Source organism: Schistocerca nitens, chromosome 5 (assembly GCF_023898315.1).
Source record: "Schistocerca nitens isolate TAMUIC-IGC-003100 chromosome 5, iqSchNite1.1, whole genome shotgun sequence".
Taxonomy (NCBI): domain Eukaryota; kingdom Metazoa; phylum Arthropoda; class Insecta; order Orthoptera; family Acrididae; genus Schistocerca; species Schistocerca nitens.
In genome coordinates, this window is record NC_064618.1 from 292,552,651 (window position 1) to 292,841,008 (window position 288,358).

The 288,358-nt window shown below is 43.1% G+C and overlaps 1 protein-coding gene across 1 annotated transcript; it reads right to left on the reverse strand.

Moving 5' to 3' along the window:
- Window positions 1–2,220: 2,220 nt before the first annotated feature.
- Window positions 2,221–147,141, reverse strand: LOC126260411 (uncharacterized). The gene is made up of 5 exons (XM_049957737.1): window positions 147,076–147,141; window positions 81,041–81,181; window positions 55,419–55,583; window positions 8,253–8,468; window positions 2,221–2,423 (listed from the first exon to the last, which is right to left on the reverse strand). Exons 2-5 carry the CDS (start codon window positions 81,177–81,179, stop codon window positions 2,221–2,223), a joined length of 723 nt encoding a protein of 240 aa, XP_049813694.1. The 5' UTR covers window positions 81,180–81,181; window positions 147,076–147,141.
- Window positions 147,142–288,358: the final 141,217 nt, after the last annotated feature.

Consider the following 288,358-nt stretch of genomic DNA (forward strand, 5'->3'; position numbering starts at 1 on the left):
TCAGTTAAAGGCCACATGTCATGAGGATATACATTACGTGTCTTTAATGCAGTGGTTTCCATTGCTTTCTGCATCCTCATGCCGTTTATCATGGCTAATTCTTCCGCTTTTAGGGGCAGTTTCCCACCCCTAGGACAAGAGAGCGCCGTGAACCGCTGTCCACTCCTGCGCCCTCTTTGACAAGACCGTTGGCAGGATGAAGGCGACTTCTTATGCTTGAAGTCTTCGCCGCCAATGCGGATTATTAATCAGAATTGAAGCAGCCGCGGGATTCGAACACGGGACCGAAAGACGCTACCCCTAGACCACTGGTGCATATATGTACATGTTCATACAAACAAATGAGTACAGTTTCAGAAAAATTCGGTGATATATTCAAGTGAAAGAACTTCACAAATTGAGAGAGTCAGTAACACGTTGGTCCAACTCTGGCCCTTATGCAAGCCGTTATTCGACCTGGCACGGATTGCTAGAATTGTTGACGGTCTTCCTGAGGGATATTATGGCAAGCACGAAGACAAGCTGTAGAAACTCCCGCCATTTTGCTGAAATGTAAGGCCAGGATGGCTTGCCATGCAGGGCAATAAAACGGAGCGTAAAATATCGTCGACATACCGTTACCATGTAAGGGTGGTGCGGATGGCAACCAAAGCGGTCTTGCTATGAAAATAAATGGCACCCCAGACCATCATCACTCTTGACTGTGGAGCCATGTGGCGGGCAACACTCAGGTTGGTATCCCAACACTGTCTGGGGCGTCTCCAGACATGTCTTCATTTCGAAGCTGGGCTCATCACTGAAGACAGTTCTACTCCAGTCAATGAGATTCCAGCCGAGGACGTGTCTGGAGACGCTCTGGACAGCAGTGAGATACCAACTTGAGTGTCGCCCGCCATACACCCCGACAACCAAGAGTGATAGTCCAGAGTGCCATTTCTTTTCATAGCAGGACCCCTTTGGGTGTCATCCTCGGTACCCTTACAGCACACCAGCACGTCGACGATATTCTACGCCTTCATTAGTTGTCCTTCATAATAAGCCATCCTTGACTTTAGTTTCATGAAGATAACGCCCGCCCGCATATGGTGAGAGTTTTTTGTGCTTGTCGTCGTGCTTGCCAAATCCTACGTTGGCCAACAAAATAGCCGGACCTCTCCCCAATTGAAAACGTTTGGAGCATTATGGGCAACGGGGTGGCCGAGCGGTTCTAGTCGCTACAGTATGGAACCGCGCGACCGCTACAGTCGCAAGTTCGAATCCTGCCTTGGGCATCGATGTGTCTGATGTCCTTAGGTTAGTTAGGTTTAAGTAGTTCTAAGTTCTAGGGGACTCATGACCTAAGAAGTTAAGTCCCATAGTGCTCAGAGCCATTTTTGAACCATTATGGGCAGGACCCTCCAACCATCTCCGGATTTTGACGGTCTAAAGCTCCAGTTGGACAGAATTTGGCGCGATATCCCTTAGGAGGACATCCAGTGTCACTGTCATTCAGTGCCATGCCAAATAACTTCTTGCATAAGGAACAGAGGTGGACGGTGTTGTGACTTGGCAAGACAGCCAAGCCACTGTGAGATAGCCGAAAGGCACGCGTTTAAGCTCACGCAGGCTGGCGTGAGGTCTGGAACAGGTAAAGTAATTATACTAGCAAAAAAGGTACGTAGCTTCTGGAATACTTAACTTTAATCCATAATTGGTGAACATCGGTCTGATGGTACATGCATCACAAGATAAATAGCAAATGATAATGGCGCCTTGCTAGGTCGTAGCAAATGACATAGCTGAAGGCTATGCTAACGATCGTCTCGGCAAATGAGAGCGTAATTTGTCAGTGAACCATCGCTAGCAAAGTCGGCTGTACAACTGGGGCGCGTGCTAGGAAGTCTCTCTAGACCTGCTGTGTGGCGGCGCTCGGTCTGCAATCACTGACAGTGGCGACACGCGGGTCCGACGTATACTACCGGACCGCGGCCGATTTAAAGGCTACCACCTAGCAAGTGTGGTGTCTGGCGGTGACACCACAGACGGATGTGTTATCGACTTGCTCAACTTGTGAAGCCCTTTCTAGTGAATAAATAATCCACTTTTTCTGAAATTGCAATCGTTTGTATATACGTTTACACCACATTTACCGATTTCCGTCCCATTCGTGGTGCATCGCTTTTGTGTGTGTGTGTGTGTGTGTGTGTGCGTGAAGCGGCCCAGCGGTAGAAGGTGTATACTTTACCCAAACGTCAGAAGGTCGGAATAACAGAAACTAAGAGGCTCGAGGAAGAAAAACTGTGACGAAGTTAGAAACTTGGTTGTGAGCAGCGCGAAGCTTTCACTGTGGAGCATCTGAACAGAGGCCGCTTTGGTTCCCGGAGGGCCCCTGAATGACGTGTTTGACAGGCCGGCAGCTAACTGCCTGAGAGCAGCATTACTACCTGTTTACCGCAGAGCCGGGCAGCCGGGCAGCGCTCCTGGTGGTCCTCCCAGCGCCGGTGGCCCCTCTCCTCGCGCTGAGTTCTTCTTTTTGTGGGCGCCAACAAAGTTGAAAGTAGTTGATGGCACACTCAAGAGAATGAATCTTTCCTGTGTGGGTTTGTTTATCTACAGTTTGGATGCTGAAATAGTTGATTAAGCCTAAGAAGAGACTGGTCTGAACACAACTTACTGCACAAAGTAACTAAATGGATTTCCTTAAAAATATGGCGTTTAATAGTGAAATGTTTTATGAATATAGAATCTCTGACCACTGAACCAACACTGACAATATATATATATATATATATATATATATATATATATATATATATATATATATATATATATATATATAATAACAGTCTTTAACCAAATGCCCACACAAGTTTCTCGGCTGTACTTAATTCTTCCTCAGAATGGTGTTTTCGTCACATCTGAATCTTCCAAGAATTTGAAATTTGAGACTGGTTCTAGAGTACGTTCCACTAGAAAGATAATCCAGTGTGTTCTCTGTCACCGCGCAGAGTAGCCGCGTGGTAAACGGCCACGGTTCGTGCCACGGTTCGCGCGGTTCCCCCACCTCCCCTTACCTTCTCCCCCTCCCCCCCCTCTTGGAGGTTCGAGTCCCCCCTCGGACATGGTCGTGTGTGTTGTCCTTAGCAAAAGTTATTATAAGTTAGAGTAAGTAGTGTGTTAGCCTAGGGACCGATGACCTCAGCAGTTTGGTCCCATAAGAACTTACCACAAATTTCCAAATTTTACTCTCTGTCTCCGTGGAGGTATGTTCCGTCTTTGCAGTAAAATGAAATGCTGTTTGTTTTTTTACCAGACGCGTTTCGCTTCTTTTATTTATGAAGCATCTTCAGTGGCCTGTAAAACATGTTTACATCATTTAGTAGTTACAGTTAAGTTATTATGTTAACTTTTCTCATGCTCCTCTCTTGTTTTTCAGGTTATAAACAATCTTTGTAGCACAAGATTCGTGAGATTAAATTATCGCTTGGTATTACTTATGATTTCCAACGTTGTTAGTTCATGTGTGTTATCCTGAAGATGTTTACTCGATCTCCATTCTCCAGATGACCGGTTTTCGGCGTTTTCTCGTCCACATTTATTACAACACTATACTTGCACTTTTCACTGTGTGTTGAACGTTCGTTGTGTTTGCAGTCTGTAGTGTTGCCAAATGCGCGTCTTTATCCTTCGTTTTTTGTTTGTGTTGTGTATATGTGGTTTGATAGTTCTTCACCGTGCACGCGTGTGTGCGTGCGTGTGTGTGTGTGTGTGTGTGTGTGTGTGTGTGTGTGTACTGATATTTAGTTCTATAGATTTCGCTGTCATTATCTTAAAATGTTTTGAAGTGTGCTGTTTTAAGCGTTGCCCTACTTATGTTATTGAGTAGGCTTGGGTTGTTGTGGAGGACGAGACCAGACAACGAGGTCTTCGGTCTCATCGGATTAAGGAAGGACGGGAAACGAAGCTGCCCGTGCCCCTTCAAAGGAACCATCCCAGCATTTGCCTGGAGCGATTTAGGGAAATCACGGAAAACCTAAATCAGGATGACTGGACACGGGATTGAACCGTCGTCCTCCTGAATGCGAATCCAGTGTGCTAGCCACTGCGCCACCTCGCTCGACACTTATGTTATTCAACAATCGTATATCGAGGAACAGAAATGGTTGTTCTGTGACCACCACTACACAACAAGTGTATGGACATACATACTAAACAATTTAGGGAAAGCTCCGGTAAGTTGGGAGGAAGCTTGTCAGTGATCTCTTGAGACATTTATGGTGCAGCTAATGTCCATTTGGAAGTTGTAGTTACAATACGATTTTATTCCATCTGAGTTTAATAACAAATAGAAAACACTTTACTGATGTCCTGAAAAATATTATTTATTTGATCGCTAATAGGATTTTGGCTCCTTAGGTCATCGTGAAGTGATATTGTTATAACGCTTTTTCTGTCAAGCACCAACGGAAAATTCTTTAATGTCAACTATATTTACTAATGATTGCATTGACGCATTTCATTTTATGCAGTCCATACAAATAAATGTTTCCATGCTGTATGTCTCAAACAAGAGCTCCTAGTAACTGGGTACAGATGCTTTCATATCACACCAGTGAAGTACTGTCTTATGTACTTCCCCCCCCCCCCCCCCCGACAAAAAACCAGTTTTGGCGAAAGAGGAGTTTTTAATAACAAAAACATGTATTGCCTCAATCGATACATTTTTGTATCATCAAATTAACCGTCGGTTTTCGCCAAATGTCGGTTGCTGTAACTACTGGCCAAGACGAATTACGAGTGCAGGCGCTTCATAGTGTACGGTCTTTCCGAAAAGAGACCGGTGCTGTGTTGCAAACAACACTACATAACGCTCATCTGCTATTGCCTCTTGTGTCCTGTAAAATAAAATTTCCGAAATTTCAACTTTTTTTTGATGCCATAATCGTTACGACTTATATCTTTGCCATCATTGGCGCTACGACGAGCCACTCTCGACAAAAATTTGATCTGGAAGTTCCATATTTTCGCCTTGCAAAACGAGAGTCACTATATTTGCGCATTTGCTAAGGACATTGACGGTACGTTCGACTATTGAACGTTCCAGAATGTTGACTATGTACAATGGTGATTTTAAAAATTATACTAGTTGTAATGTGTCTTATAACGAGATTTAGACAAGCGATGCGACGTATGAAGGAAATCATTCAAAATGGCACACATTAGCCCAAGCAGAAATTTTAAAATAAATGTTTCTAAGTGAATGGACAATAGGGCATTGACCAATTACATATACTTACTTTCACATACCAGATGATTATTAGGTACGTGGCTCCTTCCATGCAGTTTGGACTGCGACAGTGAGGCGGTGACTGGGCCTCTAGAGATGTTCCACCTGTTTTTGTCTTCTAAGGGTGGTACCACACCCAGTAGTCTCCCTGCATAACCCGTCAAAACAATGTACTTGGGTTAGTCAACGTACTTGTCTACGTCACACAATTGTAGAAGCAGAGTTTGGCTGGCTTCCAAAACTGCGTAACGTAAAGAACTACGTTGATTGTCACACAAGTATGTGCGTTTCACAGGTTGTATTTTACACATGGGAAAGGTGACGCAGACGGAACTACGTTGAACAACATACAATGAAAGCGTGATTTAATCCTAACAGCCTGGCAGCAAACTGATATACTTCAAGAATTTGCTGTATCTTTGTATCGCCATTGTAATTAAAATGTGTAAAGGTTTTCGTTGAGCCTCGCCTCCTGTTCAACACATTAGTGGGTAGATTCCAATATCAAACGGTGCCATTGGTTCGTCCATATTTTACCAAGCATCATCCTGCCATATTTTACAGCCCTATTTTGTTCGTCTTCTCTTCTTACTTACTCAGGACATATTTTAAACATTGCTTCGAAATGTATGCTTGCGGACCCATAGAGCAGGCATAAAATAGAGAAATTAGGATAGTAATTCTATTTCCGTAAAAGCAAATTTAAGAATGCATTTTAATACGAAAGACCTCTCAAAGCAGTACAAGTAAAGTTTATTGTCTAGGATTACAGCTGAGTGGGCTGGCGTGCAATGCAATAATAACGAAAAAAAGGAAATGACCAGTATTATTTTGGTATCTCGTCCAGGCAGATTGAGAAAGCACGGTAGAAAATACGACGGCGGCATTTGCCATCCAGGCTAGGCAGAAACTCTGGTTTACATCAGAATCTGACACACTACAGGTACGATCACTTTGTTTGTGTCCCCGCTGCCACTGGCATCAACTAATCCAGCCCCGTCGGTTATTTGGCTTTGAAATACACTCTGAATTTACTTACAGGGTGATTCCCATCGGTTCTAGACAAACTTCTTAAGGGTTACTGCATTTGTTAGTGGTTTATTTAAAGCGTCCTTACGTTTGGCCAGCGCCTATCTCTGTTGTAAACTGCACTGTCAAAATAAAGTCTAGTGTGTGCGCTGTAAAAATTACTGTACGTTATTCAAAGACTTTTTGGCGGCGTAGTGTCGCGTACTCTCTTTCACAAGAGGCCTAAAGTCTGATTTCAGGAGCCACCTGATCTTTCCTGTCACTGAACCACAGAATGGCAGAAACGCAAGCTTTTCTATAACTCCTTTTGGACGGTGTTCTGCTTGGAAATACCTCCTGAAATAGCTGGCTATAATTTTTTTTGTCGTTGTAGCCATTCTCACTGAAGGTGGTTCAGTTCTTGTGGTAAGATACGGCTTCTGCTCGATAATCCAAGACCATCGAACAGTGCTCTTTTGAGCCAGGAGCTAGTAGCTGAAATCGCGCAGATGCTGGTCAGTATGAATGAGTTTTTTTGTATACACTGTGTCTGAGACAGGGATTGGATTCTCACCGACGACGGTTTAAAGGAAAGGCAAATTATTTTATTTAGACTTGTGTAAATTGACAACACGATGTAATATATTGAATATTCCTTGCTACTGTAATCTTGAAGCTGTGAGAAAGGAGGACAGGCGCTCCAAGGCGCGGAAGCAGAGACGATGCTGAGGGCAGACGAAACTAGGAGAGATATTGTTACATGAAGTAAACCGTTAGGGGAGAGCCTTGCGGAAATGCAGATGCCTCCAGACGCGGTCCCAGGGCGCTAGTTACTCTTCAAGGAATTAACATGTAACTTCATACGTCGTCTAGACGCTGTGGTAGGTTGCCAACTTGATACCAACCCTGAGAACAGCAACGTCAGTAGTCTCACAAGGGTTAGAAAGAGAGCGAAAACGCCAAAAACTGTTGACCTAGCGGTCTATACTCTGGGGAGCCCGAGGGGCGGGGCTAAATGACGTATAACGATAATGTTGTAAGCCTTAATTGGCAGGGCAGTTACGTTTATCTTTCAGCTGAACAGTGTTGATACCAAATACGGACTTAGCACAACTGCATTAACATCGCCGCCTTAGGAGCAGTAGAGGGGACCTAACTAAACTGTGATTGGCAGGCGCCTGCAAGAGACCTGCGGGATTGGCTGGGTGGCTTTAAGTGGGAAAAACAGTGCACCCACGCGACTCTTTTCAACCCCTAGATTCCGCATTTTGACGGAGTTGTCAGTCAGACGATCTGGGCGCCGAATCCGCGTCCGTCGACTTCAGCCTCGGTCCAGCTCCGCCTAAATCTGCTCTCGCACTTGGAGTGCCTCAGTGAACAGGGTCACATTCAGTAAGTTTTGTTTTGCAACTAAGTTGTTACCTTAAGATGCTGCTAGTGTTTGCTACTGTGGTTAGCATCCACTCCTGGGACTTCTGCACTGGCTTCTGTTGTAACAGTGTTATTCACGCTTTTTAACTAGCCTCCATTGTATTAGCTAGTCCTGTCTGGAATAAACAACTATTTCAAAACCCTGTTTGTCCAAGAGTCTCCACAACGAGTTCCCTACCGAGTCTCACCACCTACATTTCTAGTAAATGCCTGTACCAGTGTTGGCTCAAATAGAAGAAAACAAATGCCTTCACAGTAAATTGTCCTTCTGCCTTCTGCTCTGTACCGCTCGAGAGCGCAGACTGACCAGTAACCCCTTTTCTCCTTCTCCCACCTATGTCAGGACACGACAACGTTTTGCAACCAAGACCTAAAGCAGTTTGCCATGAGGTAAAGATTGAGTTCCTTGCAGGTGAAGTCCGTAGGTTCCAATGTCCAACGACGCTGGAGAAAACTGAGATGTTCATTCTGTTGGCACTCGCGTGTTATTCCACAGCAGGTGTTATGATCGAGTACAGTGGTTAGTGTTTAGCGAGCAGCGACTTACTTGTGGCGTCGGTGAGCCAGTGGCCGTAGGGCAGGTAGTACCAGTAGCGCGAGTGTCTCTCCTGGTCCATGCCCGGGTAGTGCTTGAAGGAGAGCGTCAGGATGAAGCACAGGTACAGCAGGTCGGACACGGCCAGCGCGCACAGGTAAGTGTTGGTCGAGGAGCGCATGCGCGGCCGAGACAGCACCACCGTCGTCGCCATGTTGCCCGTCACACCTGGCGGCAGCATCCACTCACATACACTCCGTCGCCCTAAAACAACTGACGATCTTTTCAAAAATCACTATTTATAGTACAATGTACACTATCAAGTCTCACTCTTACGACCAGCTACTAGTACCCGTGCAAACGTCTAGATGAGGAACTGCAACTGACTTAGTCAGATGCTGATGATGAGATGCAGATCCAGGGATGGTTGTGTGCTTCTACGCGGGTAGGTCATATTTTGTTATTGTTTCTTCTCGCACCTTCCCCCAACTTCTCATCACCCCCTCTTTTAACGGGCCTCAAATGCCTATGGCTTCAATGGTAATAGACTGACAATAAAATATACAAAAATTTTAATATAATAATAATTACTATTTGTCATAAACGAAATTTATGGACTAGTCATGGTTATAGAACAATTTGCGTACGTCTTCAAAGAATAGCATTTTTAATTAACTATCACCTCTTTAACTTCCATACCAACCTTCTACATTTTTTCATTAGTGTAGTTTACTTTACAACTAATTTTGCGAGGGCTCATCAAAAAAGACAGACAGATTTTTTCCTGTAGCTTCCGTGACAGTTTCCTAGCTGTACCGTGAGTATATGAAAAGTGAGGTTTTCTTATGTATAATTTCCATAGGCGGCAGCACTCTCGTATCAGTTGGTTCGCAATAATGCTGCATTTTGTAGACGCTCTTTACACTTCGCATACCAAACGATGGAGGTAACAAAAAGAGCAGTACGGCGCAATAAATTTCTGTGTTCGTTTAAATCATACAGCCACTGAAACTTACGAAAAGCTGCAGCAAGCGTACGGTGAAGCTGCACGAGGTAGTGCATACCTCGTGCAGCAGTGTGCAGGTGGTTCAAAGAAGTCTGTGTTAAGCAAGACTGCCCTAGACTGTGGACTTCTGCAGGGACTGAGATCAACATCAATACAGCTGCTGTGGTCATCCGTGAGGATTGGCGGATAACATTATATAACCTTAGTGAAGTGTTGAGAATTTCATATGGCGGTGACATTACAATTATGCATGATCATCTCCATATGAGCCGTGTATATGCCCGTTGGGTGCCACGTCTGTTGACTCCAGAACAAAAAACTGTGAGAATGGAGAGGAGCCGTAAGGTGCTGTGTCTCTTTGCCGATGCAGGGGATGCGTTTCTGGAATCGATTACCAAAGGTGATTAGTCATAGCTGCATCATTAATGCCAGCCAATACAGTGTGGAAATAGCCAGGTTCTTCAATACCAAAAAGGTGAAAGTTGTTCCATCTGCAGTGAAAGTGATGGTCACGTTTTTGACTGTCAAGGAATGATTTACCAGCAGGCTCTTTCCTCACACATTCCTGTTACAGCGATATACTACACGTCAGTATTGGATAAACTGAGGGAGCACATTGCAAGGAAACGACCACAACTTCCTCAGACTGGGTGGCAATGCACAGCCTCAGATCGCAAATCAAGTCGTGCAGTTTCTGGTTCAATTCAAGATTATCTCTGTACCGCATCCGCTTTATAGTTTCGATCTTGCACCCTGTGATTTTTATTTTTTTATTTCCATCACTAAAGGGAAAGCTTCTGGGCGTTTGATTTGAGAGCTCTAAAGCAGTATACAAGAAAAGTGAGGCGATTCTCTGACAAAGACTCGCCTGCACCACGTGTTCAAGGACTGGCAGAGACGCTACGAAAAGTGCTTTCCAGTAGTAGGGGAGTACTTTTAAAAAGATCATGCAAACGCTGAAATCGAATAATAAACACCTGTGAAAAGAATCGGTCGCAGTCTTTCTTGATCAACCATTGTATATAAGTGTTACATAATTATTGTGTAACTTTATCGATGTTTTCAGGTCATTTTAGTGATACATTTTCATGTATTGCACGTCATAAAAATTCGAGCCATTACAGGCTCTATATAATTCTCACTAGGGGCATGTAGCCTCGCTGTCGCCTCCTCCCTGCGGACTCCCCCGAGACTCGTTGTCCCCGTTGCTGTTCATGACTTCAGGATCAAGTTGATTCCATTGTCAACCATGTTACAGAAAATAAACCTGAACTATCAAGCAGCGAGAAGTTCATAGACAATATCCCAGTTGTTGTACATGGATGAACTACGGCTGTATGGAAAATCTGAAATAAAAATCGAGTCTCCAACGAATGCAGTCCGAATCCACACAATGACATCAGGATGGAATTCGGATTAGACAAGTACGCCACAGTGGAACCAAACAAGAGCAAAATATTAGAAAATAAAGCCATCGAAGTGCCAAATGGGCAAATCAAAAAAGGCAAAAGTCAGAAGTCCACAAATATGTAGTTTTGCAGTTGAACAAAATCAAGCATGAGCATCTAAAAAAATTTGGTCAGGAAAGAGTGTATCCGAAGGGTCGGAAAATACTCTGAACAGCAGACTGAACGGTGGCAATACTATCAAAGCATTCACTACAAGGACCATACTCATCAACAGACACCCTGCAGACACTAAGAACTCATCTCAAGTAGAGCTGGATAATCTGGACAGAAGAAAAACACCATGCAGTCCATTATCGCAGCGTATCAACAGCCTGTAGTCGCCCAGAAAAACAGGCAGTAGGGAGCTCTTGCGAGTGAGGCACACAATGCAAGAAGAGCATGCATTGGTCGGCTATGTGAAAGTTAAACAGAGTCGGCTATGATTGAAATCTGCTGTGACAGAAAGCTTCTTTAGGTACAGAATACCTAGAATCAATACCAGAAACTTGTACTTCAGTGGCACAGTGACACCATGTGCACTAAAGCATTGCGTAGGGGTTTTTCGAGAAGGTGAAATAGGTATAGAAAAGACTTGGTCTCGGCTGACTAACGGAAGAATAAATAAGAAAACCGAAGGACTGATTTTTACTGCACAGGATTAAACCATCAGAACTAACGCTATCAAAGCCAGAATCGGGAAATCAACGAAAGATCCAAAGTACAGAGTCTGCAAAAAAGCTGGCGAAACAATTGACCATATTTTGAGCCACTGTGTAAAGATCGCTCAGACTGATAACAAGCAGAGGTTAAAAGATGTTGCACGAATGATCAAATGCGGCGTGTGTCACAATAACCTTTTTCCTGTGGCAAGGAAATGGTGGGTATACAGGCCAGATAAAGATGAGGACAACAAACGTACCTAATTAATGTGGGACTTCCGATTCCAGGAAGATCGAATGCTGGAACACAGTACATCAGATATCACAATTGTGTAGAAAAGTAAGTGTTAATCGCTAATTTTGCCGTCCTAAGTGATAGCAGAATCGACAAGAAACAACTTGAAAATCTTTCCAGATGCAAAGACTTCAAAATCGGACTGTGGAGACTCTGGTGTGAACCATTGAATGTGAACCTGTTGGTTCTCAGCACAGTGGGAGATGTTCCAAAAGATCTTAATGGCCACTTGAGAAACATTGGCATTGATAAAATATCCACCAACCATCTTTGAAAAGCTACTTTAATGGAATGTTCATGAATTTTCCACCCATACATCCCTCAGCCATAGAGACTTTGGAAGCGTCTAGCTCAGTGATCTCATTTGTTTTGTTTACTGTAACAATAACAGTAATAATAATAGTAATAATAGATTTTTATATGAGTCCTTAGTACATAGCTTCAGAACAACTTCCAAGGAGCTGAAATAAAGAGAAATACAAAATCAGAAAAGTATTCTTTGGACAATTTGAGGAACACTTGGTTGATTTATGAACTACTATAGCAACAGATACAAATTTGACAAGCTCTTAATTTATCTCTCCTCTCATATACAGGGTGTCCCATTTATCTCACCACCCTAAATAACTGTTTGTCCAGAAGCAAATTACAAAATGTTTCAAGCAGATGTTCTTTAGCTGTCAGGGGGACATCAATCAGCATGACTGCCTTCGTTGTAGCTTTGTAGTTTACAAAGATATGAACAACGGTGTCACTTTTTAAAATGGCACCCTGTATTTTTGATTAGGTAATTCATTTCCTCTCCTAAAGACCTATTCAAAAATGTATCACAGTATACAATTCAATGAAACACAAAGTTATTAATTACATAACACAACATTGACTTTGAGATCACAAACCCGTCCACTTGCTGGAGTTGTCAGAAAACAAATTAAACCAAGTAAAAATATAGCACAAAATTGACTCTCCTGTACTATTTTCCAGGAGTAGAACATTGAAAGGTGCTTAAAGTGGTGACCCTGACACCAATATACTGGTGCACTTGTTGGATGAAAGAATTGTTTACTGCTTCCAGTGTTGCCTGCTGAAGAGAATTACAAGCAAGCCCGATAAGTTCCTGCATGCCCTCTGGAGTTGTTGGAAAATCGCGATAGACAACGTCTTTAATGCATCCCAAAAGAAAAAAAGTCAGGAGACCTAGTAGGCCAGCCGGTCGCGGTGGCCGAGAGGTTTTAGGCGCTACAGTCCGGAACCGCGCGACTACTACGGTCGCAGGTTCGAATCCTGCCTCGGGCATGGGTGTGTGTGATGTCCTTACGTTAGTTCGGTTTAAGTAGTTCTAAGTTCTAGGGGACTGATGACCTCAGGAGTTAAGTCCAATAGTGCTCAGAGCCATTTGAACCATTTTGAACCTAGTAGGCCAAGTAACTGTTGCTCCTAGGCCAATCCAACTGGCATGTTACCTTCGGTTCAGAACACACTGTGCACTCAAGGCATTATGTGCTGGACATCCATCGTGTTGATGCCACATAACCATTCTGGTTCTTAGCGGCACTTTATCCAGAAGAGGAGGCAGAATTCGTCTGATGAAGCTGGCATACACTGTGTCGTTTAGACTACCATTGATTAAATAAGGGCCAATAATTGCAATACCAAGCCTCCCACGCTGGACGTTAACTCTCCATTGACGCTGATGTACCACCTGTCTAAGCCATCGTGGGTTGTCGCTGGACCAATAATGCTTGTTCTTTGCATTTACCTGTCCTTCATTTGAGAAGGAACATTCATCGGTAAATACACTTCTGGAAATTGAAATAAGAACACCGTGAATTCATTGTCCCAGGAAGGGGAAACTTTATTGACACATTCCTGGGGTCAGATGCATCACATGATCACACTGACAGAACCACGGGCACATAGACACAGGCAACAGAGCATGCACAATGTCGGCACTAGTACAGTGTATATCCACCTTTCGCAGCAATGCAGGCTGCTATTCTCCCATGGAGACGATCGTACAGATGCTGGATGTAGTCCTGTGGAACGGCTTGCCATGCCATTTCCACCTGGCGCCTCAGTTGGACCAGCGTTCGTGCTGGACGTGCAGACCGCGTGAGACGACGCTTCATCCAGTCCCAAACATGCTCAATGGGGGACAGATCCGGAGATCTTGCTGGCCAGGGTAGTTGACTTACACCTTCTAGAGCACGTTGGGTGGCACGGGATACATGCGGACGTGCATTGTTCTGTTGGAACAGCAAGTTCCCTTGCCGGTCTAGGAATGGTAGAACGATGGGTTCGATGACGGTTTGGATGTACCGTGCACTATTCAGTGTCCCCTCGACGATCACCAGTGGTGTACGGCCAGTGTAGGAGATCGCTCCCCACACCATGATGCCGGGTGTTGGCCCTGTGTGCCCCGGTCGTATGCAATCCTGATTGTGGCGCTCACCTGCACGGCGCCAAACACGCATACGACCATCATTGGCACCAAGGCAGAAGTGACTCTCATCGCTGAAGGCGACACGTCTCCATTCGTCCCTCCATTCACGCCTGTCGCGACACCACTGGAGGCGGGCTGCACGATGTTGGGGCGTGAGTGGAAGACGGCCTAACGGTGTGCGGGACCGTAGCCCAGCTTCATGGAGACAGTTGCGAATGGTCCTCGCCGATACCCTAGCAGCAACAGTGTCCCTAATTTGCTGGGAAGTGACGGTGCGGTCCCCTGCGGCACTGCGTAGGATCCTACGGTCTTGGCGTGCATCCGTGCGTCGCTGCGGTCCGGTCCCAGGTCGACGGGCACGTGCACCTTCCGCCGACCACTGGCGACAACATCGATGTACTGTGGAGACCTCACGCCCCACGTGTTGAGCAATTCGGCGGTACGTCCACCCGGCCTCCCGCATGCCCACTATACGCCCTCGCTCAAAGTCCGTCAACTGCACATACGGTTCACGTCCACGCTGTCGCGGCATGCTACCAGTGTTAAAGACTGCGATGGAGCTCCGTATGCCACGGCAAACTGGCTGCCACTGACGGCGGCGGTGCACAAATGCTGCGCAGCTAGCGCCATTCGACGGCCAACACCGCGGTTCCTGGTGTGTCCGCTGTGCCGTGCGTGTGATCATTGCTTGTACAGCCCTCTCGCAGTGTCCGGAGCAAGTATGGTGGGTCTGACACACCGGTGTCAATGTGTTCTTTTTTCCATTTCCAGGAGTGTAGAACATTGGAGAAGAAGTTCGGGTTGGCGAGGATTTGCTGCTGTGCTCACTGACAGAACTGTGTACGATTGTGGAAATCATTCCCATGCAATTCTTGATGTAGGTGTAAATAGTGAGGATGGAACCGGTGACATGTAAGAATACGATGTACACTGCTTTTAAGAATGCCAATTTCGTGTTCAATCTGTCGTGTGCTCACATGTGGATTCATAGCAACGTAAGCGACAACAGTAACGTAGGCAACTTCGCCTGTGCGAGTGCTATGACGATTACGTCGTCGTGGGTTGAAGCTTCCCGTTTCCTGAAGTATCGCAACAAGACGAGAAAACATTCGTCGGAAGGGTGGGTTCTTGTCAGGATATCGCTCTCTGTACAGTTCCGCTGCCTGCGTAGCATTTCGCCTACCTTCAACAACAACAACAACAATAAAATGAAAAATATGTCGATGCAGTTTGTAGGAAGGACAGCCTTTACTGTAGCCTACTCTACACAACAGCATTTGAAAGGACTTAATTACCGTACTAAATGTACCTGTACATAAGAAAACAGTATTGCAGTTACTGTTCTGCTAACTTACATTACTCATGGATGAATAGCATTTCTACCTTCTCTTCGTTGGTGTACATTCTACTCACACCACTCTTCAACTGACGATTGTTGACGGAATGACGGGTGTGCAATCTACTTATGTTTCCATTTGTCCTCTGTCAACGTCAGCACGTGGATGTGTTCCATTACCGCGAGTACCTGCACTAAGCGCTGGGAGTGTCAACGTCAATGTTGTGTTATGTAATTAACAACGTTGTGTTTCAGTGAATTGTACAGTGTGAGATCTTTAGGAGAGGAAATGAATTACCAAATAAAAAATACATGGTGCCATTTAAAAAAGTCATACCGCTGTTCATATCTTTGTAAAAAACAAAGCTACAACGTAGGCAATCATGCTGATTGATGTCCCCCATGAGGGCTAAAGAACATTTGTTTGAAAGATTTTGTAATTTGCATCTGGACAAACAGTTATTTAGTGTGATCAAGATAAATGGGACACCCTGTATAAAGCAGACTGTATGTCTCTGTTTAAGTCTGGTATCCTTCCCAAACCCCTGGATCGATTTCAATCAAATTTGGCACAGAAGTAGCACATCTCACAAGTATCACCACTTCTAGATCCAATAGGAATGGAGATACTGGCAATAAGGTGCATTTCTCCAGTCCCTGGCGCAAAGGCTGCCTGTTTAAGAGACGTATTGTGTAGCTGCCTGATCGACCTGCTTTGCATGCCAGCCTGCATGTTAGGGGCCAGAAAGACTTTTCCAGCCCACGACAAGTAAGCTGTTCTGCATGACAGAATGGTCTCAACTTGATGTAAGGAGGGAAAGGTAGGGAGTGGGAGAGGTGGGGATGGATGGAGAGAGCGAAAGGGAAAGGAGGATATTGACAAATAGGAAGGAGACCCAAGCCAGATGAAGTTGTGGACAATGAACGTGCCTAATGAATATGGAACTTCCGATTCCAGGCAAATCGAATTCTGGAACACAGTACATCAGACATCACAGTTGTGTAGAAATGTGAGTGTTAATCACTAATATTACCGTCCTAAGTAATAGCAGAATCGACAAGAAACAACTTGAAAAACTTTCCAGATACAAAGACTTGAAAATCGGACTGTCGAGACTATGGTGTGAACCATTGAAAGTGAACCTATTGGTTCTCAGCACAGTGGGAGATGTGCCAAAGGATCTTAATGGCCACTTTTGAACCATTGCCATTGATAAAACATCCACCCTCCATCCGTAAAAAGCTACTTTAGTGGAATGTGCATGATTTTTCCACCCATACATCCAGCTCAGTGATCTCATTTGTTTTGTTTACTGTAATAATAATAGACAGAATGGTCTCAGCTTGATGTAAGGATGGAAAGGTAGAGAGTGGGAGAGGAGGGGATGGATAGAGAGAGCGAAAGGGGAAGGAGGGTATGGACAAATAGGTAGGAGACAGGTAGAATGCGACAGTGTGGAGGAGGAGAAGCTGAACACCACAGAGAGGGGGTAGAAGAGATTGACAGAGAGAGGAGGAGAAGATGGACAAAGAGTGGTGGAGGAAGGGGTGGACAGAGACAGGGAGAGGTGGGGATGGACAGAAGAGGGGGATGAGGAGGTATTCGGAGAGAGAGGACGAGAGAGACAGAGGGGGGGGAGGGAGGAGAAGGAGATGATGGAAAATGATGGAGGAAGAGGTGGTAACAAATAGGAGGCAATTATGTGGGCAATATTGTGTTGGATGCATACGTGGGCAAAACTGCCGGAAAAGGCTAGTACCATATAAAATTTAAGTGTGCATTCAGCATTGCCAGTATTTTCTTAACCCCTACCTTTGTAAATAATGTTCTGAAGATACTGCTGTTTTGTCGGATCAGCTTGTGAATGGGCGTTTCTAACAGGCTGAACAGTTTTCTGTAGGCGGCTAGGCCACTAGGCTACATAGGAAGGTCTTTACACAAGCAACATTAAAATCCCGTGCATTAAACACATCTTGTGATTTCTAGAATACTTTGTAGTTTTCTGTGGTCTTAGCTTTCATGTTACTGTGTTCTTCAAAAGTTTACAGAGAAATTTGGAAGTTCATGTATGTTAAAATTCTAGTAAAAATGTTTTGGGGGGGAGAGGGGGGTGACTCCCCGTCCTTCTCCCCTCCCTCCCCCCACACGATCTTATCGTCGTCCGCTACCACGTTATGGAAACAAGGAGCATTTGAAATGCATATAACTAACGACTTAAGCTACAGAGACACGGGCTATCAACTCGGCAAAGCATGGGAATCAACATTAGCGGCTCTAAGACTTCGTCGGCCGCGGGCAAGCTAATGGAAGGAAGTAACACAGAAGGGACATCGAAGCCAAGACAGTTGATGCGTGCACCAGCAGCTTAGCCATGTACGTCCCCTGTAGTCCGCCGCTTGCGCCTGCGCTTTTCCCGTGCGTATATGTGAAGATTACGGCCCTTTTCTCGACACGGGGCTCCACATGTCGACGATGACGTTACAACCCCGTCGCTTGGTGCTTGCACTTTTCTAGCAAGCCAGCGCATAAATTAGCGAGCCACAACAGCAACGTGTTAGTAACATCTGAAGATGGCTAGCAGCTGCCTCGTGAATATATTATGCAGTTTATACAGCGCTAACGCAACGGTTGAGAACCACTCAAACAAACGGGAAAGTATCAAAACGCACTCTTAAAAAACAACAAAGTCTCCGGGGAAATAGGATAATGGGAGAAATGCTGAAACTAGTTGGAGAAAACACACACAGATATAGGACCTCAGCCATAATACACCCATTTAATAAAAATGTAGCAAAACAGACCCCAGTGAATACGGACGAGGATTGCTCCTTGCAGTCACATACAAAATTTCTCCCAAAATCCTCCGACGACACGTAACGAGACATCCAGATGATGAGTAACGGCAAATATCAGGCAATTTCAGAGCATCTAGATCCTGTATTGAACAAATACAACACCTGAAGACCATCCAACACTACAACAAGAAACTAACTAGACAGTGGGTATCTGCCTTCGTACAGTTGCAAAATACGTACAACACTGTGAATAGAACCATTCTCTTTGGAATACTTAGAGGTCTGTGACCTAATCAGAACCTCTGTAGCCCTTGATGCAGGTCACCCTGTGCAACACCAAATCCAAAGAGAAGTTTACGGGACAACCCTGAGAACTTTCCGATCAATACAGGGGTGAGGCAAGGAAATGGTATTTTGTATATATTATTTAACTGTATCCTAGAACATATCATTAGGGAATGGATGAAGAATCCCATGACTGGTTTTGGTGGTGACCTGGCCTCACAGGTAAACAACATGCAAGATTGTTCTATGGAACTCCAAACACTGCATTTAATAAACACCTATGTTGATCAAAATCGAAAAGATTGAATTAATTACCAATATTAAAGAAGCCCTTACAACGATAAGAGTCGGCGCCACCAAGCATATCACGGTAACGAAAATCATAAACAACCTTGGAGACTGGAGCTCAGATGATCTAAGTGAAACGGTAGCTCTCGAACAAAGGAAAATCATACTAGATATTTGTAGAAAAATGTGCAACTCGAAACATCTATCGATAAATATCAATCTAAAACATTATAAGACAAGAGTCAGACCGTCAGCCCCCTATGGCTCAGAGTGCCTATTCCTAACTGAGCATATTCCTGAAGATGGTTGTAGAGGAACCGAAACCGGTCATGTGAATAAAAAAAAAATTTCAATCGAGACGGATTATAGGTAACAGTGTATAAAAAGTGATTGCGGTATCCCTTCAGACATTATGTCTTTTTTGCAATATGACCCATTGGAAACAACACAACGAATAAAATGAATCACCTTTCCGCAAGATAAACAGGTAACAGGGATAGACAAACGGAAGCATAATAACATATTGATAAGGGAGGAAGATAAAGTAATGAATGATTCATATCGCCTAGCGAACCCTGCTAATGGCAATGCAGAAAATTTGCGGCAAAAATTCTCAGAAACAGATATAACACATGTAATTAATCATGTACTAAATATAATAACGTTGCTATTAACCACAGAACGTGAAACCAGTGAAAGTGCACAAAATCTAAAAATTAAAGACAGTATCATTGTGTGTGCTGAAATAGTGCATACATAGTGTACACGCTCCTTTCACAAATGTAACATATGAGTCATTCACATGGCGGAAATTTCCAATATACTTGTAACAGGCAAGTGTTCTGTCTCTGCTACAGAAATGTAATGCAGAAAATATAGAAAACTAATGGTTCATTTCCTGCTGTCACAATTTAAAAAAATAATACAATCAATTATGAATGTCAGATTAATGAAATGCTTAAATCAATACAACCTTCTAAGCGAAGCAGAGTTTGGTTTCCGAAATATAGAAGTACAGATTTAGTCACAGTAGAATTCGCACATTGGTACTTGAGTCTCCCCTCCCCCAAAAAAAGCTTTAAAATTGAAAACCATATGAGTTTACTAAATAAAAATCGATAAGAATATGAGGCATAGCAAATGACACAGTTTTCAGATAGGGTACAAACAGCAGAGACAACACAAACACAAATTAGGGTAAATGTCTAGCGAAAAACCTACCAGAAGCAAAATAAAGTAATTTAGGATTGCCTCAGAATAGCATATTAGACTAATACTATTCCTTATATGTTTGAGTTACCAGTCGTGCTCGTCATCGGGAAAAATTCTCTTTGCAAATGACAGGAATTTTGAAGTCACTGAGAAAACAAGAAGACTGCTAACAGGGAAAACAATTGAATCCCTCATGAAAGTTTGCAAGTGCTCAGTATGCAATAATGCAACATTGAATACAAAGAAAACAAATGGCACGAATTTCCGTCTGAAGAGGGAGAATGACACTGTTTAAATAAATGTATACGGCACCTTTACAGACTGCGCAACAAACAAAAAATTACTAGGAATGAATATTGATTGTCAGCTGAAGTTGTGCGAACACACATATTTCCTTGTAAACACAATGTCATCAGCATATTATGCCTTTAGAGTCCTGCCATCAGCGTGTAACAACCACAGTTTTTTAATTACATGCGTTTCATATGTTTACTCAGGTCTTAGTTATGGAATTCTTTTCTGGGGAACAAATACACAAATTATGAACGTAGTTTTCAAATCTCGGAAAAGAACCATAAGAGCAATAACCAAAAATAGTAGTCGAGCCCGTTGCAAACATGTGCTCAAAACAATGGCAATTTTAAATAAGCCGTGTGAGTACATTTACCAACCACTTGAGCACATCGAAAGTGAAATGATTTGTCTAAAAGTAAAAAAATAAAATAGGTTACAGAATCATTTCACACCCCTTTCAATGATGCTCGAAGTTATGTGCAGTGAAGAAGGTGCCTATTGAGAATTTTGAAAAAAAAAGTAGTTAGTTTGTGACATGATTTGTCTAAGAGTAAGAACTAAAACAGGGTAGAGATACGCTTGACGCACCTTAGAATGATACTCGAAATCATGCACAGCAGCTAATACGCTCTTATTTCAGTGACGTACAGAGAGCACTGACGAGTGAAATTATACCAGACAAATATCCCCCAGTACTCTCTAAAATTCTAGGATACTAAGTTAAAAACGTTGAACTTTAAATTCCTAATCGCCCACGTTATTTGCTGTACATAATTTCGATCATCACTGATAAAAATGTAAAACAAATAAGTAATGGTAATAACAATAGGAATATCAATAATAATAATAATAATAATAATAATAATAATGAACACCTATTATTTCGTATAACTCTTTCACACTGTTCTTCCCCTGGCAAACCTTACTCCGCCCGCATCTCGTGGTCGTGCGGTAGCGTTCTCGCTTCCCACGCCCGGGTTCCCGGGTTCGATTCCCGGCGGGATCAGGGATTTTCTCTGCCTCGTGATGGCTGGGTGTTGTGTGCTGTCCTTAGGTTAGTTAGGTTTAAGTAGTTCTAAGTTCTAGGGGACTCATGACCAAAGATGTTAAGTCCCATAGTGCTCAGAGCCATTTAAAACAAACCTTACTCCCAAAGCTACGCAGTGTATAATACTAACTCCTTATCCCCTTTCTGAGCTCATCTCACTCCTTACAAAAGGATGATGACTCAGTTTTTCAGGCTAGCAAACGGGGAGCTGCAGTATACAGAATAAAAGCGGGATCAGTTCAAATGGCTCTGAGCACTATGGGACTTAACATCTGAGGTCATCAGTCCCCTAGAACTTAGAACTACTTAAACCTAACTAACCTAAGGACATCACACACATCCATGCCCGAGGCACGATTAGAACCTGCGACCGTAGCGGTCACGCGGTTCTGGACTGAAGCGCCTAGAACCGCTCCGCCACCGAAGCCGGTGTGGAACCAGTCACCATGGTCCTGACGTCAACTCATAGTACGCGTGCTATGAAATAAGTCCTGTATAGTGTAGGTAGTGTGTCTAGTGAGAGGGAATGAGAAATGAATGAACAGTGTACCACTAGTTTTATGTTGTTAAATAACTTATTCGTAGAACGGTATTGTACACTAGGAATAAACCGAATGATGTTTCAAACAGACTGGCCTTGTATCTGGTGGAGGCCCCAGTCTCCATTCTGCCATCAAGATTTAGGTTTTCCGTGGTTTCCTTAAATTATTTCAAGCAAATTCCTGGATGCTTCCTACTACGAGGTGCATTCAAGTTCTAAGGCCTCCGATTTTTTTTCTCACGACTGGAAAGAGAGAGAAACATGCGCATTGTTTTAAAATGAGGCCGCGTTCATTGTCAATACGTCCCAAAGATGGCAGCACCGTACGGCAGATGTGTCGAAAGTGCGTTCGTGGGTGCGACAGTTTAATGAAGGCAGAACATCGTGTGACAACAAATCGAAACAACCTCGGGCTCGCACAAGCCGGTCTGACGACATGATCGAGAATGTGGAGAGAATTGTTTTGGGGGATCGCTAAATCAATCCTGCATGACGACCTGAAAATGCGAAAAGTGTCATCCAGGTGGGTGCCACGAATGCTGACGGACGACCACATGGCTGCCCGTGTGGCATGTTGCCAAGCAATGTTGACGCGCAATGACAGCAAGAATGGGACTTTCTTTTCGTCGGTTGTGACAATGGATGAGACGTGGATGCCATTTTTCAATCCAGAAACAAAGCGCCAGTCAGCTCAATGGAAGCACACAGATTCACCGCCACCAAAAAAATTTCGGGTAACCGCCAGTGCTGAAAAAATGATGGTGTCCACGTTCTGGGACACCGAGGGCGAATTCCTTACCCATTGCGTTCCAAAGGGGACTACGGTAACAGGTGCATCCTACGAAAATGTTTTGAAGAACAAATTCCTTCCTGCACTGCAACAAAAAAGGCCGGGAAGGGCTGCGCGTGTGCTGTTTCACCAAGACAACGCACCCGCACATCGAGCTAACGTTACGCAACAGTTTCTTCGTGATAACAACTTTGAAGTGATTCCTCATGTTCCCTACTCACCTGACCTGGCTCCTAGTGACTTTTGGCTTTTTCCAACAATGACAGACACTCTCCGTGGCCGCACATTCACCAGCTGTGCTGCTATTGCCTCAGCGATTTTCCAGTGGTCAAAACAGACTCCTAAAGAAGCCTTCCCCGCTGCCATGGAATCATGGCGTCAGCGTTGTGAAAAATGTGTACGTCTGCAGAGCGATTACGTCGAGAAGTAACGCCAGTTTCATCGATTTCGGGTGAGTAGTTAATTAGAAAAAAATCGGAGACCTTAGAACTTGAATGCACCTCGTACAAAGCGATGGCCTACTACCCGCCCCATTTCCATCGAGGTACGCCTCTAAAGGCCTCAACAGGGTGTTAGCAAATTCCCGTTACAAATTTGTAGGACTTGTAGAGCGGAGCTAGTGCACATTATTTCGAATAGGAACCCATGTATGTATACTCTATGACGGTTTCAATTCAGAAGTGTAACTAACCCACTTCTGTTTGAGGAATTGAATTAGGTGTGACGCTGTATAGTTACTAGGTAACAATTCGAAATGAAACCAAACGTAAAACCCATTTATCACTTAAGCACATTTATTTGTTTTAGTATTTAAACTAAGTGTTTACATTATTCCAGCATACTGTACGTGCAGAACAGTACCGACGTATTACAACAGCGGCTGGATGCGACGACCACTATTGGTGTTAGAGACATTCTACCTCTGGTACACACTCTCCATCCCACCTTGCGTCTCTTCAGTTTCTAGGCCAGCGGCCAGAACTCGTTACAGGAGATGTTCCTCTGTCTCTACAGGGATCTTGGAAATGATACTTTGCAGGCGACCCCACAGGAAGTACACATCACCCTGTGTTCGCTATTGCATACCAGGCAGGACAAGCAACTCTGAGAGGTTTTCTGGTAATCCTCAGAGATAGTTTTTACATGGATGTGTGGTCGTAGTGAATGTAACGAAAACATTCTATAGGTCATAACATAGCTCTCACCATCTTCTGTTCGCTTTCGCAGAGAGTACTGCTCAGCATTGGCCTCATACGTAGCTTGCGTTTATCGTGAAGTGGAAAGTCTCAAAGGCTAGAAAAATAACGACCAGGTGACTTCGGTATATTAAAAGGGTAAAAGAACGGACACCAAAAATTAGAAGCCAATATCCCTAATGTAGTTTTTCTGCAGAATCCTTGAGGTTATTCTAATTTTTAATATAATAAATTACTAAATACTAACAAGAATTCTTTACAGACGAATGGAAAAACTAGTAGAAGCCGACCTTGGGGAATGTCAGTTTGGATTCCGTAGATATGTCGGAACACGTGAGGCAATACTGACCCTACGACTTACCTTAGAAAATAGATAAAGGAAAGGAAAACCTATGTTTCTACCACTTGTAGACTTAGAGAAACCTTTTGACAAGACTGGAATACTCTCTTTCAAATTCTGAAGGTGGCAGCGGTAAAATACGGGAACCGAAAGGCTATTTAGAGTTTGTACAGAAACCAGATGGCAGTTATAAGAGTCTAGGGGCATGAAAGGGAAGCAGTGGTTGGGAAGCGAGTGAGACAGGGTTGTAGCCTATCCCCGATGTTATTCAATCTGTATATTGAGCAAGCAGTAAAGGAAAAAAAAAAAGAAAAATCGGAGTAGGAATTAAAATCCATGGAGAAGAAGTAAAAACTTTGAGATTCGCCGATGACACTGTAATTCTATCAGAGGCAGAAAAGGACCTGGAAGAGCAGCTGAACGGAATGGACAGTGTATTGAAAGGAGGGTATAAGATGAACATCAACAAAAGCAAAACGAGTATTATGGAATGTAGTCAAATTAAGTTGTGTGATGCTGAGGGAATTAGATTAGGAAATGAGACGCTTAAAGTAGTAAATGAGTTTTGCTCTTTGGGGAGCAAAATAACTGATGATGGTCGAAGAAGAGAGGATATATAATGTAGACTGGCAATGGCAAGGAAAGCGTTTCTGAAGAAGAGAAATTTGTTAACATCGAGTATAGATTTAAGTGTCAGGAAGTCGTTTCTGAAAGTATTTGTATGGAGTGTAGCCATGTATGGAAGTGAAACGTGGACAATGAATAGTTGAGACAAGAAGAGAATAGAAGCTTTAAAAATGTGGTGCTACAGAAGAATGCTGAAGATTAGGTGGGTAGATCCCATAACTAATGAAGAAGTATTGAGCAGAATTGGGGAGAAGAGAAACTTGTGGCACAACTTGACTAGAAGAAGGGATCGGTTGGTAGAACATATTCTGAGGCATCAATCGATCATCAATTTAGTATTGGAGGGCAGCGTGGAGGGTAAAAATCGTAGAGGGAGACCAAGAGATGAATACACTAAACAGATTCAGAAGGATGTAGGTTGCAGTAGGTACTGGGAGATGAAGAAAATTGCACAGGATAGAGTAGCATGGAGAGCTGCATCAAACCAATCTCTGGACTGAAGACCACAACAACAACAATAAATTACCTTGAGAGAAAAAGTTTCCATCCAGAAGTCAAAACTGAGTTGAATCGATAGGTCTTGCGAAACTCTTTTTCCATTTCCTAGCAGGATATCCTTTTAACCATGAATGGAGGGCAACAGACAGATGAGCATGCCATTTTCTCGCAGAATTTCCTTTGAACTATAATTTCAACAGGTAGATGCCGTATTCCTAGTTTTCTGAAAAGCGTTTGACACAGTGCCCCATTGCAGACTATTGACGAAGGTCTGAGCATGAGAAATAGGTTATCAGGTAAGTGAGTGGCTCGAGGACTTTTTAAGTAATAGAACCCTGTCCCTTGACGGCGAATGTTCATTGGGAACAAACGTATCGTCAGAAGTGCCCTAGGAAAGTGTATTAAATACACACAAGATCTGATGATAGGGTGAGCAGTAATCTACGACTGTTCGCTGATGACACTGTGTCGTCTTTGACTGACTTTGGAAGGATACAGAATGATGGATAGATTTTATCTATGGTGTGTTGAATGGCAAGTTGCTCTATGTATTGGAAAATGTAAGTTAATGAGGATAAGTAGGAAAACAATCTTGCAATATAGTCTTAGTTGTGTGCTGCTTGACACAATCGCGTCGATTAAAAACTCTAGAAAAACGGCGCATAGGAACATGGAATGGGATGATTAAGTAAGGCAATGTGAATGGTCGATTTTGGTTTATTGGTAGAATTGTAGGAGAGTGTAGCTCATCAGTAAAGGACACCGCGTACATATCACTCGTGCGACCCATTTCTGAATACTACTCGAGTGTTTGCGATCCCCACTTGCTCCACTTGCTCCACTTGCTCGGCTTAGAAGAAGACACAGAAGCAATTCAGAGGCGTGCTCTAGATTTGCTACTGGTAGGTTCGGTCAACAAGTGAGTATTAAGTAGAGGCTTCGTGAACTCAAATGGGAGTGTCTGGAGTGGAGAATACATTCTTTGCGCGAAACACTATTGAGAAAGTTCAGAGAACCGGTATTTGCGTCAGACTGCAGAACGCACCTGCTGCTACCAACGTACATCTCGCGCAAGAACGCGAAGACAAGGTAAGAGGGATTAGGGCTCGTATGGACGCATAAACACAATCATTTTTCCCTTGCTCCATTTACGAATGGAATGGGAAAAGGAATGTATAGTAGTAGTGCTAGCCACCCTTTGCTGTGTACCGTATATTGTGTTGCGGGGTACGTACGTAGATCTAGATGTACATTTAATGCAGAACAAGTCTGTTTCTGTGGCCATCCTCCGCAGCAAGCATATAAATACTTGTTTTGTAAATCAAACTGCCTTCTCCTGCTGCTAGTTACTTTATTTATCCCACACGCGTTTCGCCTTCTCCTGTTCTAAGGCATCATCAGTGGGATCTATAACGATACAGTTTTGTTAGTTTTAGATTATCAAACAGTTCACTTCGCGATTTTTGTAAAAAAAGTAATTACTTACGATTTGCTGATCTGCGTTTCCTCACATCTGGTCTGGAGGTCGCACTACCACTTTTATCACTGCCATATAATCACATCTTTGTGTTCTCGCCTTCCACACACTGTTCACGATCTTTCTCACTCTTTTTTGTGGTGGGCGCGTATGGGATAAATTAAGTAACTAGCAGCAGGAAAAGGCAGTTTTATTTACAAAACATGTATCTAATGCAGAGTTTGCACTCCACCATCTAGATCGATGCAGTCGTTATTTCTCTGCGTCAGAGTTACGTATGTTGTCTGTTTCGCTGAAATGTTGCGCTGTCAATAATGAAGTTGTCTCTGGCACATTTGGACGGTGTTCCAATACAGTAAGTCGGTTGTCTTACAGGCATTGTTTTATTCACGATTCACTTCGTAAATGAACTGCTAAAGTTTTAGGAAGCTTAAGTTTTACGATGAATATTCTCAAAAGTGTCATTCTTCCGCTCACGATTTACCAGAAAAGCTCGTGAAATGTTAAGCATCTTCTCCAGTTCAGAAATGTTCACCAACTTGGTCAGAGGTTAGTAATTATCACTTTTTACAACTCGCATAAGTTGTATTCTTTTGTCCTGACAGCACGCATCAAAGAAATTCTCAATATGACAGTCCTCATACAGTCTTGCTTCATCATTGCCGTTTACAGGACTTTCATCATTAACTAGATGCTAGGAAAGGTGCTAATAATTGTCTGATTCAACTGTTTGCCCCCTGAATTAACATGTTCACTTACATTTTAGTACTTTCGCTCTTTCAATCGTTACCAAAGGTTTTGAGGGACACGCAACTGTAACTTTATGTTGTCTGACTTGGCTCTTCATACTTCACTACATAGATTCCTAGGCAAATATCTAGTATAAGAGTTGTCTTCAACAAAAATGCCATCAAATGAGTCACCAAAATATTGGCTGATGCAGTAGTATTTGTTTGTTTTCCCACTTAGTTCTAGCAGAATTTTCTCGTGGAGTATCTTGATGATGATGATTATGTTTGGTTTGTGGGGCGCTCAACTGCGCGGTCATCAACGCCCGTACAAAGTCCCAATTTTTACACAATCCAAATTAGCAACGCTCACGAATGATAATGAAGAAATGATGAGGACAACACAAACTCCCAGTACCCAACTCGGCCGGGAATCGAGCCCGGGACCCCTTGATCCAGAGGCAACAACGCTGGCCACAAGACCACGAGTTGCGGACAGTACCTTGTTTTCGATCTACCAGAATGTATTCTATTTTTTAATAGAGTTATTTATTAGAAACAGCCATCACATCAGGCGACGGGTTTCTCATCTCACTGCAGACTTGGTCATAAAACAGCCCACTTTTAGAAGTATCCCTAGTGACTTTCCAGAGTTAGACTTCGATATGAGTGGAGGCCATGGCGTCATCATTGTTACGGCTGGGACTTAGAGTTTAACTGCTCTTCAAAGATGCGAAGATATTACATATTCTGTTAATGAAACTTCCTTAATTCATCGCATAATGTGTCAGAGAAGCGTTTACCGGTTTTATAGCCGGCAAAAGTAGCTGATAAATTTTCAGATTTGATTATGATACCCCTTCGCCTAGCATTTCTTAGCCACTGAATTGTATGTCGTGCAGTTGACTGACATATTAGTTTATTCAAATGTTTCCTGGTAATTAACATATATTATTTGCACTAACCGTACTGTACTGTTTGTTATTTCAATCTTTATCGCACGTATTTTGTGGCACAGCACACCAAAATCAAATATATCTGTGTGTTTATAAGCCTATATCTTTGGGAACTGTAACTTTATTTTTTTTTTCTGCTAATTTACAACACTACCGTATCAGAAACAGAAGAAATATATACACCGTACAGTTCTGGAACTACTTCGGGCGGGAAATACGGTACGTCCTTAGAACTTTACATTCTCTCGAAGTCGTTTTTCAATTTCTCTGAAGCTCCAATGATGCGAAGTACGAGGGCGAATCAGAAACTCTTTGCTACTAGCAGAATTACGGTTGTAAATGCGAAGTCAAGATATCCATTTACAGCGGTGGACCTCTCTTGGAGCGGTCCGACTTTATCTTCAAATGGTTCAAATGGCTCTGAGCACTATGGGACTTAACATCTGTGGTCATCAGTCCCCTAGAATTTAGAACTACTTAAACCTAACTAACCTAAGGACATCACACACATCCATGCCCGAGGCAGGATTCGAACCTGCGACCGTAGCGGTCACGCGGTTCCAGACTGAAGCGCCTAGAACCGCGCCGACTTTATCTGCCGGTAGCTCCGCGGCATGGCGCAGTTGCCAGTTGTTGAAGATGGCCTTTGTTTTTCAAACGTCCACGGCGCATGAACAACGTGTGATTCGTTTCCTATGGAGCAAGGGGCGAACGCCCATCGGAATCTACAGGAAATGCAGCCTCTATAGGGGGGTAAAGTGTCTTGATTTGAGGAGTGTGAGGATGTGGTGGTGTTGTGAGTTTGCGGAAGGCCGTGAAGACTTGCATGGCGATGAGCGTTCTGGGAGGCCGAGCTCGTCGCTTACTGACAGCATCGTTTCCCGCCTGGATGCAATGATGAAAACCGGCAGTTATTGTTCCACACTGTCACGTTTGCGTGCTGCCATCAGGAAGAAGCGGCGATGATTTCTCGATGTGGACAACGTGGTTATGCTCCACGACAATGCAAGGCCACATGTGCTAATCATAATCACCGACAAGCTCCGATCCTCTCAATGGGAGAGTCTGAACCACCCACCATACAGCCCGGACCACGTCCTTAGCGATTTTGACGTTTCTGGTCTGTCGAAGGAGTTCCTGGCAAGATAGCGAGCGTGAAGCCAAGGCAGCCGTCCGACGGAGGTTCCACTGTCAACCGGATGATTTCTACCACAGGGACATCTCAAACTTAGTGTTACGATGGAACAGATATCTGAATCGCTGTAGGAATTATGTGGAAAAATTGTTTAAGATACGTAGAATAGTACATATATTTGTAATTACCTTTATGTACCTCATATCGCCTAATAAGAAATATAAGCAAAGGCTTTTACCACTATATATCATATGAAGGCCATGAGTGAACAATGTTTTCAACCTGTGGTCAGCTTTCTAGACATCTATCAATCGTCCGTAAGTCTTCGTAGATGAAGAGAACGTTTAGTGATAACAAATCAGGCATTTTGTGCAGCGAACCGTTTTCCCTCCGCTTGTGTTTTTCCATATGAAAAAGTAAAGTAATCTTTATAAATAGAAAATAAAATCAATTTTTAGCAACGGTTCCAAATTTCGTCCCCGGGGCGAAAAATGGAACTAGAGGGTCACGAAATGACGGATGTCCCCAGATTTATTACAATGTCCTCCACAGCAACGTGCCCCAAACCCTTGACTATAGCGAATACACGACAGAAACTACAACACACGACTGAAATAAAGTCCGATATTTGAGCACAAAGCAGTACTCACACTAGTAATAGCAGGCCGTTAATTTAACTGCTGAACTAACTCGCCTCAGTGTAAAAAGATGAATTCCTTCGTACATGGCAGCTGAACGTGCTGTATACAACAGACTTTCTCAACAACAATGAACTGAGATCACGTATGAGTACGCAGCTAAACATTACTTAGCAACTTCGGATACCGGTAATTCTAAGGGGGACGGAATTAGGAACAGGGACAATATTAAGGCCACTTATCTTAGCATTCTTACTAGATTTTTACTTGCTTCCATTTCGTTGTAATGCGAGTACTATTTTTGTCGAAGTGGCAAAGTACGAGGCGTTCTTTAATGACGAGCATATGGTTGACAAAAGTTTCTTGAGGGATCAGCTAGCGTTAAGAGCAATTGCATTCACACACCCGTGTGAGGCTACTCACAGCAAAAGTAGCCTGTGTCCCGGACGGCGATGTAATGTCGTTGACCCTAAAAGCGGGTTTTCGTCCTGACTTTGTCATGGGTGTGAGTTTTAAACGTGCCGTTTTTGAGAGTCTCAGCTAAATATATACAGGGTGATTATAATTAAACTTTCAAAACGCTGTAGAAATACCACCACTGGTCAGAATGACGTCAAACTGCTACAAAATAGTGTGGAAATTGATCAATAGATGGCGCTTTATGTGTCAGAATACATAAATGAAAGCACCTGTCATGCACACGACCCACTGATGTTGGTATAAACACGCCGGGTACACGGCTTTTCCTCCTTTTGCGTCTGCCACTTTCGCCATGACTATCTCAATGCAGGCTCGCTCTCCGCTTTTATAGCTGTATTACAAGAATGATGACTGTGCACACGTCGCTCTGCAGACGTTCCGGAGACTGAAGGGGTTGAAGAAAGGCGTTGGTCCGATGACTGCCGTGGGTCTGGAGAAAATGATTCGGAAATTCGAAGAAATTGGTGTGCAACCTGATAGAGGGACGAAACGAATTGTTTCGACGTCAATGGAAGCAGTGGCCACAACAATGCAGAAGGAGACGAGTGATGGTGTGCAAACGCGTAGTGCACGGAAAATTGCCGAACATTGGATATACCAGTGATCACGGTGCGTAAAATCTTACGAAACATCCTTCTTTGCTATCCATTCAAAATTACCCACGTGCACGAGTTGCTTCCTGTTGACCTGCGCGTCCGCAGCTCGTGGTCGTGCGGTAGCGTTCTCGCTTCCCGCGCCCGGGTTCCCGGGTTCGATTCCCGGCAGCGTCAGGGATTTTCTCTGCCTCGTGATGACTGGGTGTTGTGTGATGTCCTTAGGTTAGTTAGGTTTAACTAGTTCTAAGTTCTAGGGGACTGATGACCATAGATGTTAAGTCCCATAGTGCTCAGAGCCATTTTCTTGTTGACCTGCGAGCAAGAGAAACCTTTGCTTTAGAATTTCTTGCTGGCATGGAAGTGGATAATGAATGGCCGTAGAAGATTTTGTGGACAGACGAAGCCCACTTACATCTGACAGGACATGTCAATACACAGAATTGTCGAATATGGGCAACGAAAAATCCGTACGCAAATCAACGAATACCACTTCATCCTCAAAAGGTCACTGTCTGGTGCTGGTTTACGGTTTCACTTATCACAGGGTCAAATTTTTTCGAAGAGACAGGTACTTCCGGTCCTGTTACCTGTAACGTCACTGGTAAGCGCTACGAGTTTCTTTTGTGCAACCACGTCATACCATCTCTCCAACAGCTTGGATGTGTGGATGGGATCATTTTTATACGAGATGCGCACCTCCGTACATTGCAAATCCAGTTAAGCAGCTGCTAAAGCGCCATTCTGGAAATGCTAAAATTATCAGCCGCCATTTTCCTGCAGCCTGGTCGTCCAGATCACCTGATCCGAATCCGTGTGACTTCTGGCTCTGGGGCTGTCAGAAAGATGTTGTGTTCAGCGTTCCGATTGCAAACTTAGCTGCATTGAAGGCATGCACTGCGCAACACTTTCTGAACGTGACCCCGGAAACACTTCGATCAGTTGTGGAACATGCCGTTTCTCGATTTCAACTTGTTGCAGAAAACGGTGGACAGCATATTGGACATGTTTTGCGCCAGTCACACGGAAAGTAATACTCCGATTTGATTTTGATTGATGCTTTGTATGTGGTTTTTGGCTTCAGGGCAATTAAAAACCGATTTTTCCCATCCGATGTGATATGACCTTGCCGTGGTGGATGCGCTTAGTAACTAACAGTGTCACACCTGTACACCCATGCACACTGAGTAGTACAGTTTGTTTAACGTCAGACGCACACCTTAGGCATTGTTGTATGATTCATTTGTCATTTGTAGTCGGCCACTATTAAATTATGATGCTTACAGCGCCATCTATTGCTATATTTTGTAACGATTTATTTTTCTGCTGCCATACGTTTTCCCCCTTCTCCGATAATATTCCGTTGCAATTTGACGTAATTCTGACCAGTGGTGTTACTTCTACGGCGGTTTGAAAGTTTAACTTAAATTATAATCACCCTGTATACCACGAAATCAAATTAACGGTTATTAGCAGTTATGGAATAAAGTACAAAGTCTGTGGCGAATGGACTTAGAGATGACTAGATTGCAACTGTAATGTAAGGCTTTAGGAACTAAAAGGAAAAATAAAAAAAGGAAGCAGCTAAGTTCCTGGTACTGTTGTTACTTCCTCTTTATGGATGCGATTCGATTACATAATGCCAAAGAACCCAACACGGGTGAAATGAAAAGCGAACTCTGCGACTGATATGAGTCTTCAGTCATGGGTGAAGAAAACTATGGAAAAGATGGTACGTGGTCTGTGCACATTCTTAAAGAAATACATGTTTCACCCTGTCAAAAACTCTTGCAGAACAAAAGTCACTATGTGGAAAGATTAGCCGAATGTGTGTGTGTGTGTGTGTGTGTGTGTGTGTGTGTCTCTTGATCTCAAAGTTTTCAGCTGCGTCTTTTGTGATCTCGTATCTGGTATGTGTGAAAATAATTAACCTTGGAGTGGCTACATACCTGCGATGTGGCAGATTATAATTTACATAAAGTGAGATTAAGACTGAATGTCAAAAATCACGGGGTGTGTTTATTTTTCCATCACTATCTGCACACTATGTGGCACAGGATACGTGCTATTAAGAATATCAATAAACGTTCTCTAGATGAGATCCGTTTCACATGATCGTATTGATATTTCCATGTGGTACACTATGCATAATGGTATCTTCTTGGTAGTGATCTCTCAGGGTCATCACCGGCCGCGTGCGGTTAACCGAGCCGTCTAAGGCGCTGCAGTCTTGGACTGTGCGGCTGGTCCCGGCGGAGGTTCGAGTCCTCCCTCGGGCATGGGTGTGTGTGCTTGTCCTTAGGATAATTTAGGTTAAGTAGTGTGTAAGCTTAGGGACTGATGACCTTAGCTGTTAAGTCCCATAAGATTTCACACACATTTGAACATTTGGTCATCACCGTCTTCATATTGTTGACTCCAATTTCAAGATGATGGTTCAGGTGAATATGTGGCTCATTCGACTGACCGTTTCAATTTCCTGATTTAATCTCTATACCTCGTCGTCTTTTGCTTGTGACGTTTGCATCATGAATACTTGAAGAATAGTTGTCGGTGTTCGTTTGTTTCTATTCTAATGAGAAAAAGCCTATCGCTGAACTGTTCTGTTACTCACTATTTGCCCTAGCTTCCTATACATGACGAATCCCACTCCCCTTATATGATTACTGATATTATCCCCAGATGAGAAATGTTCATGTTCCCTCGTACACGGTTTACTTGAATTTAATTCATTAACGTTGTGTAATAATTTCTAGGGATGACAAAGTGTTCACATAATCTTCGAATACCAAATATACTCGTATTCTTCGCTTATCAGACATGGAATAAACTAAAGTTTCTCTCCTTTGACGCTTGAAGAGTAACAACCTCCGTGTTTAATCAAACATCGGAGCATTCTTAAACGTTTCGTAAAAAACGTCGGTGGTTTGTGAACACGATCATTGCTTCAAAAAATACGTGTAGATCCTTGGCTCACGTGTATAAATATAATATTGACCGAATGCCTTCCAAGACGAATAAAGCACGCATTTGCAGCAGTTCAGTGATTTACGACGCTGCCAGGGCCTTTGACCGTGTCTGGGCTGGTGACAAGCTGTCGTAGGGGGCAAGCGAGACGCTGATATTAAACGCCTGTCACAAACAGACGCAGGCAGTAACTTTGTCCCGGACACGGCACGCAAGCGCCGCGGAAGCTACGAGCAGGGGGAAAGCATTCACTCTGGGTGCGAGCTGCCGGTTCAGATACCAGGGCAGAGCAGAAGGAAAAAATGTTACACAAGACGTTGTGTCGACTTCGAGGGTATTAGAGAGGAGAAGCAGCCGAATTGTACAAGAATAAGCAAATGGAAGTGGTCGAGAAAGAACCATGAAGGCATTTATTTGTGGAGATGTAGGTAGAGCAAGGAAAATTCAAATGGCAATGATCGAATAGGGATTTGAACCATGGCTCTCTGAATATGAGCCCACAGTATTTATCTCTCTGCAGCCTCACTCAGAAAAGACGCTGAAGGAGATGAAGAATAGGAAGGCATGTGGAATTGACGATTTGCCAGCAGAACTGTTGAAGAGTCTGGGAAACAAGGCAAGAAAAGAAATAGTCTACCTCTGTAACGAGATATATGACAAAGGGGAATGGCCTGAGGACTTCCTTGCAACAGCTATGAGACCAATAGAGAAACACTAAAAAATGTGAAGAGCATCGAACCATCAGTCTAATTTCTTATGCAGCTAAAGCCTTGCTGAGAGTGTTGAATAGAAGGCTATAAGGCAAGCTGGATAGAGGGATCTCAGAGGAGCAGTTCGGATTTAGAATAGGAAAAGGAACAAGAGATGCTATTGGCCTGTTAAGAACTATAGGCGAAAAATATATATGGAAAAAAGGTAGAGAAATCTTTGCTGTTTTTATAGATTTAGAAAAGGCTTTTGACAAAGTTCAGTGGAACAAACTGATAGATATTTTGAAGAGGAAAGGAGTAGATTGGAAAGAGACGACTCATACAGAATCTATATTTACACCAGACAGTAAGGATAAGGATTGGAAATGAAATGTCAGCACGAAGCGGTATTGGACGAGGTGTTAGACAAGGTTGTTGCCTTTCCCCGCTGTTGTTTAACGCTTACCTTGAAGAGATTATTGCGAAAGGCTTGGATGGGAAAAGAGGAATATGTATTGCTGGAAAGAGAATAGAATGAATAAGATTTGCTGATGACGTGGTATTAGTGGCAGAAAGTGAGCGGACAGTGAACAACATGCTGAAAGATCTGAATGAAGCTTGTGTGGAATATGGGATGCAAATAAACACAGCAAAAACAAAGAGTATGGTTATCAGTACAAGACGCAGACTGTCCAATATTAAAATAGGACAATCAACTATTAGCCAAGTAAGTGCATTTAAATATCTTGGAAGCACAATAACTGAAGACTTGAGATGTCACCAGGAGGTGAAAACTCGAACTGTCATAGCGAAGGAAGCATTCAACAAAAAGAGGAGACTCTTATGTGGCAAATTAGATAAAGATCTAAGGAAAAGACTTGGCAAATGTTTTGTCTGGGGTGTGGCACTATATGGGGCAGAGACATGGACGCTGAGACGAGAGGATGAAAAAAGGTTAGGAGTATTTGAGATGTGGATGAGGAGGAGAATGGAGAGTATAAACTGGATGCAAAGAGTGAGTAATGAAAGAGTATTGGAAAGAGTTGGTGAGAGAAGATGTCTGCTGAAGGTTGTAAGAGAAAGGAAAAAGAACTGGTTGGGACATTCATTGAGAAGAGAGAGCTTGCTAGCAGATGCTTTGGAAGGGTTGGTTTGTGGGAGAAGACAGAGAAAGAAGGAGATACAAGATGATAGACGACGTAAAGGGAAGAGGAAATTATGCAGACCTGAAGAGGATGGCAGAAGACCGGACACTCTGGAGAACTACCATGTTAAAACCTGCCTTTTGGCAGAACACTGATGATGATGATGATGATGATGATGATGATGATGATGATGAGCCTCACTCGGTAACAGAAGCAACCACAACTGCTTCAAAGTGGAAAGGCATCAGGACAAGATGGAAGACCTATACGAATATGCGAAGGAACTTAGCCTCCTTCTAGTAGGGGTTCATCGTAGACCACTGAAGCGACGAAAGATACCTAGCAGATGGAAAAAAGTGCAGATCATTCCCATTTTCAAGAAGTATCATACGACAAATACACATAATTAAAAGCCTATATCGCTGACGTCAATCTGTCTTGGGACTGAGAAACGCGTTTTATGCTAAAGAACTATGACTTTTTGTAGAACGAAAATCTGCTCTACAAAAGTCAACACGGATACAGCAAACAGATATTTTTGAGGAACTCAACTCGCTTAGTGTCTCCATGAGCGCTTCCAGTCAATGGCGCTCAGGCTGATGCCGTGTTCCTTAACTTCAGGAAAAAAGAATACCCAGTATGACACCATATTTGCAAATGGATTCAAGACTTCCATGTAGACAGAACACAAGTCGCTCTTAACAGAAGGAAGTGTGATAGAACCATTAATGTTTACAATGTATATAAATGGCCTCGCAAAATAGCCAACCGTCTTGCCACATTGGTAACACCGGTTCTCGCCCGATCACCGAAGTTAAGGGGAGAAGGTAGGCAGTTTTTATCCCTATTCTGCCAATGCTATTTTACTCTTTGAATAGGTACACTTTTCAAAAGGAATATAAGTAATAAAACAATGAAATTTTTACTGCATATATATAACATGTATGCCTCAACTTACAAGTAAAATGAACATAATACCTCTTTCGTTTTAGGGAAAAAATATTCCTTCACTAGTAAAATTTAACTTTTTTTGTACATTAATTATTATAAAACAGTTACTGATTTTTTGGTGGTTTTCAATTTACTTGTAATAACGTATTACTATCTGCAGTACAAATTGACCAAATTTTATGTTTCTAACCCGATTAGTTTATCAAATAATGGTACCTGAAAGCAAAATATGTAGTTTTGAGAAAAATCCATTTAAAGTTTAATATTGCAATTCTAGTATAGTTATTGATGAGAATTGCTTGCCACTAATGTTTTCCTGCGCCATACTGAGCATCATCTGAATCACACTGATCTTCTTTTCTTCTTTTGGTCCCTCTTCTTTTCTGTCCGGCTTCTTTTGTGCGTTTTAAATTAGCAATATCTGCTTTGCGGATTCTCTCTGTACCTATTTGCATCAAGGATTTTGCAGTATTTTCACTAGATTTTATGCCCAATATTCCCAAACATCCAGTCTTCTAATTACACCATCATTGAAACATAAAATAGCGTCATAAACACCAAATTTGAGGGTTGTAAGTTGAACAAATACAGTTTTCGGTAACCGGTCCCAAATGACAGAATTCAGACATTTAAATTTTGGGTTTTCCCATGAAGACATTTCTTCAACAAGGTACCTTTACAAAGGTCTCTCAATATGGGTTTAACTTCATTCATTACTGATGCAGGTAAAGAATGTTTGTGGTCATATCTGGCACATCTCCTGTACTTGCACCAAGTGTCAGGATCATTCGGGCAAACACCGTGCACTGGATTTTCATTTGTGGAAAGCTTATGGAAAAAGATAGCCCACACAGATTTTTTCATGTTTTCTAAATTCCCTAAATTTCTTCTTATGGCCAAGCCATAATAATTCTGTAATCTATTTCAACATTTGTCAGGCGGCCTTTACCATCTGTCTTCTTACCTCTTCCAATACTATTTTTGACTTTTCTTTCAATAATTTTCTCTACCTGGATCTTATTCTCTTCTGGACATGCCCAATGCGCTCTAATTTAGAAATTGTGACATTAGGACCATAGGGTTGTTCTGCACATACCCAGTCATAAGCCTTGCTGTCACCGTCCCCTAAATACTGTGTGTATCTGACATCTCTGTTTGCCACTGAACGATTATAAATCCTGAGAGCTCATGCCACTTCCATCCCACCACTCGGACCAGTATAATTGATCTCACAGTTATGTTCATGCTCTTTCCCATTTCCACTGCCACAAGTTTTACAGTACTTGCTTAGAATCTCTACATCAATTACCTTGCTAGTATCAAATGATGTAGCTGTCACGACACCATTTAGTGAAGTGTGTCCACGTTTCTGCCAGCTGCCATCAAAACATGCACAAATATCACTATTTTCACTGTCATCACTTTCCTTAAGTGCTTCTTCAGCTGCTTTCTTCATTGAGATGTTACAAACTTCAGCAACAGCAGTACCAGTAACATTATTGTAACATTTTGCAGGAGGATTTGGAATGTGAAATATGCACATAAGCGTTTGTCTGGTTCCATCCCTTTACCAATAGATCTGAGAGTATAAACTAGCTTTATGTTGTTCTCCTATAAATTATTATTTGCCATTTTTGATGTGATTGTTGTAACAACTGCACCACATTTTGTAAAACTCACTGTCAGGTTTGACACAATCCCTTTACGAAGACGCTGATTCTCACCCAAAGATACGTCACCACCACAATTCTGCACACAGTATTTTTGGAAATGAAATCGCAGAGCATGCTAAGGTTCACCATAATATTTCCAAACGAATGTTCATCTCCCCAAGCTGACTGGGAGGAAATGCCTTGAAGACACTGCAGTTTCTTTCTTGATGTGCTGATTTTCTTTATGTCAAACATTCTTGGGTTCTTTGACCCACTAACCTCATTTACCTTTACGTATTTATTTCCTCTGAATTTTAATTTAGGCGAGAATTTCTTTATTCGCGGCATTTTTATGAAAACATGCGGAACCAAAGAAAATGCAAATCAACACATACTTCACTCACAACGGACTTCACTAAGTACAACCATTAACGCTCGAAAACAATAACAAACACGATCGGAAAAACGAGTATCGATAGTAGATACAGGGTAGGAAACATTGAAGAGATAAAACAATAGAAGCATGAAATAATATACAAGGAGTAAAAGAATGCTGTGCATTATCTCTGCATGCCGCAAAAAGGAAGGCGTGGCATTTAAATGCCAGATTGCACAGAGAGTCAGGAAAACCATCATATATCAAGAAAATTTGTCGTATTATATAAAACAAAAACTGTTTCACACAGGAAATACAAGGCATTTCAAATATGCTAAAATCTAAAAATCCAATTTTTGAAGCCCACTTGCCTTCCGTCTCCCCTTAAGCAACGTTAGACGCAGTGACTACTTCGATGGGTGACCGTCCTGTGAAAAACGGGTGTTGTTGATTTTAAGGAGACGCCAATAGCCGAAGTGAAGTCCTCTTGATAAGCTTGCACGAGGCTGTGGTGACATTGGAAGCTCTTTAAGACTGCTGGCAGACGACCCGGCTGTCGACGACAAAGTAGCAACGCCACAAGACAGTAGGGGAGAATTGCAGAGAGACGCTCTGACGCTTTACTCCGATCGTGAATGAATGTAATATATTGCGCGCGAGCACACGCAAGAAAAGAAATCCATTGTCCTGTACAATTACACTATTGATGACAAATTGCTGGAAACAGATTCTACGATAAAGGATCCAGCAGTATCTATCCGGAGCGATCTGTAGTGGAATGACCACATAGAAGAAACAGCAGGAAAAGCAGATGCCAGACTGATTCAGAGGAAGAATCTTAAGGAAATGTAACCATCACGAAAGAAGTGACTTACAAAGCGCTTGTCGACCGATCATTGAGTATTGAAAATGTAGGGCCCTTACCAGGTAGGACTGACAGAAGAGATAGAGAAGATCTAACGTCACGGAATCGTTTAGTCGGCACGAGAGCGTTACAGACATCACAAAATAGGTGTCGTGCTTCGCGGGGGGCTTACTATTGAAATTTCGAGAGAGAGCTTGCCAGGAAGAGTCGGACGACATATTACTTCTTGCCACATTTTTCTAACGAAGTGATCACGACGAGAGAATTCGATAAATTAGAACTAATACAGCGTCTTACAGACAGTCATTCATCCCCATCCCCCCTCCCCCACCTCCTCAGTTCGCGAGTGGAAAAGGAAGGGAGGGGGGGGGGGCTCAGTTAATGCTAGCAGCGGCACCCTCCGATACACACCGTTTTGTGATTTGCAGAGTATGACGTAGATGAATACAGGGTGTTCCAGAACGAATGACCCGATTCTAACTTGTAATTGGAGACAAATGTCACTAGGTAACTGAAACAGTGCTAGATGTAATCGGCATGGTCTAGAGTTTCAGAAAAAATCCGCTAGATGTCGCTACGAGTGCTGACCTGGAGCGTGGACATGCAAGATGACAATTTTATGTCACAGTTGATATTCAGCGATCGGCAGCTTTCCATATTAGCGGTAAAGTTCACCGTCATAGTCTGCGTATATGGGGGCTCGAAAATCCTCATGAAACAATTGAACATGAACATGATTCACCAAAAGTGAATGTTTTTTGTGCTGTTTCGCAAAGCAAGGTTTATGGACCCTACATTTTTGAGGAAGAAACCGTAACAGGACAATCATATCTTACAATACTACGGAACTGGGTATTTCCACAACTTGACTCCGACAATTTCATCTATCAGCAAGATGGAGCACCACCGCACTGGCACAACAACGTGCGCAGTTTCCTCAATGCCAACGTGCCTCAACGTTGAATAGAGCGTACAGGACCGCGAGACCAAACTTTACACTCTTGGCCTCCTAGGTCCCCTGACTTAACACCATGTGATTTCTTCCTGTGGGGATATGTTAAACAATGTGTTTACGTTCCTCCCTTACCTCGAGACGTTGACGAACTAAAAACCAGAATATCAGCTACTGTAGCTTCAGTGACAGAAGACATCTTACGCTCAGTTTCGGATGAACTCGACTATCGGCAAGATGTCGTCCGTGCACCCAACGGAGGACATATTGAACATTTATGATGGACTTTTATAAACGTCTGTCTTTTCTGAGTAATTTAGTATGCAATTTCTTTGTGTTAAGCCCTTCTTCCTAATAAATGATTCTATTTAAAATCGGGTCATTCTTTTTGGGACACCCTGTGCATTAATGAGTAAGATGTTATAGCCACTGCCTACCGAGAGACCGAACAGTCTCTGCAAATCACGTCAAATGAATACCGGAATGGAAGCTTTAATTCGACGTTACCGATTACGTTCTGTACTATCGTAAGGTTTCATATTTTCTCACGTCATTACGCAATATCGTGCTTTCTGGTGTTCAGCCGCGGTGTTGATACAATTTTTAATGACGATCTTCCGTCCTAGTCGTCGTCTTCGAGTGCTGCGAGCTGTTGTTATGAGCACGTAATCGCAGGATGGACTTCAACAACACTGTTGGCGTCGTTGTAGTATTATGACCTCGTCGACCATCTCATCCACCAGAGATGGGAAACGCCGAGAGAATGTGCACTTCGCAGAATAATAATGCGGGTTCCGAAAAACAAAAGAGCATCAACAGTCCATCTCGCCCATAAATAGCGGCGTGGCACCACTAATACTTTTCGATCTGATCGGGGTCCAGGCAGCAGTACGAATAAATAAAAGCACCTGAAGAAGACGAATTGGTTGGTCTTCGAAATATTGTGCAGCTGAATGGAATCAACTCGACTGAACATCTGAAAACACATCATTAAATTCCTACCTTTGGCTACGAAAGCCTGTGGTCAGTGTCTAATTATCTCGATGTCTACTGAGAGTTAATCTTCCTCCTTTTGTTTGCACCTTCCTTAAATTATATTGTTATGAGCATCGAAGTTCGCTGAAGTGTTCCTAAACCCCCCGTCATAATAACTATTTTCTTAAGACACAACGTTGCCTAACATTGGGCTTTTTAAATTACCGACTGTTCCAAGGAAAAATGTGATGTAATATTATCGATAAATTTCCTGTTACTTTCTGAGAATGAAACAAGTTGTGTGATGTAATAAAGTAAAAGTAATGTTGTTATTCAATGGGAAAGTTGGAATTTGAGATTTCGTTTACTGTTTTATCAATCACAATTGGTGTAAGAATCATGGATTGACCATTGTCGTAAGATATTGCATTATGAAATGTGAATAGTCTTTACTTGCAGTTTCGAGTGGCTTGAGGCAGTCACAGCTACCGTGCTATTGATTAAGAAATTGCATTATCGTCTTTCTAATTACTTCATGATCGTAGATACGATCATACCCGGTTGTGAAGTTATTGTTATGACAAAACAATTTCCTATGGGACCAGAAAGTTCTTAAGGGCGCAAAAACAACTGTAACATCACACAAAATGGGAATTCAATATTAAAGCTGATGCAAGAAGACGATAAAACAGTTTTTTTTTTTCAATGTAGCACTTACAATGGATTGCTGATCTTGGTGTCTAATCTTAGCGAAATGCATAATTAAAATGAAAATAATACTGAGGAGATGATAGGAATGAGCGCTGCTAAATGATTCAGTATTTTTATAACAAATATTTATTATAACTAAAACATATATCGTACCTAATGCTTAGTACAACAATGACGGTAGATTTTTATGTCCGTTTCATGTCCATTGAGAGCTCTTTTTATATAGCCATTGTCCTCTTGAGTCGCCCGTGCTTCGTCACGATAAGTTATAACAGTTCGTCTTTTTACACTTCACTCAAACTTAGACGGTACACGTTTTTATAAATTTAGTAAAAATTAGTCCGTCTTACTTAAGAAAAGCAGTATAAGCGTTTAGCGCTCAAGGCTTCATTTGTTCTCCAGCGAACAAAATAGTGAAGGATCGGATATCGATCCGTGTTCTTCTGTTTATATTGCCGCCCACAATTACCCACCGTCGCTATGCGACGCCTTATTATACATTAATCATTCTTTATAAACAAGTATTCGTATTCTGGCTAAAAGTGTTAACTATTTGCTGTTTTAATGAAGCCAAAAATAGCGAATATCACAGTTGGTTCACGTTGTTGTACGCTCACTCTCAAACTAGCTACTTGTTGTGGCATAATGAAAGCTTGCCTTCAGTTACATTTAGATCTCCGTGCAATGGATTGTGGCAACTTGCCCGCTCTGTAGCCTACATCACAGCTGTGCACGTCTGAACGCAAGCGTTTCCTATTTACGTCCTCAGAGTAGCGTGATTGGTTTCACGTTGCTGAAGTATAACTGAGTCCGTTGCGAAACATTACTTTTTTCTGTTTTGAAAATAGATATGATAGATAGACATATTCAATTTTAATGTTCTTAATGTAGTGAAATAAAAGGAAAAGCAAAAATCAAAATTAGTTCTTGTTAGTGCTTCGAACGTACGAAGCACAAACACACAAGAATAAATATACCAATAATTCATCTTGTTTTATTGAAATGTTATCTATATAGCGTCCAGTACTTCTACAATGAAGATCTGACTCTGCAGCGAAGTCGTGATGATTTGAAACTTCCTGGTAGATTAAAACTATGTGCCGGACCAAGACTTGCAAGTTGCCCGATCGTATGACGAATTTATGGACTGTTCATTTGTTTGACTGTCGTTGGCTGTCGTACTGGTTCGACGTCGGACTATTCGTAGAAAGCATTACCGGAAAAACTTAGTCCCAAGGCACACGGTGTCTTTCTTTCAGTCTTCTGACCGGTTTGGTGCGGCCCGCCATGAATTTGTCTGCTGTGCCAACCTCTTTATCTCAGAGCAGCATTTGCAACCTACTTCCTCAATTATTTGTTGGATGTATTCCAAGCTCTGTCTTTTACCCTCTACAGCTGCCTCTAGAACCGTGGCAACTATTCCCTGGCGTAACAGATGTCCTATCATTGTCTTGTTCCTCATTCCTTACATTAACATTCCACTTAATTTTCAACATTCTTCTGTAGCATCACTTCCAAAACTCTTCGATTCTCTTCTGTTTCGGTTTTCCCTATGTCCATGATTCACACCCACACAATTCTGCGCTCCAAACGTACGTTCTGAGGAACTTCTTCCTTATATTAAAGCATATGTTTGATATTAGTAGACTCCTCGTCATCAGGAATAACCTTTTTACCTGTACTAGTCTGCTTTTTATGTCTTCGTTGCATAGACCATCATGGGTTATTTTACTTCCAAGGTAGCAGAATTCCTCAAATTCTTCTACTTCGTGATTCCCAGTTTTGATGTTAAGATTCTCGCTGTTCTCATTTCTGTTGTTTTCGTTCCTTTCGGCTCTTTTCGGTTTGCTCTTGATCCATACTGTGTACTCGACAGACAGTTCATTCCACTCAGCTGATCCCGTAATTCCTGCGCTTCACTGAGGATAGCAATGTCATCAGCAATGTTATGACTGATATTAATCAGAAAGTACATGTATCACAGAAGTAACTTTCATAACCGTGTGCTTATGTGACACGTACCCTCTCAAGGTGCTACTGTCTCTCTTAGATATGACATTCAATGAACATATTATGACGGATAAAGGAATCTTCAAATTGAAGAGGTTGAGATTAACACAAGGTTTATCTTGAGTTATTGAAATGTCCCTACGTTCGTCTAAAGTTCACTCAGAATCAATGAACACTCACACTATTTATAAAGTTAAACTTGAGTCAAATATTGCCCTTTTACATTACGTTCAGTCGTCTTAAAGAAAAATATGCTATTTCATATTGCATAGTACTTATCATAGAACAAGTAATCGCTCCCCTATTCCACCCCGACTCGCACTTGTTCACCTCCTGATCAGATTTCACAGACTAACTACCTAAGCGACTATTCTGCGGAAGGCCAAAGCTTGCATCATTCCCAAGCTGACGTGAAATCCCCACGCCGTCAGCTTACGTTCATCTACCTGATTACTCCGCAAGCTACCTAGTAGTGTGCGGTGGAGGTTACTTCTGGTACCACCTATTGATCCTCTCCTTGCCTGTCCTATTCGCGAATGGCATGTGGGAAGAGTGATTGTCGGTAAGCCTCAGCACTAGCTCTAATTTCTCGAATTTTCTTGTTGTGATCACTTCGCGAGGCGCGAGTCTCTCGAAATTATTTGTTGGATGTATTCCAAGCTCTGTCTTCCTCTACAATTTTGACCCTCTATAGCTCCCTCTGGAAAGGTGGAAGTTATTCATGATGTAACAAATGTCCTATCATTCTATCCCTTCTTCTTGCCAGTGTTTTCCACATCTTCCTCGTTCCTTATTTTACCAGTCCATCTAATTTTTAACATTCTTTTGTAGGATCACATCAAGCTCTCTTGTAGCGTCTGCACTGGAGTTTGTTGAGTATGTTTGTAACGCTCTCGTACGGATTACACGGTCCCGTGACGAAACGCGCCGCTCTTCGTCGAATCTTCTCTATCTCTTCTATCAGTCCTACCTGGTAAGGGTCCTATGAACAATATTTAAGAGTCGGTCGAACAAGCGTCTTTTCTGTATGAGTTATATTTCCATAAGATTCTTCCTATTAATCTCAGTCCGGCATCTACTTTTCTTAATCTCAGTCTGGCATCTGCTTTTCCTACTATTTGTTTTACGTTTTCATTCCACTTAAGGTCGCTCTTGTTAGCTACTGCTAGAGATTTTTGGAGGTATCTTCCGTCTATACAACTAACTGAAGGCATTTTGTTTATTGGCATACGCGGTTTGCTTCTTTTATTTGGGAAGCACCTTCAGTGGTGATTTCCATTGCTGTGAACTCATGCGTGCGGTCTTAGAGATGTGTTTGTTAGTTTCCATGCTCCAGGTGGCCGACTTCTGGCGTTATTTCACCAACATTTGTGACATCGCATATATCACTTGCACTTTCCGGAAAGACGGACAACAAAAAGAAAGACGATACTGCTGTTTCCAGCAAATTATCATCAATAGTGTAGCTGTACAGCATTGGATTTCTTTTCCTATGTTTGCACAATATTTTTATTTACGTTCAGAGTCAACTTCCAGAGCCTGCACCATTCATCAGTCCTCTGCAGGTCATTCCACAAATCCATACTCTCTTGTAGCCTGGAACCGCGCGATCGCTACGGTCGCAGGTTCGAATCCTGCCTCGGGCATGGATGTGTGTGACGTCCTTAGGTTACTTAGGTTTAAGTAGTTCTAAGTTCTAGGGGACTGATGACCTTAGATGTTAAGTCCCATAGTGCTCAGAGCCATTTGAACCATCTCTTGTAACTTACTCGTAGACAACCTCGTCATCTCCGAACAGTTTTATAGACGTTCCGACGCTTTCTCCTAGATCACTTATATACATTGTAAACAGTAACGGCCCTTTCACACTTCCTTGGGATACTGCGGAAATTATCTTCACATCCGCAGATTTTGTCCTGTTAATAGTGACGTCTTGAGTTCTATATGCAAAGAAGGCTTGACTCCAGTCGTAAATCTGATCCGATACTCGATGAGCTCGTATTTGTTTCATTAATCAGCTAAGCTATCTCGGCAGGACTGATAAGCTGCTCCCAAAGCTTTACTGCCACCAGTTCTGCATACGCAACGGGACTAGTACTCATGGAAGAAACGGTTTTGCGGATCACCGTGCGTACTCCCCATCGCCGACTTCGTCCAGATTCATGGTATATGCAGGGCTTAACCAGAAATGAAACTGACATAAGTGAGAGCGAAGATGGCACAGCACTTTGGTGCAGATTGGGTGAGACATTAGCCCTTATGTAGGTGTAGTTCCCAGACGGCGTTTGGCGCAGCGGAAAGACTATACAGAGCGGTTACAAACAGTCTGAAAAGCTTGTAAGGGTACTGATTGGTAGGTTGTGCTGAGAAATAACTGTTAGGAAGAAAATTCAGTTTCCGAGTGAACTAACCTCGCGCGCAGATTCAAGCGACCCGCCAGATACATTTAGCGTCAGTTGTTCTCATTGCGTAGATGACAGTGCACGAGACTTACCAGCCTTTGGCTCAGATTCTGTCCTTCCTACGTCCATATCCAACTATTATATCACTCTCTGTTTCGATTATAGGAAACCACGAGAAATACAGGCCCTGCAACGAACTTGTGACGCCACTCTAGTCGCCTTGCCCGGCATACTTCGCGAACGCTCGGATCCGTGCAGGTCTTACGATAGATCAGTACGTCAATGTAAAGGTGCCCACTAAATTTCTTAAATTCGTCGTGTGCAATCGAGAGCTAGCATGCATTTAAACGGGTAGTTAATAACTATTCAACTGGTCTGAATTAGTTCTCGCTCCCCATCAGAGAGTGCTGCTGGCACTCTTAAGACATGCAGTGTCATAAGCTGTGACGTGCGCACAGCAGCCAGTCTTTCTCGTGGCCATCGTTTGGCGACAGCGTCTCTGGCAGGCCTCTTGAAACTGCGCGCGCAACAGCCTGAATGGCTATCTTCAATGCTAATTAACTCCGAAACGGAGCTACCTATTGAATTTGTTTCTAAACAATTATTTCTGAGCAAAACCTAACCTGCAACAGCCTTACAGACTTCTCAGTTTCCGAGCACTGAAAGTCGCGGGGTCGAGTCCCTAGGGGGAAACATTATTTTTTTTTCCTTTTTTCCTTTTCAGTTTTTACGCTACTTACACTGAATACAGATTGAAATAATGCTAAATATATTATATTTACTAATATTTTCATAAATGTCTAACTAGAAAAGAAAAGGAAAATTTGAGACTGTAAAAAAATTTCCAGGAAGCGATTGTACTTAAAGCATCTCGAGGTTTCTGCAAATAACTTCGCAAAAAGAGATTGACATCCAAGTGTACAGGAGTTCGTTACATTTGATTTGCCACCAAACTGACCAATGAGAGAACGATTTATAAATGTAACCATATACTCTTTATTTATTTATTTATGTTTAATCAGCCTTCTGTTGGTTTCATGCGCCCCTACACGAACTCTTCTTTTGCGCCAACCTCTTCATCTCAGAGTAGCACTTGTATCCTCCGTCCTCAATTATTAGTTGGATGTGTTACAATTTCTGTCTTCTCCTAAAGTTTTTACTGTTAACAATTCCTTCTATTCTCATGAAAATATTCCCCGATATCTTAACAGATGTCCTATCATTCTGTGAGTGTTTCCATATGTTCCTTTTTTCGCCGATTCTGCAGAAAGCCTCCTCATTGTTTATCAGTCCACCTGATTTTCAATATTCTTCTGTCACACCACATTTCAAACGCTTCTATTCTCTTATGTTCCTGTTTTTCCATAGAAACCTTAAAGTTACCATGTAGTTGTAATAACGAGGCGTTTGTAACGTATGGAAAATACCGAGATCATTACTTCTATTGTTTTTACGATAAATATCATCCGTGTGAATTATCAATTGTAAAATAATACAGCAGATGGTTCAAATGGCTGTGAGCACTATGGGACTTAACATCTATAGTCAACAGTCCCCTAGAACTTAGAGCTACTTAAACCTAACTAACCTAAGGACATCACACAACACCCAGTCATCACGAGTAATCATCTTGTGGTGCAGTTCTTCTTGTTGTCTCCGTGCTTGCTAAGAAAATGGGATGAGAAGTTCCGCCTTATGCAAGACACCTTTTTTCTCTTGTTTCACCCATACATGTTTCAGCACTTTTGTGCTATCATCAGTGGGTTCATTTTTATTTTAACTGTAAATTTGTTGTTATCATATTAACATTTTCGTCGTTTACAACATTATGTAAAAGTTGCATTTATAACTTAATTGGCATTGGCGAAAAATAACATACCTTACATTATATTATTGTCCTCTTATTTTGGTAGCTGTTATGCTACACAATATACAACATGTCATCTGCAAACAGCAAAACATAATTTATTTTCTATTTGCTATGTATTTACGAATGGAAATAAGACTATCATGTTTTCTTTCTGTAACTTACAGTTTTGAGGTTGTTGTATGTTTTCCTGTTTTGTTGGCGAAGTAAATGGGCTTACTTCTTTGTCTGTGTTCGTGTGGTAATGCTGTTTTTCGAATACTCAAAACATAATCAGAGTTTTCGCTGCCATTACGTGTTGTTGTGGCTGTGTGGCGTTCATTTGTTTTGCAGCGTGTTCTGCTAGCTGAGGCGCGCGAGTTTGAATTGTATTTGGTGTTAGTTGTGTGTGGTTTATGTGGGTTTGCTTGTGTGTGATGAGTACTGGGGCAGAGAGAGAGAGAGAGAGAGAGAGAGAGAGAGAGACTGAAAGAATGAAATAAAGAAAGAAAGAAAAGAGAGAGGATTTGTGTGTGTGTGTGTGTGTGTGTGTGTTTTACTTGTATAGTTCTTCTATTGTGGCGAAGAGAGTTTTGTTGCACAGTGATGTGTATTCATTGAGTACTTTCTTTCCTTGGGCTATTGATTTTTGGATGTGGTAGTTTTCTTCTATAGTTAATTTTTGGTATAGGCTGCTGCTAGTTTTTAGGATGTGAAGGTCAGTTTCAATGTTTGTTGGGTGGTGGTTGTGTGCTACCAGGTGGTCTGCAAATGTTGAGTGTGTGCTATTGCTTTTCAGTGCTCTGAGGTGTTCATTATATCTGGTATATGCAGGACCTTCAGAACCAGATATAATGAACACCTCAGAGCACTGAAAAGCAATAGCACACACTCAACATTTGCAGACCACCTGGTAGCACACAACCACCACCCAACAAACATTGAAACTGACCTTCACATCCTAAAAACTAGCAGCAGCCTATACCAAAAATTAACTATAGAAGAAAACTACCACATCCAAAAATCAATAGCCCAAGGAAAGAAAGTACTCAATGAATACACATCACTGTGCAACAAAACTCTCTTCGCCACAATAGAAGAACTATACAAGTAAAACACACACACACACACACACACACACAAATCCTCTCTCTTTTCTTTCTTTCTTTATTTCATTCTTTCAGTCTCTCTCTCTCTCTCTCTCTCTCTCTCTCTCTCTCTGCCCCAGTACTCATCACACACAAGCAAACCCACATAAACCACACACAACTAACACCAAATACAATTCAAACTCGCGCGCCTCAGCTAGCAGAACACGCTGCAAAACAAATGAACGCCACACAGCCACAACAACACGTAATGGCAGCGAAAACTCTGATTATGTTTTGAGTATTCGAAAAACAGCATTACCACACGAACACAGACAAAGAAGTAAGCCCATTTACTTCGCCAACAAAACAGGAAAACATACAACAACCTCAAAACTGTAAGTTACAGAAAGAAAACATGATAGTCTTATTTCCATTCGTAAATACATAGCAAATAGAAAATAAATTATGTTTTGCTGTTTGCAGATGACATGTTGTATATTGTGTAGCATAACAGCTACCAAAATAAGAGGACAATAATATAATGTAAGGTATGTTATTTTTCGCCAATGCCAATTAAGTTATAAATGCAACTTTTACATAATGTTGTAAACGACGAAAATGTTAATATGATAACAACAAATTTACAGTTAAAATAAAAATGAACCCACTGATGATAGCACAAAAGTGCTGAAACATGTATGGGTGAAACAAGAGAAAAAAGGTGTCTTGCATAAGGCGGAACTTCTCATCCCTCAGTCATCACGAGGCAGAGAAAATCCCTGACCCCGCTGGGAATCGAACAATACAGCAGAATTATATTATTTTACATACGAAGTATTCGTACACGCTTTGCAATTCACGTTTGAAATTGAGTTGTAATTTCAAATTTCCCTTTCCCTATTTTCTCCTGCCTTTTACGATAATATTAAGTACAATATACTGAGCATTATTTTGGTTTATTTACGATGTAAGTAACGTAAAAATTGAAAAAAATTCCACCTACAGACTCTACCTCATTATTCTCGGATTAGCGGTATGTAGTCTGTGGGCTGCGCCAGCCTCTGTGCATAAATGTGTCATGCATTGACCGGTCAGTGCCAGAAATACCATTTTATCTAAGCTACATGAAGCTCACACACCTGTCAGTTTCATTTCGGGCCTTGTGCTGCATCCAGACATAAAAATGAGTATGTGTATGTATGTTTCTCCAAAACCATTGGACCGACTTCAATAAAAAATTGGTACACTTCTCCCTTTTTGTCAGTCAAACAACGCTGCAGAGGCAAGAAGGATCTACCTATCATAGTTCAGGATATATGACGTTATAAACAATGAGATGTGTGAAAAATGTTCTATTATGCATGACGTTTAAATTAATTACTTCCTTGTTACTAATTCCATGACTGAATGTAACCTACACATTTTTACGAATACATGGAAATATAATTTTTTTCGATATTACACTACAAACATAGTTCATAGTTTCCGTTGTAATGGGAAATGTAAAATAAACACCCGAGCAGTTCCAGGTTTGTCCCCTAGTATATCGTAAATTTTGATGAAATCGGTGACGGCGAGTAGCCGCAACCCCTTGTTACCTACTACCTAGGAGAATGTTTCCAGAATGAATTCTCACTTGCAGCGGAGCAACGCTGTGAGAACGAGTCGTGAGTCGTACTTGGAAAAGGTCATTCGGTAGAGGATTCGCTAACGAAGGGCAATGTTTCCGGGTTCGAGTCTCAGTTCGGCACACAGCATTAACGTTCCAGGAAATTTCAGTATGTGGTATTCTTAGAACGAACAATAGAACTGATTCCGGTAATTGGAAGATAGGAAATAACTTCTGCCAAGCAATTGGGACATATGAATGATATCTCTGAAACAATTTTTACTTTTTTTCTAGTAGTTTATTCAAGAATACCTGTTCAGAGGTACAGAGCGCTGTACAGTTGACAACGAGTCTTTGTGCATGAAGTTTACATGAGTCTAACAACGTTAAATGTACGAAGTCCGTAAAACAAAACAGGATAAAAATATGAGACAGGTTATCGATATTTGTGGGTGGAGTAGCCAGATGCGTCTGTATTAATGAGGTGGGTAACAGCCGCATTTACGTTTGTAAAGGGATCACCAATAACATTGTGAGTAGTGTTTTGTCCGAAAAAAAAATTGTTATCAATCCTGCAAGCTTGGCTGTGACGCGTATTTTTGCTTGGAAAACGACAGATATCGATCCTGCAAACTTGGCTGTGACGCGAATTTTTGCTTGGTAAACGACGATATACACATTCCGCAAGCCACTGTACGTGCATGGGGGAGAGTACATCGTACTAAACGGGCGCGAAAAAGTCTATATGCCGTTACTCGCACCCTAACATCTTATGTATCTTATTATAACAATTCCTCTGCGTGACATACGAAGGTGACAGATGGGGGCTACATTTCTTGCTCCAATACAGGTCCTCTAAATTTACCTAATACGGTTTCGTGAGAACTACTTCGGCCTTTTGCCAAGGGTTCCCATTTAAGTTGAAACTTTCGTATGGGCTATACCGACCTGTTACGATCTTAGCAATACGTCTCCCAATTCTTTCGATGCCAGTTGTCATCTCTACTTGATAAGGACTCCAAACATTGGAACAATACTCTAGAATTGCTCGTACTAATATCTTGCATGTGATTTCCTTTGTAGACAGACTGTAGTTTCTCAGAATTCTTTCAGCAAATCTCGGTGTTCCAATCGACATTCCTAATGCCTCTTTATAGCACAATCCCAAAACATTTATACGACGTGGAGAGCTCAAGATGTTCATCATTAATTCGGTAAGAGAGCTGCCATTCATTATACCAAGTGGAAATTTTCTACTAGTTCTATGCATGACCTTGCGATCGACCAATTATGTTAGACTTAAGCTTTCCCAGTGGATATGTTGTAAATAGTCTCCACCGGTTTGCTGTCGGTTGGCGATGTGCAAATTCCACAATAAGTGCACCTAGCCACCAGCAAGGTTGAACCACCTGAAGATGTCAGACAGTTGCTCTGAAGAAATATTGTGGAATTTGTACAACATCATCCGACGGCAACCCCTTTACTACACTTTACTGTAGGTAATGGAACTGTCAGCGACCATTCTTATAGCATTGCTTTTGTGAATTGAGAACATAAATCCTACTACACTACCTTAAGGCATATAAGGTGTTCTGAAGAGCATTCAATCAGTCAAATAGTCATCGAAACAGTCACACATCTGCGAGTATACTCCATATGATAGCACAGTAGTGCAGGTAAGAATGTATGAGAGCAAGCTGCAGTGTTGCCAGATTTCGTCATCCCCACAAGGTCAGAACTCTCTCCTCCTGTTGCTGCATTGCCAATCCCTCCTCTCCCCCACCACCCCCCCACAAGGTCACCCCAACCCCTTCCATCTCTTCTCCCTTTTCATCCTCCCTCCTCGCTGCAGTATTGTCAAATTTCTTGCAAGGTTGTGGTTCTGGCCAATTTGTGCTACTTAAATACGCTCTACTTCATAATATAGGATTGTGCAAATAGGTATTCTTAACAACAGAACTGCCATTTTATATCTGCTTCTATTGTTTATTTACAAACAAGAACTCTGGAATAGCATATGACTTCTCGACCACAATGTGAGCACTGGAGCAGTGTCCATGGGGGAAGGGAATGGAGGGGACACGACTTTGAGGGGGAAATCTGGTATTGCTACAAGGGGAGGAGGAGGAGGTGACCTCGAGGGGGGGGGGAGGATATCTACCATCACTGCTCTTATTGTGATTACAACACCTTTCAGAAGTCTAGGTAGATGAAATGGAATCCACCTGTTCAACTGCTACTACTGTTTGCAAGACATTGTGTACGACAAAAGAAAGATATCTTTCCCAAGATTGATTTTTCCTGAACCTGTGCTAGTTGTTCAAGAGCAGATTGTTTACCTCACAGAACATCCAAATGTTTGAGCTTAGTATATGCTATACGATCCTACAACAGACGGATGTCAAAGATGTTCTACAGTAACTCTGTGCTTCTGATTATTCACGAATTTTGCAACCAGGGCTGACCAGTGATCTTTTCCACATGAGTGCAGCTATCCACTGTGTGAGAGATTCTCGGTAAATATCAAGTAAGAAAGAAGCTAATTCCTCATCGAATTGAATGTAAAATGTAACAGGAGTTCCATTAGGTCTCGATGCCTTGTTTTCTTTAAGTTGTCTATATCGTTTTTGAACACCTTGGTTGCTAATATCAGTATCTCTCATTTGAAAGACTTTCATACTGGGACGTCATATCTAGGCATAATTTTCCAAACGATTCGAAGTGAAATGAGCACGTAAGATAATTTGTAGGGAAGAAGAATGGTCGAGACTGTGGGCAGAACACACTCGTCCACCATTTGGGGTATTCAAAGCTATGTGCCCGCTGGGTTCCTCGCCACCTAACAGTAAACCGTAGACAGCAGCGAAGGTCCACCTGTATGGAATTGCTTGTGCGTCAAAAGGCTGATCTTTTGTCGAACATTGTCACAGGCGATGGAACATGAGTTCATCAGTTCGAACCGGAAACAAAACGGCAATCCATGGAGTGGTGCCACCCAACCTCTCCTTTGAAGAAAAAGTTAAAGCCACACCTTGGCCTGTAAAATCTCCTCGGACTCTAAAGGGATTATTCTGTACGATGTCCTCACTCACAGTGCAACGATGAGCTCTGAAGTGTATTGTGCTACCCTCACAAAATTGAAGAAACAACTTCAGCGTGTTCGTCGCCACAAAACTGTGAACGAACTGCCCCTTCTCAATGACAACGCAAGGCCTCAGACAAGTCTGCGCACAGTAAAGGAGCTCACAAAACTTCATTGAACTCAACTTCCCCACCCACAGTGTAGCCCGAATCTCGTGCCTTCCGATTTCCATCTGTTTGGCCCAACGCAGAATGCACTCCGCGGTAAGCAGTACGTGGGTGATGGGAGATTAATGACGCGGCAAGGCGTCCGCTCGGACGTCGACCAGTGGAGTGGTACCATGTGGGCCTACAGGCCCTCCCAGTAGGGTGGCATAAGGCTGTAGCACTGAACGGAGTTTACATTGAAAATATAGAGTTTTGTAGCCGAAAGAGTGGGGAATAATGTGGTGCACTGGAATCCAGAACAACCTGCTTTCAGAAAAAAATGTGTTGCATTTCTTTTTGAATGCCCCCCACATACTGTGTCGGGCCGAGAGATGTTAGTAATATGTTTTAGTGCATCAAGAAGTTGCCGCGCAAGTCGGGGCTGTGACTAAGACACTGGATTTATATTGGGGAAGAGAGGGTTCAAACCGCCACTTTGGTCTGACATTAACGGTCTCCGCATTTCATTCGGGCGAACGCTTGGGTGGTCGCTCCAGCACGCCCGAGGGCGCAGCACAGGGCTGAGACTTGAAGGCTTACCGATAACGGTGAGGATGGGCACAAGGATCCTCTGGACGACGAAGCGGCTGGTCTCTCTGAAGGCGAGCGCCGCGGCGCAGTCCGGGTCCAGCTGGCACAGCGTGTCGTTGTCCGGCCCGGCCGGCGTCCCGTTCACAGCGGCGTCCAGCAGAGGCGACGGGTATTCTGCGGGCACACAACGGGCCGTCAGTCCTCCAGCACCAGGGGGCAAGCGGGCCACAGCGCAGGGGGCCTTCCTCCGCGGCATGCTTACAGCGCGTACACGATAACTATTGACAGAGTACCAACGTGCTGCCGGCCGCTGTGGAAGAGCGGTTCTAGGCGCTTCAGTCCGGAACCGCGCTGCTGCTACGGTCGCAGGTTCGAATCCTGCCTCGGGCATGGATGTGTGTGATGTCCTTAGGTTAGTTAGATTTAAGTATTACTAAGTCTAGGGGACTCATGACCTCAGATGTTAAGTCCCATAGTGCTCAGAGCCATTTTTGAACCAACGTGCTGTACAGGACGTCGAGACGAACAGTTTAGTATAAGACGCTTGTGGCCTATCAAATCGGGAAACAATTCCCAATTAGCCTAAAAAAACCACCTAAGCTAGAGCGCATTCCTGTCTCGCGAGATCTTCAAAATTCTCTTGCTCCCTTCACGCTATTAGTCCCGAAACAAATGAATAAGATTTTTAGGTAGGAAATTAAAAATAGAGAAATGGTTCAAATGGCTCTGAGCACTATGGGACAACATCTGTGGTCATCAGTCCCCTAGAACTTAGAACTACTTAAACCTAACTAACCTAAGGACATCACACACATCCATGCCCGAGGCAGGATTCGAACCTGCGACCGTAGCAGTTGCGCGGCTCCGGACTGAGCGCCTAGAACCGCGACACCACCGCGGCCGGCTAAAAATAGAGATTAATTTTGTTCTTGTCATGTATCTTAACGTAACGAAAGAAGAAACAGTCGCATTTATTCCTCTTTTTATGTCATACTTTATTGTGGCAAATTGTACGGAGTAATAAGAACCGCCGCGCGGAGTGGCCGCGGGGTAAGAGCCGCCATGTCACTGACTGCGCGGTCCTTCCCGCCGGAGGTTCGAGTCCTCCCTCGGGCATTCTTAGCACTTAAGTTAGTTTAAGTAGTTGTAAGTCTAGGGACCGATGACCTCGGCAGTTTGGTCCCTTAAGAACCTAAACACATTTGAACATGTAATAAGAACCAGAGACGCAATATCAGTGAAATAATACATGAAAGCTGACAAGTAGACTACATTTAGTTTTTTAAAAAAAATAGCTTCTTCTGTTTGTGATGAGAGGTGAGAGAGATGGTTGTATCGAGCAGGCATAACACGGCAGAAGGCAAAATCTTGTCCGATTGCTGAGTACAGGCCACACGGTAACAACATGACACGTGTTTGGGTGGACCACAATTAACTCTCAGCAGCTGAAATACTAAGAACTGCAGAGGTAAAAGCCGGCCTTTCCCTTTTTCAAGCCCATTGGCAGCAGTATTTATCCAGAAAGGACAATATACATAAACTTTAACATTGTGTGTATTAACCTCATCGTAAGATTTTTATGTCACGTTTCTTTCATGTTCTGTGAGGGACGCCTTAAAACAATATAATCACAGAATTATTCTTATTCATTAGAATACGTTTTCGCTAGAGGTCACAGTTTCTGAAATATTCAAGAAAACGTATAGTAGGTACCTTTAGTGGCACATCGAACACGCTCTCACATCCCCCCTCCCCCGCCAGGTAAGGATTTTTAGTATGCTGTTCATGGCACTCACTCCACCCACCGCACAAAAATTTGTGACTACGCGTATTATTTCCCATATTAGACCTTTTCTTGTTCTTCACTGACTAGGCTATTCTACCATTAATAAACTGTAAAATTTACGTTTATGTAAATTTTACCTCTAACAGCATAAAATTTACAGTTACGTTTTGTTTGTCTGACCTTCTTACTACAAACATAGTAGGGGTTACGTTTAGATCGAATTGTAAACGAAATTAGTTTTTGCATAGCGTTTACAAATATCTCTCCTTCTTTCATTACCCCAACGGCATAACGTAAATTAGAAACGTTAACAAAATAGCGGACTAATCCGGTGGCACAATAAGCTAGTTTACAAATGCATTTACATCATACTCCGCAAGCCACCTAACGGTGTGTGGCGTGGTACCACTAACTGATCCCCCCCTTCCTCAATCCACTCGCTAATGGCGCGTGTGAAAAATAATAGTCGATAAGCCTGTCTACTGACTCCAATTTCTCGAATTCCCTCGTTGTGGACATTTCGCGAGCTGTACTTGCGAGGAGGTAATATGTTGTCCGACTATCTCCGGGAACTTCTCTCTCGAGATTTCAATAGTACCTCTCTGTGATGAACAATGCCTCTCTTGTAATGTCTGCCGCTGGAGTTAGTTGAGCATCTCTGTAACGCCCCCGCGCCGACAGAATGTTCCCGTGACGAAACGCGCCGCTCTCCCTTGGATCTTCTCTATCTCGTCTATGCCCTACCTGGTAAGGATCCCGCAAAGATGAACAATACTCGAAAATCAGTCGAACAAGAGCCTAAAAGCCCCTTCCCTCGTGGATGAGTTACATTTCCTTAACATTCTTCCTATGACTCTCAGTCTGGCATTTGCTTTTCCTATTACTTGTTTTGTGTGGTCATTCCGCTTAAGGTCGCTCTGCTGTGGATCCAGTAAATAGTGTAGATCCAGTGTTTCCAGTTATCAAACCAGTCAGAAGACGACTTAAAAAAACGTGTTTCCTGAAATTTGTCATAAATAGTGTAGTTGTATAGCTCTGGATTTTTTTTCCTACGTATCCGCAATACGTTAAATTTATTTACGTTCAAGGTCAACTGCCAGAGCCTGCACCATTCATCAGTCCTTCGCTGGTCATTCTGAAAATCGATACTTTTTGCCGTTGCCACTTTCCTATGGACAACGGAATCATCTGCGTACTGTCTTAAAGATCTTTCAATGCTTTCTGCTAGATTACTTATACACATTGTAAACAGTAATGGTCCTATCACATTTTCTTGGGGTACTCCGGAAATTACATCTACATATGTTGATTTTCTTCCGTTAAGGACGACGTTCTGACTTTTGTCTGCAAGAAAGTCTTGAATCTAACCGCAAATATGGACTGATCCCCGGTATTTTTTGCACTAAACGGCAGGTCGGGACTGTTTCAAATGCTTTCCTGAAGTCGAGGAACACGGCTTCAAACTGAGTGCCGTTGTCTACAGCGCTTTGGATCTCATGGAGGTACAGAGCGTGCTGAGTTTTGCAAGATATCTGTTTGCGGAATCCATGTTGATTTTTATAGAAGAGATTTTCGTTCTCCAAAAAGTCTTAATTCATGAACATAAAACGTGGTCCATAATAATTTTACAATAGTTTGACATGATATAGTCCTCCTTGAAAACGGGGCGCTTCAGTCTGGAACAGCGCGACCGCTACGGTCGCAGGTTCGAATCCTGCCTCGGGCATGGATGTGTGTGATGTCCTTAGGTTAGTTAGGTTTAAGTAGTTCTAAGTTCTAGGGGACTGATGACCTCAGATGTTAAGTCCCATAGTGCTCAGAGCCATTTGAACCATTTTTTGAAAACGGGAATGACCTGCGCTTTTTTCTACTTGCTAGGTAACTTCAGTTGCTCCAGTGATCTACGATAAACTGCTGCTAGAAAGCGAGCTAGTTGTTTCCCATAATCTTTGTAAAATCTTATAGGTATCTCATCTGGTCCTGATACCTTTCCACTACTCAGCGATGATAGTTGCTTTTCTATTCCGTGTTCGATTATCTCAATATCAGCCATTTCGGTGACTGAAAGGAGCATGAGGAACCGTGTTACGCTCTGCCGCCGTGAAACGATTTTGGAAGACCGAATTCAGTGTTTCGGCCTTCTCTCTGTTATCTCCCGTTTCGGTGCCAGTATGTTCACTGAATGAATTAATAGGATTTCGAACCGATTACTGGTTTTACATACTAGCAAAACCTCTTAGCGTTTTTAGTCAGGTCGGTTGACAGAGCTTTACTTTCAAAATCATTGAACGCTTCTCTCACTGCTCTCCTTATGCTCATTTTCACTTCTTTCAGCTTTTGTTTCTCAGCTAGGTTTTGATTTATCTTGAATCTGTGATGAAGCTCTCTCTGTTCAGGCATCAGTTATCTAACACGGCTGTTTCAAAAAAGGTCAAATATGGGAAACAAATCGTGCAGTAAGAAATTTTTGTGATAGTAGCAGGGACTCCCACAAACACATACAATAAACCATGGTCAGTGTGGGGGGAGGAGGGAGGGGGAAAAGAGTTGAGCCAAGAAGTCGGGTAGCGTTACAGCATCAGCTTTATCCGTTTTTCTTGAATAATTCGAAAACTGTGGCATCTAGCGACAACATATCCAAGAACAAAATTAAACTATATTAAGTTTCCTACAAAAACGGTCCTATAAATTTGTTCTGTAAGACTAATAGTTTGCGTGGAGAGAGTGAGAAAATCTTAAAACTCTCTCACGACGCGCTTGCTATGTAGCTTAGGTAGATTTTGTAAGCCAATTTGTGGTAGTTTCCCGAGTTTATGGGCCCTAAGTGTCGTGTATCAAACTGTTTGTTTTGACGTCCTCTACAACCCTGTGGTACTTGTAAACTGTTACTGATTACACTCTGAGGAATAGAGAGTGTTGTCAATAAAGCTGATCCTGACCCATGAATCCAAAATGTACCAAGCGACGACACATCAAGATTCGTAAAGAATACTAGCGGTTTTGGCAGGGTGCAGCAGACCCAACTAACGCGCATAGAATTTTGGTATTTTTATGAGTGCAAAACTGCGAATTCTTCTAGCCAGGTGCATATAATTAAACACTATAGCATCGACAGAGCCGAGCTCGCAGTCACGTCCACCGGTTTCCATGCCGTTGGCGCTTCGACAGAGCAACAAGTTCCCACTGTAGATTGTAGCAGCTTTCCCTGAGGCTAAGTTGTAGCTAGCGGAGCTGTATAAGCCGAATGCACCGGTCGCAGTAGTTTGTTTAACGTACTAGATCAAAGAGCATCTATATCCGAAATGCAATCCTTTCACCACCTAACCTCCTTGGCTACGGAACTGGACAGACGCTCGATCAAATAGGAAGTGATTAACTCCCAGTGCTACTCACAGTCCCTTACAGCGCATCCAGCAGATGGAACCAAACAAACAACATCACTCCCCCGACCCCCTCAAATCTCCTACACGATTTCTTCCACAACGAAACACATTTTGAAACTCCTACAAGTGAAGGACCACAAGAACTGGCGACAGGCAAGCACAAAACTCGTTATCATTTTGCAAATAAACTCGCCAAAAACTTAAACGCAATTCATTATTTCACAGGAATATACTCCCTCCTCCATGATCCTCTTTCTCAACTGTAACCTCAGGAAGACCGATCTCTAGGCTTCTAACTCGAAGATACTTCCACTACCATCGACTACCTAATATGGTTGTTTAATAACTTCACGCATTCATCCACACCACAAAAGAATTACCTTTTCCAGTCTTTACCTCTAGCTTACCGCGCTTGCGCAACAAACCATAAATAGACGTAAACGCACCAGCAGCTTCTCAGTACATTAAAACGGTATTAGCAGAGGAACATAATAATGCCCCTGTTGATTCCCTCATCTACGACCACCTAAAGCAGCATCCTCTGCCCACCTTGCCGTGTTACAGAACATCTAGCACTATTCTAGCTTCCATCCTGAGATAAGGAAAAACCTCCAGAACTAATTCTTGATATGAACAGTGCTTCTCTTCAAAGAAACCTCTTCATACTGCTGCATCAATGTAACATTCATCTTCAAAAAAGTTTCTTGGCTCGACCCTTCCCAAATGAATCCATGAACACTCTGAACGACACTTAACGCCTTCCCAACACCGAATGTTGGACTCGTCTTAAATATCCCACAGATGACCATCACCTCTATTTCGCCCATTTTTACCCAAACAACTAAACATACGCCACTCTATGATCTCTGCTTCCTTACACCTTGAAAAAACCTTGGATCGCTTATGGGATCTGGTCCCCTGTTGCGTCTCCAAATCTACCCACTTCCAATCAACTGCATCCACCTTCTTCCCGCCTCATCAGCCTTCATCACTCTGTCCCTCATCTTTCATCCAACACGTTAGAGCTCCCAGTGACCCTTTATATCCTCCCTATTATGCTTTCCTTACAGTACCGACATACCAAAGGCACGTGAATCTATTTGCTCCTGTGAGTGAAGTCAACGTGTTCCTCGCCCATCATCCAGCCGTTATGTCCTCACAAAGATCGTCTCAACTCCACAATAACAGTTGTTAGTGATGGTGCAACTATGGCACTTAACATTCAATTCCTCTAAAGCTCAGTCAATAAAAGCAGCACGAATCAACAACCCATTGCACGCTTCCAACTCCCACGTCACCAGACACACATGAACTTTAAATAGCTAGGACTATTTTTCGACTGTTACATGGAAATTCCATTTACTCATTGTCCAATAAGGAACCCTGAATAGACAAACTACTAATCAACTAAACGTGTGGGTTACACCATTCATCCTTCACGACTGCAGAAGCCTTATCAGATACAACCTTACCTTTGTAAAGTTGCTCGATTTTCTGCTCTCCCCTCCCCCACATTTTCTCAGTCCTTGAAGGTCGCATTCCCTTTACTCGCATTCCGCAATCATCTACCTCCGCCCTCCCTTTCATGACTCCTTTTCCAGTTGATTAAGCTTCCACTGCTCCTCGAATTATTGGAACGCTTCCAGAAATCTTGTACATTCCATACGCTTTACCTGCTAATTCCGATCGTGACCTCTCTCATCACCAAATTTGCACTGCTGACAATCCTCTGCGAACTTATACCTTTCTTCCTCTACTTCTACAAATTCCACTTTCTGTTTCAAGGTCTATTTAACAAACACTCTGATCCAGAAATCTGTACAGAAATCTTGCCTCTCTTCCAGCTGCAGTCTTCGCTTTCTTTTCGTCTTCATAAAAGTCTGTCTTACTTACACCTATAAACACTTCACGCCTCCAATTCTCACCCACGCCACAGGTACATTTTCCTTTCCAAACCTAACACAAAACCACAGTTATCTCCTGCTGCTTATACTACTTCATTTCCCATAAACCCAACCATTTACAGTTATCACGAGCAGCTGCTCATTTAGCTGCAGTGGCCTGCCATCAGATCATGAACATCTCTATACTCACTATCAGAATTTATACATCTTAACTCTAATCGGTAAAGTCACTGACTATTCTAAAATATACCTGCAAGCTGCAAGTTTTGAAAATTTGTGTAAGTTGAAGAGTGCCATAGCGATAACTGACAGCCACGCATGTCCGTGCAATTACATCTGGAATAGAAGATAGAAGAGAACGTGGCAAACAGTACGTTGTCTACTGTTGAACTGCACTGATTCTCTCCCCACTGTCTCGTAACCTATTAGAAGCCTTCACCATGTCTACAGGTACGTGTATGGATTCTCTCAGGGTGGACTGTTCGCACTGATGATGACTTTAATGACACTGTATCGACTTCCTATAAACCCTTTCGCACAGCCTGTACACTGCGAACAACAACGTGACGCATAACAGACCTTGAGCATTTGACAGCCACTGTGACCAACAATGAGTTATTTTTACTGTTGTTTGAACTGAAATACTTTTGACAACAGTTTATTTACATTTACCAATAAAAGAAGGAGGAAGAGCTCGCTATCAAATATTGATGTTCAGCCAACGCAAAAGGCCTATACCAAATCCAAACCACAGCACTGTGCTCTGCACAGAATTTACGCTTGTTAAAACTCGACTGTTTCTGGCTATGGCACAGGAATGGCGTTCCTATCACCGACACTTTGTTTTTGTTACGTAATGAAGAGAGCCGAGTGTAAGATTTAAGTGTGGAGTAGCTTTCTATTAGGGGGACCGGAAAGTAATGTCGTTTCCACACATATCGATATTCGTTTGTCATTTACCACTTCACTGTATAACTCAGAGTCTTGCCAAAAAGATTTTAAGGTTAGTGTAACCTGTTTACTTGTAAAAAATTAAATCATAAAATGTTTTGCAATTAATTCTAAACTGGCCAGTCAAATTCCAGAAGAGGCACATCATATGATTTATTGAGTTTCGCAACGGCAGTAACGTAACAGTTGCTATCAAAAACATTTTAGATGTTTATCCAAGTACATTAGAAGTTCGTAAATGCCAAACTTGGTTTCATAAGTTCAAATCTCAATATTTTAATCGCTATGAGTGGTATCGATCAGGAAGACCAACAACTTTAGACAGCAACATGTTAAAGGCAAAAGTGGAAGCAAATTCCTGTCAGACAATAGAGAAACTGTAAAACACTCTTAACAAATTTTGGTCGACCATCCAATAACATTTTCAGCAGACTGGTAAAGACAAACGATAATAATGGAGCCACCATATGCATCATTTTGCTTCAGCGGCATAATACAGAAGCGTGTGTCTGATCACTTGATCACTGGAGACGAAAAATGGGTCGTCTACGATACCCCAAAACGCAAAAAGCAGTGCTTTTCTCCCAATGAATCGCCGCGAAGTACAATTAAGACAGGTTTATACCCCAACAAGGCGCTTTAGTGTGTTTATGGAGTAATCGAGGGGTCTTTCATTTTCAAGTGCTGAAACCTAGACAGACTGAACACAAACCTTTAATGTGAACACCTGGATCGAGTAAATCAATCTTCAATAGCAAACTGCTCAGCGATTGTCAACAGAAAAGGCATTATTCTTCAACACGATAATGCAAGACCGCACTGCACAAGACGAACAGTGGAAAAAGTAAATGAATTGGGGTAGGAGGTATTGCATCACCCACCATACTCGTCCGATACTGCGCCACCGGATTCCACTTTATTCAGATCGCTACAACATTTTTTAAGTGGCAAAAAATGTGAAAATATGGACTGTCCAAACTGGCATCTCTAGATATTTTTCTCAAAAACCTATTGATTTTCATCAATCTGGCTTTGGAAATTTGCACACTAGATTGCAAAAGGTTGTTGATAACAAGGGTGATTGCATCACTGATTAAAAATAAAAACTTGGTAACAATTCATCTGTTCGAGTTTAATGCAAAAATACGACGTTACTTTTAAAGTACTGTTGTTGTATGTCATTTCCTCGAATATATCAACTTGAAGGCCAAAAAGACGTAAAATTCTGTTTTGGTTTAACTTAGTCGGAAAATGTATGAGGTGTACGTGTTCCATTTGAAATAGTTAGGAAACCATGTTTCTCTTAAGGATGATCTATGTTTAGGAAGTTCTCAAAGTGCACCCACGTATTAAGTATCAAAATTTATCACCAATAGAGTGATTAAATGTATGTCAGCTGACACCGTACTTCTGCCATATGGCAGAGTATGACATATTTTACTTGAAGGTGTAACTCTGAGTATGATTTGCGCAAAATAAATCCTTCATTTGTTGAATGGACAATAATGTCTGAAACGTTTTAAAAAATAATTGCTGTTGTGTGCTGACAAGGACTCACCAGTTCAATTCAGTATCAACCAAAGCATTGAGTCAGAGTCGGTGGCTCTACGCTATGGCTATTTCGCCTTTGGAGAGACTATTCCCAGTGTCTTCTATGATAATTAGAGCATTACCCGGGGAGGGAGTGAAACATTACCTCGGGGATGACACATAAGTCTTTCAGACAAAAATAATGCAATATTATGCGAAAAGAGACTTCAAACGTAGAAAAAAGTCGCTTCTGTCCAACGAAGTTTAATTCAGCAGAAAAGTTCTTCGGCTATGCGACAGCTGAGAGATTTCGACGTATGAATTGTTGGACCATCCGCTCTATTCACTATTTATGATGTCCCAAATTTCCAGTTATTCGTCCATGCCAACAAATTTGTGGCTACTGAACATTTAGACTCTCATGAAAAGGTCATGACAGCTACAAATAGGCACTTTAAATACCTTATAGGACTGTATTTCATTGGTGGAATCTACTGTAGAGCAAACGTCTGGGCAAAATGCACTGAGGATACAGGTGGTTACAACGAAAAGTAGTCTTCATCGTCAATTTTTTGTAAACGAAATTGCATAAAATTGTCACGTGTATGCTGAAAAGAGCAGCAAAGCTACACTGCAAGTCTGCCACTTAATTCTTGGGCAATAGTTTTAACTACCCTATTAGAGCTCAGTCGTTTCACACCACAATCAAAAATGACGGCTACTATCTTTTTCCTTTATCCGTCTTGCAGATCGGCGATAGCGGAGGTGCGTAAAGAAAAATCAAATAGAGCTAAGGATAAAAAGGGAGAACTGTCACTGAGACATATTATGGAACACTCGACGACAAACTGACGAGTGTTTCTTAACCATTAATTGTGAAGTTAACACTTCGGACGAGAAACTTAGTCAAATATAGTTTCGAACACGACATTGGGAATTTTTTTTAAAAAAAAGTAGCAGTTGGGAGTTCATAACATACAACGCATGTAATTCGATGCAAGATATATCGGTTAGACAGGAAGCACACTGTCGACGAAATATAAACAAGCTGAAGATGGTTTTAGATTAGGCGATTAGAAAACATCAGTAGTAGCTGATAACACTCATGAAACAGGCCATGCTCTGAAATGAGTTGAAGAGTTTCTTAAAATACAGTTCATGGCGAAGAGGAGAAAGAAACTCGACCAACTTTAAGGACTCGAAATAACAATTTACCTGGACAGATTTAATAGCACAGTTAATGTAAAAATGATTCCTTAACCTTTTCGTAGACTTTTTCTGATATTAGTATAACTACAGCACGCCTATTAAAAAATCAGAGCTAACTACCTTTACAGAATGAGATTTTCACTCTGCAGCGGAGTGTGAACTGATATGAAACTTCCTGGCAGATGAAAACTGTGGCCGGACAGAGACTCGAAAGGTCCCGAGTTCGAGTCTTGGTCCTGCACACAGTTTTAACTTCCTCTTGTTTTTGTTTTTTTGAGCTAGATTGTACACCGACGATAATTAATATAAATATACGCTTCTGAATAACCTAGTTCATCATTGGGATAGGAAGGAACAGTTATATCTTGTTACATTGATTAGGTTGTGCATGTAACTCACTGGATAACATATTGTAATAGAAATCAGTTAGTGTCACAACAAACGGACGCCGTCGGCGACGTTGCAGAACGAAAGAAAGCATTCTTTTGAATGAGCGGTGGTGTGATAGAACACAACGAGGAAGTTTTGTCCAAATGATTTTATTTTATGGCTGTTCTTTTGCATGCTCAAGTACTTCTAACTGATGATTTAAACATGGACAGATGATGAGTCTGTGACTGTCGAAACGCATACGCTGAACAAATATAATGATTTTTTATGAGAAATAAAAACGCGGAAGGCTTTTTCCTGTACACTACCTGCGTGGTTTGAGAAGTTAGTTTGGCTGGTGAGAAAGAAGTGAAAATTTTCTACAAATTGTTGCTTTTGTTTGTTACTATAGTTGTTACTGTTACAAACTCGCTGCATTATGTATTTCAATATTTCATTATCCTTTTCCTTAACTATAAGAAATGGAAATGACTCAGTAGTACAAGCGAAAGAATTCTGCTATCTAGCAAGCCACGACGGAAGCAGGGGAGATATAGGGGAGAGACTGCGACTGAAATGTCCGGTCGGTATGACCAAGTATTACCTATGGCAGTCAGGTCTCATTACATTTGCTCCAAACTGCTGAACTGCAAACTTGTGGGTTCATATTTACAGGATGAATATCTATTTCTCCGTCTTCGCAAAAAGGGTGACACCGAACTGCTCTACCTGACAAAAAACGCAAAGCACCCAGAAGACATGGTCGGATGTTAGTGTAACTTCGTACATGTACACACTATCCGCAAGTGTGTAGATTATTAAGGCTACAGTTCACCATAACAGGTAGAACGGTCACCAGAGTCTATGACTATTGTTCGTGTTTAGTGTTGTTACCTTGCCTGGTAGGGTTTGTAAGGGGAGTAACAGCGTCAGATATTATAATTGCGAAGGACACGGCGATGCCACGTAATCGGCTGAGAAAGTGTTATCAGCAACTGACAGAATTTAGGGACCTCAGTGTGGGTCTCCATTTGGCCGGCTGGTCAAACCGTCCAAATTCATATTTGAGTAGCATTCAGATGTGACGATGTCCATATGTTGGCCTGCTTGAGAGCATGAGGGCAGGCATATTCGTCCTAAAGGTCCGCACAACAGAGGCTCGCTATATTGTGCACCAGGTATACTATAACCTATTAAATTCTGCGCTTGCCATCCGAAAACAAGTAATGGACTCCTTACAGCATTCTGCCATCACGCACCATTGGTCAGAGACTAGTAGCATCCGGACTAGGGAATTGCTATCCCATATATCGACTGCCGTTAACACCACATCACAAACGACTGAGTGTGGAGTAGTGCCATGACCTTGAACGCTGGACTGCTCATGAATGGCACCGCATTGTGTTCAACAACGAATCGCATTTCTTTACTACCCCGGATGACCATCGTCGGCGAATATGGCAGCAACCACGTGAGAGGTCCCATACTTCCAATGTTTTGGAGAGTTACAGTGATTTTACCCCTAGTGTCATGGTGTGGGGAGCCGTCAGGTATGAATACAGATCACACGTGATAGTGATTGACGGAACTATGATGCCAGAATGGTATGTTACGGCTATCCTGAATCCTCATGTTACTTCTCACCTGACAGTATCGTGGCGCAATTTTTCAACAGGATAATGCTCGTCCTCATAAGACGCGTGTCTCTCTGAAAAGTTACTTATAATCCGTCTTGATTGCAAAATGTTTATTCATACGGTTCCTCTAGAACCATCTTCAGATCTGATATTTCGGTTACTCAGATCTGAAGATGGTTCTAGAGGAACCGAAACCGGTCGTATGAATAAACATTTTGCAATCAAGACGGATTATAAGTAACATTGTAAAATCACAGATTGCGGCTATCCTATCAGACATTATGTCTGTTTTTGCAAAATCTCTCTTAAATATCTGGGTGATGCTGAAGTCTCCTGCGGCCAGTAAGATCCCCAGATCTGTCCCCAAGAGAACATGTGTGGGAGAAGCTCGGACATTAACTCCGAACCAGTCCAATTCCGAGATACCACGTTATGACTGTTGCGGGCCAGGTTGCCTCAGGAAAGGATACACCCTACCACACAGATTAGAGGGTATGTAATATCACACTATGTGGGCTCATTGACTCGATTTTAAACACTCTGTACTCTCTCAACTGTGCAATTTACTTCATGCCTACTACATTCGTGGGTACATTTTTGTCGGGCAATGTACTTTCAGGCAACTTTCAATTGCTGAGTGGGACTACAACATGGAACCTCACATTCAGCGAGCCATGCTCTTGCCGATTGCGCTATCCAGATACCGCTCACAACTCGTCCTCACATCTTCAGATCAACCAGTACCTTTCTCTTTCATTTCAAACTTCATTGAAGTTCTCCTAAAAACTTTCTGAACTAGCACTCCTAGACGAAAGAGTCGTCTATTACTCGTACTTATTCTTTGGCACTTGAGTCGTTGATGGGCTTTGCCTCCTCAGGATTCTGCGTTCACACATTTCTGGTCTCTTGTTTTCTCATCCACCATCGGATGTCCACTTTGGCAAGTTCATCTGACACATTGTCTATCCATCCTATTGCTGCTCGGCCTTTCCTTCTGGTGAAAATAGAAATGAATATTTCACTTTACAGCAGAATGCGCTTTGTTTTGAAACTTCCTGGCAGATTAAAACTGTGTTAGGGAGTAGTACCTTCTGCAGGAGAAATTCTGTGAAGTTTGTAAAACAGGGGAGAGGTAAAGACAGAAATGGAGCCGCGAGAGTGAGTTGAGAACCCTGCCCAGATAACTGACAGTGATAGCTTTGCTCACTAAAGGCAAGATTCACAGTATGAGCATCAGACAGCCATTGAAAGTTGTTTGGTATTTTGGAATCGCCCTCTTTGCGAGAATGTGAAATTCATCATATAAATATGATAACACAAATCAGTTTGGAACATATATGATAGTGGACTGCCAAATGCATGGTCTGGTTTCGACTCCCGGTGCGACATATAATTTTAATACCACAGGAAGTTCCAAAGCAGCGCACAGGCTGATGCAGAGTGAAAAATGAAGTCTGGAAACTTCCAGTATTGATCGCGGTCTATAGCAGCATAGAGTAATAGGTTTTTGTATTACTCTTTGTCCTGAGATTTTTGTTGCCTGTTCCTGTGTCAAGATAATTCTCCATTACTTAACTACAGCCCGTACTTACGACACTTGAAAGTAAGTCATGTGACTGTCTTTTGCTGGTATCAGAGCTGTGTGGAACGTACTTCACAAGTGAACCTCTTGAATCGGCAATAAGTTCAAATCAACCACTTCCCTGACGAAAAAGAATTTCCGACATCATTGCAATCGGGCAGTGAATTAATCCAAAGGCGGCAAGTGAAAATTTGTGCCAGACCGGGACTCGAAACCGGATTTCCCGCTTACCGCGAACGGTCGCCTTCAGCACTTCAGCTGAAAAATCAAATGTGTGTGAAATCTTATGGGACTTAACTGCTAACGTCATCAGTCCCTAAGCTTACACACGACTTAACCCAAATTATCCTAAGGGCAAACACACACACCCATGCCCGAGGGAGGACTCGAACCTCCACCCGGACCAGCCGCACAGTCCATGACTGCAGCGCCCCAGACCACTCGGCGAATCCCGCGCGGCGCACATCGGCTATCTGAGCACACTTCTAGTCCAACTTAAATTCCCGTATGTCGCAGATTACGTAGGTAGTGCCTGCTAAGCATTGTCCTCATTACTCACAGCCTTAGCGGATACTCGCAGGAGATCGATCGAAAAATGCATCCAGACTGAAGGTATCTTAAAACGAGAAATGGATAGGTCAAATAAAGATATAGTGGGTATTTGCGATGTACAGTTGCAGAAAGAATGTGATTTCTGTTCAGGTGAGTACGATGTTATCAACGCAAAATCAAATTTAGGAACTTCCAGCAAGCTGAACAGCTGTGAACTTCTGTTAATCAGTACAACGAGAAACCAGTCAAAGTTGCAATGCTTTCTTGCAACTTTGATGGTTTTTCGTTGTACTGACAAAATCAAATATCAGTAATGCAGGAGGAGGACTGGTCATAAATACGAATGCATGTGAACCATTATAGACAACACAGTGCACCATCGTAGCAAAAATAATTCCAAAACTTAAACTGATATTAGGTGTTAATAACTTCCTCTTTTCCATAAACGCTACGCCTGCTACAACCAGTCTGCATTTCATATCCTCTTTACTTCGGTAACCGTCATTTATTTTGCTGCGCAAATAACAAAACTCGCCGACTACTTTTAGTGTCTCATTTCCTAATCTAATTCTGTCAGCATCATCTGATTTAATTAGACTACATTCCATTACCCTTGCTTTTATTGATATTCAACTTATAACCTATCACTATCCATTCCGCTCAATCTTCTCCTCTCTGAACTTTAATTCCCTCTTCAAAATTTCTCGTCGGTTTCTTTCACCACTTGCTGGATGTACAGACTGAATATCTTCCAGCGTGAACATTATGATCTGCTCCTCCCTTTCACTGCTTTCGATTCTTATAAGGGCAATCTGCTTTCTTTACAAGTTGTGTATAACCTTGCATTGTTAGTGTTTTATTCCTGCTACCTTCGGAATATCAAAGAATATATTACGGATAACATAGTGAAAAGCTTTCTCTAAGTCTACAAAAGCTATAAATGTCGGTGTTCCTCCCGTCAGCTTATATTCTAAGACGTCAGTATTGTCCTGCGTGTTACTGAATTTGTTGGGGTCCAGACTAATGTACCCGAAGGTCGATCTGTAGCAGCTTCTGCATTCTTCAGTAAATAATCCATGTCAGTGATTTATTGAGCTGATAGTTTGATAATACACTGCCTTCTATGGATTTAGAGTCATTACATTCTCCTTGAATCTGAGAATATTTCAATCGTGTAATACAGCTCGCATATCACGTGGAATAGTTTTGTCACCAGTAAATCCCCACCCTCGAGTCTTTAATGAATCCAGCGTCCTTATATAAAACTTCATATCTCTCAAACTGTGTTTCGTACAATGATATACACTGAAGACCCAAAGAAACTGGTACACTTGCGTAATATCGTGTAGGGCCCCTGCGAACACGCAGAAGTGCCGCAACACGACGTGGCATGGACTCGATTATATCTGAATTACTACTGGAGGGAATTGACACCATGAATCCTACAAGGCTGTCCATAAATCCTTAAGAGTACGAGGGGGTGGAGATATCTTCTGAACAACACGTTGCAAGGCATCCCAGATATCCTCAATAATATTCATGTCTGGGGAGTTTGGAGGCCAGTAGAAGTGTTTAAACTTAGAAGAGTGTTCCTGGACCACTCTGTAGCAATTCTGGACGAGTAGGATGTCGCATTGTGCTGCTGGAATTGTCCAGGTCCTTAGGAATGCACAATGGACATGAATGGATGCTGGTAGTCAGGCAGGATGCTTACGTACGTGTCACATGTCAAAGTCGTATCTGGACGTATCAGGAGTCTCATATCATTCGAACTTCACAGGCTCCACACCATTACGGAGCCTCCACCAGCTTGAACAGCTCATATGCAGGGTCCATGGATTCATGAGGTTGTCTCCATACCCGTACACATCCATCCGCTCGATACAATTTGAAACGAAATTCGTCCGACCAGGCAACATGTTTCCAGTCATCAACAGTCCACTGTCGGTGTTGACGGGCCCAGGCGAGGCGTAAAGCTTTGTGTCGTGTAATCATCAAGGGTGCACGAGTGGGCCTTTGGCTCCGAAAGCCCATATCGATGATGATTCGTTGAATGGTTCGCACGCTGAGACTTGTTATCGCCCAGCATTGAAATCTGCAGCAATTCGCAGAAGGGTTGCACTTCTGTCACGTTGAACGGTTCTCTTCAGTCGTCGTTGGTTCCTTTCTTGCAGGATCTTTTTCCGACCGCACCGATGTCCGAGATTTTACCGGATTCGCCGGCCGGTGTGACCGAGCGGTTCTAGGCACTTCAGTCTGGAACCGCGCGACCGCTTCGGTCGCTGGTTTGAATCCTGCCTCGGGCATGGATGTGTGTGCTGTCCTTAAATTGGTTAGTTCTAAGTTCTAGGTGACTGATGGCCTCAGATGTTAAGTCCCATAGTGCTCAGAGCCATTTGAACCATTTTTTACCGCGTTCCTGATATTCACGATACACTCGTGGATGGTCGTAAGAGAAAATCCCCAATTCATCGCTACCTCGGAGACGCTGTGTCCCAACACTCGTCCGCTGACTATAACACCACTCACATAAATCTTGATAACCTGTCATTGTAGCAGCAGTAACCGATCTAATAACTGCGCCAGAACTTGTTGCCTTATATAGGCGTTGCCGACCGCAGCGCCGTATTCTGCCTGTTTACATACAGTATATCTGTATTTGAATACGCATGTCTATACCAGTTTATTTGGCGCTTTAGTGTAATTCTGCAGGTATATTCAGGATGTGTATGGATACCACTTGAAAAATGTGAAGCGGATATAGTTAGTAGTAAAGATGTAATAATTTAAAAAGTCATATCTGATACCACAGTTTTATTGCATGATCAGGGAAAATGTAACAAGCAAGCAACATTCTTCCCTTTCATCGTTTCATGTGTGGATTAAGAGAGAAAAAGCTTCATAAAAGTCTAAAATTGGGTGTTGAGTTTGTTGGAAGTATTCTACTTCTAAAATACACATGAATAACGTCTGACTGATTGGTTGACTGATTGAGGGAGGGTAATGGGACAACGGCGACGTCATCAGTCTCGCCATTCAGGAATTACATGTGTAAATTGGGAGGTGTTCCCTAAAAGTGAGTAGATCCAGTAGAGGGGGGGGGGAATCAAACCATAAAGCGAGGAAGGTAAAAACATGCACAGTACAAGGCAGAAAATGGTAGGCCAAATAAAAAAAAAACTGGAAAAAAAAACAGAGAAAAGAGTGGTCCTTCCGAGGGAGAGTGCTCATGGGTCCCAGATCCAGAAAACACGAAGAGGGACCCCAAGCACAACCACCTTGCCTATGTTCCAGGAGTAAAGCAAAACCTTACACCTGAAAACAAAATCTTCTTTCACGTAGAAAACTGAGGACCAGTAAAACCATCCATGAATTGTCTGCTAATACTAAAGACAAGGAATCTGAAAGGCTATACTTAGTACGAAGAGCCAAAAAAAGGGGACATTCCACCATTATATGGGATACCATCAGTCTAGCTCCACAGCAAAAGCTCTTTAAGCAAAAGAAAACAGTGGGTGAGCCTAATATGAACAATGCGTAGACGGCATAAGAGAGTGGAGTCCTTGTGAGAGCCGGCCGCGATGGCCGTGCGGTTCTAGGCGCTGCAGTCCGGAACCGCGGGACTGCTACGGTCGCAGGTTCGAATCCTGCCTCGGGCATGGATGTGTGTGATGTCCTTAGGTTAGTTAGGTTTAAGTAGTTCTAAGTTCTAGGGGACTGATGACCACAGATGTTAAGTCCCATAGTGCTCAGAGCCATTTGAACCATTTTTCCTTGTGAGAGGAGTGGAAGGAAGAGCGCCAAATTGCAGCAGTCTCCTTGATTGCACGGAGTTTATTACTGAGGACAGTGGCGCATTAGATGTCATTTCACTTTTGGGCAAAGGGAGATTTGATGTGTATCCGCTTACCTGCATCTGGAATCATGAATGGAAATGGGGGGTGGGGAGGTCAAGTATCTGCCTCTCTAGCAAAAAGGCCACATGACTTGGGACCCAGAGAAAAACAACTGAGCAAGTGGCATGGTAAGGGAAGAGAGAAGGACATGGATAGCAGAAACCAAAGGGTGAGGAGAGTAGCATCGGTCTGCTACTGTGGAGGGAGGCCTGAGTGACAAAACACTAATGGCTAGCAACTCGGTTGTGAACACATTACATGACCCTGGCAGTAAATTGTGTTTTATGCCAGTAATAGATGTAAAAGTGTATGCTGCCTTATGTATCGTTTTAGAGCCATCAGTGTAGATCGTGGTAGCACCCTGGAACACTTCAAAGATGGAACGTACAAGATGCCGGAATATCCTAGTCTCAACAGACACCTTAGGACTGTGGGATAGGTCGACACTAATACATGGTCTAGGCACCATCCAACGACGGGGGTAGGGGGTGCGGGAGGATATATATGGGGCATATTCCCGTCAGTGGAGATGAAGATCACGACAGAGGGAAGTGAGACACATTCCGACCAGCAATCTCATCCGAGGATGGATATCAGGAGGGAAACATCCCCCCTTTGCAAAGAGAATAGGGTACACAGGATAGTCAGGGAATCGTTGAATGGCGATTGCGTAAGAAACCAGCAGCTGATTCTGTTGTATTTGTAGATGGGTAATCCCCACTTCTGCGAGAAGACACAACAGGACTAGTGAAAAAGGCACCGATAGCCTGATGCTACCCATAATGATGAACGGAGTCAAATAGTTTCATAGTGGAAGGAGCTGATGAGCCATAAACCTAACAGCCACAATTTGTAGTGGACAAAACCAAAGTGCGGTAGCATGGTCTGCATCCCAAGATGCGGGTACCAGGAGGTGGAGAGAATTAAGCTTCTGCTGGCAGGTTGTCTTCAGTTGGTTAATGTGGGGAAAAATGGTCCAAGAAACAGGACTGTGCTCGTTTTTGAATATAGATACTGGAAGTAATTGCAAAGGGCCCACACAAAGGCTGGTTGGATGATGCTGGAGCTGGCGCTCAGCAGATGCTACTGAATGGGAGCTGCACCAGATGAACAAATTTTCGACATCCAATGGCGGGGTAACAAGAGGCACAACAGAGGTTACAGGCCCACTGACAGCGACGAGGTAGAGAATGATGCTTAACACAGAACCCTACGGGATACCGTTCTCCCGGATCCGAGAGGTACTGAGTGAAGTGCCAACTCTAACCTAGAAGAGCTGGTGGGATGGAAGTTCGCGGATGAAAGCCCCAATCATGGAGGGTAACTAGAATTAAATGACGCCAAGCCATGTTGTATATCTTATGAAGGTCAAAGAAGACCATGAAAAGGTGTCGGTGTTTAGAGAAAGCCTGTCTAATTTCTGTTTCCAATCTTAATAAACGGTCAGTTGTAGATCGTCCTTCCCAGAAGCCATACTGATACAGGTAAAAAGGCCTCAAGATTCGAGTATCCAACATAATCGGAAGCTAACCATCCTCTCGAGCAATTTACAAAGTACATTGGTCAGGCTAATCAATCGCTTGCTGTCGAGAAACGGTGGGTTCTTCCAGGGTTAAGTACGGGGATAACTATGCTGTCTCGCCATTGAGAGAGGAAGATACCCATGAGACAAATGTGGCCGAAAACCCTAAGTAGATGTTCCCTCTGGGTAGTGTCAGTCTTGGATCATGTGGTTGTGGATGGAATCCGGGACTGTGACAGTGTCATGTGAAGAGGTAAAGGGCTGCAAGAATTCCCACTCAGTGAAGGGTTCATTATAGACTTCAGCTTTGTGAGGTTTGAAACAGAGGGGGTTTCTTCAACTCATCGTTTCCGCTGGAGCGAAGTAGCAGGACAGGAAGAGGGCGCCGATGCTCTCATAAAGTGTGTCGCAAAATGTATTCTGCAAGGACCAGTGGATCAGTACAAAGAACACCCTGTAGGATAAGACCCGGGACAGTTGAATGTCGCTGGCGGCCCAGAAGGTTAGAGAGCTTATACCAAACCTGAGATGAAGAGTCATACGTCCCCAGGGAGGAAACAATACTCACAGCATTCCGCTTTACTGTGCTTAATAAGGTAGCGAGCCTTAGCACAGAGACACTTAAAAGCGATATGGTTGGTCTGTGAAGGGTGTCGTTTAAATCGCTGCAACACCCGTCGGCGGTACTGGATAGCGACTGCTGTATCCTTGGTCCACCACGGTCCTGGTCGACGAGGAGGGGGACCTGTGTATAGTGGGATAGCAGTGCCACCACCATGAAGAATAGTGTCACAGACATTTCCTATGACTACATCAATGCAATCTGAGAGAGGTGGCGAAGAGCACAGCACGCCAATTTGCTCTTTACATTGCCCAACATGCGGGTCTGTTTGCTTAGCGGGGGGAAGGGAGTCACAGACAAACTGGAAAGTGGTCACTGTCATTATAGGGTGACCATTGCAGTGAAGCTATGAGAGCAGGGGAGGAGACCGTGAGATCGGTAGCAGAAAAGGCGCCATGAGTGGCACTGAAGTGGGTAGGAGAACTGTCACTGAGTAGACACAAATCAAAGTCTGTAATAAGTCGGTCAACTGGAAGACCTCTACCTATCGAAGTGACATTCCTCCACAGGGCGTAATGTGCATTGAAGGCCCCAAGGAGGAGATAATGGGGTGGGAGTTGCTGTATCGAGGTAGACAGTTCAGTGTGAGGAAGTGGCCTAGCTGGAAAAAGAGAAACATGCAAATGGTGTGCAAATGGTGTTGCTGGAGTAGTTTGCACTCGTACCACTATTGCTTCCAGATTGTACAAAAGGGGATCCAGTCAATAATGAAATCGGTGCAAACTGAAGTGCAGACTCCTCCAGATGCTCTCTTGAGGCCAGTGCGGTTCTGACAGAATGCCCAATAACCATGAAATATCGGAGAGTGGTCATCACAGAAGTGCGTTTCTTGAAGAGTAAGACAGAATGCAGAATAAGAGTAAATAAGTTATTGTATTTCCAGTAGGTGAGAGTAATATTCACTGCAATTCCTCTGGGTTATCGTGTGGCTACAGTCCAGGTTAGACATAAAGAAGCCAAGGGGAGGTCATGTCACCGTGTCAGTGGAGGTCACTGACGAAGATGGAGTGACATCCATAAAGACTGGATATGATTTGGAATGAGAAGCAGAGAGCGAAGACCCAAGGATCTGTGGAGGACTCGTCCTTGGACTTGTACTGGTTCTTCTTCTCCCTTAGAGGGTGGAGGTGTTATCAGAAAAGAAATAGGTGGTAGCCACGTCCTTATCAGACAGAGAGCAAGCGGCTTTGGGACCTTCGGAGTAAGGGCTCGTCATTTGACCTGAGGTTGCCAGTTTATGATCTTGAGAAAGCTGGAGAAAGGTGTTCTGAGAGGGAGCTCAACCCCTAGCACGAGCCACAGAAAAGGATTTCTTCTCTGGCTGGGTAGGAAGAGGAGCAGTTCCTTGAGGGGGAAGAAAGGGAAGGAAGCAGAATGGGATAAGGAGGATGGGGAAGGAGGGGAATACATAACTGAGGCAAAGGTAGATGAGAGATTCACTGGGTGAATTTCGTCAGACTTCTTCCATGCCTCGAAGTAGCTGAGATGGTCAAGAATCTTTATTTCCTAGATCCTTTTTTCCTTTGCATATACTGGACACTCCGGTGAGTGGGGAGAATGTAAACCAGAGCAGTTTACACTGTTAGTCAGTGGGTTGAAAGGCTCCCCACATGAAGTGGGCGGCCACAAATGGGAGTGACATCACATCACGAGGACATGTGGCAGAACATGAGGTGACGAAATAAAGCATGGAAGGTGAAATGGATGGTTTGATGTCGCATCTATATACCATTACGTTGACCTTCTCGAGCAGGATATTCTTCTCACAGGCCAGGATGAAAGCGCCAGTGTCTATACGATTGTCCTTAGGGCATCTCTGGACACGCCGGACGAAATGAACGCCACGTCATTCCAGATTAGCCTCAAGTTCGTCATCAGACATTGGAGAAGAAGGTCCCTACCGAAAATTACTGTCATACCGAGAGACGTGTGAGAAGTGATGTTCACTTGAATGTCTCCTAAGTGGTTGTAAGCACAGAGGGAGGCCAACTGGCTGGCAGAGGTTGTCTTTATAAGCAGGGAGCCAGATTGTCCTCAAAATGTTCCATGAAAAAGAGGTTTGGTGGCGGCAAAAATCTTCCCGTCAGTCCTGGTACAGACCAGGAGCTGCAGAACGGGTTTTGCCCCAAGCTGGTGGCCTGGCCCTCCTCCCAGTGGGTAGCCAAGGGAAGAAAGGTCAGGAATGCAGAAACAGGATTTGAGACAGAACTATTCCTAGGAAGAGACGCGGCCGCGGAAGAGCGGCCAGAGAGTTTAACATGTTTCATGTGCCAAACTTGGGTTCTGGTATCACCTACTTCCATCAGGGGCTCACCTTGTGGACGACACCCAGCAACGGCAATGGCTGGGTGGCAAGATGGTCGTTCCTAGGATACTGGATGCCCCCAATGCCCCAAAAAGATAGCCACTCCTAGGTTTTCACAAGGCGTTCACAGCGCAGGCGCCAACAGTGTGATCCCTGGGGTTCAAATGGTTCAAACGGCTCTAAGCACTGTAGCACTTAACACCTGAGATCACCAGTCCCCTAGACTTAGAACTACGTAAACTTAACCAACCTAAGGGCATCACACACATCCAAGCCCGATGGAGGATTCGAAACTGAGACCTTAGCAGCAGCGCGGTTCCCGACTGAAGCGCCTAGAACCGCTCGGCCACAGCAGCCGGCGAACCTTGTGGTGTCAGGGGGCTCAGGCAAATGAATACATAACAGCCCCACCACATGTACTGGCTGCCGAGCTGGTGACCTAGCAAGGAGGCGAAAGGGATGTGGTGGGGAGGGAGAGGAAGGGGGAAAAGGGAGAGGGAGAGGAAGAGGAGGGAGGAGGGAGTTCTTCCCCGTCTGGCTCACATTACAGATTTCAGTTTTAGAGATGGAGGTCAAACTCTTAAGGGGGACCTAAAACGAAAAACCAAAAAGGAGGAGGAAAAGCAAACAAACCAAAACCGCAACACGAAATGAAGTCAGGAGAATAGTTGTGCCGATATAAATAAGAACACCAAGAGAGGGAAAGGAAGGCACAGAAGGAAAGGCATAATGAGAGGGAGGGAGAAGGAATGGGAAGATAAAACAGCCTGGAAAAGAAGAAAGGCTGCAATAGGTCAGGGACCCATGCATGCGACACACACATATCATAAAAATATGTTCCACACCGATTTAAACTAGACTTGATATAAACGTCACTGTCTGTAAATCATGTAAATCATCACTATGGGACTAAGAACCATCTACCTACCAAAGGGGTGAGGGGGGGGGGTTAAATTGTAGCGTCCATCTAGTATTTGAGAATGAGAGCGCCTTACACGTAATTTCCAACCTTTAAGAAACTTTTACTCGCTGACAACATTCACAAAAAAAAGAAATGAAAAAAGTTTAATGCTTGCTATACTTTCGTTGTTTGTGCAGTAAAACTGCCGCATCAGGCACGGCTTTTTAACTTCCTACTTCTTTACTACTAACTGTATTCGCACATTTAGCAGACAGTGCCCACATATGCTGCAGAATGTACCTACACAATATATACACGTATGACACGTAGTTTGGGAGATACAAAGTCACAAACACTGGAATGCGTGAAAGACTGTCGCATCATGTATGACGTTTTAATTTGTTATTTCTTTATTACTAACTCTATTCATTACACATTTCGCATTATCCACATATGCCATTGGATGTACCTGCAAAATTTTGTATGACAGGTAGTTCAGGAGATATAACGTCATACACATTGAGCTACGTGAAAACGAAACTTTAGGACGTATTTCGATACAGACACAGGTGAAATATATGCGAAATATGTTATATCTATGTGAAATATATGTGACATGGGCGTAATGGGCAAAGTTATGGGTAAAATGGTCCTCCTAAACCCATGGATCGATTTCAACAAAATTTGGTAGACATATTACTTACTGTATGGAAATAAAGACTTTGGAGGTAAGAACCGGCTACTTCCTCTTGGGATGGGATGATAATTTGGGGAGAGAAGGTGAGCAGGTGGTGGACAGAAAGGAAGATGGAGCAGATGGACTCTGATGGGGGCAATGGAGATGGACAGAGGGGGGGGGGAGGGGAGAAGTACAGAGAAATTGAAGAAGAGCAGCTGTACAGAGAGGGGGGGGGGGCAGAGGAACAGATGCATACCTATGAAGGACAGAATAAAAGTTGGGGAGAGACAGGGAGGGGAAGAGATGGGAAGAGAGAAGGGAAGCAGGACATGAGCAGTGGGAATGGTGAGTAGGAGATGCACAGGAAGGGAGTTGAGGAGATGGATTGGGAGTTGGGGGGGGGGGGTGAGGAGGTGGACAGAGAGGAGGATGAAATGGACAGAGAAAGAGAAGAGATGGACAGAGGGAGGGAGACGAGGAGATCGGCAAAGAAGGGAGGACGGGATGGATAGAGAATGAAGGAGCAGATAGAGAGAGTGGAGGAGGAGAAGATAGACATAGGGAGGGGTAGGAGCAGAGGGACAAAGAATGGGGTGGAGGGTGAGGAACGAGAGAGGTGATGTGGAGGTGGACAGAGAGGTAGAAGGGGGGGATAAACAGAGGAGAAAGCAGGAGATGGACTAATAGAAGATCGGATGCTAGTTAGACGTGAATGAGATAGAGCCGATTTACTGTTGTGTTGTGACTAGCAGTCAGGAGAGTGAGGTGAGAGTGGTGAGTCCAGAGGTGTGCAGTAAGCCTACCTGTGGTGGAGCTGAGGGTGGCGTCCAGCAGGTCCGCCAGGAGGCCGTTGCTGCTGCCGGCCCGGCCGGCCGGCCCCGCCATGTAGCCCAGGGCGGCGCCCCACTGGCCCAGCTCCTCGTCTACGTCCTCGCCCAGCATCTCTGCAACACCCAGCACACCAGTCACCTCTTACTAGCCATAAGTTTACGGCTGATGCTAGCGCATATTTACACGGACATGTACTAAGTGCTCAATGAGGATATAAAATACAATTATGAGTCAAAACGCTATATCCACCTGCTTAGTACAAGAAGGCAAACCTTTCGAACGCGATGCAACAGCGATTCTGTTTGGCACGGATTTAACAAGTCTGTAAATCATAAGCTGGTTTGAAACTTCCTGACAGGAAGTTTCATATCAGCTCACACTCCTCTGCAGAGTGAAAATCTCATTCTATAAGCTGGTTTGTTTGTGGGTGCAGGGCCTGTGCTAGGTAACTGTTCTGTCAGGTTCAGATGAGGTGGATTTGGCACTCAAACATCAATATATGTTCACTGGCAAGTTTCTCACAAGGGAAACTCCGTATCGCCCTTCTGCCAGATTTAGTGGTAAAATGGCCCAGTGGACTGCCCGTCAAAAACTGAACACAGATCGAGCATGAAAGCAAGAAGAAAATGTTCGGAACTGTGCAAAAAGAAGCAAAATGGGAATGGTGAAGTGTCCAACCTTAAGACATGCAACATCGAGCGACTTAAAAAGAATGACGGCGTTGTAATTGTGTGGTCACAGTGTTGGAAAGTGGGAGATCCATGTTCAAATCTCCTTTTTGCCATTTTTTTCCCACAAATTTCTGAACTACCCATCTGTTCATTGACGTGTCTGTTCTCCTTCTGCGGTCTTGGCAGTTGTCATAATGTATGTTGGTTGTTGAACATGAATCATGTGGTAAGAATATATTACCGTCGCAAGTAAATGCGATGAATAATGAGAGCAGGCGAGATGCCGTATACACCTCCCAGGGAAATGAAATCACAAATAAATGGGTGTGAATTGTTTTACACCAAAGGAATTCTAGAGTCGAAACTTCCAAAAAGGAAAGCAAGAGTCATAACATGTGTTACTTACCTACGTGTGGAGGTTACATCTCGCTGTTGCAAGCAGACGTTACACCATGACACAGACACAGATTTGAACACAGTGAACAGACACATCAATGACTGGAAGGACAGTTCATAAAAAAAGGCACAATGTAAAAAGCAACCACACAAAATGGCTCTGAGCACTATGGGACTTAACATCTTAGATCATCAGTCCCCTAGAACTTAGAACTACTTAAACCTAACTAACCTAAGGACATCACACACATCCATGCCCGAGGCAGGATTCGAACCAGCGACCGTAGCAGTCCCGCGGTTCCGGACTGCAGCGTCAGAACCGCACGGCCACCGCGGACGGCGCAACCACACAACCACGACGCCGTGGCTAATTACATTTGGTCGATGGTGCCCGTCTTGAGCTTACACCGTTCACTATTTCTATTTTTCTTCTTTTTTCAAAGTGCAGTACACCTTCTTCCTGTTTACATGCTTAATCTCTGTTCAAATTTTGTCAGGCTACCCACTGGGCCATCTTACTACTAAACCCTGACACGGTGCGATGGGGAGTTTAACTCGTCAGAACTGTGTAAGAGGTCCATGATTAAGGAATTTGTTGCTAGCGCAGTCGAGCAGTGTAATTTCGAAGGATTGCTCACGCGCTGCCTTCGATATGTAAGCTATAAGAGAATCTCAGACCAGAGAGCAGTGTTGTATTCAGTAGGAACTGTGTAGCAGTAGGAGTAACTGGTTGCTAGCGAGCAGTCTGGTGTATCGAGTTGGCTGGGCCGGTCGTGTGGAGCGATGGCGGAGCCTGAGCGCTGTAGTATAAGGTAAAAGCAGCCTCGCGCATATGTAGTATTGTTATATCAAGTCCCATGTAAAATGTTTTAAAAAATCTCTTAATAATAATCTGTCTCATAAAAAAATTAACTTTTGACAATTATTCATCTCAATTTAAAGGAATTTACTAATTTCTTCAATCCATGTAAAGAAAAATCAGTTGTTTCTTTTATACATGACAAATCTATCGGCCAGCATTGCACTGAGCTGTGCCAGAAAAATTTCTTATAGGAGCAGATATATATAAATGCGTTATCCGGCGATCTTATTGAGGTAAGAATTTATAACTTATTCAGTATTATTTTTCAGGGCCATGACGCAGTACTGCTGACGTCCAAATTTACCAGTTTAGATTCACAGTCAGTTAATTATTGAAAGGTTATAAGTAAGCTACAATTTTATTGAGAGATTAGTCACATTGTATTATTGGTAGGTTACGGAATTTTTCTGTTGGGATGTTACAACTGTGTAGCAAAATTCTGCTATTGTGACACGGATAGTTATCCGGCTGGGAGATGTCTTTGCCTTCAGGGTAGATATCGGGGGAGACGCAGGTGGTTCGCAATAATGTTCCGCAGTCGGCAGCTGTAATGGTGCCCTCGAGTTGAAGCTAATGTCACCCATAGCACGATATTGCCCCCAGCGGCCTGCCTCCAAGGCGTGGTGCATGTACTGAGCGGTCATCCCCTGGATTACAGTGTATCCAGACACGGTCGTCGACCTAGCGTAACAAGGAACGCGATCCACACGACCAGGCGACATATTTTCTTTGAGCAACGATCCAATCTCGATGATCGCATACCCGTTGTATCGTAACGTCGCTAGGCTGACATGGCAACATGTAGGGGTAGTCTGCTAGAGAGCCCGCTGTTTGACAATGTTCTCTGAACAGAGTGTTCCGAAACACTTGTGCCTCCACCAGCACTGGACTCAGGCGACGATCTGTGGCAGATCAGGCAACAAGCTTGCTTTACTGATAGATCATGTTTCCGATTTACATATTCGGTGACGAGGCGTGAAGTCCAGCACATCGCCTACTCGTGGTTTTACCATCTTTCAACCACTTTTCATTGATATTTAAGACAGTAGCACACGGGCAGCCGAATATCTTCACCGTTCTGTGATGTTCTCGGGCATCTGGATAATAACTGCAAATTGTTGAACTGTAACTCAAATGCACTGAAGATCTAGATATGCAAGAGCAATAAAAACTAATGCGATTGTGACTGATAGCTGTGTGCCTCTCCTTCCTTCCCTTACAGTGTCACGTGCTTGGAACGCCAGCAGTGGAATTAATTTCCCAGCAGGCAGTGGCTATGTTATCGTTCATCACAGTAATGATGCTGTGCCTGCTTAGGCGATAAATGAGCTTATTATTGTACTTAATCCTCATTTGTGTTAGTGCAGTTTTTCCATAGTTTCATCCGTGAAGTAAGATTATAGATGTCTCCAAAATAGCCATTTGCGGCGGTTATAACACCTGCATTTCACATTCCGGCTACACATTGTATCGTATGTGGAAATGGGTGCAAGTCATAGGATACCAAATACAATAAATATTTTGGCTTTCCGACAACTTGTACTGAAAATCACTTAGTTTTTTGTCTCGTGAGTGGAGAGAACTTACACCATATTCGTCTCTAATTGTGTTACCACTTTCGAGATAATCAGACAAATGCGAATAACACACGTACAAGACCCTTGAAAGATGTCATAATATTATTTGTAACGTTTGATTTTGGTTATATTTATAAATACACATCATCACAAAGCTGTCTCAGAGCTGTTACCCTTCACGTAAAACCCTACCGTACCGTCTTCTTATACGTATATGGAGTCTGCTACTTCAATCGGTGATCGTTCATTACCACATTGCGCTACGTCGTCGATGTTTCTAGTAGTTGCATTTTTGGAATGTTCATCGCATCAATCTTTAGGATGGAAGGAAGTTTAGGATTTAACGTCCTGTCGATGACGATATCATCAGAGGCGAAGGCGAAGCTCAGCCACGGACAAGGATATGGAATGGTTTCAGAAATTGCAAAGGAACCAAACTAACATTGGCCTTAACTATTTAACAGAAACCAAAAGAAAATCTTGATGACTTGATTGGGATTCAAACAAAGTTTCTCCCGGATGCAAATACGCCCTCTTTTCTTTATTCATCTTCAAGATGAGTTCTTCATGTTAACTGTTGTCATACATTTGTTCACCGTCAACAAATACAGTGTAGTGACCGAATAATGAAAGGTCGTATAAAAAAAGAAAAATCATCCAAGTATGAATATTAGCTGTAAGCCTTATAACTTAGGAAGAGCCGCACAATGCAAGCAGCTGTCTTTGGTCCATTAAGAAGGCATACACTTTGAGAAACCGCTGATTTCACACTCACCGGTTCAGAACTGAAGATAAAAACCGACGCAATCGCATATCATCTACACTCCTGGAAATTGAAATAAGAACACCGTGAATTCATTGTCCCAGGAAGGGGAAACTTTATTGACACATTCCTGGGGTCAGATACATCACATGATCACACTGACAGAACCACAGGCACATAGACACAGGCAACAGAGCATGCTCAATGTCGGCACTAGTACAGTGTATATCCACCTTTCGCAGCAATGCAGGCTGCTATTCTCCCATGGAGACGATCGTAGAGATGCTGGATGTAGTCATGTGGAACGGCTTGCCATGCCATTTCCACCTGGCGCCTCAGTTGGACCAGCGTTCGTGCTGGACGTGCAGACCGCGTGAGACGACGCTTCATCCAGTCCCAAACATGCTCAATGGGGGACAGATCCGGAGATCTTGCTGGCCAGGGTAGTTGACTTACACCTTCTAGAGCACGTTGGGTGGCACGGGATACATGCGGACGTGCATTGTCCTGTTGGAACAACAAGTTCCCTTGCCGGTCTAGGAATGGTAGAACGATGGGTTCGATGACGGTTTGGATGTACCGTGCACTATTCAGTGTCCCCTCGACGATCACCAGTGGTGTACGGCCAGTGTAGGAGATCGCTCCCCACACCATGATGCCGGGTGTTGGCCCTGTGTGCCTCGCTCGTATGCAGTCCTGATTGTGGCACTCACCTGCACGGCGCCAAACACGCATACGACCATCATTGGCACCAAGGCAGAAGCGACTCTCATCGCTGAAGACGACACGTCTCGATTCGTCCCTCCATTCACGCCTGTCGCGACACCACTGGAGGCGGGCTGCACGATGTTGGGGCGTGAGCGGAAGACGGCCTAACGGTGTGCGGGACCGTAGCCCAGCTTCGTGGAGACGGTTGCGAATGGTCCTCGCCGATACCCCAGGAGCAACAGTGTCCCTAATTTGCTGGGAAGTGGCGGTGCGGTCCCCTACGGCACTGCGTAGGATCCTACGGTCTTGGCGTGCATCCGTGCGTCGCTGCGGTCCGGTCCCAGGTCGACGGGCACGTGCACATTCCGCCGACCACAGGCGACAACATCGATGTACTGTGGAGACCTCACGCCCCACGTGTTGAGCAATTCGGCGGTACGTCCACCCGGCCTCCCGCATGCCCACTATACGCCCTCGCTCAAAGTCCGTCAACTGCACATACGGTTCACGTCCACGCTGTCGCGGCATGCTACCAGTGTTAAGGACTGCGATGGAGCTCCGTATGCCACGGCAAACTGGCTGACACTGATGGCGGCGGTGCACAAATGCTGCGCAGCTAGCGCCATTCGACGGCCAACACCGCGGTTCCTGGTGTGTCCGCTGTGCCGTGCGTGTGATCATTGCTTGTACAGCCCTCTCGCAGTGTCCGGAGCAAGTATGGTGGGTCTGACAAACCGGTGTCAATGTGTTCTGTTTTCCATTTCCAGGAGTGTATAAGCAAACAACCTCGAACATTGTTTATAGAGGCCATTAAAACTAAAAACTGGACTAGTTATTTGCTGCCATCGTACATTTGTCTACTTGTACCTATGTTTGTGTGTCACTTACAATGTGACGAGTACTTGAACCTAAGGGTTCGATCAGAACAATAGAACCTACCACTTTCATGCTTCGTGGTCTGTAGTTCTATACGTTACTGCGTGTACCCGAATTTTAATAAAATCATAGGCCGGGGTGACAATTTGTTCTGGTACTGATTGGAGAATTTATTAAGCCTCATCTATGTTTTTATAATGTTCTTCTGTATGATCCTTGCAAAACACGTGAAGAAGCAATAAAAAGGAAACCAGAGAACCAACCGAGAGTGTCATTTCCCCTGTCAACATATCTACCTTGTTAGGCTAACAACCGAGTCATTCAGTACTATCTCCAACCACAGAGACCTGAAAAATCTCATCTTCAACCCGTCGCTGTTTCGCTCCTGTACACAGCCGCCTCGCGTACCAAGAAACGAATAACCTCAAAATCCCACGTCACCTCCGATCTGAGATTCAGCTTCCAAACTAATTACGTTGCGTCCCACATCGGGCTACGCCAGCAAGCTCGTTTTCAACCTTCGCCAAATTTGGATGAATTTTCATTGTCTCTACACTGCCCAAAACACAACTTGAACGCATTCCGGTCTACCCGTTTGAAGAAAATGTATTTAATAAGAATACTTTCAAACTATCCAGAAAAAGTCTACATAACACCATTATAAGAAGAACATAATTCTGTTGTTGTTAACACCATCTTCGTGTCAGGATGAGAACTTTTCACTTTATATTCGAGAGACGAATTACGTATTCCTCATGCTCCGATAAGTTTGATTAGTAACATGTTTTCTTTCCTGCGCACAATATATTTTTGATTCTGACCTGCTGGATACATTTCAAGTTCAGAAATGTAAAATCGAAGTGAAATTGGGAGGAATTTAGGAAATATTAACTTTGCATGGTGTACATATAGTAGCAGTACACGTAACTTTACCAAATAAAACACCACGACTGCAAATGATTGGAAAACAAAGAAAATGACTATAGCTGCTGCTATTTCCCCATTAGTTATACTTTTAAAAATGTGTACTAATCTAGAAAACGTAGAAAATGACGACAGTTTCTGCCTTTTTCCCGTTAGTCATATCTTTAAAGATATGTACGAATCTAGAAAATACAGAAAATGACGACTGTTTCTGCTACTTTCCCACTAGGTCTACTTTGAAACATATGTACGAGTCTAGAGCTACCGTAAGTACCTCATAGTCTTTCTGCAGAGAACTTCAGATTTCTCGAGATTTTCGCTTGCAAACTTCGATATATAATTAATTAATTGAAAGAGATCCGCTTCAGTTTTACTATAAATACAATTGCAGCGGATCACTTTAAATTAATTAAGCATGCCTCCAGTCGCGCATGTATTACATACTTAATCTTATGATATCTACATTTAGCGTTATGTACAGTGCTTCTATAAAATCCGTAAATAGTTCTAAAATTTGCGTTGTTATCAGGACATCACAGTCATAGACACCTCCTGCTGCATTTGTAAGACAGTTATTAGTGTGAACGAACGCTGAAGTCGCGACGCGGAACTCATAAACAGGCCCCTAAAACAGGAGACCAAATAGTTGGAAAAGGTAACCCATACTTCCTCCCACCTCTGCTATAGGGGTGGGGGTGGAACGGGAGTGGGTACTTTGCATATGTATTGTCCAGATGAAAAACTAAAAATAACTTTACTCCACTAAAAATCTACGAATGTAGCAAGAATAAAGAAATTGTTTCCCCAATTCAAATTTTTCTGTTATTCGTTTTTCCAGTTATCTGAGATTAAATTGATCTGATCACAACATTTTTAAAACTGATATAGGGATCCGAAAAATGACCTCTTTCTTCCTATGTTACAGTTTTAATTTTGCAAAAAAGTGACAATATTGACAATGGAACATGTATTTGCTATTCTATATTGCCGAAGTGTTCGTTACTGTGCTCATTGAAAGATTCTGTCTCTCAAAAACGGTAGACTTATTACGTGCCCAAACTACTTTGAGGATAACGTCTTGTGCTTGACAAAGTTCCTCAAACCAACAGCTTCGGTTTGAAACTGGAATAAACACTCAGTCGACGAACAGTAAAAAAGTGTAGAGCGTCGACATCTCACGGTCTGTATTGAGTTATACAATCGTACCTGTGGTATCGATTGTCCAAGTTTCTAGCCAAGCATCGCAAATTTCTTCTGCACAAAGAAGCGGAAACGTGAAGGTTACCGTTGCAGGAGTGCAGTCTGCTAGCACGGTACCAGCTAAGCGACATGGTTTACTCTCGGTTTTATACCAGATGAGAGTCCTTTCCACACTAGACTTGTCCACGAAAGTTCTCACTGAACTTTCTTACTCGTCGTCGCGTCGTTGCTCATAGACGGAAAAGAAGTTATTCAACTCCCGCATCTTCCCAGTTTTATGGTCGCAGGAAGGCTCTCTTTCTCTGTGTACGAGGATCCCTTTTTAATTGCTTCTTTCGCAACTCATTCAAATCAGTCTTACCTTGTGTCTTCTAGAAGCCTGTAACGTAAGTTACAACCGTAATTTAATTTTTTTCTTGTTAACAGTTGTATTTGGCATAGTGTTCTAATTTTCTCATACATGACTTGTAAGTTATTTCTCATATGTATCAAAAAATGAATAAATTTATAGCATCTGTGTAACTGGCCAAGTATTATTGTTAATTTACAAAAAATTTTAAGGAAGTATGAGGCGATGGATAGCTGTATGGTAATGGACAACTGCATAATAAGTAGTAGTCAAACACGGGACACAAAACAACAGAGTGCGATAACTGCGAAATAAGCAATGTTGTAGTATCCCCTGTCAGCCGCCCTAAAAGCTATTTTGAACAGAATGCTAATGTACGTCGTTGATAGCTCATTGCTCTCAAGAAGAAGCACAGCTACATGGAGGCGAAGATGTGTGTGAGTGAAGTACGCTCGTAATTGCGAGTCTAAGAGAGTTTACTGCAACTTCGTCAACGATGTGTTCCAATAACAAGTCGACTCTGCATAATTCTCCAGGATTTCGATTAACTTTGCATTGTGAACTTGGCAACTCACGTCATTCATATGACCTTTGAACAATTGTGGATTATTTTTATACTTACAACAGATAGATTATTAATTCGCAAACCAAAACATGTAATCGTATAAATTATTTTATCTCTTGCAACAAGTACTTCTTTTCTACTGATTAATGGCGTAAATCAGCAACTACTGAATAAGCATTTAATTTTAGTTTTCCTTGAGAGACAGTTAATCCTATATGAGAAAAGGATTACAAAATTGTATGGTGATTTGCCTTTTATTTATAAATAAAATTAAACATCGGCTTTGCGCTACTGCTGGCAATCATAATTTTTCAAAATGTCTTACGCAACGTGATACACTTAGAACAAAACGAAAATTCCGTCACAACCTCTCACGAGCTGCCACCCACATTCAGGATCAGTTCCGTCTGGGAAGTTAGATTCCCCTACCGTGCTGTGTAAATTTATTCGGAAAAACAGAGGCTGCTCTCTTGTGGCAAGATATTTGCATGAAGTCATTTTGACGAAGATCAATAGAAGAACAGCATCCACAAACTCCGCATTAAAATTAACCTACATTCTCTAACTGTGCACACCACAGTTTCAAACTGAAAATACGCTCTCGTCCGCGAATTCGGTAGATTCCTGCAGGAAATGAAATTTGAATAGTTTTCTAACTCTCAGAAGAGATGAAGCACTCACATCGAATAACAACCTTGTGATTTGATTTTTTCCTCGAAGTTTTTACAAGTGAATGGCAAATTTCCCGTGTCTGAAAACCAGTTTCCGACGGTACTGGAAAAGCTTTAAGTTATTCCCTGAGGTCCTGTTTTAACAATTCTACCATGCGTAAGCATAATGGCACTCTTTCACTCGAAGAATCACTTAAGAAATTCCAAGAAATTGTGCTCCACCTCTTTATTTCTCTTCCTAGTGTCATTAATGACTGCAGTATTTTACTCATTATCGTATATATATATATATATATATATATATATATATATATATATATATAGCTACGCATGTGACAGCATTCGCTACGTATCTTCCAAACAGCATACGCTACGTACCTTTCAAAACGCTGCACGTAAAAAAGGGGTTTTTCCGGGGCTCATACGTCGGGTTCTATTCGTATTTTGGATAGTCCTTTGTATAGTTAACAGAAGGATACAGTAACATTCTACAGCGCAGGTCAAACTTTTCATATTATACATGTCCTCCAGTTTAAGCAAGTGAAGCAAATCAGTTGGTTCTTCTTGCATTATATGTGGTCTATGGGAGGGCTTATGGAGACACTATTTAATTCATGGACGGGCTCGTGAGAAAACCGGAAAAACATTATTTTTGTGTACCAAAACCGAGCCATGGGTTTCAAGACGTTTACCCATCGGAAATGGCTGAAAGTTTTACGATGTATTCCTAAGATCCCGATCTCGAACGGCCTTGAATATTTTCTTGATACCTTTATCGGCTTCCGAGGTTGAGGTTAAAAGTTACACTACTTATACACGTGAAATACGCACGTAATATCCAATATGAGGCGAAAACGTAGTTTATAAAGTGACGTAGCACGGAGTAATATGCTGTAAAGCGTCTCCATTATCATAGGGTGGTTTCTGGGGACGCCATGTTGAATTGCTGATTCACGTGCAAAATTTTTGTGCACGTAAAATCCGGCCTGAGGTGTAAAATTATTTTTGCGTAGTTTGAATCTGACATAAGTAAACCAACAAGAATTTACCTGACCCCTGAAACTCTTTTCACATGAGTGGCATACGCTGCTGTAGCAGGGAAAAGAAGGGAACCAGCAGAGAAATGCTCCTGTCGGAGGACATAAAATGGGAATATGCCCCCGTTTTAAAAGGTTGACTGAAAAATTAGGTACCAGCTGCCTTATTCTATATTCCTCAGCACTTTTAAAAATTTTCGCAAAAATTTTGATACGTGAACATATTCACGCTGTTTTAGGCTGAGACAGTGGCAGTGGGAAAGAAACGGAAAGGTAACATATATGTATACTGGAAGATGGTAGACGCTGGTTGGCTGGTTACGATATAGAAAGAGTGAGACTATGGCACTGACAGAAAAAGAGAGGATCACCTTGGCAGTGGAACGTAGTTGACACTGACACAGCAGTACCAGGAAAAGAGTGAAGGAGACAGTATAGGTGGGAGAGGATTAAAGAGGAGAAAGTGGGAGATTGTGAGAGCCGAGACAATGGGAGACGGAGTCTATGACAATGAAAACGAGGAAGACAGAATTAGTAAGAAGAGACAGCAGCAGCGGGATGGAATTAAAGAGGTAGTAGCAGTAAAAGAGAGTAAGAGAAAGGCAGTGGCAACGAGAAAAAAAAAGCAGTAGCGATACAGAACGAAGGGGGCTGTGGCTGTGATACAGGAGACAGTGACAGAGAGACACAAAGGGATAATGACAATGAGTTGGGCTGCATGAGTGAGTGAGACTGGGCAATTGGGAGTGGAGAGATATGAGCAGCTTACAGCGATGGCTAGTGGCTGTGAGATGTGAGTTACATATCAAAAAGAGCGCGAATAGTTCGCATGCTAAAATTTCTGGGAAAATGTTTAGAGATGCTGAGGAAGGTAGAATGAAGCGGCACATTCCCCATTTTTCACTCAGTCTTCTAAAATAAGAGCATATTAACGTTTCCTGTGCTCCTACAGGGGCATCTTTTGGTGGTATGTACCTACCTACCACGTAACAGTTTTAGCAGACTTGTTGAAATAATCAGAACCAGTTGCTCAAAAGAAATTTTATTCCTTTACCGGTTTCAGGCACCTAGTGCCCTTCTTCAGAAGGCTGCACAGAAAAATATTCCACTAATAGATAGATGTTAGATCAGAATATTACAATTTAAGAATGAAAAGTTCAAAAATTTAAGGATAAAAAATGGTGTATACTTATAACTATCGCATTATATGCGAGCGTCGTAAGTAACATGTATGCAGCATATTGTTGTAGTCCTAGAAAATTAACAATATGTTATTGCAAAAAGAACTCGTAAATGCTTTAAGTGGTTTATAGTACTTGTACAAAAAATGTGCAAACATGCAGACATGCAAACATGCAGACATGCAGACATGCTGACATGCAGACATGCTGACATGCTGACATGCAGACATGCTGACATGTCAGAACTGGAGCTAATCGGTCAGCTAATGACATGCATATCTTTCGGTTGGTCTCAGGGTGTGGATAAAAGTACGATAAAATAATAAAACCAAAACTAAGACCAGTGTAGTTGTCATAAGGCGTCAACGAATATGTAAGTGCACATAAACTGTGTAACTAGTAATATGTATAAAAATAATAATAAATGAAATAATACAAACTACAAGTGGGATTATGGACGCGAAATTTGGGAACTAATCTTCGAAACAGCTGTAGCGACGTCAGTAACGCGCTAATAGGTAACCTGTCGGCGAAAACAAAGTGCGAAGCAAATCATGGGCTAGAAGGTGGAGAGACAATCCTTAGTCATTAGTTAATATAAACTGTCAGAAAGTAACTTCAGAGGAAAGTAAGTGTGAGTACAATTGTATGCTTCTATTACAGCGAAACAGAAAATACTTGGATATATGCAGGTCGCAAGTACAATTCGCGAAACACTTGTAACTGGCAGCATTGATACCAAATGTATGGTACCAAAATTTTTAGAACACATCGCTCAACTGGTTAGAGAGGTCAGTTGCATGATGGGAGGAAATACTGCAGCGCAAACAGCGCGCGAGATGCACTACGGGAGAGAAGGAATAGCTGGAGTAAGTGAAGAAGTAGTTGCTAGACAGTAGCCAAAATGAAAGGTCAAAAATAGCTATAGCAGAAAGGAGACGTGGCATCATCATATACTTGTGATACACTGGAATAACTAGTTCAGAAATGTATACAAAACAAATACGCTTCGTGAAGTAAATACAACTACTATTATTTGTATGAAATAAGTCCAATATGTGTGACTACCCGACACTGAATAACTAAAAATGCTTCTTAACCATAAACACAACCTGTAAATAGATCTACCGTACAATTGGTACGAATGCCGCTGGTCACAATTCTTTCACGAATTGTACTTGCTCTCTTTATATATTCCATTACTTGTTGCTTCACTGTAATAGAAGTATGCAATAGTGCCCACGCTTACTTTCGCTGTAGTCACTTTCTGACAGTTAATATTATGTAAATGTTCAGAATTGTCTCTCCATTTACTCCGATTACGGCTTCCAGCCAAATGATACGCTTCGCACTTTGTTTTCGCCGACAGGTTCCCTGCTAGCGCGCTGCTGACGTCACTACAGCGGTTTCGGAGATTAGTTCCTAAGTTTCCCGCCCATAACGCCACTTGTCGTTTGTGTTAACTATTTCATTTGCCATTAGGTTTATACGTACATACATAACATACATACATACATACATAATGTGGTGTCACCGCCAGACACCACACTTGCTAGGTGGTAGCCTTTAAATCGGCCGCGGTCCGTTAGTGTACGTCGGACCCGCGTGTCGCCACTGTCAGTGATAGCAGACCGAGCGCCACCACACGGCAGGTCTAGAAAGACGTACTGGCACTCGCCCCAGTTGTACAGCCGACTTTGCAAGGAAAGGTTCACTGACAACTACGCTCTCATTTGCCGAGACGATAGTTAGCATAGCCTTCAGCTACATTTGCTACGACCTAGCAAGGCGCCGTATTCAATTGATAATTAATATTATGAAGCATGTACCGTAACGAGAGATGTTCTACAATTGTGGATTAAAGTTAAGTATTACAGCAACTGCGTCCATTTTCTAAGTTCTCATTTCCTTTTAACTGTTCCAGACCTCACGCCAATCTGCGTGAGCTTAACGCGTGCCTTTCGGCTACTTCCGAGTGGCGTGGCTGTCTTGCTACGCCACTACACATACATACATAAATACTTGTTCCATAGATCATGAATACGACATTTCGTAATGGTGTGGAACGTGTCACTTTAACATTTATTTATTTATTTAATCGTGTCTGAGCTACATATGTAATTAATTAATAGGCTATATGTACCAGGTTACAAATACAACTAATAATAGTTATACATTCATATATATATTCATGAGCTTCACATATCGTAAATCGTCATTATTGTCTATAGCAAGGCTCGTATCTCTCTCCAGTATTCGGCACACTTCACTGCAGCGTCGTTGGCCAACCACAGGTCTCGGAAAGTGCATGGGGCCAGCAAGGATGGACAGGTCAACAGGTGTGTCATCGCTTCTTTTCCCCCACATTGGCAGGGCTCTTCTTCGGCGAATCCCCACTTGAACAGGTTATCCTTTGATCTTCCCATTTGACACCTAAGTCTATTTAGGCTCTTCCAGACTCTCCATTCCAATTGTGCTCCAGCAGGAAGTTTTTCTTTAATGTTCCAACTTTGCAGACTGCCTTTATCCAATTTCTGTTTCCACATTGGTTCTCTGGCTGATTAGTGGACGTTAAACTTTTATGAAATCTTTCCTAGATTTAAATCTTGCCACCACTGGCTGATGTGCGCACAGGGGATGTCTTCTATCTTCGCACTGCCTGATTCGTTCGGCCATCGCCAACGTTTGCCGTCTGATCTGTGGGGTGGGGGGTGGGGGGGGCTATTCCAGAACACATATATAGGAGATCACGGTTTGTAGGCTTCAGGCATCCCGCAATTAATTGACATGCGCCATTCAGTGCTGCATCTAGCTTCTGAGCATGTGTCGATCTTCATACGGGACATGCCTATTCAGTTGGAGCAAAGCACAATGCCAGGGATGATGCACGTAGAATTTCAGGATTTGCTCCCCAGTGTGAGTTGGTAAGTTCGCGGATTATACTGTTCCGAGTGCTGACTTTCGCTCAAGTTTTTTCTACATGTTTCTTGTAAGACAATGTTCGATTCAACGTGACTCCAAGATAAACTTCTTGTCGTTGGTCCAATTTGTCGGTCATTTGTATACGGATTGAAAAGTAGAGGTACAAAACACTAGCTTGAGGAAGCCCATTCTTCTGGTTCCTCCAGCGACTAATTTGCTTTTGAAATTCCACATAGAATCTTCCGTTGGAGATCAGTGATCTCACAACTTCAGTAAGATGATAGTTTCCGTCATTTTGAAAAATTTTTCCGGGCGAATTTTGTGATTTATCGTGTCGTATGCTGCTGATAAGTCGACAAACACCACAGCAGTTTTTTCTCTCTTCACAAAGCCGTCCTCTACGTACTGTATTAGGCAGAGGAACTGGCCAGTGCAAGACTTGCCGGGTCTGAATCCTGCTTGTTGTGGAATGATTTGGCTTTCTAGTTGTGGTCCTATTTTATTCAAGATAAGACGTTCATATAGTTTGAAAGGGCAACACAGCAGCGATATTGGATGATAGTTCTTGGCATCATCTCTTGATTTACCTGGCTTTGGGATAGCTACTACCTTGGCCTTCAACCACAGCTTAGGTACCGTCTTGGTAGACCAGCAAAAATTATAGAGTTGTAAGAGCCATTCCTTAGCTATGGACCCTACTTTCTGCATAAATTCATTAATGATGTCATCGGGACCCGCGGCCTTCTTGGGTTTCAAGGAACTGATAGCAACTTCCAATTCTATTGAAGTGAAGCAAGGCTCAGGTGGCATTTTAGCCACTTGTGGCCTTTTATATGAGATGGCAAACTCGCTGTTCCTGGTTGGTTTACCATTCAAAAGAAGCTGATTTGCGATTCGATTAGCTGTCACGGAAACCTCATCGCTGGGGGCTGACTGGTCGCTAGAAAGTCGTTTTATGAGGTTCCATGCTCTTCTGCTACTATACTTCATGTCAAAAGTCTCCAACATATGTTTCCAGGGCTCTTGTCGGTCTTTGCTTATACACTCCTGGAAATTGAAATAAGAACACCGTGAATTCATTGTCCCAGGAAGGGGAAACTTTATTGACACATTCCTGGGGTCAGATACATCACATGATCACACTGACAGAACCACAGGCACATAGACACAGGCAACAGAGCATGCACAATGTCGGCACTAGTACAGTGTACATCCACCTTTCGCAGCAATGCAGGCTGCTATTCTCCCATGGAGACGATCGTAGAGATGCTGGATGTAGTCCTGTGGAACGGCTTGCCATGCCATTTCCACCTGGCGCCTCAGCTGGACCAGCGTTCGTGCCGGACGTGCAGACCGCGTGAGACGACGCTTCATCCAGTCCCAAACGTGCTCAATGGGGGACAGATCCGGAGATCTTGCTTGCCAGGGTAGTTGACTTACACCTTCTAGAGCACGTTGGGTGGCACGGGATACATGCGGACGTGCATTGTCCTGTTGGAACAGCAAGTTCCCTTGCCGGCCTAGGAATGGAAGAACGATGGGTTCGATGACGGTTTGGATGTACCGTGCGCTATTCAGTGTCCCCTCGACGATCACCAGTGGTGTACGGCCAGTGTAGGAGATCGCTCCCCACACCATGATGCCGGGTGTTGGCCCTGTGTGCCTCGGTCGTATGCAGTCCTAATTGTGGCGCTCACCTGCACGGCGCCAAACACGCATACGACCATCATTGGCACCAAGGCAGAAGCGACTCTCATCGCTGAAGACGACACGTCTCCATTCGTCCCTCCATTCACGCCTGTCGCGACACCACTGGAGGCGGGCTGCACGATGTTGGGGCGTGAGCGGAAGACGGCCTAACGGTGTGCGGGACCGTAGCCCAGCTTCATGGAGACGGTTGCGAATGGTCCTCGCCGATACCCCAGGAGCAACAGTGTCCGTAATTTGCTGGGAAGTGGCGGTGCGGTCCCCTACGGCACTGCGTAGGATCCTACGGTCTTGGCGTGCATCCGTGCGTCGCTGCGGTCCGGTCCCAGGTCGACGGGCACGTGCACCTTCCGCCGACCACTGGCGACAACATCGATGTACTGTGGAGACCTCACGCCCCACGTGTTGAGCAATTCGGCGGTACGTCCACCCGGCCTCCCGCATGCCCACTATACGCCCTCGCTCAAAGTCCGTCAACTGCACATACGGTTCACGTCCACGCTGTCGCGGCATGCTACCAGTGTTAAAGACTGCGATGGAGCTCCGTATGCCACGGCAAACTGGCTGACACTGACGGCGGCGGTGCACAAATGCTGCGCAGCTAGCGCCATTCGACGGCCAACACCGCGGTTCCTGGTGTGTCCGCTGTGCCGTGCGTGTGATCATTGCTTGTACAGCCCTCTCGCAGTGTCCGGAGCAAGTATGGTGGGTCTGACACACCGGTGTCAATGTGTTCTTTTTTCCATTTCCAGGAGTGTAGTTTCAATCAGCTGAGCCCCAAGTTTTATGGTTTCTTCACGGAAAGGGTCCTGGCTCTACTGCTCCAGGTATTCGTTATATATTTGTTTCATGTCGTTGGAAACTCCAGGAATGTAGAGTATTCTACAGCGTCTAGGTATGCTGATTCTTGCTGATCTTTTAACAGCTTCCGTAGTTTTCAGTGTTTGTTGGTAAATTTACGATTTCCATACCTAAGGTGACCGCAAATTTTTTCAAGTTAACCCTTTTTGAAGTTAAACGTCTTTTAAAGGGTACTTTTCGTGGCAAACTACTGGTCTAAGCTGTAGCATCATTGGCCTGTGGTGGGTCTTTGGGACAGGGTTGAGAACGAATTTATTGCATGACCCAGACAAGGTTTTGCAAACAAATATGAGGTCTGTGTTATACCCCCTCTTCCATCTTGTACTGCTGAATGACGCAGGCTGTTTTTGATCATGGATGAGATTCGGATCATGTTCTTCTGCCCAGCTTTCCATTAATTCTCCGTCCTCATTTGTGCCTTGGTAGCCCTACACTCTACTGTGACAGTTAAAGTCTCCCATTATTAGCTGTGGGTGACAGACATGCCGGCTGAAAGAAAACCTTTCCCCTGGTGGTTTATATATTGATGACACCGTAATGCTTCCGATAGTGACAGAAATGATTTCCGTGTTGTTAACGGTGTTAACTTGTTTGTTGGATACATTGAATAAGTAGAGCGCTTCTATACTGGTCGTGAGGGCACTCCTTCACCAAGGTCATCCCAGGAATATTTGGACGGCGTTGTGGTGTCCCCTGGAGACACAGGGCGTCGCACGAATGAAGTTTACATGTGCTGGATGTAAGTTCTTTTTCAGCTGATATGCCCTCAGTGTTGAGATATGACTGTCAATATGGCTTAGAAACTGGCCTTTATTTCAGTTTAGATTCTGAATACATGTCGTTTTAGACGTAGCTCAGTGTGTGGAAGGATCTGCCGGTATTTACCGTTGCCTAGGGGACGGTCGACTGTATATATATATATATATATATATATATATATATATATATATATATATATATATATATATATATATATATATATATATGTGTGTGTGTGTGTGTGTGTGTGTGTGTGTGTGTGTGTGATCTTGGGTGGGCTCCAGCTATTATTACGATCACACGCTTTTGTGCAATGAATACTTTATCTCCTAATGATGAATTACCCCAAAATATTATGCCATATGAAAGCAGTGAATGAAAATGGACATATTAGGCTAATTTACTGATATGTTTATCAATCAAATTTGCAATAACCCTATTAGCGTAAGCACCTGAACCTAACCGTCTCAGCAGATCATCGATGCGTTTCTTCCAATTCAATTTCTCGTCAGTGCACAAACCCAAAAATTTTGAATATTCTGCCTTAGCAACAGACTTCTGTTCATAGTCCATATTTATCAATGGTGTTATGCCAGTTACTGCACAGAATTTTATATACTGTGTTTTCTCAAAATTTAGTGAGAGTTCATTTGCAGAGAGGTACATAATTTTCTGAAAGATAATATTTACAATTTCCTCCGCTAATTCTTGTTTGTTGGGTGTGATTACTATACTTGTATCGTCAGCAAAAAGAACTCCATGAATATAGAATGGCGAGTCATTAATATTATTAAAAACAATAAGGGACCCAAAACTGAACCTTCTGGGACACCATTCTTGACACCTCCCCAGTTAGGGGACTCTGCTGATTTCTGCAGACTATCTGTAATGTTAATTTCAACCTTCTGCGTTCTTCCAGTTAAAAATGAACTAAACCATTTGTGTACTGTCTCACTCGTACCACAATACTTAAGCTTATCTAGAAGAATTTCATGATTCACACAATCCAAAGATCACAATCTCAAGATCACAAAATATCCCATTTGACGATATTCGGTTATTCAATGCATTTAATATTTCATGAATGAAACAATATATAGAATTTTCTACTGAAAAGCCTTTCTGAAAACCAAACTGACATTTTGTTAGTACTTCATTTTTACAAATGTGTGATGCTACTCTTGAATAGATTACTTTTTCAAGAATTGGATAAAGCTGTTTGAAGTGAGATTGGGAGGCAGTTGTTAGCATTAGACCTACCCCCTTTTTAACAAAGCGTATCTCACTCTATCTGAAAAAATGCCCTGATTCAGTGAGCTACTACATATGTGGCTCAGAATCCTACTTATCTATTGGGAACAAGCTTTTAGTACTCTGTCAGAAATGCCATCAATTCCATGTGACCTTTTACTTTTGAGTGAATTTATTATTTTCCTAATTTCAGTAGAAGAGGTGGGTTGAATTTCAGTTTTACAAATTGCATAGGTATTGCCTCTTCCATGTACTTTTTTAATGAATACCTGCAGCCTACAACACTTAAAAAATGATTATTAAAAATATTTTATACTTCTGATTTTTTTGTTAAACTTTTCATTGAGTTTGATAGAAATACAGTCTTTCTGTGCTCTCTGTTGTCCTGTTCTCTTTTAACAATATTGCAAATTGTTTTAATTTTGTTCTCAGATGTGCAACTCTCAGACATAATGCACACACTTCCGGATTTTTTAATAACTTTTCTTAATACAGTGCAGAACTTTTTATAATGTTTTACTGTTTCTGAATCATTACTCCTACTAGGTATTAGATAAAATTCCCTTTTCTGTTTAAAAGATATTTTTATCCCTTTAGTAAGCCATAGATTTTTAAATGGTTATTACAGTTATATTTCACTGTTTTTTGGGGAAACTTTTCAAATATACTCACAAAGGTATCATGAAGTAGGTTAAATATTTCTGATTACTCTGCTTAAACCCACTTAGATATCCGTTGATGCCTTAAGGCAACTGCAGTGGTCTAAGTTTTTGTTTTATTATATTATCGTACTTCTGCTTTCTCTCTGTAAACAACCTCCAGATAAGCATGTCATTGGCCGATTAGCTCCAGTTCAGGCATGATTCTGCCCTTTCTGTTTGGTTTCGTTATACCGTTTTTGTACAGACACTATGAACCGCACATAAGCATTTACGATATTTTTTGAATTAATAGATTAATTATTGTATTATACATTGTTCGTGCATTTTCTACGACCACTGCAATATGCTGCACACGCCCTACTTTTGACGCTCGCATATAATATGATACTTATAAGTATGCAACATTGTTTTATCTTTAAATTTTTTAGCCTTTCGTTCTTAAATTTTAATATTTGTATCTAACATCTACCAATTTGGGGTATTTTTTTCTGTGCAGCCTTCTGAAGAAGAGCTCTAGGTGCCTGAAACCGGTAAAGGAATAGAATTTCTTCTGTGAAACTGGTTACTGATTATTTCAACAAATAGAAATACAGATGCTGATGATGGATAAAGTATAAGTTTTAGCCGACTCACTATGCGTGAAGGTCACAATTTTCCATCTACTATCCACCTACATTGACAAGCCAAAACACTGGCCACTGTCCTTCGTGAGCTTACATGCTGTCTAATAGTATTGCGGGCACGTGACTCGCTGAGGAAAATACGAAGCAGTACTAAGGCAAACGGAGAATCATTCAACCAACGAAATGAGGCACAGATGTGTCAGTCCACTTATATAAGCGCCTTTTACAAATGACAGACTTATGAGTCGGTGCCCGAGAACGAGAATCTCGAAAACGGGGTAATCGGTTTTTCGCGTGTTACTGTTGAAGCGGTTGAAGCGGTTGAAGAACGGTGAAACCACGAATAGGCGACAAGGGTTTGGACATTAAAATTAAATAATAAATTGGAAACGGGGCAGATCGAACGACAGAGTCCAGTACCGGCGTAGGCACAAGTGTCTCGAATCATATCGTTCAGCGCACGTTGCTGAACGTGGGGTTGGAAACGTGTCGCCTGATCGGATGAATGAGTGACTAAAACGAAACGAGCAACGCGTCACGGACATAGGAAGGTAGGACGGTGTTTCACCCTACGGGCGACATTCATCTGGGCTCTCGTGGGCCTTCCGTAGTAATCGATGGCACTATGACAGCTGTGGACAACATGAACATTATTTCGAATCACTTGGAAACATTCATGCTTGATACTTGATCAGACGATTACGAAAACGAAATTGGATTTTGGCTAGGAGACCGTTATCGGCGTATCTGCCGAGATTTAATTAATTAATAAAAATTAATAAAACACTGTCTTTTAAGTACAACTAGTTATCTGAATCATATTTTCTTTTTCTACCTCGTGCTTCAATTAAAATGCCTCAGCTGCTTCAAAAGGCCTTTCTAAAAAATGTCAAAATTTGTGAGAGTAGTTTAAGCATAATCACATTTCTCTGTGAAAATGTGTCATCGGTAGCTGCGCTTACTTCGAATCTGGCTGAAAACTGGTTGTGTAAATAAGGCTATTTTACATGCTGTGGTACACTCCAGGTTTGCAATCCAAACAAATTAATTGCACTTTCTTGTTGAATAACCTATGGTTTATGGTCAGATAGAGTCTCATCTACATAAATTATACACAGGTAATTGGCTAGCAACATACTGCACTAGATTGATGTCATACACTGATTGTTCGAGTACAGTAAACTAACACAGACGTAATTAAACACAAATATTAATGTGCGGCAACTAAATCGTTAACACAGTTAATGAAATATACTCTTAACACTCTGTCCTTCAAATCTACCAAGTAAATCAATACGAAACTTTGTGCACATTAAGTAACTATTGGAGATAACACTGTCATAGTCCGATCGTATTGTAACACTAGGCACAAGGAATTACTGAAGATTAATACAGTTCGTGATATTAATTACCACGTCACAGTCAATAATTACAAATAGTCACTGAATAAGCTCTTGGACACGGAACTTCAATAAGACAACACATTTTCCGGCTTATAAATGATGCCAAATGTGGTATGTTTCCCGTTTTGGTGGATATAGATTTTACATCTTTCACAATCTTTTACAATCCTGTACTCCGCAGACTGATTAAAATAGCTTCCGAAATGTTCCTTTTATAAGTTTGCAATAATTAGAACTAAACGTAGCTATTGTTGTTTGCTGGATTTTTGTTAGTTACAATTGTTGTTGCTGCTGTTGTGGTCTTCAGTCCGGAGACTGGCTTGATGCAGCTCTCCATGCTACTCTGTCCTGTGCAAGCTTCTTCATCTCCCAGTACCTACTTCAACCTACATCCTTCTGAATCTGCTTAGTGTATTCATCTCATGGTCTCCCTCAACGACTTTTACCCTCCACGCTGCCCTCCAATACTAAATTGCTGATCCCTTGATGCCTCAGAATATGCCCTACCAACCGATCCCTTCTTCTAGTCAAGTTGTGCCACAAATTTCTCTTCTTCCCAATTCTATTCAGTACATCCTCATTAGTTACGTGATCTACCCATCTAATCTTCAGCATCCTTCTGTAGCACCACATTTCGAAACCTTCTATTCTCTTTTTGTCTAAACTAATTATCGTCCACGTTTCACTTCCATACATGGCTACACTCCATACAAATACTTTCAGAAACGACTTCCCGACACTTAAAACTATACTCGATGTTAACAAATTTCTCTTCTTCAGAAACGCCTTCCTTGCCATTGCCACTCTACATTTTATATCATTTCCACTTCGACCATCATTAGTTATTTTGCTCCCCAAATAAGCAAAACTCATTTACTACTTTAAGCGTCTCTTTTCCTAATCTAATACCCCCAGCGTCACCCGATTTAATTCGACTACATTCCATTATCCTTGTTTTGCTTTTGTTGATGTGCATCTTATATCCTCCTTTCAAGACACTGTACATTCCGTTCAACTGCTCTTTCAGGTCCTTTGCTGTCTCTGACAGAATTACAATGTCATCGGCGAACCTCAAAGTTTTTATTTCATCTCCATGGATTTTAATACCTACTCCAAATTTTTCTTTTGTTTCCTTCACTGCTTGCTCAATATAGAGATTGAAAAACATCGGGGAGAGGCTACAACCCTGTCTCACTCCCTTCCCACTCACTGCTTCCCTTTCATACCCCTCGACTCTTATAACTGCCATCTGGTTTCTGTATAAATTGTAAATGGCCTTTCACGCCCTGTATTTTACCCCTGCCACACTCACAATTTGAGAGAGAGTATTCCAGTCAACATTGTCAAAAGCTTTGTCTAAGTCTACAAATGCTAGAAACGTAGGTTTGCCTTTTCTTAATCTTTCTTCTAAGATGAGTCGTAAGGTTAGTATTGCCTCACGTGTTCCAACATTTCTACGGAATCCAAACTGATCTTCCCCGAGGTCGGCTTCTATCAGTTTTACAATTCGTCTGCAGAGAATTCATGTTAGTATTTTGCAGCCGTGGCTTACTAAACTGATAGTTCGATAATTTTCACATCTGTCAACACCTGCTTTCTTTGGGATTGGAATTATTATATTGTTCTTGCAGTCTGAGGGAATTTCGCCTGTCTCATACATCTTGCTCACCAGATGGTAGAGTTTTGTCAGGGCTTGCTCTCCCAACGCTATCAGTAGTTCTAAAGGAATGTTGTCTACTCCCGGGGCCTTGTTTCGACTTACGTCTTTCAGTGCTCTGTCAAACTCTTCACGCAGTATCATATCTCCCATTTCATCTTCATCTACATCCTCTTCCATTTCCATAATATTGTCCTCAAGAACATTGCCCTTGTATAGACCCTCTATATACTCCTTCCACCTTTCTGCTTTCCCTTCTTTGCTTAGAACTGGGTTTCCATCTGAGCTCCTGATATTCATGCAAGTGGTTCTCTTTTCTCCGAAGGTCTCTTTAATTTTCCTGTAGGCAGTATCTATCTTACACCTAATGATACACGCCTCTACATCTTTGCATTTGTCCTCTAGCCATCCCTGCTTAGCCATTTTGCACTTCCTGTTGATCTCATTTTTGAGACGTTTGTATTCCTTTTTGCCTGCTTCATTTACTGCATTTTTGTAATTTCTCCTTTCATGAATTAGTTTGAATTAGTTACAATTAAACATTTATATTGCTGATTAATTGAGTATTGGAGAGATATTCGTTTTAGCTAGGCGTTTTAAGTACAACAATTATTTCTATTCAATTACACTGTCTAGTTTGCCAAAATATGGTATTCTGTGTTAGTAACACTGTTTCACGTATGAATGCAAGTTACTCTAGAATTAAATAAGTGCAAGTTTTGCTAACATATTTCCGATATCAGCCGTATGGATACTTCACTTACTTACATATATATGACATAGAAATCTGAAATTACTAGTAACCATAATAGCACAATTCTTAGGTAAATTAATTTTAACAATGGATTCTAAGTAACGAAACGAATGTAATAGGTAAGAATGTGAAGCTGACTAAATCCTGAGCTAATGAAACTTCCAGCCGATTAAAACTGTGTGCCAGACCGAGACTCGAGCTCGGGACCCTTGCCTTTCGCGGGCATGTGCTCCACCATCTGAGCTACCCAAGCACGACTCATGTCCCGTGCTCACAGCGTCACTTCTGTGAGTACCTGTATATCGTCTCCTACCTTCCAAACTTCACAGAAGCTCTGTTGCGAACGTTGTAGAACTAGGATATTGCGGAGATATGGGTTAGCCACAGCCAGGGGGATGTTTGCAGAATGAGATTTTCACTCTGCAGCGGAGTGTCCGCTGATATGAAACTTCCTGGCAGATTAAAACTGTGTGCCCGACCAAGACTGAAACTCGAGGCCTTTGTCTTTAGCGGGCAAGTGCTCTACCAACTGAGCTACCAACAGAGCTAATATTCAAGGTGTTTGGTACTTTGCACATGTCATAAAAATAAAACTGTTAAAGATTTCTGAAAGAAAAAAAAACGGAGGGAAGAAGAACATAACAGGATCAAAGCATCCACATGCTTTGTGACAATGTGCTCCCACGCTTTTCAAGATTATTTGGTGCGAGGTACTCCCCATTAAACGTATTGTATCATGTCACTGTGAGGAAGAGGTGATTCCGACAACCGGAAGATGTCGATAAAGCTGTGGATAATAATTTATTAAAGATAACAGAACACGAAAACTTGTTCCTTGGACAATGCAAAAGATGGGACATATTTCTTCATGGGGTGTGTGGTCACCACTGACGGCCATTCACGTTCAGCTAGATATTCCCATGTTGTCCACGAGGCTGGTAAGAGGTTCTTGTACTAGTGTGTGGTCACCACTGACGGCTATTCACGTGCAGCTAGATGTTCCCATGTTGTCCACGAGGCTGGTAAGAGGTTCTTGTACTAGTGTGTGGTCACCACTGACGGCTATTCACGTGCAGCTAGATGTTCCCATGTTGTCCACGAGGCTGGTAAGAGGTTCTTGTACTAGTGTGTGGTCACCACTGACTGCTATTCACGTTCAGCTAGATATTCCCATGTTGTCCACGAGGCTGGTAAGAGGTTCTTGTACTAGTGTGTGGTCACCACTGACGGCTATTCACGTGCAGCTAGATGTTCCCATGTTGTCCACGAGGCTGGTAAGAGGTTCTTGTACTAGTGTGTGGTCACCACTGACGGCTATTCACGTGCAGCTAGATGTTCCCATGTTGTCCACGAGGCTGGTAAGAGGTTCTTGTACTAGCTCCATCAGCTCGGTTAACAACTTCTGGATGGTCGATAGTACATATGGACGTGCTGCAATACGGCTCCCCAAAACATCCCACACGAGCTCGATGGATTCAAGTCGGAGGAAAGCATGGGCGTACTGACCTTCAAATCTTTGAATATGGTACACTTACCAATCAACGAGTTTGTGACACGTTCTCCTTCCCCATTCCTCTTCTATTATACTGTAGTAGTTCTTTCTCTGCATGGTCAAAGTTTCATCGGCCTACGTTACTTGGCATTGAGACACGATGCGACAGTTTATTTGTTCTTAAGTTTTGCATACCAGTCTATTTATTGTATTTTTCTTTTCCTATAATTTTGATAATATTTTAAACGCAGCGCTACACATTTAATAAATTATCTTTTGATGACTAAAAAATTTGTCGAAAACGGTAATGATATTACTGGTGTCACCTGGGGATAAAATTTGTAAAATTTTTTAAAAAATTACAAAACTGTTACTGTGTTCCACTATGGCTGTATGTCTGTTTGTGGCTGTTAGAGTTTTACGTGCCGTCGAGAATAAGTTCATCAGAGATGGAATTAGAATAGGGTCAATATTGAAGGAACCACGTTGGCAATTTCATGCTGTGATTGATGTAACCCATAAAGCTCTCGGCTTTTAAGACTGCACCTATTTGTTCAGTAGTATTAGTGTTGCCTCACTTTTCTGTCGAAAAGGAACCAGCTCGTCCCCGGCGATTGACTAAAGTTGTTCGAGAGAATTAATTACGCCGTGCACAATACATTGAATACAAGGCACAAGATAGATTTCTCCAGCGAAGGAGCGTGGTTCAGAGACATGCAAGTTAACAAACAACGCTGTGAGCGGAACAATGTGTTAAGACTAGCTTAAATCAGAAAAATCTTACTTTTTTCAATACACGGAAACTTCTCGTGGTGTATCACAATAATATCAAGTATTCTGTCAGCGTACACTAACAGTTTATGAGAAAAGGCACCCCTTCTAAAAATCGGGTGTTTCTGAGGTAACTAACGTTCCGTGACACTCTTAGCAGTGAACGACTACAGTCGCGTTTCGGATTTAGACATCAGTTTTAACTCAAGATATTCTCGTTCTTTCGCGTTTTGTGTACCGTATTTGGTTTCATCATATTGGACGAATGTTGCATAGATAATACCAAACTTCGCCTATTGCGACTGTTAAAAAACTGTAACTCAAACAACTTACCCATCATCACCACTTCCAACTTATATAAAAGTAAAATAAAATACTGATTACTAAAAAAGCGAGAACTCTCTCCTCTCTCTCTCTCTCTCTCTCTCTCTCTCTCTCTCTCTCTCTGTCTGTCTCTCTCAACACACACACACAAATATTCAACAAAAATCAAACAAACGGGAAACCCGGACTGCATACAGCCACTGAGGTTCTTGAGATAATTCCGATGCAAAATTGTGATATTTGCACGCAAATGTTATGAAAACAACATTCAGAATTGTATACTACAATTAGACGTGTTCCATTGTGGCACCTGTGTGGAAGTACCACAGATATCGTAAGTGAAATGAAAAACTGTTAAAAATCTAAAGTAGCATGTGCAACAAAAAGTTGTTTAGTATCTCAAAGCAGCCAAAAGGCTATAATGTAGAAACACATTCAGAACAATTTCAACATATATTGAGTACAGTAAGAAACAAAATATCCATATCCATTACGAGCCACTGAAAATTACTAGAAAATAAAAAGAAGTAGAACGTATAAAGTAACCAAATGAACAGTTTTCCACCAACTTTGATTCCATAAGGAACTGTTGCGCACAGCGACCGTAGACTATAAGGAAGGAGAGGCACACAGCAACCAGTCTCAAACCCATTAGTTTTTATTACTCTTGTCTATCTAGATTTTGCCTACAAATAGCCATCTTCAGTGCATTTTACTTACAATCCAACAAACCAGCGGCAGTATATGTCAGTTAGATCATATGGTGACATGTATTTCCGCGAGTTTGTTAAATTGTAACTCAAATGCACTGAAGATTGCTGTTTATAGCCGAAATTTAGATAGGTAAGAGTAAAAAAACCAGTGGGATTGCGACTGATTGCTGTGTGCCTCTCCTTCTAAACAACTTTTCATTTAGTCGCAGAGACTAGATTTATACCTTAAGAAAATACCGATATTTTAATTCACGATTAAGAAATGCCAGAAGTATGAAAAAATGAGAAAGAAGTCTAGTTCTCATCTAGGTAAGAGAAAATCTTAGTCATTCCGGCAAATTATCTGATACGGAAGGTAGTGGTTGCTTTCAGAGACAATTGATTGGAATCTATTCCACCTTTGGTGTGAGGCATAAAGCGTATTATGCTGAAGCTGCCATTTACTTGACATTTTATATTGTGTATTTATAAGAGAAGTCGTATGAGATTCACTATGCGTGATCGACAGTTTTAATCATCACTTTCAAGAAATAAAACTGCATATTTATTTATTTATTTATTTTGTTTATTTGCGGGTACATGTGTCCAGGCTTGATAAGCAATGAAAGGCTTGTACCTCGCCTCCAGAGGAACCAAAAATTAATGTGTCAGCCCATTCATGGACTAAAGTACGTACTTAAATGTGATAATACTAACAATCATTTTTACTCCTCGAGCTTATTTTTCATAAAGACAGACTTTATCAGATTACCTCTTGCTCCATGTTTCATTAATTTGCTTACTTGCTCATATTAACGAATTTAGGGGCCGCAACTTAATCAGATGTCTTTGGCTTATAAAACTACACGCAGCCACTGATTGGCACTATTTTTGGCATCTTGTCACTTCTCGTCCACTTTACATGCTTTACATGTATTTCTTCATTGATGTTAAACAAGTAGGCATTTACTTTCGAACAGTGTTTTATGACGCCTTCCATTCGAACTTAGAATTTCTTGGCACTATTTGATTCGCACATATGTTATCATATTTTGGTGAATACTCATACTTCGTTTCATAAATAACTGTTCTCAAATTCATAAGTTAATGACTTTCTCGTGAATTTTTATTTTTTATTTCCTATCTCAAATTTATGTACGTGTCCATTAACAGTTTCGAACCAGTGTAGTACTTTTTTTCGTTATGTTGTAACTGATTTGGCAACCTAAAACGTTAAAATATAGCTTTATTCAATAGGAGCGCCATCACTATTTATATTTACTGTCCATAGTTCAGAAAGGTGAGGTTTTCTATTGCTAATCGTGATGTTTAGTTCTACCAAGTTAGGTTCAAGCAGTGAATGCCAAAGGTCCTCCAAGACAAAGGTTAAACGCAAAATGAAAGACTAGTAATGCACTGCTTCTTATACTTCCTTTGCTCAAAAAGTTTTTTCTGTCTCTAAAAATATTTATTAAATGGAATTTTCGGAATATGCAAATTAGGACCACCAAGGGTTCCGCGTTAACAGTACGAAATTAGATTACTGTCGATTCTGAATACTTAGTATTTTCGCTCCTTTATGTAGTCTGACCGCTTTGAACTTTGAGCACAGAAAAGAGACCATTAAAGCAAAGCAAAGAGCTTATCCACTCGCTACGATCCTCGCGGCGAGGGACAGGGAACTCATTTCCACTGTGTATACAAACAAGTGAAGTTCTCAAAGTACGGTAAGCACTGCACACTGTTCGAAAAAAGGGGGCCACGTCAGTCCAAAAGCCTCCCCTCTTGCTCGCTGTGCACAAACAAATGAGAGTCAGGAAAGGCTGAATCGATCGGCATACACAGTAGCGGACTTAACAGTTACGAACACTATAAGTAATGAATTATAACTGTGGTGATTTAAAATATTTTTTTTCAAATTTACTGCCTTTCGGACCGTGCCCATTCAGCCAACTCAGTAGCGGAATGTCAATTACGACGATACGAACCTAATAATAACACAACATCCAGTCCCCGAGCGGAGAAAATCTTAGACTCTCCCGGGAATCGAACGCAGGTCTCTTCGCATGGCAGTCCACCACGCTGATTGCGCAACTACCGGACGGTATTAAAATTAGCAGTGACAGAGTAGTGGAACATGCGAAATGTCGGGAGCTGTCGCAGCTAAGAAATACAAATACACGCGAAAGAGAACCATGTGAACGTAGTAGTTATGCCCAAAATTAACTATTCCATAAAAGAAAAAATTAACTACATATGGCTTAACAATGTAATCACTCTTCAGAGCTCATAACATTTGTCTTCTGCAGCACTTATGTTACCAAACAATAACTTATAAATCACAGAGCAGCTGTGGTGAATAATTTTTGCTAAAGATGCAAACTGAAATATTTCAAAAGAGGAAAGCTAATTTCCAAGTTATCTAACCAGAAATAACGGATTTGTGATTCCAGATATCGAATACAAATTGTTAAGACGCGAATTAAACGTGTGGACAAAATCCACATTTTTTAAACTATATCTGTCTGTAAGGATATTCTGAATAAGCAAAATAATTATGGATAAAATTTACGCCGTATCATAATCGCATAAGTTTTAGACGCAGTATGTTAGCGTCAAAAATTCAGGGCAGCGTATCTGAATACTCACTTCATAAATATTCCTGCTGTATATTGCAAGAAACGACACAATTTTGTAAGCCAGGAATAAGTTTACATTGTTTCTCACTTGATAAACTCTGTCCATACATCACATACCGGAGAAATGCGGATGCACAGATACACGGACAGTGGGGTTTGCCGGAGCTCCGCGAACATCACTTCCACTAAGTAGGGCACCCATCCCACGGTACGAGGGCAGGCCTTCTTCGAGGTAACGGTGTCCACAGATCTCCGCTTTCAAACCGCCATGTCGGCATCTTTCCTGACGCCACAAGTACACAAGGAGTCACCCGTCATTCAATACTTAACAATTCTGTACTGTCAGTCCATCAGAGATGGAGATGTCGAAGAACGATTAAGCTTTTTTCTCCTTTTTTATTTTCTGGAAGAGTCAAAAAATGGACACATGCATGGTAGAGAAAAGAGAACGACGTAGTGCATGTTAACTTGCACATTGATATCCGATGTCTCTAGCTACTTATGAAAAAATGTTAATGATGCCCCGGGATGGAACAGAGAAGGAACAATGGTAATTACAGGGAAAATTGCACTTGAAAAGAGGTTGGAAGGAACTGTAATTTCTAGCAACCGGGAGATCATATGAGTATCTTTAGTGTTGTAATACAAGCAGACCCCAGTGGTATAATTATTACTAAGACCTGCAAAGCAATTATATTTGTCGTGCAACGTATTTAGTTCATAAAAAAAACCTAGAGATATAATTCTTTTGTTTTTTGTGATATCGTATAGCGAATGGCAATATAGAGTTATATGGTAATATAAACAAAAGTTTTAAAATGTGCAGATTAAGAAACTGATCGGCACGTAACTATTGCCACAGCTGAATGTCTAGATTCCATAACAACTGTGATGATTTTGTAAGACTGACACGCATTTTGGAGAGAACTCCAGTTATTGTATAAACGTTCAAAGTGGATGCACTTTTCCTGAGTTGAAATGTGGAACACTGTTGCCGTTAAAATCGACAAGCTAAAACTATGTTACGGCCTCTATGGTCGAGCGGTTCTAGGGACTTCAGTCCGGAACCGCGCTGCTGCTGCGGTCGCAGGTTCGAATCCTGCCACGGGCATAGATGTGTGTGAGGCCGAGAGGTTCTAGGCGCTTCAGTCCGGAACCGAGCTGCTGCTGCGGTCGCAGGTTCGAATCCTGCCTCCGGCATGGATGTGTGTGATGTCGTTAGGTTAGTTAGGGTTAAGTAGTTCTAAGTCTAGGGGACTGATGACCTCAGATGTTAACTCCCATACTGCTTAGAGCCCTTTGAACCATTTCAGCTAAAACTGTGTTTTGATATTTAAAATTTAAGTAATATTACAGAGAATCATTTATAAACCGCATTCCGAAGTATTACATATAGAAGACACAATCAACCTTGATCACAATAGTATTTTTTTAAATATTTTATTGGAAACACAGCGATCTATGTTGAAATTTGCGGGAAACAATCAGCCCTGAGCGCAAAATAAAATTAAAGACTGATTATTTCTTATAAACTTCAATATAGGTCATTGTGTTTCCATTAATGTTATCAGAGATCACTAGTGTTATGTACAATAATTGTTGCATAAACTTATGTTACATAAGAATTTTGTCTTAAAATGCTATCCAAAAAATTCGATGCGAAGAACTATGTTTTTGTTTTATTTTAAATGTGGAGTACGATGGATTGTATGAATGCATACACTGGTATTCCTGGCATATTCTGAGGGAAAACATCGCTTTATGCTTTTTACAGACTAGTAAACAGGGACTATTATTTAAACAGTATGCCGTCTTCATGTTAAACACCACCATGTTCTGCCCTTGCTGCAGAAGAAGAGTAAGCACAGCGCTACAGTCTTACAGCGCTTGAGAGATGGATAGGGGGGCAAAATGCCGCTAGAAAGGCGGGGTAGGGGATGTGGTATCCATCCTTTAGCACCAGGTAAACCCTACCTCGAGCTCCACAACTCTCCGGTGTCCGCAAATTTTCGTGATATCCATACAGCATGTCTCAACAATACTGTGTGTTTTTAATGTGTTGTCAGTGCTGAAGAATAGTTTAGTAAGTGTCTCAATGCTTGTTTTAGCATTGATTTACTTGTGACGTTGAGGCAAGCTAACAAAATAAAGTAAAACCGTTTCAGCTGCAATTATTATACAGGGACGCCTTAAAGACTAGAATTCATCTGTAATTTTTCGGGCACATCTCACATTAATAGTATTTCCGGCAACAAGAGTAAGAACAGCCTGAAGTAACATATAGGGCCAACATACACGTTGTAAGCGCGGACGCTGCTGAAATCAAATGGTTCAAATGGCTCTGAGCATTATGGGACTTAACATCTGAGGTCATCAGTCCCCTAGACTTAGAACTACTTAAACCTAACTCACCTAAGGACAGCACACACATCCATGCCTGAGGCAGGATTCGAACCTGCGACCGAAGCAGCAGCGCGGTTCCGAACTGAAGCGCCTAGAACCACTCGGCCACAGCGGCAGGCGCGGACGCTGCCGGATCTCGCAGATGAATAGAGTATTAATATTATTCGTGATATAATAACCCAGTACCCCGTAATATATTAGTAACTGCTTATTGACTCAGCGGAACACTATTATGTCTTCAAAAAACATGTAATGTTTATAAATTGTGTCTATAATCGGCAATAATATTGTCACTGTAGCTGACATAATCATCTTAAGAGATTTAGCACCTGTATTGATATTTAAGACAATAATTATTTATTTTCCGTCTCAGTTGCACATTTTTAATTAGATTGTGTGTTTCGATCACTCTGGATCGTCTTCATATCGAAGTAGTTGCGTCAGCAACCATCCTTGTTTAGTCGGCACTGTCCAGTGTTATAGAAACATGTAATCTAATTGAAAATGTGCAGCTGAGACAGAACAATAAATGAGAATTATCTTAATATTATCGACTTATTTGATTTTCGATATCCGGTATTTAAACTGATTTGTGCGAACGAATACTAAATATTTTTATTTGCTTCAAATACAGAGTTCTACAAATTGTTCAAAAATTCTGCTTTGGGGGTCTGATATTCTGCTTTCTGGCGGTGTTACTAATTTGGTTTCGAGCAAACCATCGGTGAGTGGTAGATGTGCTAGTTGTATATAACATAAAAACTACTTGAATCTAAAGTCAAAAAATGAATGTAGTAAGAAATATTACAGCTCTAAAAACTTAACATCATTGCTACATCGATTTTTTTCTTTATTGTGAAATAAATATGCCGAAGTGCTCAATGTGGGAAGTTATTATCTTTTCAAACTCTGATTCGAAGCCAAAAAGCACACAGTCTAGTTAAGGAGGACTGTGCAATCCTGGAAAGCTTAGCATATGTTAGCCTTGATGGAGATACCTCCTTTTGTGCAACTTGTGCTAAAGAGGCTCTCTGAAAAAGTAACCAGAATTCTTATGCAAAATTACAGCGTCTGAGAAATAAATGCTACTTTTTTCGTTACATCGTAGGCACTGACTCTTTCTAAAACAATTATATGATGTGAAATAATAATTTTCTTGCTGGGGTACATGTTTATATAGTACCTACATTTGGAGATGTACGCTTTTGGACCAGTACCTCCAGCGTACCATTACTCCGGTGCAGATCGCCTTGAATCTAGAACTGGTATTAAATTTCGTTCTCATACACGTTCACTGCCAAAGATTTCAACAAAAATAGACTCTTATCAACCTTACAAAACGCAAATAAATTAATTTAAAATGACGAACAGAGACTGCAATAAACTCGAAGAAACCGTATAAAATAACACTGTATTAAATGAGATACGTTAATATCGCAAAGTTGTCTTGTTAAACATGGTGCGCGATTAAACACAACATCTTTCTCTCTCTCTCTCTTTCCATTAATGAGAAATGTCCGAAAGTGGTTTTTAGGCGGTTATTCGTAAATATATTAACAAGAGCGAAACTGGTTTCCAACAGGCAAACGTAATACACAAAGAACTAAAACAAGAAACGACACACGGAACAGAGCTTATAAGATGGCGAACAATGCACGTACCGTGGCTGAAACCCACCTGTGTTTACTTTGCGCAGTAGCGTACAACAGAAGTATTTGAACGTGAAGCGGTTGAATCTGTGAAATTAATTACAGCGATTGACTGCGGCTGGTAATGTCAACAGCTTTTCTCCCGACAACACAGCCGTGGTGAGTGTCCTTCAGTCAGTCTGAACAGGCCAACAGAGACCCAACCCCTCTTATCCAGTGCGGACACCCTTCAACGGTGTGGTTTACAGATCGCAGTGCGCAGAGCTTTAGTTGACTACATTTTCTATTCAGGCAAAAAAGGCCGAGACTAATTTTCTTCCAGATCTGTTATCATTTTTAGCTGACAATGAGGCGAGAGTGGTATACAATTTAAAATTCTATGAAATATCAATCCAGCTCCGTCAAACACACCGATGGAAAGAAAATAGCAAACCCAGAAGGCGTTGTGCTACATAAACGCAAGCTGGCAGCCGTGTTTCTACATCTGAAAGATGATATCTGCTGCAATGTCGCGCCAGTCGCATAAGTGTGGCGCTAGTTGCGCCATTGGGATGATTCAAATCAGGTTTCTGTAACGGTCGTGAGCAAGCCCGCCCGGTTGGCCGTGTGGTCTAACGCACGGCTTTCCGGGCAGCAAGGGGCGCCTGGTCCCCGGCACGAATCCGCCCGGCGGACTTGTGTCGAGGTCCGGTGAACCGGCCAGTCTGTGGATGGTTTTTAGGCGGTTTTCCATCTGCCTCGGCGAATGCGGGCTGGTTCCCCTTATTCCGCCTCAGTTACACTATGTCGGCGATTGCTGCGCAAACAAGTTCTTCACGTACTCGTACACCACCATTACTCTACCACGCAAACATAGGAGTTACACTCGTCTGGTATGAGACGTTCCTTAAGGGGGAGGGGGGGGGGGATCCACCGGGGGCCGAACCGCACAATAACCCTGTGTTCGGTGTGGGGCGGCGGAGGGGTGAAGTGGACTGCGGTAGTCGTCGTGGGGCTGTGGACCACTGCGGCTGCGGCGGGGACGGAGCCTCTCCGTCGTTTCTAGATCCCCGGTTAACATATAATACAACGGTCGTGAGCGTTAGTTATCTTTGGTCGTGTAAGTTGATGTTAATCAAGAAAGCCTTTAAAGCGACAAATATGTCGTAATCACCACCGAACTGAGTTTGAACGAGGTCGTATAATAGGGTTACGACGAGCTGGATATTCCTTCTGGGATACAGCAGAAAGACTGGGCAGGAATGCAGCCACTCTACTTGACTGCTGGCAGCGGTGGTCACGAGAATGTACCGTAGCAAGAAGAGCGGGCTCTGGACGGCCACGGGGCACTATCGAGAGGGAAGACCGTCGATTTCGGCGTATGGCTCTGCAGCAGAAATTTGAGCAGCAGTTGGCACCACAGTAACACAACGAACTGTTAAAAATCGGTTACGTCAAGGACGGCTCCGAGCCAGTCGCTCTGTAGCGTGCATTTCACAGATCCCAAATCACTGCCATTTCCGAGTTCAGCAGTGTCAGTCGAGAGCTGATTGGAGGGCAGGATGAAGGTCTGTTGTGTTTCCTGATGAACGCTGGTCCGGTGCCAATGATTGCCGTGTTGGCCAGCTGAGCGCCTGCAACCAACCTGCGTGCTAGACACGGTGAACCGACGAACAGGGTTATAGTCTGGGGTGCCTTTCTGTATAACAGGAGCACTCTCGTGGTTACCCCACGCACCCCGACTGCAACACTGTGCATCAGTCTGGTGATTCGACTTGTTCTGCTGCCATTCACGAACAGCATTCCAGGACGTGTTTCACAACTGGATAGCGCTCGCCCTCATATCGACGTTGTAATCCAATATGCTCTACAGTGTCGACAAGCTGTCTCTGTCTGCTCGATCACCAGATTTGTCTCAAGTCTCCAGACTAGTACATATGGGACATCATCGGAGGACAACTCCAGCGCCATCCACAACCGTCATTAGCCGTCTCTGTGTTGACCGACCAAGTGCAGCAGGCATGGAACTTCATCCCATAAAATGACATCTATAACGTGTTCTGTAAAATTCATGCGCGTTTGCATGCTAGGATTCAACATTCTGGCAGTTACACAGGTTATCTGCAATGGCTTATCTCGCGCTTACACTAACATTGCAATGTTAATCTATTAAATATGTTACCTACACGTCCACCTGCTTGCCACCTGCTTGCCTCCCATGCAGCAGGCCCGGGTTCGATTCCCAGCCGGTTTGGAGATTTTTCTCCGTTCATGAACTAGGTGTTTTGTGTTGTCCCAATGTGGCTTCACCTGAAATGAGACTCGGCGAACGGACTTCCACGGATGGGGCCTCCCGCCCAAAAATGACACACGATCAGTTCATTCCCTTTTTGTTGTCTACATTTATTATTTTTTGGTGGTGCGATTTTTTCCGTCAGTGTGCTATTAATGTGTTATAAATGTGTTAATACGGCGCCTGGCTCATTCAGAAATTTTGTAAGTGATCCGCGAGCCGCACAGCGCTATGTTGTTATTTCAACCTCCTCCTTAAATCACCCGCAACAAAGTTAGTCTTTTGCAGTTTGAAAGATAAAGAGGAAATCGCACGGAGTGTGTTTTACCCCTTTCTATATGTTTCTGGACAGTTTAACAATATTCATCTGTAACAATCTCAGCACGTTCGTTGGTAAAATGAAATTGCTTGTGGCTAGGGCCCCCCGTCGGGTAGATCGTTCGCCTGGCGCAAGTCTTTCGAGTTGACGCCGCTTCGGCGGCTTGCATGTCGATGGAGATGAAATGATCATGATAAGGACAACACAACACCCAGTTCCTGAGCGGAGAAAATCTCCGACCCAGCCGGGAATCCAACCCGGGCCGCTAGGTATGGCATTCCAAAAAAAAATGGTTCAAATGGCTCTGAGCACTATGGGAATTAACTTCTGAGGTCATCAGTCCCCTAGAACTTAGAACTACTTCAACTAACTACCGTAAGGACATCACACACATCCACGCCCGAGGCAGGATTCGAATCTGCGACCGTAGCGGTCTCGCGGTTCCAAACTGTAGCGCCTAGAACCGCTCGGCCAATCCGGCCGGCTATTAAATTCCATCGCGATGACTACTCAGCTACCAGGGGCGGACACGGGTGTTGGTAACAACACTTATCCCCTCCCCCACCACACACACACACACACACACACACACACACACACACACACACACACACACACGCGCGCGCGCGCGCGCGCGTCTATTCACTGTCTGACACAGAAGTACCTGGAAGACATGGGCAGATGGTCAGACTTCAATGAAACTTCTTATAGGTACACACCATGGACATATATGTGTATGATTAGCTCCACAACTTCCTCTGAGAGAACGGCCATCAGAGTGTCTTAATGTTGTTCAAAATGTTCAAATGTGTGTGAATTCCTAAGGGACCAAACTGCTGAGGTCATCGGTCCCTAGACTTACACACTATTTAAACAAACATATGCTAAGAACAACACACACACCCATGCCCGAGGACTCGAACCTCCGACGGGAGAGGCCGCGCAATCCCTGACATGACGCCTGAAACCGCGCGTATTTAGTATTTTTACCAGGCCTGGTGGCGTGTGTAAGAGGCGTGAACAGTGTCAGATTTTGGGCGATTGCTTTGATGGACAAGGAAAAGGCGAGTACTCGTGTGAGACCCGTTTTCGGCACCTCAGATAGTTTGAATGGGAACTGATCGTGTGTTTATTAGGGCGACTGGTCGAGTCGTGTAATATCCAGGTTTGTGGCGCATACGGATGTGACAGCGTCCCGGTGATGGAATGCACGGGAACGTGGGGACGGCCATAATTGTCATTAAGGTTCCGGTCGACCCTACCCGACTGCCACGAGGGAGGATCGCTGTACTGTGCACCAAGCACGTCATAACACCCTCAAATCTACGCCTATTACCCGAGAACAAGTAATGGATTCACTGCAACATTCTGCGTTGTAAGATAATACTTCTCCGCGTACATGCTTTCACTCGAATTTCGTTCACGAGCTATATATATATATATATATATATATATATATATATATCGCAGCGCACAACTCGAGCAATTTGTTTTTTTTATTTTTTTTATTTCTCGCAGCAAACAAATTGAATAAAATTCAAGGTAAATGTTTGAAATTAGGTTGGGGGAGGGGAAGTAGTACCTAGTTAAAATGTGTTTTATTTTGTTTTTCCATGCTGTAAGCGATGGAAATGGCGAGAGAGACCATGTGGTACAGACCAGAGTACTGCTTCCTGTTGGGGATTATGGAGAGGACGTGAGCGGTCGACGGGAGTGACATCTGTGTGCCAGTGTGGAAACCTAAACAGTGGTAGAGAGCATTTTTTTTATAAATGCGTGACACAGATGTAACTATAAAATGAATAATTATTCTTTGATACGGCGCTGTATTAATTTACTATTATTGAGAATTTTCTCGTGTCTCTTGGATGGAGGAATGAAATATGCTTTCTCCTGTTAGATTATATACACGAGAAAGGTTTTGTTGTGAAGTTAAACATGTGAATAATGAACGTATGCTAATTAAATGGAATGATAAAATAGAATGTAACCAAACAGTACTTTCATTTCATTAATCAGACTACCGACGGTTTCTTTTCTTGTAAAGCTTGAATTACTGTCTTTTAGATGTAAACACAAATCAGTACAAGAGTGCTTTGCTAGTAACTTAAACTAGCTGTAGTGAACTGGAACCCCGTTGCACTGAGGTGTGGCCGATTTTAACTTTACTTTCAGAAAGAACTGCAGCACGACATCTACACCACGAGCAAGCAAACTGAAAAGCCATTGCCCAGGAGTAATTACATTGTAGTAGTGGGTATAACATTTTTCCTGTATGATTAAAACAGCGACAGTTTACTAGCAGGATGGTTTTAATTAGACCTATTGACTTACTCTTTCGTATATATGTAGTAATCTTAGTCACAGCGGATGACTGGGAAGTGCAACGATACATTTTCAAAGAATAGGAATATATGTACCGGGTGATCAAAAAGTAAGTATAAATCTGAAAACTGAATAAATCACGGAATAATGTAGGTAGAGAGGTAAAAATTGACACACATACTTGGAATGACATGCGGTTTATTAGAACAAAAAAAAAACAAAGTTCACTAAATGTCCGACATTTGGCGCTTCACCTGATCAGAATAGCAATAATTGGCATAACAAAGTAAGACAAAGCAAAGATGATGTTCTTTACAGGAAATGCTCAATATGTCCACCATCATTCCTCAACAATAGCTGTAGTCGAGGAATAATGTTGTGAACAGCAGTGTAAAGTATGTCCGGAGTTATGGTGAGGCATTGGCCTCGGATGTTGTCTTTCAGTATCCCTAGCGATGTCGGTCGATCATGATACACTTACGACTTCAGGTAGCCCCAAAGCCAATAATCGCACGGACTGAGGTCTGGGGACCTGGGAGGCCAAGCATGACGAAAGTGGCGGCTGAGCACACAACCGTCACCAAACGACGCGCCCAAGAGACCTTTCACGCGTCTAGTAATATGGGGTGGAGCGCCATCCTGCCCAAACATCGTACGTTCCAGCAAGTGTTTATCAGCCAGGCTGGGGATTATGCGATTCTGTAACATATCGGCGTACCTCTCACGCGTCACGGTAGCAGTTACTGACGTTTTGCTGCCCAGCGCCATCTGTCGGACATTTTGTGAACTTTTGTTTTGGTTCTAATAAAACCCCATGTCATTCCAAGCATGTGTGTCAATTTTTACCTCTCTATCTATATTATTCCGTGGTTTATTAAGTTTTCAAATTTATACTGACTTTTTGATCACCCGGTAGTTAAAGAACTGGCACTGCAGTTGTGAAAGCGGAGTACCATACATCCAGTAAAATCCAAGACTTTCTTTCTTATTAAGTTACAACAGCAAACGCTCTTTACTTTCTTCGAATACAAGTCTTGGCTCCGTATTTTGAGCGATTGGATTTGAGTATACAGTACTCAAAATACTTCATTCGCCTCACGGATAAAGTCTGATGCGCGCGGTCATTGTGCGCGCTAGCAGTGTCATCCCCCATCATTGGCCCTGGCGAGAGGTCCCATTGTTCCAATGTTTTGGAGAGGCAGAGCGATAGTACTCTCGGCATCGCGTTCTGAGGAGCCCCCGGAATCTGTCACGACTGGTACTGACTGGAGGAACTCTGACGGTAAAACGGTAAGCGACGGACATTCTGGTCCTCATGTGTTAAATCTCATGCGACAGTACTCCGGCGCCATCGTTCAACAGGACAATGCTGATCTATAATCATCTCTTTGTACTATCTACGTGATACTGCAGTGCTCGTGTGGCCTGCAAGATAATCAGCTCTGTCCCTAACAGAACATGTGAGAGACCTGCTCGGATATCACAGATGCAGTATCCATGATATCAAGAACCAGATACAACAGTTATGGACCCGCTAGGCTCAGGAGAGAATACAACGGCTTTATGACATTCTTCACAACTGAATCAATGCTTCCATCCAGTGTAGAGTGGATGCAACACCATACTGGTAAGTAGTCTCACTGCCAAGTTCTTTTGTAAATTTGTCTCGCTGAAATAACATGACATACACTGTCAAACCGTGAAGTTTCATTTCGTTCCCTCCTCTCCTTGCAGAAACGAGACTACAATTCTATTAATCGACGAACAGTGCAAAGACCCATATTAAATTGACAGTACTTCTGTGCATTCACTTATCCTTCATATCTGGACTGCTGTTTTTATGATCTCCTCGAAAAGCAAACTTGTATTAATACTTTCCTGTTTGAATGACCTTGTACTGCTATTTTTATATACCTGTGTATCTTGAAGGTACTCGAGCAGAGAGATAGGATGTGTAAGGAAGAAGCCCGGCTGTGTGCTGTCTTTATGTGCGTGCACCTGTTGAGTGGCCTGCTTGGCGGGGCTCCCACCTAGCAGTTGTGGACAGCCAAGCTCTTCTGGAACTGGAACACAGAACACAGCAGCCGCCAGTGCCCTGTAAGTGACGAGGCCGGCGTTGCGTAACACACAAATCCAATTAATCCTCAGACGTCACTGAATGTTTGGCAAGCAAGGATATCTTCACAAATCGTGAAACCCTTTGAACTACAAAGTGAACCAGAATTCCACCGGAAAAACTTTCAGAGGTTGTTCAAGGATATTTTCTGAGTATTTTGGTGTAAGGGACGCGTGATATACGGTGGCTCGTTACAGGGTAATTGAATTTCGTTTGATTTCTTAGTGTCATTTATCTTTCTATCTCTACTCCACTGAATATATCTGCACGACAAAAGAAGTGTTGACGGTACGCATACTGTGTCACAAAGTTATTATATTCACTCAAGGTACTTATTGTTGACAACAGTAATGCCTATTTCAGTCCCCGCCCTAAAGGTATCTTTGAGTCTGCTCGTTTGTCGTACTTTAAGGGTGACACATTGGAGTTTGAGTAGGTTTACTGATGTAGAGTTTACAAATATGCACCTCATGTATGGGTTCAATGAATGCAACGGGGAAGTGGCACAACAACGCTATTCTGAGCTATTACTGCAACGACGGCAATCACATGACAGCGTTTTGCATCTGTGCATGTGTATTTTATGTTGCATGTTCTGATTATTACAAATCCAATGTGTTTTACTGTTCGGAAAGTATTTCGACTTAAACGTAATTGGAGCAACAAGCAGAATAAATCATGGGTACACTATTGCTCCGTAACGAGCTGCATGAGACCATGAATCACTTGTTAAAAATGCGAAGAAAAGGTCCCTGAATAAGTTCCTCGAAATTTGACTGTCTGTCTGCCTGTGTGTGTGTGTGTGTGTGTGTGTGTGTGTGTGTGTGTGTGTGTGTATGTGTGTGTGTGTTGGGGGGGGGGGGGGAGGGGGGGCTGTAACCGAGTGAGGTGGCGCAGTGGATAGCACACTAGACTCGCATTCGGGAGGACGACGGTTCAAACCAGCGTCTGGCCATCCTGATTTACGTTTCTCGTCATTTCCCTAAATCGCTTAGTGCAAATGCCGGTATGGTTCCTTTGAAAGGTCACGGCCGATTTCTTTCCCTGATCTTCCCTAATCCGAGCTTGTCCTCCTTCTCAATGACCTCGTTGTGAAACACTAATCTCCTCCTCCTCCTCCTCCTCCTCCTCCTGTGCGTAAGAAGCGAAATTAATTGACACGACTAAGCCACTCATACTAGAAACATGAAATTTGGATGATCTTTTTTATGAAGAATATATTTTTCAAAATTAACTTCTTAGGGTAATAATGGTTCCCAGGGTTTGTTATTACACACAACAACAAAAGTTTTGTATCACAGACACAGTCCCTTTGACTGTCCAGAGATGTCACTAAACCCGCTGAAAGCTGTAAACAACCATGCATTAGCAGCGCCTATTACACGGAGGGGTCCGACAGCCGATCAGTTGCAGTCTTTTCACCATAAAGGAGGTACACGGCTCGTGTTGTCTGTATTTCAACCATGTCTAGACGGTCAATACCACGGTTCCAACGCGTCCGCATTGTTACTTTGTGCCAGGAAGGGCTCTCAACCAGGGAAGTGTCCAGTCGTCTAGCAATGAACGAAAGCGATGTTGTTCGGACCTGTAGAAGATACAGAGAAACAGGAACTGTCGATGACATGCCTCGCTCAGGCCGCTCAAGGGCTACTACTGCAGTGGATGACCGCTACCTACGGATTATGGCGCGGGGGAAACCTGACAGCAATGCCGCCATGTTGAATAATGCTTTTCATGCAGCCACAGGACGTCGTGTTACGACTCAAACTGTGCGCAATAGGCTGCGTGATGCGAAACTTCACTCCCGAAGCCCATGGCGAGGTACATCTTTGCAACCACGACACCATGGAGACCGGTACAGATGGGCCCAACAACATGCCGAATGGACCGCTCAGGATTGGCATCGCATTCACTTCACCGATGAGTGGCGCATATGCCTCCAACCAGATAATCGTCGGAGACGTGTTTGGAGGCAACCCGGTCAGACTGAACGCCTTAGACACACTGTCCAGCGAGTGCAGCAAGGTGAAGGTTCCCTGCTGTTTTCGGGTGGCGTTATGTGGTGACGACGTACGCAGCTGGTGGTCGTGAAAGGCGCCGTAACGGCTGTACTATACGTGAATGCCATCCTCCGACCGATAGTGCAACCACATCGGCAGCATACTGGCGAGGCATTCGTCTTCGTGGACGACAATTTGCGCCCCCATCGTGCACATCTTCTGAACGACTTCCTTCAGGATAACGACATCGCTCGACTAGAGTGGTCAGCATGTTCTCCAGATATGAACTCTACCGAACATGCCGGGGATAGATTGAAAAGGTCTGTTTATGGACGACGTGATCCACCAACCACTCTGAGGAGAAGGACAATCTGGGCTAACAGTGCTTTGATGAACTTGTCGATAGTATGCCACGACGAATACAGGCATGCATCAACGCAAGAGGACGCGCTACTGGGTATTACGAGGTAATGGTGCGTAGAGGAGTCTGGACCACCGGCTCTGAAGGTCTCGCTGTATGGTGGTACAACATGCTATGTGTAGTTTTCATGAGCAATAAAAAGGGGCTGAAATAATGTTTATGTTGATCTCCATTCCAGTTTTCTGTACAGGTCCCGGAACTCTCGGAACCGAGGTGATGCAAATTGATATGTGCATATACACGTTCAATCTACACTATTGGTTGTAGGACCATGGAATTTTGTGGGCACACTGGTTGTGTAACGTAGGCGCCTCCTAAGCGCGGATTTTACAACTAAACGACAAACTGAGTTCGGACTAAAATAAGTTACGTAATAATGAATGTAAACAATGGGAAGTACTGGAACAAGAAAACCTGATTCTCATGATGCAGAAAGTGTTGGCAGGCTATCCCATAATTGCATCGAAAAACACCGATGAGGGTGTTCGTATGTTATTCACCTTTACAGATTACGGTAATAATCTTGTACATACTGTTTACACGAGTAAAACTGCATGGTGATGTTTGGGCTCTGTTCATTTATTAAATGAAGAAATCTAGAAATGACTGTAGAAACGATAAATGGGGCAAATACTGCGACCAATCGTTGGGTTCGTTACTGGCGGCAGACATTTCCTGTTTCGGCTTCTTTTCTTTTTAATTTGCGTCAAAGAATTAGAAATATGTTACAAATAAGTAGGCTAATATATCAGTCGTATCAGACGACTATAGCCTACAGACACACAGTTTTCTTCGTAGCTGATAGCAAACAGAGTTTCATCTTACATTAAGCACTATTTAGAAGAAATAATAACAAGTCAAATATCTTTTTTATCGTATTCTTTCGTCTTGTGATGCATTTTTGTCTGCATTATACACACATCAACAATCAACAAAAGTTTGAAATATCAGAGAGTTTACTACAATGACATAATACACCCACTGAGGTTTGTACAGTACCTTACCAACAAAATAAACAAAGACAGATATGGGTTAGTTAAAAAACCAGGCTCTGAAACCAGAAATAGAGAAAATATTTATCTCAAGATGATGATTATTACTCTTTAATAGCGTGTATGTCCTCCCTACACACCGATGAGTTCTTCCACTCTGCGAGGCATGCTCTAGATGAGACCTCAATTTTATCTTGGGATACGAGGTCCCACTCCTCAATGGCAGCTTCAGTGAGGTCCTAAAGATACGGTTGGTGCTGCCTCTTTGAAGATATCGAGGCACTGCTAGAGTACGGTGCGGTCTTGCATTATCATCTACTATGATAAAGGTGTCACCGACTTCACATCTGTAGGGCCTTACAGTTGTTTGTAGTACCTCTTGGAGGTATCTGGGACCAGTCAAATTGCCGTAGATGGCAATGAGAGGAGTCCGCCGACCCTTCATTACTGCCGCCCAGAACATTACACTCCCACATGCAAACGGATGGACATCCTGAACGTGTCGCAGTTCCTGGTGTCGTCTATCGCTTATACAAACCTTAACACGTCTAGTGTCTGGTCGCAAACCGACCCTGATCTCGTCAGCAAACATGATATTACTCCATTCCACAATGGTCCACTGTTGATGTGCAAGAGGCCAGGCCCTTCGATTGCGTCGGTTCCGTTGGTTTAGCGCAAAAATTCTCATTGGTCTTCTGGAATGAAGACCACCCAGATGCAATCTTCTACGCACTGTTTGGTCTGAGATACGAATCCCTGTCGCTCGGGAGAAATCATTTCCAATATTTCTGGCAGCTGATGTTGCGTGCCTGCGAGTCCACAGTTGGAGGAAAAGATCCTGAATTGGTGTTGTCATACGAGGACGACCACTGTGAGGTCCATCGTTCACATTTCCCGTCTCTCTGTACTTACTTCACACCTTAGACACACCACTTTGAGTGACATGTAACAGATCGGCAACATCTTTCTATATATGATCTGCTGAAAGTAGAGGCACTATCCTGACTACACGAAAGTGTTGTATGCCCCTTTGCGGCACGTTACTGCAGTGCTGAACACAAACTGATGAAGCTGCTGTTAATACTGGACTGGTCACGGTGTGCCGCAGCGGCAGCGGTATATTTATATTACTGGGAAACGACCACAAAGCATGCCAGTAGTAAACACCGCCCAGTATCTGGGCTATAACTGGATAATGCATGAAGTTACTAGGTCAGTGAAACCTCTAGTATAGTAAATTACATTATACGATAGTATTCCGAACTTTTGTTGAGCACTATATAATCTTTCGTTGACTCAGCTTTATATAGTACATCGGGGGAGATGCCGTAAGTTTTTCTTCCACACGAAATTACGACGGGAACTGTGAGATGTTCAAAATGAAATTAACCACACATGTTTAGCCAGATTTCTTCAAATTGAAAACCAGTGTTTATGATAAAATTATGACTTCAATGTCCCCTTTTTCTTATTTTTTATTTTTTTTATAGGCTGGGCTACTGGGCATTTCACCCTGAAGATAGCGGTGAGATGGCAAAATAAAATTGATACAGTCACCAATTTTGTTACGCATTTTCTGTCAATAAATGCAAAATAAAAATCTTCGTTGCTGTTGCTGACGTGTCTACGGTTAATATTTACTGCTTTACCCCACAGTCATTACACATATCTGTTTCATCTGTGCATTTTTTACGAAGCCACTTCTTACAGTGTATGCACTGAATCCAGCCCACTTGTGGTCCGTTTTCTTTTTTTTCTTTCTTTTTTCGTACTAGTTTCTTTCATACATGATACAGCCACCGTCTTCAGTAGCTGATTTTAGTTTTATCCCTCGTTTTGTGGTTGGAGAATTCTTTTTTGTGTCAGTCCTTTGCTGTTGCGCTGCTTTCAAACTGTGTGGGGTTTCCTGATGTGTCAGCACGGGTACAGTTTCTTTCCTTCTTATTTTCTGGTGATTCTAAAATTGATACCGGTATAAACTTTGCAAAAGAGGTAGAATTGCCTGCTTTAGCCGCAGCACTTACGTTAGATGCAGTTTAGGTACTTACAGATTCATTAGGAGTGTTTGGTTTTTAGTTGCTACATGCACCAAGGATATTCGTTCCATTAGGGTGCTTCTCCGTAATTTCTAGGCACCGTCTGCAAATAACTGTATGTACAAAATTGGTATAACTAATGCCCATTTTACCCTAAAGAAAACAGGTCACCTTTCCCAGGAATTGAGGTGAAATGCAAATTGTAATATGTGTTACAGTATGGCAGCAAACGGGAAGTAACTGGACACACAAATGGTTTAAGACACATTATTGTTTTTAAATATATCTGAGATGATTTTACAAGGTAAATTTTGAAACATTACACAGCACCGCGCGTGGTAACCGAGCGGCGCCGGCACGGTAGCTCAGTGTGTTCGGTCAGATTAGCTGCCCTCTGAAAAAAAAAACTGAGTGAATGGATCAACGAAGAGCATCAATGGGTGTCATCGGACGTCCGTCTCAAACAAATTCAACGAACAATATAGAACAAAATGAGATAAATAAAAATGCGGTCCAGGGCGCCTTGCCACGGTTCGCGCTGCTGCCCCCGTCGGAGGTTCGAGTCCTTCCGCGGGCATGGGTGTGTGCGTTGTCCTTAGCATAAGTTAGATTAAGTAGTGTGTAAGCGAAGGGACCGATGGCCACAGCAGTTTGTTCCCATAGGAACTTACCACAAGTTTTTTCCATTACACAGCTTTTTGGCTCCCAAAGACGAAACATATCCGTTACAAATGCACCTATCGCTTGCCCCCCGAGACTTGAACCCGAAGAACCAGTGGACCGCTTGGTGTTGCGCTATCTTGATACACTGAAGTTCAGAAGCAAACAGGCATCGTACCCGTTACCACCTTCCCCGATTCACTCTATTCCAAAAGACCCCGCCTGAATGCCTCGACGCTCTGCACCAGCGGTAATACTCTTCTTGCAATGCGCTTTTTTGAAACGAACGAATCGTTTTTGCCTAGAAACACGAAATGTCGCCTTACTTTCTCTCTCTCTGAATAACATTGTGGACAATTTTCTGGAAGGTCACAACAACTGATTCTCATGACCATGAGGCAGTCACTTCTTAATCAGCAGGTATGACGGATCCTCTGACTGAAATGATTTCCTTACAGTCATCAGTCGTTCGACTGAATTGTTGTGGTAATCGATTTCTTCGTATTTTGTACTAATCATTTTGCCTATGCATACCTGCTGCATGGACCGTGTCCAATAATGTGTTTTACATGTTGTAGTTTTCGTTCGCCCCTACAGTTTTCCACTCCACTACTCATACCACAGCCACGTTGTTTCTTCGTGCAGCAATACACTTCCGACAAATCTACCCTTTCCTTAGTTGAAGTTTTTCTAATATACCTTTCATCACACATTCTTCCCAGAGCCCTTCATTTCGTACTTTCTGTGACAACTCTCGCTTTTGTTTACTGCTTATCAGTAATTTCGTCTTTGTTTTTTCCACAACGTAAATTTTACCCAGTGGACGTATATTCTAATCTACAGTTCTTATAGCAAAGGAATTGTCCAATGCGACACGTAGAAACCTGTCCTGAAAATTTTTACACGGGAGGAATACACCGAAAGAAACACAATATCAAAATTTTAGCTGCTAAGACTCTCTGCAAAAAAATGTTGAAAATTACCTGATTTCTACCTCGCCAGGTGACTGGAGGAATGTACACCTCCCCCCCCCCCCCCCCCCTCCCGGCCGTAGCTGTGGCAGACAGCGCATGCGCAATACAGCGGGTGCATAGCCTTTATTGAAGGCACAACGGTAAACAGATAACACGGCAGAACGCGATTGTAAAGTGTAAAATGTATATGTATCAGTTTCTGTTGACGCTTTCACTGACAAAATTGTTTGCATTTACCATTAATTTGAATCTGCAACTCATGTAACAGCCATAACAATTTGCGGTGTCGCTAAGTGTAAACAATGGAAATAAAACTGAATAAATTTTCTTTTTATTTTCTTCATATATCTAGCTAATAGCCTTAGTCTTTGTGCCGGTTCCGGAGTTTCACAGTAATGTGGAACCCAGTTAATGTTTTCAGTCTTGCAGAGATGAAATATGAAGTAAGCATATACGTAGGAAAGAGAAAGAGATAGCTGCAGAAGGCATTGTGGTAATACAATGGCGAAAGTTGAAAAAACTCGGATGTAGCACTTCTCATCAGCGATTGCCTTAACTACCTTTTTTTTTTTCAGTGTCACTTTGCCGGCGCCTAGGGAGGGATGGGAACGAAACATGAGGTCTGGCCAACATGTCCTACAGGGAATGGGGAGTAGGGGTACAAAGGACATCAATTACACAAGAGGTTGTTTTCCAGCACCAGTCATAACAGGAAACCAACATCGCGAGGAGAAGGGAGCGTCAGTTCGCTCGGCGGGACTATCGATGCATAGTTTCTTGGACAACAACTGCACAACGTCGTTCATTAAGGAAGTGCCAAAAATCAAGGACATTTTTCTCGCAAACAAGCAGTGAACTGTGTGTCTACAAATCCACTCCACAGAGTTCGTCTTCATTTGTTGGAAGTATCCCAAGTCCGGAACAAGGAGCAGGTGAGGAGGTATCTGATGAGAAATCGTACGGCTAATAAAGGTCAGTATCTGTCGCACCAGCAACCACACACCTATCGTCGAACCGCACACAAGACGATGCTCGTCCGCGTCCAGAACATCACAGGCGACACACAGTGGGGTGCAAGCAAGGTGAATCCTGTGAAGGGGAGACCAGCATACGTGCTTCCCATTAACTGTAGGGTGCCATGCAGAGTGGGCAAAGTGGAGAGCACACCGATCGCCATGCAGCACGTCTGTCGACGTGGGGTTGTTTCCCTTCAACCACATTCGGTGTCGTGTTCTTTTGGAGAAAGCGATAGATCGCCTTTGTGGACGTCAAGAGCGTTGGCAGTGGCACAGTACGGATATAGTTCAGATAGAGGAAAAAATGGCGGAAATAAAATAATGGCGATGGGCCGTCTGAAAGCGGGATAGGGGCTGTGGGAGAGTGATGCAAGGGTCTCCAGCAACAAGCTGGTGAGGCAAACCCGACAAGGGCGCCACAGCACCATTAGAGAGCTGACAGAAAGGTCTATCGCTCTGCCAGAGACATGACACAGGCCTAGACCGCCCCTGCACCGCGGGGGAGGGGGGGGGGAAGGGTTGGAGGGTCTTTCATATCTTAATAAACAGCAAGCCTTGGCAAACGTACTAACCCAGCGCCGCTAACATGTGGCAGGCCATGGAAGGTGGAATGGGATGTGTCTGTGCCACATGGAGGATATGTGGCACCAAATATGCATTAAAATATTGTGTCTGTTATAGAAGATTGAGGGCTTGTAAATGATGATCTAGGAAACCAGGTCATAATTGGGACAGTAGTCATCGTAAGTTGAGAGCAACTGTGTGCTTCAGATTATTTGTGAAATTGAGTCCTGAGCATCGGATAGTACTCGTAGCAGCACTGCCGTCCTTAGGAAGCCCCACACCTATAGCCATAGCATTCCATTTGCAGACGTTAAGGCAGCTACCAGAAACTTCTCCCTAGACGGTGACCCGTGCCAGGGGCTTCTTGACGTTATCACTGCTATGAAGCACGGGTACGAGAGCGTCAGCATAAGCAGTGCAGCAAGAGATCTGGCCAGCGAGCGATATCCCAAAGAGGCGTTGACAGAGGACACAGAGCAACTGTTACATGGCGAAAACATACAACAGTGCGGAGAGCGGACAGACCTGACGCACTGAACGATGGATTGTGTTGGGAGGAGTGACACAGCCATCGTAGAGTACATGGTATGTCACTAGGCGGAGGAGACACATTACAACGCCGAATATCAGAGTATCCCCTACTGCGGAGAACCCCTTTCTGGTAGCCATGACTGACCCGATCGAACCCATGGTTGAAGAGTGGCCGAAAAACCTACACACATGACAAGCGTGGACAAGAGCGATTATGTTCCAAAAAACGACAGAAGGCAGTGCGGATGTTATTGGCGCTGCCAAAGCAGGTCTGATCAAGGAAAAACATGTTCCAGGATGTCTGTTTAAATCGTGAAGCCAGCAGTCGAATGAGGTTATTCATGTCGCTGTTGAGAAACGTCAAGGGATGATAACAGTATATCTGTGATGTGCCCTTAAGCTTGTGGATGTGGAGACCACTGAGGGAACCGTCAGCAATCTGCACGAAAGGCGAAATAAGGTCTAGACAGATTTCCGTCCACGCCAGTAAGGGGCCAAACTGCCCAGCAAAAGTTAGGAGGGGGCTGTCAGGACTGGGCGACTTGTTCGTAGAACTCGCCTTGATAACATCATGGATTTCGTCCAACGTTGTATCCCCAGGAACCAAGGCAAAGAATAGTTGGGAGACCACTGCAATGTCGTCACGGTGGTGACGATGTGCAGAGCAGCATAGCATGACGTGCATGGAAGGCAGGTCCTATAGCGTCTTGTAAAGGCTGTGCCTGCTTATTCACCGGTTCGTGCTTTAGGCATGAAGGACTGTACACACCGCTGTTATAAGCAGTTCTTCGTTCAGCAAACATGAATAACTTTAACATTTGTTTAAATATCTGCAGTGCTTCTTAGCAGCTAAAATTCTGACAATGCATATCTTTCCGCGTATTCTTCCTGTATGAAAAATTTCAGGGTCATTCCCTCATAAAACTCCATTTCTTTCAACTGCAAACCTTACAGCTGGTCTCTGTCACCCTTGAACTTTGATTCCTGGTCTTCCATTTTTCTTCTACATACGGTTCAAACATCAGTTTCGACATTTGACAATGCTGCATAATATGTTCTTTTCTGCACGAGCTGTTTGTTCTATTAATTTGCTCCCAATTGCGATTTTTATATATTGTTGATTAGTCGACTGTTTCTGTTCTTCATCGTCGTTGTTCTCACCATTTGTGTATCATTACTGCAGCTTTATTAGGCGATTTCTTGAAATACGTAGATACCTCTGTTGTTTTATGCCGTAAATAGTGCGTACGTTAATTATCTGCAAAAAAAAATAGTATTCCTCGCGCTCTCTTCAGTCATTTCGTTTCACCATCGAGGACTGCGACCTTAATATACTGCGCACCATTACTTCAGCTGCTGAGGTCACAAGCTCTAATAACTTACTTTTTTCTGTCTTGCTATGGTGTTTGGAACCTGTAATCTAGTTAGAAATAACCTTGCAGATTTCCGTGGTTTGCTAGAAATACATATTAGTTTGTCTGTCAGTAATTACAAATTCTCTATGACACGAAATATCTATTCACGTGAAGAATAGTATGCACCAGTTATAATTTCGGATACATATCAGGGAGGCATAATAAAGTTTTATAATTATGATAAAACCAGATACCTGGTCATCTTTCGAATTATCAGTAATACCTGCGTTCTGGCATTCACCTAAAGCGAAACCCCTCACTATGTCTCATACCTGTCCTACATATGTTTGTAGTGTGACAGCCAAAAGATTGCAGAATGTAATAAAATGACATGTAAAAAATTAAAGACATTAAAATTTAAATATATTATTTTGTTTAGCGAATAAGATGCTGCTTAGAAAGTAGCAAAATCTGCATAGCAGTTTCCGCATGAGAGAGAGAGAGAAGGAGAAGGAGAAGGAGAAGGAGGGAGGGAGAGAGAGAGAGAGAGAGAGAGAGAGAGAGAGAGAGAGAGAGAGATCTTGAAATTAAATCATGTTATTCGTTAGGTACGGAAGTATTATTGGCTGGATGATTTTAGTTGTAAGTTTTTTAAATTTATGATTATTAATTTTCATCAAGATGGCGGTGAGCGCTAGGGAGGTTTTTCCATACGACGAAGGACACGAAGGCGAAAGAATATTTCTGCCGGGAGGTAGTTGGAGGTTAGAACCAGCCAGTAGTTGGCAACGTAATTGTTCCCACAGAAATCATTTTTAAACGTAACTTGTTTTTAGGGACGGAGTCGTGTACTGTGAGCTCAGCCACTCAGTGCCGCAGTTAGAGCCCCCAACACAAACCGTGAAGCTACCTGCATGGCGTGAATATGAACTGCAAATTCGTAGACTGAAGCCACAGTTGGAGATAGTAACACCTACTGAGAAGGTAATACAGCATTATATACACTGTCTGCTCAAGTATCCAGACGCTTACTAGTAGACATTAATATGGGGTACATGTCTATCCTTCACCTTTATGATGGCCTGAATTCTGCTGGAGATACCTTCAATGGGTTGTCCGAATATCTGTGGAGCAGTGGCAGACCTGAAACCAGAGAAGGTAGTCACGTTGGATGCTGTGGTGCTGTGGTCTGAAGTGAATTCGACGTTCTAACTCATACCAGAGGTGTTCAGCTGTATTCAGGTGAGGACTCTGTGCCAGTCAGTCTATTTCAGGAATGTTACTGTCCACAAACTATTGCTTCACAAATGCTGTTTTGTGGCAGGGCGCCTTGTCATACTGAAACAATCATTGTCTCTGATTTCCGCTACTGTACACAGCACATGATACCGTAAAATGTGTTTATATCCTTCATTGTTTAACATTTTCCTAAGCATAATAAGGGTACCGCACCCTAGTAGTGCACTAGAGCCAGTTTCAATGTAATGACCCTTATATAAAAAATACCACTCTTCACTGTCAAGGTCAGCGATCTGAGACCAACAAATATGACTTGGGTCTTCAGAGTATACAAGAAACTTTCATAGCTGCTGTTGATTCGTATTCTGTGTTAGCCACATACAAGAAAGTAAATTATGAGTGTCAATTGTCTGAGGTGGACACGGAGTGAAATTCTGTAAGAATTAATAAAAGCTGTATTTAAGATAGCTAATATCAGCACACTCACCTATGATGTGCTAACTAACATTGAGTGCACTACACCTCCACCACAATCCACTTGTTCTAGAGTATATGAGAGGTGGCTTTGAAACCAGCACTGTGTTGACAGAATTTTTTTCTGGGCAGAAATTTCGAGCAAGTGATGATGCAAAACAGTGTAAATGTAATAGCTGGGTGACGGAATTCGAATCGCTGCTATATGACAAAGAAATCAAGGCATATGTGGTAGGATAATGAATAAGAAAACTAATATTCTTGTACTACATTTTTATTAGTTACTGCACGTATATCTACAGACAAAATATGGAAAGATGTGGAACACGTAATATCTGCATTTCCTGTAAATACTAATGAAAAGCAGTGTTGGTGCACTTGCAGAAAAAGAGGGATTCGAGTGTGTTCACTACAGTAGGGGATATGCAAAAGCTCTATTTCTAAACCACAATTCCTATATGGTTCTGTTTAACAAGAAGAGTGGTTATGTTGTATCAGCATATGATGGACTGGACATTGTGCATCTTTTTATTCCATTCTTGTTTAAGAAAAAAAGTACCATAAACTGCTACACTTCGCACAAATAATGTTATATCACAGGTCTTAAAAACTGGAAGCAGTGTCTCAAATAGACTTAAGCCGGCTTAGTTCCCTATTTAAAAAATTTGCACTTAACGTGGAAGAATTCTAAATAGAGGAGATCGAGGTCAATACAACAAAAACTTGAGTATTTGGAGAAAACATTTGCCACGAAGGAAAAATGTAAATTGTTACTCGAAAAGAATAGCTCATCACTGATGCAAGTAAGAAGTTACCTCGCTGGGTTGCCACGCGGTCGGAGGCGCCTTGTCACGGCCCACGCGGCTCCCCCCGTCGGAGGTCCTCCCCCTCGGGCATGGGTGTGAGTGTCGTCCTTAGTGTAAGTTAGTTTAGATTAGATAAAATAGTGTGTAAGCTTCGGGACCGATGACCTGAGCAGTTTGGTCCCATAAGACCTTACCACAAATTTCCAAGAAGTTACAGATTACTTAAAATACAGGTGTGGCCGAGCGGTTCTAGGCGCTTCAGTCTGGAACCGCGCGACCGCTACGGTCGCAGGTTCGAATCCTGCCTCGGGCACGGATGTATGTGATGTCCTTAGGTTAGTTAGGTTTAAGTAGTTCTAAGTTCTGGGGGACTGATGACCTCAGATGTTAAGTCCCATAGTTCTCAGAGCCATTTGAACCATTTTTGAACTTTAAAATACAGAAAACATAGATATGAAAGGGTAATAAACGATATCTGCGTTTATGGTGAATACTAATGGACAGTGATCACACTTTGGTGAACTTGCTGAAAATAATGGGTTACAGAGCATTAGCTACATTAGAGAATACGTGTGAAGAATTTGTTTACGAACTTTCACTCTCATTTGGATATTCTTACAAATGCAGTAAATAAAAGAAAAAATTAAAATTTCGGAATGCACTCAGTTACCGGCAGCTGTAGTGCATGCAGTCCCTTTAGTAGATTTGTCACATCTTCGAGTAATAAAATGTGGTACTACTGTGACATACAGAAATACACTTTATTTTACTTAATACATCAGACATGGCAGAAGAGAAGGAAAATAGATATTTTGGATTTTCTGCGTAGTTTACACAGCATTAGAGAATCACAGTCATAGATCCTATGATGAAGTTAGAGAAATGATGTACAATTATATGTGCCAAATAATTTAACTGCTTCCTTTAAGTAAGACACCATACACCAGCATTCTATACCAACTCTTAATACGGCAGCTATGATTACATTGTAATCTTAACACTTCCTCCCAAAATTCGACCAGCGTTAAATAACCATAATTTTAGTTCCAGAACATAGAATTCTCCGACAAGAATCTGCACAATGCCACTGTTTGTTCTCATAAACAGTCTTCCGTGTAGTTGAAAAACAGAGTTTTATTCCATGCAGAGTACTAATGTTAAGACATGCAAGCTTTTACTACATAGTTTTGTACCATCTGTTAACAAGCGAGTTATGATGTGAGAACAGAACACCATTTGGAATCCAATTAAAGCATATTGCACTTCTACAGTCCACTCACATAGTGAATACTAGACGAAGCAGCAGGGTTAATACAATGGGAAGTATTTGATTCTATTATGACACAAACATTCAATAAGATAACAATTATAATTAGTTGCACACAACCATACGGCAGATTTCTTTAAAATCTGTCCTTTAGTAATGTTACACTAATTTGTAGATTAGCAGTGTACAGGGAAATTAATCGTATTTTGCAACAGGAGCTATGGGGCTTTAATGTAAGCACTAGATATAAGAGCGCGATGATAACATATATAGTAGAATGACAAAACATTCTAAATCGTACATTGAATTACATAGTGTAAGAGTCAAATAAATTATATAAGTATCAGCTGCCAAATAAGATTATGCTACAATATGAAAGGGAGGTCACACCACATATTTATACTTTAGTAGAGAATGATTAAACATTCACAGTTATCTATTTCACATTATGTACTGAATCGACTGAATGAACGATATAAACACCAACTGTCAAATAAAATTACTGTACAGTATATTAAAAAGATGAAAAGATGACATCACACATCTATACTTCAATAAATATATGCCACTAAAAGTTTCCACCTCCATACTCCGCGAAAGTATGTGGCAGAATGTGACAGTGGCGAGCTATAACGATGATGAATTTTGTGTTAAAATCCTTTCTCAGTCTGTCAGTCTCCCATAGATAGAAATTGCTGTCATATAAATTGACAGCCTTGGGAGAGCCTGTCCTGACAAAGCTCTACCATCTGGTGAGCAAGATGTATGAGACTGGCGAAATACCTTCAGACTTCAAGAAGAATATAATAATTCCAATGACAAAGAAAGCAGGTGTTGACACATGTGATAATTACCGAACTATCAGTTTAATAAGTCACGGCTGCAAAATACTAACGCGAATTCTTTACAGACGAATGGAAAAACTGGTAGAAGCCCACCTCGGGGAAGATCAGTTTGGATTCCGTAGAAATATTGGAACACGTGAGGCAATACTGACCCTACGACTTATCTTAGAATAAAGATTAAGGAAAGGCAAATCTACGTTTCTAGCATTTGTAGACTTAGACAAAGCTTTTGACAATGTTGACTGGAATACTCTCTCTCAAATTCTGAAGGTGGCAGGGGTAAAATACAGGGAGCGAAAGGCTATTTACAATTTGTACAGAAACCAGATGGCAGTTATAAGAGTCCAGGGGCATAAAAAGGGAAGCAGTGGTTGTGAAGGGAGTGAGACAGGGTTGTAGCCTCTCCCCGAAGTTATTCAATCTGTATATTGAGCAAGCAGTGAAGGAAACAAAAGAAAAATTCGTAGTAGGTATTAAAATCCATGGAGAAGAAATAAAAACTTTGAGGTTCGCCGATGACATTTGTAATTCTGTCAGAGACGGCAAAGGACTTGGAAGAGCAGTTGAACGAAATGGACAGTGTCTTGAAAGGAGGATATAAGATGAACATCAACAAAAGCAAAACGAGGATAATGGAATGTAGTCGAGATAACTCGGGTGATGCCGAGGGAATTAGATTAGGAAATGAGACACTTGAAGTAGTAAAGGAGTTTTGCTATTTGGGGAGCAAAATAACTGCTGAGGGTCGAAGTAGAGAGGATATAAAATGTAGACTGGCAATGGCAAGGAAAGCGTTTCTGAAGAAGAGAAATTTGTTAACATCGAGTATAGACTTAAATGTCAGGAAATCGTTTCTGAAAGTATTTGTGTGGAGTGTAGCCATGTATGGAAGTGAAACATGGACGATAAATAGTTTGGACAAGAAGAGAATAAAAGCTTTCGAAATGTGGTGCTACAGAAGAATGCTGAAGATTAGATGGGTAGATCACATAACTAATGAGGAGGTATTGAATAGAATTATGGAGAAGAGGAGTTTGTGGCACAACTTGACTAGAAGAAGGGATCGGTTGGTAGGGCATGTTCTGAGGCATCAAGAGATCACCAATTTAGTATTGGAGGGCAGCGTGGAGGGTAAAAATCATAGAGGGAGACCAAGAGATGAATACACTAAGCAGATTCAGAAGGATGCAGGATGTAGTACGCACTGGGAGATGAAGCAGCTTGCACAGGATAGAGTAGCATGGAGAGCTGCAACAAACCAATCTCAGGACTGAAGACCACAACAACAACAACACAAATTGTTAATATTCAAATGTGAGGTGCAACCTCAATCGACGTTTTCTTTGCAAAGGCCACTACAGATTAATAATTCCTTGCTGCTGCTGACTTCATTTAAGCCTCTTCGGAGATTGTTCACTCATTGTTAAATGATGTGCTATTACAGATATTATAGTAAAAATTTAATGGAATGCCTATAAAGATTTGTATCTAATGACAAGTGCAGCTGTACCATCTACATATTTTCTGACACATCTTACCTCATATTTCGAAGTTTTACTTTTCTCAGCGGCCATTTATCATATATTCTGTCGTCTGGCAGCTACGGAACATTAATCGAAATATTTTAATAATATCAGTTTTGCTTAGGAGAAATGGTAGATTCGCGTTGGCACCGCGTGTCGTAGAAATGAGGTTCATGCTTCAAGTCAGAGTACTTTTATCCATTTCACACACTGTATTACATCTCATATGTAGAAGTAATAAAGGAAACTATAGTAATATGCACGATTCGAAATTAAAAACATGTAGTAACGTTTAAGAAAAATATTAATTTTGTTATTCTCATATACTGTATACTAACTTGTTAATGCATTGTAATTCTTCTTCCATCACAACAGTTAGACAGGTGGCAAAATTTAGCAAATAAATTCGGCATTTATCTGGTCATATTCACATGGAGCTATGCAGTCATCCAACTCAACACCCACATAAACTTTATGTTGCATTATGTATTCCATCATGTCACTAATGCATTCCTAACAGTTTTTGGTTAATTGGTATAGCCTCTCTGTGACTAAACATACTGCATAATACACACTACCTATTTTACTAACACTTTGTTCTTTTAAATATATATCAAGTCATAGTTTGTTGATCTAGAAGTGTCTGTGCTTTACCACAAAACACCTGTCAGCATTGAGGTGCTAACCTTTCTGCTGCCGGTGGTGGCGCTGCTGCCGCTGGGTAAAACACTGATGTTGTCCTTGTGTGGGTTTTATTCAGTAGTGACTTGACTCTCAAAGTAGGACAGTTTTTAGCACAAGATTCTCCACTCTGTTTGAATCAACTGAACATTTCTACATTGCTGCACATTCTCTAGTTTAATGATGGCAAACTCGACGATTTGCGCTGTTCCTACATTGATGATTTTCGATTTGCAAGCAGTCAAATGAAATGTACTTACGAACACCTACATTCCTTTGACAGCTAATTAGATATGCTGCTGTGGTTATATACACATGTAAAACCCTCACTCCCACTCTGTCCCAGTTGCTGTCTACAAATCATGATAGCCCATGTTAGTCTCGACCTGTGGAAAGGTTGATATTTTGAATTTCATGGCTGTAGGCGCTTTTCTAGGGAAAAAAGTAGGTCATAGATCTAAAGCATAATTAAAATTAGGTCATGATACCCAAAGTTCCTGATATGCAATTGTCAGATGGAACGGGGACGGAGATTAAATGATACAGGTGTCAGAAGTTTCACATTTGGAATGAAATGTAAGTAGTGGTTTTTTTATAAATTTTTTTGCTGCCAGTTACGATTACCTTTTTTAAATATGGGCTACGTAGCAATCGCAGCTACATGATTTTTTTGAAGAACACATCAGCCTCGCCCTCTTTCTTCGTAAAGGAATCAGTGGTATGGTGGTGATAAAAATTCGAAAGGGTACATTCTGGAAAGAGTTCTGCGACATTACTTCCTCCCACATACTTAATCAGATATGACTATAACGAGAAAATCCAATACATTGGAGCTAATATGGAGGTTTACTGACAATCGCACGTTTCACACGCCATTTACGAATGGAACAGAGAGGGGGTGAACTGATGGATGTACCAGAAGTAATCTCCCCCACGCATCGTAAAGTGGCATGCTGATGTTTCAGTGTTTTGTTACATTCTTCGTGTAGCGCCATATTGGAAACGCTTTATTAGTACATGGAAAGGAGAAACCTGTGTTATGCATGATGGTTTAATCAGGCTTTGGTTCTTTTCTAGAGGCTCTAACCTGCAACTCCTCAACCAGAACTAAATGTAAGTAATGGGTTTCTTTATAAAATAACTTTTTTCTGCTACCAATCACGATTTTCTTTTTACATACGGAGTGTCTTTCGACTGGTAGACACATCCCATATTAATGTCCACTTGTAGATGTCCAGATAGTTTTGGTCAGGTAGTGTATGCGTAATGTTGATCACACAGCACACTACAAACAATTAACAGTCAAGCAAGTTCACACATGTGCATTGCCCAAGTCGCAAGAGGTATGTGCTATCCCTAGTCACAAACTGACGTCAAAGGCAGCCAGCCGGCCGAAGTGGCCGTGCGGTTAAAGGCGCTGCAGTCTGAAACCGCAAGACCGCTACGGTCGCAGGTTCGAATCCTGCCTCGGGCATGGATGTTTGTGATGTCCTTAGGTTAGTTAGGTTTAACTAGTTCTAAGTTCTAGGGGACTAATGACCTCAGCAGTTGAGTCCCATAGTGCTCAGAGCCATTTGAACCATTTGAAAGGCAGCCACTCTCAAGTAACAGGTGCTTTTAAAGGTGCTCGCACTTCTTTCAGAAGAAACTACAGTGGCGGGGAATGGAAGAATGATCATGACAAGCTTGTTACTTCGGTATAAATATTCTGAAGGTCAGTGTCCATCATGCATTTAAGAAGGTCTCCAGGTGGAAAATATTTACGTACGTCAATATAAATGTTTCCTAACTCATTTTCCAGTCTTTCTTTCTTTCTTGAAGAATGGGTAGGTTGTGAGAAGTTCATTCAGTTCCATTGTTGCTAAATTTGATATATAATTTCCAACTGATTCTTATCAAACGTCTTTATAAACTGAATATTCTGAACATCTCTAAAACGCGTTTCCATTTGCACTATCATGTTATCTGAGACCTCATAAGACAGCATCTTAAGGGACTGTAAGGACTGGAAGTCACGCTCACTAACACTTAACTCACTGTGAAATTTCTTGCTACAGCTTTCAGTACATGAGGTCACTTTTTTTTCTAATCTCACATCCTTTAACAAACTGATGGTCTTCTTGAATTCAGCATTGCACACACTAATATCACACGTAATTTCATGTTGAAGAAGTCTATATAGATGGTCAACATATACACATATTTCTTTGTAAAGGGAAATCATCTTTGTTGATTTTTGAAAAATGTCTTATAACTCATTGTATTTAAGATTGTCTGAACAGTTCATGAATTGAAAGTCCAGTGTGTAGTACAAGTTTGAATCAATCTGAATCCTTTATTTGGTAAGTATTGTGTTCTCTTTGAGGACTTGCTAAAAATGAATGGAATGCTACAAGATTGTAAATGAAAAGCCTAATAGCTCTGATATTTTTAGCACAATGTAACAGCACCAGATTAAGTTTATGAGCATAAAAGTGCAAAAATGTAGCATGCATATATTTTTGTTTAACAAAATTTTGGATACCTTCATGTTTACCTGCCATTACTGAGGCACCTTCATAAGTTTGGATCACTATTTTGTCAGTTAGTCTCCAAACACCAAGTGAATTGAATGCAATTTCTGATAATCCCTGAATAGTTTTGTCACTAGAAAGATTGTAAAAGCCAATAAATCTCTCTAATGGACACTCTTGTGTACAAAACCTGAGAACAACACTTATTTGCGACTTGCAAGAAATATCCAGGGCTCCATTTGCTTGCAATCCAACAAAGTCACGAATGTAACTATTTTTTTATTTGATCATTAATTACTTATACATCAGCAACCATTCAACTAATGCATTTTGAATTGTGCTTGATGAACCCAGAAGTGCTCTGCAATTGATCACGAATAAACTGTTCTTGTCTAGACAAAAGGTCCAACAATTCAAGGTAATTCCGTTTGCTATCGGAACTTTCATCTTCAAGTGAATGTAAGCTCTCGCTTGCCCAAGAAACTAACGACATCAGTAAGTCTGTGGATTAAGAACATATTTTATTTCACAATCGCGTTACGTTTAAGGCTAGAAGTTTGGCTCCTTCAGAAATTCAATGTTCAGTTCGTCTGTGACTCAACAACTGAAATCTCTCTTGATTGTGAAGGCGCCTTCTTGCATTCCAGTATTTCTCGGCTTTCCTGTGCAAATGTTTTGTCACACGTACTTCGAAAGAAGCCGGCATATACTCTCTTCCAATACGAGATTCACAAAAGAAAATACATGTATGACAATATAATTTATTTGTTACAGAGCAACATGTAAGCCAAGGATATTGTTATACCAAGAAAATTAAAATTTTCTGTGCTTACGTTTATAAGCGCACTTTCTTTCATAACATCAGCTTGAAAATGGCTTGTCATCTAATTCGTAAAATAAAGACCCAAGTGTTCCCTGTGTGCAAGCCATAATGTAGTTAATTAATCACATGCACTCACGAATTATTGTGCTGAAATAAGTTTGTTAAAACAGGGCTGAATAGCACACGAAATAACGCACAATTGCACAACTAAGGTAAACCCTGCAACCACTGACTCCATATCTTCCGTGGTGGAATCCATTTCGTCATCTGGGAGGAAGACAATTCACGAACTATATTCTTTTTTTATCAAATCTGTATAATTGATTTAAAGATCGATACTGACAACTGTATAGAAGAGTTTCTGATGAGCTCGAATAGAATCTTAACAGTTCGCAATAGTGTGTGTTTCTAAGAAATTGACGTGATTTCAAAACTTCATATTTATTGGTAAAAGCATACTACAAACATAAGATGAACGGCAAAATACAAAATCTCAAAGTCGCTGCTATGCTGTTACAAATGCTCTGTGTTCACGAACAACAGCAGCACGAACAACATCCAGGCGATAGCTAAATTCGTCATAAACTTTACACCATATATCTGCATTTACAGTATTTACGGTGGCAGTTATTCTGTTCTTTCCTTCTTCTATGCCACGAGGTAAAGGGAAGACGAACACATTTTCCTTCACATATCCCCACAAGAAAAAAAAACGCCTGGGGTCATGTCTGGCGATCTGGGGGACCAAGAACGCAGGGTGCCCTATCCAGGGTTGAGAGAGGGTGTCGTTGAGAAACTGACGTAAGTTATTGTGCCAATATGGTGGAGCTGATCCTGTTGGAAAATGAAGTCATCGGTGTCCTCCTGAAGCGGAAAAGACCAATTCTGCAGCATCTGAAAATTGCTCATTCCAGTCACTGTGTTTTCCTGTGCACGAACGATGTGGACTCTTACCTTTCCACAAGCATCCTGTCTCTTCAAATTGGCGATACCAAAGATAAATTTTTTTGCGTTCAGGCGGATCAGCGGCAAAACGCCGACGAAAAGCACACTGAACCGAAATCAGTGACTCACTCTTTGCAAACTACAGCACACTAAACGCCTTCTATTGAGCGGATGCCATCTTACTTCTGACTAGAAACTGAGAAGACACATTGAATCATATCCAACGGCGATTTTCTGAAACTCTCGGCCAAGCTTACTCAAACAACACACATTTCCTTGCCGTCACGTCCCATGTTTCATAATTATTACCGTCCAAAATCAGGTCATTCTTTTTGAAACACCCCGTACACACAGGTGAGCTCAGGGATGAGTGAGAAGCATTAAAATCTTGAAATTACAAAACAAAGATAGTAAGCGTTTGGATTGGTATTTGAACCGTGATTTATTTTCAAAGAATATTCTTAAGAATTTATTTTTACTAGCGATTCATCAAGAACATTGAAACATTTAATCACACTATGTAAGCATGGAAGTAGTTGCCAGAGAGTAACTAATGAAATCATAACCAAATTCCTTTTAACAAATGGGAATTTTATTCACTTTAATAGCGCCTAAAAGCATTTTTTAAAAGAAACGGATTCAAAATTATAATTAGAAAGCACCCTCTAAATATCAAAGTTACAATTTATTCAGAGGCAGAAAGAAAGAAAATTTGACTGTATGAGCTTTCGGGCAGAGAACTTTGCCGCTCCCTTTTGACACGGCCGTAGTTACGACCGCTCACAACAGCCTCTGAAAGACTACACTGGTGCAAATCTGCAAAAACACCCGAGATAACTTTACACTAAGAGTTTTAACAATTTACACAAGCACACAAACTACGCACCCCCTGTAGGAGGGATGGAAATGGTAAAAAACACTAACAATTAAAATATTAACCTTGCCACTGAAGGTGCAACTTGATTTTAACTTCTAAGAAAAGTCTTACGGTGAAAGGGTGGCAACTTTATATACTGAAATGATCATTTAAATAAAAGTCCATGAAATTCAATCTTATATAAACCTCTACAAGGTTGGCCAAACAATAGTTAAGATGCTCTACAGTACACAGATACCGCCTCTCAAGATCATAGGCAATAATATCAAAGTTTCCAAAGATCAAAATATATTTCAGGTATTGGGCCATTACACTCCAACCAATAAATTCGTTAAAACACCCAATCCGACAAACATGACACAGGCAGCTACTAGAATACAGTAGATTGATAGGGAGATTACTGAACAACTCGAACCGCAGGTTGCTGTAACCCGCCCCTACTTCACAAGGAAAAAACGGACCACCCGATTTATAAACAACCACCTCCCCGCGCGTGGGCAAACGGAGAAGAATGGTGGGACGACCCCAAAGCAAAACGGCTGGTGACCTAACCAAGAAAACAAGTAGAATTTAACAGTAGCAATTCAAACAACATATCACCAATCACTTAACTTCTAATAAACTGCGATTTCTCGAGAAGACCTGGCGCAGCTCCCCCAAATCGCTCTCCCGAACCGTCCGCTGCCAGCCGCTTCAACGGGCGCAGGAAGGCGCGCCGATCTCCCGTCTCACGGCATCGCAGCTCGCACCGGCCAGACCGATGTCGTGGGTTGACTCCTGTTGCTCTCATGTCGACCGCAAAGTCACTACCCCTCGCTATACACCGCGGCCCGCTGGCTCACGTGGCGACCTCACATGCGCCGACGCTCAAGACGGACAAGTCATCTTGTGTCTCAGTGCGCGACCGACCAACCGATCGATCCAACCGCCAATGACCATTCCCTGAGCAGACTCGAGCAGACTGGTGTCTAACGCGCAGACTCAGATGCAGGAACAAAGCTCCGACCGGGCAACCACTCGCTGAGTTCTCTTACTGGCGGAGTGAAAAGACTCTCATTTTTCCGGCTTTAAAGGTTGATCCGAACGACAGACAGACACTAACTGCCTAACAAATGAGGACGAGAGACAGACTAGCAACTTGGGGACGAGAGACTGACCGACTGGCGAGCTCATAGCGCCCCTTAAATGTACGTGAACAGGCAACCTTTCCCCTTTCCCACCAGAGGGAGACGCCAAAGCTGCGATTGCCACAGCGGCGCCACCGCCAGAAACGGAGGTCGACTGCTTCACACTACGCGCTGCGGCGCGCTCTTCAAAACAGCAATTTTTACTACGGCTCAGTATTCAGGAGCAACAGGTCCTCATCCTGCCATGATTTAACTCTCTCTGAGTTACTAAAATCGCATGAGCAGAATGCTGGGAAAAGCTTAGGTGCACAGTGTGCATCAGTTATTGAGCTTACGTTCTGTTTCCACTGACCTCGTGGCGACAGAGAAACACGACACACTAATCCCGTTCCAACCTTGCTCTCACAGTGCTACCCACTTTTATGTGGCTTTGACACTACTTTCCTATTCTTCACCTACTTCTCGTGCTTCGGTAAACTTACAAAACAGGACAGCAAATCAGATTAAATTCTGGGGAAAAATAATGATTCCGACTCACATACTAGACCTGGACATCAATTCGCATCGTGAAATCGGCCGGGATCTTCTCGAAGAAATAATTCCATCATTGGCCTTAAGCGATTTAGGGAAACGATCGAAAACCAAAATCTCTGGGTGTGGGAAGGGAGGCAGAATCGCCGTTCTGCTGAATGTGAATCCAGTATACTGTAAGTAAGGCTTAAATTTGGCGATATATACCGGTATCTGTCTCTACAAAGTTAATAGAGCGAGCAACACCTGATTAAGAATGAAACAGAATGTCTGTCTTTCAGTCTTGACGCTCAGACGGCTCACGAGCTGTGGTGCGATTCCGATGTCCAGTGACATTAACGTGACTACCTATCACTGTGTTTAGCACGGTTAGTGATGAGACAAAGGTATCAGTACACACAAATATGTCTGGAGTTTGATACTTACCTATTGTTGTTGAAGAAAACTTTCAGAAGTGTTCAGCCTGACATGCACACCCATGCGGAGATGGGGACCGGAAGCACATCTGCAAATGAAAGAATCTCAGCTAAATAAGTGTGACACGACTATAGAAGAATTTCACTTGTTTCTCCAAGATTAACTTTTTATTTCATTTTCGCCAAAGATAATTCTCATTTCTGGAATACGAAAGATACTGAATAGTGCTTCTCATTTCGTAGGTAATGCTTTGAACCTGGATGAATCTGAAATAAGAGATGTCCAGCTGAAAAAAATTGTGATACTAATAATAAAAAATATAATGAGTTGCAAGATATTACTCCAGACAACTGGGACGCAAATGAGAATCCCAGTCCAACATAGTGCAGTGGTTTGCACACTGATCTTACCCAATCTCTAACTAGCCTTCGTTGTTTCCCTAAACCACTTGATGAGGATGATGGTTCCTCAAACGGCAGCAGCGCTGATTTCCTTCCTGAACCTTGTGCACTTCGAACTTAGCCTCCAACTCTAATGATTTTAGTGAAAACACTAACTTAAATTCTTTCACAGCTCTGTCTTACACGGCTGCCACGTTCTCAATAATACAATTGGCTTGCAGCATTTTTGTGCTCCTATTGGTCGAGTAACAAGGACCAGAAGTTGTGAACGCTCTTTTCTCGGCAGAATGCGCCAGCCTACCTGAGGAGGCCTGGGCGCTAGCGACACAGACGGCTCACGAGCTGCGGTGCGGGTTCACTCTCCAGTCACATTAACGTGACCACCTGTCACAAGCCTTCTGCATCGCAGACCTCTGCAAAGCGCACAGAAATAGAGTCAGTGAGGTACCAACAGGAATGTGGAGCCACGGCGACTCTAATACCGTGGTGTAACACCTCCGTTTATTTATCCCGACCTGATCTGATCGAATAGCAGCCCAATAATTATTATTAATGTGACCGTGTACCTAATGGGGCTGGCAATCGGAATTGACTGCTACGGAAGTTGTTACTTTCCAGTTCGTCCTTCTCAATACTGTAATAATGAAATGTCTGGTAACAAGAAAAACATCAACACAGTTTCACTAATTACGAACCTATATTCGTCTCAAAAACACAAAAAGGAGGAGACAGCCACTGCCTTCGTCATACATATCTAATTACGGCTAATCTCAGCACAGGCTTCTTCATTTTCCATTATCATCACACGCTAATCCATCACTGCATCCAACACTTCAGTCCAACACTGCAATCCAAGGTGATGCTGGCGCGGTAGACGCGAAACCAAAATATCGGCGCTAGAAATGTCACGGACCACTTCCGTAATGATACTTCTTCACTTTCCCAGTATTATTTCTAGTACAAAGGCGTCTAACCACGGCGATGGCGACTCCCTTCTCCGTTCAAAATGGCTCTGAGCACTATGGGACTCAACTGCTGAGGTCATTAGTCCCCTAGAACTTAGAACTAGTTAAACCTAACTAACCTAAGGACATCACACACATCCATGCCCGAGGCAGGATTCGAACCTGCGACCGTAGCGGTCTCGCGGTTCCAGACTGCAGCGCCAGAACCGCGCGGCCACTTCGGCCGGCCCTTTCTCCGTTAAAGCCTTGCATTACAACAACGACCTCCACACATCTGTACCCGCAACATGGCACTGGCTCAACTCCACACTCGCTCTCGCAACACGACACAATCGATTGTTCGCCCTATCGACCTGTGCCGAGTGCAAATTCATAGTAAGGGCCTACGGACCCCTTACAGTGGCCAGCTTCGCGAGGTTTCTTGGTTGAGGATCCATAGTTCGCTAGATTTCTTGGTTGAGGATCCATGGTGCGAACAGCCCATTCGATATGGTCCCACAGATTCTCGATTGGGTTTAAATCCGGGGAGCGTTGTGGTCTGGGGAGCACTTTAAACTCATCCTTGTGCTTTTTGAAACATGCAGTACATTGTGAGCTATGTGATACGTTGCATTGTCCAACCAGTATATACCATTATGCTGAGAAAAACAAACCGCACATAGGATAGTCCCCAAGGTTAGATGTATTCTTTTGGTGATCCACTGTGTCATCCAGAATGACTAGATCACCCAGAGAATGCCACGAAGTCATTCCCCAGACCACAACACTCTCTCCTCTGGCCTGGACCCTTCCAGTGATTATGGAAGGGTGTTTGTTTTCAGACTTTCCGTGTTGTACACGCCACCGGCCATTTTTCATCTGAAAAGGCTGTCTGTAGACACCCAGTGGAGGTCCAGTTGCGGTATTGGCACGCAAATTCCAGCCTTCGTCCCCGATGTACAGCAGTCAGCTTCGCTGCATGAAGCTGGCAACTGCTGTGGAGGCCCATATGCAGCAATGTTCGTTGGGGAGACGATGTTGAGAGCCCCTTGGTACATCTGGGCGGTGAGTTGCTCAACACTTGCACATCTATTCGCCCAGTCATATCTCCGCAACCATCGTTCACCCCTGTCGTCTATGAGCCATGATACTACAGTTAGCTTTGCATCAGTTTTGGATTGCGCCGTTTTTAACAGGCACGGTATACTTTAAGCACGGCGGCACGTGAACAGTTTACAAACTCAGCTATTTTGGAAATGCTTCAGCCTTGGCCCAAAAGCCGATGATCAACCCTTTTCACGTCAGATAAATCGCTCCGTTTCCGCATTACGATAATGACTGTTTCCTGCGTTTTTTTTTTTTGTTGGATTTTGATCCCCCCCTCCCCGCGCAGAAGGGGGGCGGGCTTGCAGCAGCACAATACGGCGCTCTGCAGCCTACAGAAAAGTTAAAAAACAGAATCAGTAGATATGAAAAACAAACAAAAGCAGGTGATAAAACTGCGACTGTTAGAAACTGAAACATGGAGAAAAAGACACGAAGAAAATGTAAAAACAAAACTGTCAGCGATGCTGATTAAAACACATAGTAAATACACAGGCACAATTTAAGAAAAAAAAAACTGCGCGACAACTGGTTCCTGATTGCACGAGATAAAAAAAACACAACTAGCGACAGTATGGTGACTGTTCACAACACTGGCAAGGGACACACAACACTGAACACTCACTTAAAACAGCACTATACAGGCGACATGGGGGCAGTTGGGGGGGGGGGGAGGACCCGGACCGATGAGGGGGAAAAAGGGCGGAGGAGAGGAAAGGAAAAAAGGGGGGAGCCGACAGAGGGAGGTGACATAGAAAAAGAGGGGGCTGGGCGGACGCGAGAAGGAGTGGGAAAGGAGTGGAGTGGAGACCAAAAGGACTCGGGGGAGAGAAGGGCGGAATAGTGGAGGTGCGGCAGAGAACGGGGGTTGGAGAGGAGACGAGGAACCAGGGGATGAGGGGGATCAAGGTGGCGGGATGTGTAGAGGATGCAGATATGTTCGAGGAAAAGGAGCAGATGGGGGAAAGGAATCAGGTCGTAGAGGATCCGCGTGAGGGACAGGAGGCGTATACAGAAGGCGAGGCATAGTGCATTTTTCTGCGTCTCCCGACACGCTTTATATATCCTCCACTGCTACTGCTGCGAGTGGTTATTGCACGTCAGTGTCAAATGTAGGCATGTGAGTGTACCGTTTATGGTATGACATCTAAGCGACGCAAGACGCTCTGAAGTAGCCATGCGCCTGTCCCATGACACTCCTATAATGTAATTGAACGCAAGTGTCTCCAGTGGCGCGTCTGTAGTCGCGCAGCAGCAGATGCTCCACCAAGAAGTGAAGTTGGGTGAGCTTCGGTGTCTCGATTGTAGTGTGTCTTCAGATGCGCCATTATAAAAGATTGCATTCAGTTACATTAAGGGGGTTCTCCAAACTCGGAGCCTTATTTTACGCTAATGCCCAACTGTTTTTCGGCAAAAATATTTTTCACATAAATCTTTAAGAAACAATGGTACATATTTTAAATACTACATAAACAACTCTTGATTGGTAAATTGATTAGCCTATACAGCTCAAAATGTCAGCCAAAATACCTCATCTCAGATTGCGCAACTAAACCGTTAAAAGTGAAGTATTGGTGTACTATCAGAATTAAATTCCCTACGGCGTGAACCTCTATAAAGAAATTTCAAGAAGTTCATTTCAAAATGGTGACCACTTGAAAACGTAGACACTGAAAATCGATCTATTTTGTTGCCTGTTTTTAAAGTGTAAATAAATACCGAAATTGGGAAAAATGTTTTGGTTTTTGAGGTTCACGCCAACATTACAAGTGTCTATCCTATTAAATCCAAAACGTCATCCAATTTTACCGAGTAGTTCGTTTTATTCGGGTGAACCAGCTTGTCTCAAGAAATAGGCATTTAAAATGTTTATTTGTGTACGTATCTTTTAAAAATTGTCAACTTACCACTAATCTGCTATTCCTGGGCCGTACTGTAAACCTTCATCTTCTTCAAACATCTCATTTTCTAAAGCGCGAGTCTGTCTAGCCGCAAATCAGCCTCGATGATGCTCTGGAACGAACGCCGGTCCGACGCTTGAGGCGTTTTTCATCCCTTTTCGTGGCGAATGAACAAGCCGACAAAGATTCCCATGACTTTCGTGTTATGCGGGGACACCCGTAAATCTGTCGCTAAAAATGACGCACGCCCGACAGAGAGGAATTTGGACGACGTGTACACTCGAAAACATGTGTTTTGGAGCATAAGACCAAATTAAAGAATTCAGTGTCGCATAGTTGTTCTGCTTATAGTGTCAAAGGCATCTTTCCATCGAACTGTCGTGACGTAAATGTTTGTACACATGAGCAATAGCTTGAATAACTTCATTCTTCATTGGTGGCTTACTATCAAAAATATGGTACCTCGTTCATCTCAGCTTGCTTCCATTTACACCAAATCAAATTTTTGTCTAGCTGAATGTACGAAGTACTTCCAATTGTTCCTACACTGAGGTGACAAAAGCGATAGGATACCTCCTAATCTCGTGACGGACCTTCTTTTTCCAGGCGCAGTGCAGCATCACGACGTGGAGTGGACTCAACAAACCGTGAGAAGCCTCTGCAGAAATATTGAGCCATCCTACCTTTACAGCCGACCATTCGGGACAATAATCGCGCTGCGTATTATCATTCGTTGAACCACTGCGATAAAGTGCCGCCATGACCCCTTTTTGCATCTCAAAGAGCTATCGATTGGAGCCGCAAACGGCCCAAGCACCGAGAGCGGCTAGAGTTGGTATACGCGCGCTTCCATAGAAACGCGATGTTCGGGATAGATAATAGTTTCTCGACAAATTCCTTTTAATCACATATTCTCAAGACTAAAGGGACTGAAAATGTACACAAAGACATTTTTGGAAACCTGGAGACGGGAAAACGCTCTTAAAGGAGGGCCACTGGTCAGGCGCAAGGCTAGCGCCGTGCCAATGGACTTGCCACAGCCGCCGCAATGGTGTCGCAACTCTACGTGAAAAGACTAGGGAAACACCACCGCTTCATCTGCACGGCCAGGCAGAACATCCGTAACTACAAGCACTTCCTTGTTGAGCTGGCCAAACTCTTGTCTTTTGTCTTTAGAAGATGAGGGGGGGAGGGGTAAGTGAGTGGGTGAAGAAAAATCCTCAACTCATAAAAGGCTGTAGTGTTAAAACCACCGAAATTTACAAAAGAAAAAAGTACAGGTTACAGGCAAATCACAAATTTTTGTTCCGTTTCATACATTTATTTAAATAAAACACTTTAAATAACAAAGGCTATAGCTGATAATGAAGCTGTAATAGAAATCTTATATTACATGCTAAATGCCACAAAAATACGTTTGGGGTTAATTAAAATTTTCCGCCAGGTTTCTGTAATAAGCTAAAGACATATCAATTTTCAGAAAACAGTATAATTGACAGTGGTAAGTAAGGGAGATTTCTGATACTTTTGGAAAGAGAAATTGTACTCAGAAAACTCGTCTATTGCTAAGCCTTCCGAATTCACCAGTTTTATTCACGCTCTGTGCGAACTTAACAAACACGAACACGAAACACGCTCTGGACTAATTGTACTGCCCAACTATGTCACGAACGGCACGAGGGCGCCAAGGACTAAGCAGTACACAGTATTGGTGGAATTCTCATATAATTCAGCAGAGTTCCAGAAACTGAAGAAAAATAATGTACTTGCCGCAAGAAGATCACTTACCTGTTACGTCACTGTTCTTAATTCTCCATAAAGCGCACCATTATCTGCTTTCCGCTTCAAGATTTTTAGTGCCATAAAACACAGTACTATCATAGTTCACATGGTTTATTTATATTTTTCACATCGTTGGAAGAATGAAACCTGATCTGTCATGCGTATCGTTGAAGCGTTACTTAATCGTATGGCTAGGGCCCCGTCGGGCAGGCAGTTCGCCGGCTGCCGGTCTTTCAATTTGACGCCACTTCGGCGACCGGCAGTCGACGAGGATGATAGGATGATGATGAGGACAGCACAACACCCAGTCCCTGGGCGGAGAAAATTCCCCGACCCAGCCGGGAATCGAACCAGGGCCCAGAGGATTCACAATCTGTCACGCTGACCAATCAGCTACCGGGGGCATCATTGAAGTAATTAAGTGGGGCAGATATAGGACTGTTCCAACCAAATTTTTGTGCTGCTGAACTTACAAAGTACTTCCAGTTGTGCCTACACTGAGCTGACAAAAACCTGCTAATATCGTGACCGACCTCCTTTCGCCCGGCGTGGTGCAGCATCTCGACAAGGTATTGACTCAACAAGTCGTGAAAAGCCTCTGCAGAAATAGTGAGCAATGCCACCTTTATAGCCGACCATAACTGCCGAACTTCTGCCGGTACAGTGCTTTGCTGACGAACTGTCCTCTTGATTGTGCCCCATAAATGTTCAATATTATTCATATCGAGCGATTTGAGTGACCAAATCATTCGCTCCAACTGTCCTGAGTGTTCTTCAAACCAATCGTGAACAATAATTGTGAACCGGTGATCACGCACTGTTGTACGGGAGCTTCAAGTCAATGAATGGCTGCAAATGGTCTCCAAGTAACCGAAAATAAGCTTTTGCAGTCAACAATCAGTGCAGTTGGACCACAGGACCTAGTTCATTCGGCGTAAACACCGCCCACACCACCATGGAGCTAACACCAGTTTGCACAGTGCCTTGTTCACAATTCGGGTCCGCCGGCCTCTGTGGCCGAGCGGTTCTAGGTGCTCAGTCCGGAACCGCACGACTGCTACGGTCGCAGGTTCGAATCCTGCCTCGGGCATGGATGTGTGTGATGTCCTTAGGTTAGTTAAGTTTAAGTAGTTGTAAGTTCTAGGGGACTGATGACCACAGATGTTAAGTCCCATAGTGCTCAGAGCCATTTGAACCATTTTTTTTAACAATTCGGGTCCACGACTTCGTGGGACCTGTGTCACACTTGAGATCTACCGTCAGCTCTTACCAACTGAAATTGGGACCCACCTGACCAGGCTACGGTTGTCCAGTGGTTAGAGTTCAACCGATATCGTCACGAGCCCAGGAGACGCGCCGCAGTTGATGTCGTGCTGTTGGCAACGGCAGTCGTGCCGCTCGTCTGCTCAGTAACGCCAAATTTCTCCGCACTGTCCTAACGAATACGTTCGTCTTCAGTCCCACACTGATTTCTGCGGGTAGTCGCGCAGTGTTGCTCGTCTGTTAGCGCTGACAACACTACGCAAACGCCGCTGCACTCGGTCGTTGAGTGAAGGTCATTGGCCAATGTGTTGTTCATGGTAAGAAGTAATATCTGAAATTTAGCATTCCCGCCACACTCTTGACATTGCAAATCTTGGAATTTTGAATTCAGCAACGACTTCAGGAATGGAATGTCCCAAGCGTCTAGCTAAAACTACCATTCCACGTTCAATGTGTGTTAATTCCCGTCGTGCGACCATGAGCACGTCGGGAACCTTTTCACGTGAATGAAATGTGCAAATGCCAATTCTGAAAGTCTCCGGCAAGGAACTGTCCTTTTCCGGGTTCCCGGGTTCGATAACCCGGCGGGGTCAGGGATTTTCTCTGCCTCGTGATGACTGGGTGTTGTGTGATGTCCTTAGGTTAGTTAGGTTTAAGTAGTTCTAACTTCTAGGGGACTGATGACCATAGCTGTTAAGTCCCATAGTGCTCAGAGCCATTTGAACCATTTTTTTTAACTGCCCTTTTATACCTTGTGTACGCGACACTTTTGCCACGTGCATATGTGCATATCGCTATCCCATGGGGGTTTCTACCTTTTTCGTTTGCGTATGGAACGTGGGAAGAGTTAATGCTTAAATGCCACTGTCTAATGTTGTCTTCGTGGTCGGTTATGGCAGCGATACCATGGGAGCTGCAGCACGTTTCTGAATTACTCGCTTAATACTTATTCTTGAAACTCTGTAAGTGGACTTGCGTAGAATTCTAATTGAAAGTTTATACCTGTCTCGACAGTGAAATACTTCGCTAAAACATATGTTTGATGAATTATGTATTCCGCTTCGGTGGAAAAGAGTGAGGTAGAGTGATTTCAGTGTATACACCGCTTATCTTTGTTTTATTATGTTAGTTTCGTTAAAAAAAAGACAATTCCAGCAGCTGGAGTGGGAGGTAGTAGGAGTGAGGGGCGGGGCTCGTGTGACCTCTTGTCCCCCGTTATAGGCGCCCCCGTCTGCCGACCCAAAATTTTTTCATTGATCGTGATTAGGATCAAAGTTTTTCTCGAATTTGCCATTCCAAACAGTGAGCAATGTTTTACTTTACGGCACATGGACCCAAAGTCGACCACAAAGAGAATGCTGCGCTGTATCACTGCATCTGAGAACATGTAAGTGCTTGTGTTTTGGATGTAATGCTAGATGAAGAAGTCACTAATTACAGAACTAAAGGCAATTGCAACAATCCAAATGCAGTCAAGAAAATCGTTGTGTTGATGATGGATGTGAAACGCAAGTAAAAGATGAGTGAAGATCCGAACCGCGTCCTTGAATAAAATAAAGCTACCGGTATACAAAAAAGTGACTAGTTCCTGTAATTCTTCGAGTTATTCAGTCCACAGCTACGGAGTCCTACCACTATTAATATAGATAAATTAATGCTAATATCTGATATTTTTTGGTATGTTTCCGTTTTCTTCTTAGAGGATGGCTGTCGTTGGTGCTATGCTGTCAATCAATTCAGTGGCTGTCATGTTTCCTCTATTATTTCTTCGTCTTTGGCTCTCCTCCAGTTGCGCCTGCAGAACTCGGTAATTGACAGATGGGACTGGAGACGTACACTGAAGCTGAGACGCAGTTTGTTGGCGGTCGCCAGAAGCAAGTGACAGCGGCGGCCCCGTCGTGACGTCGGAGGCGCTCGCAAGCTGACGTGCGGAGGATCAAATGACTGCGCCGCGCCACCTCAAGAGAAGAGGTTCTGCCCTCCCGCCGGTAAACACGCACACACACATCCAAACACATCTTGTAGCGTGACGCTGCCAGTCGAGGATAAGGCCGCCATTCGATTCACAACATCGCCCATGTTTTTGTAAGCCTCACCCTCTCCAACATCCCTCTGATATCTGGTGCCACATACCTCCCGAAACCTACCAATGTCTTGTCGAATCCATCCCACGCAATATCACTGCTATATTACGCTTCGAAGGTGGACCAACACGCTATTAAGCAGGTGGTAATAATGTTTTGTTTCTTCCATGTATACAATCTTTGTGTCCATTGTAGCAGGTGAAATCGCTTTCTTGTGTTGTCCACGTACTTACCCTATAACTGTACACATGTCGTAACTTTATGAAGCGGTTCAGTGCCCGATCGTATTTTTCCATCGTTATGGACTACTGGTATCATGAACGAGAACGTGAATTGGTGTGACAGTTATTTGCCATGTTCATGTTTATTGTGTGTATTGACTGAAGGGAGGTACAAACAAACTGCCAAAACTGGGTCTGCCCAGCCAAGGTGTCTATCGATCTCGGAAAAGCTGAAGATGCAGAGGGGGGAGTAGTAGAGGGAGACAGACAGGGAGAGAGAGAGAGAGAGAGAGAGAGAGAGAGAGAGAGAGAGAGAGAGAGAGAGCTAGCTTCACAGGCGTCATCTTGAACAACGGTAGAGATCTACTCGGTTACAAAGGCTGCAGGATGAAGAAGAACGTAGTTGCGCTCAAAACTGAACATTCGTGCCTGGTCATGTCCCGTATTACTTTGCGAAAGAGGTGGAAAAGTTGGTGCACGGTGTTTCAACAGCGCAGCCTCGCCTCTGTTCTTGTTGCCCACTCAGCAACCATTGCTGCGTCACTTGTGCGTTAATTTATACGAACTAACTGCAGCGAGGGAAATTTAACCTATATATTGTAGCTCCTCGTCAAGACAGGTGACAACGGCTGTACACAGGGGCTTAATTATATGGGGGTCTTCCTACTCCTCCTACTCGCCTCTTCACCCCGTTGCCATCGCAACAGAATGTCTCCCAAATAGCCATCTCTTAGTCAACCGCTTGACACCCTATCTCGCCCCTCCTCCCACAGACACACACACAATAAAATACAATATCAACATCGCCACCTCCTCCCCATTGAGAAAAAAAGTGAAATTCGTCCCTTCGTCATAGTACATAAATACTGCACACTACCCAAGGTACTTAGCCAAACTGCTAGACGCATGAGAGAAATTTCTTGAGGATATGTCATACAAAAATTTAAGTACTTCGTATCGAAGACCTTCATCACAGGCAGTAGATACGAAAAAAGGCTTCAGCTCCTCTGTACACTGTCCATCCAATAAGTTCTGAGATATTTTATTCCTGGCATATAAACCACTTCAAGGCAGTGACTTTGGTGGCAGCCTGAAGAAACGACTGTAAACAATAGATGTGCATTCGACCTATCAGTTGTGAGCAGGCTCTGATAAGTATTGGACGTTGGCCATAATGTGTCGAAGTTGTTATGTCACAAATCTCAGTCGAGCAACATCTCCAGACCAAGTGTTCAAGATTGTAGTGGGGGGTGTTTGGGATCGAAGGTTAGGTGGGATTATCAGTACTGGTTGATGCTGGACAGTTTCACACTAACAACTATAGTATTACATGCTTTACATCAGTAATTTTTGCGCTGGCTAGGATACTAAGAGAGACTGAGGAAGTGATGGACTTCAGGCAGGTTGTGGTAAAGATTGAAGTTTTTTGTCAGCGGGCAAACGACAGAATTTTAAAGCCCACCACGAAGATGTCCTGTGGAGCAGTCCAGCGAGCATCGCCTCCCGTTGTCAGGGTTGCTGGTGAAAGTTGAAACGGGGCAGTAAGGATGGCCATCTAACAAGAATCGCCTACAGTTTTTTCAGCCCCACTAGAATGCCTCTCCTGTCACCACACGGGCGCCCAGTTAAGAATTCTTCCCACACAGAATGCATAGCACTTCCCTGCCTTTGTATCCAGAAGGCTTTGAGATTGGGTTGCTTTAAATTGTTCAAGAAGCTCGTAGAACATTTTGTATGAACTGCTTGGTGTTGGTCAGAGGTTTCATGTCTAGAAACAGTGGGAGGAAAGAAGGTGTAACGAAGACCATCATTGGCCAAGTCAAGAGCCCACATTAGTGAAACAAGGTTTGCTAATATCAAGACAGAATGTAGCAGGAGACCCTCTGGTGGGAATCCAGACGACACACACATTACTGGAGAGTGTATAATTTGTTTGAGATATTGCTGCCAAGCGTCCAGTGATCATTAATTGAGTCTGAGAAATTGCTTATTTGCCACTTGAAGCAGAATCATTTTGTTTTCTGTGTGAGCAGAGGAACAAATCAGTGCTTTTCCATGGAGCTTTAGACATTCTGAGGTACTTACTTACAACCGTTCATTTCAGTTAACTGTCTGCTCCTGGCAAGCGTGCAAGGAGTATGTCTTGACTCTCCACTTGAGTAACTTCGAACATAGGAGTCTGTGGGTGCAACCATCTCTGTGTAGTTATATTCACATCTGCACATCATACTTCATCTCCACAATGACCACAGCCATCTGCAGATCGACGCTGAAGACGTGCTCTCCACTCGACTATTTATGGTGGTATATGCGCCACGGCTTGAAAAATAGGGAACCGTAATGATAAATGTGTTCAGTTCCACTAGATCATTCTCCGAGCCCTCTGTTGTCAACGCCAGACATTGTGGAGATTTTTACTAACGAAGAGGCGAGACAGTCATTGAAGTGTTCCTCCTGTGAGAACAGTGGCGCAATAAGATAGGTGTTGTGCCAATCTTAGTGTAGTACGACCAGTAGAATTAACTGAATGTTGTTATTTTACAGATTCTACTTTTCAGTTTTTTTATTTTTGTAATAAATATCTTTATAGCATCCTATTATTTCTATTTAACTAGGATTATTCTTTACCCCACTGATCCTGAATAGGATATTTAATAACATTAATCAGTTAGGATCAGTTAAATATTATTTGTCTATTGTCTGAAGGCAGTCAACGATAGCTGGGCTTATCAAATTCCAACATATTAAAATCATGCGCCCCCCCCCCCCCCCCCCAGCGAGTATTACAAGATATTCTCCTGAATGTTCTGAAAGAGAGGTACAAAGTTTGTACTGCACTCCTTAGTTCATAAACAAAAGAATGACTCGCAGACGCCTGCCATGACGTCTTTGAACTGCAAAACGTGGGCAGTTCTCTCCCGGAAGAAAAAGAAGAAAAAAAAAAAAAAAACTCAGGGGTGGCGAGACTTGATGTGATCAAGACGAACCAACCACAAAACGATAAATGCAGAAACCCACATGAAGGGGCAATAACCGAAATTCAAGCTAATGTGAGATGCGAGTTGAACATCATCTCAAAGGCGGACATTTGTGTCAGTTGAACAGAGTTGTACGAACATTCTGTGCACTGTAATCAGAAAGAGGTTGGGGGGGGGGGGGTGCTATATAGATCACCTGACGCATTTAAATCACCATTTTAAGTTTTCTCTACTTTTTATTAGTCTGGAAACTTTTTTCACAGACAAGGCATATCTAAACTAAGTAATTACTGAATTAAGTGTTGGTTGCCTGGGCTTACACTTTTTCCGACGATTTCTTGAGTTAGACGAGTCAAATGCCGCTAGCAAAGAAACACAGTCACCTCAATTTTCACCGTTAAACCTACAGCTGATATATGTCGACCGCTTCCAGTGCCTAAAGCAAACACACAGGCCTTCTGATCGCAACGTATCTAGGTATATACACATCACGTACCAGGAGATATGAAAGGCTGGGAATTATGTGGTAACGAGTTCTATCTACTAAATGTCAGCCAATGGTAAGACTACACCTTTTACATTACGTAATTTCGTGAGTAAAATCACGTTTAAAAGACTACTTTACACACACACACACACACACAAACACACATTCTGTTATTTAAAGTTCCAATATACACTCCTGGAAATTGAAATAAGAACACCGTGAATTCATTGTCCCACGAAGGGGAAACTTTATTGACACATTCCTGGGGTCAGATACATCACATGATCACACCGACAGAACCACAGGCACATAGACACAGGCAACAGAGCATGCACAATGTCGGCACTAGTACAGTGTATATCCACCTTTCGCAGCAATGCAGGCTGCTATTCTCCCATGGAGACGATCGTAGAGATGCTGGATGTAGTCCTGTGGAACGGCTTGCCATGCCATTTCCACCTGGCGCCTCAGTTGGACCAGCGTTCGTGCTGGACGTGCAGACCGCGTGAGACGACGCTTCATCCAGTCCCAAACATGCTCAATGGGGGACAGATCCGGAGATCTTGCTGGCCAGGGTAGTTGACTTACACCTTCTAGAGCACGTTGGGTGGCACGGGATACATGCGGACGTGCATTGTCCTGTTGGAACAGCAAGTTCCCTTGCCGGTCTAGGAATGGTAGAACGATGGGTTCGATGACGGTTTGGATGTACCGTGCACTATTCAGTGTCCCCTCGACGATCACCAGTGGTGTACGGCCAGTGTAGGAGATCGCTCCCCACACCATGATGCCGGGTGTTGGCCCTGTGTGCCTCGGTCGTATGCAGTCCTGATTGTGGCGCTCACCTGCACGGCGCCAAACACGCATACGACCATCATTGGCACCAAGGCAGAAGCGACTCTCATCGCTGAAGACGACACGTCTCCATTCGTCCCTCCATTCACGCCTGTCGCGACACCACTGGAGGCGGGCTGCACGATGTTGGGGCGTGAGCGGAAGACGGCCTAACGGTGTGCGGGACCGTAGCCCAGCTTCATGGAGACGGTTGCGAATGGTCCTCGCCGATACCCCAGGAGCAACAGTGTCCCTAATTTGCTGGGAAGTGGCGGTGCGGTCCCCTACGGCACTGCGTAGGATCCTACGGTCTCGGCGTGCATCCGTGCGTCGCTGCGGTCCGGTCCCAGGTCGACGGGCACGTGCACCTTCCGCCGACCACTGGCGACAACATCGATGTACTGTGGAGACCTCACGCCCCACGTGTTGAGCAATTCGGCGGTACGTCCACCCGGCCTCCCGCATGCCCACTATACGCCCTCGCTCAAAGTCCGTCAACTGCACATACGGTTCACGTCCACGCTGTCGCGGCATGCTACCAGTGGTAAAGACTGCGATGGAGCTCCGTATGCCACGGCAAACTGGCTGACACTGACGGCGGCGGTGCACAAATGCTGCGCAGCTAGCGCCATTCGACGGCCAACACCGCGGTTCCTGGTGTGTCCGCTGTGCCGTGCGTGTGATCATTGCTTGTACAGCCCTCTCGCAGTGTCCGGAGCAAGTATGGTGGGTCTGACACACCGGTGTCAATGTGTTCTTTTTTCCATTTCCAGGAGTGTACATCGATAGTATTGAGAGAGATTTCGTCAGCAACAGAAGTAGCTGTTAATGGCGTGCGGTTCAGATAAAAAGATAGAACATATCTAGGTCGATAATGTTTTACATTTTATCCCAGGATTAAAGGCGAAAAATTGATATTTATTAACGTTAACATATGTTACTCAAACGTATCTACAAAAGAATTTTCCGTAGCAAAGCTTTCTTTCTGCTGATATACTTTATTATTAAATGAGAAAGCATTAAAGGCTAACACATTCTCAGATATTTCACCAAACTCTGATTTCTTCGACATTGTTTTACCTGAATTTTAATAAATTAGCTCTAATAATGTTAACAGTTTCATCAATTCAAACTTTTCTACTAAGTTTTGTAATCTGCAGGGAACCGAAAAAGGAATCTGGTGAAATGGCGGCACTCAGTAATTTATTAGCAATCTCATAACTACTCCCAACCGGAAAGAATTTTACGTAAGTATAAATTTTTTTAGTATCTAATTCAGTTTTTTTATTAAACTTGTATGAAGGGCAATTTATCCCCTCTCTTTCGTTAGATAAATTCATGTAACTGTTGCTACTGTCCTAATACAGACTGATCTTGAAGTCTGATAAAGGCACTGAGTGATTCGCGTATCCTTACCTCTGAAGGGTTTCCACAACCATCTTTGATTATTTTAACGTGGCAATAAACATCAGTTGACTGACCTATATTACAAATTTTTGCACTTTTCCTTTCAATTTTAACTTTCTATTTGTTGTATTCGAACACTGGGTCAGATTTTAGAGGCTCTGGGACATTGCAGTTGTTGCCCCAGCGTAGGTTCGCCATTGATTGTGCGACACTGACAAAAAGAACTACCCATTTTATAATTTCTTATAATTTTATGTTTATTTCACAGTTAAATTACGTGTTTAGCTCCATAAGGTTCACTTTATTATTTTATGAGAAGTGCACATTCAACTAGGAGTGTCTGCAACTTTTGGATTAGTGGCTACAGTGTCACTGCTTCTAGATCCCGGCCGGGGCTGAGATTTCCGTCGTTAGGCGACTGGGAGTTTGTGTTGTCCACATCATTTCATCTCATCACATCGATGCACAAATCCGCGAAGTGGCGTCAAATTCAAAGACTTGCACCAGGCAGCTGAACTACTCCAGTTACTGTCTCCCGGCCAACAATGCAATACTGTTCTGTCATCCCCACCTTACAACTGAGCCGTGGTAAAATTTGCTGTTTTGAAGAGTGTGCCGCAGCACGTAGTGTGAAGGAGTCGCTCTCCGTTTCTGGCGGTGGCGCCGCTGTGGCAATCGCAGCTTTGGTGTCTCCCTCTGGTGGAAAAGGGGAAAGGTTGCCTGCTCACGTGCATATAAGGGGCGCTATCTGCTCGGCAGGGATCAGGGATCCTTCTCTGCTGAAGACCAACTCCTCAACCTTGTTCACCTTCTGTCCCTCCAGCTCAACTCCCGTCGATCCGCCATTTTTGTTTCCCTTGACCTCCAAAATGCCTATGACCGTGTATGACATCCCGGTCTCCTCTTTAAACTCCAAACGTACGCCCTGCCTATCAATTTTGTCTATCTGGTCGCTTCCTTCCTCTCGCACCGTCCTTCCTATGTCACCCTCCACAACACCAACTCCCGTATCTTTTATCCCACGGCAAGCGTCCCCCAGGGTTCTGTCCTCTCCCCTCTCCTTTATCTCTTGTATACAGCTGATATGCCCAAGCAACCCCCACCAGTCCACCTTCTCCAGTATGCTGATGACACCGCCTTCCTGGCTCTCTATCCTACCCTTCAACGGTCTCAACATACCCTCCAAACCCACCTTCACCAGTTCACCACTTGGTGTAACCAGTGGTTCCTCCGTCTCAACCCCTCCAAAACCCAGGCAATCATCATAGGCCGCACCACTCGCTCTTTTCGCCTCCATGTTTTCTAACTCACCCTTTATGGTTGTACCAGCCACCTCACCCCCACCCTGAAATACCTTGGCCTCACCCTCGACCGACACCTCACCTGGACCCCTCATCTCCAGACTGTCCAGCAGAAAGCCCATTCCCGCCTCCGCCTTCTGAAACTCCTGTCTGGCCGGATATGGGGATTGCATCCTTCTACCATCCTCCACACCTACAAATCCCTCATCCGTCCTATCCTCTGTTATGACAGCATCGCCTGGATCTCGGCCCCCACCCACTTTTACAAGGCCCTCCAAATCCTTCAATGCCATGCGCTCTGCCTTGCCTTCCGTATCCACCTTCCTTCCCCCACACGGCTCCTGTATGAACTGATCCCCTTCCCCCACCTCCTCCTGTTCCCCCAACATCTCCGCATCCTTTACATTGTCCGCAGGCTTGATCCCCCCACCCTCTGCTTTCCTCCTTCCTCTCCACCCCCCGCCCGTTGCCGCGCCTCTATCGCTGTATCCCTCCCTCTCTCCACCTCCACACCCTCCATCTCCTTCATCAGGGCAATTTCCAACGCCTCCCCCTCCCAGATGACGAACTTCGCCATGACATCTACTCTTCCTTCCAACTACAATCTGGCCTTGTCCCCCCACCCTCCCCAGGGCCCCCTTTTTTCTCTTCCCTCCTTCTCCCAGAGCGGATTTTCCTCCTTCCCCCGCTCCCCTGAGACCCTGCATCCCATACTTGCCTCTTTCCTTCCCACATCCCTCCCTACCTGGCCCTCTTCAGCGCGCCCCCCACTCATCTCCCCAATCTCTTCCCCTCCCTCCCTTCTTCCGGTCTCCCTCATATCCTTGCGCCTGGCAGATCCTATGTTTTAATCATCGTCAGTGTGCCACATCAGTGTTGTGTTTAGTGCTGTTTCTCCTGTGCGTCAAGAGGTGTGATTTTAATTGTGTACTGCCTTGAGGTTCGCCGTCAGTGTTTGTTATGTGCTACGCCATCTGTCAGTACCTTTTATGCCCCAGTCATACTGTGCCTTGTGTTCTCTTAATTGTCGCAGTGTGTGGCTTTTTGTGTGTGCTACTTTTAAACAGTTTTTTATCTCCATTTTACGGTCACCCCGTTTTTTGTCTATTGCCTTCTATGATGATCCCCCTTTTTTATATCTATGTTCACCATATTCTTTCCTTTGTTATTTTTAAATGTCTTCTATTGTTTGTTCTATGTCTTTCGGCTGAAGAGCAGCGCATATGCTGCTGCCAGCCCACCCAGATGGGGAATTGAAATACAATAAAGAAAAAAGAAAAATCGGCAGGGAGACAGTCCGAGGCAGTTGGTCAGCCAGTCAGCTGGGCGAGTCTGGTCAGTTGGTCAGCCAAGTTAGCCTGGGTCTGTCTCTCATCCGCATTGGTGAGGCGATTAGTGTCGGTCTGCCGTCCGGAGTGCTAGTATGTGTTAGGCCGCCAGTCTGCTCGAGATTGCTCAGCCAATGGGCATTGGCGGTCGGATCGATCGGTTGGTCGGTCGCACACTGGGACCCAAGATGACTTATCCGCCTGGAGCGTCGGTGCATGTGAGGTCGCCACGTGAGTCCAGTGGCCGCGCCGTATAATGAGGCGTAGTGGCTTCGCGGCCGACACGAGAGCAACAGGGGTCAACCCACGACATCAGTCTGCGACGCCGTGAGACGGGAGATAGGCGCGCCTTCCTGCGTCCGTTGAAGCGGCTGGCAGCGGAAGGTTCAGGAGAGCGTTTTGGGGGTGCTGCACCAGGTCTTCGCCAGAAATCGCAGTTATTAGAAGCTGAGTGATTAGTGATATGTTGTTTCAGTTACTTGTTAAATTCTACTTGTGTTGGTGGTCAGTCTCTCGTCCCCAGCTTGCTCGTTTGTCTCTCGTCCGCATTTGTTAGGCAGTCAGTTTCGGTCTGTCTGTCTGTCGGTCTGCCATACGTTAATAGCTGCCTCTGTCATGTTTATCGGATTCGGTGTTAACTAATTTATTGCTTAAAGGCCGAATTCTTGAAATATGTTTTTATCTTGCATATCATCTTGCGATGTGGTGTATGTGTAATGTAGAGCATGTTATACATTTTATGTATGTCTGCATTTTATGGGTTTTATTTAAATAGTCATTTTAGGCTATAAGGTTTGTCGGGCGGCGGGTGGAATTATTATTGCTGTTGTATAAATGTTTGAATGTTGAAACACTTCCCGGCCGATTAACCATATGTGCGGCGGCGGGTGGAATTATTGTTAGCTACCAGAAAGTGATTAGCAAAACGTGAAGCCTGTAATTAGAATTCCTAGTGCCCCCTTCATCTGAGAATACACTAATAGTTACAGCTTATAGCTCTGAGGAATTAGGAGATTGTCCGGGATTTATAATCAAAAACGATTTTCTAAAATAGTTGAGTATATTCTGAAAGTCACAGATGAAAAACAAAATAATCCACACAACCTAACTAATAGAGCAGTTCAGAGTCTAATGCGCTGATGCAACTATAAATGTCCAAATTAAATGTTTAAATGAATGCTCGCCATAATTTGATGATTAAGTTCATCAATCGCCACGCTAAATAATGTTAGAATGTTTGTCCCGCGGCGGCACGTGAAAATACGACAATACGCAAACTGAAGATCGATAATTAAAGTCATCCCAGAATTAACACTTCACTCGAAAATGATTTCATGGTTACGCGTATCCCGAGTAACTTAATACGGCATCCGAGGCTGTTTGTAGCAATGATACCGACGCGACGCGACTCCCGACACAGATGGCGTGCTATTCAGCGTCTGGAGAGAACTGGGGCCTTCCTCTCTCACGCAGCGTTCTTATATATAAAGCCGCGGTGCGGACGGCTAAGGGAACGCCTGATCAAATCGGCTCTCCCGACTAGCCGCTGGACTAGTAATGCACCACATTAAGTTATCGAATAAATCATAGCTTCTTTTGCTGATGGCCGATGAAGCTCTTAATTTAAATGTGCATTCAACACACAGGTAAGTAATCATAATAAAAGTTTGACGTGGCTAAGTTAAATATTTTGGGCGAGAGAATTAATTTAATTACACTGCACGCGGTAGACGAGCTCTGAACTGGCCCTTTGGAGATACGCTATCGCTATAGTTTTATAGGTATTCAAATGAACCTTTTCACATCTTCATAGTTATAGCGGATCTCCAACCTACTTAAATATAAACATCCTAGCCTTATTTATTAGCCTACTTAATCTATCTTGCTTCCTTAAGTTTTGAGACGAAAACCAGAAAATCATGAATTTCCACTAAAATTTTAATTTGTGAAATCCAAAGTACTGTTTTTATTAAATAATTATGAAAAATGAATCTAAATATAATTTTTTAATTTTCTAGCTCTTTTCTGTTGCGCCAATGATTTTTACAGAAAAACGTCCAAATTTCGAAAATGGTTAAAGTTATCGAACTGATATTCAACACACATTAATTTAGTATTATTCCTGACATGCTAGAAATGTTTTAGGTTATTTGCTTGATTTTTAAAGTATTGCGCAACCTTTACGACGTCAGAGCTAGTTACAGTGGACTGGCTGGCACACAATGGAAAGACTGATGTGAATTTACTACAGCGTGAGTAGGCTGCTTCCCTACAGGTTGCCACCCTTCTACCGTAAGAGACCCTTAAAAAAAAAACAAATTGCACTTTCGGTGGCAAATAATTTGAGTGTTGTACCATTTCCATCCCTATTACGGGGTGCATAGTTTACGTGTTTGTGTGAGTTGTTAAAATTTTTTTTTTCTTTAAAGTAACCTGGTGTGTTGCAGATTTGCACCAGTGTACTCTTTCAGAGGTTGTTGTGAGCGGTCATGACTGCGGCCGTGTTGAAAGGGAGCAGGCAAGCTTCTCAGCCCGAAGGCTCATACTGTTAATATTGTTCTTTCTGCCTCTGAATAAAATTGTAACTTGATATTTCGAGGGTGCTTTTCTGCTTACAATTTTAAATCTGTTTTTGAAAAAAGCTTTTAGGAATAAAATTCACATTTGTTAAAAAGTAATTTTATTTTCCATCAGTTACTTCCTGGCAACTACTTCCACGCTCACCTAGTGTGATTAAATGTGGTAATGTTCTTGATGAATCGCTAGTAAATAAAGTAAATTCTTTAATAAAAGATTTTGAAATTTAAAATCAGGGTTCAACAGTGTTGTTGCTTTGCACAAAAAGAAGTTGAACCAAGCCAACCATTCTGGAGTTTTTGAAAATGCGGGTACCAGCACAAAACGAATTTATAAACACGAAGAAGACGACTGGAAGATGGTCTCGCGCCAACTTGCACTTTACCCAAACTCTGTCTGTTATTTACTAATTCACTGTAATTAATCATCTAGGCTCCAGTCAAGTTCCTAAAATCTGGATTAATGTAGCAACAACCTTCTAAAGTTGTTCAACTATTGATGACAAACTCACGTCAGAGCAGTCGGTCCTAGTGTGAAAAACTCACTTCGAAATATCACTTCCATTTGGTAGCTCCACGTTACTAAGACACCTATTGTCTGTTTTGTTTTTGTGGTTCTTTACCGGAGTTATACTGATGAGAAAGAATCGCAATAGCAAGAAGGAACTGTACGACTTAAACGAAGGTTGGTAGGCGTGTGTCCAAATCTAAAAGATTATGTTTATCGCGTAAGAGTGACGCTAGTAGTGCCACTAAGAGGATGCTTGTCAGGTTCGCTTTAAATACTAACTAACGTGAGCGTTTGTTATCTTTTGAGATTGGACATGGTGAGCTGATGTTAGTCAAGAATTCCTTTAAAAGGACAAAGATGTCATTATCAACAACTCACTGAGTTTGAATTAGGTTGTGTAACAGGGCTACGAGAAGCTGTTCCTTCTGCGATGTCGCAGCAAGACTTGGCAGGAAAGTAGCTACTGCACATGACTGCTGGCAGCGGTGGCCACAAGAATATACGGTCACAAGAAGACCGAGCACCAGACAGCCACGTGGCACTGCCAAGAGGGCAGTCCATAGTGTTCGGCGTATGGCTCTGGCGCATCGTACTGCATCTGCAGCTAAAATATGAGCAGCAGCTGGCACCACAGTGACACAACAAACTGTTACAAATCTGTTACTCCAAAGACAACTACGATCCGGACTCCCCGCAGCGCGCATTCCATTTACCCTAAACCACCACCGTTTGCGATTTCAATTGCGTCAGGCATTGGCTCATTGGAGGGCAGGATGGAGGTCTGTTGTGTTTCCTGATGAAAGCTGGTTCTGCCTCGGTGCCAGTGATGGTCGTATGTTGGTTAGGAGGAGGCCAGGGACGGCCTGCACCCAGCCTGTCTGCGGGATTGACGCACTGGACGTTACCCATGCGCTATGGTCTGGGGTGCGATTTCGTATGACAGCAGTAACACTAGTGGTTATCCCGTGCATACTGACTGCAAAATTGTATGTCAATCTGCCGATTCGACCTGTTGTGCTCCCACTCATCGACAACATTCCAGGTGGTGTTTTGCAACAGGATAACGCTCGCCCACATACGGCTGTTGTAACCCAACATGCCCTATAGTGTCGGCACTTTGCCTTGGTCTGCTCGATAACCAGATCAGTCTCCAGTCAAGCATATATGCTTCATTATCGGACGAAAACTCCAGCGTCATCCACAACCGGCATTAACCGTCTCTGTATTGACCGACCAAGTGGAACAGGCATGGAACTCCATCCCACAAACTGACATCCTGCACCTGTACAATACAATACATGCTCGATTGCATGCATTCAACATTCTCGTTGTTACATTGGTTATTACCTTAGCAGAATTTCACAGTTGCAGTGTGTTATCTCGCGCTTACATTAACCTGTGATCTTGCAATGTTAATCACTTAAATATCTTGACGGCACCTTGACAAATGGATTCCAGGAATTTCGTTACTCTACATTAATTATTTTTTGGTGTTGCGATTTTTCTTCGTCAGAGTATATCGTCTTTTGTGACTGTATTAAAAGTTGCATTTAGACGATACGCGTTTCTCTTTATTTCATAGCATCTTCGAGGTCACTGTAACAGTGTCGTTTTTCTTACAAATGTATTTGCTAAGACCGAAAGAAATTCTCGCGTTTTAAATTACTGCAAATAACCGTATTAAATTACAGTTATTACTCACGACGTAGCAGCACGTGGTCTCGTTCTTAGCATTGGTGACTCCCTGACTCCCGATAATGGGGCTTATGATTCGATTCTTGGCCGGGTCGAAAATTTTCTCCGTTCGGAACTGGGGATGCATTTTGTCCTCGTCATCATTTCATCACCATCGATGCACAAATCGCCAAAACGGCTTCTCATAAGAAGAAAAAAAAAATAACAACAGGGAATAGGGGTCAACTCCGAAGATTCTATACAATCTTAATTGTGTGTAGACAATTCACCCATTCCGGAAATCGAGAAACCCAACGATTTTTGGTTGAACCATGGACCTTGCCGTTGGTGGGGAGGCTTGCGTGCCTCAGCGATACAGATGGCCGTACCGTAGGTGCAACCACAACGGAGGGGTATCTGTTGAGAGGCCAGACAAACGTGTGGTTCCTGAAGAGGGGCAGCAGCCTTTTCAGTAGTTGCAGGGGCAACAGTCTGGATGATTGACTGATCTGGCATTGTAACATTAACCAAAACGACCTTGCTGTGCTGGTACTGCGAACGACTGAAAGCAAGTGCAAACTACGGCCGTAATTTTTCCCCAGGGCATGCAGCTTTACTGTATGATTAAATGATGATGGCGTCCTCTTGGGTAAAATATTCCGGAGGTAAAATAGTCCCCCAATCGGATCTCCGGGCGGGGACTACTCAAGAGGACGTCGTTATCAGGAGAAAGAAAACTGGCGTTCTACGGATCGGAGCGTGGAATGTCAGATCCCTTAATCGGGCAGGTAGGTTAGAAAATTTAAAAAGGGAAATGGATAGGTTGAAGTTAGATATAGTGGGAATTAGTGAAGTTCGGTGGCAGGAGGAACAAGACATTTGGTCAGGTGAATACAGGGTTATAAATACAAAATCAAATAGCGGTAATGCAGGAGTAGGTTTAATAATGAATAAAAAAATAGGAGTCCGGGTTAGCTACTAAAACAGCATAGTGAACGCATTATTGTGGCCAAGATAGACACGAAGCCCACGCCCACTACAGTAGTACAAGTTTATATGCCAACTAGCTCTGCAGATGATGAAGAAATAGATGAAATGTATGACGAGATAAAAGAAATTATTCAGGTAGTGAAGGGAGACGAAAATTTAATAGTCATGGGTGACTGGAATTCGAGAGTAGGAAAAGGGAGAGAAGGAAACATGGTAAGTGAATATGGATTGGGGGAAAGAAATGAGAGAGGAAGCCGCCTGGTAGAATTTTGCACAGAGCATAACTTAATCATAGCTAACACTTGGTTCAAGAATCATAAAAGAAGGTTGTATACATGGAAGAATCCTGGAGATACTATGACGTTTCGGATAGATTATATAATGGTGGGACAGAGATTTAGGAACCAGGTTTTAAATTGTAAGACATTTCCAGGGGCAGATGTGGACTGACCACAATCTGTTGGTTATGACCTGTAGATTACAACTGAAGAAACTACAAAAAGGTGCTAATTTAAGGAGATGGGACATGGATAAACTGATTAAACCAGAGGTGGTAGAGAGTTTCAGGGAGAGCATAAGGGAACAGCTGACAGGAATGGGGGAAAGAAATACAGTAGAAGAAGAATGGGTAGCTCTGAGGGATGAAGTAGTGAAGGCAGCAGACAATCAAGCAGGTAAAACAACGAGGGCTAATAGAAATCCTTGGGTAACAGAAGAAATATTGAATTTAATTGATGAAAGGAGAAAATATAAAAATGCAGTAAATGAAGCAGGCAAAAAGGAATACAAACGTCTCAAAAATGAGATCGACAGGAAGTGCAAAATGGCTAAGCAGGGATGGCTAGAGGACAAATGTAAGGATGTAGAGGCTTATCTCAATAGGGGTAAGATAGATACTGCCTACAGGAAAATTAAAGAGACCTTTGGAAAGTAGAGAACCACTTGTATGAGTATAAACAGCTCAGATGGAAACCCAGTTCTAAGCAAATAAGGGAAAGCAGAAAGGTGGAAGGAGTATATAGAGGGTTTATACAAGGGCGATGTACTTGAAAATATTATGGAAATGGAAGAGGATGTAGATGACGACGATATGGGAGATACAATACTGCGTGAAGAGTTTGACAGAGCACTGAAAGACCGGAGTCGAAACAAGGCCCCGGGAGTAGACAACATTCCATTAGAACTACTGACAGCCTTGGGAGCGCCAGTCGTGGCAAAACTCTACCATCTGATGAGCAAGATGTACGAGACAGGCGAAATACCCTCAGACGTCAACAAGAATATAATAATTCCAATCCCAAAGAAAGCAGGTGTTGACAGATGTGAAAATTACCGAACTATCAGTTTAATAAGTCACAGCTGCAAAATACTAACGCGAATTCTTTACAGACGAATGGAAAAACTGGTAGAAGCCGACCTCGGGGAAGATCAGTTTGGATTCCGTAGAAATGTTGGAACACGTGAGGAAATGTTGGAACACGTGAGGCAATACTTAGAAGAAAGATTAAGAAAAGGCAAACCTACGTCTAGCATTTTTAGACGTAGATAAAGATTTTGACAATGTTAACTGGAATATTCTCTTTCAAATTCTGAAGGTGGCGGGGGTAAAATACAGGGAGCGAAAGGCTATTTACAATTTGTTCAAAAAATGGTTCAAATGGCTCTGAGCACTATGGGACTCAACTGCTGAGGTCATTAGTCCCCTAGAACTTAGAACTAGTTAAACCTAACTAACCTAAGGATATCACAAACATCCATGCCCGCGGCAGGATTCGAACCTGCGACCGTAGCGGTCTTGCGGTTCCAGACTGCAGCGCCTTTAACCGCACGGCCACTTCGGCCGGCCATTTACAATTTGTACAGAAACCAGATGGCAGTTAGAGTCGAGGGGCATGAAAGGGAAGCAGTGGTTGGGAAGGGAGTGAGACAGGGTTGTAGCCTCTCTCCGATGTTATTCAATCTGTATATTGAGCAAGCAGTAAAGGAAACAAAAGAAAAATTCGGAGTAGGTATTAAAATTCATGGAGAAGAAATAAAGACTTTGAGGTTCGCCGATGACATTGTAATTCTGTCAGAGACAGCAAAGGACGTCGAAGAGCAGTTGAACGGAATGGACAGTGTCTTAAAAGGAGGATATAAGATGAACATCAACAAAAGCAAAACGAGGCTAATGGAATGTAGTCAAATTAAATCGGGTGATGCTGAGGGAATTAGATTAGGAAATGAGACACTTAAAGTAGTAAAGGAGTTTTGCTATTTGGGGAGCAAAATAACTGGTGATGGTCGAAGTAGAGAGGATATGAAATGTAGACTGGCAATGGCAAGGAAAGCATTTCTGAAGAAGAGAAATTTGCTAACATCGAGTATAGATTTAAGTATCAGGAAGTCGTTTCTGAAAGTATTTGTGTGGAGTGTGGCCATGTATGGAAGTGAAACATGGACGATAAATAGTTTGGACAAGAAGAGAATAGAAGCTTTCGAAATGTGGTGCTACAAAAGAATGCTGAAGATTAGATGGGTAGATCACATAACTAATGAGGAGGTATTGAATAGAATTGGGGAGAAGAGGAGTTTGTGGCACAACTTGACAAAAAGAAGGGACCGGTTGGTAGGACATGTTTTGAGGCATCAAGGGATCACAAATTTAGCATTGGAGGGCAGCGTGGAGGGTAAAAATCGTAGAGGGAGACCAAGAGATGAATACACTAAGCAGATTCAGAAGGATGTAGGTTGCAGTAAGTACTGGGAGATGAAGAAGCTTGGACAGGATAGAGTAGCATGGAAAGCTGCATCAAACCAGTCTCAGGACTGAAGAGCACAACAACAACATCGATATCGACGTTGGCATTTCCATTTTGGAGAATGTTTTAATTTGAAGTTTCAATTTTTTGTATAATTTCTCATTCGGTATTGTAATTTTTCACTTATTTCATTAATTTTGGAGTTATAGTAACATGGTGTCTTAATTGGTAATTGCAGATTAGTTAACTTCACCTGCTCTCGTCTCTGTTGCGTTTATTGGTAAGATTTGACGGAAATCTCCAGAAATGAAAACGATACAGCTGGCCGCAGGGCTGCTGCTGTTACGCAAATATCGACTTGGTCTGTGGAATCCTTCAGCGGATGTTAACGGGATATTGGAGCTTCATCCCAAACAATGGAAGTGCAATCCTACATCAGTTTCGAACATTAGATGCTGTACGTGTCGTAGTCACAGACTGTCATGGAGTGTTTGTATGCAGAATGACCACTTCGTAAAGCACCTGCGACGCTAGAGTAGTTGGGCGGCCTTAACGCCAATCAACGTTAGATGGCAAAGGGATCGTTTGCACAGCAGCACCTGACTTCTCTCCATCGTAGCTTAGCCAATTACCTCGAAATATTTGTAAGTTCTCTACGCAGACCTTCCTCGTGAACGGGTTTTACTGAAAACCCAATCAAAATATCTACACTTGTCCCTGAGATTTTTGACGGATTACGAATGCAATGAAAGTTTGTAACGCCAAAAAGACATTTTTATGTGGTATGATTCTAGATTAACATTTTTGTACTTTTCCTTTATCTGAACTGTGAAACCTTGCTTCTTGCCAAATTCAATGATTCTAGGCCAACAGGAAGTACCCCATAGGTTTTGGTGAGTGAATTTGCATCATAAAATGACCTTATCTTCTGATTGTATGGACCGCGGAGAGACCGCAGACTTCAACTTGACGCCTCCACCCATTTCTGAGAAAAAGAGGTTTGAACTGTCGGACAGACAGACAGACAGACAGAGGGACAACAAAGTTAGCTTGTGAAGGTGCCCTTTTGACTGAGGTACGGAACCCCTATAAAGACTTGCACTGGGTGGTCGAACATCCCAAATGAGATCTGCTGGCCAATATTGCCGTACGCACATTTTTTTTATTACTCACGACTTTTTTCGTTTCCTACTTCATTCCTAACGTTCTCCTATTCACTAACATCGAAGACATTTTGATTTTCATGCTATGTAGATGCACGTACACCGGATTATCAACAGAAGAGGAGTGAATTTCTTCTCTTAAAATACTTATATAAGAAATTTAAGCCAGGGCAGGAATAGCTAAATACACTTTGTCACAGCATCACTGCGTCACGTAATGACCCAATAAATAACTTCTTGAAACACGTTTTGCACCGATGGTGTATCTGAAAAGGTCAGTAAGCTTATACTAATGAGGAGCAGATGATGTAAGAATAAATCTTACGAAATAAAGAAAAGAGGTCTTTACTGTAGAATGAAAACAAAACAATAATCAATATAGAAGCACTTCGTTAGAGTGAACATATCGTTGGGCATGTGTGAAAGCAAAATATGACGCTCGTTAAGATATGGCTCCAATCTGTGCACTGTAAAGGTAATATCTCTTCCTTGGAATGCTCTTCAAAATGTGGTGGAGACATTGCTGCTAAACCCTGTTCCATCTTGACAGCAGCCATCCAGTGTGTCCCAAGCGCACACAGTCGGATTCATGTCAGGAGATACAGCAGGTTCTTCCATTCGGTGGAATCTTGCCTAACCGAGGAAGACGTTCAAGACGTTCAAGGGTACAGAGCACTCTTGCATTACCGACTCATAAGTCGGCGACATGTTGATTGTCCCGATACTGCACAGTCCTCAAATGACCATCGACAGCTACGAGAGTAGTACGACATCGGTACTTGGCACCAGCCCAAAATATCCTGCTCAACCCTTGGGAACTGGCCGCCTCTGCACTGTTCTCTACACTAAGATGACAAAAGCCATTGAATAGCGACACGCACATATACACATGATGGTAGTACCGCGTGCACAAGATATAAAAGGGCCGGGTGTTGGCGGAGCTGTTGTTTGTACTCAGGTGATTCACGTGAAGAAGTTTATGACGTGATTATGGCCGCAAGACGGAAATTAACAGACTTTGAACGCGGAATGGTAGTTGGAGTTAGACGCATGGGACATTCCATTACAGAAATCGTTAGGGAATTCAGTATTCCGAGGTCCACAGTGTCAAGAGAGTGCCGAGAATACCATATTCCAGGCATTACCTCTCGCCACGGGCAACGCAGCTGCCGACAGCCTTCACTTAACGACCGAGAGCAACGGAGTTTGCGTATAGTTGTCAGTACTAACAGACAAGCAACACTGCTTGAAATAACCTCAGAAATCAATGTGGGACGTACGACGAACTTATCCGTTAGGAAAGTGAGGCGAAATTTTGCGTTAATGAGCTATGGCAGCAGACGACCGATGCGAGAGCCTTTGCTAACAGCACATCGCCTGCAGCGTCTCTCCTGGGCTCATATAGGTTGGACACTGTGGCCTGGTCCAATGAGTCCCGATTTCAGATGCTACGAGCTGATGATAGGGTTGTAATATGAGGTAGACCCACGAAGCCATGAATATAGGTTGACAACAAGGCACTGTGCAAGCTGGTGGTGGCTCTGTAATGGTGTAGGTTGTTTTTAGATGGATTGGACTGGGTCCTCTGATCCAACTTAACCGATTATTGACTGGAAATTGTTATGTTCTGCTACTTGGAGGCGATTTGCAGCCATTCATATACTTCATGTCTCCAAACAACGATTGAAGTTTTAATGACGACAGTGTGCCATGTCGCTGGGCCACAATTACTCGCGATTGGTTTTAAGAACATTCTGTGCGATACGAGCGAATGATTTGGCTATCCAGATCGTCCAACATGAATCCCATCAAAGATTTATGGGACATAATCGTCAGGTCGATTTGTATACAAATTATTGCACAAGAAACACTTTCGCAATTATGGACGACTATAGAGGCATCGTGGCTCAATACTTCTACAGGGAACTTCCAACTGCTTGTTGAGTCCATAGCCACATCGAGTTTCTGCACTACGCCGGGCATATGGAGGTCTGACATAATATTAGGACGTATCCATGACTTTTTTCACCTCAGTATATGACGATAAACAACGGTCAAACTAATCCTGAATTCGTCGGTGCAAAGAACTCGACTTAGTGAGCCATATTTCATTCCTGGTGTTGCCTTGGCCACTTCCATCATTCACCACATTAGTGGGGACACTGACGTTTACGTTCATGATGGACGCTTGGAGGCCAAATTGATCGCGCAGAGACATAGTCCTTATAGTTGAATCCAAAAATTCAGTGTGCCGCTCTTGAACATTCTCCTCTGGGTACCTACTGGACTTAATTTTCGGGTACCGGTCATCAGCTGATATTGTTGACCATGGGTGATACAGTTTCAATCTCCGAAAAAATTTCGGGCTTGTAGCCTATCGGTAGCATCGCTTAGTAGACCATACAAGTTATCAACATACACACTACGAGGTAACAATACTATTGCATTACCTTTATCAGTCTTGAGCCCTACTACGTCAGGATCTTCTCGGAGATTTCGTAATACAGCACTTTCTGTGTGGAGGAGGAGCTTTCAAAAGAGTAAGGAAAATTTCCCTTCTTATTTCTTTCATCAACTTAAAGTGTCGCATACCTATAACGGACAAAAGTTTTACAATGTTTTGTGTCTCTTAATAATAGTTGAATGTTGGAATAACGTCGACGTAATCTACTTCAGTCTGTCGGCAGGTTCCTGTGCTGACAAAACAAATTGACAGTGCTCGCGAGACTAAGCTTGTAATGACAGTTCGAGGCATGTTGACACACTGAACGGTGTATTAGTCGACCAAAATATTAGTGCACCTGGGAGTGAGGCCGCTTCAGCCGGCACATCGCGAGTTTTCACCACGATATTTCACGAGGACACGCTTAACCACTTGATATTATACGCGCAACTGTCTTGAAATCATTCACAATGGGATGCGTTTTCCTTAGTGAGCACTGTTCTTGTTTTCTGCAACGTCACCACTTGTTTCCACTAACAGCCACGACAGACCAAGTGCAGTTACATCGTGGTCGTGTAGTACACAAACCGCATTGTGTCGCTCATCATTGATGACACTGCACGCACTGCTCTACACGGGGAATACAAAGTTGCTTTTGGGACCATAAGGCTACATATACTGATCTTTGGTCGAAAGGGTAGTGAAAAAGAGTTTTCCTATGAAAAAAGGCCGCTAATTATGGAAGTCATGAGGATAGCGAACAACGTTTTCAAACAGTTTACATTAAAAGAATATACACGATACAACAAAAAATTACATAACACTGTGCCAATGAACTATGCACCTTTTAAATTAGTCAAGGAAATTGTGTTAGTAAGGAAAATAAGAAAACGAGCAGATGAAAACTGGTAACAGAGTGAGCAATATGAATTGTTTGGGGTCATTTTTAGAGATTATGGATAGAGTCAATTATAAACATATTAACGGAAGTTCAGGGGTGGACTGTTATGGAATGAAATCAAGGTAGTCAGTACATACAAAAATAATAACATTAATATTAATTATTAAGAACGAAAATCTGGATAGCGTTCCATAAAATGAAACGTCTTTTCATTGCTGGAATTTATTTTTATTTATGTCCCAAACACGTTTCACCGCCGGCCGTTGTGGCCGAGCGGTGCTAGGCGCTTCAGTCTGGAACCACGCGACCGCTACGGTCGCAGGTTCGAATCCTGTCTCGGGCATGGAAATGGGTGATGTCCTTAGGTTAGTTAGGGACTGATGACCTCCGATGTTAAGTCTCATAGTGCTCAAACCCATTTGAACCACGTTTCGCCTTTTACATTACAACATCCTCAGTGGATTTTAATCTGGAATAATACAGTTTTCGTTTTTATATGTGGTGCTACTACATTGGAAAACAGATCGCCTTACAACAATTATTACACTAATAATTTATTACTCATAGTTATTCATTTTTTTCCAGCCGAATCTACATTTGCTCTCATCTGGTTAGAGGCCGAACTGTCAGTTCAGTTGTAAAACTTCGACACATTTATATATCACGATCTTTTTTTCCTTTTTTGCTGTTGTCATATTTTGTAAGTTACCTGCTGTCAGTAACTACTACCTGGTGTCGCACAAACAGCAAATTTTGCTTACGAGAACCGTATGTTATTACTGTCTTAATCATATGTTCACTTTACGTCCCTTTTCGTATTTTTTAACGTAGTTGTTGCCAACCTAATGAGGTAACTGTCGGCAAACTAACGACTGTTCATTTCTGTGTGTGTGTGTGTGTGTGTGTGTGTGTGTGTGTGTGTGTGTGTGTGTGCCGGCTAGAGTGGCCGTGCGGTTCTAGGCGCTACAGTCTGGAGCCGAGCGACTGCTACGGTCGCAGGTTCGAATCCTGCCTCGGGCATGGATGTGTGTGATGTCCTTAGGTTAGTTAGGTTTGATTAGGTATAAGTTCTAAGCGACTAATGACCTCAGAAGTTAAGTCGCATAGTGCTCAGAGCCATTTTGTGTGTGTGTTGTGGCGTGCGTGTTTGTTCGTTGGTATGTGTATATGTATGGATGCAAGCTTATTATTATTATTGTTTGAGTTATAAACATTATGTTGAGACAGTTGGGAGATTGATATTGTTGCTAGCCAGAGAGGGAGTTGCAAAAAGTTGAATATCGGTCTAGTAGCTAACAGAGAGCGAACAAAAAGTTCTAAACGAATAACTGTGAGTAATAAAATACTAATGGAACAGTTATGGCCCCGCGCGGTCTAAGGCGTCTTGTCACAGTCCACGTGGCTCCTCCCATCGGAGATGCGAGTCCTCCCTCTGGCATGGGTGTGTGTGTCGTCCCTAGCTTTATTTAGTTTAAGTTAGATTAAGTAGTGTGTAAGCTTAGGGACCGGTGACCGCAGCAGTTTGGTCCCCTTTAGGCCTTACCACAAATTTTCAATTTCCAAGTTATGGCGTGAACTATTTTCTAATTTAGAAATACTGCATATAAAAACAAAACTGCATATTCCATACTAAAATCCAATGAAATTCTCTTAATGTAAAATGCAAAACGCGTGTAGAACGTAAAAAAGATAGATTGCAGCATGAAAAAGTCATTTCAATTCATAAAACGAATATTTTTGATAGTGACAGATTGAAATGCGTAATAAGTGGGAAATTCAGGTAGACCCACTTATCAGAATTGCATTGTAATAACATCGATGGTCAGTGGCAGACAACATTATAGGCGATCTTTGAAATAATGCAAAGACACTATTTCCATGTGCTGGTTATTTTCGCAGGAAACCAGTATGCTTACGTGGTGTACCTATGTGCCAAATGTCTGACACGATTTTCTGTAGAATTCAAATACAATAGTTATATCTACTCAAGAACAGGGACATTTAGCCATAGAAAATAGTTTTAGAATGCCAGAATGTGGAAAGTTGTAGAAATCTTATTTTGGACGGACTAAATTGTGTCGGAATGTGGCGGAAGCAGCGCAAGTGCTGAGGAATCCAGACACATGTTTCTTGGGGTCTTTACCGTTGGGGCAGCGCTGGAGTGTGGATGTGACCATTTAACTGGAATAAAGTAATATGTTTTAGAACAGTAATTTTTTATTTAGCCCAACCAGCTGCATTAAGTGAACAAATATCACGTAACGCTAGCATTGGTAAGATGCTAAGCGAAATCATCATTAGAGAGAGCCAATAAGTTAACAGAAAACAACGACGAGGTTTTTCATAGTGAGCACGGCAGTCTGAGAGAACGGTGGACAGTGATTAAAATGACAACGAAGTATCCTCTTACTCTTTATACGTAATTAGCAAGGATTTTTATGACCCCACAACCCACACGTAAGCCAGAAGTCTCATTGTGCCTGCGCACATGGACTCAGGTTCAAAATTACTATTAACATCAACACTACATTAAGCGGTAGACAGTATTTTATTATCAGCTTCTGTCACTGGATATTTTGCTAGAAGGAAGCTGTATCATGTCACATTTTAGTTTTAGACAGAAATTCTTGCGAAAAAAGAGATAATACGTTACTTCAGTGTAAATAACGTTTGAAATGCACGTTTTCGGGTGTACTGTAACATACGTATCGAGCCCTCCTCTCGGTCAGGCACGGCCAATAAGATGGAGAGATTTGCTTGGAGGAGCGGACGTCACCGTTGAGAAATATTTAGACAGAAGATGCGGTGGGGCGTAAACGATTTACAAGGGAGTCAGGCCATATTTCACCGGTTCGAGTGCTTGTAATGGTCCAGTGACGGGGAAAGACACACACGCCGGCTTGTCCGCCCTTTTGTCTCGGCTTGTTGGCCGTGGGTACCGCCTTCCAGACTAAATATCTAGAGGGCTTCGGCCCACTCTCCCTTGCCACCCCTTCCCTTTCCCTAACCCTGCCCCTGTCACACTGCCCTACCCCCTCTTCCCTCACCAGACAGCATCGAGGGTCCCTTGCGGAACAGGACTCATGCAAACACGTTGAAACAGCGATGACACTGAAGAGTATGCCAACACGTGGCTGCTGTCTGAGGTACGGATAGCCGTAGGAAGGTAGATCGGAAATTTCTAGTGGAACAATGTTCATCTCTTACTCACTCTTAAGATAAAAGTTAAGGCAACATATACACCGAATGTAATAAGTGAAAACTAAATTGCGCATCATTTACGACGGCGGCCGAGTTTAGGTTCGTTCTGCGCATCTCACGTCACAAAACGCAGTCAGCTAACGAACAGAGAACGACGTAGCCAGAGCTCCACTGCAGTGCAGAACACGGACGAGTGTCTTCAGTTTTAGAAACGTTCAGTCATAAATAAAGTAATTGAACAAAAGCAATGTCTTGATAGCAGACTTTCTTTTATAGAAAGTTTGGAAAAAGCATTCTTTATACCAGTTGCTTCATATTCTATTAATTAATTTAACCAAACAAGCAATAAGCCTCCTAATTCAGGCGATAGCAAGGAAAGGTATTTGTATCATTCTCACTAACCGCTTTTTCACAATAAAGAACAGCAGTAATTGTTTATTTCCTATCGTACTTCGACGAAACGTGAGTAACTCATAGTCATACCAACAGTGTTTGTCGGTATTTTGCGTGATATTTTAAAGTCCTCCAGGTGGTCTCTTGAACGACGAGCTGCGTTAGCGTAATGGTTAAAGTGTTTGGCTGCTAAGTGAAAGGTTGAGAGTTCAAACCTTGTTCGGTGCTTAATATCCGAAGGGTGTCTTACTTCATGAACTTTATTCGTTTGAATGTAATTTTTTGAAATTTCTAGTGGCAAGTAAAATCGACCACAAGGTAAGTATACGCTATGGACTTTTACCTCTGCAAACTCTTCAAAATTTCGTGCAATGGTTTACTACATCTAATGCTGCACAATAACTGCGTTGAACATCGAAACAAAATTAAGTCATTTATGGGGGGAAGGTATCAGTCAAGAAGATGTGTAAAAATCAAATTTTTGGGCCAAATAGTTTTTGTGAAATTGAATGATGAAATGTGTCAAAGCAGTCGAAACACCATGTGTCTGCACAGGCGAGCAGTGCAGTGATGACAAAATCGCACACAGCGCGGAATGCGGGGAGCACGTCTCTGTAGCAGTGAAAGGGTTAATGCGGCCGTGGTGGCTTTACTTCATAAACTGCGCGCTCCCCCCTAAACGTAAGTTTGCGAACTATATTATGGCGCCCGCATCTCGTGGTCGTGCGGTAGCGTTCTCGCTTCCCACGCCCGGGTTCCCGGGTTCGATTCCCGGCGGGGTCAGGGATTTTCTCTGCCTCGTGATGGATGGGTGTTGTGTGATGTCCTTAGGTTAGTTAGGTTTAAGTAGTTCTAAGTTCTAGGGGACTGATGACCATAGATGTTAAGTCCCATAGTGCTCAGAGCCATTTGAACCATTATTATACTATGGCGCTGCTTCTCTTGGCGCGTGCAACTGGCAGCGCAGCAATCTCCCGTGTCTGGGCGGGCATGCGCGAACCGCCAAGATAAAAGAATTGAACTATAGCTACGTCGTAAACATTAATCAAACCTACAAACTGCAGGGACGGGTTCCTGAATGGAAATAGAGTAAAACGCGGTACTACGAACATGTGTCTGGAAATGCATCGTTTCCACGGCAGATGGTGCTGACGAATGAAAGTTCCTCTGACAACGTGCAGTGTGTTCCTTGTGTGTTGCAGGCTTGTTCCAGACACGAATACCGTACCATTCTGCTACTTACACTACGCTGCGACAAGGAACACAATGCGCGTGGTCAGAGGAACTTTCATTCGTCAGCGCCATCTACCGTGGCAACGAAGCATTCCGGGACACATGTCCATAAGACCTTTTTTCCCCAGTTTCAAGTCAGGAATCTGTTCAATTTGTCTGTTTTATTAATGTTCAAGCACCTACGTTTGCTGTTACTTACGAGAATATCTGGAAATAAATTATTGCTACTAAGTGAACAGATCTTTACTGCAGATGTTACGAGAAATAATTGTCAGTTGAGATTTTTCGTGGATGAATATTCTGCTGTTACTAGCTTGTAGCTTTAGGCAGAGTTGTTAATTTCTCAAGTTAAGTGTAGGATGTAAATTTATAATTAGAATAGCATGTTCTGCGATCAGTGGGCCATAAAAAAGCGTTCTGTTCAAGAGACTCAGAAAGTAATCGAAAAGACAGAAAAGCATCGACGAATTAACTGAGAAACAAAACGGCCAGCAATATTACAACGTTATTTGTCTGATTGAGTGCAGTGTCTGGTGGTAGATTTTATATAAAATTGTTTCTTCTGCTCTTTCCCTGATTTGTTTATTTTAATAGTATCGGATACACAGCAATTTGCTGTAGCAAAGAAAGAATGTAGTCCTCGCCTGTGTGAAGACTGGGTGGTGTGTGTGTGTGTGTGTGTGTGTGTGTGTGTGTGTGTGTAGTTGAGTAAAGAATATAATTATAAACATAATTATTAATAGTTTATGCATTGTCTACTAACTTGTTTACTTCTTTCTAATTTCATATTCTATAAAAATGTACTCCCTGACAATATGATTGTCATTGCGTGGAAAAAACGTATGTGTTTTTATACACATGTAACACGAATAGACGACTCTTGATTAAGGAAGGAAATCTTCCACAGCGTAAATAGGACCCAAAACCAACCTGCGATGGCTAGTCGACACTCGGAAGGCTCTCAAGGATGTTGCTCGCACCACGGCGCGTCAGAAGTGGGGCAGAGTCGTGTCGTTGTGCTGTAAAGAACGCTGCTTGTCTGCAGTGCTTGCAGCACCTTACTTTGAGTGCTTTAGCAAATGTAAATAAACTTCTCTTAAAATTTAAAGTGTGTTGGTGAAGATAATTGCCGCAAAGTCACTGTACCTCTTCTCTTTCTAGCTATGATTGTTTAAAAGTAACACAACTAACACAAATACCACCACAGTCCCTTGATTGGTGTTTATAATGTAATTTCTTCGATTCACTGTTTTTATACAGCACTGCATGTACTGTTTTTCAAAATGACAATTTACTGTCATCTAAACATAGAGATGTGTGCTTATATGTGAACACAGTATGAGTGAAATGACAAGAATTTGGCTGTGAGTGTTTTTTATCCCATTTTTTTTTTCTTATAGGAGAGCGAATCGTTGTGAATATGCATTGCCAATACAGCATTTTCCATATCTTAATGTCGGTTGCAGCGCTATTTTCATTCGTGTGAAACGCTACTGAAATTAATGAGAAGTTTTAACTTTGCTATTTTAGGGAAATTATGTTTTTTCGTGCTGAGAGAGGTGTTATTTTTTTCTTGCTTCATTATTTCAAAATTCAAACATTAATGCGTGACACAGTTCGTAATAACTGATGGATAGCTGTCTAGTGAAATCGAACTGATATTTGAGGTTCTCGAAGGAGATGCTTTAGAGTCTCTTTGTCGTTTTTAGTCTGTATAACCAATTTAACATACAGTCCAAGAACTCCTCATATACCGTTGGCATAATTGTTGTTTACAGTGTAGTAAAGTAATCATAAGATCAAAACGAATTGCAAATTGATTTAGCCAAGATATCTGCATGGTGCGAACTTGGCAATTAACCCTAGAGGATAAAAGATGTGAGGTCTTCCGCGTAGATACTGAAGATAGCTAATTCTTGGGACAAGAGAAATGAGACATATTTAAAGGTTGTCGATTCAGCTAAATAACTAGGGACTGTAATTACGAACAACTGGAACTAGAACCATCACATAGTAAATGCCGAGGAGAAAGCAAACCAAAGATTGCGTTTCGTTAGCCGAACATTTAGAAAGCGCAACAAATCTACTAAAGAGATGCTAAGTTTGTCTGTCCTCCTCTGGAGCAATGCTGTGTGATATGGGGTCTTGACAAGGCAAGATTCACGGAGGACATTGAAAAATGGTTCAAATGGCTCTGAGCACTATGGGACTTAACTTCTGAGGTCATCAGTCCCCTAGAACTTAGAACTACTTAAACCTAACTAACCTAAGGACATCACACGCATCCATTCCCGAGGCAGGATTCAAACCTGCGACCGTAGCGGTCGCGCGGTTCCAGGCTGTAGCGCCCAGAAGCGCTCGGCCACTCCGGCCGGCGGACATTGAAAAACTTATCGTTTTGTGTTATCGCGAAATGGGTGAGACGGCGCCATGGTTATGGCAAGCGGGTTGTCGTGATAACATAAAAACAGAGGGATGTCGTTCTTCACGTCGCAGTCATTCAAAGAATTTACATTCGCCAACATTCTTTTCCGAATGCAAAAATACGTTTGACGGTTTCTATTCACATAGAGAGGAATAACTACTGTAATAAAATAAGAGAAATCAGAGCTCGCACGGGGAGTTTTAGGTGCTTATTTTTCCCTGTGCTGCTCGAGAGTGGAATTGTTGAGAAATAGTTTGAAAGTTGTTCAATGAACTCTGTGCCAATCACTTAACTGTGAACTGCAGAATAGTGATGTAGATGTAGATACAGATGCAAGATGCAATCTACACTGAGGTGACGAAAGTCATGGTATAGCGATATGCACATATACAGATGGCGGTAGTGTCACGTGCACAAGATATAAAAGGACAGTGTATTGGTTGAGCTGTCATTTGTACGCCGGTGACTCACGTGAAAAGATTTCCGTCGTGAATGTGGCCCCACGACGGGAAGTAACACACACTGAACGCAGAATGGTAGTGGAAGCTAGAAGCATGGGACGCTCCATTTCGGAAACCGTTAAGAAATTCAACATTCCGAGATCCCCAGTGTCAAGAGTGTTCCGAGATTACCAATTTTCTGGCATTACCTCTCACTGCGGACAACACAGTGGCCGACGACCTTCACTTAACGATCCAGAGCAACGGCGTCTGCGTACACTTGTCAGTTCTAGCTAACAGACAATCAACACTGCGTAAAATAATCGCAGAAATCGACATGGGAGGTACGACGACGTACGAGCTAGGACATGTGGCGAAATTTGGCGTTAATGTTGTATGGCAGCAGACGGACGGCTTGAGTGCCTCTTCTAACAGCACGACATCGCCTGCAGCGGCTCTTCTAGGCTCGTGACCATGCCGGTTGGACCCTAGAGGAATGGAAAACCGTGGCCTGGACAGACGAGTCCCTATTTCATATGGTATTAGTTGAAGGTAGGTTGGAGTGTGGCGCAGATCCAACGAAGTCATGGACCTAAGTTGTTAACAAGGCACTATGCAAGCAGGTGGTGGCTCCATGATGGTGTGCTTACACAGCATGGACTGGGTGCTCTGATCCAGCTGAACCGATCATTGACTGGTAACGGCTATATTCAGCTACCTGGAGACCATTTTCAGCCATTCATTGACTTCATTTTCCTAGACAACTATAGAATTTTTTATGAATGACAATGCGCCATGACAACGGGTCATAATTGTTCACGATTGGTTTATAGGAGATTCTGGACACCCGCTATCTGCAATGAATCCCATCGATCATTATGGCACATAACCTAGAGGCCAGTTCTTGCACAAAAACGTGCACCGGTAAGATTTTTGCAGTTATGGACTGCTATAGAAACAGCATGGCTAAATATTTCTGCAGGGGACTTCCACAGATTCGTTCAGTCCATGCCGTGCCACGTCGAATTGCTGCACTAAGATGGGCAAAAGGAGGTCTGACACGATATTAGGAGGTATCCCATAATTTTTGTCACCTCAGCGCAAAGAAGTACAGACTCTGTAGAAACGAAAAGGTCTCCCAGTGCTATGACATTATTACGAAGTGCGTTATAAATCAGTACATTCGTTCACAATAGTTATTTTCTGTTGTATTCGCATTTTGTATTACAGTCTTTTTCTTGGTCATCAGTCTACTGACTGGTTTGATGCGGCCCGCCACGAATTCTTTTCCTGTGCTAACCTCTTCATCTCAGAGTAGCACTTGCAACCTACGTCCTCAATTATTTGCTTGACGCATTCCAATCTCTGTCTTCCTTTACAGTTTTTGCCCTCTACAGCTCCCTCTAGTACCATGGAAGTCATTCCTTCATGTCTTAGCAGATGTCCTATCATCCTGTCCCTTCTCCTTATCAGTGTTTTCCACATATTCCTTTCCTCTCCGATTCTGCGTAGAACCTCCTCATTCCTTACCTTATCAGTCCATCTAATTTTCAACATTCGTCTATAGCACCACATCTCAAATGCTTCGATTCTCTTCTGTTCCGGTTTTCCCACAGTCCATGTTTCACTACCATACAATGATGTACTCCAGACGTACATCCTCAGAAATTTCTTCCTCAAATTAAGGCCGGTATTTGATATTAGTAGACTTCTCTTGGCCAGAAATGCCTTTTTTGCCATAGCGAGTCTGCTTTTGATGTCCTCCTTGCTCCGTCCGTCATTGGTTATTTTACTGCTTAGGTAGCAGAATTCCTTAACTTCGTTGACTTCGTGACCATCAATCCTGATGTTAAGTTTCTCGCTCTTCTCATTTCTACTACTTCTCATTACCTTCGTCTTTCTCCGATTTACTCTCAAACCATACTGTGTACTCATTAGACAGATCATTTAATTCTTCTTCTCTTTCTCTCAGGATAGCAATGTCATCAGCGAATCGTATCATTGATATCCTTTCACCTTGTATTTTAATTCCACTCCTGAACCTTTCTTTTATTTCCATCATTGCTTCCTCGATGTACAGATTGAAGAGTAGGGGCGAAAGGCTAAAGCCTTCTCTTACATCCTTCTTAATACGAGCACTTCGTTCTTAATCGTCCACTCTTATTATTCCCTCTTGGTTGTTGTACATATTGTATATGACCCGTCTCTCCCTATAGCTTATCCCTACTTTTTTTCAGAATCTCGAACAGCTTGCACCATTTTATATTGTCGAACGCTTTTTCCAGGTCGACAAATCCTATGAAAGTGTCTTGATTTTTCTTTAGCTTTGCTTCCATTATTAGCCGTAACGTCAAAATTGCCTCTCTCGTCACTTTACTTTTCCTAAAGCCAAACTGATCGTCACCTAGCGCATTCTCAATTTTCTTTTCCATTCTTCTGTATATTATTCTTGTAAGCAGATTCGATGCATGAGCTGTTAACCTGATTGTGCGATAATTCTCGCACGTGTCAGCTCTTGCCGTCTTCGGAATTGTGTGGATGATGCTTTTCCGAAAGTCAGATGGTATGTCGCCAGACTCATATATTCTACACACCAACGTGAATAGTCGTTTTGTTGCCACATCCCCCAATGATTTTAGAAATTCTGATGGAATGTTATCTATCCCTTCGGCCTTATTTGACCGTAAGTCCTCCAAAGCTCTTTTAAATTCCGATTCTAATACTGGATCCCCTATCTCTTCTAAATCGACTCCTGTTTCTTCTTCTATCACATCAGACAAATCTTCACCCTCGTAGAGGTTTTCAATGTATTCTTTCCACCTATCTGCTCTCTCCTCTGTATTTAACAGTGGAATTCCCGTTGCACTCTTTAATGTTACCACCGTTGCTTTTAATGTCACCAAAGGTTGTTTTGACTTTCCTGTATGCTGAGTCTGTCCTTCCGACAATCATATCTTTTTCGATGTCTTCACATTTTTCCTGCAGCCATTTCGTCTTAGCTTCCCTGCACTTCCTATTTATTTCATTCCTCAGCGACTTGTATTTCTGTATTCCTGATTTACCCGGAACATGTTTGTACTTCCTCCTTTCATCAATCAACTGAAGTATTTCTTCTATTACCCACGGTTTCTTCGCAGCTACCTTCTTTGTACCTATGTTTTCCTTCCCAACTTCTGTGATGGCCCTTTTTAGAGATGTCCATTCCTCTTCAACTGTACTGCCTACTGCGCTATTCCTTATTGCTGTATCTATAGCATTAGAGGACTTCAAACGTATCTCGTCATCCCTTAGTACTTCCGTATCCCACTTCTTTGCGTATTGATTCTTCCTGACTAATGTCTTGAACTTCAGCCTACTCTTCATCACTACTGTATTGTGATCTGAGTCTATATCTGCTCCTGGGTACGCCTTACAATCCAGTATCTGATTTCGGAATCTCTGTCTGACCATGATGTAATCTAATTGAAATCTTCCCGTATCTCCCGGCCTTTTCCAAGTATACTGCCTCCTCTTGTGATTCTTGAACAGGGTATTCGCTATTACTAGCTGAAACTTGTTACAGAACTCAATTAGTCTTTCTCCTCTTTCATTCCTTGTCCCAAGCCCATATTCTCCTGTAACCTTTTCTTCTACTCCTTCCCCTACAACTGCATTCCAGTCGCCCATGACTATTAGATTTTCGTCCCCCTTTACATACCGCATTACCCTTTCAATATCCTCAAACACTTTCTCTATCTGTTCATCTTCAGCATGCGACGTCGGCATGTATACCTGAACTATCGTTGTCGGTGTTGGTCTGCAGTCGATCACACCCTCTGCCCTACCTTCCTATTCATAACGAATCCTACACCTGTTATACCATTTTCTGCTGCTGTTCATATTATCCGATACTCATCTGACCAGAAATCCTTGTCTTCCTTCCACTTCACTTCACTGACCCCTACTATATCTAGATTGAGCCTTTGCATTTCCCTTTTCAGATTTTCTAGTTTCCCTACCACGTTCAAGCTTCTGACATTCCACGCCCCGACTCGTAGAACGTTATCCTTTCGTTGATTATTCAATCTTTTTCTCATGGTAACCTCCCCCTTGGCAGTCCCCTCCCGGAGATCCGAATGGGGGACTATTCCGGAATCTTTTGCCAATGGAGAGATAAGCATGACACTTCTTCAAATACAGACCACATGTCCTGTGGATACACGTTACGTGTCTTTAATGCAGTGGTTTCCATTGCCTTCTGCATCCTCATGTCGTTGATCATGGCTGATTCTTCCGCCTTTAGGGGCAATTTCCCACCCCTAGGACAAGAGAGTGTCCTGAATCTCTATCCGCTCCTCCGCCCTCTTTGACAAGGCCGTTGGCAGAATGAGGCTGACTTCTTATGCCGGAAGTCTTCGGCCGCCAATGCTGATTATTTATCAAAATTTAGGCAGTGGCGGGGATCGAACCCGGGACCGAAGACGTTTTGATTATGAATCATAGACGCTACCCCTTTTTTTTACCACTTTTTTTTTATATAAATCTCATTTTGTTCGTTGCATCTGCTCGGGGCGGACGTCGTAAGACAGCCGTTTAGGTTCGTTGTTGATCGATTAACTCAGTTTTTTTTTTTTATTACAGAGGGCTGCTAACCCTCTGACCGAACACGCTGAGCTACCGTGCCGGCTGACCCCTAGACCACGGGTACTCCAGTCACATTAGAACCAATTCGTTACAGATTGACTGTGAAATGTTTCACTTTGGATACGACGTGTGGACAAACAGACATGAATGACTTTACTAAAGAAGATGTATTGTTCGTACTATATGAATAAAGGACACCACAGAAGGACAAAGAAATAAGTCCTATGATTTAATTCCAGTCACTCTCAAAGACGAGCTCGTTAGTTCTCAACTTGGCCGCGTGGTAGCGTGTTGCTAGTTTGATCACGTCCCTGAGCTACCAGCTCCCCAAACCGAGAAAATTCCACCGGAAACGCAAGCCAACATTTCCAGAGCACGAGCCCTTACGGCGAGTTTGGAAATCCGAGAAGCGAGCAACTTAGTGTACTATAAATTCGAGCCCTGATGCGACTTGCAACAGGAAACAGTCAACAAACAGAGCGGGCAAACTGCAGCAGACGGCGGCGGAAGCGGCTGCCGTAGTAAACCAGCAGCGCCGGTCAATATTTGTTAACACGATCCGAAAGATAACTTGGCCGGTACGCCACAAGTCGTGCTGCTATAAAACAGGCATTAGCTGTCCTGGAATAGGTGGGTGCGTTTCGATTAAGTTCGTGGAGGGCCGGGGATTAACTTCAGAGTTCATTACGGCATCAGCACACACGCACACATCAGATATCACAAAGCCTCCAAGATACTACACCCATGTTTACGTAAGACAGTGGTGGGAAGTTCCAAGCAGAAAGTCAGGTGCTATTATTCTTTCTTTCACGCTTTCAAAAACTAGTGTGTTCGTTCTAAAGAGTGTTTCTCAATGTTTTGTCGCTTTCAAATTTGTGTAACACACAAAGTAAACGCGAAACAAAGTTGAGCATTTTATGCAAGTTACATCATTTATTCAAGTTTACTTATGAAGTGTTGTGGGTTGGCAGGAGAGCTAACACCCTATTAATACAGGAAGCCTAAAGGCACGCTTTCTAGCTCACGCGGGCTGGCGTGAGGTCTGGAACAGGACAAGGAAATTAGACTTTAGAAAAAACGGACGTAGCTGGTGGAATACTTAACTTCAATCCGTTAATGGTGAACGTCGGTCTGACGGTACATGCATCACAAGATCAATAGCAACTGATAATGGAGCCTTGCTAGGTCGTAGCAAATGACGTAGCTGAAGGCTATGCTAACCATCCTCTCGGCAAATGAGAGCGTATTGTCAGTGAACCATCGCTAGCAAAGTCGGTTGTACCAATGGGGCGAGTGCTAGGAAGTCTCTCTAGACCTGCCGTGTGGCGGCGCTCGGTCTGCAATCACTGATAGTGGCGACACGCGGGTCCGACGTATACTAACGGACCGCGGCCGATTTAAAGGCTACCACCTAGCAAGTGTGGTGTCTGGCGGTGACACCACATGAAGTACTACATCGGATAAAGAATACCATTCGCGGATACACAATACTCGAGGCGTTCCAACCAGTTTTTGAACACATCTTTCGTAACTACTGGAGGAATTGTGTTAATTTCATTATGCATTCGATCTTTTAACTGTTCCGAGCTTCTCGTCCAGTCGTTTGGGCATGTTTTCGTAACGAACGGCGAGTGCTTGCCTTAAAATGCTAAGCATACGTTCGATGTTCTAGGCAGTTCGCACAGTTTTCCGAAGCCCAGTTGACTTTGGATTTGATGCACTGCAAGTTGCTTAGAAGTTTCTTACCGAAATCAATACTGTTCCACGAGCAGGAATTGGACATCGTGGCTTAATCTTGAAATGCTTACGAAAGTCAAATTGTACGCACTCGACGGAATCGCCGTAGTGAAAATAGCACTCCACCATGAACGCGCTATGTTGTTTCGACCAGTAAGACATGATTACTGACCTGTAAATGGGACGAAATTTGACACTCCGCACTACCAATAGATGGCGCCACCGTCGCTGTATCTGATTTTCAGCGCGTTATTCGCATTTGAAATGGCCAAAATGTAGTGAAACGCCCTATATAAATAAATAAACAAACGAAAATTGTGTTAATGTTGACTTATTGAGAAAAATTGACTGTACTATAGGTAGTCATGAATAAGACACACAGGAGTTCTTCCATGTATAAGGTCTTATTTCAGTATTCAAAAACATGCAAACAAGGACAATAATACCCTCCCCCCAAATTCTATAAGTCCCTCCAGATCCTTGAGCGTCATGCACCTCGCCTCGCCTTCCGTATACGCCTCCCGTCCCCCACATGGATCCTCTATGATCTCATTCCTTTCCCCCATCTGCTCCTCTTCCTCGAACATATCCGCACCCTCTACACCTCCCGCCGCCTTGCACCCCCCTCACCCCCTGGTTGCTCCTCTCCTCTCCCATCCCCGCCCCCTGCCACGTCTGCACTGTTTTATCCCCCCTACCCACCATCTCTACACCCTACATCTCCTTTCCCAAGGTGGCTTCCATCAACTCCCCCTTCCGAATGGTGCCCTCTCTCCCTCCATTTATCCCTCCTATCAACTCTGATCCTCACTCCCCTCCTTTCCTCCGTCCTTTCCCTGGGCTCCCTCATCCTCCCCCCTTCCATCCTGTGTTTTCTCCCCACCTACCCTCTCCCCCCAGAGTCCTTTTGTACTCCCCTCCTCTGCCTTCCCCACTCCCTGGCACGTCTGCTCAGCACCCCCCACCCCTCTTATGGATCCTCATCTTCCATTGGCTCCTTTCCCCCCTCCCCCTTCACTTTTCGTCTCCTTCCCCCCTTTTTTTCCCGTCATCTGACCAGTTTCCCCCCACCTGCTCTCGGGTGTGGTATGTCATATTTGTGCCAACTTTTTAGTGCAGTGTTTAAGTGAGTGTTCAGTGTTGTGCGTCTTTCCACAGTGTTGCGAACAGAAATCATGCTGTCGCTGGGTGTGCATTTTATATCTTTTGCGAACAGAACCCAGACTGTCGTCATGTTTTTTAATTGTCTGTCTATTATTTTTCTGCTTCCTGTGTATTTTATTAGCATCATCAACCCTGTGTTTTATGTTTTAAGCTCCAGAATTTTCTGCCATTTTTACCTTTAAGTCACCGATTTTATCGCCAACTGTTATTATTTTTTATTATCGTCATCTTTTTACAACAAATTCTGTAGGCTGAAGAGCGGCGTAATAAGCTGCTGCCAGCCCGCCCCCTTTAGGGGGAATCGAAACTCAATAAAGGAAAAAAAAAGACAATAATATTAAGTCCCTTATCGGCCCCATCCTTTGTTATGCCCACCCCACCTGGATATCCGCCCCTTCCAACTACTATAAGTCCCTTCAAATCCTTGAACGCCATGCACTCCACCTCGCCTATTGCATCCGTCTCCCATCCCCCACGTGGATCCTTTACAACTTCATTCCTTTCCCGCACCTTCTCCTTTTCCTTGAATTGACATGTATCCTTTACACCTCCCGCAAGCTTGATCCTCCCGACCCACTTGTCACTCCCATCCTCTCCCACTCCAACTCGCTGCTGCACCTGCACTTTTGTGTCCCACCTTCTCTCCATCTTCAGACACTCCATATCCTTGCCCAAGGTGGCTTCTGCCTACTCCCCCTTTCTGATGATGTCCTCGTTCCCTCCCTATAACCCTCCTATCAGATCTAATCCTCCCCTTCTCTTTCTTCCCCCTTTTCCTCCAGGGCTCCCTCTCTCCTTCCTCACTTTCCTTTCTCCCTCCCCCCTCATCTCTCCCAGTTTCCCACTCCCTCCCCCTCCTCCCTTCCTGGGCTTCCACTCCCAACCCTACCCTGTCCCCTATCCTCACCCTCCCTTTCTCCCATTGGCTCCTTCCTCCCCTCTTTCTGCCCCTGCCTGTCCCCACCCCCCAGTGGTAGCTCCCCCCGCCCCCCTTGTGTTCAGTGTTCTCAATGCCGAAGATCGTCGCCAGTGTTTTGTGCAACAGTATTTTTCGTTGTTAGTGTGCATCAGCGTTCTCTTCGGTGTGCTCCTTCGTTCGGTGGACAACTGACTGCCTTCGTTTGTGTTGATTCAAATGGCTCTGAGCACTATGGGACTTAACTGCTCAGGTCATCAGTCCCCTAGAACTTAGAACTACTTAACCTAACTAACCTAAGGACATCACATACATCCTTGCCCGAGGCAGGATTCAAACCTGCGACTGTAGCGGTCGCGCGGTTCCAGACTGTAGCGCCTAGAACCGCTCGGCCACCCCTGCTGGCGCCTTCGTTTGTATATTCTGTCGACCTTCATTTTGTGTCATGTGCCGTTCACCGTACGCCTTCATCACATTCTTATGTATACCTACTGTATTTAAAAACCATTTCTATCTGTTTTTGTGTCTTCCTGTACAATTTCTGTTATTTTATAGCCCCCCCCCCCCTTGTATCAAAGGGATTTACAATAAAGAAAAAAAAGACAATAATATGTGTCAGTGGAGTGCTGTGCGCTAAAAACAAAACGTCCGTGTATAGAGGAACGCATGGAGATAATATAATAGCAACAAATCTGACCACTGAAGACTGTTTAAACAAGGCGAAACTCTTATGGGCCAAATAAGACTTTACTACAGTCACAAAAGACGAAATTGCTTCCATATTTATTGTAAAAGTGTCACTGCAGGGCCGGCCGCGGTAGTCTCGCGGTTCTAGGCGCTCAGTCCGGAACCGCGCGACTGCTATGGTCGCAGGTTCGAATCCTGCCTCAGGCATGGATGTGTGTGATGTCCTTAGGTTAGTTAGGTTTTAGTAGTTCTAAGTTCTAGGGGACTGATGACCACAGATGTTAAGTCCCATAGTGCTCAGAGCCATTTTTTGTCAGTGCAGAAGAAAGGCATCAAAAACAAAAAGGCAATTGGAAGTTGTAAAGCTTTTATCTCCTAAAAAGTCATATAATTATTGCTCATTTTCAGATACTATGCTTCATTACTGGTACACTTTGAAATCCCTGTGCCGTAGTACCACAGCACGCCACTACAGGATTTAAAACAAAATAGTATTATATTACGGCGTGCTACGGTAATCTCAGTGTACGCAGATTTTTCTGGAATGGATATTTAATAAATTATTGTTACCCATTGAACGTCAATGTCTCGACGTAACAGCAGAAGCAGTTACAAACACGTCCAGTCACTGACATAGTTGTATTGTACCTTGGCAGAGTATCGCAGGTCAACACTCTTAAATCTGAAATGCTAGGTATATACCGACGAATGATCTCCACATGGTCCAACAACGTCTCCTCATATTCTACTTTGCGAGCAATTCCATGCCAAAAAATGCTTCCAACTAGGGTGACTCTAGCAAAATTTTTCTCTGTAGACTCTATCGGTTTTCGAACCACTACACCGTGCTGCAACCTACACTAAATGCATGTCTCCAAATTCTAGCAACAACTAACGCTCCACCTTTGACAAACGTTCATGGACTTAAAACAGTGCTGAATTCCACTGTAGACGTATCAGAGACGATTGTGTTTTGTGATGTGATGTATCGCGACCAACATTGACGTAAATTTCAAACGTGTGCTTCGTGAGCACTGCTCGATCCCATTTAACACATCGGCCCCTTGAAACATTCAGTCTAGCATCTTGCACAGTGAGTGTGGTATTGACCCTAATAAGGGTATACGGCGCTCTTATGCAGTATCTTACAATCTGAGAAATTGATCCGAGACAAACTTCCGTCACACTGCCCGCAAACGTGACTTCAGATCCGCCTGGCAACAGCGATCTGAACGCCCATTGGCTGAGAGTTTTGATATCTATATACGTGGCGTATCCCTATTGGCTGAGGGAGGAAGGTGGGGCCTCTCTTGTGCATCGGGAAGACGGTGCGAAGTTAGTCGCAAGGCGCCACTCAAAACCCACAGTCGAATAACCGGAGGCTGTTCCAAAAGGACGGTCGCGAGTAGGCAGTGGCAGTAGCTCCACTGACCACAAATATAGAAGTGATAAACAAGATATAAAGTTAAAGTGAGCGGCATTAATTATCAGTGAACGCTACGTGTCGTGGGCATTATCTATAACGAGTATTGTCAACTGGCATTTCAGCAGGAGCACAAACCTACATTGAACCTGGCGCCTGAGCGCTACTACTGCGACGAAGGACAACCGAAGCAGCAAGACACCAGGTTAGTAATAAAGAAACCAGGGAAGGAAGGGAGAGTCGCTTCCTTCTCGTTACAATGCCACACATAAGAAGGAGGGCATTTTAGGGCGAAAACGGAATTAAAATTCATAGGATAAGAGGATATGTGATTCCGCTTCTGTGATTACAATATTGAGTAAGTTTGCAAATAACTGGCAGTATGAGCCCACTTATCACCCTTACCTTGCAATATCTCTGGCTTAGAAGCATACACTGATTCAGTTGGGATGTGTGTCACAATGCCACCGTGGTGACTGGCTGGGAACCGTTGTTACTGATCCTTGATATCTTAGACAGTGTCACTGGCCGCGGAGTTCACCAGTATAAAGCAGACAGTACACAGAAACATACGCGGTGTTGAACGAGCATCATCCTGTTGAGAAACGGCACCATGATACTGCTGCGTGAGAGAGAACCCATAAGGATGCCAGATGTCCCGGATGTACCGTTAAGTCGTCAGATTTCCCTCAGTCACTTTCCCGATGACTTCCCATGCTGTGATGCCAGGAGTAACACCGCCGTGGCTCTCAGAAACACTGGAACCTCTTCCCAGGTCCCCATCTTATTCACCGACGAAGATCATCCGGGGTAGTGCATAACCTCGATTCGTCGCTGAAAACAATGCGACACCGTTCATCAGCAGCCCGTAGTTTCTGGTCATGACACTACTGCGAACACAGTCGTTTGTGTTGTGGTGATAGTAACAGCCTCTGTATGGGGCAGTAATTCCCTACTCTTGCTGTGCTAGTCTCTCACCGGAGGTGCCAGATTACACAGTATGTTGCAGGAAGTCCGTTGCTTGTTCTCGGATGGCAGGCGCAGACGTGAATGGGTTAAAACCAACTTGGTGCAGAATGTGGTGATCCTCCCTAGATTTGGTCAGACGTGTTTGACCAGAACCTTGACTACGAGTATTCCCGCCTTCAAATACCCATGCAGTCCAACTTCGAGCCACTGTCAGGTCCGTATGCCCAACAGATGCAGACACTGACAATTCGACCAGCTGGCCACATGCAGGCCCACTACATAAAGAGGCAGAATACGGCGCTGCGGTCGGCAACGCCTATATACGACAACAAGTGTCTGCCGCAGCTGCTAGATCGGTTGCTGCTGCTAAAGTGGCAGGTTATTAAGATTGAAGCTAGTTTGAACGTGGTGTCCTAGACAGCGCACGAGCTATGGGACACAGCATCTCCGAGATATCGATTTTCGCTTACGACCATTTCACGAGTGTACCGTGAATATCAGGAATCCGCGAAAACATCAAATCTCCGCCATCGCTGCGGCCGGAAAAAGGACCTGCAAGAACGAGACCAACGACAACTGAAGAGAATCGTTGAACGTGACAGAGGTGCAAATTGCTGCAGGTTTCAATGCTGGGCCATCAACAAGTGTCAGAGTGTGAACCATTCAACGAAACATCATCCATATGGGCTTTCGGACCCATAGGCCCCCTCGTGTACCCTTGATGATTGCACGACCCGAAGCTTTACGCCCCGCCTGGGCCCGTCAACAGCGACATTGGACTGTTGACGACTAGAAACATGTTGCCTGGTCGGACGAGTCTCGTTTCAAATTGTATCGAGCGGATGGACGTCTACGGGTATGAACAAAATCTCATGAATCCATGGACCCTGAATGTCAGCAGGAGACGGTTCAGGCTGGTAGAGGCTCTGTAATGGTGTGAGGCGCGTGCTGTTGGAGTGATACAGGACCCCTGATACGTCTAGATACGGCTCTGATAGGTGACACGTATGTAAGCATCATGTCTGATCACCTGCATCCAATCATGTCTATTGTGCATTCCGACGAACTTCGGCAATTGCAGAAAAACAATGCGACACCCCGCACGTACAGAGTAGCTACAGAGTGGCTCCAGGAACACTCTTCTCCGTTTAAGCACTTCCACTGGACACCAAACATGGGCATTATTGAGCATATCTGAGATGCATTACAATGCGATGTTCAGAAGAGATCTCCACCCCCTTGTACCCTTACGGATTTATGGTCAACCCTGCAAAATTCTTGGTGTCAGTTCCCTCGAGCACTTCCTCAGACATTAGTCGAGTCCATGCCACGTCTTGTTGCGGCACTTCTGCGTGTCCGCGAGGCCCTTACAAGATATTAGGCAGGTGTAATAGTTTCTTTCGTTCTTCAGTGTATATCGTACCACGCTTAGCAACAATGCTAACACGAGCCACATGATTGCACAGTTCAGTTCATACTACCCGCCACAGAGCTTTTCAACTTTGATCTTTTACATTACTGCTGATGATGTTTATGTCTACTAAGTTACATCGACTTCAACAATATCTTCTGGGTGCTTAATTTTTTTATCTCACAGTGTATGTTAGTCATTGTTATATCTTGTTGCAGCAGTAATAAAAAATACACAGTTTAAATCAAGCTGCAGCTAAAATAAGTCGAATAACAAAAAAAATGGTATTTTTAATTTTCGTCACCTTAACAGCTTTCTTCAGAATACAATCGAGACAGCCCTTGTGGGTCATAGATGAAACCCGAAGCCCTTCATTTTCTCTGCAGTACTTAAGTCCTTATCCTGAGCGACGTTTTAATTTTGACGATGGCCATTAACAGTTAATGGTGTAACCTACGGCCAAGTCTGCATTCTGGTATTTTCCCTTAAGTTGATGAACAGAATACTTATGGAGAAGTTGCCTCGCTGAAGTCCTGTTATTCGACTAATAACCCGAGAAGATTTCGTCGGGAACTATATGACGTTGTGTCAGTCAGTACGTGATAACTATTTGTTTTCATCAGTGAGTTCACCATTCGGTGGTCTAGATTTTTTAACACAGGTAGCGTTAATGCTCGACTACATATACACATAGCTATTCGTTATTTGTAATTGATGTCCCAACTCACTGTATTTGTGGAGTTCTTGCTGACAATAATTTAGTCGTTAATGGGGTGTACTGAGCGCTACGTGCCTTATGAATATGTTGCTGCTACACACATTGTAATGTGGACACGTATTTGTGAATTTTCTCTCTTCGAAGCCATCTTCATCTCTTTTATATGTAGTGCAAACATATTTTCCATGTTCAACCACGATAATAGCAGGCATATGACTCTTAATCATCTTTTTCTTGGTAACGTAAAAAATCATAACGAGCATTGATTCGATTCCCACGAATAATCACATGCCTTATTGTCCAAGTAAAGGTTCGAGGAATTGGGAGCATAGGAACCACGAAATCTTCGAACGTGACAGACGCGTTAACACAACAAAAACATTGTATTTGGAATGCATATTTCAGATGAATGCTGGAAAATGAACATCATGTAGGAAATGGAAATATTCAAAAATGGTTCAAATGGCTCTGAGCACTATGGGACTTAACATCTGAGGTCATCAGTCACCTAGACTTAGAACTACTTAAACCTAACTAACCTAAGGACATCACACACATCCCTGCACGAGGCAGGATTCGAACCTGCGACGGTAGCAGCAACGCGGTCCCGGACTGAAGTGCCTAGAACCGCTCGGCCACAGCGGCCGGCATGAAAATATTCATCTGTGACCGAAAGTGGATAACGAGATCCTAAATGAAATTACATATTTCATGAACTCACATTTCTTTGCAACTTCAATTCACCACTATTAAAATAAAAAATACCTAACGATTAAAAATATAAATGAATCTGTTTTGCAACAGTAATACTTTTGTGATTTCAATAAAATATAAGTCATCGCCACAAACGATGTTTTATTTCTGGTGAACCATTTCATTATTAATGGACGATCTTCAGATCAGTAGCCAACACTGAAATTTTATATAAAACTAGATCCGCCCCGTGGAGTTACCCGCGATTGAATAGCTATATGTAAAGAAAATTTTCGGGTATGTATTTACTCGAATCTTTTTTTAGTCCATCACCCCCTCCTTCCCTGTCGATCTTCTCCACCTTCATTTTCTCTCCACGTTATCACCCCCACCCCAATAAGAGGTTGGTGGTTCTTACACCCACAGTATTTCTTCCCATATCGTAAATAGTATGTGCACCACATTGGGCTGAAATCGCTCCAGCGGTTTAGGGTGAGCTTTTTACCCGTTGCTTTGCCCGCGCACGTACACGTCAAATATATTTCACAGGTATTTAACAAAACAATTGGCTCAGAGCACTATGGGACGTAACTGCTTTGGTCATCAGTCCCCTAGAACTTAGAACTACTTAAACCTAACTAACCTAAGGACATCACACACATCCATGCCCGAGGCAGGATTCGAACCTGCGACCGTAGAAATCGCGCGGTTCCGGACTGAAGCGCCTAGAACCGCTCGTCCACCACGGCCGGCCGGTATTTAACATATTTGACACGTATTTGTGCACACATTTCACCTGTATCTCTAGGCAATTTCGCCCCGCAGTTTCATTATCACGCAGTTCAAGGTTTACGACATCATATCTGCTGAAGTATATGTCGTACAATGATATATTTTTGCTGGTACACTCAGTGGTATATGTGAATAATATCTGCAAAATGTATCGCGAATGCAATTAGTAGTAAAGAAGTAATAAATTAAAACGTTATTCTTCATGCAGCAGTTTTACTCCATGAACAGTCAGCAGCTTGCGATCTCGTGGCTAATTGCTGACCGTGGACCTCGGAACCCCAGGTTCGATTCCTGGCCGAGTCGGGGGTTTTTCTCCACTCGGGGCTGTGAGTGTGTGTGTGTGTGTGTGTGTGTGTGTGTGTGTGTGTGTGTGTGTGTGTTGAAGGACGATCCCGATCACAAATGCCATACGCACATTTCATTATAGCATGATCTGTGAAAAAGTAGTAAGCGACAAACTTTTTACTTTCATCATTTTCTGAAGGTTTTCAGCGAGAAGAGAAGCTTCATAAAGGTTTGATAGTATGTCTAAGGATTGTTGCAAGTCACTAAGAGTCTCATTCTCAGCCGCACGGGGTAGCCGCGCTGTCTCAGGCGTCTTGTCACGGGCCGTGCGGCTACCCCCGTCGGAGGTTCGAGTCCTCCTTCGGGCATGGGCGTGTGTGTCTCTAGGGTAAGTTAATTTAAGTTAGATTAAGCATTTCGTAAGCTTAGGGGCCGATGATCTCAGCAGTTTGGCCCCATAAGACCTTACCACAAATTTCCAATTTTTCTCATTCTCAAATAAAGAACGGGCATTCGCGCGCAGTGAGCTGCACTTCTTTTTCAAAAAAAAAAAAAAAAAAAAAAAAAAAAAAGTTCAAATGTCTCTGAGCACTGTGGGACTTAACTTCTGAGGTCATCAGTCCCCTAGAACTTAGAACTACTTAAACCTACCTAACCTACTAAGGACATCACACACATCCATGCCCGAGACAGGATTCGAACCTGCGACCGTAGCGGCCTCGCGGTTCCAAGCTGTAGCGCCTAGAACCGCTCGGCCACCCCGGCCGGCGACTTCTTGTTCACCCCCACCCGTTTGGGAGGTAGGTATATTTCAGATAGCCGATGTGTTCAATCGGGGTATAAGCTCTCCCCATTTTAATTTATGCATAGCTTCTAGAAAAATCGGCAGCACAAGAAACTTATTAAAAATAACTATTTATATAAGACCATTAGTTCTTTACATCAAAGCTCCCAGTTTAGGATTCTCTACCATCTGCAGGGTTTTGATACTAAACATTTAGCAGATTTTGTAGTAAGTACTATGACAAATGTTTGTGCAGCAATAGTATTACCAGTACGCAGTGCTTGATTTGTAAATAAAAGAAGTTCCGGTACTGTGATCTTTCAAGAGGCCTTTTTGATATTTACATTCTTAAAACCTCATTTTAACGCTTTTCTGGGAATTTTAGAAGTGTGAATATAACATCTCTTTTACATCACTTCAGTAACAGCAAAAGGTCTATCGTACATGTTAAAATATGTGGTTCTGATTGTTTCTCGTCAGAGATACCGGTACGGCGTACCGATGCGTACCACCATAAATCAAGCAATGGCTGTGTGCATATACACTAAGGAGCCAAAGAAACTGGTACATCTGCCTAACATAGTGCAGGGCTCCCGTGAGCACGCAGAAGTGCCGCAACACGACGTGGCATGGACTCGACTAATGGCTGAATTAGTGCTGGAGGGAACTGACACCATGAATCCTGTAGGGCTGGCCAAAAATCGGTAACAGTACGAAGGGTTGGACATCTGTTCTGAGCAGCACATTGCAAGGCATCCCAGATATGCTCAGTATTGTTCATGTCTGGGAGTTTGGTGGCCAGCGGAAGTGCTTAAACTCAGAAGAGTGTTCCTGGAGCCACACTGTAGCAATTCTGCACGTGTGGGGTGTCGCATTGTCCTGCTGGAATTGCCCAAGTCCGTCGGAATGCACAATACACATGAATGGATGCATGTGATCAGACGGTATGCCTACGTACGTGTCACTTATCAGAGTCGCATCTAGACTTGAACTGCGCACGCCCTGCCCCATTACAGAGTCTCCACCAGCTTGAACAGTCCCCTGCTGACATGCAGGCTCCATGGATTCATGAGGTTGTCTCCATACCCGTACACGTCCACCCGCTCGATATAATTTCAAGCGAGATTCGTCTGACCAGGCAACATGTTTTCAATCGTCAGCAGTCCAATCTCGGGGTTGATGGGCCGAGGCGAGGCGTAAAGCTTAGTGTCGTGCAGTCATCAAGGGTACACAAGTGGGCCTTCGGCTCCGAAAGCCCATATCGATGATGTTTCGTTGAATGGCCTGCACGCTGACACTTGATGATGACCCAGCATTAAAATCTGCAGCAATTTGTGAAGGGTTGCACTTCTGTCACCTTGAACGATTATCTTCAGTCGTCGCTGGTCCCGTTCTTTTTCCGGCCGCAACGACGTCGGAGATTTGATGTTTTAGCGGTTCCTTATATTCGTGAAATGGTCGTGCGGGAAAATCCCCACTTCATCGCTATCTCGGAGATGCTGTCTCCCATTGCTCGTGCGCCGACTATAACACCAGGTTCAAACTCACTTAAATCTTGATAACCTTCCATTGTAGCAGCAGTAACCAATCTGCGCCATACACTTGTCGTCTTGTATAGGCGCTGAAGACCGCAGCGCCGTATTTTGCCTGTTTAAAAATTTCTGTATTTGACTACGTAAGCCTATACCAGTTTCTCTGGGGCATCAGTGTAGATTGGCTGTGAAGTGGTAAACAGTGTTCCTGGAAACTGAAGGGCTGCGAGACCGAATCCCGGAATATTTCAGTCAGCCTTTAACTTAGCTTTCGCCTTTCAGTGATGTGAAAATCCAGCTGGAAGAACTCGTGGTGCGGATTCCACTTTAAAGTGTAGGTGCTGTTTCCCCGGCAGCATTGCTGGACAGGTTAGGGACAAGCAAGTCGCCGAAGTGGCGTCCAATTGAGACAGTTGCAACAGACCGTTGAGGCACACAGAATTATTATTACCTGTATTTGTAGGAATCAAGAATGCGTGTGTTGAAACAAACGCGAGAGAAAGTTTCATTTCATTTTCCAAGGCTCTGTGGTATTTCTGTGTTGTGAATAAGGTACTGTATTACAACTTTATCGTGACTGCAGTGTAGTATTACTACTCTTTTGATCTCTCTCTCTCTCTCTCTCTCTCTCTCTCTCTCTCTCTCTCTCTCTCCCTCTCCCTCTCCCTCTCCCTCTCCCTCTCGTGTGTGTGTGTGTGTGTGTGTGTGTGTGTGTGTGTGTGTGTGTGTGTGTGTTTATGTACCGGCACTTTAACTAATAGTATTTCCGTAAGAGTTAAATAGGATTGATGTGCAGTGCAAATATTTGAAGGACAATTTACTTCGGTTCTCCTAGTGTCTATATACGGAGTATAACCTATTACGTTATTGATAATCTAATCCGCATTTAGGATGATTGCTGATGGATTACAGTATTAACCTTGTTTACCGTAGATGTTGGTGTCAACGTGCGTGTAATGTACTGCTTAGCAATTAGACATTCAAGTAGAGAGAACGGAAGGCTCTCTGCAGTGAATGTGTGGCGTTTAAAGGATCGCTACCTTGAACAATGTTTAGTGAGAGAGTCGTCACGTTGCAAGCCGTCTTTACGTCCGCGGCTGCGGCAAACATTAGCTGGTATTCCTCTGTGTATTTTTTCCCGCGACTCACGCCGCAATCGAGCTGCATGCGGCTGCCCCCTCCAGTGGGCGGTGGACAGAGTTAACTGTTGTTTCTGTCCGTAGCTGTTCGTGCACATCGTTGCCTTTCTCTTTCACGTTTGAAAACGAGCCGACATAAAAATTCACATTTGGATACTGAACTAGGTCGTGTTGGGATTGATCAGTTGCTATCTTACCAGGGGCTCTCCATGCTATAAATGCGGCGAACAACGCGTTGTGACACTTTTAGTCGTGTTAAATTGAATATAAGCACCGAACATCGATTAGTCCCAGTGTTCTAGCACTTGGTCAATGGTCTGCTTAAAGCACAGCACAGCGTATACCAAGGATATAAAGAACAGCTTTAATGTGCATTTATGTTAAATCATCTTTTGTATTGTCATCGCAGCATCAAGATGTGGTTCGTACCTCCCAACATGTTGCCTCACTGCATAATTTAAGTAAGTCTTCAAAATTTTCGTTCTGGTAGCGGTCTCCGAAAAATCTTTTCAATAGAAACCTTTCCGTGAAACGTAGTGTGCCGGACACAACCTGCGTCGGTGTGAACGCTTACAGCAGGCGAATATCATGTTTTTTCTCAGTAGAAATACAGTAAGATGAAGGAAAACTGTTTCCTTCTTTCTTATATTCTTTCTTTTTTCTCGTAAATCCACTATGAGATATAAAATTAGTTTTGCGATATTTCAGTATCACGTAAGTAAACTATTTCAATTTTACCTGACGAATACATTCTTTTCATGGGGGTTACAAGCCCTGCTGCAGCAGGGAAAAGAAGGAAACTAGCGGAAAAACGAGAATCTAAACCTTTTATTTAAGAGGCTCTGTATGAAAAGCGGAGTAGGAGCTGCTTCATTCTAGCTTTCTAGCACCTTTAAAAATTTACCAAAAATTTTGTCAAGCGAAAATATTGCCCTCTTTTTAGCATACTACTCATGTCTCACTCCTACAGTCTCACCAAACTATAATTAGCTCAAATTACTCGTCCATTGCTGTAAGTCGCTCATGCCCATTTACTCCCAGCTGCCCTTTCTCACTTACTCATTGTCATTATCTCTTTGTGCCTCTCTATCATTGTCTCCTGTGTCACAGCCACAGTCCCTTTCGTTCCGTCCTACTACTACAGTCTCCTCCCAATTTCACTGGTTCCCTCTTGCTCTCTCTTACTGCTGATATCTCCTTTCTTCCTTCATACTGCTGCTGTCTCTTCTCCTTCTTACTATCTCCCTCTTCCTCGTTGGCATTCTCATATACTGTGTCCCTCATTGCCACTGGCTCGCACACCCTTCCTGGCACTGTTTCCTTCAGCCTTTTCCTAGCACCGTTCTGTCACTGTCATTTATGTTCCACTGGCAATGTGTCCCTCTCTTTCTCTCACGCTGTCATTGTCTCTTCCGCTCTTTCGGTAACACAATCAGTGACCACTACCTCCCAGATTTTCTTACTTTCGCGCCTCTTTCCCACTGCCGCTGTCTCCTTCTTTCGCAGCATAGAACAAGTGCAATTATTTTAGTATGCCAAAATTTTTGGGAACATTTATGAAGGTGCTGTGAAAGGCAGCTGGTATCCCATTTTTTTCAGTCAGTCTTTTAAATGAACAGGAATATTTTCGCACTGTTTGTACTCCGATAGGAGCATTGCTCCGCTGGTGACAAAATAAGTGTCGTTGAGCCATTAAGTTCAGTGTAAAGCCGCAAAAACGAAAGGCGCGCCTATCAGCTGGGGTTAACAGATTTAAGGCAGGCAGTGTCATAATCCTATTATACTGGGAATGTAGAAGTGCGTGTGTTGTGAGGGTCGACTTGGCAGGGCGCCAAACGAGCGACCGCGGCCAGCGCTTCCCCACGTGTGCGGCGCCTGCCGCCGTGTAAACAGCGGCGCACCCCCGGCCAAGTTGCGCCTCCACTCTGCTGTGGCCGCCGGTGACAGCGCGGGCCCGCTGCCAAGCCGGGCCAGCCGCGGCCGCGGCCGCGCCGCTCGGGTTTCTCAATGGGGCGGGCCGCCGCGCACCTCGCAACTCTCCTCGTGTTTTGTCTGCTCCCGACTGCTATTTCACTGATTTCGTCACATCTTCCTTAATGTGGGCCGTCTGGTTCCAAGTCGTTATTGAACGTTACTGTAGTGGCAATACGGCGGTCGATCTGTCATCTCCCACACGACCCAACGCACTGGGTGTGATGCTCAGAATGTGCCCGACAGGTATCACAACCAAATTCAGAGTTGCAACTTACTCGAGGTAAGTAGACTAGATAAGGTATATACGAAAACTAGTGCTCTGATACAAACGACGTGTCACCTTCAGAGTTGGCTTTCGGATACATGGTGAGCTGTGGTCGGCTCGCGCTAATGCCATTTTTCCTTTTGGGCATTTTGTCACCATCGAGTGGCGTCTCATTCCTCCCTCACTAATTATCTGAACGAGTTCCTCGCTTGCTTCCGTCAGTGGCAGCAGCAGCGTTTATCGATAGTAACACTGCTGTAACTTCTTTGGTGTGGCAGTTATATTTCCGTGTCATGGTGTGTGAGACAGTTGGTCGGTTGCGGCGAAGCAGCGAAGAAGTCTCTGCGGCGTGTGATCAGACCGGGGCCGTTATCGGCCTGCACGTGCGGTCGGAGTTGTGTGGCAGTAGCTGCGAGAACTGCTAAGTTCGTCGCCCATCGCACCTGCATACTGGAGTTGAGTAATCAGTGAACCTGTCATGAAAGCTCAAAAAATGGCTCAAATGGCTCTGAGCACTATGGTACTTAACTTCTGAGATCATCAGTCTCCTAGAACTTAGAACTACTTAAACCTAACTAACCTAAGGACATCACAATGTCCGAGGCAGGATTCGAACCTGCGACCGTAGCGGTCGCACGGTTCCAGACTGTAGCGCATAGAACCGCTTGAAAGGAACTTCCTGGCAGATTAAATCTGCGTGCCGGACCGAGACTCGAACTCGGGACCTTTGCCTCTCGCGGACAAGTGCTCCACCAACTGAGTTACCCAAGCACGACTCACGCCCTGTCCTCACAGCTTTACTTCTGCCAGCCATGTCTTCGCAATATCTTTTCTTTCAGGAGTGCTAGTTCTGCATGGTTGGCAGGAGAGCTTCTGTAAAGTTTGGAAGGTAGGAGACGAGGTACTGGCAGAAGTAAAGCTGTGAGGACGGGGCGTGAGTCGTTCTTGGGTAGCTCAGTTGGTAGAGAACTTGCCCGCGAAAGGCAAAGGTCCCGAGTTCGAGTCTCGCTCCGGCACGCAGTTTTAATCTGCCAGGAAGCTTCATATCAGCGCACACTCCGCTGCGGAGTGAAAATCTCATTCTGGAAACCGCTTGAAAGCTCAACCTTTGTGACATCTCTTCGTTGATTGCTGCTTGTTGCATCCTGGGCTGCCCCCGCAAGCAGCAAGGTGATGGTGTGTTGGAGTCTGTAAAATTTTGCAGCCGTCTCCTAGTATGGTGTTTAACCTTTGAAATGATTAAAATTTATTAGTGAAGTGCACCAGTGGTATCTTTTGCCTTGTGGCCGTTTACATTGCAGTTACCTGCCCTAATCGTTAGCGTAGTTTTGCGGCAGTGTGTTTTCCTCGCCGTGTTGATGCTGTCCGGAACGGCGTGTAGTTCGACAACTTGGTGTTCTTCTCCTTTTCTCTTTGAGTGTTTATTGTGCCTTGGCTGTTTTTATACGCCATTTATTAAGACATAATCCTGCTGCAATCCTCGCCTTCACAGATACTTTTGGTTGTTGTGCTGTTGGTCGGGTGGAAGGGAATTGATTCGGCGGTTGTTTGGTTCGTCAGCTGTCCGTACGTCATGCTGCAACCCGATTGTTTAGTGTTATGTTTGGCTGTCTGTCTCACGTAAACTGTGCTTAGAGTTTCCTCCCCAGGCCGAATCTTGGAGCCGGCCGGTGTGGTCGTGCGGTTCTAGGCGCTTCAGTCTGGAACCGCGTGACCGCTACGGTCGCAGGTTTGAATCCTGCCTCGGGCATGGATGTGTGTGATGTCCTTAGGTTAGTTAAGTTTAAGTAGTTCTAGGGGACTGATGACCACAGATGTTAAGTCTCATAGTGCTCAGAGCCATTTGAACCATTTTGAACCGAATCTTGGAACACTTCTGAGCACCACTGTTTGTTGTTGTTGATTGCCATTTTATTTGGTCGCAGGTACTGTGTCAGGCCTTCAGCCGTGTATTAATATTGTCTGTTTTATGTTTAGTATATGGCCTTCAGCCGAACTTCATAACAACTTCAACATTAGGCCTTCAGCCGTGTGTTATTTAAAATTCTTGTTGCTCTGTATTTAGGCCTTCAGCTGCGTTTGTTTCAGAATCTGTGTGTTTAATATGTAAATCCTTGTCTATAGGCTTACTCTTTAATTATCTTGAATGCAGCAGTGTTTTGTAAATATTTATCTTAAGGTTCTCTTTAATTATTCTTGAGTAATTGTTTGGGCCTTCAGCTGACAAGATACTTCAAGTTTTCTTAAGATGTTTTTCTGTTGTACTGTGTAAAAGCTTATCTTTAAAGTCCCTCTTTTATTATGCAAGGAATTTCTTTTTTACTTAGGCTTTCAGCCGAAGAATTAACTTGAATTTCTTTAATATGGCCTTCAGTCGGAATTTATAAATGCTTGGCTTTTAAATAATTTCCTAACCTGATCTGAAATATTATTTCGGCCTTATTTAAGTAAGGTTTAAAGCCGTTACTCTAAATCCTGGTATTTTAAAAACAATCATTTCAACTTATTCTGGAGAAGTTACTTGGGCCCTCAGCCGTGAATTGATCTTTGTTGTTTAAAGAGAAAACTGTGCATTGGTTTGAGGAATAAAGTTGTATGTGTTCTTGTATAACTAACAGTAAATGACCTTGGCCCCTTTTCACAACCTGATCCGCTCTGTCCTGCGAAACCAGATTTCACATGGCAAGGTGAGTGGGATGTAAGTCACAAGCAGCGTAGACTGCACCAATTCCTCCCTTAAGGAGCAGTTGAGAATGGAACACATCGATCCCAGCTGCGGTAGGGTACATTTCTTACCTGTACACAGACTTAAACCGCGTGTGCCTGAGACAGACAACCACAAGCACCTGCGACAAAGGAGGTTCCCCAGAACATACTGTTTTATTCTGCGGGCAATACGCGAACAATAGACATACGCTACACCTACATTACATGGAAACAGAAATACGTAGACTGATCAGCCAAAACATTATGACCACTGACCACTGCCCACTGCGACGTTGGATGCCGCCTTGTGGCGTTGCGGGAACGTGACGCGGTAACATAAGTATACAAGCGGTGCAGACACAGAGGGGGGACACTCTACCGAAGATATAGGCTGCAAATGGAGAAATCCATTGAGATAATCGACTTTGACAAAGGGCTGATCATTATTACGCAGAGCCGGTGAACGAGTATCTCGAAAACGGCGAAGCTGGTCGAATGTTAACGTGCTACTGTCGTGAGCATCTACGGGAAGAGGTAGGACAGTGGAACTACCACGTGGGGCTAAATCGTTGGACGTCTGCGATTCTTCACAGACCGTAGGGTTCGGAGATTTGAGTGCTGTGTGAAGTAGGACAGATGGTGATCTGTGGCATCTCTGCCGAAAGAGCACGCATTAAGTGTTTCGGAGCACACCGTTCATCGTGCATTGTTGAACATGGAGCTCCGCAGCAGGCCACCCTTACGTGTTCACATTTTGACCCAACGACATCGACAGTTACGATTGCAGTGGGCAGACGGCCATCGGTTTCCGAGCCTCGATCATTGGAAACGTGTCAACTCTTCCGGGAGAATAACGTTTTTGCTATAATAGGTCGATGGTTGTCTCCACAAACGTCGTCATCGAGGTGAACGTTGGCTAGAAACGTGCAGCACTCCACAAACTCAGACTCGTGGGAGCAGTCTTATGCTATGGAAGGCATTCTCCTGCGATTTCACGGGACCTGTGGTAGTAACTGAAGACACGATGAAAGCTGCGAACCACCTGCATCCCTTCATGCATGACTTCTTGCAGCGACAGCGATGCCACCTTTGAGCAGTATAACTGTGCTACAGTAGTTTGAGGGGCATTATAGTCAACTTACGTTGACGGCTCGGTGATGAAAGTCGCCGAACGCATTAACAGACAGTATTTCAAAAACCACACATGAAGAGTACCTGTGGAAACGACACAACAGACATATCTATATGCAAAGTAACAACAATATACAGAGGGTGAGCAGCGCCACCCACAGTAACAGTGACAACAGTGACGATGAGGAGGAGGAAGATGATATAAAACAGTAAATAAGACTCGTATAACTATGAATACGACTGATTAATTGTAATATCGGGCAAATAATAATTAAGGATAACGAATACTAAAATAAACTTACTGTAAGGTATTGGCAATCTAGCAAAGAGAGCACCCAGTAGCAATATCATTTCTCTACTATTATGAACTATTTCGTTGTGACTGACTGTCAACAACTGGAAGAAACCAATCCGAGGTATTCTCCACCAGTCACAGTCGATGATGGCACTAACAAATTTTTCCTCTATCCTATCTTCTTTTTATTTTTTCTTGAATCAAAATTTTTTTTTATATTTCAAACTCAAATTATTTGTTACTTTTTTAAAATATCTATTTTGTGTCAAATGTTACAGACAAAAACAAAATAAAACAAAAAACTACAATAAAGATGAATTATAATATGTTCGATCTTTTTTAAAATGCCACGTAACAGGTCTCTAAATTTGCAATAAATAAATAAAATATAAATGATACAGCATCACATTCTCAAATTGTACTTTCCCAATTACCTTGGCCACTTCTCTCGGGTATGAAAGCTCCAGTTTTTCTTAAGTTTTCACCGATTCTAAGAAATTTTTTCCAGTTAGAAGGACACTCGTTGCGAAACTTCCTCTGGGTTTCTGGGAACTACATCGTACTGCACAATACTTGAAATACTTGTCTGAAATTCTTGAAATGAATAATGCTCGAACTTTGCCAACCAGTCGTGAACCGCAAATAGTGCTGGAAATGATAGGTAGCCTGGATCTGAGAGTGGTTATGTGCTGAGCATAGAAGATTCAAACATTTCATATCTTTATTTTACCGTCTTTTTCTATTTTAAATGTTTAAAAAAATGTGATTTATCAAATCTAGCAAACATTTATGAACGTGCCTCGGAGGCACTCAAGACTATTTGCAAAGGCTTAGAAAAAAAATTTCCTTGGATTGATACTTTACCACCTGAAACATTTGAGAAAACACATTAAAAATAAAATCCACCAAAGAGCCAAAATCATAGTCGTTTGCTTACAGTTTCGAAAGACAGTTATTCTGGGTTGGTGCATAATCTCGTAGCGTTTCTCCATAAGTTTAATGAACACAACAGATAGACATACCAGGGACTAGAGACATAATCTATATATACTCCTTCACTATTTACAGCAGTTGGGATAATTTTTCGATTCCGCGACTGTAGAAATCACGTGATTTTGAGATGAAGAACTCGTCGAGCCATGTTCGGAACTCATTTTCGTCCAGAAAACAAGTTCCTTGAAGGTTGTTCGATAGGGAGCGGAAGAAGTGAAAATTTGAGGGCACAATATCAGATGAATAAGGTGGTTGCGGAATGACTTCCCAATCCAACTCCTGTATAGTGTTTTTTATTGGGTGGGCGTTATCGTGGAGTGGCTTCACTTCATTGAGTCTTCTTGGTCGTTGTTGTTCGACAGCTTAAACAAGACGTCTCCATATCGGTGAATTTTTACCTCCATTATCTCCCCTTACTCTGTTTTATGTCCCCCTTTTTTATCGCATTATATGAAACATTTTCTTCTTGTATTAGCTGTCATGTCACTCGGCTGAAGAGCGACGGATTGTGCTGCTGACAGCCCTCCCCTGCCCATATGGGGCAGGAGAGTGAGATCACAATATAGAAAAGAAATCTGCTGGAAGCAGTTACGATATGAATATAGACAACACACAGACTTCACAGGTGAACATCCTGGAATCCTTATTGTTATCAACCGGGAAAGAGAATCTTGAAGATATGTGCATACATGTTGATACCTGGGAAACAGAACAGATAAACATGGTAGCTACACACAGAGTGCAGAAGTAAACTGCAGAAGTAAAGTGCAGAAGTAAAAAAATGGCTCTGAGCACTATGGGACTTAACATCTTTGGTCATCAGTCCCCTAGAACTTAGAACTACTTAAACCTAACTAAGGACATCACACACATCCATGCCCGACGCAGGATTCGAACCTGCGACCGTAGCGGTCGCGCGGCTCCGGACTGAGCGCCTAGAACCGCGAGACCGCAGAAGTAAAGATAACACCAAATCGGAGTTTATGAGAAGAAGTAGCAGCTAATCTCCAAAAAAGCAAAATCGTTTCTAGCTTTGAATGTATTAAAATGAGCCTGGTTTCCGCAGAGGATCAAGTGAAACGAACTACAATTGGCGCAAAGCATCAAAGTACTTTTCATGTTCGCGGATACATATGTAATCAATTTTTGAACTTGAAATACATCAGTTTAGAATTCATTTCTCATCTTAAAGCTTTTTCGTTGATATTATTACGACTTTACCACTGTAAATCGTGTATATAACATGGCATTGAAATTTTATTATTATATGTTGACACCAGTCTGGGTCAGAATACAGCGAAGAGCCAAAGAAACTGGTACACCCACCTAATATAGTGTAGGGCCCCTCCGAGCACAAAAAAGTGACGCAAAATGACGTGGCATGGACTCGACTGTCGTCTGAAGGGAGTTGCAGCAGGGAATTGACACCATGAATCCTGCTCAGCTGTCCATAAATCCGTAAGAATACAAGCGCTGGAGATCTGTTCTGAACAGCACGTTCCAAGGCATCCCAGATATGCTCAATAATGTTCATGTCTGAGCAGTTTAGTGGCCATCGGAAGTGTTTAAGCTCAGAAGACTGTTCCTGGAGCCACTCGGGAGCTATTCTGCATGTGTGGGGCTTCGCATTGTCCTGCTGGAATTGCCCAAGTCCGTCGGCGTGCACAATGGACATGAATGGATGCAGGTGAACAGCCAGGATTCTTACGTACCTATCACCTGTCAGTCGTATCTAGGCGTATCAGCAGTCCCATATCGCTTCAACTGCACACGACCCACACTGTTACAGAGCCTCCACCAGGTTTAACAGTCTCCTACTGTCATGCAGGGTCCACGAATTCATGAGGTTGTCTCCATACCCGTACACGTCCATCCGCTAGGTACAATTTGAAACGAGACTCGTTCCGACCAGGAAACATGTTTCCAGTCATCAACAGTCCAATGTCGGAGTTGACGAGCCTAGGCGAGGCGTAAAGCTTAATGTCGTTCAGTCATCAAGGGTACACGAGTGGGCGTTCGACTCGGAAAGCCCCTATCGATGATGTTTCGTTTAATGGTTCGCACGCTGACACTTCGATGGCCTAGCACTGAAATCTGCGGCAGTTTGCTGAAGGGTTGCACTTCCGTCATTTTGAACCACTCTCTTCAGTCGTCGTTGGTCCCTTTCTTGCAGGATCTTTCTCCGGCCGCAGCGGATTCGGAGATTTGACGTTTTACCGGATTTCTGATGTTCACGGTACACACGTGAAATGATCGTACGGAAAAGTCCCCACTTCATCGCAGCCTCGGAGATGCCATCGTTCGTGCGCCGACTATAACACCACGTTCAAACTCAATTAAATCCTGTCATGGTGGCTGCAGCAAGCGCTCTAACAACTGCACCAAACACTTGTCTTATGTAGGCGTTGGCGAACGCAGAGCCGTGTTCTGCAAGATACATACATATATACATTAATACTTGTTCCATAGATCATGAACACAACATTTCATAATGACGTGGAACGTGTCACTTTAACATAAGCTTTCCTTACACAAAATAATTAAATTTTTTTTACAGTTACTACTTCGTATCTAAAAATTCATCTGTTGAGTAGAACTAGTTTTCATTTAGAAATCCTCTTAATTTGTTTTTAAATGTTGGTTGGCTATCTGTCAGGTATTTAATGCTATTTGGCATATGACCAAAGATTTTTGTGGCAGTATAATTAACCCCTTTCTATGCCAAAGTCAGATTTAACCCAGAATAGTGAAGATCATTCTTTCTTCCAGTGTTGTAACTATGCACTTCGCTGTTATTTTTGAACTGCAATGGCCTATTAACAACAAATTTCGTAAGAGAATATATGAATTGCGAACCTACTGTGAATATCCCTAGTTCCTTAAATACACTACTGGCCATTAAAATTGCTACACCACGAAGATGACGTGCTACAGACGCGAAATTTAACCGACAGGAAGAAGATGCTGTGATATGCAAATGATTAGCTTTTCAGAGCATTCACACAAGGTTGGCGCCGGTGGTGACGCCTACAACGTGCTGACATGAGGAAAGTTTCCAACAGATTTCTCATACATAAACAGCAGTTGACCAGCGTTGCCTGGTGAAACGTTGTTGTGATGCCTCGTGTAAGGAGGAGAAATGTGTACCATCACATTTCCGACTATGATAAAGGTCGGATTGTAGGCTATCGCGATTGCGGTTTACCGTTTCGCGACATTGCTGCTCGCGTTGGTCGAGATCCAATGACTGTTAGCAGAAGCCGGCCGGTGTGGCCGAGCGGTTCTAGGCGCTACAGTGTGGAACCGCGCGACCGCTACGGTCGCAGGTACCAATCCTGCCTCGGGCATCGATGTGTGTGATGTCCTTAGGTTAGTTAGGTTTAAGTAGTTCTAAGTTCTAGGGGACTGATGACCTCAGAAGTTAAGTAGCATAGTGCTCAGAGCCATTTTGTTAGCAGAATATGGAATCGGTGGGTTCAGGAGGGTAATAAGGAACGCCGTGCTGGATCCCAACGGCCTCGTATCACTAGCAGTCGAGATGACAGGCATCTTATCCGAATGGCTGTAACGGATCGTGCAGCCACGTCTCCATCCCTGAGTCAACAGATGGGGACGTTTGCAAGACAACAACGATCTGCACGAACAGTTCGACGACGTTTGCAGCAGCACGGACTATCAGCTTGGAGGCCATGGTTGCGGTTACCCTTGACGCTGCATCACAGACAGGAGCGCCTGCGATGGTGTACTCAACGACGAACCTGGGTGCACGAATGGCAAAACGTCATTTTTTCGGATGAATCAAGGTTCTGTTTAGAGCATCATGATGGTCGCATCCGTGTTCGGTGACTTCGCGGTGAATGCACATTGGAAGCGTGTATTCGTCACCGCCATACTGGCGTATCACCCGGCGTGATGGTATGGGGTGCCATTGGTTACCGTCTCGGTCACCTCTTGTTCGTATTGACGGCACTTTGAACAGTGGACGTTATATTTCAGATGTGTTACGACCCGTGGTTCTACCCTTCATTCGATCCCTGCGAAACCCTGCTCTTCAGCAGGATAATGCACGACCGCATTTTGCAGGTCCTGTACGGGCCTTTCTGGACACAGCACATTCTCCAGATCTCTCACCAATTGAAAATGTCTGGTCAATGGTGGCCGAGCAACTGGCTCATCACAATACGCCAGTCACTACTCTTGATGAACTGTGGCATCATGTTGAAGCTGCATGGGTAGCTGTACCCGTACACGCCATCCAACCTCTGTTTGACTCAATGCCCAGGCGTATCAAGGCCGTTATTACGGCCAGAGGTGATTGTTCTGGGCACTGATTTCTCAGGATCTATGCACCCAAATTGCGTGAAAATGTAATCACATGTCAGTTCTAGTGTAATATATTTGTCCAATGAATACCCGTTAATATCTGCATTTCTTCTTGGTGTAGCAATTTTAATGGCCAGTAGTGTAAATGTCTGCAAGGTAATGTTGGGTGGGCTGCAGCTATTATCCTGATTACACGCTTTTGTGCAATGAATACTTTTTTCTTAATGATGAATTACCCTTACCTGTTTACATACCTCTGTATTTGAATATGCATTCCTATACCAGTTTCTTTGGCGCTTCAATGTATATGACATAGGAGAAGCCATGGGTACCATTCTACATATGAGATGCATAGAGACGTATATCTCATTAAGAATATAATGAATGCAGTTATCCTGTTAGTAAGGTGGTTTTGTCGCAGTGCGTGGCAGCTGTTGAGTGTGGTGGGCATAATCCGCGAAATTTGGAGCAATAAATACTCTTAGGTAAGGAAGGCTAAATAAAATATGACTTACGAACTTTGCTGTATATGTGAAAATGTTTTAATTGTTTCATTCAAGATGCAACTTAATGGTGATAGAGGCTTCAATGTGTTTCATTCATACTGTGAAGGGTGGAAGTGGGTGACTGTGGCTGGCAGATATCTCAATACAATGCGTGATGTGGAATACTTAGTATTCTTAGAAGAAGTTGTATTATCTTTGATTTTTTTAACTTAACACATCGTTATTTAAGTCTGAACGGTGAAACCGCGCAAGCATCGTATTATATCGGACGAACGAAACAATAAACGCATTTTGACATGAGCGTCCAAGTTCATAAGTCGCAGAGTATATAGCTTTTTCTAAGAGTATTTATTGCTCCATATTTCGCGGATTTTTGCTCGTCACACTTAACCACTGCCACGCACCGCGACCAAGCTCCCATGCTAACAACATGACACCAAGGGCTATCTGCCACTTCAGCCGCGAGAGAGTGGCAGTGGAAGGTCATGGAGAAAAGTCTGTCACTACGTACACACACAAGCCTGTTACATACAGATGTAGAAGATTACCAGTGAACGGGGTATTACTTTAATTACATTTTACAATTCGAATAGGTAAAATCATCGCCACGTTTAGTGACTGGGAAATATGGAAGTACAATACTAAAAATAGCAGTTCTCAGTTTATACCACGTCATTCTTCTGTTACTACGTTCGAGCCACTTGGAGCGCTAGCATCTCTTCAGCTGTCAAAGCATTGCATTTTTTTCCCCCTAAACGGTTTCGTGATTGTTTACGGTAAATTACGCTTGTACCTTGCGTATATAGATAGAATGGTGGAGTATTCCAGCAGTACTATTAAGTAAGAAGCTATCAGTAACTCCATGCTCCACAATCCCTCGTTCCCAAACAAAGCCAACGAGTCCTTGTTTGTCTAACGGCTATCGCTCGCTTGCGAGGCGGGTTAAACGCTGTGGCGAGGCGCTCAGGTGCTTCTTTACGCCGCATCCTAAAATAACAGGCCCTAACATTGGGTCAGATCTCCCAGGACTAGCAAACTCAAGGGCAGATGTAAAGACGGCTTTAGAGTCGTCATAAATAACAATTTGTATCCCACTTTCCTCGCTCTTCTTTTTACTCGGCCGATCCAAGAATATCCAGCGAACGAGAGAGCATTTGGCAGCTGAAGTTTTTACACGTCGCTCCATCAGTACAACAGAGTTAAATGCAGACAGCTACGCGTCATCATCAGATCGACGTAATTTTTCAAGTGCAATAAGAATCAGCTTCGTTTTTTATCACTTGAGGTAAAGACGATAATACTGAAATGACTTCCTGACAATGGGATTTACTTTCCAGAATATTACTCTCCTCTAGCAATTGCTGCAGAAGCTTAAACTGCTATGCTAAATAACTCTTAAGTTCCATCCATGAAACCTGGAGGAACGCGTACATTACCTGATCAAAAGTATCCGAACATACCTACGTAATGCGAGATTGAGCACTAGATGCCACGAGGGGCGGACCCGTCACTACAAAAGGGGGCGGCCAGTGTTGTGTTGACATTAGAAAAGTAGTGACAGCACAATGGGTCAGTTTAGTGACTTCGAACGCGGACTACTCATTAGATGTCACCTGGTAACAAATTCATCAGGAACATTTCAACTCTTCCAAAGCTGCCAAAATAGACTGCTGGAAAAATGACTTGGAAGTGAAAACGCGAAGGAGCAAATGGCTCTGAGCACTATGGGACTTAACATCTGAGGTCATCAGTCCCCTAGACTTAGAACTACTAAAACCTAACTAACCTAAGGACAGCACACACATCCATGCCTGAGGCAGGATTCGAACCTGCGACCGTAGCAGCAGCGCGGTTCCGGACTGAAGGGGCTAGAACAGCTCGGCCACTACGGCCGGCTAAACGCGAAGGAGCAACCACAGTTAAGGCAGGACTGGGCAGAGTTCATATACCGACGAATAGGGACCGCTTAGGAGGGTTTGGAGGGAAAAAAAAGAAATACACATTTCGGTAGTCAGCGCTAAGCGAGGCTTGAGACAGTGTACAGAGCAACACTAATTGGCTGTGGATGACTAAAAACGAGTGTATGGGGTGATGAATCATGCAGTTCCTTGTGGCAGTCTGATGGAAGGGTTTGGGTTTGGGAATGTCTGGAGAACGCTATCTGCCGTCATGAGTAGTACCAACAGTGAAGTACAGAGGACGTGGGGTTAAGATATTACGTTGTTTTTCTTGGTTAGGTTACCATCTCCTTTTTGCGCTAAAGAAAGCGCTAATAAATGCGAACGTACATGACCACATTTTACAGCATTGTCTGCGGTGAACATTAGAGGAACAGTTCGGAGACGATGATTGCTTGTACAGCATGACCAATCTTTCATACAGCAGCATCTATAAGGCAATAGTTTGTGTAAAATGACGTTCCTGAAATGGACTTTCCTGCTCACAGTCCCGACGTGAACACAATGGAACACCAATGGGATGTGTTAGAATGTCTATTTCGCTCCAGACCATAGCGTTCAACATCACTACCTCTTCTGGTGTGATCTCTTGAGGAAGAACGCGCTGCCACTCCCCCATAGATACTCAGACACCTCACTGAAAGTTTCTCCAGCAGGATTCAAGCCATCATAAAGGCGAAGGATCTACTAATAGGTATGCGGATACTTTTAGTCAGATTATTTTTCTACACAACCTCTGGAGCATTTCTAGTAGATTGTGATATTGGTGGGTCGTTCAAACAGCCGTTCACCGTTCATTTCAGCTAAGTGCTGTAACAAACTCAATCGTGAATGGTCGGTCTCATTCCTCTTTCCAGTTCCGCCTTCCCCCGTTCCCTCCTCAGTCTCGTTTGTTGGTCAGTTTCGCCCTTTTTTTCCAATTCCACCGTTCGTCATTACCGACTCGGTCTCGTTCAGTCGGTCTCGTTCCTCATTCTAGTTCCTCCATTGCTCGTCCCACTTCAGTTTTGATCCTCGTTCCAGTTTCACCATTCCTTGTCCCCCCCTCGGTTCGTGCGCCTGGTCTCGTTCTTTTTCGGGTGGTCAGTCGATCCTTATTCCAGCTCCTCCGTTCTTCGTTCAGTTGTAGTTCCTTTCGTTCATTGCGCTCTCTCATTCTTGTTTAGTTTCAAACAGTCCTCGAAATCTCTACTTCTAGTTCTTTGCATGCATCGTTCAGCGTCCACAGCAGATAATTTATAACTTTGTCATAATTGCATATTAAAATTAACACAAGTAGTACAAATCACCCTGATTCGCTGGAACTTGTTTTTTTTATATGCTAGTGCGTGTTTCTTGAAAGAAAGTGCCCATAATTGGCACTTTAACATTTACATATAATATGTATCAACAGCAATATTCAAGTTCATGTAATTTAACAAGAAATGTAATTAAATTATGACAACAGTTTCGTATAACATTCTCACTTTTCAGCTTCTGATGCAAACTATTAATCCACTGAAACGATTAAAGGGCAGTCGGACAAACAGGAGTCCATTCCATTCTGTTTCGTCCACCAACATTCTAGTTCGAGTTTCGGACTTTTCTGATGGCACTTGAATTCGACGTATATTCGACAGCCGCCAGTTGTGGCCGAGCCGTTCTAGGCACTTCAGTCTGGAACCGCGCGACCTCTACGGTCGCAGGTTCGAATCCTGCCTCGGGCATGGATGTGTGTGATGTCCTTAGGTTAGTTGGCTTTAAGTAGTTCTAAGTTCTAGGGGACTGATGACCTCAGATGTTAAATCCCATAGTGCTCAGAGCCATTTGAACCATTTTATATTCGATATATATCTAATAATATGAGTTCTATCCTCTTCTGTTTGCCTCACGTTTATAGGATATGAAGATCATTGGCCGGACATCAATTTTCTGCAACAGTAGGACAAGTTCTCAAGAACCTCAATAAATCGGTTTGAAGATTGCCAGGATTCCGAACACTGATAAGTACAAAATAATTCCGGATTTTCAGTGTAGTTGCCCGTCCCTGACTGAATAATGCAGGAATCGTCGGTTGGCATCTGACTATTATCAACTTTTTTACTTTCATTTAAATTCCATACACACAAAAACATATAGATGCTGATTAACAAACATTTATTTAAAATATCTTGGTAAAAATGTTTTTTATTTTAAATTAATGCTCCTGTGAAAACATTTAAATTTGATGGAGGCGTACAGTATTTCTAAACGACTCAAAAAGGGGAATGGTGTATGAGTAAAAATGAGCATATCCCAAAAAAGACGGGTCACTCGTGAACTAGCTCACAAAGATTAACGAATTTACTCATCTCTAGTTTGTGTAGGCAGCCCAGTCATATAACTACAGTTTCCTGGATGGGACAGCTAAAACGCTTTGCGTACATCGCAACGATGTTCTTTTCTAAAATTATACTATAAGGGTATCAACAGGCTCCAAATATTTTGCTAGTAACTATTGTGGTGAAAGGAATCTACTTACACGAGTTGCAAAGGAGATGACAATCCTAAAAATGCAGGGTTTCAGAAACATCGGATTTTGAGACTGCTCTCGTGCTTTTGTGGCGAAAGCACATAGTGGAAGCACCAATGGCAACGTTGTAAAACTACCGACGGATAAGATTCACCTGTTGCAGATGGCCGAGGAAAATGCAGACGTTGATTGTACGTGAAGGCCAACCAACATGCTACAGAGGGATAGCTCACTGGGAACTCGTGTTCATCAGTATAAATAAGTGAACTCTAGTGCGTATGAAGCATTAAATCTAACGGGTAGTGACTTCACGATTGCTAATGTCGCTACCGAGCGAGATGGCGCAGTGGTTAGCACACTGGACTCGCATTCGGGAGGACGACGGTTCAATCCCGTCTCCGGCCATCCTGATTTAGGTTTCCCGTGATTTCCCTAAATCGCTTCAGGCAAATGCCGGGATGGTTCCTTTGACAGGGCACGGCCGATTCCTTCCCCATCCTTCCCTCACCCGAGCTTGCGCTCCGTCTCTAATGACCTCGTTGTCGACGGGACGTTAAACACTAATCTCCTCCTCCTCCTCGTCCTCCTCCTCCTCGTCCTCCTCCTCCTGCCACTACGCTGACTAAAAGGACTTGAATTTAGTCAGTTGTATCGAAACCGTACTCTTTAATGGTTGACGTGACCTAATATTCCCCACATGTAGCACATATTCCATTTGATCGCCTTGTTGGACGAGAACAAATAATTACTGCACGACAACAAGGGAATGAAGGCAACCTTAAGGTCTAGTAAACGCTGTATTATGTTTCGCAGGATCATCACGAATGACTCATTATTTATAAGTTCACCCTCGTAATCCACGTCTATCTTCTTGATGATCGTCTCCCCCAATGAAGATGTGATCTTCCAGAGAGCCAATATGGCTCGTTACACGACTGGACCTCAAATGGTCAGCAGAGCGCAGTCAGCACTTCAAGGTACTCTCCCAGCCCTTCAGTTTCACAGACCTTAATCCCATTTGAATATACGAAGGTTCATGAGGTTAGCTCGATAGTACTGATCGCTGAATGAATCATCCACCACCCATCTTTCTACTGATTCTAAAAGTACTGAAGGATGCAGGGCACAGATATCCACGAGAATACACTATTAACAACAATAATCGTGTGCCGCTCACCTCTTCCAGCTACTGTGTGCGATATAAACGAATTTATGCTACATATTGGGAGTAATTCACGATAATAAGACTCGTTAATGACTTCTAAACCGTATCTCAGCTTTATTTTATCATGATGAACCATAGATCATTTTGTCCAAGTTATTGACCAATAGACTGAGAAGACCTTCCTTTTACATAGTAAAGAATACATTATTTAGATGACACCACTTGATGTGCTTGCAAAAGTTTTGGTAACAAGGCACTTGTTCTCAATTACGAACACTTCTGACAGATGTCCTCGACGGGACAGCGATAGTTTAGTTTCACAAATACCGTTCAGTGCCTCAGACCATACTGAATGACTTCATTCTAATGTAGATGCAGGGTGACAAATTTGTCTGCTGTGCACGTGATCTTAATCCAAGAATGTTAAGTTCCTTTGTTCTTCACAGTATGTGTGTTTCAAAAGCGTTCTGGTTAGTACTCTATATGAGTCACATTCAACCGCGCGACTGCTACGGTCGCAGGTTCGAATCCTGCCTCGGGCATGGATGTGTGTAATGTCCTTAGGTTAGTTAGGTTTAAGTAGTTCTAAGTTCTAGGGGACTGATGACCTAAGATGTTAAGTCCCATAATGCTCAGAGCGATTTGAGTCACATTCATTAACCGGGGTTCCTTTCTCAGAAGGATGTCTTTTCCATCCTCTATCTTCCATTCGAGTAAAATTACGTACAATTAAGATTGTGCTTCTGAGTGTTCTGGCTATTGTTGGATAGAATCGAGAGGAAGATGATTAATCTTCTCAATATGTGAAGCTTGTCACGTAACTTCAGTAAGGGTCTTTAGAACACGAGCCATAGTATCATCACGACTATATGACCTTCCTAAAGTACATAAGGAAAGAATTCCTCTGATTTCCATAGTTAATAATATTGGTGCACCTACGAACCAGCTGACAAAATACCCGAAGCTCATTCTCAGTGAACGTTTGAGGAAGTGTAATAGCCACACCCGTAACTCCACTGATTTTGTGAACCATCTCAGTCAACAGAAGTTCCATGACACGGATACTATGATCAGTTTCGACGTAGGCTCCCTCTTTACGAGATTTCAACTTTCTGATTTCTACAAAATTGTTAAGGCTTTCGTGGCCACTTGTTGACAAACTGCCTATTGGCTTCTGTCTCGGGTTCTTCGGCCGACGTTCATCTAATGATTTTTCTGACGTTTCGCCAGCACGAGTGAAGTTTCTGATTTCTTTTAACTAATCACAGAAAAGTTCGACGGTTGTTTCACAGAACGTTTCAGGCACTTTCTGACATCTATTTACTTCGTACTCGACGGAAAATATGATCCAAACCGATGGCGTGGTGAAGGGTAATCCGTTATGACGTGTTGTTGCGAAACTGTAGATCAAACACTTTGAAGCAAAGGAACTATAATTCGCCTGGTTGAAAGCAATGTCTTTCTGTCGGCACTTGGAAGACATATTCGCAGTGTGGCCACATGGAGCGGAATAGCTTAAAGAGTACCTGGAACATTTACTCTCCATCCATGGTAACATAAAGTGCACGATGGAACTTGAAAATGAGGGCTAACTACAATTCCCCGACGTGTCAGTTAAGAGAAGAACAGAGGACCAAAATGGTTCAAATGGCTCTAAGCACTATGGGACTTAACATCTGAGGTCATCAGTCCCCTGGACGTAGAACTACTTAAACCTAACCTAAAGACATCACACACATCCATACCCCAAGCAGGGTTCGAACCTGCGACCGTAGCAGCAGCGCGGTTCCGGACTGAAGCGCCTAGAACGAAACGAAGGATTCCTGACTCACAATGTATATGGTAAACCTTTAGCGTGCTGACCTCTGTCTCCATGTTTCGAGCCATCGCCATCCCTCAGAAAGAAATTCGGTGCTTAACACTCTGGTTCAAAGAGCTCGAACACTTTAAGACAGAGCCTCGCCGAAGAATTACGACTCCTAACAATAGTGTTTCCAAGAGAATGGACGGTGCAGTCAAAATCAAGAATGCATGAGAAAGACGTTGACACAAACACCGACGAAGATAAGCCAGAATCGCTTATCTACATCTACATAGATACCCTGTAAGCCACCGTACAATAACCCTGTAACACCGCTAGTCATTTCGTCTCCTGTTCCACTCACAAACACAGCTCGGGAAAAACGACTATCTATATGCCTCCTCATGAACCCTAATTTTTCTAATAGTATCTTAATGGTTCTCAAGCGAAATGTACTTTGGTGGCAGAAGAATCGTTCTGCGTTCCCTCAAATACTGGTACTCTAAATTTTCTCAATAGTGCTCCTCGAAAATAACGTCGTTCTCCTCGAGGGATTCCAAGAGCATCTCCGTAATTACCTACCGGTAACAAACCTAGCAGTCCGCCTCAGAACTGATTGGATGTTTTCCTTTAATCCGGAGTGGTATGGATCCCCGACACTCGAACACTACTCAACAATGGGTCGCACTAGTGTCCTATACTAAACCAAACTCCGCCCGGCCGCCGTGTCATCCTCAGATCACCGAGCGAGGTGGCGCAGTGGTTAGCACACTGGACTCGCATTCGGGAGGACGACGGTTCAATCCCGTCTCCAGCCATCCTGATTTAGGTTTTCCGTGATTTCCCTAAATCGTTTCAGGCAAATGCCGGGATGGTTCCTTTGAAAGGGCACGGCCGATTTCCTTCCCAATCCTTCCCTAACCCGAGCTTGCGCTCCGTCTCTAATGACCTCGTTGTCGACGGGACGTTAAACACTAACCACCACCACCACCACCTCATCCTCAGATCACTGGCGTCACTGGATGCGGATATGGATGGGAATGTGGTCAGTACACCGCTCTCCCTGCCGTATGATGGCATTGAAACAGAGGATGACACGCGTAAAGCTGAAATACTAAACACCTTTTTCCAAGGCTGTTTCACAGAGGAAGACCGCACTGCAGTTCCTTCTCTAAATCCTCGCACAAACGAAAAAATGGCTGACATCGAAATAAGTGTCCAAGGAATAGAAAAGCAACTGGAATCACTCAACAGAGGAAAGTCCACTGGATCTGACGGAATACCAATTCGTTTCTACACAGAGTACGCGAAAGAACTTGCCCCCCTTCTGACAGCCGTGTACCGCAAGTCTCTAGAGGAACGGAAGGTTCCAAATGATTGGAAAAGAGCACAGGTAGTCTCAGTCTTCAAGAAGGGTCGTCGAGCAGATGCGCAAAACTATAGACCTATATCTCTAACGTCGATCTGTTGTAGAATTTTAGAACATGTTTTTTGCTCGCGTATCATGTCGTTTTTGGAAACCCAGAATCTACTCTGTAGGAATCAACATGGATTCCGGAAACAGCGATCGTGTGAGGCCCAACTCGCTTTATTTGTTCATGAGACCCAGAAAATATTAGATACAGGCTCCCAGGAAGATGCTATTTTCCTTGACTTCCGGAAGGCGTTCGATACAGTTCCGCACTGTCGCCTGATAAACAAAGTAAGAGCCTACGGAATATCAGACCAGCTGTGTGGCTGGATTGAAGAGTTTTTAGCAAACAGAACACAGCATGTTGTTATCAATGGAGAGACATCTACAGACGTTAAAGTAACCTCTGGCGTGCCACAGGGGAGTGTTATGGGACCATTGCTTTTCACAATATATATAAATGACCTAGTAGATAATGTCAGAAGTTCCATGCGGCTTTTCGCGGATAATGCTGTAGTATACAGAAAAGTTGTAGCATTAGAAAATTGTAGCGAAATGCAGGAAGATCTGCAGCGGATAGGCACTTGGTGCAGGGAGCTGCAACTGACCCTTAACATAGACAAATGTAATGTATTGCGAATGCATAGAAAGAAGGATACTTTACTGTATGATTATATGATAGCGGAACAAACACTGGTAGCAGTTACTTCTGTAAAATATCTGGGAGTATGCGTACGGAACGATTTGAAGTGGAATGATCATATAAAATTAATTGTTGGTAACGCGGGTACCAAGTTGAGATTCGTTGGGAGAGTCCTTAGAAAATGTAGTCCATCAACAAAGGAGGTGGCTTACAAAACACTCGTTCGACCTATACTTGAGTATTGCTCAACAGTGTGGGATCCGTACCAGATCGGGTTGACGGAGGAGATAGAGAAGATCCAAAGAAGAGCGGCGCGTTTCGTCACAGGGTTATTTGGTAACCGTGATAGCGTTACGGAGTTGTTTAATAAACTCAAGTGGCAGACTCTGCAAGAGAGGCGCTCTGCATCGCGGTGTAGCTTGCTCGCCAGGTTTCGAGAGGGTGCGTTTCTGGATGAGGTATCAAATATATTGCTTCCCCCTACTTATACCTCCCGAGGAGATCACGAATGTAAAATTAGAGCGATTCGAGCGCTGACGGAGGCTTTCAGACAGTCGTTCTTCCCGCGAACCATACGCGACTGGAACAGGAAAGGGAGGTAATGACAGTGGCACGTAAAGTGCCCTCCGCCACACACCGTAGGGTGGCTTGCGGAGTATAAATGTAGATGTTGATGTACGAGACCGGAGCCGCTACTCCTCAATCAAGTAGATCCTCTGTTTGCGTCACAAGGGCTGAGTGCACCCCGCTTGGCAACAGCGCTCGGGAGACGTGATGGTCATCGCTGCAAGTACTAGTCCAGCGCGACAGCGCTTAACTTCGGTGATCTGTGTGTCCTATACGCGGTCTCCTTTGAAGATGAACCACGCTTTCCTAAAGTTCTCTCAATAAACCGAAGTCGACCTTCCCTACCACAGTCCTCACATGCTCGTTCCATTTCATATCGCTTTGCAATGTGATTCCCAGATATTTAAACGGCTCGACTGTGACAAGCAGGACACTAGTAATACTGTATCCGAACACTACAGCTTTGGTCTTCCTACTCATCCCCATTAACATATATTTTTCCACATTTAGGGCTACCTGCCACTCATCACACCAACTAGAAATTTTGTCCAAGCCGTCTCGTGCTTTCCTTCAGGCACTCACCTTCGACACCATACTGTACATCACAGCATCGTCAGCAAACAACCGCAGATTGCTCCCGACACTTACTGCCAAATCATTTATGTGTAAAGAGAACTACAGTCGTCCTATCACACAGCGTTATGCTGGCGCAGTATCCGGAAAGATCGGTAGACACCAACGGAAATATGGCATGCAGTGTATTTCACTCCCCACACCTAAGTATTCTTTGTAATGTTAAAGGCAATCTAGCTCTTCTAACGCCGGTATGTACCGCATTCCATGCGAATGTGGTATGTCTTTTCTTTTGTGGTGTTGGCGAGGGGGGGGGGGAGGGGGGGTCAGGTTATCAAAAAAAATCGAGGAGAGACATAAGGAACATCAGCACCACGTCTAAAACAACCAAGCAAATCAGCTGTCATCGAGCACTGCCTCTAATACAATCATGAAATGAGTATTCGATGAGACCAGTACCGTGATGCAAACGCCGAGTTTGTGGGAAGCATAATTAAGGACTCTATTGAAATAAAGAGGTCAGAAAACCAATAAACAGGAACGTCAGTTTAATTAAATGAAGTTTTGGGTTGTACTCGGCTGTCACGTCCACCGGAATTGGAAAATGCTGGAAGTGTTTGCGTTTCATGGAGTATCAGTGCGAGCTCTGAAAAACGAAAGAGCTTCGAACGGTGTAATGGGCATCATGAATCGAACTCGGCTGTAAATACTGGTGACCGACAATTGTTCAGGCAACGAGTATACAGAACAGCAAAACTCGCAGCACCTAAAGAAGGCCGCTCGGTTGGTCGTCTAAATATTATGCATAAAATGGAATCAACTCGGCAGAAAACTAGGAAGCTCATTGTTAATCAATTGCGCCGGCTCTGGCTCTGAGCACTATGGGACTTAACATCTATGGCCATCAGTCCCCTAGAACTTAGAACTACTTAAACCTAACTAACCTAAGGACATCACACAACACCCAGTCATCACGAATTGCGCCGGAAAAACCTGAGATACCACGTTACTTAAAAGTACTATGATAATAACTTTTCTCAATACTCAGTTGAAATTAAATAAATATTTCAAAAATGGCTCTGAGCACTATGGGACTAAACATCTATGGTCATCAGTCCCCTAGAACTTAGAACTACTTAAACCTAACTAACCTAAGGACATCACACAACACCCAGGCATCACGAGGCAGAGAAAATCCCTACCCCGCCGGGAATCGAACCCGGGAACCCGAGCGTGGGAAGCGAGAACGCTACCGCACGACCACGAGATGCGGGCAAAAATAAATATTTGTGTTGTGTTATACTGATTAATCATTGAGTAGGTGTTATTTGCTGAAGTGTGTATTTTTCATACTATTTTTGATATTTTGCGAGTACTCACTGGAGGCTGAAGTTTGTTATTTCAATTATGTTTTTGTGCCTTTATGTTTCAAAATACGGAGGCGTTCAATAAGTAATCCAACGCATTTATTCCTCGGCCAATTTCGAAAATGCGGATTTTTGTTGTCGTACGTCGTGGAGTGTTCCCGCTTCAGTCCTTATAGTTTCATGAAATTCTAATAAGTGACGGTGCTATACCGAGCCTCGAAAACGGCGTCTGTAACAGAGGTGCGTTCCAGTTAGAAGGCTGTCACTGATTTTATTTTGGCGGGAAACCATACTCACAGGCTCTTGCAGAATGTCTACTGGAGACCTGGCAGTGAACAAAACTACGGCGGGTCGTTGGGCGAGGTGTCTGTCATCATCGCAACAACGTCACGCAAATCCGTCCGATGCCCTGCGTGCCAGCCGGCCGCACACAATCGTTGCAACGACTTCGGCGTGTTCGTCGCCAGAAAAAACACGAAAGAACTTCTTCTGTTCCATGGCAACCCAAGTCTTCACACAAGTCTGCGCACCCGAGAGGAGCTCACGAAACATCGTTGTGCTGCTCTTCCTCATCCATCCCACAGCCCGAATCTCGCACCTTGCAAGTTCCATGTGTTTGGCCCAATGAAGAGTGCACTCCGAGGGAAGCAGTACGTGAATTATGAGGAAGTCATTGATATAACAAGACGTCGGCTCCGGCGTCGACGCCGGCCGTGGTGGCCGAGCATCAGTCCGGAACCACGCGGCTGCTACGATCACAGGTTCGAATCCTGCCTCGGTCATGGATGTGTGTGATGTCCTTAGGTTTAAGTACACTCCTGGAAATTGAAATAAGAACACCGTGAATTCATTGTCCCAGGAAGGGGAAACTTTATTGACACATTCCTGGGGTCAGATACATCACATGATCACACTGACAGAACCACAGGCACATAGACACAGGCAACAGAGCATGCACAATGTCGGCACTAGTACAGTGTATATCCACCTTTCGCAGCAATGCAGGCTGCTATTCTCCCATGGAGACGATCGTAGAGATGCTGGATGTAGTTCTGTGGAACGGCTTGCCATGCCATTTCCACCTGGCGCCTCAGTTGGACCAGCGTTCGTGCTGGACGTGCAGACCGCGTGAGACGACGCTTCATCCAGTCCCAAACATGCTCAATGGGGGACAGATCCGGAGATCTTGCTGGCCAGGGTAGTTGACTTACACCTTCTAGAGCACGTTGGGTGGCACGGGATACATGCGGACGTGCATTGTCCTGTTGGAACAGCAAGTTCCCTTGCCGGTCTAGGAATGGTAGAACGATGGGTTCGATGACGGTTTGGATGTACCGTGCACTGTTCAGTGTCCCCTCGACGATCACCAGTGGTGTACGGCCAGTGTAGGAGATCGCTCCCCACACCATGATGCCGGGTGTTGGCCCTGTGTGCCTCGGTCGTATGCAGTCCTGATTGTGGCGCTCACCTGCACGGCGCCAAACATGCATACGACCATCATTGGCACCAAGGCAGAAGCGACTCTCATCGCTGAAGATGACACGTCTCCATTCGTCCCTCCATTCACGCCTGTCGCGACACCACTGGAGGCGGGCTGCACGATGTTGGGGCGTGAGCGGAAGACGGCCTAACGGTGTGCGGGACCGTAGCCCAGCTTCATGGAGACGGTTGCGAATGGTCCTCGCCGATACCCCAGGAGCAACAGTGTCCCTAATTTGCTGGGAAGTGGCGGTGCGGTCCCCTACGGCACTGCGTAGGATCCTACGGTCTTGGCGTGCATCCGTGCGTCGCTGCGGTCCGGTCCCAGGTCGACGGGCACGTGCACCTTCCGCCGACCACTGGCGACAACATCGATGTACTGTGGAGACCTCACGCCCCACGTGTTGAGCAATTCGGAGGTACGTCCACCCGGCCTCCCGCATGCCCACTATACGCCCTCGCTCAAAGTCCGTCAACTGCACATACGGTTCACGTCCACGGTATCGCAGCATGCTACCAGTGTTAAAGACTGCGATGGAGCTCCGTATGCCACGACAAACTGGTTGACACTGCCGGCGGCGGTGCACAAATGCTGCGCAGCTAGCGCCATTCGACGGCCAACACCGCGGTTCCTGGTGTGTCCGCTGTGCCGTGCGTGTGATCATTGCTTGTACAGCCCTCTCGCAGTGTCCGGAGCAAGTATGGTGGGTCTGACACACCGGTGTCAATGTGTTCTTTTTTCCATTTCCAGGAGTGTAGTTCTCGGTCTAGGGGACTGATGACCTCCGATGTTAAGTCCCATAGTGCCTAGAGCCATTTGAACCATTTTGAACCGGCGTCAACCGGTAGAGTGTTACTATGAGGGCATACATGCCCTCCCAGTAAGGTGCCGTTAGGTTGTCGCATTGAACGTAGATTGCGTTGAAAGAAAGGGTTTTGTAGCCAAACTAATCGCGAAGAATACGATGTAGTCGAACGCTGAATAAAACTTAACTGCTTTCAAAAAAAAGTATGTTGCAATACTTATTGAACGCTTCTCGTACATTTCCAGAATAAGAAAGAACCAACTTGTAAAAACCATGGAAACTGTAATTCTATCTACCTCTTTCTCGGGTTACTTCAAAAATTAATTACCGTTGTATATATCTCCTTGAACGTGTATATCATTATTTACGTGTTCTCGTAAATACAGATCTTTGGATATATAAATGAAAAGGAAATAAATATATTTAATTTTTATTAAAAATGAAATTTCTCCAGCTGAACTTAAGATTTTATATTTACTTCGCTACTAGTTTCGACGTTGCGTGAACGCCTTCTTCAGGCTCCAGCTGGAGCACGTGTTGGTCTCACCGCGGACTTCTCGACTGAGCCACACACAGCTGATTTCATCAAAGTGTACGGGCCTGAAGATGGCGCATCGTCGAAACCAGTAGCGAAGTAAATACAACATCTTAAGTACAGGTGGAGGAATTTAATTTTTGATAAAAATTATACCAGCTGTGTCCCACCTTTATCCTGTTTAAATATGGACGTACGAAGATTAAATATATTTAAGGCCAAACACATATGCGGAGAGTTTGTTGTCGACTTTACTCGATGGAGACACACAATAAGACGCAACATAGTGCAAGCCACGAATATTGCAGGAAATCACTTTATGTAAGCAACTAATATTTTTTATTGTTATCATTTTCTTGAAATTCTTGCAAGTTTCAGATTCACCAGTCCACAGCGAATGTAATACAGAACGTCCAATATTTTTCTGATGAATTATCATTATTGTTATCTGCTAAACTTAAGACAGATGTCAAGCAATGCCAATATGCTGACAAAAAAAGTTTTCTTCCTGACCGTGTAGCGCCTGTAATATCCAGTACAGCATCGATGTTGAAAACCAAAACGAAGTTCAATGTAACGTCCGGTATTACCCGACTCAGTTTGCAAGAAAACGTCAGAGGTCGATCCAGGCAACCTGTGTAAAGACGCCAAGGGCGTTAAGTTGTGGAATGAGTGTTCAATAATACATGACTCGTTATGCGTTAGATGCTCTATCAAAAAATTGTGTAACGTGATAGGCATAGACAATAAAACGTGAATTGCATAAACGAAACAAATTTGCACACTACATCTTGCATAAGCAATTCTCGTCTACAACTTCTAAATGATTCACACTTTGTTGTACAATGACAGTAGGCTTAGGCATGGCTATGTTATCACCACTTGCCAATGATGATGGCTGTCTCCGACATGTAGATTTTTATGATGAGAGGAACCTTCGTGTAAACGCTGCAGTGAAATGTTATGTAGTGTGTGTTACCCATTTAAGAGCCTGTCATACCGTACTCGCAAAACTGTTATAAAATTAATGGTATTTTCTTGGAGATGGTTTGGAAAGATTCTAATTCCAAGGTTCTTTGGCAATAAAGAGTTCGGAAAACTTGAATCGGTAGAATAGAAATAAAATAGCCAGTGAAAATTACACCCAGTTTTAATTCATGAAAGTAAAATAACCAGATTTAAAAATTGGTCTTAACAGTCCCAACTCTTTAGACCCGCTCGAACTGTATAACGCGCAGAGCTCTTAGCGTTGGATACAAGGAGGCGGGACAGAGCCGGGTTGACCTCGAGCGCTGTAGTGATAATTCGAATGGTTTTAGGAGGTTTCCGCGTTCATATTAGCAACTGCTGGATTGGTCATTAATCTCCGCACTCAGAAAGCTCGATACGCAAGCAATTAAAATACCGCAGACGTCACAAGCACTGCAAGGAGAAAAAAAAGATAAGGACTCCTTTCACGAGCTTAATTCTATTTTTATTTAATAATCTCGGGATCTAGTTGCATTTATCCTAATAGCCCCGATTTGAAGCCATAATGTAAGAAAAATCCGTTCTGTAAAAACAGATGAACATTCTGGCAAGATCTCACATTAGGCAGAAGACATGGCTGTGTAAAATGGAAAAATTGCGCTAGCTTAGTCCCAGAGTCATGATAAAGAAATTGAAAGGAGTCGCAGTCACTGTATGGGTAATTAATCCATTTCAGTTCCATAATGGTTCAAATGGCTCTGAGCACTATGGGACTTAACATCTGTGGTCATCAGTCCCCTAGAACTTAGAACTACTTAAACCTAACTAACCCATGGACATCACACAACACCCAGTCATCACGAGGCAGAGAAAATCCCTGACCCCGCCGGGAATCGAACCCGGGAACCCGGGCGCGGGATGCGAGAACGCTACCGCACGACCACGAGCTGCGGACTGGGACTTAACATCTGAGGTCATCAGTCCTCTAGAACTTAGAACTACTTAAACCTAACTAGGCTAAGGACATCACACACATCCATGCTCGAGGCAGGATTCGAACCTGCAACCGTAGCAGTCGCGCGGTTCCGGACTGAAGCGCGTAGAACCGCTCGGCCACCGCAGCCGACTGTTCCACAATCGGCCAGCTTCTGTCACTGTGCAGTGTGAACCTACCTGTACTAGCATCAATGCGTACATGGCAGAATTTTATTTCGTACAACCAAGAGACTATGCAGGAAACGTAAGTTCTTCCAACAAAATCTCTTGTGTGAAATAGCTAGACGTCAAATTATTTTCTACAAACTGTGCGCAAGATATTATAATTAAAATATCTGTTTCATCAGCAGATGCATTGAAATCCGAAAGTTGTATAATATCTTTGGAAGTAACGCTATCATTACGTGAACATTGTTTAGTTCAAACACAGCTCTCCAACCCAAATTATATAAATTTATATACGAATGAAAAATCAAGTGACATTAATTAATACTGAAAGAGAAGAAATGCTATGTACCATTATTTTCGTGAAACAATATTTACGGAGCTATCTGTAGATCTCAAATGACAAATCGTAAGATCGTAAGACTAATTCATAAGAAAAATCTTCATTTTCCTTTTTCCTCTTTTTCTTATGCTTTTGTCTCGCGTCGTCACAGGGTCAGCATGGTTATAGAAGGATTGGGCGTGGTTAGTTTAAGAAGTGGCCTTATGCCCTTCCTCTCGCCAGCCCCTTACCTCCCGTGACGGATTATGTGTACCCCAACTGTCTGCATACGTGCTATACATGTGAAAGTGGGCGAAAGTTTTTTAAGTGTTTCCGATTCGTGTAACAGACAAGAGGAATGTGGGAAACCGCCTAAAAACCACACCTTGGCCGGGCGGCACACCGGTTCTCGTTGTTAATGCGCTGTGCCGATTCTATCCGGAGACGGCGCACATCCTAGTCCTAGAAGAGACCCATTAACACCCACGGCTATCCGAGCTGGTAATTCACATAAAACTTGATCACATTATAAAGACATCATTAAAGCTACTTCATCAATGCTTACAAAATGTACGAAAAATTCCAACAGAGAACCATGTGAAAGCGAGTCATAATTTTGGAAGAACATTCTTATTCCACTCTTGGCCGACACAAGAATGTATTCACGTGGATACGGCATTCTTTCCCTTGTACACATCTTTCGTGTATCGTGAACCAGGAAACCTCAAGCGCATCTGTTTCTTTTGATGTGTGTGTGTGTGTGTGGCTAATAGTTGTTACTTCTTCTTTCTTTAGCTCCGTCTTTAGGCCACAAGTGGCCCTTCCGGGACCGTCCGGCCGCCGTGTCATCTACCGAGGAAGATGCGGATAAGGAGGGGCGTGTGGTCAGCACACCGCACTCCCGACCGTTAGGACGGTATTCTTTGACCGAAGCCGCTACTAATCGGTCGAGTAGCTCCTCAATTGGCATCACGAGGCTGAGTGCACCCCGAAAAATGGCAACAGCACGTGGCGGCGGGATGGTGACCCATCCAAGCGCCGGCCACGCCCGACAGCGCTTAACTTCGGTGATCTCACGGGAACCGGTGTAGCCACTGCGGCAAGGCCGTTGCCTAATAGTTGTTACTACAAGATAAAATATGTTACAGAACTTCTGGATTCCAATCAATTACACCTGCTAGTCAAACCAGATATTTTATGTTAAAACAGAATCTTGTGTAAGTTTTATGCCTTAAATAAATACACAGGGTGTAATGGGTGTAAGAGCAGGCATTTTTATAAGTGGAATCTTGTTTTTTCTCTGCATTGGATAGTCTTCGCACAAACATGTCACAAACTTCTGTTTTCTGCGTGGCCGTAACTGTGCCACTAAGTGGACTACACTTGTCAGTATAGAGTAAATGTTTAGCGTTCACGCATCCACACCGCAACACCAGACATGCTGCCCAGGAGAAAATAAACAGTAATTGCTTGTCTCTTGCGACATGTACTTGGAGGTACTACCCAATCTAAAAACATACGACTTATAGTAGCTATAATTATTAGTCAGCAGATAACTAAATACTGATGTAATGTTGTTCAGTACACCATCCTCAGTCGCCAATAGAAATATCTGCACTTATACCCGCTACACTCTGTATTTGTACGTTAACTAATCATATCGTACAATAAAACAATCTCACAGACTAAAATCGTGTGTTCGACGAAAGTTGTAAACAGATCTTCGTGCGTACGTTCCTGCTTTGACGCTCCTAGAAGAGAGGGTGTGGCAAGAGATGTAAAAATACCGTATTAAACGGTTTAATTGTAACAGGCATAGTTTTAAACTCTTTGTGTAACACGTTTATTCAGTAGGTAAAATTGCTGCAACCCACCAAACCCATGTGATCCGAAGATAGCGAAACATCCCTAGGTGGGGAAACGCTCGTTAGCGGAAGTGCGAAAGGTGGAAGGTGTTGGATGGAGAACATTCGATCCAACGACAGTCTTGTTTGCTCGTTGGCCAGGTGTATAAATCCACGGGACTGTTTGTGGTCAACATAGTTATCAAGTCTTCTGCAGCGATACGGCCTCATAGCAATGTATGGAATCGGTATAAAAAGCGAACTATGGACGGAAAGTTAAATCCAAACGTAAATATTGCGGCAAGTTCTGTGATTATGCACTGGAGTCGCGACTGTGCAGTCATTTCAATGGACATCACGTACGTCTACAATGTACTAAACATGTGGTATTGTCATAACTTACGGCAAAAAATAGATACAGTCCCAAACAGAAGTTGAAAGGAATAGTGTTGAGCCCACGCCCTCCACGTCAGCGAGCACATTGTGGTCTGCACAGGTTCTAAGCTGATTGTTTAACCATTTCATATATCACCATCTGCCGTTTATAAATGTCACAGACGAAGAAGTTGCGAAAGTACTGTTAGAGCAGTGTAAGCAACATATGTATCGCTTACACTGTTAGAGTCCAAACACTAAAGAGGCATCAGATATGCAGAAGAAAAGTTAGTAGCTATTATGAGACACAATGCTAGAAGTATGCTGGCTGCAGGCAACATGTTACACCAACGAAATCAGCATATCGCCTACGTAGGCAGCGCAGCGCACAGCATCAGCCAGCTGATAAACGATGACTCTAGAAGTACTTCATGAATCGGTATGCGTGTGACAGCGTGTGCTACTTAATATGTTCAAAAACGCCATGCATAAAAATGAGATTTTTCTAAGGCTCATACCTCGGGTTCTATTGGTGTTTGAAAGGTAGGGTCAAATATTTTAGATAGCCGTTGGGTTCCGAACCATTTGTATACTCACCAGAAGGCTCGTCTTCTGTAATTGCCCTACAGTATAGGTCAAAGATTGAATATTACGCATTTCGTCCAGCTTAGGCAAATGGAATAAGTCGGTTGGTTCTTTTTACATTTGATGTGTTCTACGGTGCGTCCTAAGGGACCTACAGAGGCACCATTTAGTTCTTGGGCGGTTCCTAAGGAAAAAAAAAAAAAAAAACATTGTTTCTGGGTACTGGTACCAAAACTGAGCCGGTAATTCCAAGTCGGTTACGCACAGAAAATGGCTGAAACTCTTGGGATAGACTATGTCCAAGACTCCAATATCGAAAAGCTCTGAAAACTTTCTTGATATTTTTATCCGTTTCCGAAATACAGAGGTTCAAAATTAGCCCAATCGTACACGAAAGAGACGGATGCAAAGCCCATTGTGAGACGAAAACGTAGTTTATAAAGTGACGTATCACGGAGAAATATGCTGTTAAGTTCAGAAAGGTTCTGGGAAACCTGTGCTGTTGTTGTACTGAAGCAGATGCAAAATTTTTGTGCGCGTAAAATCATATCTGAGGTGTAAAACTAGTTTTGTGTTATTTCAATTTCACAAAAGTAAACTACAATAATTTTACTGACCCATTAAGTTCTTTTCACACGAATGACATGGCCTGCTGTATCAGGGAAAAGAAGGAAGCTGAGAAAAAATGCTCATATTCGAGCACAAAAAGGAGCATATTCTCCTGTTTATTAAAAGACTCTGAGATGCGGTGTACCAGCTACCTCGACACCTTCAAAAATTTTCCCAAAAATTTTGGGATGCTAACATATTCGCACTTGTTTATACTGAAAGAGAAGGAGACAGTGGCAGTAGGAAAGAGGCGGGAAAGTAATAAATACTGGAAGATGGTAGACAGTGGCTGCGGTATAGAAAGAGTGAAGTAGACAATGACATTGTGAGAGAAAGAGAGGGACACAGTGGCAGTGGAACACAGTTGACAGTGATAGAACAGTGCTACGAAAAGAGTGGAGGAAACACTTCTGGTGGGAAAGATATAAAGAGAAGGAGAAAGCGAAAGTGGTAAATGCCAGTGATAACGAGAGAGACTACAACAATGAAACGAGGGAGAGAGAGAGTGAGAAGAGAGAGCAGTTGCTAGGGAGTAAAGTCAGCGCCGGCACGCCAGTCGGGAACGACAGAGAAGAGATGGCTGTGAGAAGAGGTCAACCAGTCACATGCTGACCGACCTCCCTCCAGGACAACAACGCGACAGCAGCGGCCCCTAGGTGAAGACGACGTAAGTGCCGCGCCCGACTGGTGACAGCCCACTTCGATAGCACTTTCAGCATAGTCTCTTCATTAGCAATCTTTACGTAGCTCAGTTAGAGATGAGCAGTCACTGCAGTTCAGTTGACAGACTCTTGTTAGTAGCGGTCGCTAGGACCAGTAGTGTTGCATGTGTTTGTCTATTCTGAAGGAGATTGATTATTTTGTATGTCGTCCTTTTTCTTGGGACACATGTGTGTAATTGCACTTGTGGATGATCATATATAAAGGACTACAAGAATTCTCAGATCAAAGTTAAGTATTTGTATTTGTCTATTGTAGTAAAACTCATTAATACGAGTTGTTAGATTGTTAGTCCAGCTAACCGATTACGCAGGGTTCCTAGACACAGCAGCAGCGGTGCGGAGTGGGAGATAGTGGCTAGAGGGAGAGCGTGGCTGCGAGAGGGGGCACTAGTAGTAGGACAGAACGAAGGGGACTGTGACTGTGATAAAGGAGACAGTGACAGTTAGAGACACACAAAGAGACAATGAGCTGGGATGAATGAGTGAGTCAGAATGGGCAGGTGGGAGTGGATGGGTATGAGTGACTTACAACTTTGGACTAGCGGGTGTGAGCGAGTTTCAAGTAATGGAAATTGAACGAGTGAGATGTGAGTTGTGTATATTCAAAAGAGAGCGAACATGTTCGCATGCCAGAAATTTCTGGGGAAGGTAGAACGAGGCAGCTGTTACCCCATTTTTCAGTCAGTCTTTTAATAAACAGGAACATATCCGTCTTTTTTGTGTTCAGATCGGAGCGTTTTTCGGCTGGTTTAACTGAGTAGCGAAAAAGGTAACTAGATATTGGAAGTACAATCATACTCCCAATACAATATTGGGGGCTAAGAGGAAAGAGAAATATGGTACATCACCTGTGACTCTAATTTACGATACATCTGCAATGACAAGGGCTGCTGTAGCAATACAGGGAAGCTATACTAGGAACAGTAATTGGTTTGTCTGTAAAGGCAGTGCTGAAGGAGAGTAAAAGACCAAAGAGTTATAGAAGCTAAGTGAAAATAAAAAGTTGGCGCAAAACGATTCACGCAGTAGCAAACTTAGGATATAAGAGAGGAAAGTCAAGCAACGATCTATGCAACAACACTCAGTAATTTGCTTCAACTTAATTCCGAAATTATTACAACATATCTGGCGGAATTTGGAGCAGGTGTTGTTTTATTTTGGGCAGATTGTCTCTGGACTGCTGCTAATCATATGAAGATGGTATCTGTTCTTTCGGGATACCATCTTCATATAGTTAAGGCTAACCAGACATTGACCTACTTCTGTGCTGGATGCACACGCATTGCCTGAACTCTTACGGGACTCGGTAAGATTGTCTGCCGCGAGTAATGAGTGTAGTGGGCAGGGGCACTACGAATGTAGTGTGTGGACATTAAGTTGGGAATGTGGGTCTCACGGGAAGCGTGAAAGGGATAAATCCCTGCAGTCGCCCTATCCTCTGTGCCCTCGGTGGCTAGGATGGATAGATCGTCTGCCATGTAAGCAGGAGATCCCGGGTACGAGTCCCGGTCCGGGCACACATTTTCAACTGTCCCCGTTGATGTATATAAACGCCTGTCGACGGCTTAGGGTCTTGATTTCATTAGCATTTCATTGCTGCTATCACGTGTATTCATCGACCTGGTGTCGAGGACTGTGCACTAGCCAACCTTTGTGCACATTGGCTCCGAGGGTTTTAACTGTATCGCCAACATCAGCTGCGGCAGAAGGCATTTGGCTCACTCATGCTCGGATTCACACAAAAGAACGCAAAATATTGCCTCCAATACGAACAGAAGTACTGCTGCCAGTGCAGTGGAAACTCAGATACAATTCTGATCGAGCAGATCTACAAGATCTTCCAGAAAATACCTTCCTTTCATTAGATGTATGTTGTAGACTGAGTCAAGTACTTTGTGAGTTTATTTGACGTATCAAATGATCTCTATGTTCAAGCTCTGAAGAAGCGCTATTATCTTTTGTTTGCCACAGTTACGTCTTCGAGTGCAAAGCTGTTGCCTGGAATAAATGAAAGAAATTATTTAAATAACACTTTTGAATTTAAAATGATTATCTTACCTAACCACAGTAAATCATGAGTGTCAATTACAAAATAAAAACTTCAGAAATTTTTTTCTCATTATATTATACTTTCCCCACCCATCGAATTACACCATTTAAGACCGTTACTAAACGGTTTTACATTGACTTTTAACCCTTTCGCAGATACCTTTTTTCTAGCGACTATACGAAGTAGATATTTTTGTATGACACTAGAATTGTGATCAATTCATTTTATTTTTGTGGTTTAAGACCAAAAATTATGGTAGAAAGTATACTTCTCACAGCCCTTTTTTGAGCTGTTTTGGGTTGCCATCACACGAGAAAAAATAATTACAGCGACATTTTGTGAAACTTCGTTTACCACAAAATAAGAAATGAGCTGATACAACTCACAACTTTATTTACTACAGAACGAAGCAATGTTTCCAGACTTCGTAAATGACAACAGTAGTGATCTCATAACAAACAGAATCGACTGTTGTAGCAGTTCTTAATCAAAATGGTTCAAATGGCTCTGAGCACTATGGGACTCAACATCTTAGGTCATAAGTCCCCTAGAACTTAGAACTACTTAAACCTAACCAACCTAAGGACATCACACACACCCATGCCCGAGGCAGGATTCGAACCTGCGACCGTAGCAGTCCCCCGGTTCCGGACTGCAGCGCCAGAACCGCTAGACCACCGCGGCCGGCAGCAGTTCTTAGACACAAGATGTTAGGCACCTCCAGAAGTGGTAAGGCATATCCCCATATAGGTATTAAAACAACTAACTTGGTAGTAAATATGCTTCCCGCAGTCCACAAAAAGAAATATTAATTTTGTGGTTAGTATTCTTCCCTTTTATCGTCGAAAAATTACTTTGGTGGTAAGCATACTTCCAGTGGCCCTTAAAATAACGTTATTTAATGGCATGCGCACTCTCTAAGGTCCCTAAAGCACACGAGAATTTTCACGAGAATTAAAAGCAGAGTTAGGGAAGTTACTTTTCAAAAGTAACTAAGTTACGGTTAAAGTTACTGTACAGCAAAAGGTACTGTATCAGTTACAGCTATCATTACAGTTACTTTTACAATTACTTTCACAGTTACTTTTAAAAATTATAATTGTAACTAATCTGTAAATAGCTCTCGTCCTCCCTGGCAGTATCTTTTAAAGCTGTAGATCGTAGCGTGGCTTAAGGATACGACCCTTGGCTATGCAGGCATGTGGTTGATCCATCCACTTTGTTTTAAATTTTCGGTAGACGCATGCAGAAAAGATTAGATCTTTATTTTCAAATGAAATTTCAAACCTCTTTTGCATCTCACAAGAATTACGTCAGAGGTCTACACAGTGTCAGGTTAGTGGATAACTTATTCAGCTTTTGTTTCAAAGGAAAGTTGGGAGAAGCAAACCCATGAACATGTTGTTTTCACCTTGTTGCCAATTCAGAGCCTCTGCCAGCGGACTTATCACTGCACAATATGCTCTCGACAAAGTAACTTCTTCAGGGTTTAGTGTTGGCAATGAACAGGAATCCACGCAACTGTCCATTTTTTGATTAATTTGCATATAAATTGGACGGCCACATACATGAGTTCCAACTCTTATTAACAGGCTTTATTAAATAGTCACCACAAGAAAGTCTGATATGATTTACAACTTGTGTGGACTGATTCGGTTTGTTCCAAAGCTTGGAGCGGTTTGCCATGGTGTTCCTTGCAACTATTTTGATTTTTTTTATATTTTCAGAATGTTTGACAGCAATCAAATTCAATGTATGACTAGTAAAATGGTAGTGGGGGACAATAATCTCTCTTTTTCAGCGCATTCAGGTCCATTTACTGATACTATCATGTTGAAGGTACTTATAAATTCTAAATCACCACAATCATCACTAATTTCACTATACTCTTCTTGTTCATCAGCAATATTTTGCCTCTGTAACAATCTGAAGGCCTTGTAAAAGTTTGTGCCATTGTCTGTTGTAGTAACGCACAATTTATTTTGTAGCAACAGTATAACCGGCGTTGCCCTGGTATGTATTTATTTCAATCCTATTAGTCCATCTCCTCCTTCACTCCTCTCTCTGTTCATCTCTTCTGCCCCTCTCTCTGTCCATCTCCTCCTCTTTCCTTTCTATGTCCATCTCCTCTTCCGCCTCTGTCTGTACATCTCCTGCTTCCGTCATATCTCCTGATCAATTTGTCGTACAATGATATAATTTTGTAGGTACATTCATCAACATGGGTGGATACAGCCTGCTAAATGTGTTGTCAACAGAGTTCGTAGCAAAGAAGCAATAAATCTAACCGTCATGACGTCATGCCTGATGCGAAAGTCTTATTGCATGAACAGCGAAAATGTAGTAAGCAGCAAACTTACTGCCTTCAACATTTTGTGGGGATAATCACCAAGAAAATGTTTTTAAAGGTTTGAAATTATGTGTAAAGTTTGTTGCAAGTCACTAAGTGCTCTCATTCTTAAATAATGGGTGAATAAAATCCAGGTATACGTGTGTCGTGGCCTGCGCTTCTTTTTCACCACGGCACCTTTGATAGGTAGGTGATTCTTACGAGCACAGCGATTCATTCCAGACAGTAAGTGATATGTGTACGAAGTTTGATTCAAATCTGTCAGCGGCGCGCAGTGGCCGCGCGGTTTGACGCGTTATGCCACGAACTGCGCGGCCCCAGGTTCGAGTCCTCCCTCGGGCATGGATGTGTGTGTTATTTTTAGCATAAGATAATTTAAGTAGTGTTTAATTCTAGGGTCCGATGGCCTCAGCAGTTTGGTCCCTTAGGAATTCACACACATTTGAACATCGGAAGTCGGTCAAATGGTTTCGAAGGAGATGTGGAACATACATACATACATTTTTATAATATGTATTAACATATTTTTTCTGTGAACCGATTCTGATGAAATCGGCGGTCTAAGAAACAAACAAAACGTCTAACTGGAATGTCCACAGCGCAGTAAATCGGCGTTTGAAGCTAAAGAACTGTTTTGCATTGGAGACCCATCTCGGAGGCTTACGATGGGCGGCCTTTGAGACGCCTTCGTCTCGCTTGGCTCAGACTTTGCTTAGTGACGTCATGCGCGACCATAAATTTAGAAATAGGTAAACGGTTTCCAAAGTGGCAGGCAGCCGTGATTCATAGGAGCACAAAAGAGCGGTGACTGCTTCCGTCCCATTCTGTGTGTCGCTGAGGGTCCAGAGTTCGAGTAATTCATAAACACGCGCCAGTACAGCAAGTGCTGCACTATCCTTTCGAATACGAGCGGGCAGCAAAAGTACGACTTGCGAGCCTTAATGTTCTCTCAGCTGTAATCGTTCGTGATCTTTCATTTCAGTGTGTCATTATTAGTTGCCCTTTGCCTTCTGCAGTGTGTCTAGCAGCTGAGAATTGTGCTGTTTCTGCCTCCCGTTCAAACACGGGTCATTCAGTGAAGACAACTTTCCTAACAATGTACTCTTTACGACGGAAGGAAACATTTACTCTGTAAACAGTTAATGTTCTTGCATAAGCTACTCACCGCCACATCTAGCTGTGCGCTGGTGCTTTAGAATGTTTCAGTAAGACAGGTAATCCTCTCGCAAACAGCGGGAAGCATACTCGACACCAACTGCATTTCTTTACTGTCCACATGGAAATACGTCGTACGACCGTTGCCCGCTCCTGGCATCTACTGGTAGTCCGCTGCACCAGTTGTAGTTTTTGTTTCTTGTGAAACGTAGCTTTTAATCAGAGTTGGGAAGTAATCTGTTACTGTAACGTTGTTAACACACTGTGTTCATCATAAGAATAAACCTTACGTAAATATTACACCACGTATTCTTCCGCGTTTGCTTGAATCTCATTTGATTTTGTTCCACGCCGAGCGAAAGCCAAGGTGTGTTCAGTACAGTCAAGTACGAACGTAAGGATACGTTTTATGCTGTGTCACACATACATAGACAGTACGATAATGTAGAACAAAATCTTTACTGGGGCATTTAACTTAAACACCACTGTCGAGCCAGCTGGTCCAACTAACCTGCAATGATGTGAGCAACTGAAGTTCAGATGTAAAGAGACGAGAAGAGAAACAATATAGGTTCGAATGTCATTTACTTTTTAAAGAGAATGAAATAACACTTGTTAAATCTCCAGCACTACCGCAAGCTTCTTAGGTGACCAGACAAAAAGCATAAAATGCTCTCTTTCTCACCTAACATACACACACAAAAAAAGTTTTGCATCATCCCGGTTCCCAGACCACCTGAAGACAAACGTTGACTGTGGATATTGTATCACAGGCACAGTCCATTTGACTGTTCAGAGATGTCACTAAAGCCGCGCAAAGATGTAAACACCACGCATGAGCAACGCCTAATAGACGAAGGGGGTCCGACAGCCGATCTGTTCCAGTCATTCCACCAGGAAGGAGGTACACGGCTCGTGTTGTCTGTAGTTCAACCATGCCTAGACGGTCAATACCGCGGTTCGATCGCGTCCGCATTGTTACTTTGTGCCAGGAAGGGCTCTCAACAAGGGAAGTGTCGAGGCGTCTCGGAGCGAACCAAAGTGATGTTGTTCGGACATGGAGGAGGTACAGAGAGACAGGAATTGTCGATGAAATGCCCCGCGCAGGCCGCCCAAGGGCTACTACTGCAGTGGATGACCGCTGCCTACGGATTACGGCTCGGAGGATCCCTGACAGCAACGCCACCATGTTGAATAATGCTTTTCGTGCAGCCACAGGAAGCCGTGGTACAACTCACACTGTGCGCAATAGGCTGCATGATGCGCAACTTCACTCCCGACGGTCATGGCGAGGTCCATCTTTGCAACCACGACACCATGCAGAGCGGTACAGATGGGCCCAACAACATGCCGAATGGTCCGCTCAGGATTGACCGATGAGTACCGCATATGCCTTCAACCAGATAATCGTCGGAGACGTGTTTGGAGGCAACCCGGTCAGGCTAAAAGCCTTAGACACACTGCCCAGCGAGTGCAGCAAGATGGAGGTTCCCTGCTGTTTTGAGGTGGCATTATGTGGGGCCTACGTAAGCCGCTGGTGGTCATGGAAGGCGCCCCAACGGCTGTACAATACGTGAATGCCATCCTCCGACCGATACTGCAACCAAATCGGCAGCATATTGGCGAGGCATTCGTCTTCATGGACGAAAATTCGCACCCCCGTCGTGCTCATCTTGTGAATGATTTCCTTCAGGATAACCACATTGCTCGACTAGAGTGGCCAACATGTTCTCCAGACATGAACCCTATCGAACATGCCTGGGATATCAAACTTCCTGGCAGATTAAAACTGTGTGTCGGACCTAGATTCGAACTCGGGACCTTTGCCTTTCGCGGGCAAGTGCTCTACCATCTGAGCTACCCAAGCACGACTCACGCCCCGTCCTCTATTTCTGCCAGTACCTCGTCTCCTACCTTCCAAACTTTACAGAAGCTCTCCTGCGAATCTTGCAGAAGCACTTGCCCACGAAAGGCAAAGGTCCCGAGTTCAAGTCTCGGTCCGGCACACAGTTTTATTCTGCCAGGAAGTTTCATATCAACGTACACTCCGCTGTAGAGTAAAAATCTCATTCTGGATGCCTGGTATAGATTGGAAAGGGCTGTTTATGGACGACGTGACCCACCAACCAGTCTGAGGGATCTACGCCGAATCGCCGTTGAGGAGTGGGACAATAAGGACCAGCAGTGCCTTGATGAACTTGTGGATTGTATGCCACGACGAATATAGCCATGCATCAATACAGGAGGACGTGCTCCTGGGTATTAAAGATACAGGTGTGTACAGCAATCTGGACCACCACCTCTGAAGGTCTCGCTCTATGATGGTACAACATGCAATGTGTGGTTTTCATGAGCAATAAAAAGGACGGAAATGATGTTTATGAACTCTAGTCCAATTTTCTGTACAGGTTCCGGAACCGAGGTGATGCAAACTCTTTTTGTTCTAACTACAAGCAGAACTGATGATAATTTCTAACTTAAACAGAGGGTAATTTTTCTGAGCGAGATATGTGTGAAGCAAAAACATACTGCAGTGATTTCACCGTGTTCTACATCTACATTCATACTCCGCAAGCCACCTGACGGTGTGTGGCGTAGGGTACCCTGAGTACTTCTATCGGTTCTCCCTTCTATTCCAGTCTCGTATTGTTCATGGAAAGAAGGATTGTCGGTATGCTTCTGTGTGGGCTCTAATCTCTTCGCGAGATATACGTAGGAGGGAGCAATATACTGCTTGACTCTTCGGTGAAGGTATGTTCTCGAAACTTCAACAAAAGCCCGTACCGAACTACTGAGCGTCTCTCCTGCAGAGTCTTCCACTGGAGTTTATAAATCCGTAACGCTTTCGCGATTACTAAATGATCTTGTAACGAAGCGCGCTGCTCTCTGTTGGATCTTCTCTATCTCTTCTATCAACACTATCTGGTACGGATCCCACACTGCTGAGCAGTATTCAAGCAGCGGGCGAACAAACGTACTGTAACCTACTTCCTTTGTTTTCGGATTGCATTTCCTTAGGATTCTTCCAATGAATCTGTCTGGCATCTGCTTTACCGACGATCAACTTTATATGATCATTCCATTTTAAATCACTCCTAATGCGTACTCCCAGATAATTTATGGAATTAACTGCTTCCAGTTGCTGACCTGCTATTTTGTAGCTAAATGATAAGGGATCTTTCTTTCTATGTATTCGCAGCACATTACACTTGTCTACATTGAGATTCAATTGCCATTCCCTGCACCATGCGTCAATTCGCTGCAGATCCTCCTGTATTTCAGTACAATTTTCCATTGTTACAACCTCTCGATACACCACAGCATCATCTGCAAAAAGCCTCAGTAAACTTCCGATGTCATCCACAAGGTCATTTATGTATATTGTGAATAGCAACGGTCCTACGACACTCCCCTGCGGCACACCTGAAATCACTCTCACTTCGGAAGACTTCTCTCCATTGAGAATGACATGCTGCGTTCTGTTATCTAGGAACTCTTCAATCCAATCACACAATTCGTCTGATAGTCCATATGCTCTTACTTTGTTCATTAAACGAATGTGGGGAACAGTATCGAACTCCTTGCGGAAGTCAAGAAACACGGCATCTACCTGTGAACCCGTGTCTATGGCCCTCTGAGTCTCGTGGACGAATAGCGCGAGCTGGGTTTCACACGACAGTCTTTTTCGAAACCCATGCTGATTCCTACAGAGTAGATTTCTAGTCTCCAGAAAAGTCATTATACTCGAACATAATACGTGTTCCAAAATTCTACGGCCGGCCCGTGTGGCCGAGCGGTTCTAGGCGCTTCAGTCTGGAACCTCGCGACCGCTACGGTCGCAGGTTCGAATCCTGCCTCGGGCATGGATGTGTGTGATGTCCGTAGGTTAGTTAGGTTTAAGTAGTTCTAAGTTCTAGGGGACTGATGACCTGACATGTTAAGTCCCATAGTGCTCAGAGCCATTTGAACCATTTGAACCAAAATTCTACAACTGATCGACGTTAGAGATATAGGTCTATAGTTCTGCACATCTGTTCGACGTCCCTTCTTGATAACGGGGATGACCTGTGCCCTTTTCCAATCCTTTGGAACGCTACGCTCTTCTAGAGGCCTACGGTACACCGCTGTAAGAAGCCACTGAAAGTATTAATTATAGTCAGTCGTCCGGTAATCTCTTAGGTCCTTCCCGAATCCGAGAAATACATTTTAGTTCTGGAACTACCATCTGCTATGTTGGTAACGAGTCGCCTACCAACAAGCTCCACGAAGCCACCCAGGCGCCGCATTTTCTCCTCTTTTTTAATGATGTTTCGTTCTGTGTCCCGCCAGCGTTCAGCAGTGACACGTGAAAAAGCTGCGTGAGTTAGTTGCAGTACGTCTGGCAGCTTATCAGTCTTGTTATTTCTCGAGACAATTCCCCTTACTTATCTCCAGATCAGTTCTATTGGCTTCATATTGTAATGGTACAGCAGCATATGTAAAAATGTAGCGTTTGTATTATGTGCTCGATGCAGTGAAAATGATTGTTTTTCATGTTTCTACGACAATTATCACTCTGGTTCGTGTGAGACAATATCTGTGGTATAAAACAATGGACATAGTCCAAATTAAGAGTAGTTGGCTTTTTCAAATTTTTGTCGTAAAAATTTAATTGCTATGTTTTCTTAATATAAGTAAGCTTTACTAAAAATCTTTCATAAAATATCGATGATTAAGAATTTGTATTTGAAATGAATAGCGTGCAATACGTAATTAGAAACAAGAAGACGAGCATTTTGCAAAAAATGATGATGAATTTTACAATTGCGAGACGTAGGTATTTCAAACTGAACGAAAAAATGAAATGGTCACCAAGGCGAGACTTCAACCAGCCATCCATGAACTCCACCAAATTATCAATCTACCACCCTATACAACCTGTGTGGTTGTGTCTCAAGTCTACCAAATACAAAAAAATGGCTCTGAGCACTATGGGACTTCACATCTGAGGTCATCAGTCCCCTATAACTTAGAACTACTTAAACCTAACTAACCTACGGACATCACACACATCCATGCCCGAGGCAGGATTCGAACCTGCGACCGTAGCGGTCGCGCGGTTTCAGACTGAAGCGCCTAGAGCCGCTCGGCCTCACCGGCCGGCGTATCAAATACAGTCCCTCGGAAAACTTCAAAGGCGATTTTTTCTGTAAATTTATGAAAAACATTAAGAACAACCTATTTTTCGGAACTTTTTAATCGTGTTCCACACGCGTGTTTCACTAAGAAGCAGGAAGCAGCCTTAGCCATTTTCATACTGCGTATTAACAGTGCGACAATCAGAGCACAACAGTACAGAGACTGTAACTGTAGACAATGTTTTAAATAAAAGTTACATAGCTAAAGCGTGATTAAGAAAAACGTTGATCGCTGTTAATAGATTATAACATCTTAAAGTTTCTTTTACAGCAACTTAGTAATAAGATATCTAATACATAAGTGGCATCTACTTCCAATAGCGTAGCAACACCAGTGTAGGTGTGTTACGGCTTCTGACCAACCATTGCGTTTGTGTTTGTTTACATCAGCTTTATTCTGATGATGTACAGATTACTATTCAAACGTAACGGTCGGTAAAGGCGTTATTATTTGCATACACTAACTGTAACTAACTTACTTTTATCGCTAACGATTTAACGACAGACTGGTTACCTTTTGTAACGCACGTAACACATTTTGCTGTAAGAATCTTAAGACAATATGTTACTGGTCTTTATTCTGGGGAAAAAAATTTTTTTCGAAATTAAATCTTTTCTACAACGAGCAGGTTACGTTTGCTAAAACCTTTGAGTTCTCTGCGATCCCCGATGACAGAACGTTAGAAAAAAGGAGAGACAGAATTTCAATCAAGGAGAAATTAATCGTTATCATCATGTGAGCTGGAATCAAAATTTTGATGGGGGAAATCATGGGAACCGAGAGCAAGGAAATTACAGAAATGAGTATAAAAAAGGTGTAAACATAAGATTTTCATTAAAACGAGAGGAGCAGAAATGGGACTATAGAATTTTAAAACCGGGGTAGGCCATGGAAGCGAAATAATACACAACAAGATAACGGAAAACCAGAGAACAGGGGAACTGTTCAGGGAAACCGATGATTGTCCCATGTCCCACTGGCAGTCTGTAAGTTTGGTGCAAGAAGCATGAACAAACATTTGGCTAACAGCTACTGGAAAAGGTCTCAGAAGAGCATAAATTCAAGATCTTATGGGCAAAACAATAGGTCAACTGTATTATCTCTCTCTTTAGAGAAATATGTGCGGATTTATGTACTTTTTATTCGTTAGTTTCCTATTTGGCAACTAAACTGTCCGTGACTATAAGAGAGTCCACGTGGTGTGTAAGGCCAAGTTGTTTGGACAGCAGGTGGTGTAATCTAATGAGTTCGGACTACAAAGCAAACACTCATGAAGAACACACGACTTTAACCGAGAAAATTATTAAGTTCTAAGTGATTGGATATTTCAACTCCTGAATCAATAGTTCACTAACTGGTACTGCCAGTTAACAGATTTTACATTTAAAGTAGCTCTGGAGTACGAACTTGGCTTTTAAGTGACAGCTATCAATGCCATTAATCACGAATAAATGCACTGAATGTCCAAGAGAAAATTCTGAACTGGTATAAAGATGCAGTTATCGATTTTTAATTCTGAGCGAAAGAATTATTTAACTGCATAATCCGTCGACATAGTTTTGACTCTTGATCACTCATCCCACGTATACAGTTTTAACTTACTTGATGAAGTTCTCTCACCTTTTATGTTAATCTCAGGAAGCTGCTGCGCCCCCTGAAATTCTTTAGTACGATACACGTAGAAATAGCAGATGCTACGCCGTGCAAATAGAACACGGGCTCACCTGGGTGTAATGGTGAATTGTACATATCAATTCGGAGTTCGTGGAGCGAAGTGAATGCGATTTTCTTGTTAAACTGTCCAAAGATGACAAAGGAATATTACGACAGTGTAGAAATTGCAGAGTATTTCACGCAACCGAATCGTATGCAACCCCTGTCTGTAGCCTGGCAGTCACTCAATGATAACGGTTCTTGGTAAGTCAAAAATTAATTTTGACAGCGCACCTTAATTTGATACGTTTATTGAGTAATTTTCTTACAGCACTCTCAATACGTTTGACATCACACTTTCATTTCCAATTAACTTAAAACATGACATTTCTTGTACGTGCCTAAGATGGCTCACGACAATTAACAAGAAATACTCCTTCAGGTACGATTTAAGCCAGAGTCGCTCCTTCTAAATCTTATTACACTTAGTAATTACGTAAAAATTCAGAGTAGTGATTAAGTCAGCAACAGTATTGCACCGAGCGGCGTCTACGTAAGCACAATATATCGTCTCTGGAGCTTGCGGTTGGGTATTGCTCGTTTCACAAGAATTCCTGCAAACGTTACGTCATTTTGACGTCACGCGCAATATCGACGACCGTGTATCGGCTACCGACATTGTGACAACTAAGAATATGGGATATTATTGCTCTTAGATTCACTCACAGCAATTTAAGCTGTCATCTTAGGTTCCTGCCTAACCGCACACTCGGCAGTCGCCACATATTCGGAAATAAAGTGCCAGATATTAGTAAAATGGCAGAATATGAATTTTATTGCTGCTCGTTTCAGTCACAGCAATTAAAGCTGTATTCTTAGGTCCCTGGTTGACCACACCCTCGGAAAACGCCACACATTCGCAATATACAGCGAAATATTTGAAGGGCTCGGCAGTAAAAAATGGTAAGGGACAAAACAGTAGTTCTGAGAAACGCACCACAAATATTTTGATAAAATCCCATAAATCAGATATCTGATGTACATACAAAATAACATTTTTTTGGGTACAGCATTGCTTTATTACACAACGTCAGTAGCTACATATTTTTAGTATGTAATATCAACTCGAAAATTTTTTTTTCAGAATTGCAGAAACACGTACTTAACATTATTTACTCGAAACATTGTAGTTTCAACACACTTACTTGACATTTTTTATATGAAAACATTTTATTCTCAATGCACTTACTTAACAGTATTATTTTACTTAAGACATTTTTATCTCAGTACATGATTGTCTATCTTTCTTCTTCGTCTTCTTGTTGCTGAAGCGCAGTACCTTCTTCTGCTTGGAGTTAATTGTACCAATCATGGTCTACAGGAGGTATCCATTTTAGGCTTGGGACAATGTCTCTTAGCTTGTCTCCTTTAATAGGTATGGGTCGTGAGTCATGGTTGTCTCTGTTCCCTAGAACTTACGGGCTAGACATATCTCCAACTGCTATCGGAATTTTTCTGTATTGGATGTGTCTTACATATAAAGAAGGATGTACTTAATCACGCGAAGAATGATACTAAACTGAATTTTCTGGATCATCTCTTCTTGTTCTGAATGTCACGCAGTAGATCCTCTGGGTCTGGGGTAATTTATGTATGTGTTACAATAACTCACATTTTCCTTATCTATCCTCTAGCATGCCCCACTCTTGTGATTTCATAAAACCTGACGGAGGCTTGTTCAGTTTGTTTCACTCTGGTCGCAGTGTTGCCCCTCTACGGTATTCTACTTCTATGTTACTTTATCGCTCAGCGAATATATTTACATCAACCTATCGTCACGACTTCAGTGGGGGAAATAAAAAACATATGTATGCCGAATATAGTGGGTTCGTTACAAGTTTATAAACACATGACTCCCACGCATTACTGTTTAGCGGCCGCTGCCGCCTGACATAATCATTTCCGAGCATTGGTTCAATGTTTCAAAACTTTCAGCTTAAGATATAATTTTAAACCCGTAGTTTTGATACTTACTGCGTTTATCCGATAACATAAAAGTGCATTAAAATAATAAATAACAGATTTGATTGACAAAATGGTTCAAATGGCTCTGAGCACTATGGGACTTAACATCTGAGGTCATCAGTCCCCTAGAACTTAGAACTACTTAACCTAACTAGCCAAAGGACATCACACACATCCATGCCCGAGGCAGGATTCGAACCTGCGACCGTAGCAGTCGCGCGGTTCCGGACTGAGTGCCTAGAATCGCTCCGCCACCGCGGCCGGCTTTGATTGACAAATTACACATCTAGCGAAACTACAAAGCAACAGCAAAATTAATTTATCATATTTTGAAAATAAACGGCGTTTAGTCATGCCTTGATTTCCTAGAAAATATCTTACGGAGTAGGCCTTGGGGTGGGGTTACAATTCTGTCGAAAGTATGTGTTTTGTCGGTATAATCATACAGAAATACTTGGGATATGAGGAATTCAGATCCCTTAGGTATTTTGTTCCTTATGTGTATGTAAGTAATTTAGCCATGGGTCTCCTTTCACTATGCTTTCGTATAGCATAGTCCGAGGAACGAGTCCTTAATAACCATACCGATCTTCTTTGACTCCATTATTAGTGGAGCTTGTATGTCTGGTATTACCTGCAACTCAATTCGCATTAAATACACTTCCATTGCTATCTTACATGCCACGACTGAATCTTGTCTTGCGTCTCAAACAAGTGATATATGCTTGCGTTGGCTGGCTTAGAAATAGTGAAAGGTTGTAATAAATACACATCTAAACAATTTGCAAGAACCTGTCTTTCCCGCGCACGGTGGCAGTTCACTCGTAAAGGGATCTTTAATCTAGAAACTAAGACTTCAGGGTCAGACGGACGCAGACATTTAAGAGACCATACATTAAGGGTTGTATATGAAGTACGAAGTATTACGTTATTTCGTATTTTATGCGGCCGTCAAGCAATACTGCCGAACGCTAGAAATATAGTTCACGGAGCTCTGTGTTGGAAAAGTTAGTATTCTGAAACCGTCATCTTCTTCACACTTAGCCACTTTTCTGTTCATTATATCAAATCAGTTAAAATTTAGTGATAACGGTACTAAAACTTGCCGTAAGTAATGGAGATGGTCCATCAGTGTGCTGCACACTTTCTAGATGTCCCTTAGTGTGGCCTGTTGCTAGTCATTCAGCTAAAACGGTCTGCATATACTTGTCAGTGTCATGGAAAGTAATATTATCATTAAAGTATTCAACAAGCTGCCAGAAAATACATAACAGGAAGTCTCTGACTCAAGTGCGTCCAAAAATAAATTAAGGGCATGCCTCATTAACCAGCCGTTCCGCATGTTACTCGAATATCTAGAGTTGTAAACAGCTGTATTAATATTCTACTTACGCATCGGTATCCAGCCACATCGTTTATAAAACCCTTCAAAATAGATACACGACAGCCTGTCTCTTTACAAAATAAAAGAAAATATGTTCTTCATCATTGTAGATGCCCCTGTTAAAATGTCTCGTCACTGTTCAAATATGTGTGAAATCTTATGGGACCTAACTTCTAAGGTCATCAGTGCCTAAGCTTACACACTACTTAACCTAAATTATCCTAAGGACAAAGACACACATCCATGCCCGAGGGAGGACTATAACCTCCGCCGGGATCAGCCGCACAGTCCATGACTGCAGCGCCATAGACCGCTCGGCTAATCCCGCGCGGCTGTCTCGTCACTGCCAACGAATCTTCCTAGGTTCGTCTCGGCTGAAAAGCAGGGAAATAGTGGTGTCATAAGTATCCTGCGCCACACACACTATTAAGATGCCCTACAGACGTATGAAAACATCATTAGCAGCTGATCTCATTAAAAAAAATCGACTAACTATCGTAAGTAAAAACTACTTCCCACAATATGAACCATTTTTCTATGAAATGCTGCGTTGGAAACGTACGAAAATGCCTGTTTATGCATACCCATCATACTGCATGGACGAGGGTCATCAGGAGATGATATACGAGGGATATTCGGAAAGTAAGTTCCTATCGGTCAAGAAATGGAAACCACTGTAAAAATCTAATAAAGCTTTGCACATATGTGTTCGACAGTGTCTCTGGTATCCCAGTCGGTTGCATCACTTCGCTCTTTTCAGTTCTGAGCACATGGTGAGCACATAAAGATGCGTAGAAAATAGTGTCTCCCGCCAAGTATGAGGTCCTGCTGACACATGTCGCCTGATGTTATGCAGCCCACATTACAGAACTGTCATACGGTTCCTACTTCGTGATAATTCTCGGTCGCTATCCGCAGGGGCAATGAAAATGCTCGTGCAGCGTTTTCAATGGGAAGTGTTTGATCACCCGCACTACAGCCGGTATTTGGCTCCCTCTGTGTTTCATCTCTGCTCACATTAACTACTCGCTATGAAGACATTTTCGCACAGACAACGAGCTACAGATGAAGCTAGAGAATTGGCGAGAAGCACAGGCGGCTGCCTTCTATGAAAAGGGTATTGGAAAGTTGGTATAACGGTGCAACAGATGTTCTAGCTGGAGCGGCGACTATGTAGAGAAGTAGCTGGAAGGTGGAGTCAGCTGTCGCAAATAAAACATCTCTGATTTTCAATGTAGTTTCCATTTCGCGACTGATCGAGACTTACTTTCTAGACAAGCCTTGTATATGAGAGAAAATACCACCACATCTGTACCTTGAGAATTTCTTTATTCTATCACACTACTAGTTTCGGCTGCATATTACCGCCATCCTCAGGGCCCACCACTGCCAAAAGAGTATTTGATTTCCTTGGCACATTTACAATGGGATCCTAGTTACTAGTACACGTGGGCTAGCTTTCATCAGGAATCTATGCAGTTGGAGACAACACGGTGTCGTGTGTCACTAGTACACGTGGGCTAGCTTTCATCAGGAATCTATGCAGTTGGAGACAACATGGTGTCGTGCGTCACTAGCACACGTGGGATAGCTTTCATCAGGTGTCTATACCCGACACCGTGTTGTCTCAACGCAGTTGGAGGTAACAGGGTGTCGAGTGTAGACTAATTATGAAAGCTATCCCACGTGTGCTAGTAAAAGGGATCCCACAGTTAATGCGCCAAGGAAGTCAATACTCTTTTGGCTGTGGTGGATCCCGCGGACGGCGACAATGTGCCGCCGGAACTACTCGTTTGATAGAAGACATTCTCGATTCATAACAGGAAATTAAGAAAACGTTTCCTCCTACATCACGAAGAAGACCAAATAGTAGAGGACTAATGTCCGTCTATGTTTTGCCTCTATATTTCTTCGTGGCGTCACAATGTTCTAAAACATACAACACATCTCTTAATACTATGCCTCTTTCAATCTTCTTTCAGTTTGGTAACAATACAGGGTGTCCCAAAAAGAATGACCCGCTTTTAAATAAAATTATTTATTAGGAAGAAGGACTTAACACCAACAAATTGCATACTAAATTACGCAGAAAAGACAGAAGTTTATAAAAATCCATCATAAATGTTCAATATGTCCTCCATTGACTGCCCGGACGACATCTAGCTGAAAACCAAATTCATCCCAAACTGAGCGTAAGGTGTTTTCTGTCACCAAAGCTACAGCAGCTGATATTCTGGTTTTTAGTTCATCAATGTCACGAGGTAAGGGAGGAACGTAAACATATTGTTTAACATATCCCAACAGGAAGAAATCACATGGTGTTAAGTCAGGGGACCTAGGAGGCCAAGAGTGTAAAGCCTGGTCTCGCGGTCCTGTATGCCCTATCCAACGTTGAGACACCTTGGCATTGAGGAAAGTGAGCACGTTGTTGTGCCAGTGCGGTGATGCTCCATCTTGCTGATAGATGAAATTGTAAGAGTCAAGTTGTGGGAATAACCACTTCCGCAGCATTGCTTTATATGATTGTCCTGTTACGGTTTCTTCCTCAAGAAAGTACAGCCCATAAACCTTGCTTTGCGAAACATTCACTTTTGGTGAATCACGTTCGTGTTCAATTGTTTCATGAGGGTTTTTCGTGTCCCCATATACGCACATTATGACCGTGAACCGTACCACTAATATGGAAAGTTGCCTCATCGCTGAATATCAACCGTGACATAAAAGTGTCATCTTCCATGTCCTCTAGAATAGCATTGCTAAAGTCCACTCGCTTCATTTTGTCAGTATCTCGAAGAGTTTGTACAAGTTGTAATCGGTATGGTTTGAGGGCTAAACGACGCCCTAACACACGCCACACTGTCATGCGCGGTAACGCAAGTTCTCGGCTAGCACTTTTGCCTGTTTCTTCAAACTGTTTATACCACCGTCGAATGTTCTTTGGTGATGGTGGTTTAGCACACAATGCAGATTCCCTGATTAACTGTATTTGATGCGCAATATCAGCCACATTACTTTGTTCAATGTAGAGCTAGATATTAAATGTCAAACTCTTAATAAACTAGCATCTTTAACTTTTCTTGCCCTATCATTCTCTACTGCGTGTAATATTATGTTGATAATTTTCACATTAGATTCGTCTGCATACAGTTTAATGAAACGAATTTTATAATGCCGTGATAAAATTTCTTTGGTTCGGTAATGGTTGGGAGGAGCATATTGAGCATTTAATCGAAATATTTACATGCCTTAGGAATGCAAGGCTAATAATTAAGCCGCATAAGGTGAAGTCTAGTTTCCTAGAAATTGTACTGCTGAAAGATCACGTCGTCGTCGGGGTAGATATCAACTAAGCAGTTGCTTCGCAGCTGTCAGCGTGTCTTCGATTACTACCACAGGTCCCATGAAAGCGCATAGCATAATACTGCTCCCACCAGCCTGCGCCCGTGGCGCGTTGCACGTTTCGAGCCGCCGTTTACTTCGACCATCGACCTAGTGTAGCAAACATGTGATTCACCCGAAGAGCCGACACGTTTCCATTGATCGACAATCGAATCTCGTTTTTCCCGTACCCATCTCAATCGTAACTGCCGATGTCATTGGGACAACAGGTAAACACGTCGGGGAGGTCTGCTGCGGAGCTCCATGTTCATTAATGGACGGTGAATGGTGTGCTCCGAAACACTTGTGCGTTCACGAAAATTGTGCTCTTTCGGCAGAGATGCCACAGATCACCATCTCTCCTACCTTATAGAGCAGACAAGCGTCCGAAGCCCCATTCCGTGAAGAGTTGTGGACTTCCAACCATTCAGCGCCAAGTGTTCACTGTCCTACCTCTTTCCGTAGATTCTCACGATAGTAGCACGGGACAAAAAAAGGTTCAAATGGCTCTGAGCACTATGGGACTTAACTTCTGAGGTCATCAATGCCCTAGAACTTAGAACTACTTAAACCTAACTAAGCTAAGGACAGCACACACACCCATGCCCAAGGCAGGATTCGAACCTGCGACCGTAGCGGTCGCGCGGTTCCAGACTGTAGCGCCTAGAACCGCTCGTCCAACCCGGCCGGCTAGCACTGAACATTCAACCAGCTTCGCAGTTTTCGAGATACTCGTTCACAGGATCTGCGTAATAATAATCTGCTCTTTATCAAAGTCGCTTTCTGCAGTATATTTCCCCATTTGCAGCCGATGTCTTCCTTAGAGTGATCCTCCCGTCCGTACCTGCTCCGCTTACATACATTTCGTACCGCGTCACGTGCCTGAAACGCAATCAGGCTGCATCCAACGTTGCGGTGGGCAGTGGTCATTATCTTTCAGCTTCGCAGTGTAAGTGCCGAACCAGTGAAATAATGCCTGTTCTAATTGTCCCAGATTGGTGTTGGGAGCCGCGCAACTAATGATGTGGACTAATCGAATTTCTGAAAATGCAGATTGCGTATCAACATCTGATAGCTGCTCCATGCGATGTAATTAGTTAAAATTCTCGGAATTTTTCTTCGAATAACTGTAGGTTCAGGTAGTACGATACGAGAAAAAAGGTACTGAAAATTGGTAAGAAATTCACACCAATGGCAGAACGGTGCCAAGTTTCTCCCACGTAAGGATGGATAATGGAACTGGCAGTACAATAATCATTAACGTAAGTATGTGGACTGGTATTATAATAAAATATTCGAACAGGGTTTGAACGCCGGCCGGACTGGCCGTGCGGTTCTGGGCGCTACAGTCTGGAGCCGAGCGACCGCTACGGTCGCAGGTTCGAATCCTGCCTCGGGCACGGATGTGTGTGACGTCCTTAGGTTAGTTAGGTTTAATTAGTTCTAAGTTCTAGGCGGCTGATGACCTCAGAAGTTAAGTCGCATAGTGCTCAGAGCCATTTGAACCAAGATTTTGAACGAGAATTAGCTTATTACATTGGAAACCATTCAGAGCTACATAGAACGATGCTTACCTGAGAAGATCAGTATGGAAAAAGACAAAAGCGAACAGCCAGGTATCTATTGGCTGCCCTCGAAAAAAATGAAGGCTGTGGCCTCGTTTATTTGTACAGATAGTATAAATCTTGGTACATGGACTCTTTGGCCCTGACCTGTTACACAAAATTTTTCATACAAAATATAAGTATTAGTAAAAGTGGTCTCACAAGCATTACACCCCGCAGAATGGGGTAGTGTGTTGTACCAGCAGGGCAGCCGCGGCCCTGGGATAGTCATCCCCATTGAAGTGGTCCGAATTCAATTAGCTTCTCATCAGTTGCCAGTGTTTGGGCGCCTAGGTATGTATAAAACATGCAAAAAGTAGAGAAGAACAGATATCAGCAATATGGTGTGGAAATGCAAGCTGTGTTCTATAACTAAGCCTCCCTGGGATAAGAAGCAAGGGATACTGGTCTCTAAGCCAGTGGAAAAACAAGTGAAAAATTGTATACTGATTTTGTGGATCAATTTCTGAGGTCGGGGTCAGAATATAAGCGTGAGACCTGAGCAACACGGAAAAAGATGCACAACACTTAACACCCACTTAAAACACTGTACTAAAAAGTTGGCATGAAGATGACACACCACAGCGAAGGGTAGAAGGGTAGATTAGGGGGGGGGGGGGGGGGGGGTACCTGGACAGATGAGGGGGAAAATGAAATAGGGGTAGGAGAGGAAAAACGAAATTGGGGGGAAGGAGTCAACGGGAGGAGAGAACTCACAAGAGGGGGCGGGGCAGACACGAGAAGGAGTGGGGAAAAGCAGAGGAGGGGAATGCAAAAGAAGCCTGGGAAGAGAAGGGAGTCAAAGAGAGGGTAGGTGGGGAAAGGAAAAAAAAACAGGATTGGAGGGGGGGGGGGGAGAGGGAGCCCGGGAAAAGGACAGAGAAAGGAAGGGGGAGGTCAGGATCAGAGTTGACAGGAGGGATTAATGGGGGGAGAGAGGGCGTCATCAGGAGGGGGAGTCGATGAAAGCCACCTTGGGAAAGGAGATGAAGGGCGTAGAGGTGGAGGTTAGGGGGGACACAACAGTGAACAGCAAATACGGGTTGTCTGGGAATTTAAAACCTCAGTTTTCAGAGCAATTCCGGTAAAATAACACACACACACACACACACGCACACACGCACACACGCACGCACGCACGCATGCACGCACGCACGCACGCACGCACACGCTATGAACACTAGCAGTACTAAACAACCAAAGATGATCGATGCCAGATATTGTCGTTAGTGACAATTACTAAATAACATTTGAGGCAGCATTAACTCTGTCAGCCTGTTTTTTGACAAGGGTGTGCCATATACGGCTCTATTGGTTTAGGTTGGGACTAACCGCGCCACCTAGGTTGGTCATGCTTCCTCTCGGCGGTGAGGCGACCTATCGTGGGATAGCGGGAGATTGGCGGGAGAAAGAAGTCTGGTGGTGGTGCGTGGAGGAGGTGAGCGGCGGACGCAGCGGAGTGCTGGAGTTGTGTTTTGGACGAGCAAGTGGTGTGCCGGAATGTTGGACGCGAGTGTAACCCGCCGGTTGGACGTGAAGGTTGGTTTCGACGTCACCACCCGACTTGTTTTGTGTTCATTCGTTTGCAGCGCTCCACTTACGGACGACTGATCTGCTACTTGTGAGACTTGAATTATGTACCCCACGGCAGGCTCTTGAGGGTGCTTGTTAACGAACAAGAATAACGTTCTTCATTCCTCGTTGTATGAGCAGGTCGCGTGTCGTTATTGATACTAACCAGTATTCACAAACTAGCTTCGTGCCCTGTTACTGTTTATAGAAGCGCCTGTGTTTATGCATTGTTCGTCACTAGTGTCTAATGCTGCTCTGTTGGTTTTTTTCGTTTTTTTAATTGAACGGGCTCGTAAGATCCGTATTCGGGGACTGGATGGGAGGGGAGCGCCCCCCATGGATCCAAACTGTTATAGAACTAGCATATATTGAGGTATGGGTTGTTGCCTCTGTGTAAGCCTCTCCTAAATTTTTGGAGTATGTTAATTTTTTTGCACGGAAGGTATTTGTTCCTTACATATTGCGTTTGCTCAGTTTAAAGTCATAATGCAACTATCAGAGCTTCCACATATCATGTCCTGCCTGATATAGTAAATCACTGTAGTGGACAGGACAAAGCGTAGTGGCTAGTAATTATTCTTTTATATGTTATAAATTCGGAGTAGGTATTAAAATCCATGGAGAAGAAATAAAAAGTTTGAGGTTTGCCGATGACATTGTAATTCTGTCAGAGACAGCAAAGGACTTGGAAGAGCAGTTGAACGGAATGGATAGTATCTTGAAGGGAGGGTATAAGATGAACATCAACAAAAGCAAAACGAGGATAATGGAATGTAGTCGAGTTGCCTCGGGTGATGCTGAGGGAATTAGATTAGAAAATGAAACACTTAAAGTAGTAAAGGAGTTTTGCTATTTGGGGAGCAAAATAACTGATGATGATCGAAGTAGAGAGGATATAAAATGTAGACTGGCAACGGCAAGGAAAGCGTTTCTGAAGAAGAGAAACTTGTTAACATCGAGTGTAGATTTAAGTGTCAGGAAGTCGTTTCTGAAAGTATTTGTATGGAGTGTAGCCATGTATGGATGTGAAACATGGACGATAAATAGTTTGGACAAGAAGAGAATAGAAGCTTTCGAAATGTGGTGCTACAGAAGAATGCTGAAGGTTAGATGGGTAGATCACATAACTAATGGGGAGGTACTGAATAGGATTGGGGAGAAGAGAAGTTTGTGGCACAACTTGACTAGAAGAAGGGATCGGTTGGTAGGACATGTTCTGAGGCATCAAGGGATCACCCATTTAGTATTGGAGGGCAGCGTGGAGGGCAAAAATCATAGAGGGAGACCAAGAGATGAATACACTAAGCAGATTCAGAAGGATGTAGGTTCAGTAGGTACTGGGAGATGAAGAATCTTGCACAGGATAGAGTAGCATGGAGAGCTGCATCAAACCAGTCTCAGGACTGAAGACCACAACAACAACATGTTATGTTTTCTTCTAAGACGCGTGGCCTGACATTCTTACTTTGTATGTTTTTATGGATAGTTGTTGATGAAACGGTCGATGGAGCTCCAGTCAATATTTTTTGCGGAAACTGAAGTAAATGTTACCGAGTTAATTAAAAGAATCCTCTGATTTCATATATGAGAAGAGTCATGCGTTGTCCATGGTAGCTCACTTGTGTAATAAAATTGATTTTGACATATGTCACTGAATTAATCGAATGCTCGATTCGCATTCCTGTCCGATGTTCCTTCTGACGCGCTTCAAGGAAGGTATCAGGATTCCACGCGAAATCTATCCATCTCTATTTACCGTACAAGGTTACTTCCTAGTTTCATTTCAACCGATTCCTTAATAACACTATCCAGATAGCTGGAAGTGCATGCCAGAATCTCCGTGTTATTATATTCCATAGAAGTCCGAGGTCAAGACAGTGTTCTGCAATAGCAGAAACTTCTCTGCAATAGATTCATGTCGGTGCAGAATCAGAACATGAGAAGCTTTAGCCGGTATGCTCAAACAGCTGCAGTCTGATATCCATCTTAGATAGAGGTCACTGCTATGTTTACTTCTGCTATGTATAAGTACTATGTGACGCGACCGCTATTGCAATCTTCCGTCGGTGACTGGTAACTCAAGAACAGCAAACCACACACACTAGATGTAATATTGCAGCTCTTCAGTAACGAAACATTAGTCTTATCAGTCTTAAAAGTACTTAAAGTATGGAATAATGTGCATTACTAACTTCGTTTCCTTTGGACTATTACTGTAGCAAGTCACAGATTGTACACAGAGCAATGTATGCCTAGCTATATAACTGAAAGAAAGTGAACAGTACAGAGACGTGTAACTCGTGCAGACGTTACTGTTTTTGGTACAGCATCTCGCTGGGCGATGTCGCTAGGTATTCCAGTTGTGTGGCGCTCATACTGAATCCAATAGTCGCGCAGCCGAAAGCGCTCTTACCTCCATCCTGTTTTGCGTCTTCTTTTCTTTTCCTGCTGACAGTGCTTGGGTTTCCCTTTTTTACTTCCACGTGATACAGCTGCTGGTTTCCTCTGTCTTTAATTTTTCGTTACCTCGAAAATTCGGACCCGTCTTCCTAAATGTTCATTGTCTGTTTGAGTGGTTATCTTCCACAGTTATTGCAATAGTAATTCTGATTTCTATTTTCGTCTTAGATGTCTTGAAAACAAACTTTTTCGCCAGAAATATTTTGTTTTTATCGGCAATGCAGTTATTAGAGCTTACTCTCAAAGAACAGTGTGTGTAGGTGCATTACAATTTCGACTCGCGCCACTGCTTATGAGGAAAAAGGAAAATCGATTATCACAAATGTGAGAAGGAACGATGTTGTTCAGTCTCTACATTGAGCAAGTACAGAAGGAAACCAAGGAAAGATTAGGAAAGACAAAGTTCAGAGAAAAAAAAAATCATTAAGGTGTGCCGATGGCATTGTTATGCTGTCAGAGACTACAAGGGACGTGAAAGATCAGTTGCATGGAGTAGATGGCGTCTCGAAGGGAAGTTATGATCCGAACATCAACAAAAGTTAAAAAAAACTGCAATGGAACGTAGTCCAATTAAATGAGGTGGTGTTGAGAAACTGGAGTAGGAAATGAGACACTTAGACTAGTTATAGATTTACTATTTGGGCAGCAAACTAACTGTCGATGGAAGAATTAGAGAAGATATAAAATGCAGACTGGGAATAGCAGGATATGAGTTCCCGAAAACATTAAATGCCTTCACCTTTAAAATAAATTTAACCGTTAGTAAATTTATTCTGATAGTATTTGTCTCGATTTTAGCTTTGTACAGAAGAGAAAAGCAGACGATAAGTAGCACAGAGAAGAGGAGAACAGAACTCTTGAAATGTAGCGCTACACAAGAGGCTTTCCTGCTTCATCTTTGAACAATGAATAATACCCCGCTTACAATTATTTACCCTACAATCACTGACATAGCAAAACATATAGTGCTGGTGATGAAAGTCCTTTCTTGCATTTACTCTGCTGAGAGGAAATAATATTTTGATGTAATGCATTTCCGCAAAGCGTACTGAAACTGGCATTCTTTACACCTTCCCGACAAATTTGTTCAGTGTAATATTCTTGGATCTGCTGAAGCAGTAAGTATCTCAGAAGTTAGTGATAACTTCATTTTATGGAACTGACATACTCCATTCACTTGAAATATGTCATATTAAGTAAACATGTTGCCTGTGGCTATAATTAAAACAAGCCACTATGACATAAAGTACTGGTTAATTTCTCTCGTTACTTACCTTTGTCTTAGAATTATTTACAACATTTACTTTCTTACACAACTACGAGGGCTATTCCGAAAGTAAGGTCCGATCGGTCACGAAATGGAAACGACTATGAAAATCCGATAAAGCTTTGCACAGATGTGTTGGGTAGTGTCTCTAGTATAACCCCAGTTAGCATCACGTCGCTCTTCTCATTTCTGAGCTCGCAGTGAGTGCGTAAAGATGTCTAGAAAATAGTGTCTGCCGCCAAGTACGGGGGCCTGGTGAGAAATTTCCCCTGAAGCTATGCAGCTAACATTACATAACTGTCGTGCTGTTTCGTCTTCAAGACAATTCTCAGCCGCATTCTGCAGGGGCAATGAAGATGCTCCTGCATCGTTTTCAAATGGAAATGTGAGATTACCCACACTACAGCCCGTAATTGTCTCCCTCTGAGTTTCAGCTCAGGTCACATGAACCGCTGGTTATGAAGACAACATTTCGGCACAAGACAACGAGCCGTAGGCCAGCGTAGAGAATTGGCGGAGAGCACTGGCGGCTGCCTTCTATAGCGAGGGTATGGGAAAGTTGGTACAACGCTACGATACACGTCTAAGTCGGGTCGGCGACTATGGAGATAAGTAGCTGCAAGGTGTATCTAACTGTTGCAAATAAAACATTTTTGATTTTTACCGTGGTTTCCATTTCGCGACCTATCGGACCTTACTTTCGGAATAGCCCTCGTATAATTACGGTGACTTGGGAATGTTTAATATGAATCTGTGACAGATTTTTAGGATAATTTCATACTAATAATAAGTGCGATGATTGAATACCGTCTTGACAAAAGTGTTCTGAAACGTATAGGAAAACAAAGCATTTGATTGAGAGATGGTATAACATCTATCCTATACAATGTTTCGGAGCTCCCGTGTGTTTACAATTCTCTGACGTCTCAATATCGACATTTTTGAGATCCCCTTTGGATAGAATACGTGTCTTTATTTTCACACTATCGAACAGACACCCACTTGTGGATTATATCATCAAAGTACACAATTGCTGATAGAGTATGATATTTGCTAGTACTGGAGTTAGTAACTTTCTACAAAGCTAAACCGATAGCCCCTTAGCATGAGTACCGCTAAGCTCTGCAACACACCATACAACGCTGTTGAGTGGGTTGCATCATGAACTTCTGACAGGCGCAGCTGTATCCAAGGGCACTCAACGCGTTTTAAGTGCTGAATACTACGAAACACTGTGGAAAGATAGTTCTTAACAAGTCACGCCTTATATTTCTGCTTTTGAATGTAAGTTTTTCCTCTGGGATTTTAAAACGCACATATGAAAGCGATATGCGTGCCCATTGGATTAATTAAAGTGATTGCAGTTAAATATGAGCCAGATGCAAGCTTTGTCTCTCTCTCTCTCTCTCTCTCTCTCTCTCTCTCTCTCATGCACACTTGAACTGAACCTCAGAAGTAACAAATAACACTAAAAATAAAGTTATGATAGATACGCTTGGTTCATTAAGTTTACCTAAGCTGAACTGAGGAACCGCACTGAACTCCGTCAACGTAGGGAAATGTAATAAATTTTACAAGCTAAACACCAGCGTATTAACCAGTCAATGCAAATACACATGGTCTTAACTTTAAAGCACAATTTACCTGTACTCAAGTAAGGCGAATCTTTAGGTTCGATAACTCGAAAATAATCGGAATAATGGGCAATATTAATCAGTTCTCTTAGACGTTCTGTGAAATCACTTTGCAAAAAAAGATCAAATTTCGTGTGTAGAGATACGTCATTGTTTAAAGTAAAAACCATAAATGATTCTAAAGTAACACAGACTTCCACCAAGTTATGGTACACCCATATTAATCACACTTCCCAGTACCATAGAAATTACGTGACACTCATTGAATTAGCGCAAGCAGTATTTTCTGGTAATTGTTGCACATTTCGACTTCTTTGCAACTGATTTTTAGAAGTGTCTACTTTTCTATAGCACATAAGATTGCTTTTCTCGAAAGAGAAAAATTCAGTATTAACGGTAGTCAGTGTGTTTTAGAGTCCATTCGCAGTTGGTTAAGACAACAATCTAGAGCCAATTACTAATGGACTCTAAAAAACACACTGTCGAGCCAAAATTCTACATCTACATCTACATCTAAATCCATACTCCGCAAGCCACCTGACGGTGTGTGGTGGAGGGTACCTTGAGTACCTCTATCAGTTCTCCCTTCTATTCCAGTCTCGTATTGTTCGTGGAAAGAAGGATTGTCGGTATGCCTCTGTGTGGGCTCTAATCTCTCTGATTTTATCCTCGTGGTCTCTTCGCGAGATATACGTAGGAGGGAGCAATATACTGCTTGACTCCTCGGTGAAGGTATGTTCTCGAAACTTCAACAAAAGCCCGTACCGAGCTACTGAGCGTCTCTCCTGCAGAGTCTTCCACTGGAGTTTATCTATCATCTCCGTAACGCTTTCGCGATTACTAAATGATCCTGTAACGAAGCGCGCTGCTCTTCGTTGGGTCTTCTCTATCTCTTCTATCAACACTATCTGGTACGGATCCCACACTGCTGAGCAGTATTCAAGCAGCGGGCGAACAAACGTACTGTAACCTACTTCCTTTGTTTTCGGATTGCATTTCCTTAGGATTCTTCCAATTAATCTCAGTCAGGTATCTGCTTTACCGACGATCAACTTTATATGAGCATTCCATTTTAAATCACTCCTAATGCGTACTCCCAAATAATTTATGGAATTAACTGCTTCCAGTTGCTGACCTGCTATATTGTAGCTAAATGATAAGGGATCTTTCTTTCTATGTATTCGTAGCACATTACACTTGTCTACATTGAGATTCAATTGCCATTCCCTGCACCATGCGTCAATTCGCTGCAGATCCCCCTGCATTTCAGTACAGTTTTCCATTGTTACAACCTCTCGATATACCACAGCATCATCCGCAAAGAGCCTCAGTTAACTTCCGATGTCATCCACAAGGTCATTTATGTATATTGTGAATAGCAACGGTCCTACGACACTCCCCTGCGGCACACCTGAAATCATTCTTACTTCGGAAGACTTCTCTCCATTGAGAATGACATGCTGCGTTCTGTTATCTAGGAACTCTTCAATCCAATCACACAATTCGTCTGATAGTCCATATGCTCTTACTTTGTTCATTAAACGACTGTGAGGAACAGTATCGAACTCCTTGCGGAAGTCAAGAAACACGGCATCTACCTGTGAACCCGTGTCTATGGCCCTCTGAGTCTCGTGGACGAATAGCGCGAGCTGGGTTTCACACGACCGTCTTTTTCGAAACCCATGCTGATTCCTACAGAGTAGATTTCTAGTCTCCAGAAAAGTCATTATACTCGAACATAATACGTGTTCCAAAATTCTACAACTGATCGACGTTAGAGATATAGGTCTATAGTTCTTCACATCTGTTCGACGACCCTTCTTAAATACGGGGATGACCTGTGCCCTTTTCCAATCCTTTGGAACGCTACGCTCTTCTAGAGACGTACGGCACACCGCTGCAAGAAGGGGGGCAAGTTCCTTCGCGTACACTGTTTAAAATCGAACTGGTATACCATCAGGTCCAGCGGCCTTTCCTCTTTTGAGCGAATTTAATTGTTTCTCTATCCCTCTGTCGTCTATTTCGATATCTACCATTTTGTCATCTGTGCGACAATTTAGAGAAGGAACTACAGTGCAGTCTTCCTCTGTGAAATTCAGTTATTAGCAAGTCTGACACCGTCTGCTGGCCTTATGGGGACATGACGCGATAAGGGAAGAACAGGGTGACAGTTATTGGACTAAATGAAATAAAATCGTCATAACATCTGAACGTTTTGCGTTAGGATGTTCAAACAGCACGGTTGGCGGCAGGGCATGATGGGAATCAGTTATGCGCACGCACAGTTTGGTTTAGCGACGAAGCCCACTTTCATTTGGGACAGAGCACCCGCATTTCGCGATCGAGAAGTCTCTTCACCCTGATGGGGTGACAGTTTGGTGTGCAATGTCCAGTCACCGAATAATAATCGCTGCGATATTCCTTGATTGCGGTGTGACTGCCGAACGGTACGTGAAGGTTTTGGAAGACGATTTCATTCCCATTACTAAAGTGACTCTGATTTCGACAAAATGTGGTTCATGCAAGACAGAGGTCGATCCCATCGAAGCAGAAGAGTGATTGATGTCCTGGAGCCGGCCGGTGTGGCCGAGCAGTTCTAGGCGATTCAGTCTGGAGCCGCGCGACCGCTACGGTCGCAGGTTCGAATCCTGCTTCGGGCATGGATGTGTGTGATGTCCTTAGGTTAGTTAGGTTTAAGTAGTTCTATGTTCTATGGGACTGATGACCTCAGATGTTAAGTCCCACAGTGCTCAGAGCTATATGAACCTTTTTTTTTTTTTTTTTTTGATGTCCTGGAGGAGCACTTTCAAAAATGGTTCAAATGGCTCTGAGCACTATGGGACTCAACATCTTAGGTCATAAGTCCCATAGAACTTAGAACTACTTAAACCTAACTAACCTAAGGACATCACACACACCCATGCCCGAGGCAGGATTCGAACCTGCGACCGTAGCAGTCCCGCGGTTCCGGACTGCAGCGCCAGAACCGCTAGACCACCGCGGCCGGCGAGGAGCACTTTAGGGACCTCATTATGGCTACTCGGTACCCAGAGGCCACTGGCGTAGGCCTCGATTGGCCCCCATATTCTCCGGATCTGAACACATGTGTCTCCTTTTTGTGGAGCTATATTAAAGACAATGCGTACAGTAATAACCCTAAAACGTTTTCTGAACTGAAAACAGTCATTTAGGAGGTCATCGACAGCATCGATGTTCCGACACTTCAGCGGGTCATGCAGAATTTCGCTATTCGTCTGCGCCGCATCATCGCCAATGATGGCAGGCATCTCGAACATAGCATCACCTAAATCTGAGTATCTGTAGTGACGCTTACAAGTCGAATAAAGTGTGCACACGCCGTAGTTTGTAATTAATTTTAATTTACATTTTTTTCACATAGTTCAATAATTATCACCCAGTATGTGAGCGGAGCCTGGACTATTGGGTAAGCAACGATACGGGCCGCAGACGGAGAAATCCATTGTCATAAGGGACTTTGACAAAGAACAAAGCGCTATGGCCCGACGCCTGAGAACGAGCATCTCGGAATCGGTCAGCTGTTCGCGTGGCCCTATAGCGAGCACTTGCGTAAAGTGGCTGAAAGACGGTGTAACCACGGGTAGGCAACAGAACATTGGATGTCCACGCTTCATCACAGAACGTGGAGGTTGCGGACTTACGCTCTCTATAAAGCAGGATAGGCGGCGATTTATGGCATTGCTGACAAAAGTCCAACGCCGTAGTAGGCACAAGAGTTTCGGTGTACGCCGTTAATCACACAACGTTCAAGAAGGGGTGGCGCAGCACATGACCCCTACCTGTTCCCGTATTGAAACTACGCCGCGGATCAATGTAAAGGTGTCGTCTGGTTCGAAGAATCACGTTTCTTATTACGCCAGCCCCGGATACGCCGTTATGCAGGCGAACGGTTACTCTAAGCATGCACAGCGACTTGGACACATGCCAGTGCGGCTTCAGTAGGATCTTTGACAGCTACCGAAGGAACCATAATCACTGTGGACTACGCCAACATTATTGTGGATCGTCTGCAACCTTTGATGCTTGACTTCTTCCCAAACGGCGGTGGAATCTTCCACCAGAAGAACCGTCGACGTCACAAGGCCACTAACGTGGTCTGAGAAGCATAAAGGTGTAATCGCGTTGATGTCTCGGGCACCACGAGATCTGAATCTGATGTTAAACACCTGGGACGCTAGCTGGCACTATTTATGCGTCCACTAAGCGCCCGTAATTTACGGGGACCGAGTGGTCTGGGTGTAGATATCTGGCGCAACAAACGTTTGGAAACGTAGCAAGGACATGTGGAACACATGCCACGCAGATATTGCGTTACAAATGTTGACCAAAACGCTATTAAACAGGTGACTAGCAACTTTTTTTGGCTCATCAGTGCAAGTCGATGGAAGACCATTACCCGAAGAAGGGACAGGCTAATGTTACATCTGATCGGCATCTATGAAGGAGCAACAGATGGTAACAGGAGCAGGAGCAGACCAAGAATACACATGCAAAACATTATACAGGGTGTCCCAGCTATCTTGTCCACCCAGAATATCTCTGGAACAATAACAGCTATTGGAAAACGACTTTCACCGGTATCAATGTAGGGCTGGGGCCCATGAATGTACATATTTGGAAACATTCTAAAACGAAAGCATATGTGTTTTTAACACAAACTTATGTTTTTTTTTTTTAAATGGACCTCCTAAATTTTTTCTTCAGAAATCCATAGCATGACAAAGCACATACACAATGGCGTTGATTGCATCGCAATATTCCCATTACATCCCGAGATATTGAGACGCGAAGTTGACGCTTTAAAACCCAACATGCGCTGCTAGCGCACGTCCTGAGGCTCAGGCGTGAACCCCATGCTGCCCGTAATCGCGATGTGATTGACATGTGTAATCACACCTCCATACTTATCAAGAGGTCCGAAACGAATAATACGGTCTGCTGCCATCAACTCTCATAAGCACATAATGGTTTCCCTCTTGCACGTTTTACGTATCTACGTACACAATATGAACCAGTACCGATCGGTGTACACCCGTCAGGTTGTCTTATTTATCCTTTACACCCAAAATAAGGTTTATCTAATGCGTTATATGACCCATTGTGCCTGTCGCGCAGGGCCTGGCTCTACCTAGTCAAGTGTCCAACGTAGTTCCCACTACTGCCACAGTTACCACTTCGCCTGGTTTATGATTTGCGACCCATGCAAACTCCTGTACTCCACCACCCTCCGAGCATCCCATTTGTTGTTGCTTTGGCGTGCAGTACACCGCTTGCCAGTGTAGTCGTGCATCAGAGTAATCTAGTGACGGCACAGAGGTAGTACACATTGTGAATAAACGTTGTGTTGTGGAACTTATACTGTACAGCACAATGTACACACATGAAGATATGGTAGAAATGCTGCTGATCTATGGAGAATGTACGTTGACGGGAAATACGTTATGAGATTGCTTGTTTGTTGATAGTACTGTTAGCGAACATTATGATTATTAAGTTAATATGTCTGTTTTCTACCCTACTCTACATACCTGTACTGTACCCTGTTGTAGGTGGACGAAATGCTGTTCAGGCAGAACGACTGTACAGAAGACGATTCCCTGACAAGCCATCGCCTTCGCGCTGGATGTTTGGTCGTCTCACATCTCGACTACGTGAAACGGGAAGCTTAAATCCAAGAACTTGACATCGTCCTAGAACACGCACAGATGAACGTGCTGAAGTTGCTGTGCTCGTTACCATAGCTGTGAATCCTCAAATCAGCACACGTCAAATTGAACGTGAAGTTCGTGTGTCGAAATCAAGTGCACAGCGTATTCTTAAACGTCATAAATTTCATCCTTACCATGTTCATTTACACCAGGATCTTCATGGAAATGACTTCCGCAATAGGGTAACATTTTGTCGGTGGGCACAGCAAAAACTTCTGACTAATCCAAATTTTTTTGCAGATGTTCTCTTTACCGACGAGGTATCATTCTCCAACAAAGGAATTGTCAATATGAGGAATATGCATTATTGGTCCGCAGACAATCCAAAATGGCTCCGTCAGGTAGATCATCAACGTCCGTGGAAAGTTAATGTTTGGTGTGGGATTATTGGAGATACCATTATCGGACCTTTCTTTATAAATGGCATCCAAAATGGCAGACAGTACTCCAGATTTATACGACACAATCTTCCTGTTCTCTTGGACATCGTACCTCTGAACCGGAGAATGGTCATGTGGTATCAGCATGACGGATGCCATGCACATAACGCCTTACGAGCACGGCGACTTCTGAACCGGAAGTTCCCTGGTAGGTGGATTGAACGAGGTGGCCCAGTTAGGTGGCCTGCCCGATCTCCGGACCTTACACCGCTGGATTATTTTCTTTGGGGAGCAGTGAAGGATGCTGTTTACCAACATGAACCAACAACACCAGAGGACATGAAGCAACGCATTATTGATGCTTGTACAGCCATCAAAGAGGAAACAGTAGCACGAAGTAGGGCATCCTTCATCCGCAGAGTGACCCTATGTATGCAAGCCAATGGGCAAAGTGAACGCTATGTTTAGTATGTAGTGCTGGTATCACAGTGGAAGTTTCTACAAAGGGCCATTTTACCCAGTGATGTTAAGAAACATTTGTTTGCAACAATTTGTCATTTAACGCATTAAATAAACATAACATTGATAATTATGTGATGATAAAACTAATTGGTTAAACATGTTTACATTCATCTTCTATGTCCTACCTGAACTTCCCAAATCAAAACATTTTTACCTAAACAACGGTAAAACTTTTAGTCCACTTGCTCGTTTCACTAAAACCATCAACATGAATTTTACTATTACGAGTGACTGGTTAACTGTCACTTGCGCTAGATCTACAGTAAAGTAAAGTTTTAACGTTGAACGGCATTACCTTTTTAGTAACGGATTAACGATAAGCGAAGTTAACTTTGTGACTAACGTTGCGGTACACAGATATGTTACAGAACCGCATCACCCCTAGCCTATGGGATAAATACCTGCTTGAATGTACGACGTTAATGCAGGATGGCAGCAGACCGTATTATTCGTTTCGGACCTCTTGATAAGTATGGAAGTGTGATTACACATGTCAATCACATCGCGATTACGGTCAGCATGGGGTTCACACCTGAGCCTCAGGACGTGCGCTAGCAGCGCATGTCGGGTGTTTCAAGCGTCAACTTCGCGTCTCAATATCTCGGGATGTTATGGGAATATTGCGATGCAATCAACGCCATTGTGTATGTGCTTTGTCATTCTATGGATTTCTGACGAAAAAATATAGGAGGTCCATTTAAAAAAACATAAGTTTGTGTTAAAAAAACACATATGCTTTCGTTTTAGAATGTTTCCAAATATGTGCATTCATGGGCCCCAGCCCTACATTGATACCGGTGAAAGTCGTTTTCCAATAGCTGTTATTGTTCCAGAGATATTCTGGGTGGACAAGATAGCTGGGACACCCTGTATAAGATGTTAAGTGTAGTAGTTACATAGGGACGAAAACATTAGTGTAAGGAAGAGAGGGGGTATACAACCGAGTTAATCAAAATGCTGATGAGGTATGGAGCTTTCTGCTTTCTGGTGGAGACATGCACGTGATCTCAACAGATTGGGGCATGTTTGTTGAATAAAACTTTTCAGTATCTGTAAGTACGATCATTGTCTGCATCTAAGAAGGAAAGTGAGTGAGAGAGAGAGAAAGAGTGAGTGTGTGTGTGTGTGTGAGAGAGAGAGAGAGAGAGAGAGAGGAGAGAGAGAGTGAGAGTGTGAAATGTGTGTGAAATCTTATGGGACTTAACTGTTAAGGTCATCAGTCCCTAAGCTTACAAACTCTTAACCTAAATTATCCTAAGAACAAACACACACACACCCATGCCCGAGGGAGGACTCGAACCTCCGCTGGGACCAACTGCACAGTAAGAGTGAGAGTGAGAGAGAGTGTGAGTGTGACAGAGAGTGTGAGTGAGAGTGAGAGACAGACACACAGACAGAGAAACTTCTGGGGATTTTAGTACTTGAGCTTAAAGAATCGAGATGTAATAATTATTTTCACCATTTCAGGTGACATAATATTAATGTGTAATTAAACTCCATAAATAAAACAGCAATGACACGGTGGTGTTTTCAAAATAAGGCCTCGACTACTGAAATGCATTGAGAACGGAGCATAGAATAAAACAGTCTATCTTTCTGTGACAGCTGAGTTCTATGCGTGCAACATTTCTGGTTTCGTACTATATTATACCAGTCCACATGACTATGCTGTACGAATTTTCAATATTTCAGGAAAATCTGAACATTAACGGAAATTCTTACGTGTTGTTCTCAAACGTGGAGTGATATGAAGAGGGGCTTCATTTCTACTTTGAGGATCTGTTTTTACAACATAAAATTGTAAAGAAATTCTTCCTTGCATCTTACTCATTACTTCACCAGCGGTGGAAAAGCGGAGGGTGGAGCTTGTTACAAAACATTTGAGAAACGGCTTCCAACAAATTAGTTGCAGATTTGTACTATGATCACGCAATAAATGATACAAGTAGGACAGCCGATGTAATAATTACTTCTAATTACTTCAATGCATATAGAAAGGAGGTTCGTTATGCAATCCATAGGTTGCAAGAAAAATTAAAAAACGATCATCTGAATCTTTTATACCGGATCCTATTACCTCAATCAAAACATGAAAAGGTTCGCCTCAAGCAAAATCCGTCGGCTTTTTTAAAACAGCAAACTCTTGGCTTCTGCGACCGCCAATATTACTGGCAGCTCGCCAGTGCGGCTTAAGGCAGTTCTGTGAGACGTGGAATATTTTTTTTAAAAATAGTAGACCTCCAGTTTTTTCGGCCGTAACCTATCCACGTGTTTCCCTCCTATAAGCTTAAGAGATTAAACCTGAAGTGACCCGTAGGCCGTTAATATTACTGAAAAATAATATTGTATGATTTTATTGAAGTTCTCCCGAGACTGCTCAGAGAAAATTTGCGTTAATATTGTGCAATACTTATTCTGATGAAACTGTTGGACGATCAAGACGCTGCCGCTGTGCTAATTGGTTTACTGTGATGCTAGCAGGAGGAACACAAGATGGAGTTAAAATTGATATCTGGATAATTATAAATTCACTCACGAAAATTTGTTGAGAGAATGTAAGTTGAACGAAATAATTGATTGTCAGAACTTTTTAAGCGTTAATGGTTCGACACTCGATATATGTATGGTATCTCTCGGTATACTGAGTATACAACCATAAGCACCCATATTAATTTTCCGGTTTTTATCTTCATTTGCCCAAACATGTGAAAGGGTTGCTAAACTAAAAAAAACTGAGTCTTTTAAGATGATCCACCCATGGTGCCAGTTTTTGAGAGGCTGCGTGGACCGAAACAAGTGATAATTAGTACGGTCGATGTCTGCTGAATATGGTGGCTGGGATGAGATATCCCATCGAAGTCCCTTCAAGGTTTCCATCTCTTCGTTTGCAATATATGGTTTGGCAATGACATGAAGCGGAACGAGCTGAGCACATAGTGGGGGCGTTTGCCTTTAAGTGTGCAATTCGAATTGAGTAAATGTGCCTTAGGCGTTAAGCATTCGCCGTTTGACCCGGTTCCAGCAGCTCATGGTGCACCACATCGACAAGAAAGCATTTTGTCATTCAACTCAAAGTCGTTGTTTTTGAACCGTCGAAACCAAGTTTTGCACGTTGTTTCCGACAGAGCTTGCTCTCCATACGCTTCCACTAGCAAACATCGACTTTTCACATCAGATTTCAAAAGATGAAAGCAGAACAGTAACACTTTCCACAAATGCTGTTTCGTAGGTACAAAGCCCGACATGTTCAAGACACTAAATAGGTATGTTATTTTCAGTCTACTCGAATGTCACACAAAGGTCTGAAACCCTAATATTTCTAGTCTCAAATAGGCTGCCCCTATGCTGCAATATTACCAGCACTGCCCACTCTTCGTTAAAAGCGAGAATTAATCCAATCTCGCAATAGTATCGTCTGGAAATAAGCATTTAAGCTTCACGTGGTATACTTTAGCGTTACATCCAAAATTTTTTATGATGGTTCTAGTGTGCGTTATATTTAGGGTAGTCTGAAGTATTACAGTTTAATTTCAGTATTAATATACGGTTGTGGTTATACCGTTTTCATGTTCGAAGTTATTACGTAACGTAAGTAGCGTGATTTTGACACATGGTAGCTTAGAATGTAATGCCTTGGTAATTATTTGTTGCATTTTGCATTCAATTACTATATGAAGGTTGAAGGTTTAAACACCGCAATCGGATGTTCGTAACTGACGCCACGAATCGATAACTAGAGGCTTACAACTTATCCTGTTCCATACACTTGTCCACCATCATTGATAAAAAAAATGCTTCACATTTATGATATTACTTTCATTATAATTAATTCATTTACTTTATGGTCTGTTGTTCATTAAAACAACTGTAATTGACAGATGTCAGACGGTGAAGACTGTCTGAACTGAAGAATCAGGACGCAGAAATTTCCTCACTGTGCACGCCTTCCCGGTCCCTTCTACTTCACAAGCCTCTATATACCGTATACCAGTACGTATAGTAGTGCACAGAAAACAGCTGGATTTGTAACTTATTTTCCTAGCGCTTTGCAATCTCCCTTTTTTCTTTTTCTTTCGAACAGATGATTTGATGAAGACTTGCCAATAAGTCGAAGCACAATACCATTCGTGTAACCTAACAGTAAAATACATAATACAAAAGGGATAACGTATGGCTAAAGTACATAATACAAAACAGACTTGAATTTAATTACTGTACAATTAAGAAGATTTTCAACTTCATAATTGGCGAACGAGAAAAAACATCCCATAAAACATTTAGAGATTTTCTCTGAAAATTACCCAGAACAAAAGATTCGCCTTACTTCCCATCACGGAAATACACTGACAAAGAAAGTGAAGCATCCAAAAGATATCGTCGGATGGTAATGTAACTTGGTATACGTACGCATCTTCGGGGGTCGTGTAAAAGTTTAGAGTTGCAATTGTCTGTGTCAGGTATAACAGCCACCAGAGACCTCGATCCTGTTTGTGTTTAGTGTCGTTACCAGGCGTAGTAGCGTATATAAAGGGCGTGAACTGTTTCAGATGTTGAGTGATCACAGTGAATGACACAGAGACGCTGCGTACTCGTGTGTGACAGTTCTTGGAAGGGCCCTCAGTTAGGTTCTCCATTTGGCCGTCTAGTCGACTCGTGCAATAACGAGACTTGTGGGGCATTCGGATGTGGCAGTAGCCTGACGCTAGATTGGATGAGAATGTGATGACAGGCACACCCGGTCATCTAGGTTCCAGAAGACCACGTCTGACCATCAGGAGGGAAGACGGTTCTACTTGCACGAGCTACATGGTAACCTCTTCACACTTGTGGCTGCCATCTCAGAACAAGTAATGGATTCCCTGCAAATTTCTGTGCCATACCACACCATTGGTCGGAGACTAGAGCAACCAGTCTAGGGAATTACATTCTAATGTGCATGCTGATGAATGTCCATCAATGAAAAGAAGTTCTGTACTTGCCTGGATGACCATCGTCGGCTGGTGTGGTGGCGACCTGGATGTAGATCAAGTTCTTCCAACGCTTTGGAGAGGCCCAGCGGTGTTACTCCTAGGGTCATTACGCGGAGAACCATAGGGTATGATTTCAGGTTATGGCTGAAAGTGATTGAGGAAACTCTGATGCCATAACGGCATGTCACGGACATACTGTCCTCATGCGTTACTTTTCACCCAGTAGTATCCGTGGTGCCATTTTTCAGGAGGACGATGCTCGCCATACATAGCGCGTGTCTCTGTGGACGATCTACGTGAGGTTGAGGTACTTCCGTGGCCAGCATTGCGCTCAAATCTGTCCCCGATACAATATATCCAAAACCAGCTCGGATGTCACTCCACGATAGTGACTATCCAGGAAATCAAGAGCCATTCACGACAGTTCTGGGCAGGCTTGGCTCAGGAGAGGATCGCGAAACAGGCGATACTCCACAAGCATGCGATTTAATTAGAAGCCGCTTGTGGGGAACTGTCAGAAGTCTTCCGGAAATCTAGAACTATGGAATCAACTGAAGAACTCTTATGTGCTCCCGTGACTGGATAAACTTTCTCGTGTTACCTGCAACGGAAACCAGACTGAAAACAAACGAAATTCAGCGTCTTTCGCAATCGCCGAGTCAGCAGTTCAAAGCGGCGTGCTGCGACGTAACCGTGTGGAATGTCCGAGACAGGGAGTGGGCGCCTTGTGCCGTCTGAAGCCTTCTTGGAAGTCGCCCTTACCGCCCCGCGCTGCCATTCACGCTATGTGTGACTCAGGGCGCTTGTTTTAACGCGGGCTGCTGGGATGGCATCCATGCGGTGCTACCTGTCTGGCTGTCGGGTGCCTGCCGTTTGTCTGCGGGGAGTGCAGAGCGGACGCACTGTTCTCCCAGCGCTGTTTGTGCTGCCCGCACAGAGCTCAACTATTGCGAGGAAGTCATATTGAGTTACCGGAGACCTTCGCTAACAGAAGTCAACTTACAAGTTTCCTGAAAATCGTGGCGCCGACAGAATCATTTCTGCTGCTCACAGAGCCGCACTCTAAAAACCGAAAGTCACTGTAAGGATCGCGGACTTAAGTGTTGTATCATAGAAAAGAGAATCTCCGTGCGTGCACGTTAGTAACTGGACGGAATTTATACAGTGAGTCACATTCTCCGGGCCAACTTGAGAGAGGGGTACTGCGAAAAATCGCGATGTAGAGTCTGGGAAATAGTGTACTGCGCTCTTAATTCCTCCCAATATACAGTTATTTCTACCAACATTGGCTGTACGTATATACTGATATAGCATTTCCGTAATATTCACACGTAAAATGAGCTTTACTTGTGTACACGCGCACAATAGATCACGTTCTCTGTTCAGGGAATGCAGGATCAATTTTGTCGTTAGCCTCAGTCTTATGGACTTGGAAGAGCAGTTGAACGGAATGGACAGTGTCTTGAAAGGATGGTATAAGATGAACATCAACAAAATCAAAACGAGGATAATTGAATGTAGTCGAATTAAGTCGGGTGATGCTGAGGGAATTAGATTAGGAAATGAGACACTTAAAGTAGTAAAGGAGTTTTGCTATTTGGGGAGCAAAATAACTGATGATGGTCGAAGTAGAGAGGATATAAAATGTAGACTGGCAATGGCAAGGAAAGCGTTTCTGAAGAAGAAAAATTTGTTGACATCGAGTATAGATTTAAGTGTCAGGAAGTCGTTTCTGAAAGTATTTGTATGGAGTGTAGCCATGTATGGAAGTGAAACGTGGACGATAAATAGTTTCGACAAGAAGAGAATAGAAGCTTTCGAAATGTGGTGCTATAGAAGAATGCTGAAGATTAGATGGGTAGATCACATAACTAATGAGGAGGTATTGAATAGAACTGAGGAGAAGAGGAGCTTGTGGCACAACTTGACTAGAAGAAGGGATCGGTTGGTAGGACATGTTCTGAGACATCGAGAGATCACCAATTTAGTATTGGAGGGCAGCGTGGAGGGTAAAAATCGTAGAGGGAGACCAAGAGATGAATACACTAAGCAGATTCAGAAGGATGTAGGCTGCAGTAGGTACTGGAAGAAGCTTGCACAGGATAGAGTAGCATGGAGAGCTGCATCAAACCAGTCTCAGGACTGAAGACCACAACAACAACAACATACATCTAACAAATATTTTCCAAGAAAAAAATGTCTTGTCCAATTTTGGTAAGATTTCAGACAGCCAACGAGGCAACACCATCTCCAAATGTGGAGAGAGCTGTGAAGTTGTCCCCATTACTGTTTTTCTTGCCAACAGGATTACTAACAGGATTTTTTTAAATCATCTGAACAGTGATGTAGGTTAGTGTTCCATGCAAATCACCCTGCAACCATTCACCCTGGTGAACCAACGTTGGAAAATAATGGATAAAAAACAAAATTTGTAATTTTACGTGATATTCTACAGCTTTAATATTAGTAGTACTAGATATAATGGAACTGTAGCCTAGTTCTTGTCATACGAGCGTGACGTGCAGTAGATTGTGGGTTTGAATCTCGCCCAGTGCTTCAGTTTTTTTGTTATTTAGATCGTAATCAAAAAGATTATGATCAGCATTTTTATTCACTTAAATGTTTCAAATGTAATTTTCATATATTTCTAACCCATTGTCAGATCATTTTAATCATGTCATTTGCTGTTATTGTTGCTTCTCATCATTCTGTTTTCATTTGGAATCTTTGTGCACGTTATTTTAATTACTTTTATCCATTTAATTATTTTTATCAATTTATTTATCTACTTTATTTATCTGTTTCGACGTTTGAAATTGCTTATCCATCGGTTAAAAAACAAAATACGAAATCATCTATTTACTGTATATTACCTGTGCAATGGTGCCCAAAATACATTTTTCGTTTCATAAGAGATGCAAATTTTTTAATCGTAATCGTCATACAGACATTTAAAACAAATTCTTGTTACCATGGACAAAACAATGCGGAAGAAGATTTAAACGAAAGAAGGGAGTATAAACATAACGATATTCAAGCAAAGTGAGGAATAGAAATAAGAAAATGAAATAACATGGACGAAAATATAAGATGATCAAACGGAAGAAATTAAATCCAAATTAATATCAGAAATTACAAAAATTAAAATCACATGCTCAAATATTCCAAATGAAAAAAAGAAACAAAATAATAATAAAAATTAGAGAAAATGTAAAAGTTAATATGATGTTAAATATGACGTGACAAAAGGCTACAAATTAATAAAATTACATTTAAACCAACTAACTGAATAAAAGTAACGAACAAAGTCATGTCGATAAAGTTTTAAAAATTTTGAATGACTTAACGAGCTCCGAAGCCACAACCATCTGCCCATCAGGATCATATGCTAACCATTACGTTGTAACACCTCTGTATCTACTACTGTCAATTTTCAGACTCTAGAATTCGGGCGACGAAATACGGACGTTTTTTCGTCGATTACTCGGAAACGAGGGCACACCAGGGAGAATAGCTGCATGGTGTGATGTCGGGTACCCTGACCTACGTCAGTGTATAGATGGTTTGAAAAATTTGACCCGACCCCACCCCACGCGATCTCTCCTCGTAAGTCGCAAGACCGCAAAAACGCAACGACATTCGCGTCGGGAACCAGCGTACATGATGAATGAATTTTTATTTCCTAAACGTTAGAAAACATCGAAAATGAATGTACGCAGAAGGGCGAATAAATTCTTGATACTGTTGATACTGCTTAGTCTTGTACCAACCAACATACTGAAGCAAGTATGATTTTCTGAATGAAGCTGTATAGTTTTCTCAACGGCATTAAAAGGCTCTTGAAACCATAAATAAAGCGATTGTTATACTGGCACTGAAATGTTTCGCGTTAGTATCTGAGAAATGCGCTAAAATGAGAAGCAAGGTGGCTGGGATCGGCTGTTGCGGCTTAAATCGTCACTGCCAGGCAGGGCAGTCATGACAGGCCCCATCTTTATCAACACCAGCAGATTACCAGAGGCTACTTAAAATAATTTGTTGTTTTCTCTTGGCCCTACGTTACACAACATTCATACAACAAGGTCAGCTACGATTTTTGTAAATATATCGGGTGATCAAAAAGTCAGTATAAATTTGAAAACTTAATAAACCACGGAATAATGTAGATAGAGAGGTAAAAATTGACACACATGCTTGGAATGACATGGGATTTTATTAGAACCAAAATGCACGATGGCGCACCATCCCATATTGCTAGACGCGTGAAAGATCTCTTGCGCGCGTCTTTTGGTGATGATTGTGTGCTCAGCCACCACTTTCGTCATGTTTGGCTTCCCAGGTCCCCAGACCTCAGTCCGTGCGATTATTGGCTTTGGGGTTACCTGAAGTCGCAAGTGTATCGTGATCGACCGACATCTCTAGGGATGCTGAAAGAGAACATCCGACGCCAACGCCTCACCATAACTCCATACATGCTTTACAGTGCTGTTCACAACATTATTTCTCGACTACAGCTATTGTTGAGGAATGATGGTGGACATATTGAGCATTTCCTGTAAAGAACATCATCTTTGCTTTGTCTTACTTTGTTATGCTAATTATTGCTATTCTGATCAGATGAAGCGCCATCTGTCGGACATTTTTTGAACTTTTGTATTTTTTTGGTTCTAATAAAACCCCATGTCATTCCAGGCATGTGTGTCAATTTGTACCTCTCTATCTACATTATTTCGTGATTTATTCAGTTTTCAAATTTATACTGACTTTTTGATCACCCGATATATTACCATTTAAAGTTTCAGGAGAGTATTAGGAAAATTACTATTTATACTATGTATCTACCCTCATGTCTCATCCTGGCGTGAGATTTTCGAATTGCACTGTTACACGATAGTGGATTCTGGCCGGCATACCTCTGAATTTTAGTACGAGGCGCTTTCAATATGTAATGCAACACATTTTCTCCCGGCCACTTTCGGTTGAAAAAAATGCGGAATTTGATGTGAGACATCGTGGAGAATTCCCACTTCAGCTCCTATAGTTTTATGAAGTTCCGATAGGTGGCGGCGCTTTACGTAGCCTTCAAAATACCGACTGTAACGCAGTTGCGTGCCAAGCAGAGAGCTGTCATTGAGTTTCCGAAAAGGTAGCAGTGAACAAAAGCACGGTGAGTCGACGGGCGAAACGTCTCACATCATCGTCACTCAAACATGTCCGATCTCCTGCGTGCCGACACTCCCATTCGAGGATATCGACGAATCAGACACCTCGCTGCTCAGCTGGACGTCTCTGTTGGTAAGGTAATACAGTCGACAACCAGTAGAGGTACTCAAATGTATGTGCCCGCTTGGTTCCTCGCCGCCTGAAAGGAGACTATAAAGGACAACGAAGGGCTGACCACCTGTGAGAATTTTTTGTCAAATATCGTCACAGGCGATGAAACATTGGTTCACCATTTCGAACCGGAAACAAAACCGCAATCCATAGGGTGGCGCCACACCTTTCCTCCGAAGAAAAGGTTCAAAACCGCACTGTCAGCCAGAAAGTCACGGCTACGGCCTGTTTGGGTTCTGAAGTCGGCAGCTGTGGCCGAGCGGTTCTAGGGGCTTCAGTCCGGAAACGCGCTGCTGCTACGGTCGCAGGTTCGAATCCTGCCTCGGGCATGGGTGTGTGTGATGTCCTTAGGTTAGTTAGGTTTAAATAGTTCTAAGTCTAGGTGACTGACGACCTCAGATGTTAAGTCCCATAGTGCTTAGAGCCATCTGAACTATACTCTGTTTGATATGCTCCCTCACGGTGCAATGATCCGCTACGAAGTTTATTGTGTTACCTTCAGAAAACTGAAGAACGACTTCAGAGCGTTCGTCGCCACAAAAGGGAGACCAACTTCTCGTTCTCCATGACAACGCAAGGCCTCTCACAAATCTGCGCACACAAAAGGAGCTCACAAAACTTCATTCTTCTTCCTCATCCACCCAACAGCGCCGATCTCGAACCTTCCCACTTCCATCTGTTTAGCCCAGTGAAGGAAGCACTCCGCGGGAAGCAGTACGTGGATGATTTGGGAGATTATTGATGCGGCAAGGCGTTGGTTCCGAGGTCGAGCAGTAGAGTGGTACCATCAGGGCGTACAGACCCTCACAGTAAGATGGCGTAAGGCTGTCTCATTGAACGGAGATTATGTTGAAAAAAGCGTTTTGTAGGCAAAAGTGTAGGAAATAACATAGTGTATTGGGATCCCAAGTAAAACCAATGTGCTTTCAGAAACGCCCCTCATATAATTGTCGTATTCTCTAGCAAAACTCTCAACGACGACGTTAACCACTGTAATGTCGCTGCATTTGTCTACCCGAAAGCTTTACAAAACCATATAATGACTACAGTATTCCATTAAAAATTTGCTGCACGACAATATTACGTGTTTTCCTGAGTGTGATCATTTGATGAAAAATTCGTTTAGATATAACAAAGCAATGAGGAAATAAAATGGATGTTACATTTTACGCGACTCGCTATAAACCCGTTCCGAAAATAAAGATCATGCGAAAACTAGCTCAATTTTTTCACATGTGATATCCAAGATCAATAGACGGAAATAAAGTCGCCTAAGCGTTTCTAGACCTTGAAGTGCTTCCCCAAACATTGACGCATTAACACCTGATAAAAAAAAATTGAACATTTGTTCATGTCAGTCTAATTCAAAGATAGAAAATAGTTCCTCATGTAGAAAATTGATAATTTTCGTGCTTCCCTAAACCTGGTAGTGAAGTAGTCTTTTACTACAGAAATTCTGTAATATCTTATCTGACAGATGCTGGTACACAAACATCTAGTTTCTTAAAAAAATGCAAGTCATTTTAATGCAACACCAAGTTCTGCTGATAAAACAAGCCTGTATTGGCCTTCATTAGTTACGATTTTCGATCAGTCAACACAAAAATGTTATGGCAACTTTTAGAACATCATTCCTGCCTGTGGTATCAGTAACAAAAATAAAATTCTAAAAAGAAAGTCTGCATCTTAGTCATCAATGACGTTCTATAATTTATTTTTATTACGTAAGTCACTGTAGGATGCTATAACAGTTTCATGTTGACTGATGTTCGTTTCTCATCAGATCATGGTATTACATGAAATTTACTTTCTTTAAATGTTTGTGAGCTCGAGGGCACCACATGCTTAAAAGATTCTACTTTGTGTTTCCCAAGACACGATTCCATGTTGGAGTATACGAGCACGGTTAATCCCTCTACACTTCACTACCGTATTAACCGTGAAGATTAGGCAAGTCTAATTATGCGTTGCACAGACACGTTAGTAGTTTTTTCTGTCACGCTGCAAAGTGAATGGGACGAGATCAGTCCTTAAGAATAGTATATTGTATACTAAGAGATGTCATCTGTTTCGCACAGATACGTAGTTATACGTGGTAATAATAGGCTCTGTCCTCGGTGTAATAAGGAGAGAATTCTTGCCAAATTCTTTTGGAACTGATGCAGAAAGACCGCGACACTGCGGCGCTACTATTGTCTTTGTGAACAAGACGCCAAAAGTCTACAGACGGCGAAAGTTCTGATGCTTTTGCAGTATTATATAGTTTTTGAATTATCTTCTTCGACAGCCGTTTGAAGAAGGATGCCAATTATCTCAGTAAATATTAAGACAGTTTATGTCGCGCAAACTACGGACATCTCATGAACAGACTGCAAAAAAAAGATTACAGTAATGACACCACGTAATATGGTGTAAACAAGTCTTATAGACCTGATTTATCTGTGGAAGGAGCTGGAAGTGCAATATAGCATGCACTCCTATGAAACGTACCCTCGCTCACGCATTTTCTTGCATTTTCAGTGTAAGATCTCGATAAAATTAATAAACATAAGGTAATTATCTTACTTTAGATTTCACAAATGGACATTATTCAGTTGTGATAAATGAAACGTATATCAGAATAATAGCTTTGACTGCAGAAAATTAGGGGAACGTAAAGGATCAACTGTGCGAACATTGCTGCTAAACAATGTGCTGGTGAACCGCAAACTTCGGCATATCATAAACAGAACACTTAATACACATGTCGAATTTTCACAGGTCCGTTTATAGTTTTCGATCCAGCCGTTTACGGACTAGGGCTCCCTGCCTCAGACTGGCATTTTTACTCTTCTCCACAGTCTCTAACAGTTTGTCATTTCTGCGGAAGCGCTCTGTATAAGTCTACAAGACTAATACAAAATAAAGATCTTTTTTTTTAATAAAACATTTCATGATGCCTTCAACTGCCTTCTCTTTATTTGAAGGACGATTGTACAATTTCGGCCTTAGGCCATTTTCAAGTATCTAAAACGAAAGCATTATACATTGGATACATTAGTGACACTTGTGATGTTGATGTATGAACAAGTCATATCTGTGTATATAGTAGGCGCGTTATAACTTACTTTATGGATGATTTTTTTAGTAGTAAATTATGCCATGTATGTCATTGCTCCTATGACTCCATGTTATGGTCATAAAATAAATCCGAGATGTTTTACGCTATTTTAGGAACACGGGTTATGGAGCCCCTCAGGAAAATAGCGGGTAGGTCGGGGAAGAATGCCAGTGTGCACTCGGTGTGCTTGCCGGGGGGTCTCGTCCGTAATGTGGAGGAGGCCCTTCCGGCAGCTATTGAACGCACTGGGTGTGACCGGCTGCAGATAGTAGCACATGTCGGAACGAATGACGCCTGCCGCTTGGGTTCTGAGGCCATCCTTGGTTCCTTCCGGCGGCTGGCTGATTTGGTGAAGACAACCAGCATCGCACGCGGAGTGCAAGCTGAGCTTAATATCTTCAGCATAGTGCCCAGAGTCGATCGCGGTCCTCTGGTTTGGAGCCGTGTGGAGGGTCTAAACCAGAGGCTCAGACGACTCTGCGACTATAATGGTTGCAAATTCATCGACCTCCGTTATTGGGTGGAGAACTGTAGGGCCCCCCTAGACAGGTCAGGCGTGCACTACACACCGGAAGCAGCTACTAGGGTAGCAGAGTACGTGTGGCGTGCACACGGGGGTTTTTTAGGTTAGAGGGACCCCCCCTTGGGCGAAACGATAAAATACCTGACGGCTTACCAGAGAGAACATCAGCATCGTTGATAAAGAACGTCCGTCCTCAGAGACCAAAAACAGGAAAAGTTAACGTAATATTGGTAAACTGCAGGAGTATCCAGGGCAAGGTTCCTGAATTAGTATCGCTTATTGAAGGAAATAGTGCGCATATAGTATTAGGAACGGAAAGTTGGTTAAAACCGGAAGTGAACAGTAACGAAATCCTAGACACAGAATGGAATATATACCGCAAGGATAGGATAAACGCCAATGGTGGAGGAGTATTTATAGCAGTAAAGAATTCAATAATATCCAGTGAAGTTATTAGCGAATGCGAATGTGAAATAATCTGGGTTAAGTATCAAAGGTGGGTCAGATATGATAGTCGGATGCTTCTATAGACCACCTGCATCAGCAACCGTAGTAGCTGAGCGCCTCAGAGAGAACCTGCAGAACGTCGTGAAGAAGTTTCGTGATCATACTATTGTAATAGGGGGAGACTTCAATCTACCAGGTATAGAATGGGATAGTCACACAATCAGAACTGGAGCCAGGGACAGAGACTCTTGTGACATTATCCTGACTGCCTTGTCCGAGAATTACTTCGAGCAGATAGTTAGAGAACCAACTCGTGAAGCTAACGTTTTAGACCTCATAGCAACAAATAGACCGGAACTTTTCGACTCCGTGAATGTAGAAGAGGGTATCAGTGATCATAAGTCAGTGGTTGCATCAATGACTACAAGTGTAATAAGAAATTCCAAGAAAGGAAGGAAAATATATTTGCTTAACAAGAGTGATAGGGCACAAATCGCAGAATATCTGAGTGACCACCATCAAACGTTCATTTCTGAGGAAGAGGATGTGGAACAAAAATGGAAAAAATTCAGAAACATCGTCCAGTACGCCTTAGATAAGTTCGTACCGACTAAGGTCCAAAGCGAGGGGAAAGATCCACCGTGGTATAACAATCATGTACGAAAGGTACTACGGAAACAAAGAAAGCTTCATCATAGGTTTAAGAGTAGTCGAATCATAGCTGATAAGGAAAAGCTGAACGAAGCGAAAAAGAGCGTAAAGAGAGCAATGAGAGAAGCATTCAACGAATTCGAACATAAAACATTGGCAAACAATCTAAACAAGAACCCTAAAAAGTTTTGGTCATATGTAAAATCGGTAAGCGGATCTAAATCCCCTATTCAGTCACTCGTTGACCACGATGGCACCGAAACAGAGGACGACCGAAGAAAGGCAGAAATACTGAATTCAGTGTTCCGAAACTGTTTCACTGCGGAAAATCGTAACACGGTCCCTGACTTCAGCCGTCGCACGGACGCCAAAATGGAAAATATTGAAATAAACGATATCGGAATTGAAAAACAACTGCTATCACTTAGTAGCGGAAAAGCATCCGGACCAGACGAGATACCCGTAAGATTCTACAGTGATTATGCTAAAGAACTTGCCCCCTTTCTATCAGCAATTTATCGTAGATCTCTGGAAGAACGTAAAGTACCTAGCGACTGGAAGAAAGCGCAGGTCGTTCCCATTTTCAAGAAGGGTCATAAATCAGATGCGAATAATTATAGGCCTATTTCGCTTACGTCAATCTGTTGTAGAATAATGGAACATGTTTTATGTTCTCGTATTATGACGTTCTTAGATAATACAAATCTCCTTCATCATAACCAACATGGATTCC

Coding starts and splice junctions, on each gene's coding strand:
- LOC126260411 (XM_049957737.1), bottom strand. CDS start 81,179: ATGCTGGGCGAGGACGTAGACGAGGAGCTGGGCCAGTGGGGCGCCGCC. Junction 55,584..81,040: donor CACCCTCAGCTCCACCACAG/GTAGGCTTACTG, acceptor GTGTGCCCGCAG/AATACCCGTCGCCTCTGCTG. Junction 8,469..55,418: donor GCCCATCCTCACCGTTATCG/GTAAGCCTTCAA, acceptor TGCTGCCGCCAG/GTGTGACGGGCAACATGGCG.